This window comes from Rattus norvegicus, chromosome 5, assembly GCF_036323735.1.
Source record: "Rattus norvegicus strain BN/NHsdMcwi chromosome 5, GRCr8, whole genome shotgun sequence".
NCBI lineage: Eukaryota > Metazoa > Chordata > Mammalia > Rodentia > Muridae > Rattus > Rattus norvegicus.
The window spans coordinates 29,744,814-30,010,894 of NC_086023.1; the positions used below are offsets into that span (position 1 = coordinate 29,744,814).

Consider the following 266,081-nt stretch of genomic DNA (forward strand, 5'->3'; position numbering starts at 1 on the left):
AAATGAAAAGGGAGACATAACTACAGATTCGGAGGAAATTCAAAAAATCATCAGATCTTACTATAAAAACCTATATTCAACAAAATTTGAAAATCTTCAGGAAATGGACAATTTCCTAGACAGATACCAGGTATCGAAGTTAAATCAGGAACAGATAAACCAGTTAAACAACCCCATAACTCCTAAGGAAATAGAAGCAGTCATTAAAGGTCTCCCAACCAAAAAGAGCCCAGGTCCAGACGGGTTTAGTGCAGAATTCTATCAAACCTTCATAGAAGACCTCATACCAATATTATCCAAACTATTCCACAAAATTGAAACAGATGGAGCCCTACCGAATTCCTTCTACGAAGCCACAATTACTCTTATACCTAAACCACACAAAGACACAACAAAGAAAGAGAACTTCAGACCAATTTCCCTTATGAATATCGACGCAAAAATACTCAATAAAATTCTGGCAAACCGAATTCAAGAGCACATCAAAACAATCATCCACCATGATCAAGTAGGCTTCATCCCAGGCATGCAGGGATGGTTTAATATACGGAAAACCATCAACGTGATCCATTATATAAACAAACTGAAAGAACAGAACCACATGATCATTTCATTAGATGCTGAGAAAGCATTTGACAAAATTCAACACCCCTTCATGATAAAAGTCCTGGAAAGAATAGGAATTCAAGGCCCATACCTAAACATAGTAAAAGCCATATACAGCAAACCAGTTGCTAACATTAAACTAAATGGAGAGAAACTTGAAGCAATCCCACTAAAATCAGGGACTAGACAAGGCTGCCCACTCTCTCCCTACTTATTCAATATAGTTCTTGAAGTTCTAGCCAGAGCAATCAGACAACAAAAGGAGATCAAAGGGATACAGATCGGAAAAGAAGAGGTCAAAATATCACTATTTGCAGATGACATGATAGTATATTTAAGTGATCCCAAAAGTTCCACCAGAGAACTACTAAAGCTGATAAACAACTTCAGCAAAGTGGCTGGGTATAAAATTAACTCAAATAAATCAGTTGCCTTCCTCTATACAAAAGAGAAACAAGCCGAGAAAGAAATTAGGGAAACGACACCCTTCATAATAGACCCAAATAATATAAAGTACCTCGGTGTGACTTTAACCAAGCAAGTAAAAGATCTGTACAATAAGAACTTCAAGACACTGAGGAAAGAAATTGAAGAAGACCTCAGAAGATGGAAAGATCTCCCATGCTCATGGATTGGCAGGATTAATATGGTAAAAATGGCCATTTTACCAAAAGCAATCTACAGATTCAATGCAATCCCCATCAAAATACCAATCCAATTCTTCAAAGAGTTAGACAGAACAATTTGCAAATTCATCTGGAATAACAAAAAACCCAGGATAGCTAAAGCTATCCTCAACAATAAAAGGACTTCAGGGGGAATCACTATCCCTGAACTCAAGCAGTATTACAGAGCAATAGTGATAAAAACTGCATGGTATTGCTACAGAGACAGACAGATAGACCAATGGAATAGAATTGAAGACCCAGAAATGAACCCACACACCTATGGTCACTTGATTTTTGACAAAGGAGCCAAAACCATCCAATGGAAAAAAGATAGCATTTTCAGCAAATGGTGCTGGTTCAACTGGAGGGCAACATGTAGAAGAATGCAGATCGATCCATGCTTATCACCCTGTACAAAGCTTAAGTCCAAGTGGATCAAGGACCTCCACATCAAACCAGACACACTCAAACTAATAGAAGAAAAACTAGGGAAGCATCTGGAACACATGGGCACTGGAAAAAATTTCCTGAACAAAACACCAATGGCTTATGCTCTAAGATCAAGAATCGACAAATGGGATCTCATAAAACTGCAAAGCTTCTGTAAGGCAAAGGACACTGTGGTTAGGACAAAACGGCAACCAACAGATTGGGAAAAGATCTTTACCAATCCTACAACAGATAGAGGCCTTATTTCCAAAATATACAAAGAACTCAAGAAGTTAGACCGCAGGGAAACAAATAACCCTATTAAAAAATGGGGTTCAGAGCTAAACAAAGAATTCACAGCTGAGGAATGCCGAATGGCGGAGAAACACCTAAAGAAATGTTCAACATCTTTAGTCATAAGGGAAATGCAAATCAAAACAACCCTGAGATTTCACCTCACACCAGTGAGAATGGCTAAGATCAAAAACTCAGGTGACAGCAGATGCTGGCGAGGATGTGGAGAAAGAGGAACACTCCTCCATTGTTGGTGGGATTGCAGACTGGTAAAACCATTCTGGAAATCAGTCTGGAGGTTCCTCAGAAAATTGGACATTGAACTGCCTGAGGATCCAGCTATACCTCTCTTGGGCATATACCCAAAAGATGCCTCAACATATAAAAGAGACACGTGCTCCACTATGTTCATCGCAGCCTTATTTATAATAGCCAGAAAATGGAAAGAACCCAGATGCCCTTCAACAGAGGAATGGATACAGAAAATGTGGTACATCTACACAATGGAATATTACTCAGCTATCAAAAACAACGAGTTTATGAAATTCGTAGGCAAATGGTTGGAACTGGAAAATATCATCCTGAGTGAGCTAACCCAATCACAGAAAGACATACATGGTATGCACTCATTGATAAGTGGCTATTAGCCCAAATGCTTGAATTACCCTAGATCCCTAGAACAAACGAAACTCAAGACGGATGATCAAAATGTGAATGCTTCACTCCTTCTTTAAATGAGGAAAAAGAATACTCTTGGCAGGGAAGGGAGAGGCAAAGATTAAAACAGAGACTGAAGGAACACCCATTCAGAGCCTGCCCCACATGTGGCCCATACATATACAGCCACCCAATTAGACAAGATGGATGAAGCAAAGAAGTGCAGACCGACAGGAGCCGGATGTAGATCGCTCCTGAGAGACACAGCCAGAATACAGCAAATATAGAGGCGAATGCCAGCAGCAAACCACTGAACTGAGAATAGGTCCCATATTGAAGGAATCAGAGAAAGAACTGGAAGAGGTTGAAGGGGCTCGAGACCCCAAAAGTACAACAATGCCAAGCAACCAGAGCTTCCAGGGACTAAGCCACTACCTAAAGACTATACATGGACTGACCCTGGACTCTGACCCCATAGGTAGCAATGAATATCCTAGTAAGAGCACCAGTGGAAGGGGAAGCCCTGGGTCCTGCTAAGACTGAACCCCCAGTGAACTAGTCTATGGGGGGAGGGCGGCAATGGGGGGAGGGTTGGGAGGGGAACACCCATAAGGAAGGGGAGGGGGGAGGGGGATGTTTGCCCGGAAACCGGGAAAGGGAATAACACTCGAAATGTATATAAGAAATACTCAAGTTAATAAAAAAAAAAAAAATCAAAAAAAAAAAAAAAAAAAAAAGAAAATACCAGAGCCCTACTTGGTAAACCACAAATTTTTTGGGGTTACTTACAGGATCAGAAATGAATAACAGGCAATGGAATCACCAAAGCTTACCCCTGCATGAGTGACAGCTCACAAAAACTTGGAACTGAAGCACACTGCACAGTATACAGACAGCTCAACAGGCTGGAAACTGTCCATTCCAGGTGCCTCATTTGTTGTTAAAATCTTCCAAGTAGTCTGGACGATGTCTGCTGTTTCTTGGTAGCTGCTGTAGTCTGAAGAGTTTTCTTTATAGCTTTACTCCTCTGAAGTCCACTTTGTTGCTCACCTTCTTTTGTCTGGGAAGCTTTTATTGTTTAATTTAGTCAAACTGGTCAGTTTCAGGAACTTCCTGAAGCTATTTTGATTTGTTTACCTTTCTGTTTAAGGAGCTTCCCTGCAGGATGTAATGTTTCAATTTAGGAAGAAATGGTTACACCAACAGTGTCTCAAGCAGAAATGAAGGTCATCAATTAAACTGACTAGCCAGGACACTCTGGCAACCTTCCTATCTTAGCCTGCCCAGCATTGTATTTATAATTATAAATACATGCTGCCATATCTTGCCTTGTTGTCTGGGACCTGGCCAAAGGACCTCAGGTCCTCATGCATGTGCAACAAGCATTCTGCCAACAGCAATCTCATGAATCGCAAAGCTTCTATATTCTTTAAATAGTATTTATTCATTCATTCTACTTTCCCTATATGTGATTTGGGTAGGGAAAAGGATGTTAGGGGAGGATTGTTTTCCTACTTTATTGTTATCTCTGAATTTACTTTCATTATATTATCTTTACACATTGAGATAAACTCGGTCTTATTTGTTTAAAATTAAAAAAAAAAAGAATTATCCCCTATTGCTAAAATAGTTATAAATGTTTCTTGGATTCTTTTCAAGGCAGTGTTTCTTTATGAAGCCTTGGCTATCCTAGAACTCTCTCTGTAGACCATGTTGGCCTCAAACCCAGAGATCCACCTGCCTCTGCCTCCCGAGTGCTGGGACTAAAGACATGAGCCTGACCAAGGACTTCAAATCTTAAGAGTTGCTAAATAGCTCCTACCTCTGCAATTGCTGACTTGGCTCCTAAGTACAAGTTATTATCAATAAATCTAATAGTTAAACCCACAAAAATAGCCAAATTAAGGTTGGGAATGTAGGTCATTTGATAGAATGCTTGAAGCCCTGGATTTGATCCCAGCACAGCATAAAACAGGATGATAGTGAGAACCTGTAATCCTGCACTTGAGAGACTAAGATAGGAGAATTGTGAGTTAGAGGCTAGCCTGAGCTACACAGTCAGATCTGTCTAAAAACAGAAGAAAATCTCTTGCTTTGATTTCATTCAATCAGCTTGGAATAGGACCCAGAATGCTCAAGCAAGAGAATTAGAGAATACGCACCAATCTACTTTTCCTTCTCAAGGAGTGAGAAGTCTTCAGCCCCAGTTTACATAATAGCGGCAAAATTATAGTTTTGAAATAGCAACAAAAATAATTTGTGGTTGGGAGGGGGGGTAACCGCAACATGAGGAGCTGTATTTAAGGGTCCCAGCATTATGACGGTTGAGAGTCACTGCTTTAAGTCATCTTACTAGCCCATTGCTTGCATTTTTTTTTATTAACTTGAGTATTTCTTATTTACATTTCGAGTGTTATTCCCTTTCCCGGTTTCCGGGCAAACATCCCCCTCCCCCCTCCCCTTCGTTATGGGTGTTCCCCTCCCAACCCTCCCCCCATTGCCGCCCTCCCCCCACCAGTCTAGTTCACTGGGGGTTCAGTCTTAGCAGGACCAAGGGCTTCCCCTTCCACTGGTGCTCTTACTAGGATATTCATTGCTACCTATGAGGTCAGAGTCCAGGGTCAGTCCATGTATAGTCTTTAGGTAGTGGCTTAGTCCCTGGAAGCTCTGGTTGCTTGGCATTGTTGTACTTTTGGGGTCTCGAGCCCCTTCAAGCTCTTCCAGTTCTTTCTCTGATTCCTTCAACGGGGGTCCTATTCTCAGTTCAGTGGTTTGCTGCTGGCATTCGCCTCTGTATTTGCTGTATTCTGGCTGTGTCTCTCAGGAGCGATCTACATCCGGCTCCTGTCGGTCTGCACTTCTTTGCTTCATCCATCTTGTCTAATTGGGTGGCTGTATATGTATGGGCCACATGTGGGGCAGGCCCTGAATGGGTGTTCCTTCAGTCTCTGTTTTAATCTTTGCCTCTCTATTCCCTGCCAAGGGTATTCTTGTTCCCCTTTTAAAGAAGGAGTGAAGCATTCACATTTTGATCATCCGTCTCGAGTTTCGTTTGTTCTAGGCATCTAGGGTAATTCAAGCATTTGGGCTAATAGCCACTTATCAGTGAGTGCATACCATGTGTGTCTTTCTGTGACATTGCTCGCATTTTAATTGAACAATTACCTCTCTGTAGCTGAAGCGTAAGAGATATTTATATATGTTATGCAGTGTGCATCTTTGTCACATACAGGGTTCCCCAGTGCTTTCTCTCCTTGTTTGGGATTGCCTTTCACTTCCTGGATGATGCCTTTCCGTTTCCAGTCATTTGACTCTTGACTGAGCAAAATCTGCCAACTCCTTGGACTGCTTCCTTATTTTAGGCTCATGTTTTAAACTTTCACATCTTCCCCAAGTGTCTTCTCTCTCTCTCTCTCTCTCTCTCTCTCTCTCTCTCTCTCTCTCTCTCTCTCTCTCTCTCTCTCAATGAAGAAGAGCAGTTATCAATGGACCAGAGAAATGAGACATAGTTAATTAAGCTAATGGCTCATAGCCTTGTATTCACTATGGCCAATACAGTGAAGCAACACCAGCTCCAGCCACCTTTGTGCTCAGAAGAGGACACAGCCCAAGGTACTAGGTCTGTTGTCTGTCAGTTCCTTTATCTTCTACTTGGTAACCTAGATTAAGCAAAGCATTCTTTTTCTATCAAACGTGATTTCCTTATGATACTGATTTAATGTGTAATCCTATACTTTAAAACTGCCTACCAGCCAGGGATATACCTTGGTTAGTTGAATGTTTGCCCTGAGTTGTTTCTCCGGTTGTAATTTGGATGTGTGGGATACACCTCTAGCTCCACCACTCTGATGTGGTTGTAGGAGGATCAGTAGTTCACAGTCATCATTGGCTACAGGATGAATCTGAGGCCAGCTAGGAAACTCTGTCTCAAAAACAAAATGAAACAAAAAGGAACAAGAAAAAACAAATCCTGCCTTTCTTTTTTTTTTTTAAAGATTTATTTATTTATTATATATGTACACTGTAGCTGTCTTCAGACACATCAGAAGAGGTCATCAGATCTCATTACAGATGGTTGCGACCCACCATGTGGTTGCTGAGATTTGAACTCAGGACCTCTGGAAGAGCAGTCAGTGCTCTTACCACTAAGACATCTCTCTAGCCCCAAATCCTGCCTTTCAATGCAGAGCTTTAAGAAACCTGGTAGCCCACTTCGTTATCTTTCTAGACAAGCCGTCCTCTCAGGAAGGCCCAGCACATCTCCTATCTGCTAAGAAAACTGTCCTTGAATGTCACTTGAATATCAGCTCAAAAATCTTGAAGCAACACATTTTTATCCAGTGAATACAAGGCTAAGGGTTAGAGAGATGTCTCAGAGGTTAAGAGCACTGAGTGCTCTTCCAGAGGTTATGAGTTCAATTCCAAAACAACCACATGGTGGTTCACAACCATCTCTAACGAGATCTGGTGCTCTTTTCTGCCCTGCAGGCATACATGCAGGGAGAAAGCTGTATGATGTATACATAATACATAAATAAGTATTTTAAAAAGAGAATACAATGCTAAGGGCTGTCTGCTTAATTGACCATGTTTCACGTCTCTGGCCCATTGTTGGGTTCTAAAACATGACACGGTTTCAGGTTATATATGCTTCTGTGAGTCTCTCCTACCTTCCAGGAAAGAGCTGCTCAGATGACTTGTAATGAGCCAACATTGGGCCCATTTGAGGGAAGAGTGATTTATTTAAAAAACACTTTTCTTGTTGATGTGATATTTATTTATTTATTTATTTATTTATTTAATTGTGTGTGTGTGTGTGTGTGTGTGTGTGTGTGTGTGTGTGTGTGTGTGTAGGCGTGTGTGTACATGAATGCCACACTGTATGCAGCATGTACCTCAGGGAATGAATTGGGTCATCAGGCTTGCAGTAAGTACTTACTGACCCAGCTCAAGTGAAGATTTATTTGGCTCATAGTTCAGTGGTGTATAAGCCACAAGAAAGAGAGGGTGTGTGTCAGTAACCAGAGGGCAGAGAGATGAATTCCAGTGCTCAGCTGGACTTCTCCTTATTCAGTTTGGGACTCCCACATTCAGGATAGGTCTTCTCTCCCTGTTAAATCTTTCTAGAAATACCATCATTGACACAGCAGAGGTGTCTTTCCATAGTGATCCTAAATCTAGTCAAGTTAGCCAAGAAGATTAACTATGACTGGTAGTAATGCCCAGCAGGTTGCACATTTTAAAGTTAAGTCATAAGTTACTTCCTTTAATTGAACAGAAGAATGCAGTTAGGAAAGAAGAACTTTGCTGAGGTTGCTAAAATCTGTATTATAGTGCTTTGATTGAGAATGTCTGCCCCCCCCCCACCTCCCGCCCCATAAGCTCATATAATTGAATGCTTGGTCCTTAGTTAGTGGAGCTGTTCGGGAAGGATTTGGAGGTGTGGCCTTGCTGAAGGAGGTGTGTCACTGAGGTGAGCTTTGGGTTTTCAAAAGCCAGTCCCAGGTCCAGTGTTTCTTTCTGCCTGCTGCCTGTGGATCAGGATAGACAGCTCTCAACTCTAACACCATGCCTGTCTGCTTCCTGCCATGATGATTATGGACTAATCTTCTGAAACTGTAAGCAAGCCACCCATATTAGTCAGGGTTCTCTAGAGCCATTGAACTTATGGGTAGTCTCTATATAGTAAAGGAATCTGTTGATGATTTAAGGTCTGTAGTCTAATTCCCCAACAGTGGTCTGCAGCAGTTGTGAAAGGAAGTCCAAAGATCTAGCAGTTGTTCAGTCCCACAAGGCAAACAGGTGAACAAGAGCAAGAGTCTTCCTTCTCTCAATGTCCTTATGTAGGTCTCCAGCAGAAGGTGTGGCTGTATCCCCCGCACCTAGATCTGGGACTTGCTTTGTCCCAGATGACCTTGAACTCAGAGATCTCCTTGCCTTAGTGTCCTGGGATTCATAGCCACTATGCCTCAAGATCTCCATGCTAAGATCCAGGTCAGAAACTTGTATCTCCCAGCCTCAAGATCAGGATCACAGGTGAGCCTTCCAGTTCTGATTATAGTTCATTCCAGATATAGTCATGTTGACCACCAGGAATAGCCACTACACCACCCCCAAATGATTTTTAAGAGATTTTTTTTTTTTTGCTTATGGTTCTTCACAGCCATAGAACAGTAGCTAAGACATGGTTAAGAGCAAACATTCTAGCCATCATCTTGTAAAGAAAAAAATTTGTGGAAGTTTTGCATGGCTATTACAATTGCAAGAGATGCAATGTAATATAAGAACATAGTTATGACGGAAAAGCCATTACATTTGTGTGCATCTGTACGGAAAAACACACTGCATGTGTAGAATGTATGTGCTTGGAATCTTGGAACATTTTCCATGAATAAGTGTATCTATTCTTCTATGAGAGTTCTTTTTTGCTTTTTTTGAGATAGGGTTTGTCTGTGTAACAATCCTGGCTGTCCTGGAACTTACTTTGTAGATCAGACTGGCCTCAAACTCACAGAGATCTGCCTGCCTTTGCCTCCTGAGTGCTGGGATTAAAGCCATGCACCACCACTGCCCCATATTCTATGTCTATTCTTGTATCATTATTTTATTTGTTATCATGATGTCAATATTTATTTGTTTATTTCCTGTGTATGGATGTTTTGTCTACATATATTGTATGTTTGTACCTTGTATGCATGTACAAGAACAGAAGAGAATATCATATCTCCTGGGTCTGGAGTTGTAGATGGCTGTAAGCCACTATGCGGGTGCTAGGATTTGAACTCATGTCCTCTGGAAGAGCATCATAGTTTTGATCACCGCAGTGTATACAGTAAGTTTTGAAGTCAGTAACTTAGAGTCCTGCAAATTTATTCTTAGTTTTCAAGATCGTATAAAGCCTTTGGGGTCCCTGAAACGCCTTATGGATTTGATCATCAGCTTGGTTTATTTGATTCTGCAGGAAAAGATGACCAGAAGTGTTCTGTTCTTGGTTGGTTTGATTGCTGTGGTTTTCTTTGTTTGAAACAGGATTTTGCCAATGTAGCCATCAAATTCAAGACCTTCTTGCCTCCTGTGCTGAGATTTGAGTATGTACCACCATGCTTTGACTGACCTTTACAATTTTGGTAGCTCATGAGATGCATATGAAAATAAGTTTGGTTGGTATTGCTACCTTAACAATATTGTCCTCCAGTGTGTGAACACATACATTCTTTTAATTTATATGAAGTATATATTTTATACTTCACTCGGGAGGCAGCTCAAAGGTGCTTTTCTACCATGTTGTATAAAGTCCTGAGCTTAATTTCAAACATGGGCAAGTAAAACACGTCTTTAATTTTTTAAGCAATATTTTAGTTTTCAGTGTAGAAATCTGTGCTTCTCTGGTCAAGTTTATTTCCTAGATAATGGTTTAAATCTGAAGTGTTTCCCCCAATTTTATGTAATGAACGCTTGGCCCATGTCTTAGACTGCCGTTAGGAAGACGTCAGGGACTGTGGAACTAGGGACCTGTTTTAGCCACTGTTCTACAGCTGTGAAGAGACACCATGACACAGGCGACTCGTAAAGGAAAGCATTTAATTGAGGGTTTATTTCCAATTTTAGAGGGTGGGTCCCTGAGGGTGGGGAGCATGACAGCTGACAGGTAGGCAGGCATGGTGGTAATAGAGTAGCTGAGAGCTCGTCTTGAGACTCAACCTAGAGGTAGAGAGGGAAACCTGGAATGTTACAACCCTTTCCCTAGCAACACACCTGTTCCAACATAGCTGCACCTCCTAACACTTCTCAGTTTCATTAAGTAGGAATTATGTATTCAAATTATGGGGGCTATTCTCATCCAAAACACCACAGGACTCTCTCTCTCTCTCTCTTTCTCTCTCTCTCCCTCTCTCCCTCTCTCCCTCTCTCCCTCGCCTTGGCTGTCCTGGAACTTACTCTGTAGACCAGGCTGGCCTAGAACTCAGAGATCTGCCTGCCTCTGCTTCTCAGGTGCTGGGATTAAGGGACCACCTACAGGTTTTTACTGTACAGTTCTAGCTGGCCTGGAACTCCCTCTTTAGGCTATGTACCCCAGGCTAGCCTTGAATTTGTTGAGATCTGACTGCCTCTACTCTGACTACCATACTATGACTTTGGCCTCACCACAGGCCCAAAGTGATGACGACTAGTGATCTTTGCTCCTTGTGTAGTAAGTTGACTACATCATGAACTTCATTTTAATTTTGTCTCAGAAACGAAAACTGACATAGGTAGGTTGTTCCTTTGGATATTAAATACCTGTGAGTAAGTTTTTACTCCCCCAACTCTGTGTGTGTATATGTGTGTGCACTGTGTGTCTGGATGTGTGTTACTGGGGATCTGTTTTCCTAGAAGTCTAGTTATGTTCTCCACATCACTGAGTGTGACGGATTCAACCACATCATTGAATTCAAGTCGTGTACATAGTCCAGTTTAAGACACAGATTGCCAGACGCTTTTGAAAGTAAACAGCTCATCAGATGAAGGTGCCTGTCACTGAGCCTGATGACCTAAGTTTGATCCCTGGGATCTGCATGGTGAAAAGAGGGAATCATCTCTCTCAAGTTGATTTCTGACCTCTACACACTATGGCATGCCCACTGATCACTATACAATAAAAGTGTATTACACTTAGTAAAATTTGTATTACACTTAGTAATACAAAATTTAAAAAAGTAAGACCTTGCCAAATATGTATGCGTGGCAAAGACATAAATGCCCTTCCAAAGTAATAAGTATGTCATTAGATAATTGCAAGTTTAGACAGTAAGGTAACACTACATACATATTAGAATAGACAAAATCTAAAACACTGACAAGATAAAATGATTATCAGTAACTCGTAATGCTGGTTAAAATGCAAAATGAGATAAATATTCAGAAGACAGTTTAGTAATTTCTTACAAAGATGGTCCTTTTATCATATGGTCCCGTGATTGATCTGAGCACACAAAAATTCCTACACACACACCCACATACACACACCCTACCTTTTAGGAAGAAGAGAGAGCTGAGACTTCTAAATTATTTTATAAGAGATTGTATCAGTGGATATATAACAATGTATTTGTCAAAACCATACAACACTCAGTAATTATAATGTATTAATATTGGCTGATCAGTTGAAATATATGTACGTTACTTCAAGTTATTAATAGAAGGGGACTTGGAGTGGGGAGTGAAAAACAAATTGGGATCTCTCTATACTGTCTGCGCAATTCACTGTGAAACTGCTCTAAAAACGGGCACATCCCTGAAATCCGAGTGTTGGGAGGTGGAGGTAGGAGATGTGCAATTTTCACATCAGCTCGGGCTACTTAATTAGCTTTAAAAAATTGTGGCTTGGGATAGAGCTCCTTGTAGAGTTCTTTTTCTTCTTTTTCTTTCTTTTTTTTTTAAGATTTATTTATTTTATGTATGTGAGTACACCGTTACTGTCTTCAGACACACCAGAAGAAGACATCAGATCCCATTACTTACAAATGGTTGTGAGCCACCATGTAGTTGCTGGGAATTGAACTCAGGACCTCTAGAAGAGCAGTCAGTGCTCTTAACCACTGAGCTATCCTTCTCAAGTCCTAGGTTTGACTTCCAGAACTGGAGAAAAACAAAAGTATGAGTGGACATTTTTGGCTTTGTAGATATTTCTTTGGACTTTTCTAGTTGAGGGAGAAGAATATGCACACATACTCGCTGTTCCTTCCCCACATAATCTTGTTAGGTAGAAGATAGATGTGAACAGCAGAGGTAGAAGGGACTCCCACAGACACTTGAGCCCTGTTTCTTGTTTGGGATGCCTGCCAGTCTATTGTAAAACCTTGGCCTCAGCCTTCAACGTGAAACCTCAATTTTAAAAAGAAGAAAATGTCCTAAGAGAAGGCCATGAGATCAAACACAAGACCTTGAACAAACCTAGCAAATGAATAGACAATGTCTAGTTGAAAAGCAATTCTGGCAAACATACAGGAGAAAGGAGACATTTCAAGCCTCCTCAGCAGAGCCTGACAAAGAGACAGTTATAGAAGCTGTAAGAGAGAGATAGTCCAGACACTGAGCTGTCCACCCCATTCTGTCCCTGAAGGTCCGTTCCTGCTTTTGCTTATCTGCTTTTCTTTGGTTGCTACACCTTGAGGATCAGAATAGGGGAAAGCTCCTTAACACTCTCCCTAGGACTGTGTACAGTTCCAAGTGTCCAGCACTTGACGGAGAAACTATTCCCAAAATTAAAACCAACATTTTATTTTGAGGCAGGGTCTCACTGAGTAGTCTAGGTTGGCCTCGAGTTCAAACTCTTCCTTTGTCCTTGAAGTGCTGGAATTGGCAGACTGCTTGTCTGCAGGAGATAAGACTTTTTGCTCTACTATTCGTGACGTTTCATTTATAAACTTTTTTGAACTTTATTTGAATTAGTTCTCCTTATCAGCCCGTGGAATCATTTATCATTTTTACACTTTTATAAATAAAAAAATATTCCTTTCGTTTGCTGAAACAAACCTCTCTCTCTCTCTCTCTCTCTCTCTCTCTCTCTCTCTCTCTCTCTCTCTCTCTCCCCCTCCCTCCTTTTTTCCCCCCTCCCTCCCTCCGTCTCATTTTTTGAGACAGAGTCTCACGTAGCCCAAACTGGGCTCCAACTCCCAATACAATCAAGCAAGGCTGGCCTTGAATCCTTTTTCTCCTGTTTGCACCTCCAGAAAGCAGGATAGCAAATGCGCGCTCTTTTCTCCTTTTTGAAAACAGTGTCTTTTCAGATTCACTCGCTGCATGGTTCTGTTTGGAAAGGATGCCTCGTGGGAGGCTTATGGTGCTGCGTGTCTTGATTTGGCACAATTTCCTCCTATTTGCCAGAACTCATGGCCCCTCACAGGCGTCGTGGCGCCTCCGCTCGGGAGAACGACGGGATTTGGACCATCGCAAACACCGTAGTCCCCTCCCCTCTTTCTTTCTGCCCTTTTGGGCTTTCCGAAGGCGCCCTCCGCCGCGCTGGAGAAGGCGGGGCTTACGACTCAAGGTAGTAAGATGCGATGGGATTGGCCGAGGCTTGAGGCGACGGCGTCCTATTTACCGGAAGTGCTGTAGTTTTCCCCTAGCCGGAGCCTCGGCCTGGGAGGTTGGAGAGCTGCCCCGGAAGTCATCTCCCGGTCCCCCGCCCGCGGCGAACATGGCGGTGGACTCGTCCATGGAGCTGCTATTTTTAGATACTTTTAAACATCCAAGCGCTGAGGTAAGGCTTCGGGACCTGATTTCGACACGTCCCCTCAGCTCCGGCACCCCTGCTTGGAGTTGAGGGTCGTCCGGGCGGTGTCCTCCCTCAGTCGCGCTGGGGGTCCTGTGGTCCACACCCCCTCCCCCAGCCGGGTGCGAACCCCGTGGCCCTGGGCGGCGGCCCTGTCTTTCCCAGCTTTGACTTGGGGCCCGCCGCTTAGGTAGAGTCAGCGGCACTGCTGCTGGCAGTGCTTAGTTTGTCCTGTCAGCGTTGAGTCTTGAGGAGGGTCCTGGTCAGGGTTACTTCAGGTGGGATGTAGGCGTGAGCTTGGGCATCTGGTCTTTGACAGTAGTGCCGGGTACTGATGCCTTCAGGATACGGAGTAACTAGGATCTCAAGCCCTTCTCTTCTGTCTCTCTTCTAACGGTGGTCTTATTGCTCAGTTTGTCATTAGCACTTTAATAGTTTGGAAAGGAATTCACCTATCAGGACACGACATAACTACGAGAATCTCCTTTGCGTGGAGAATACTTGCGAGTCATGCAGTATGGAAGGAAGAAAGACTTGTCATTAGAAAGCAAGTCTGTTGTTTTGAGGGTGCGAAGGTGGGCTGTTGAGTAGTTTTGTATACAGAATTACTTTAGCGTCCCTGAATGGCCTTGGGATACTTAATCGAAACGTACGGAACACAGCGAATTAACGAAGATTCACAAAAGCCAGTCAGAAATGAACTTTACGAAGTCCACAGAGAAATTCGAATGGGAGGAAGAGAGAGCAAATGAACGAGCCTCATATTCGTTTGTCTCACTGGAAACTCAATCATTTAGAAAACCATTCTTTTGGGATTGTTTGTTTTATGAAAAGTGTACATATGACGCACCGTGAAAAGTAGGGTATAGTGTCTCATATTCTTTCTCGGTTGTATGTCCTGGGTTTAGGACAGTGCCTAGAAAATACAGACATCTGAATGAAAAAAGGTTTAAACTGTTCTCCTATGAAATAATGAAATGAGTAACGCTATCTTTTTTTTTAATAAAGGATATATAGGCCTGTAAAAGTCAAGAGTTGGTGTTTTGGCTTATTGTATTTTCTGACTGTGGTCACACAGTACTGTTTAGTGACTGCTGGACTATGTCATTCCAGCTAGACTTGAGAAAACTCAAAATGGCCGCTGTAGTTGTTACCAGAACAAACTTCTTTATAGAAGTAGAGAACAATAAAATTTAAAGAAAGAACCAGGCATGGCATTAATGTTTTTTTAATTCCAGTACTTGGGAAGCAGAGGTAGGCAGTTCATTGTGAGATTAAGGCTAGTGTATTCTCATAGCACGTTCCAGAACAGCCAGGGTTACGTAGTAAGACCCTGTCTTTAAAACCTTTTTTTTTTTTTTTTGAAGAAAGAAGCATACATTCCTAGTACTAGTCCGTAGTCTAACAGGAAATTTGTCATTTCTTAGACAAACATTAAGGATCATAGGAGAACAGAGCAGGTTAAAAAATACTTTCCAATAGTGGTTGAGGTTTAGAAAAAAAAAAAATCACATTTGAGCTTATCTTGAAAGAGTAGGTGTAAGAAGTACAGAAATGTTAGAGTTAGAATATGTTGTGTAAAGAGGCCCAGTGGGAATCCCTTGAAGTTTATCCCCTTATCTCCAAAATGCTTCATCAGGCGAGTGTAGGCCTTAAGAGAGTGTGAATGGAGTGTGAATTACAAAGCACACCTTAATCTCAGCACTTGGGAGGCAGAGGCAGGTGGATCTCCTTAATTCTAGACCAGCCTAATCGATAGTGTGAGTTCCGGGACAGCCAGTACTTTACAGAGAAACCCTGTCTAGCCAAACAAGAAGCCAAAGAGCCGGAAAAGCAACTCCGTTTAAGTCCCCCATTGGCTACGTAAAACTCTGTTTCAAAAATGTACTGAAACCAAACAAAATTTTTAATCAGTGTCTGATGTAGGAAACTCTAGTTGATACTTATTTAGCTCTCTTTGTGAACATAAAGGTACAGAATTTTACTGGAGAGATGGCTCATGGTTAAGAGCACCGACTGCTCTTCCAGAGGTCCTGAGTTCATTTTCCAGCCAGCACATGGTGACTCCCAACCATCTGTAATGAGATCCGATGCCCTCCTCTGGTGTGTCTGAGGACAGCTACAGGGTACTCATATATAATAAATAAATAAAATAAATCTTAGAAACAACCAAACGCAACAACAGCAAAGGTACAGAATTTTGGTGAGAAATTACTCCCTTGTGGATGTCAAGGAAGATTTCATTAAGGCAATCGGCATATTAAGTTGGTCTTGGTAAAATGGTAACTGTTTTACTGTTGTGGGAAAGTAGGGCTGTTGTAGTCAGTCTTCTCTTAGGTTGTGCCTAAAGTAGCTGTGTGAATTGGCACCTGACAGGCAATGTCGTGGAGCTCCTTAAATTTTCAAGAATAGTATAGACTACTCTTTGTTGGAAGCCTTTAGATCTTGAGCAGGGAAATTATATGATTCGTTATCTAGGTAGATTAATTGGTCAGTCATAGAATAAATAGTTCAGTGAAAATGGGTAGCAAAATGAGAGCGGATAAGTGGGATTCAGTGAAGCTGGTTAGCAGATGGGATTAATGCTTGGAGCGAGCACTTACTGAGCTAGGTACAGTGCGTTGGTTATTTAGAGGAATTTTCTCTGATCTCCTATTGGTTTAGAAAGTTGTTTTAATTTTATAGATAAGAAAACTATGGTAAAAGTTCAGGTGGTTTCTTTGAACTGACATGGCTACCTTGAAGTAAAGGACATTCTGAGGATGCCTGCATTTCGGACATCTAGAGAAGAATTACAAGTTCAAGGCCCGCCCCCTGGGCCACATAGGAGACAGACAAAAACAAGCGGTGTGAGGTGGCTGCATGAGTAAAGGCACCCGATGCCAATCCTGAGAACTTAAGTTTTCGTTCTGGGACCCACCTCGTCAAAGGAGAGAACTGCCACTAGAGGGTTTCCTCTGACTTCCATTTAGGCACTGCGGCACAGCCCCTCCCTCCCCAGTAAATAAATAAAAATCAGGAGAGGCAATGTGTAAAAATGAAACAAGATAGTTGTTTTAAAGAAATTTGTAAGGCGTTGGGGATTTAGCTCAGTGTAGAGCGATACACAAGGCCCTGTGTTCGGTCCTCAGCTCCGGAAAAAAAAAAGAAATTTGTAATCTGTAGGGAAGTTAACCTTAGATTAAACTTTTGAAGAGGATTCCTGAAAGGGGTGCAAGAAGTTCTAGATGAATCACTGATGGTAGTTTGAATGGGCTGGGAAGAAGGCTCAGCAGTTTAGAGCATTTGCTGTTTTTGCAGAGTTTCAGGATCACACAGCTGTATAACTCCAGTTTCGTGGATTAAATGCCCTTGTCTGACCTCTTCAGGCACCAGCACATGTGCAGAGCTATGAATGTGATGCACATACATATATGCAGGCCCTCTCCCTCTCTCTCTCCCTCTGTACCACCCCTCCCTCTCCCTCTTCCTGTCCACCTCCCTCTCCCTATCTATCTATCTATCTATCTATCTATCTATCTATCTATCTATCTATCTATCTATCTATCAGTTAAAGGGGAAAAAAACCTAAATTGTGATTTGTATTGCTATTCCAAATGGGGCTGGAGGGAAGGGTTTTCTCAGGAAGATCAGGAAGAACCCAGGTTCAGTTCTTGGTGCCTGGAGTCACCTGGACCTACTCCCTCAGCACGTACAAATATTTGTAGTTAAAAAGAATCAGTTAGTCAGTCAATCAATCAATCAGTCCTTGGGCTATGGACATGGCTCAGTGATTAAGAACACTTGTTGCTCTTGCAGAGGGACCTAAGTTTGGTTCTCAGCACCCACAGCCTCCAACTGCCTGTGACTCTAGCTCCAAGGAGTCAGTGCCTTCCTTTGGCCTCCCATGGTACTACACATTTGAATTTCATTCTAGAAAACTTAGAAAATGGAGTGGGCAAATGACTCAGTGGATACAAGCACTTGACAGGCAAGTTTTGTAACCTGACTTCAATTCTGGAGCCTTGGAAAGGGGGAAGGAGAGAACTGTCTCCACAAAGTTGTTCTTTGACATCCATATATATGGCATGTGGGTGCACACATTACATACATACACACTAAAAAAGAAGAAGAAAACATTTAAAACAGAGAAAACATCATAACCTTTCATGGTTCCAGCCTTCATTAACACTTTTTTCTCTCCATCTCCTTCATCTTGCAGCACGTGATTCTTCACATAAACAGTTACATATTTTAAAGTCAGGTTTACTGATTTCACACTAACAGGATTGATCGCTAGAAAATGATGTGCCAATAAAAGAACAAATTAGTATTGTGAATCAAACTCCAGGGCCAGCTGAGTGTGGAGGCCTGTGTCTGTGAGCCCAGCCCTCAGGAGGTGGAGCCATAACGGTTGGGAGTTTTAAAAGCAGTGTGCACCATTTATGTACAAGGGGCAGCCTATCTGGCAGCAGCAAGTGAGTGAGCTGAGGGAGAGAGTAGAAAGAGAAGGTCGTTGCAGATAGAATGAGAACGGCAACCAGCAAGCTTGAAGTATTCCGACAGTGACTTCCTATGGATAAATGTGGGGAAATGTGGTCTTGAAGTCTAACCAGTGTATTCATATTCACATTACTTTATGATCATAAACCTTCCCAGAGTTCTCAGTCTCAACCTGTCTTAGGTTTTTTTTTTTTTTTTTTTTTTTTTTTTTTTTTTTTTTTTTTTTTTTTTGAGACAGAGTCTTATGTAGGCCAGGGTAGCAGATAAGTTTTAAACTCCTGATCCTTCTTGCTGGTTTTTGTGGGATTGAACCCAGGACCCTCATGCATGTTAGAAAAGTTCTTCTTTCAATTGTTCTACCTTCCCAGCCCAGAGTTCATCTTTAACTACTTCAAAAACTAGTTATCTTTAGGTACGTATTAAGTTTTTTCATTAAATCAATATGCCAGATACTGAATTTATAGTTAAGTCTTGTAACATATGCTCTACTGGATGGGAAAAGAGAGAGAGAATGACAGCTTAGTTTGATAAGGGACTTTGGACACACAGAGGAGAGGACTTACTTTTTGAAAGTTGTCATCTAAGTAGAGTTGGGGCAGAGGGGTCTGAGGGGCTATGATAAGAGAGAACAGCACAACAGAGGCCATGAAGTTGAAAAACAGCATGGTGTGTCAGGGAAAATCACACCTATAACATTTTGGGGTGGAGTAATAAAGGGGCCAGGTGTTTAAGGCCTAGGAGTTTGGCTTGGCTGAAGGAAGCAGCAGCATGCTAACAGGGTTATATTCTAGAAAGACTGTATTACTCTTTCAACAGGGATGGGGTAGAGCTGCATGAGAAGCATGGAGTCAGTCAGGACCCTACTGCTGCAGTGAGCTTAGAGTGTACAGTGTACAGAGCTGAAGGAACAGCAGAAGGGCAGCCGGTAAATGGACCGTTAGGTGAGGGGATAAGGAGCCACAGATGACTGTGTTAGGCCTTACATGGTCAGTGATAGCAGCATGGATGAAGGACAGAGTTCAGTGTTTTACTTGCCAGGTTTGAAGTATCTAAAGACATTTAAATGGAGATGTCCCTTGGGTCCTAGTAGAAGGATCCTAGGTGGAGATTAGGGATTGTCCTCTGGCTATGGGTGAAGGCCACAGCTTTTGTAATCCATGTTGGTTGTGCTCTGCTCAGCCCCTGCCCTGCTTTCTCTCCCCACCCCCATTTGCCCTCTAGTCCTTGTGAACTATGCACCCAGTTTTTTGAAACCTGTGGTTGTCTACTTTCCTGTCATGTACTCCCTTCCCCTTTGCCTAGAAAGCTCTTTCCCTCATTCACCAGTCCCCCAAAACCCCTTTCGTCAGTCAAGATCTCACTACGTAGACTTGGTTGGCCTTGAACCCATTATGCAGACTAGGCTAGCCTTGGCTTTACAGAAATATGTAATAGTTGATAGAGGTAGTCAGAGTTCCTGTTTGTAAGTAATACATTTGAAGGCTGGAGGTGTGGGTTATTTGGTAGATTGCTCGTCTGGCATGCGTTAAACCCCGGGTTCTATCTCTATTACCACATAAAACGACTTGGTGGCACATACCTATATTTCAGCTCTTAAGAGGTGGAGGCAGGAAGGCCAAAAGTTCAAAGTTACCCTGACTTAAAGTTGTTTTCTTTGTTTTACATCTCTGCCCTAGCTCAAGTGTGCAAAATAGCTAAACAATAATAACAACATTGTGTTACTATTTTGTTTGTCTTTGTGGCCTTAGATAGGATAGGATTTTTTCTCTAAATAATCTTGAAAAGAATTGAAAATCTCCTAGGAAGAATATGGCAGTTTTAGTGTTGGGGTCCAGGTTCTGTCTATACTGTTTCTCTGCCATCCTTAGAGCATTGCCTATACTGTTTATGGTAGCTCATCATGACATTATGTTTTAGAAAAGCAGCAGAATATTGGAAGAAAGGGTGGAAGGCACGTCACAGTCTGAACCTTCCGTTTAAAGGTGTGCACAGACTTGCCGACTTCATTTCCTACTTCACTTATCAATGGATGTCTGTTTTATATATCCATATATTTGAAGCATCCATTAAAATTTCTTGAGTATCTGGAGTCATGAACAGAAAAAGTTTGGTCTAAGTAAACATTATTGAAGAGGTAATACAGAACATGTTATATAATACCAATTGAGAGACTTAACTAGGTACATTATTAGGATAAACCATCAGCTATTTAAAAATACTATTTATGTGTATGTGTGTATCTCTCTGTGTGCCACATTTATGTGGATGCCTTTGGAGTCTAGAGGACTCCCTGGGCTCCCTGGAATCGGGTGGTAATGGATGCTAGGAGCTGAACTCTGGTCCTTTCAGAAAAGCTGCCTGCATTCTGGACTGCTGACTTCTCTGCAGTCCCATCATCTGCTGTTTTTTAAAAAGTGATTTATATAGCAGCATAATTAATATAAAAGTTAATGGTATGTTTAGTGATCTGGACTGTGTTTCTGATGAACATGTGAGGCTTGTGCTTTTCTGTTGTTGCTTGCTTTAGTTTTTCGTTTTTTGTTTTTTTTCTTTTGAGACAGGATCTTTCTGTGTGTAGTCCTGGCTGTTCTGAAAGGCATTCTGTAGACCAGGCTGGCCTCGAACTCATAGAGATTCACTTGCTTCTGTTTCCCAAGTGCTGGGATTAAGGCTTGCACTGCATACCTCCCCACCCCCCAATCCCCAACTTGTGAATCCTGTGCTTTTACAACACTGTTATATCTCACCTCTGGATTTTAAGATTGTTGTTTTCATTTTAAGCCAAAAAGAAAAAAAAAGTATGTTTTGAATTGAAAAATGTTTTACTTAAAGTATGTTTCGTCCTTTTTATAGCAAAGTTCTCATATAGATGTGGTTCGTTTTCCATGTGTGGTTTATATCAATGAAGTCCGAGTTATACCCCCGGGAGTACGAGCCCATAGTGGCTTACCTGACAACAGAGCATATGGGTAAGTCAACTCTTTTTTTTTTTTTTTTTTAAACTTAAATGTGCTCTACTCCCCACAGCCCTGTGTATAGTGTGTTGAGACACTGGAAACTTGTATGTCTCTCTGTGTGTATGTGTGTGTGTTGAGACACTGGAAACTGCTAAATCATTTGAACATAATATGTAGTCCAGGCTGACTGGTCTTGAACTCACAGTGATCTGCCTGGCTCTCTCTCCAGAGTGCTGTTATTTAAATGTGTGTGTCTCCATGCCCTGCCATATGTGTTTTTCTGATTTTTAATTTATTCGGTAGTGCTAAGGATCAGACCCAGGGTTTATCGTATGCTAGGTGAGCGTTCTATCATTGACCATTCCCAGAACAGGTGAAGTGATTTTGAGACTTTTTCTTTTAAAATAAAAAGAATTAATTTTGTACCTAATATATATGTGTGTGTGTGGATATGTATGTGTTGTCTGTGTATATGTATGTGTACTGTGTGTGTGCCTATAGAAGTCAAGAGTGGTCAAATCCCCTGAAACCGGATGTAATGGATGCTTGTGAGCTGAGTTTCTCCAAGAGTAATAAATGCTCTTAACTCCTGAGCCATGTTTCCAGCCCCTCATTTGAATATTTTAAAATGTGCATTTTTGTTCATTTTAGGGGTAGGGATTAACTTAGGGCCAGTGACATATTCTACAGTGTTCTTTCCTTACCTTCCCTTTCTTAAAAACTTAGTTTGAGATAGTCTCACTAAGTTGTCCAGGCCAGTCTTTAATGTAGGACTGTACCTTAGTCTCCCAAGTCGCTGACTGTAGACGTGTACTACCAGTCTAGCTTGTACCATACATGTGACTTTGTGTATTTGTGTATGTACACATGCAGGTACATTTGTATCAGAAGCCAGAGGCCAGCATTGGGGTCTTCCTCATGCTCTCTCCACGTTATTTTTTAAGATATTGTCTCTTGCTGAAGTGTTTGGCTTGACTGGATCGCCATCAGCCCCCGGGATTTTCTAACCTCGGATTGCCTGCACCCAGTGTGGTTATAGACATATCTGGCTTTTATGAGGGGACTGGGAGTGTGAGCTCGGGTCCCCATGATTTTGTGGGAGGTACTTTACCTATTGATCCACTCCCCAGACCCTATGTCTATACATATGACTTCATAAATTTCTAGCTTCAAATGAGCCATTGATTGTAATTAGCAAGTGATTATGTGTTACATTCTCTTTCTTGGGTTAGTGGGAAGTAAAATGTAAGACCATTGTTCCTGACATTAGATAACTTTAATAATTGACATAAAAGAGGGTTTTGATTTTTGTGATGTCAATAATCATTATTTCCTATTTAGTTATCTAGCTTAGAGATAGAAACTGTAGTTTGGCTGTGAAAATGTGAATATATATGATAAATGAATTTTTTAAAGACCTTTTAGCTTATAGCATAGGCACTGGTTTTGTTTATTGATACATTTCATTTTATTGATACTATTTGTAATTCCATTTCTTTTATATAAAATAGTTCAACCTGCTGCTTCCTGGTGAATATTATGGGACAGATTCAGGGTCAAAGTTCATTTCTTCCTAATTGTGAAAATTTTTTGTTATTTATAGAAGTAGATGTAGAAGTCTTCAGAGGTGTCATTCAAAAATTACAATGTAAAATATAAAACAATCATTAATTATTGTTTATAATAGAGCTCATACATTTTTTCCATGTTTAAGGAATTTAGGAGAGATGAAATTAGGTTGGTTGGTAGAGTACTGGCTTAGCATGCACAAAACCCTGCATTGACCCCCAAGCATAGCATAGAATGAGAGTGGCATGCCTATGATCAGCATTGTGGAGCAGAGCCTGGAGGATTGGAGCTTAAGACCGGCTAGGGCATCGTAAGATGCTGTGTGGAAAAAACTACCACAAACACTGACTGAAGTTTAAACTGCACGGGGAGACGTGCGTGCATTTCTGGCACTTGTGAGACTCAGGCCTTCCAAGTACTCTTTAGCTCCATAGCAAGTTGAAGTCCAGATGGGGCTACAGGATACGTGGGATTGGTTAAGTTCTGTCTGCACAAGGTATGAGGACCTGAGTTTAATCCTTAGCATCCTGTCTATAGTCAGGATGCGGGTCAGAATTGTTATGTTACCTCTGCTGGGAATCGGGTGGAGAGTTTGCTTGGAGCCATTCCTTAGTAGCAGATATTCTCTGTGGAGGTCCATCATGCTCAAGCCATAGCAGAGCTTTCTCCAGGGTGAGCGGGACACAAGTGAGCATTCCTAGGAAGCCGCCTCAGGTAGTGTTCCTGTAACTGATTATTGGAAGTGACACGCTGAGAGTTTTACTATATTTTCTCAGTTATAGATTCTAGACCAGTATAGAGACTGAACAGATTCTGAGTAACAGGAAGCATGGGTCACTGGAGACATCTTGAAGCTTGGCTACCACAGCAGGAAAAGTATATCTCTGCCCCTTGCAGAGAATACCTCCCTGTTTTCAGTGGGGGGGGGGGGGGGGGCGAATGGCTCCTTATGTTGTAATGAGATAGAAAAGTACCAGAAGCGTTTACACATTGTTAACATGTAGAACAATCAAATTAAGGATTAGCGAAGTAAAACAAACATAAGAAGAAACCTGGAAGAAATCTTACACATTATTACTGCTTATTTAAGTTTATGTGTCTGTGTGTGGCCCTTCATGTGTCATGGAGTCATGGGCGGAGGTCAGAGGACACCCTGTGGGAATCAGTTCTCTTCCTCCATGTGAATCCCAGGAATTGAGGTCAGGTCATCTAGATTGGCAGCTGTCTGGCCTGATGAGCCACTTGGTGCCATGAAGTTTAACATCTATTCATTTTTGGTTTGGTTTTGTTTTTTTGAGACAGAGTTTCTCTGTGTAGCCCTGTGTCTCCCAGAACTTGCTCTGTGGACCAGGCTATCCTCAAACTCAGAGATCTGCTTGCTTCTGCCTCCTAAGTCTAGTGGTGTGTACCACAGCTACCCGGCAGGAAGCCTGGAATCTTAAACTCAAAAATACTTTATCATTTTTTCCCTCACAATAATACTTAGAAATACGTAGGTAGACCCAAAATTCCTATATTTCTGTCCTGAAAGGATCCACCCTTTTTTTGGTTTGGTTTTTAAGACAGGGTCTTTGTGTCTTGGCTGTCCTAGACTAGCTCTGTATGTAGACCAGGCTGCCTGTGCCTCCTGAGTGCTTGGATTAATACAACCCAACCTGTTGTGTTTTTAAACAGATTTATTTTGATTGATTGATTGATTGATTGATTGATTGACTGATTTTTCAGACAGGGTTCTCTGTGTAGCAGTCCTGACTGCACCAGAACTATCTCTGTAGACCAGAGATTCTCCTGCTTCTGTCTCCAGGGTTGGGATTTGCCACCTCCCCTCCCGTGTGTGTGTGTGTGTGTGTGTGTGTGTGTGTGTGTGTGTGTGTGTGTATGAGAGCAAGTCATTTGTTTTTTTTTTCTTTTTAATTTAAATCTTTGGAATATTTTTTTCTAGTCTTAAGATTGCTCATTTTCTACTTACCGTGTTTTTTTTTTTCTGTAGAAACTAATTGTTAAACGGGCTAACACTTTGTTCTTGTTTGATTTACAGGGAAACATCTCCTCACACATTTCAACTAGACTTATTTTTCAATAACGTAAGCAAACCAAGTGCTCCAGTTTTTGATAGGTTGGGAAGGTATGTATATACGAAGTAACTTTATCAGAAACCTTACTGAGTCAAAAAGCAAACAAACCCTTCTGATATGTAGACAGAAGGAGTATCTGTGGTAGACACAATTTTCTCTGTGGGAATTATGAAAATGCTGAACTCCTGAGAATCTTAATAACAAACTAAAAGCTTGAGTTTGTGAAATAATAGCCATCTTTTGTTTGCTTTTTACATGTATGTGCACGCATCATAAATAAGACACTATTACATGATTTACCACTAACCTGATCTGGAAAAGGCAGCTTTTTGATTCTTAAAAGTTATATTAGGCAAAATAACCACTGAATGAGTTTAATAAGAACTCATTATAACATGAAAAAAATTAAACTTAGCTTAAAGATGCAAAAAATACATTCCTGCCAGGAATTAGCAGACATCACTCATTCTTTCCTGATCCTCTTAATCTTTTAGGAAATTATATTAAAAATGTAACATTTTTCAGACCCAGGACTGTAGACAACTAAGCATATGCTCTACCTTGAGCAGTATCCCTGACTATAGAGTGAGTGCTTTCCTTAGGCTTTGGTCCCAATGTTCTTTTTCTGGGGGTCGGGGAGGGGGTGGGGGGTGGGATACTAGGGATTGAACTTGGGGCTTTTGGATGCGAGGCAAGTACTCTGTAACAAAATGGCATCCCCAGCCCCTAAGTGTGCATTTTGTTATACATAGTGCACAGTTGTTAGAGTATAATGCTTTGGTTCTCTGACTGTTCATTAGATTTACTTGGAGGTGCTTTTAAAAATCTCAGTGTGTGTGCTTATACCATACCAATTACATCAGAGTCTTTGTGGCTTGAAAATATTTATATTCAAATGTTTAAAAATAGAAAAACCCCCCAGACCCGGTGAGAGAGAGACCCAACCGCCTGGTCAGGTGGGCACTCCTGAGGCTGCAGAGCGGAAGAGACCACCAACTCTGCTCACCCCTGCCCACATCCCTGGCCCAAGAGGAAACTGTATAAGGCCTCTGGGCTCCCGTGGGGAAGGGCCCAGGAGCGGCAGGACCCCTGTGCCTGAGACACCGCCGGAACCTGAAAGAAACAGACTGGATAAACAGTTCTCTGCACCCAAATCCCGTGGGAGGGAGAGCTAAACCTTCAGAGAGGCAGACAAGCCTGGGAAACCAGAAGTGACTGCTCCCTGCACACACATCTCGGACGCCAGAGGAAAAAGCCAAAGACCATCTGGAACCCTGGTGCACTGAAGTTCCCGGAAGGGGCGGCACAGGTCTTCCTGGTTGCTGCCGCTGCAGAGAGCCCGTGGGCAGCACCCCACGAGCGAACCTGAGCCTCGGGACCACAGGTAAGACCAAATTTTCTGCTGCAAGAAAGCTGCCTGGTGAACTCAAGACACAGGCCCACAGGAACAGCTGAAGACCTGTAGAGAGGAAAAACTACACGCCAGAAAGCAGAACACTCTGTCCCCATAACTGACTGAAAGAGAGGAAAACAGGTCTACAGCACTCCTGTCACACAGGCTTATAGGACAGTCTAGCCACTGTCAGAAATAGCAGAACAAAGTAACACTAGAGATAATCTGATGGCGAGAGGCAAGCGCAGGAACCCAAGCAACAGAAACCAAGACTACATGCCATCATCGGAGCCCAATTCCCCCACCAAAACAAACATGGAATATCCAAACACACCAGAAAAGCAAGATCTAGTTACAAAATCATATTTGATCATGATGCTGGAGGACTTCAAGAAAGACATGAACACACTTAGGGAAGCACAGGAAAACATTAATAAACAAGTAAAAGCCTACAGAGAGGAATCGCAAAAATCCCTGAAAGAATTCCAGGAAAACACAATCAAACAGTTGAAGGAATTAAAAATGGAAATAGAAGCAATCAAGAAAGAACACATGGAAACAACCCTGGATATAGAAAACCAAAAGAAGAGACAAGGAGCTGTAGATACAAGCCTCACCAACAGAATTCAAGAGATGGAAGAGAGAATCTCAGGAGCAGAAGATTCCATAGAAATCATTGACTCAACTGTCAAAGATAATGTAAAGCGGAAAAAGCTACTGGTCCAAAACATACAGGAAATCCAGGACTCAATGAGAAGATCAAACCTAAGGATCATAGGTATAGAAGAGAGTGAAGACTCCCAGCTCAAAGGACCAGTAAATATCTTCAACAAAATCATAGAAGAAAACTTCCCTAACCTAAAAAAAGAGATACCCATAGACATACAAGAAGCCTACAGAACTCCAAATAGATTGGACCAGAAAAGAAACACCTCCCGTCACATAATTGTCAAAACACCAAACGCACAAAATAAAGAAAGAATATTAAAAGCAGTAAGGGAAAAAGGTCAAGTAACATATAAAGGGAGACCTATCAGAATCACACCAGACTTCTCGCCAGAAACTATGAAGGCCAGAAGATCCTGGACTGATGTCATACAGACCCTAAGAGAACACAAATGCCAGCCCAGGTTACTGTATCCAGCAAAACTCTCAATTAACATTGATGGAGAAACCAAGATATTCCATGACAAAACCAAATTTACACAATATCTTTCTACAAATCCAGCACTACAAAGGATAATAAATGGTAAAGCCCAACATAAGGAGGCAAGCTATACCCTAGAAGAAGCAAGAAACTAATCGTCTTGGCAACAAAACAAAGAGAATGAAAGCACACAAACATAACCTCACATCCAAATATGAATATAAAGGGAAGCAATAATCACTATTCCTTAATATCTCTCAATATCAATGGCCTCAACTCCCCAATAAAAAGACATAGATTAACAAACTGGATACGCAATGAGGACCCTGCATTCTGCTGCCTACAGGAAACACACCTCAGAGACAAAGACAGACACTACCTCAGAGTGAAAGGCTGGAAAACAACTTTCCAAGCAAATGGTCAGAAGAAGCAAGCTGGAGTAGCCATTCTAATATCAAATAAAATCAATTTCCAACTAAAAGTCATCAAAAAAGATAAGGAAGGACACTTCATATTCATCAAAGGAAAAATCCACCAAGATGAACTCTCAATCCTAAATATCTATGCCCCAAATACAAGGGCACCTACATACGTAAAAGAAACCTTACTAAAGCTCAAAACACACATTGCACCTCACACAATAATAGTGGGAGACTTCAACACCCCACTCTCATCAATGGACAGATCATGGAAACAGAAATTAAACAGAGACGTAGACAGACTAAGAGAAGTCATGAGCCAAATGGACTTAACGGATATTTATAGAACATTCTATCCTAAAGCAAAAGGATATACCTTCTTCTCAGCTCCTCATGGTACTTTCTCCAAAATTGACCATATAATTGGTCAAAAAACGGGCCTCAACAGGTACAGAAAGATAGAGATAATCCCATGCATGCTATCGGACCACCACGGCCTAAAACTGGTCTTCAATAACAATAAGGGAAGAATGCCCACATATACGTGGAAATTGAACAATGCTCTACTCAATGATAACCTGGTCAAGGAAGAAATAAAGAAAGAAATTAAAAACTTTTTAGAATTTAATGAAAATGAAGATACAACATACCCAAACTTATGGGACACAATGAAAGCTGTGCTAAGAGGAAAACTCATAGCGCTGAGTGCCTGCAGAAAGAAACAGGAAAGAGCATATGTCAGCAGCTTGACAGCACACCTAAAAGCTCTAGAACAAAAAGAAGCAAATACACCCAGGAGGAGTAGAAGGCAGGAAATAATCAAACTCAGAGCTGAAATCAACCAAGTAGAAACAAAAAGGACCATAGAAAGAATCAACAGAACCAAAAGTTGGTTCTTTGAGAAAATCAACAAGATAGATAAACCCTTAGCCAGACTAACGAGAGGACACAGAGAGTGCGTCCAAATTAACAAAATTAGAAATGAAAAGGGAGACATAACTACAGATTCAGAGGAAATTCAAAAAATCATCAGATCTTACTATAAAAACCTATATTCAACAAAATTTGAAAATCTTCAGGAAATGGACAATTTCCTAGACAGATACCAGGTATCGAAGTTAAATCAGGAACAGATAAACCAGTTAAACAACCCCATAACTCCTAAGGAAATAGAAGCAGTCATTAAAGGCCTTCCAACCAAAAAGAGCCCAGGTCCAGACGGGTTTAGTGCAGAATTCTATCAAACCTTCATAGAAGACCTCATACCAATATTATCCAAACTATTCCACAAAATTGAAACAGATGGAGCACTACCGAATTCCTTCTACGAAGCCACAATTACTCTTATACCTAAACCACACAAAGACACAACAAAGAAAGAGAACTTCAGACCAATTTCCCTTATGAATATCGACGCAAAAATACTCAATAAAATTCTGGCAAACCGAATTCAAGAGCACATCAAAACAATCATCCACCATGATCAAGTAGGCTTCATCCCAGGCATGCAGGGATTGTTTAATATACGGAAAACCATCAACGTGATCCATCATATAAACAAACTGAAAGAACAAAACCACATGATCATTTCATTAGATGCTGAGAAAGCATTTGACAAAATTCAACACCCCTTCATGATAAAAGTCCTGGAAAGAATAGGAATTCAAGGCCCATACCTAAACATAGTAAAAGCCATATACAGCAAACCAGTTGCTAACATTAAACTAAATGGAGAGAAACTCGAAGCAATCCCACTAAAATCAGGGACTAGACAAGGCTGCCCACTCTCTCCCTACTTATTCAATATAGTTCTTGAAGTTCTAGCCAGAGCAATCAGACAACAAAAGGAGATCAAGGGGATACAGATCGGAAAAGAAGAAGTCAAAATATCACTATTTGCAGATGACATGATAGTATATTTAAGTGATCCCAAAAGTTCCACCAGAGAACTACTAAAGCTGATAAACAACTTCAGCAAAGTGGCTGGGTATAAAATTAACTCAAATAAATCAGTTGCCTTCCTCTATACAAAAGAGAAACAAGCCGAGAAAGAAATTAGGGAAACGACACCCTTCATAATAGACCCAAATAATATAAAGTACCTCGGTGTGACTTTAACCAAGCAAGTAAAAGATCTGTACAATAAGAACTTCAAGACACTGAGGAAAGAAATTGAAGAAGACCTCAGAAGATGGAAAGATCTCCCATGCTCATGGATTGGCAGGATTAATATAGTAAAAATGGCCATTTTACCAAAAGCAATCTACAGATTCAATGCAATCCCCATCAAAATACCAATCCAATTCTTCAAAGAGTTAGACAGAACAATTTGCAAATTCATCTGGAATAACAAAAAACCCAGGATAGCTAAAGCTATCCTCAACAATAAAAGGACTTCAGGGGGAATCACTATCCCTGAACTCAAGCAGTATTACAGAGCAATAGTGATAAAAACTGCATGGTATTGGTACAGAGACAGACAGATAGACCAATGGAATAGAATTGAAGACCCAGAAATGAACCCACACACCTATGGTCACTTGATTTTTGACAAAGGAGCCAAAACCATCCAATGGAAAAAAGATAGCATTTTCAGCAAATGGTGCTGGTTCAACTGGAGGTCAACATGTAGAAGAATGCAGATCGATCCATGCTTATCACCTTGTACAAAGCTTAAGTCCAAGTGGATCAAGGACCTCCACATCAAACCAGACACACTCAAACTAATAGAAGAAAAACTAGGGAAGCATCTGGAACACATGGGCACTGGAAAAAATTTCCTGAACAAAACACCAATGGCTTATGCTCTAAGATCAAGAATCGACAAATGGGATCTCATAAAACTGCAAAGCTTCTGTAAGGCAAAGGACACGGTGGTTAGGACAAAACGGCAACCAACAGATTGGGAAAAGATCTTTACCAATCCTACAACAGATAGAGGCCTTATATCCAAAATATACAAAGAACTCAAGAAGTTAGACCGCAGGGAAACAAATAACCCTATTAAAAAATGGGGTTCAGAGCTAAACAAAGAATTCACAGCTGAGGAATGCCGAATGGCTGAGAAACACCTAAAGAAATGTTCAACATCTTTAGTCATAAGGGAAATGCAAATCAAAACAACCCTGAGATTTCACCTCACACCAGTGAGAATGGCTAAGATCAAAAACTCAGGTGACAGCAGATGCTGGCGAGGATGTGGAGAAAGAGGAACACTCCTCCATTGTTGGTGGGATTGCAGACTGGTAAAACCATTCTGGAAATCAGTCTGGAGGTTCCTCAGAAAATTGGACATTGAACTGCCTGAGGATCCAGCTATACCTCTCTTGGGCATATACCCAAAAGATGCCTCAACATATAAAAGAGACACGTGCTCCACTATGTTCATCGCAGCCTTATTTATAATAGCCAGAAAATGGAAAGAACCCAGATGCCCTTCAACAGAGGAATGGATACAGAAAATGTGGTACATCTACACAATGGAATATTACTCAGCTATCAAAAACAACGAGTCTATGAAATTCGTAGGCAAATGGTTGGAACTGGAAAATATCATCCTGAGTGAGCTAACCCAATCACAGAAAGACATACATGGTATGCACTCATTGATAAGTGGCTATTAGCCCAAATGCTTGAATTACCCTAGATCCCTAGAACAAACGAAACTCAAGACGGATGATCAAAATGTGAATGCTTCACTCCTTCTTTAAATGAGGAAAAAGAATACCCTTGGCTGGGAAGGGAGAGGCAAAGATTAAAACAGAGACTGAAGGAACACCCATTCAGAGCCTGCCCCACATGTGGCCCATACATATACAGCCATCTAGTTGGACAAGATGGATGAAGCAAAGAAGTGCAGACCGACAGGAGCCGGATGTAGATCGCTCCTGAGAGACACAGCCAGAATACAGCAAATACAGAGGCGAATGCCAGCAGCAAACCACTGAGCTGAGAATAGGTCCCCCGTTGAAGGAATCAGAGAAAGAACTGGAAGAACTTGAAGGGGCTCGAGACCCCAAAAGTACAACAATGTCAAGCAACCAGAGCTTCCAGGGACTAAGCCACTACCTAAAGACTATATATGGACTGACCCTGGACTCTGACCCCATAGGTAGCAATGAATATCCTAGTAAGAGCACCAGTGCAAGGGGAAGCCCTGGGTCCTGCTAAGACTGAACCCCCAGTGAACTAGACTATCGGGGGAGGGTGGCAATGGGGGGAGGGTTGGGAGGGGAACACCCATAAGGAAGGGGAGGGGGGAGGGGGATTTTGCCCGGAAACCGGGAAAGGGAATAACACTTGAAATGTATATAAGAAATACTCAAGTTAATAAAAAAAAAAAAAAAAATAGAAAAACCCGAAAAAGTATTTTTTTTTATATTATTTTACTCTTACTCAGGTACCTCAATATAAAACTAAACACTGGTGAAAACTGTTTTCCTCATTAATTTCGTTATTAAAAAACTGTACAAGTTCTGCTGCCAAATGAACACTTAAATAAAGTCCCTGACTGACATGGTAGATTTCATATAATGAAAATACCTAAAATAATGCAGTATACTGAGCTGATGAAAACAGATTTTGGAGGGAAATGGTTGTAAGATTATTACTAATAACGTTGTAGCAGTTTATAGAGTGTAGGAAATTGTTTACTATAGTTCTAGCTTACGTAGGAACAACAGAAGCCCCTTCCAGTCTTAGGGGGAGAGAGAAATTATTAGCTGTTTTAGTAACTGTACATTTTGGATACATTTAAGCAGTTCTTAAATATTAGAGAAAATAATAAGCATAGGGCACTGTAATACATCTGTGGAGACCCAGGTCGTGTCTGAAAGCACCCAAGACCCACCACTAGACGCCTGCAGCTACCCTTCAGCAGGCTCAGAACCTGGCCTGTCTGGGCTGAGACCCCAGCACAGCACCATTGGTACTTTCCACAGTGCTGTCTTGAGAAGTGGCTTTAGTATTTTTCCATGTGCATTTCCCTGCTGAGGGTGTATGGGTCAGAGTACAACTTTGAGGAGTTGGTTTTTTCCTTCTGCCTTTATGTAGGTTTCAGAGATTGAACTCAGGTCAGCAGACTTAGGTGTAGTAAGTGCTTTGTGCAGTCAGCTCTTTCACCAGCCAGAACTTCATAATCTGTAATATTTATTATTTGAACCTTTGTGTTTATTCTTACCCTTTTCACAGTCTGGAATATGATGAGAATACGTCTATCATCTTTAGACCAAACTCGAAGGTAATTATCAATGTGACTTTTTCACCTTGTTTCTGATGTTCTTGCTTCTGTTCAGCTGTTGATCTGAGTAAGTTAGTGACACAGAGCTGGACCCCATGTCCAAGGATGTTATCTATTGTCAGTGTCTTGCATTTATAAGCTGTTTTAAAGTCCCATTATTCTCTGTCCAAAGAACTTGAATCATTTTGTGGTAAGCATGAAGTAAAGTATGGTTTTAAAACAATAAAGTCCTGGGCCTGTAGAAATGTCTCAGTGGTTAAGAGCACTTGTTGCTCTCACAGAGGCCCTGGGTTTGGTTGTCAGCAACCATGCGGTGGCTTACATCCATCTGTATCTCTGGTTCCAAAGATCTGATGCCCTCCTCTGACCTCTGCTGACAGGAATATGTTTAGTGCACACACATAAGCACATTAAGGCTTCTCTTTTAGCTGGGTAGATAAGTTTATAGCATTCAGGCCAGTAATTAATTACTAGGTATTTCTATGACCTGCTAAAGTTTTTTGTTGTTTAAAGAAATTTATTTTAAATAATTATTCGTAAGTATCTGTACATGGGTATGCTTATCTATGTGTTCCCAGGTCTTCCTAGAGCTAAACTCGCAGGCAGTTATGAGCTGCCTCATATGGATACTGGGAATGGAACTCAGGTCCTCTACAAGAGTAGTACTTGCTCTTCTGAACCATCCTCTAGACCCTTTATTAAAGGTTTATATTTTTAATTTATTTTATTTTCTCCTTATGTGAGTGCACTGTAGCTGTCCTCAGACACACCAGAAGAGTTCATTGGATCCTGTTATAGATGACTGTGAGCCACCATGTGGTTGCTGGGAATTGAATTCAGGACCTCTAGAAAAGCAGTCAGTGCTCTTAACACTGAGCCATCTCTCCAGCCCTTATTAAAGTTTTTAAAATATATACTTTTCATATTCTTTCACCAATTTCATTCATCTATAATTGCTTTATTTCTTTATTTACCAAGTGCCATTGTAGTTAGAGTCATATAATGAAAGACCTGAAATAGAGAAATAACGTGAGGCCACTTAGCTTGAGAATTAACTGAGTTATATATGTTTAATCATTTGCATCCTGTTTATGCAGATTTATCCTCTTCATCCATTTGTTATCTTCCTTCCAGTAGGATTCCTTTTTGCTTGCATATATATATGTATATACATATATATATATATATATATTTTTTTTTTTAAGGATTTATTTTTATTTTGGGGGGTTGGAAAGGTGTGTCAGTGGATAAGAGTGGGTACTGCTTTTGTGGAGGACCTGAGTTCGGTTCCCAGCACCCATGTCAGGCGGCACAGCCCACCATAACTCCAGCTGCAGAGGGACCCATCTGTTGCCTCTGACCTGCAAGAGTACTGTACTCGTGCGCATGCATAAGCAGACACACTAATTAAAGTAAAATAAAATCTCTTTAAAATTAATAAAATGTTATTATATTTTGTGTGTCTGTGTGTGTCTTTGTTGTGTGTGTTATCTGTACATGTGTGGCAGCCATGACTGTGGGGCTGGTCACGTAGGTCTGCAGAGAGGACTGGACCCTGGAGCTGAAGTTACAGGTGGTTATGCATCGGGTACTTCTGGAAGAACAGCACATGCTGCTAACACTGAGCCATTTCTTCAGCCCAATTCTCATTTTTTTAAGACAGGGTCTCATGTAACTCAGGATGAGCCCAGGATTACTAAGTAGCCAAGGCTGGCCTTTCGATTCCTGAACCTCTTGCCTAGTCTCCCGTGTGCACCACACCCGGCTTGCAGTGGGATGTCTACTCAGAGTTGTTAATTAATCCTGGGTATCTTTGAGCTTTTCTCCAATTTCCCTGGAGAGTCCATCAAGGAAATTAATGATTGCTTTCATCCCATAGTTCCTCCAGAAGGGGCTTCAGTGACACACAGTACTTCATCTTTACCTGAGACAATGACCTGGGAAGAGAATTTAGACGTCAAAGGCTTTGGTTTCTAGGGGAGGTTGTTTCTTTGCTCTTTAATTAAAAATAACACAACACAATTTTTATTTAAAAAATTGAAAATGAATAAAAATATCACACGTGAACGTTAAGCAGACCCAAAGTCTATATATCTTAGTGAACTTCTGTACAGTTAGCGCTCAGAACAGAGGCTGTGGAACTTCACACTACATTTTATCCTTCCTTCCTTCCTCCTTCCTTCCTCCTTCCTTCCTTCCTTCCTTCTTCCTTCCTTCTTCCTTCCTTCCTTCCTTCCTTCCTTCCCAGCTACCTACCTACCTACCTACTACCCACCTACCTACCTACCACCCACCTACCTACCTCCTTCATCCATCCATCCATCCATCCATCCATCCATCCATCCATCCATCCATCCATCCATCCATCTATCCATCTATCTATTGAGACGGTTTCTCTGTGTAGTCCTGGCTGTCCTGGAACTCCCAGAGTGGACCAGGCTGACTTCAGTCATAGATAACCACCTGACTCTGCCTCCCGAGTGCTGGGGGTAAAGGTGTGTAACACCATCTCACGTCTAAATTTTATACTTTCAGTATCAAATGTGTTTTGTGTGTTAATCCACCAACAAACCCAAAAACATCCATGACAGAATTAGAACTGAAAACCAGTTGTCTTTCCACCAGCCCCATAATCCTGCCCATGGCCTGCATTCAGCCTCTGACCAGGCACTGGGATGACAGCCACACTGCCATGTCCAGCAGGCTGTCCAGGCACTGGGATGACAGCCACACTGCCATGTCCAGCAGGCTGTCCAGGCACTGGGATGACAGGTACACTGCCATGTCCAGCAGGCTGGCCAGGCACTGGGATGACAAGGTACACTGCCGTGTCCAGCAGGCTGTTGTTCAGACTCACTGTCTGCTGTGACCCTTTAGGTACTGTGTGGAGCTAGTGGTTAAGTTATAAAAATGTCAACTGTTGTATTTAGTTTATAAGGAGATACTGAGGACTCATGGCATTGCTGATCTTTGATCTTCTGCAATGAAAAGTTTTTTAAAGAAAGACAAGTTTACCAGGCAGTGGGGTGTCATCCATCTTTAATCCCAGTGAGTTTGAGGTCAGCCTGGTCTACAAGGTGAGTTCTAGGACAAGCAGGGCGGTTACACAGAGAAACCCTGCCTCTAAAAACCAAAACCTAAACCAAACCAACTCTCCAACCAACCAAACAAATAAATCCCAACACTTGGGAGGCAGAGATCCAGGCAGGTCGATCTCTGAGTTCGAGGCTGACTTCAGGACAGCCAGGGATACACCCTGTCTTGAGAACCAAAACAAAGAAAAGAAAAGAAAAGAAAAACAAGTGTATTGAGTACTGCAGGGGGTGAGGCGGGTGTCAGTGGGCTAGATAGTAAGATATTGACCTGAATGTCGCTTATAGCTGAAAGCTTGCCTGTCAGAGTTACTCATTTATGGCTAGCTATTGTGAGCGTATGTCCCTGATTTCGGTGAGAGAAGTGCTCAACAGTTTATGGAGCTCTGTCATTCTGGAGACAGGACAGACGTTGGGCTGTTTCCTTTCATGACTCACCTAGTTCATTCTCAGTTTTCTTCTTTTGCTTGGGAGCTTGTTCATGCACTTTGAACAAAGTTGACATCAACTATGGACATGAAAAGACTGGAGGACCATGTAAAGTCTGCCTGTGGGTTACTAGCACCAGTATTGGTCTTTTGCATTGTCAGCAGTGCTTGTATTTATTTTTGCTTATTTTAATTAAAAAATACTTATTTTGAGCTAGGCAGTGGTGGTGCACACCTTTAATCCCAGTACTTGGGAGGCAGAGGCAGGAGGGTCTCTGTGAGTTTGAAGACAGCATTATCTACAGAGCTATTCCAGGACATCTAGGGGTACACAGTGAAACCCTGTCTTGAAAAAAAAAAAAAACCGATGCATCTGGGTGTTTTGTCTGCATGTGTGTCTGTATACCACGCAAATGCGGTGGCATCAGTTCCCTGGAACTGGAGTTACAGACGGTTATGAGATGATGAGTCTCAGTAGACTAGAATCTGGGTTCTCTCTGAGGTCAGCCAGTGCTAGTGTGCTTAACTGATGAACCATCGCTTCACACTCTTTAAATTAAAAAAGTTATGTGTATGTGTGTCTATTGGTGTATACGTAGGTGCACCTAAAGCTTTACACAGTGCCTGTGGAGACCAGAAGGAGACACCAGACCCCCTCAGAATCCTGAGTTACTAGTAGTTGTGAGCCTCCTAACGTGGGTGTGGGAACTCAACCGAGGTCTTTGGAAGAGCTACAAACACTCTTAACTACTGAGCCAAACCTCCAGTTTGTTTGTTTTTTTTTGTTGTTGTTGTTGTTTTTGTTTTGTTTTGTTTTGGTTTGGTTTTTTTGAAGTTCTTTTAAAGACTTTAGCTGAACAATAAACTAGTTTAATATCACTTTGCTTTTGGCATATTAAAACATTAATTTGAGATCTTTTACTGTTCCTAAAAATCAGGTAAATACTGATGGTCTGGTGCTAAGAGGCTGGTACAACTGTCTGACCCTGGCAATATATGGATCGGTGGATAGAGTGCTAAGCCATGACAGAGACTCTCCTCCACCTCCTCCTCCACCTCCACCCCCTCCCCAGCCACAGCCGACACTGAAAAGGAGCCTAAAACACGGTGAGACGTCGTTGGGTTTACTTTCCCCAGTGAAACTGCTGTGTTCTGTTACAGCAGGAAGAGCTGAGCCAAAGAACTTTCCTGCTCTTTCCTCTGGCTTTGTATCAGATTTGACATAGTTGTCAGTGTCCTTGTCAGTAAGAGTTCACTTTTATTTTATTTTCTTCATTTTTCTGAAGAGTTAGCCTGCTTGCCTGCATTTTCAGGCACTGACTGGTTTAGAACTCGCAGAGATCTGCCCCCTTGAGTGCTGAGACTAAGTGTGTGTCACCACACCTGGTTCTGGACGGCATTTTAAACAGTCCCAAAGCTCTCGGGCTGGCGGCCGGCGGGCTGTCTGTCTTTCTTCCTCTTTGTTTCTCCCATCTGTCCTTTCTTTTCTTTATTATTGACCCAATCTAAAATAAAATAGGTGTATGTGTGCGTCCTCAGTCGGTGGCCCACTCTGGCCTCTAATTTACTCTCCTTTCTGCCTCATGTTCCTGTAGGCAGGCGTCACAGTGCCTACTTCCGATTAATTTTTTCTCTTAGCTTCATCTTATATGCCAAGCCCAGGTACTCTTTGATGTTACTCTTTCTTTTTAAAAACCCTTTATTTTTCGGTACTGATAAAACAATTCTCTTTTTAAACCAGATTGTGAGCTCTTTGTGAGAAACGAACATGCCTTACGTTTGTCCTTTTAACTTTATCAGAGCTGTGTGTGTGAGTGAGTGTGTGTGTGTGTGTGTGTGTGTGTGTGTGTGTGTGTGTGTGCGTGTGTATGGTGCATATTTTTATGTCTTGAGTATGAGTGTATGTGTGTGTGTGTATACATGTGCATGTGTGTGTTGTGTATTTTTATGTCTGAGTATATGAGCGTGTATGTGTGTGTGTAATGTGTATACGCGTGCGTGTGTGTGTGTGTGTGTGTGTGTGTGCGTGCGTTGTGCTTGCTGGCTTTTTTTTGAGATGCTGGGGTTCAAACCAGCTTTGTCATTTTCACCCCAGTCCATACCACAGTTTATTTAACTTTTTATCCATTGAAAGACCTTTGAGTAGTTTCTAATTTTTGGCAGTTAAAATGAAATAGAACTTTTGTCTTTACTTTCTTGTCTGAGTTAAGTTTTCATGTTTCCAGGATACTGTCTTAGACTCTTATCATATTTTCATGTGTGGGCAGTTAAAAGTTCTGGATTTCTAGATTAGTCAGCAATTTTTTATTTAAGTCTCCAGGCAGGAAAAGCTTATATTACCACTCAGTTCTGAAGGTAAGTTCAGATGATAACATTTTTCATGAGTTTATTTCATCATACTTTAATAATTTGAACATGTTGTTTCCCATTTATAGCTGATGGTGAGAAAGAAGATCAGTTTAATGGAAGTCCTCCAAGACCTCAGCCCCGGGGACCAAGAACTCCTCCCGGACCTCCTCCACCCGATGACGATGAGGATGACCCTATGTCTTTGCCAGGTGTAAAATCTGTGCTGAGTTCCTCTCACCCATTAGTGATCTGTGGTGCCTCTCTCACTTTGTTTAATTTTTGGAGACAGGGTTTCTTTGTGTAGCCCTAGTTGTGCTGGAACTCTGCAGACCAAATTGGTCTCAAGATCTGCCTGCCCCAGCCTCCTGAGCTGGGATTACCACGTACACTACCATGTCCAGCTCAAGTGGTGCTTATCAATTAAAGAAAAACCTAAGGTGATCAAATCTTGATAGTTGCCTCCTCTCCCCAGGCTTCCTCATTCTGTTAGAGGTTCTTTGTGTTTTTCCTGTTGGCAGAACAACTTACTAAAAAATGTTAGTTAATTTGAAGTTATACCAACAGTGCTTACTTTAAAAATAGAATATTGATGTATTATTATATAGCAGTTAAAATAAGTAGTGTGTATTGGAAAAAAATCACTTAATAATTTAAAAACTGAAAAGAATTTCCCATATACTACAGAGCATAAAATACTATGAAGTAGTCGATTCTATTAGTTGGTAGTACATGAAATTATATAATGAATATCATGAGTGGGACTTAGTTTTGTTTTGAATCAGAGTTTCATGTAGTCTAGGTTGGCCTCCGATTTACTATGGGGCTGAGACTGGCCTTGACCTGCTCTCCCTGCTTCTGTTTCTCAAGTGCTAGGATTAGAAGCATAAGTCACCATATTAGTCTCAAGTTATTAATCTACCATTTTTAAAAAGAACATATATGAGCTAAATCACCCAACGTGTATTATGTAGCTGAAGCTCTAGTCCTGCTGCCTTATGATAGTTAAACCATTCAATAATCTGCTTTCAATCTCATCTTTTTCAGTGTCTGGTGACAAAGAAGAAGATGTTCCCCACAGAGAAGATTACTTTGAGCCCATTTCTCCTGATAGGAATTCCGTCCCGCAGGAAGGTCAGTATTCCGATGAGGGGGAGGTCGAAGAAGAACAGCAGGAAGAGGGAGAAGATGATGAAGATGATGTGGATGTAGACGAAGAAGAGGATGAAGATGAGGATGACTGCCATACAGTGGACAGTATCCCTGATGATGATGAGGAAGATGAAGAGGAGGAGGGTGAAGAAGATGAAGAAGGTGAAGGTGTGTGACTTTAGCTAGGACTTTGTGAATTTGAATACTAGACACTAAGTGCGTGCTGCTCTGAGCCTCACAGATGTTCATAGTAGCAGTAAGTGGGTTAGAGCTCTAAGGGTCATGTAGATTGGCTTCAGTCCCTGATAGCAAGTGAGGTTTCTGTCTCCAGTCTGTATTCCCCATCACCTAACTTCTTTTTGTGACCGTGTCACCTCCTCTTTCTAACTAACTAGCCCAAGTGCCTGTCTCTCTCATTTCCTGGGGAAAGGTTTTATTTGGTTTCTGCATGAGTAGTTACTTTTGGAACCATCAGTGTTTGTCAGGGGAGCAGGATCTAAAAATAGGCTGCTTTTAGAGTATGCATTGATTTATCATAAGCTAGACCAACGTATAAAGTAGACACTGCAGAAATACGTTAACAAATGCTGTGATATTTTCAGAAATTTGTCTGGGTAGCTCAATTTAAGTACATGTGGCTGAGTGGTACGATTCTTTGATTAGGTTTTAGTTTTCCTTTTAAAAAATTGATCAATTTTTGTTAATTGACCAAGAAAAAAAGTTAATTGACCAGTTAACTCTAATATCTTTTAAAAGTTCTTAATTTGCAAGAAATGACATATGATACTGAACATTTATACAGAGTGACGATTTACCTTAGCTTTAAGACATTTATGAGTTAGATCACTGCAATCATTTATGAGTTAGATCACTGCAATCATTTATGAGTTAGATCACTGCAATCATTTGTGAGCTCACAGATGCTCTATAATTCTAAAACAACCCCCACCCTCAGTATTTTATCAGGCGAACACATTAAATTCCAAGTGCTCCGTTTTTAGCTCCCTCCGTTCCCAGATTGCCGAGTAACCATGTGTGGATGTGTGTGTGTGACTCGCAGATAGTCGCATTTCATCCAGTAGTTTTCTTAGGAGGACAGCTTGTCAGAGACGGCAAGAATGAACAGGGGACTTGACTTGCAGTGAATCCGGGCTATTAGAGAGTCAAATTCCCGAGAGTCATCTTTGTATGAGTGTGTTACTAAGGGTTGAGCACAAAGAATGTTAAGAGAGGCGAGAGGACTGGAGTAATTTTCTAGAAACATTTTTTTGGGGGAGAGACTGTTTTTTTAAAAAACTAATAATTAATTTACTTTACAATATTCCCCCCCCAGTACCCCCTCATGCACGTCTCCCCCGTTCCAGGTGAGAGTATTCCTATTCTCAGAAGAGAAGGGGAAGCTCCTCCTGGATGTCACTCCCCCACTGACACCCCCCTTGCACGTCAAGGTGATGCAGAACTAAGTGTATCCTCTCCTCTGAGGTTTGACAAGGCTGTCCATTTAGGGGTTCACGATCCACAGCCAGGCAGGCTACAGGCTTAGTGACAGCCCCTGCGTTAGTTGTTAGGACACCCGCATGAAGATCCATCTGCTCATATGCTACGTATGTGCAGGGGCCTAGTCCAGCCTGTTCTTGCTCTTTGTTGGTGAGTCAGTCTCTGGAAGCCGCCAGGGGTCCAGGTTAGTTGATTCTGTTGGTCTTACTGTGGAGTCCTGTCCTCAAGTCCCTCAATCCTTCTCCCAACTCCCTTCTCCAGAGCTTCACCTAATGTTTAGGTACGAGTCTTTTTCCATTGACTCCTGGGTGCAGCCTCTCAGAGGACAGTTGTGCTAGGCTCCTGTCTGCAAACATAACAGTATCATTAATAGTGTCAGGGATTGGTGCTTGCCTGTGAGATGGATCTCAGTTCAGGGCAGTCATTGGTTGGCCATTCCCTCATTCTCTGCTCAAACTTTATATCTCTGCACATCTTGTAGGCAGGACACATTTTGGGTCAAAGGTTTTGTGTGTAGGTTGCTGTCCTTTTCTTTTTGGGCTATCTTTAGACATGTTTACTTTTTTTATAAGTAGGCAGTCATATTGTTATGACCTGTTTTAGCTAGGCTGTCTGTCTAAGATCCACCTGTCTCTCTGCTCCCATTACCCTCGGTGGGGTTCTAGATGCATTTCACTGCACCCTAACATTTACTGGGTTCCGGATACCCAGATTCTGGTGCTCATTCTTACATGTCCTCCACTGAACCATCTCCCCATCCTCTACTCCAGTTTTTTTTTTTTTTTTTTTTTTTTTTTTTTTTTTTTATGTGTGCTGGGTTATTAGAACCCAGAGTTTATTCTTGAGTGCTAGACACTTTACCACCTGAGCCATCTCTGTAGTCTCCCTCCTTCCCTGTTTTGAGACAGTATATGCAGAAGCAGATGACTGCCTCATGCTAGTTGTCCTCTGAGCTCACACATGTGCCATGACACACGTCCCCAACCCCATAAATAAATGAATAAATAAAAAAGTGTACTTTAAAAAATCCCTGAAGAGTCCAGTGAGATGACTCAGTGAATAAGAGCATGAACTACTTCTTTCAAGGACCTAAGTTCGGTTCCCAGAATCCCCACTGGGCAGCTCAGAATTGCCTGTAACTCCAGCCCATGGACATCTGATACCTCTGGCCTCCCTGGGCACTCATGTGCACATATTCATGCACAGATACCTGCAAACCAAAAATAATGAAAAGTTAAATGAATCAGAAGGTTAAGCTTAATTTCTTCCCTCCTGAGAGAATTGTTTTTGTTATTTTGAATTCCTAATTTTATTCCAACAGGAAAAGGTGTCATCACAGAATTAATTATAAAGCTCAATGTGCATAATGGAGACATTTGTCAGTAAGCTTATTCATAATTATAATTATCTTATTACAGAGTGTAAGTTTTGTCAGTTCTTGTTATGAGGGGAAGCAAAACTTGATTTTTTTTTTTTTTTTTTTAAGGAAATCAGTCGTTCAAAGTTTCAAATGCTTGGTTTACCATGAAACCAGGGTATTAATCAGCCAGTGTTCATGCAGTCATAAGAGTGATGTAGTGTTCAAATATTGTTTAAACTTATTTTCAGGGGACGATGGCTACGAGCAGATCTCCAGTGATGAAGATGGGATTGCTGACTTGGAACGTGAAACTTTCAAGTATCCAAACTTCGATGTTGAATACACTCCGGAAGACCTGGCGTCTGTTCCTCCTATGACATACGACCCCTATGACAGGGAGCTGGTACCACTCTTGTATTTCAGCTGCCCATACAAAACTACTTTTGAAATTGAAATCAATAGAATGAAGGATCAGGGTCCAGATAAAGAGAATTCAGGGGCAATAGAAGCTTCGTTGAAGTTAACTGAGCTGCTAGATCTGTATCACGAAGACAGGGGCGCAAAGTGGGTGACAGCTCTAGAAGAAGTCCCAAGTTTAATTATAAAAGGATTAAGCTATTTGCAGTTGAAGAACACAAAACAAGACTCCCTTGGCCAGTTGGTAGACTGGACAATGCAAGCTTTAAATTTACAAGTAGCCTTTCGCCAGCCCATAGCCTTAAATGTCAGACAGCTCAAAGCTGGGACCAAGCTAGTGACCTCATTAGCAGAATGTGGGGCTCCAGGAGTCACAGAATTGCTACAAGCAGGAGTGATCAGTGTATTGTTTGATCTCCTATTTGCTGATCATGTCTCATCGTCCCTTAAGTTAAATGCTTTTAAAGCTTTGGACAGTGTCATTAGCATGACCGAAGGAATGGAGGCCTTTTTAAGAAGCACCCAAAGTGAGAAAAGTGGCTATCAAAAACTGCTGGAGCTCATACTTCTAGATCAGACGGTGAGGGTTGTCACTGCTGGCTCAGCTATTCTTCAAAAATGCCATTTCTATGAAGTCTTGTCAGAGATTAAAAGACTCGGTGACCATATAGCAGAGAAGACTTCATCTGTTCCCAACCCCAGCGAGCCTGATCACGACACAGATGCTGTACTGGAGAGAGCAAACCCAGATTATGAGAATGAAGTAGAAGCTTCTATGGACATGGATCTATTGGAATCCTCAAATATAAGCGAAGGCGAAATAGAAAAGCTTATTAATCTTTTAGAGGAGGTTTTTCATCTAATGGAAACTGCACCTCACACAATGATCCAACCTCCTGTTAAGTCTTTCCCAACAATAGCACGGATTACTGGACCTCCAGAGAGGGATGACCCATATCCTGTTCTCTTTAGGTAAGACACACTTGGTTTGGGAAAGACATTTCACAGATCAGTGGAGGGATCTTCTGTTCTTCTGTTGTTACTTTGATTTTTTCTGTTCATATGCAATACATAATTATGTAAGGATAGTTATATTTCAGATTAGGTATTTAGTAGTAAACTCAGAAATACATTACTATTTGAGTAAGCCTTCATCGTGTTGGTATTTAAAGCTGAGTTAGGAACATAGGTGCTAGTAAGTAATAACCGTGCTAGTTTAACTTGTCTGTAAGTAAAATGAATGTAAAGCAGCCGACCTCCTGGGACATGGTAGAAAGACTGGCATGGTAAGGAGAGGCTCTGTATAAGACCCTGGTTCCTGACCACTCCTGTCCATCATAGTTAGGATGGTGGTTCTGTGGTCTTGATCGTGTGTCTTCAGTGTCACCACTGGCTTCTGTCATCAATCCTTCTAGTTATGGGAGAGTAGAATTTTGTCATTGTTAGTATCTCATTCAGTGATGCAACCACATTAGCTTTTTACTAATCCACAAGAGATTTTACATTTGTTTTAACTTTTGAAATATTTAACTTTTGAAACATCTGGCATTTTGCTTATAACTTTTGAACTAACAACAAATGAAAAGGCAGGCCTTTTATTATTTCTATGATGTTTTTTCTTCCTTTCTTTGTGATGAAGTGCATTGGTAATCAATGGGGTACTTGTGTGCTAGAATCTGTACTTGGCCATTTCTGGTTTTAGCTGAAGTTTTGCAGTCCTATTTCACTTTCCTAAAACAAATCCAGAGTCTTGTGAGGTTCTAGTTTGAGAGCTTCTCTTGGCAAGCAGAAGAAGTTCTCGAGGAGAGAAGATGGAGAGGAAAAAGGCGAATAAAGGGAAGTGTTAGAGACTTGTGTGGACATATGGAGCTCATTCCGCTGAGGGTGCTCTGAGGAACTGGCTAACGCGTGTTCCCCTCCCACTTCACTGAGAGACTCCGGCGGGCCCCGTTCACCAGCTCTTTCCCTCTTAGACTGGCCACGAGAGACCCGACTGCTCTGCACTTCTGGGCTTCTCTTCCTGTGGTCTAGCCTTTGAAGGAAACCAAGCAAACATGTTAGGCCAGACCCTGCCAGTCCTCACAGACTGGTGACTAGGAAGAGCGGAACACTGAGGAGATTGAATGTTAGCCCAGAGCAGAGTGCTTAGAGTGCAGGCAGCCAGATAAAATGGCAGGAGAGAATGGCGGGCGGCATGCTCATCAACAAAGCAAAGCCAGCGAAGAAGGATGAAGACGCACATGAGACTGAGAACATGAGGATGTGAGTGAAGTCATGCATGTGCTTTGAAGTGCACATCAGATGGTGGATGGAACGCCAGCTTCTCGTCTTGTTTGCTTTAACCTGTACAAGGGAATGAGGTGCGAATGATGAAGAGGAGGATGGGAAAGCAGTGTGGGCTGCTCTTCCAGCCCACCTGGCTTCAAAGGCCAGTAGCAAATGAGGCTGCAAGCCCGGGGATGTAGGTGTTTGGCTGACAGAAGCTGAGTTCCATCCTTAGCCTGTAATTCCAGCGCTCGGAGGTGGAGGCAGGAGGATCACAAGTCTTACATCATCCTTGACTGGATAGTGTTTGAGGCCAGTGTGGGCTATGTGAGGACCTTTTAAAATACAAAATGAGGAAGTAAGGCAACATTTAGATAGACACGTTGTAGACAGAAAGGAAACTCTTTATTTCATTTTTCTGGAATGGGAAAGCATGTTTGTAAACTGGGAAGAATGTCAGATTTTAAAACTCAGTAAAGAGGGAGAAGTGGGAGGAAGAGCTCGATTGCTGGGACAGGGTTTGAGACATGCCGGTCTGGCAGTCTGTGCCTTTAATCTCAGCACTTGGGAGGTAGATGCAGTTGGATCTCTGTGACTTAACGGGTAGTTTGGTCTACATAGCAAGTTCTAGGCCAGCCAGGGCTGTTTGGTGAGGCCCTGTCATAAAAAATAGTCCAGTTTAAAAAGGGAGACTTTGGCTTTGGCAGGAGAATAGAAATCATGTGAATACGCAAATACTTTTGTAATCTTGGCAATTTGTTATTGGCAACTTTATTTTTAATAAAGTGGGAGGTATAAAGTCGTGTCCTAATGGTGGCAGAAGGTATTGCGGTAAGGAAAGAACGAGCTGCTTTCAAACAGTTACTGAGGAGACAGTAATATTGCCTGCTCTTTAAATGCTATCCCTCCCCATTCCGTCTGCTGAGGAAGAGGTAGATAGAGCAGAGGGAGTAAAGGACTTGGATACTATGCTGGGGACTTTGAGCTATATTTTCAGAATTAGGAAGATAGCATTTTAGAGTAGTAGATATACTTAAAATAGTGTTGTAAAATTTTATACTGCAAGATTATTATGAAAGAAAAGTTACTGAAATTAGTCAGTAAATAGGCAAGTCTGAAGATTCTAGGTACTGGTTAAATATTGGCTTATTATAGTGGTCTGTCCCAGGAAGGGAGCACATACCGTGCGGCTCTGGAGAATCTGTGAAGGGTCATCCCTAGCATCGAGACTGCAGAGAAGAGATTGTGGGAAGAATAAGCACTCGGAGCACTCTAGTCAAGGCAAGAACTGAAACTGTGGTTTTATTGATGTTCCCATCAATAAATTTGGAGTCAGAGAATCTTAGAAAAAGAATCATTGTGTTTTGGGAAGGATTACTTTGAAGTAATAGAAAAATTCTAACAATATATTTGAGGATCCACAAAGTCAGCCCTAGTATTTTCTAGCAGGACACATAGGACTCGGCGTGCAGCTGTACTGAACAAGTGCCCAAGGCACTGTTCACAAAGGTACCTTAGACACTGCAGCTTTAATAAAAAGTAAATAAAAAAAATAGATGCTGTTTTGGTGCATTTCTTTGCAAAGTAGAAATCATATATCAAACTAGTTGGCATTCAGGAATCAATTCACTATTGTAGTGTTTCAGAATTTTCTACTTCCAGAAAGGAAACAGATATTTACATAAATTATAAATAACTTAGACATGATGAGCCATCCTTGACTTTTGGGAAATGAGAACTCCGAAATCTTGTTTGCAGATATTAGCCAAGAGCCTACCTTGTAAGTGTGTCTTTGTAGAGATAGCTTGCTGTGGTAACTACTTTGTAGACAGTCTGTAAGGAAGTTAAGGATGTACTGGGGGTAATTGTGTCATTTTGAATTACCTTTGGGTTTGTAGAAAGCTATTACTGAGGGTGTTTATTATGAGTACCATGATATTCATGAAAATGATAAGAATATTCTGGAAGCCTCAGTTTAAGCAGTGAAAGGATTAAATAACTCATTTTAGGGCCTGGAGTAATGGCTCATTACTTAATAGTACTTGTCCTCTTTTAGAGGGCCTGGGTTTGGTTTTGAACACTCAAATAGTGGCTTACAACCATCAGCTACGCCAGTTCCAGACGGTCCAATGGCCTCTTCTGGCCTATGTGGGCACTGTACACACATGGTACACAGGCATACATGCAAGCAGAACACCCACAACATAAGGTAAAAATTATTCTTAAATATTTAAAGTCAGTTGTAGTTTTTGATAAATATAAATTCTGACCTGAAACCATTTAGTGACTACATGTGTGAAAATCAGACTTTCAAATTTAAGAAAGTAAAAAACTTTCTTACCTCAAAGTTAGCAAATGTGCATTGAGCCAAACTTTGTTAAAGTCCTTCCCATTTCAAAATTTTTGGGAAAATTTTTTTCCTTGAAACTCTAGATATCATTTCTAAAAACCTGCTTTAGAAGAGCTTAGCTAGGCATGGTGGCATATTATAATCCCAGGGTCATAAAGTAGAGGCAGGAGGATTGCCACGTTTGAGACTGACCTTGCCTACATAGTACCAGGCCAGCCTGGGTTTATAGTGCTTTACCCTGGTTTAAAAACAAACAATAGTAAAAGTTGTGAGTAACCTTTAGGTCTGTTTTATAGCAGTGGGTACTTTTTAACTGCTCTCCTCCTAAACTTACGTATACCAGGGGCTGGAGAACTGACCCAGAATTTACTAGCATACACCGCCGTTGCAGTGAATCCCAGTACCCACATTTATCACGTGGATCACAGAGGCCAGTAACTCCATCTCACAGGGGACCCAATGGCTCTGACCCCTTCAGGTCAACTCATATATGGACACTCATATGTATATACTTAGAGAGACATACATACATACACATAATTAATAAAAAGAAATCTTTTAAAAGTATTTTATATACTAAGATATACAGTTCACTAGTAGGTGGCTCAGTAAATAAAGGCATTTGCCACCAATCCTGGCAACCTCAGTTTGATCCCCAGAACCCATACAATGGAAGGAGAGAACCAACTCTCTTGGGTGGTTCTCTGACGACAACACACACACACACACACGCATATTTAAAAGAGAAATAGTTCTGAAACTCTGAAGCCAGAGCCTGGCAACTCACTCCAGTCGTCCCATCACTTGGTTGGGCTGAGACAGAGAATTCCCATGAATTAGAAGTTAGCCTGGGCTACATAGTGAATTTTAGGCCAACCTGAGATGCTGACTCACAATATAAAAGAGTAGTTCTTAGATTTGGTAGAGAGGGGAAAAATACAAAAATAAATTCTATATTTAGTAGTAACTACTTACATGCTGCAGTTTATAATTTGTAACTTTTTCTGGCAATACTAACTCATATCAGACAGTAAGTCTAAGTCCTTACATTCCCTGGACACACCAGTTCACACAGACTGGCACTCTATAAGTACAGTGAGACCATAGAGGAAAAGGAGTATTGGTAGGCGGCGTAGAAATGAGAGTCAGAATTAGTCATCGTTAAGTCAAAGCAAGAACTTGTCTGCAGTCATTGCTTGAGGGTCTGTTGAGTATTCAGAACTTCTGCTTTCATAGGACACCACAGAAGAGAGTTGGTACTCACATTGTAATAATTATTTCCATTTCTGGGGAAAACCGTTTCTGTAATTAAAGCTAGTCAGGTGTTTACTTTGTAGAGTCCTGTGGTTTGAGGACAGGAAGAGTGCTTTATAGCTCCCTGACACGTGTCACTTGACCTCCGCAGGTATCTTCACAGCCATCACTTCCTGGAGTTGGTCACCTTGCTTCTGTCGATTCCAATAACAAGTGCCCATCCCGGAGTGCTGCAAGCCACCAAGGACGTTTTAAAGTTTCTCGCACAGTCACAAAAGGGCCTTCTCTTTTTTATGTCAGAATATGAAGCAACAAACTTGTTGATCCGAGCTCTGTGCCACCTTTACGATCAAGACGAAGAGGAGGGCCTTCAGTCTGACGGGGTTGACGATGCCTTTGCCTTGTGGCTGCAGGACTCAACTCAGACTCTCCAGTGCGTCACAGAACTGTTCAGCCATTTTCAGCGTTGTACAGCCAGTGAGGAAACTGACCATTCGGATCTCCTGGGCACCCTCCACAATCTTTATTTGATTACTTTTAATCCTGTTGGAAGATCAGCTGTTGGCCATGTTTTCAGCCTTGACAAAAACCTTCAGAGTCTCATTACTCTAATGGAGTACTATTCCAAAGAAGCCCTAGGGTAATTTTCTACTTATTTTTTAAAATCTCAGTTATGTTAGGAATCTAGGTCACTCGTAGTCTAGTTTCTTTACAAAAGAAGTCTCTTTGGCATGGATTTATGTAATGTATGGATGTATGTATGTGTATCTTAAGTTGTACTTATCTATCTATATACACATATATATCTATATATCTTTTGTCATAACTTGCTAGTTAAGAGTTAGAATAACAGGAATCTCTGCGTTGTGCCTGGTAAGCCATGCCGTGAACTTTTTCCAGCCGGTTTCAGTTCCTCCCGGTATTGAGAAAGGTTACAGGCACAGTATCCCTGTGTAGAGAAGGAATCCTAAAGCCCAGAGGTACGTACTTTAAGCGTACCACCACACTCTCTTACTGTCTGTTGTAAACCATTCACAGTGCTCTGATTTTGGATTGCTTGGTTGGGTGGGGAATTGAAGGGGATGGTGACATGGAAGAGCTGCTTAATAGGGCCGAGGATTTCAGCGTGTGAGAAGGGAGACCTGCTCTCTTCCTCGCTCATATCCTGGAAAACCAGACAAGATAGGCACATTCAGGGTGGCATCGCCATAGTATCATGCACAATAGTAACGTACAGGTAACCTGTCCTGGCCATTATGAAAGGTGACTGTAGTGGCTTCTGCCTAGCTGCAGTGTCTTGATGATTCTGTGGCAGAAGACTGAGTGAGGGCAGCAGATGATCACATTTGCTTCTCATTCTCAAGGGTAGATGAGGTTTTAAAGGAAGTCAATGGAGCATGTGTCCTAATACTCATGGTTAATGCAATGTTTGTGAATATTTCATTGTTCATTTGTTCTTGTTAATTTTACTTCCCACTGTAATGTTTATGAGTTTGTCTTTATATCCAGTTGTCTCTCCTTACCTATCAAAAATACTTAGATTGCTTGAGCACTGTGAGTGTACCTGTAAATTTGAGGGCAGCTAGGTCTCAAGGAGAAAAATCTCAAGGAGAAAAACTAGATATGGCAGAAGTACATCCGAGCCTAACATGGTAGTGCATGCCTGTAATCCCAGGACCTGGAAGGCTGAGGCAGGAGGACTGTGAATTTGAAGTCATCCTAAATCCTCTGGTACATAGTGAGTTTCAGGCTAGTATGGATGGTAAAGTGAGACTGTCTGTTGGCACTGAGCACCTACGAGCTTTTTTCTTGCCTTTATTGTGTAAACAATGCAACATCTATAGGGTGTAGTATTTGCATCCTATTAAATATCCCAGCAGTGTGGAAGGGACTGAAAGTAGATGGGAAGATGTGCACGTGTCATGTGATACTCTGCTACTTATGTAAGGCACTGGTGGTTCCGCAGCCTCGGTATCTATAGGGTCCTGGAACCAGTCCATAGATGCCGACGGATGGCTGTTACTGACACTCTTTTCAGGAGAATCGAAAGTGAAGTGTAAAATCTCAGTCTTCATTTTCAAGAAGTTAGGTGATGTTGATAATATTGGATTATAAATTTCATCGATCTCTTTAAAACAGCATACAAAAAATGTTTAAAATTATTCCTGAAAAATTACTTTCATACCCCACATTTAAAAACCTTATTTTATTTCAGTGATTCCAAGTCTAAGAAGTCAGTAGCTTATAATTATGCATGCATACTTATTCTGGTGGTGGTTCAGTCTTCCAGTGATGTCCAGATGCTGGAGCAGCATGCAGCATCTCTCTTGAAGCTTTGCAAAGCAGATGAAAATAATGCTAAACTGCAAGGTATGGTATCTGGAGTTATTTTTTAACATTTGTGATACATGAAGAGAAAAGGCTGAATTCTTACGACTGTTGCTTTATCATATTTGTGTGTATGTTCATCTGTGTGCGTGTGGTTTGCATGACATAGGTCTTAAGGATAGTAGACATCAGATGTTTTTCTTGACTGCTGTCACTGGACCTGAAGTTTGCCATTTTTAGCTAGATTGCTTTGCTAGCAAGCTTCTGAGCACAACTGTCTGCTACACCAGGGCTGGTGTTATAGGTGTGTGACGTCTGTTTGCACCATGCCTAGCTTTTGCATGAGTGTCAGAGATCTGAACTGAGATCTTCCTGCTTTTTTCGCACAGCAGGCACCTTGTCCACTGAGCCATCTTTCCAACCCATTTTTATTTTCTTGAGTTGCCTTTTAGGAAAAGAGTTTATAAAACTTAAGGTTTCACAAAGTAATTTAGAATATAAATGGAAAGGTTTGAAAGTGCCTGCCTTGTCCTGGAAAGTCCTGAAAAATAGCAGTCTTGCTAATCAAAGTAGATAGGCAGTGAACATGGACAGGAGAACCTGCAAGTAGGTTTTGGTTTGCTTTTGTTTTTGAGTGTTTTGCCACACTTAGATCTTTGCACTATTCTGAATTAACTTAAAAGTCTGCCAATTAGCTCATTGTTCTACTTTAAAAAGTAGTTCATTTTAAAATGACAAGTTGAGAAATTGGCAAAATCAGGCTAGATACAGCTCAATGTTAGGTACTTCTCTAGCATGCATGACAACCCAGGTTTTGCATAACTCAGAATCTTACATGCACACAGAAACAAAAGTAAAATTTCTTGTTAAAGGAAGAAAGGCTACTCCATAAAATATCTCTTCATAGCTTGATTCTTTGATATATAAATTTTTTGGTGGAGTGTTACAGGCAGCTGTAAAGATAGGTAAATAAATGTATTAGTTTATAATCATATTTATAAATCTTGTTTGAGTGTTTTCATTGACTATTGCAATAAATTCACTTTAATTAGGCAGATTGGATAAGCATTTAAACATTTAAAGAAAATTTTTTATTTGAATCAACATAGTAAGACTCCATTTTCATTTTAAAGTACATGTAAAAATAATTTTATACATAAAATGGACATGGTGGCACACCCTGGTAGTCCTACCAGTTATGGGGTTGTGACAGGAAGACCATGAGTTTGAGGCCAATTTGGGGTATAGCATGAGGCCTATCTTAAAAAAAAAAAAAAAAAAAGTAGATACCAGAGATTATCTTTTTGTAAAATCCAGATGATTGAAATGATTGTAGTTATGTTTTCTTTGGAGGAAAAAGTATTGTTATAAATACTACCATTTAAAAATATAGATTATTCTTTTTGTTTTTAAGAACTTGGCAAGTGGCTTGAACCTCTGAAAAACCTCAGATTTGAAATTAACTGCATCCCAAATCTAATTGAATATGTTAAACAGGTAAGTAAAAGTTAAAAGAGCTTTGATTGTCCTGAAACTGTGATGACACGTGGCTGCGACACTGAAGTTACCTCTAGACAGTGCAGGGGTCACGGCTGTGACACTGCAGTTAACTCTAGACAGTGCAGGGGTCACGGCCGTGACACTGAAGTTACCCTCTAGACAGTGCAGGGGTCACGGCTGTGACACTGCAGTTAACTCTAGACAGTGCGGGGGTCACGGCTGTGACACTGAAGTTACCCTCTAGACAGTGCGGGGATCATTGCCTTGATTGATCTGGGTAACTTTGTTGTGTAATATTTGATGAATGGATGTAGGTAATCATGTACATGAACACACATCTATGTGATGCTCTGTTTAAATTACCTGCTACTTCGTGTTTGGAGGTCAGAGTTCAGCTCCTAGGAGTTGGCTCTCTTTTCTACCATGTGGAGTCTAGGGATGGCACTCCAAGTCTTCAAGCTTTTTGGAAAGCACTTTTCCCGCTGAGTTGTCTCCTAGGTCCTACAAAAATCTTTAAAGTTAAATGCTAGTAGTATTCTAATTCCAATTAATGAAATAGTTTAACTCAGAACATGAAGGTGAAAATTGCTGTGGATAACTCTAGGTAATTCCAGTGTAGACCAGTTCTCTCTGTTGTTAATTTTGGATAGTGATAACTGTAGTTGAAATTAAAAGATGAAATCTGTAATTTGTAATAGTAATATTCAAAAACTCATATATATTCCATAATGAAAAAGATCAATTCATCCATCATTAATCTTGAAAGTTGCTTTCCCTCCCTTTTTTTTTCTTACTTGATTCAGTATATAGAAAAGGTAGATGGGCTGAAGGCACACATGTGAACACATTAAACTACACCAGTATAGACTGAATTATATCCTAATCCTATGTTAGCGGATGAGCACTGTGGGTTTTTTGTAAGTAAGAGAGGAAGTTACCTTGGCTTTGCAGCTATAGTATATTATTAAAGATATATATATATGTATATATATATATATATATAATATCTCTATATCTCTATATCTCTCTCTCTCTCTCTCTCTCTCTCTCTATATATATATATATATATATATATATATATATATATATATATATATATATTGACCAATTCATTGTTTTTTTGAAGTCAAAGAAAAGTATTGTTTAGGGCTATCTGCTTCAGATCTTTTTGTCTTAGTGATTCCCTTGTGTTTTCATTCTGTGTCTCTTAAGAATATTTTTGGTTTTTTGTTTGAGTTTTTGTTTTGTTAGAAAAAAAATTTTATATAACACTCTTACTGGCCTGTAACTCACTATGTAGACTAGGCTGGACTGGAACTCACTGAGATTGGCCTGCCTCTGCCTCCTATATGCTGAGATTAAAGGCAGCCTGGGCTGCATGGGAGCCTGTCTCAAAAGAGAGAGAGAGAGAGAGAGAGAGAGAGAGAGAGAGAGAGAGAGAGAGAGAGAGAGGAAAAGATCTTGAATTATACAGTCCATAACTAAACATTTAAATCGATGATTGCTTGTAATCTCAGCACAGGTGTGCTTGAGGCAGAGGATTGCAAGTTTGTAGCCAGCCGAGACTGCATCGGAAAATACTGCCTCAAAACTAAAACTGTGCCAGGCAGGAAGCTCCCTTGGCAAAGGGCTTGCCTAGAATGCCCAAAGCCCTGACTTCTCTTTTCTGCACTGAGTGTGAGTGAGTGGGGGTGTGGTGGTCTACTCCTGTAAGGATCACTGGTTCAGGGTTATATGGGCAGCTGGATGGTGAGTTTGAGGCCAGCATGGGCTACATGGAACCTATCTGAAGAAACAAAAACAACAAAACTAAGTTTTGAGTTCCTCATAAACCTTACATTTATATTTATTTATTTATTTATTTATTTATTTATTTATTTATTTATTTTTTATTTTTTATTTTTTATTTTTTTATTTTATTTTATTTTGTTGTTGTTGTTGTTTTGTTTTGTTTTTTGGTTTGAAGTAGGATTCAGTTCTAGACCTTAGACTGGTCTCTACCTCCTGAGTGCTAAGACCACAGTCACGTACCATCACATCCTGTTGAAGTCATTACCCCGTTAATTTTTATATTATAAGTAATTCCTATCTTAAGACACACTAGATAAAGATGAACCAGTATTGAAACTTGATTTCTTGTTGTCTCAGTAATTTGTTGAACTGTAAGAAAAAAGTTAAGGCAAAAGGATAATGCAAAATGAAAGCATGTAAGGGAAAGTGGGTTTGTTTTGTTTGCTTTTAAAGCTTCTATCCTGAGACTTAGAAGTTGGAATATTTTAGATCATTAAAAATTTTCAAGTTATAAATGTATTTATAATGTTAGTCTGTAAAAGCTACAAAATGTAAATAAAACTATTTGGTATTTGGAAACATAGTCAGGTGTTATATACAAAAAGTTTCATTTCTTGTACTCTGTCTTCTTGGTGTCTGCATTTAAAAAAATAAATGCTATTTAGTCAGTAAACATTTTAAGGTTTCTTCCTCTAAGCCTTGAGAGAAGTTTAGTAACCATGGGGTTTTTAAGTACAGTCTGGCACAGTGGCACGAATCCGTAATTCTATCCACTTAGGAGGTAGAGGGAGTTGAATTAAAGTTAGAGGCTAATCTGGGCATCTTAGTGAGACCTGGGCTCCAAACAAAAACAAAACAACAAAACTCCAAACACAAGAGCACACTTGCCAGTTTACTCATTGATTGAATTTGAGAGAAATAATATAAAATGGGTATATAAAAAAGAGTTATTTTAAATTCTTAATACGGTGACTCATAGTTTTTTATGTTCTGCTTTGTTTTAGTACTTGAAATATAAAAATATTTACGTTTGATTTTCAACATAATATTGTACAGTACAAGACATGCCTGTGATGTTGCTGGTGAGATGAGTTAGCAGTTAAAAACATTGGCTGCTCTTCCAGAGGACCCAGGTTCAGTTCCCTGAACCTATATGACAGCTCATTATAATTCTAGTTCCAGAGAGGATCCAACATTCTCATACACACATACATGCAGACAAAACACCAGTGCACATAAGATAAAAAATAAATAAATCATTAAAAAAATTAAAAAAAAGAATTTTATAAGAAGTGGAATGTGCCTTAGATGAAGAAATAATTTACTTAAGTGTCTTTGATACTGGGGTTTTTCTTACATGTTGTCTCTTTTTTGTTTGTGTTTTCTTTGAGACAGGACATGGTATTAGGTCTAACCCTGGCTGCCTTGGAATTCACTGTGTAACCTAAGGCTGGCCTTAAACTCACCAGTCTCCTCCTTGCTTCAGCCTCCTGATGCTGGCACTGCAGGGATGCCCCACCACACCCAGCTTTCTCATGCTTAAGACATGCTAAAGAGTAAACAGTGTGCAGCCAGAGCCTTTGTGTTGAGCATTAACCTAGGGCCTTGCACATGCAAGTACATACATACTCTACCTCTCGAAGCTCAGAGTTTTGACTAACTTACCTTGTTTGCTTTTACTTTATCTTTTAAAGAATATTGATAACTTGATGACTGCAGAAGGAGTTGGCCTTACCACTGCCTTACGTGTTCTCTGTAATGTGGCTTGTCCACCACCTCCTGTAGAAGGTAATATAATTAATATACTTTGAAAACTTCCATACTTAAGCCTAGCTAAAATCATTTATTAAATAATTCAGAATTTTTTCGATTGGTTATTAGCATGTAAGTAATTAGTTTTTTCTTATTCTTTCCTTACCTATATAAAGGTCAACAAAAAGACCTGAAGTGGAACCTTGCTGTTATTCAGCTTTTTTCTGCTGAAGGAATGGACACCTTTATTCGGGTTCTGCAAAAGTTGAACAGTATTTTGACACAGCCTTGGAGGCTCCATGTGAACATGGGGACTACCCTGCACAGAGTTACTACCATTTCAATGGCTCGCTGCACGCTCACCCTTCTTAAAACTATGCTGACAGAGCTCCTGCGAGGCGGATCCTTTGAGTTTAAGGACATGCGAGTTCCTTCAGCACTCGTTACTTTACACATGCTCCTGTGCTCTATCCCTCTCTCAGGTCGTTTGGATAGCGATGAACAGAAAATTCAGAATGATATCATTGATATCTTATTGACTTTTACACAAGGAGTTAATGAGAAGCTCACAATCTCTGAAGAGACTCTGGCCAATAATACTTGGTCTTTAATGTTAAAGGAAGTTCTCTCTTCCATCTTGAAGGTTCCTGAAGGCTTCTTCTCTGGACTCATACTCCTTTCAGAGCTGCTGCCTCTTCCCTTGCCCATGCAGACCACGCAGGTACCACTTCCATATCACATGCATCTTGTAATGACTGCAGTAGCTCCTTAGTAAAGCCAGGGATGCTGGTCCAGTCCAAGCAAGCCTTCGTCCTCCTCCCCCAAAGACAGAGTAACTGAGTTGAGGGTGAGACGAAACTGAAACGAGTTGGAAGTGGGGTAATGTTTTAAATACCTTTTGTGAAAGTGAGTTTATCATGTTGCTGTGTATACTTGTACTTATGTTTTCCTGTTGCTGCAAATCTTTTTCCTATTCTTTACCGTGTTTTAGAATTTGCAAATTAGATCTTTCACCGATGGACTCTGCTCAACTGACTGCCAACCTGAGAACAATACTTTTTTTTAGACCTGTTGGATTCAAACAATTGTTTAATTGTAATAGTGTAATAGTGAATTATGTTTTAAGCATGCAGTAAAGGTGTTCTTTTTATGACAGTTCTTCTTGAACAGTTTTGTGACTATAATAAATATTAAAAAAGTCTATGTACACACACATTATACTTTTTTAACAGGTTATTGAGCCACATGATATATCAGTGGCACTCAACACCCGAAAATTGTGGAGCATGCACCTTCATGTTCAAGCAAAGTTGCTCCAAGAAATAGTTCGTTCTTTCTCTGGCACAACCTGCCAGCCCATTCAGCATATGTTACGGCGTATTTGTGTTCAGTTGTGTGACCTTGCCTCTCCAACTGCTCTTCTGATCATGAGAACTGTGTTGGATTTGATTGTAGAAGACTTGCAAAGGTATTTTTCTTCCACCTTAAGAAGTTTTCCTCAAGTTACTCTTGACACAGATACTCTCTTTTACATAGTTTGGAAACTAGGATTTAGTAAGCCCAGATAATATATGGATGTGTAAATACACACGCGCACACACACATGTTAATATATGTAAATTATCTTTAAAAGGTTTTCTCATCTCTTATGTAAGTTATGTGGAAGGTCTTGATTTCAGGCCTTTATTTAAATTTCATTATAGCATAGTGCTTGCTTGTGTGCATGTACATGCTCATAGGTGTGTGCTCAGGACCTTATGTAGTTCCTTTTTTTTCCTTCTGTATGTGGATTCTGGGGTTGAACTCAGGTCCTTAGGGTTGTTGTATGAGTGCCTTTACTTCCTGAGTCACCTTCCTGCCCCAGTTTTGCGGTTTTTAAAAGGTGAAGTATAAACAACTACTAAATTATAAAATTTTACAGTGACTATAAGCTGGAAAAAATCATTATATCAAAGGAATGAGTTACATGTTTTATACTAAATTTGTGTGACTCTATGTAGAAAATGTTAAGTCATGTGTTTAAAGTCAAGAACCTTGTTTACTGAACATATTGATTTTATTTCAGCACTTCAGAAGATAAGGAAAAGCAGTATACTAGCCAAACCACCAGGTTGCTTGCTCTTCTCGATGCTCTGGCTTCACACAAAGCTTGTAAATTAGCTATTTTGCATCTAATTAATGGAACTATTAAAGGCGATGAAAAGTATGCAGAGATATTCCAGGATCTTTTAGCTTTGGTGCGATCTCCTGGGGACAGTGTTATTCGCCAGCAGTGTGTGGAATATGTCACATCCATTTTGCAGTCTCTCTGTGACCAGGTATTCATTGTTTTTATTGTCATTGTTTGTGTTGGTGTGTGCTTACTTCCTTGTTTTGATGTAACTCTTGTCTAGTAATAGTGATGGTAAGTGATGCAGCTTGCTCATGGTATCTTACTTTTGGGTTATTTAAGAACTTTGGTAAGTGGAGGAAAAGCAAACTGATTTGGTGCATGGTAGTTTGGCTTAGCTTTTGGGTCTCTGAGATTTTTTTTCTTTTGTAATATTGCCAACTTGGGTAATAGTTTTTATGCAAAGTTTTCAATACTTTTTATGGCCGATTAATATTTACTATATTACATTCCTTCACCATTACAGCATTTCAGTTTTATAACTTTGATTTTGGTCAAGTTAACATGTTGGTCTCTTGTAAGGAAGATCTCTTTGTATGGTTAGTCTTTCGTAGTCCCAACTGGCCTTGGGCTTGCTAAGTAGCCACAGCTGACCTTGAATTCCTGATAGTCCTCCTTCCATCTCCCAAGTGCTGGGGTTGCAGTGTGTGCCACCAGGCCTTCTGGATGTGGACAACGAGTCACTGCAGTGTGGTACCTGCCGACTGATGCTTGTAGATGCTCTCTAACAGCAGTGTTTTTCTCCTGCTCTCCATGTTTGTTATTGACTTGTTTTATAGTTTCCTGAGATGGGGGTTCTATTTCCATTGTTTGGAATCTTTAAAGAATATTTCCACGTAGTAATAATTTTTTTAAACAGATTTATTTATTTATTCTATAGCTGTCTTAAGACACACCAGAAGAGGGCATCAGACCTCATTACAGATGACTGTGAGCCACCATGTGGTTGCTGGGATTTGAACTCAGGACCTCTGGAAGAGCAGTCAGTGCTCTTAACGCTGAGCCATCTCTCCAGCCCCAGTAATAAATTTTTAACTTGTCAGAATGCTCGTGTCAACTAGTCATCAAGTGTGATTTTTTTTTCCCAGACACATTGTCTGTAGTGAGAGCCTGTGCTGGCGAATGAAAAGTGCAGTTTGGTTACACTGAAGACTCAGATGCTTTTGCTTGTGGCTTGTTTTCAGAAGCGGTAGATGACAACTGTGGCCCTGGTTGAAAGGTTATAATCCTACGACTGTTGACCCCTTGCTGCCCTTTTTTTTTTTTTTTTTTTTTTTTTTTTTTTTTTTTTGGAGCTGGGGACCGAACCCAGGGCCTTGCGCTTCCTAGGTAAGCGCTCTACCACTGAGCTAAATCCCCAGCCCCTCTTGCTGCCCTTTTGACTCAGGTTTCACACTGCATTTTCCTTCTGATGTGAATTTGTGTTTACATGCCCCTGAAAGTCCAGGCGCTTCCGTAAATGACCGGTGGATGCTTCTTTATGTGTAGTTAGCTCCACTTGCTTAACACTAGAAAACTTGAGTTTTAAAAGTTAAAAATTAGAGGGAGACATTTATCTGGAGAGTGTGCCTAAAGTTTGTTTGCTCTGTTCATACCTTTAGTGAAGTTTTAAATTCCAATATTGATAAAGATTTCACCAAAAAAATTTAATTTTAGAAGCCTCTATAGTCTAAAAAGGAGTGTAAATCAGTGAATAATAGACTCATTTAAAGTATTTTTACAAACTCATTTTAAAATTGAAACCATGCCAAGCTCAGTTCCTTATAAAGGCCATTCTTTTTCTTTTACTGTAAAGTATAAATATGCTAATGAGTTTCATAAACACATATACTGTGTTTTGATCAAATCCACCCACCTGTTCACCCCAGTTCTGTCTGTCTCTACCACTATTATCTCGCAATTTTGTGTGTACCCCCCATCCCGTTGAGTTACTTAGTGCCCCAGCATAAACATGAATGTAGGGCCATCTCGCACATTGGGGCTACATCCCTGAAGGAAACTGTCTGTCCCAGCAGATGACGACATCTTCCTATGTACTGCACTGTGCTCAGCCCTTCTCTGCTCCTCGTCCGCCCACACCCTCACCTGCACTCGTGCCCTTACCTGCACGAGTCTTTGTTCCGTCTTCACATCTCATGAGTAGTATGCTGCCTAGTCTTCTTCCTCGAAACCTCGTTCCCTTACATAGGCCCCTTTTAGTTCCATGCTCTGTACCACATTCACCCCACACTGATGACCTGACAATGAGGAGCCAGGGTCCACAGGGGAGCATAGTGGTGGCATGTGTCTTTCTGAGTCCGATGCTCAAAAGTAGCTGATGATGCCTTTATATATGTATGTTGTTAGACCGGCATGACTCTTCTGTCCTTGTCAAAGGCAATGCTAAACTCTCCCTTTTATGCAAATGGAAGATAAATTTTAAAAGATTTAAGATAAGAAATAGTGTAAAGGAAAATACTGTGTCTAGTTCCTTAGATATACATTCTCACAATAATTTATTATAAAAGAAGGTATGTTCTTTATGTCTGAATCTATGTTTGGGATGGGATCATAACAATAATTTAAAATTTTTATTTACTCGTATGCTTGTTTTGTCTGAGTGCTTGTCTCTGCACCACATGCCTGCCTGCCTGCCTGCCTGCCTGTAGAGGCCAGAAGAGGGCATCAGATCTCCTGGGCCTGGAGCTTCATGTGGTTGTGACTCACCATGTGAATGCTAGTTAATTGTGCCCTGGTCCTCTGGAAGAGCAACCAGTGCTTGTAACTGCTGAGCCCTCTCCAGTCCCCACACATTTTAATGAGATTGTTACTAAGTATCAGTTGGTTGGTGTGTTGAGAAGTAACAGTGGATGGTGACACTCATTTGGGAATGTCTCTCTGTGCCCTCAGGACATCGCACTCATCTTGCCGAGCCCTTCTGAAGGTCCCGGCTCTGAGCTGGAGCAGCTTTCCAACTCCCTCCCGAGTAAAGAGCTGATGGCTGCCATCTGTGACTGTCTGCTGGCCACACTAGCCAACTCCGAAAGCACTTACAACTGTCTGCTGACGTGTGTGCGCACAATGATGTTTCTTGCAGAGCATGATTATGGGTTGTTTCACTTAAAAAGGTAGGCCCTGCAGAATTTAATGTACTCTGTGTGCGTCACCCCTCATTTAGTTCATTCCTACTTAATATGGAAGGTTCCAAGTATGAATTCTTTCAGAGGGGAAATTTTGTTTGTGGCTGAGTCTTATTGGCAGTTACTTTGAGGTTTTTGATCAGCATGGTTATAAGTCTACATAAGGATTTCCGTGTGTACCTGCAAACATTTCTTTTGGCTAGGTATCTCAGAGTGGAATACTGGGCTATGTGATAGGTGACTGTTTAATGGATCAAAAGCTGCCATAGTGTTTCCCAAAGTGTATCTTTCTTCTATTCGATTTCCATCACCAGTGCATTAGAGTCCCAGTGACTCCTTAGCTTCATTGGAACCTCGTATCCTCAGGTTGTTTTGTTTGTTTTATTGCCATGGAGCCTTCCTCTGTCTCTCGGGTTGGCCTCAGACTCCTGGGCTTTCAGTTCTCCAGTCTCAGCCTCCAGAGTAGTTAGGATGAGAGACTTGCCACCATGTCCTGGGTTTGCCAGCTTTTTTTTTCCTAAAAGACGTTCTAATAGATGTCTGTGTAATAGATCTAATATTAGCTGAAGGTTTTTTGTTATTGTTGTTTTGGGTTGTTTGTTTGAGAAAGGGCCTTGTTTAATAGTCCAGGATGGCCTGGAACTTGTGATCCCCAGCCTCTGGAATGCCAGGATTATAGCTGTGAACCAAATGCTCAATATAGACTCTAGTTTTTGTTAGTATTTATAAACCTAACTCATTTGCTCAAGGTTGTTTTTAGTCCCTAGTAGTTGGGCTGATCTAGTTTTGAGCCTCTTATTTTTTATTATCTTTTTCTTTAGGTCTGGTTTTGTTCCTATTTGTCATGCCTTTCTATCTGACTGTGTTAAAAAGTTCTCAAAATAGGAGGCTGGTCTTTCTTCCCTTTATGTTGTTTTACATGCCTGTGTGCTTATCCAGTGGCATCTCACAGCCTGACCTATTTATTAGTAACTGGGAGCACTGCTTGCTTAGTATTAACATCATACTTATTTTCATTTGTCTGGCTATGTTGTAGCTTAAAAGACAGTTGAATATTGAAATGGTTTGCCCTTGAAATTCTGTTGAAACTAAGAACCATGTAAGTGTATAGACTAATTATGATCAGGATTTTAGACACACACCAAGGGGGTTTATTATGCTCACGTCTTTGTGTTGAAGTTGGCAAACTGGACTATAGTCTGAGCTGAGTTTTCTGTAGTTACTACAAATAAGGTGTTGCTGGGAGATCATGTAAGCATGTCCAGCACCACTTCCTCACCATGCCAATCTGCAGTGGTTAATATGTGAGTCGTGGCTAGCCCACAAATCCTAAATATTTACCCTTTGGTTATTAAGCAGATGGACCTCTGTTGAGGCCCTTGATTTCCTTTGTTGTTCTTTGTAATGCTTAAGTCAGCTTTCCCAGGTTGGTCTCTGAGATAGTGCTGGCCCTCTTATGTTAGGAGAACTTTACAGCATGAAAAGAAATTTAAATAGGGAACTCATAAGGGTGTAAAGACGCTTCTGTGGTGGTCCAAAATTGGTGGTTTTGAAAGTTTATTATTTGAGGGAAGTTTTTTAGTAAATGCTATGCAAGGCATACATATCTGTAATCATAGCAACTGGAAAACTGAGGCAGGAGGATTGTGAATTTGAGGTTAACCTGCCCTGTATAGTGAGAGCTTGCCTTACTCCACCACTTGCCCACCCAAAAAAAGAAAAAGGAAAAAAATAATGTAATTGAAGATTGAAATGAAGAGATTATTTATTTTATTTTTTTGGTTAAATTTGTTAACAGAGACACCTAAGTGTGTCTTTATATTTTTTAAAATGGTAAAATAAATTTTCTGAACTTAGTTATTTCTCATATTTAACATTTTGATGTATCATTTCTTTTATGTTTTTTTTTTTTTTTTTTTTGTCTTGTCTTGGTTCCTTTTGAGACAGAACCTCATTTTGAAGTCCTGGTTGGCCTAGCATGGTGGTTCTCAACTTATGGGTCTCAACCTTTTAGGGTTGAACAACACTTTCACCAGGGTCACATACCAGATATTCTACATTACTATTACAAAATCTCAGTTGCAAAGGAGCAACGAAATAATTTAATGGTTGGTGGTCACCATAAGGTAAAGAACTGTGTTAGAGGGTTGCAGCATGATGAAGGTTGAGATCACTGGCTTAGAGCTTTCCTCGTTTCTGCCCTCTAAGAAGTGGGAATACAGAGTGCAACACCATGCCTGCCTTTATTCCTTACAGTCCTTAATGTTCCTGCTGTTGCCTTTAATTTCAGTTCTTTAAGGAAGAACAGTAGTGCTCTGCATAGCTTGCTGAAGCGAGTGGTCAGCACATTCAGTAAGGACACTGGCGAGCTTACGTCAGCGTCTCTGGACTTCATGAGACAGATCCTCAACTCTGATGCAATGGTAAGTGCACATTTATTATTTTTATTTGATTTCTTTAAAATGTTACAGATTACTTCTGTCCTTTTGGAATGCTTAATTGAATACTTCGATGATTTTGATGGTGTGTGGTGTATCACCGATCTCAGATGTTGTTCGTGGTGATTTTGTGTGTGTGTGTGTGTGTGTGCGTGTGTTTAATTTTGTGTGTACGTTGCTGGGGATTGAGCTCAGGTAGGACCTAGCACATCCTAGGCAAGTGTTCTACACTGAACTACATCCCCAATCCTTTTTCCCTTTTGTAGCTTGATGTCATTGAACTGTCTGTGCTGTCCATGAACTTGCCATGTAGCCCAGTCTGCCTTAAACTTGCTATCTTCTTGTCTCTGCCCCCTCGTAGCTTTGATTATAAGTGTTGCCATTACACTTGGCTTATATTATACAACTTAATACATAAAACGTTTGACAGATGAAATTTATGATGACTTCACACACAAGTTTAATAAAACATGTATTTTCCTGAAACCACATAGGAGTTTAGTTTGTAAAAACCTTAAGAATTGTTACTATTTATCATCATATTGAATATTTGATCCTCTACCCACCCCTTCCTCATGAGACAGGGTTTCTCTGTGTAGATCTGGCTGTCCTGGAACTCATTCTTTAGACCAGGCTGGCCTTGAACTCACAGAGCTCCACCTGCTTCTGCCTCCCATGTGCTTGGATTAAAGGTGTGCATTACCACCACTCAGCTATTGGCCCTCCGTTTTCTAAGACTACTTTTAATTAGAAGCAAATGGGTTAAAATGTAAGTATTGCATTTTGTTTAAAACTTTCTTGGGTCTGAGAATGTAGCTCAGTGGTGAAGCACTTGCCACATATGTACAGATCCCTGGATTTGATCCCCACTGCAGATACCCAACAAATAAGCAAACGATGGTCAGGTTGGGTTCTTAGAGATGTATAAATCTCTCAATTTATAAACTGTACCTCTAGAAGATATCCATCCGAGTGGAGCCTTGACTCCTTCAGTACAGTTTGAACCTGGTTATCTCTTTCCCTAACAACACCATTCAGCATACAGCAGTAGAAATATAGACTCAGTGGTTTGTGAGTTTCTCGTTAAAGCCCTTACTTCCTCAGCCTGGTGTTCTCTGAAAAGAGCAAGTGCTCCAGCAGGCTCATTGTAGGATGAGAGTGATTTGTTAAGAACACTCTTCCATTTGATAACCCAGTTTGGTGGCACATGCTTGTCATCCTAGCCATTTGGGAAATGGAGGAGGAGGACCAGTTAGTTCCAGGCCAAGAGTGAGTTTGAGGCCAATCTGGGCTACATGAAGACTTATTTAAAAAAAAAAAAAAAAAAGAAGAAACGGAGGAAGAAGAGGAGAATTAAAAATGTTCATTTAGCTTTTGACATTTGAGTATGTATAGGACAAGTGTGATAAATTCCAAATTTTAAATGTTTGTGCCAGTTAAACATACTAAATTTTGGGGGTTGGAGAAATGGCTCAGTGGTTAAGAGTGCATACTACCATTGCAGAGGGCCTGGTTCCCAGCACCCACATAGGCAGCTTAGAACTGTTTTGACTCCAACTTTAGGGGCTCTGACACCCTCTTCTGGTCCTCATGGTGTACCTAAACATAGGAAAATAGCACAAAAGTACTGAGCCCTGCATCAGGATTGCTAGTAACACTTTTTTCTGTTGGGATGTTATTCCTGAATGAGCATAATTCATTTTGAGTCATCTAAAACAAGAAATGTCAGACTTGCAACTACTCTTTGGCATGTACATAACTATCTGACATGTATCTTTTTTTGTGTATGCTAATTGATATAATTTTAAAGTAGAAAACACTTGTTCTTCTGTCTGGCAGGTCTTAGATATGATAGTTGCTGTTCTCACTGCCTGTTTTGTCTTCAGAGATGTCATTCGGGTTCCTTCATTTCCTTGTTCTTGTAGGCATCTTCTTGCCTCTCCAACATATATATCAGTTTTCTGTCCTACCATGTGCAAGTGTTTGGCCTTAAATATATACTTTTTGAGAAATATATGTCAGTAATTTAAATATGTGTTTACCTGTTTTTTTTTATTAATCTACCTAAAACATTTTCACTTTCAGTAAACTAAGTCCTTTTTAGAACTAGCCATTTGTTGAGGTGTAAAAATTATAGCCTTGAGGGGACCATTATAGCAATAGCTGACATCAATGGATAAATTTAGAAGCATCTTTGTGGGTTTCTCTGTTCTCACATTTAACTTGTGTGACATTCACAGGGCTGTTGTGGAGACGACAGTGGTCTCATGGAGGTAGAGAGCGCTCACCCACCCCGGACGATGAGTATTAACGCTGCAGAGCTAAAACAGCTCCTACAGAGCAAAGAAGAGAGTCCAGAGAGTCTGTTTCTTGAACTAGAGAAGCTCGTTTTGGTAAAAAGAAAACTAGAAAAAATAGTAAAGAATCAGCATGCCTTCTCAGTGTGACACATCCCACCTTTCCACGGCAACCTTGGGAACTAAGAGAACCCTTCCCCGGGTGACTCTTTGGGTTACTATCTGGAGGGCACTTCTCCCCGGGTCATGGATCTCATGGGTAAACAGGAAATCTTGTGTGAGTTGTTTATTTGTGAATGCAGGACACCTCTGCTGCCATCGATTACACTAAGATGATAAATGGTTTTGATGCTTGTTTGATTTTGACGTTTCTTGTTAAATCGATGACGCCTGGACGGTGCTCAGATGCTCAGTGTGTAGTCTGCCTTTTCTGCTACTGTCAGGAGACAGGGCTTAGGTGTGCAGGGTTTCTTTGCTGGGCACCGTCTCATCGCTTATGTTTGTGTCTAGGAACACTCAAAAGAGGATGACAGTCTGGAGTCCCTGCTGGATAACGTAATTGGGCTGAAGCAGATGCTGGAGTCTTCAGGTGACCCTTTGCCTCTCAGTGACCAGGATGTAGAGCCAGTCCTGTCAGCTCCAGAGTCTCTCCAGAATCTATTCAACAACAGGTAAAATAACCAGGATTTGAGTTAAGTAGAGGGTATTTAAATAACGGCTACTAGAGTCTAGATTGGGTCAACAAAGTTTCTTGTTTTTAAAGAATGAGGTAGTAAAAATTCCAAAGTCTACAGACTATCCACAGCCTCTTTTATATTTTATATTTTTTTGTTTGTTTATTTTGCTTTTTAGGAAAAACTTTAAAAATACACATCGATGCCTGGCATATAGACTGAATAAAAACAGGCTGGCAGAAGAGGGTTACTGACCCAAGCTTTGAGAGCATAGAACTTCCTTTTTGTGACTGCTCCTGCTCCTTTGACATAGGACCTCATGTAGATTAGGCTGGTTTAGAACGTGGGATTCTCCTGCCTTTGCCTTCTGACTACTAGAAGGATAGGGGTGAACCATGGTACTCAACTGAGGGGATCTGTCTCTTGACTTTTAGGGTATTATAGCTGTACTGACCATCTAACATGACACAATTAGTTTCTGTATTCAGAACATTTAAATATTAGCAGTTTCTGTTCAGATTGGTACAGTGCTACCAACTGCATTTTTGGAAATAATTCCAGGCTCTATTTGATTTACAGAGATCCCCAAGCCTGTTTGTTAGAGTTGAATTTTTTTTAAATTTTATTTATTTTCTTATACAATACATTCTCATGGCAGCTTCTTTTCCCTCCACTCCTCCTAGCTCCTTTCCAACCTCCCCTCTTCCCAGATTGACAACAATCCCCTGTCCCGCTAGAAAAGAGCAGGCCTCCCAGGGACATTAGCCAGATATGCTACAACAATATACATAAGTCCAGGCACAAACTCTCACTTCAAAGCTGAGTGAGGCAACCAGTAGGAGGAAAGGGTTCCAAAAGCAGTCAAAAGAGTCAGAAACACCCCACTCCTACTCTCAGGACCCCACCCCTCTACCCCCCGCCACCCCACACACACAAATAACAAGCCAGCATAACATGTTTGTACAGGACCTAGGCCAGACCCACGGAGGCTCTTCTGTGGTTGCTGCTTCAGTCCCTGTGAGCCCCCATGATCCCTGCTTAGTTGATTTGGAGGGGCTCTGCAGACTATGCTTTTCTGGTTTCCTCTATCTCTCTGACTCCTACAGTTTCTCTTCCCCCTCTTCCTTGGGGTTCTCTGAGCCCCAAGGGGATGGACCCAATGGAAACCTCCAGCCTGGGCATTCATTCTTTCCACCCAGTGTCTGACTATGGTCTTGGTATCCGCTCCCACTCTCTGAAGACTAGACCAAGCACTGATCTGTGGGGGTAGCAGACCATCATTAGGAATCATTTCATCGGTCTCCCCACAGCCCCACCAGGTTTAGTTTTTGAATCTTTGGTTTTTAAGGATACCTGATTCTTGAACTTGATTCTTTTTGAACGATTAAGGGCTAATCCTATTAATACTCTGGAGGATAATAATTTTAATTGTTTTACTTAGATAAGCCAAAATACTTTATTTTGGGATTCTGCTTTTGACCAAATAACTTTTCCATATTCTAGGACTGCGTATGTGTTGGCTGATGTCATGGATGATCAGTTGAAATCTATGTGGTTTACTCCATTTCAGGCTGAAGAGATCGATACAGATCTGGATTTGGTATAAAATAATTTTATTACTAACTTTTAGGAAAAGTTGATATTTCTGTTGACCTCTTTGTGTGTTGATAACATTGTAATAGTTTATATAATGTACACTTAAGGTCCATTTAAGGACAGTTTCATGTTATCCCTAAGACAGTCGCCCACTGTCCTACATTTTATTGGAATGTAGAACTCATCATTTTTATGCTATTCATTTTACTTTGGTCTAGGTAGTGATTTGTATTTTGAGATTATGATGAGGGAAATCATGACATTCTTGCATATGTCCTCTGGAGTTTCTTATGGTTTCTTTATGCTGCTGGAGCACAGAATGGCATATCTGACAAGACTGTTGGTCTGCATTGTGTTCCAGGAGAGGAATGCTGTGGCCTCTGCCCTGGGAATGTAGTTGGTATTAAGGATAGTGCTGTGAAGGCCCGGGCATCAGTGTACATGCAGGCTGTTGTGTGCTCCTCAGAGCGGCACTGCTGCGGCTGATGTTAGCCATGCTGTACTGTACCCGTGCATTCATTACCTTTTCCTTTATCCAAGGAATCTATTAGGTGTTATATTCCCTTGTCCAAAGGATTCTAGTGCTCATCAGGAGTACTGGAATGGAAGGGATGGGCTCCTTTGTATTTAAGATGTGTTTAGTGTATTGAGAGCTGCTTTTCCTTTAAGGAAAACACACACACACACACACACACACACACACACACACACACACACACACACACACAGTGTAGCTAACATTGCATTGAGGATTGGGTTTCCTATAAATGTTTTAGTGATTCGTACAGCTGTGCCGTCCAGTAAGCACTGTACAGAGATGGAAATGCTCTTTGCTTTCCTTCTTTGGTGCAGTAGCAGTGGCTTCATGTGACTCCTGGGAAATTAAAATGTAGGTGGTGTGACTGAAACACTGAATTTGGTTAGGCATGGTGACCTATACCTGTAATCTCAGTCCTAAGAAGGCAGAGGCAGGAGAATATCTGTGAACTCAAGGCCAGTCTGATCTACATAGTGTGTTCCAAGCATGCCTGGGCAGTATATGGTAAGAACCTCTCTCTAACAGTAAGCACTGAATTCTATTGTAGCTGAGTCTTAACTAATGTAACTTTAAGTACGCACACATGGGAGTTGGAGAGCTGGCTCAACAGCTGAGCACCTGATGCTCTTGTACAGGACTTTAGTCCTAGCATTTACACAGCAGCTCACAAGTACTGGTGACTCCAGTTGTTGGGAATCGATGCCCTCTTCTGACCTCTGTGGGTTCCAGGCACGTAATACATACCTCACATGTAGTGTGAGAAGTTGTTCAAGTTCAGGGGTGGCTCACACTTGAAATTACAGCACTAAAGTGACAAAATTGCTACAAATTTGAAGCCAGTGTGAACCACAAAGTCCTTTCTAGGCTATACTGAGCTACAGACAAAGACCTTGACAAGAATAAAAACGAAACAGGAGAAAACCCAAGCTTTCCTTTTGCACGGAGTATGAGGGTTCTTCAAGACGGGGTCTCTGTGTGGACCAGGCTGGCCAGAGATCTACCTGCCTCTACCTTCTGAGTGCTGGGGCTAAAGGTGTGCACCACCACCGCTCTGCTAAACTTTCTTTTTTAAACTTAAATAGGACTCTCTCACAGTGATAACTGTGACCATGGTTTAGAGAAAATTTAGACCTTGTAAGTAGCTTTAATTCTTGTTTCTCAGACATTAAGCATATATTAGAATGTCCTGAAGTGCATCAAGCTTTGGGAGTGTGCAGCACATAACCCTTTTCTAATGAATGTGGGCAACAATGCAAGGTGGCCATTGCATTGTCTCCAAAGTATGGAAATGTTCTTTGGGTATTCTGTCATTTGTATAGTATTTGTCCTGTGTTCCCTGTCACATAGCTGCTTTTTAGATTCCAGACCTGCAGCTTTGAGGAAGAATGCCGCAGAACAATTAGATGAATTTCTAGGGCTTTCTGTTTTTGTTGATACCGATGATGCTATTTCCTGAGCAGACAGAGGCAGATTTCTAACCCGCTCACCGTGAGAGTGAATTAGAATCGTAGGTAATGGCAGGTTCTGTAGTGAGAGTTACACACACTCTATTGTTTTCTCTTCTGCTTTTGTCACTGCAGGTAAAGGTTGACTTAATTGAGCTCTCGGAAAAGTGCTGCAGTGACTTTGACCTGCACTCAGAATTGGAGCGCTCCTTTTTGTCAGAACCGTCATCTCCAGGAAGAGCCAAGACCACGAAGGGGTTTAAACTAGGGAAGCATAAGCACGAGACGTTCATAACTTCAAGGTGAAATTCATAATACCGATGACCTTATTTCACCATACACATGTGACTGTAAACCCCTCCTCCCTTTTGAGACAGGAGTCCCTCTATTATGTAGCTCTGGCTATCTTGGAACTTACTATTTAGACCAGGCTCACCTCGAGCTCACAGAAATCTGCCTGCCTCTGCCTCCCAAAATCTGAGATTAAAAGTGTGTGCCATCTTGACTGGCATAAGTGCAATAAGAAGGTTTAAAGTGAGTAATTTCAGGAAGTGACTGGTGTATGCTACTGTTCTTTTATTGCTGCTGTTGCTGGAGGTTGAACCCAGGGCACTTGTAAGTCTTTGTGCTGTTCTTTCATTGATCAAGAAAGAGACTGGTTTGTTTAAAAATTATTGTTAGTCTTGCTGGGTGGTGGTTGTGTATGCCTTTAATCCCAGCACTCAGGAGGGAAAAGCAGGTGGATCTCTTGAGTTCAAAGCCTTCATGGTCTACAGAGTGAGTTCCAGGACAGCTAGGGCTACACAGACAAACCCTGTCTCAAAACAACATCAACAGAAATATTGTTTGTCTTATCAATAAGCAAGCGTATGATTTTTAGCTAGTTTGTTATATTATCACATAAAGTAATATTACTGGAACTGTTCCTATAATGGAATGCCAAACAGTGAACTTCCATTTTTATTATTATATTTTCATTGGAAATCTGAAAAAGAAAATGTTCCTCATAGAGTGCTTTTGTCTTAACAGTGGAAAATCTGAATACATTGAACCCGCCAAACGAGCTCACGTTGTGCCCCCACCAAGAGGCCGGGGCCGGGGAGGATTTGGCCAGGGCATCCGGCCGCATGATATTTTCCGTCAGAGAAAGCAGAACACGAGTAGGCCACCGTCTATGCATGTGGATGACTTTGTTGCAGCCGAAAGTAAAGAAGTGGTTCCTCAAGATGGAATACCTCCACCCAAACGGCCGCTCAAGGTCTCTCAGAAGATTTCCTCCCGCGGTGGATTTTCAGGCAACCGAGGAGGGCGGGGTGCTTTTCACAGTCAGAACAGGTTTTTCACACCGCCTGCTTCGAAAGGTAACTGCCTATCTGTGCTTTCTAGTGCGCTGCAGTGACGGAGTAGTAAACACAGGACAGATAGAATGGGCTCAGAGACTTCTCTCTCCCTACGGTTGAGCTCCCTTTGATGTGTTGTACATTTTGTTAGGGTGTTTTCTTCCTTCACTCCCTTCCTTCCTCCCTCCCTCCCTTCCTCCCTCCCTCCCTCCCTCCCTCCCTCCCTCCCTTCCTCCCTCCCTCCCTCCCTTCCTCCCTTCCTTCCTTTAAAGATTTATTTTATGTATGTGAGTAACTGTCACTGTTTTCAGACACACCAGAAGAGGGCATCAGATCCCATTACTTATGACTATAAGCCACCATGTGGTTGCTGGGAATTGAACTCAGGACCTCTGGAAGAGCAGTCAGTGCTCGTAACTGCTGAGCCATGTCTCCAGGTCCTTTCTTTCTTAACTATTTTCCTTTTTACACAGAGGGGGGAATAGTATTTTTGAGGCAGTGTCTCACAGTGTGGTCTGAATCTCACTATGTAGATCAGGTTCCAACTGCCTCTGCCTCCTGAGTCCTAGAATTAAAGATGTGTACTACCATACCAACTTGAAGAAAATTTTAATATATTTTATTTGTGTGGGTATTTTGCTTGTATGTGTGTCTGTACACTACATGTGTGCCTATTGCCCAGTGAGGCCAGAAGAGGGCATTGGATCTCTGAAGCTGGAATTAAAACGGGTGTGAACCACCATGTAGGTGCTGGGAATTGAACCCTGTCCTCCAGAAGAGCAGCCCGAGCCATCTCTCTAGCTCTCACAATGAAAATTTTATGTATCCCTCCTGAGTAACACACATATAGCATTTTCACAATCACTCCTCTCAACACTTTATTATTGCTCTCTCTATATATTTTTATCTTTTCTGTTTTCCATTCATGAGTAGTGTGTATGGGTATATATGTGCAGATGAGGGTAAAGGTATATATGGCTGCTAGAGATCTGTTGATATGATTGTTTGCCTCAAATGTTCTCCACCTTATATACTCATACAGAACCTTTCACTTGCCCCCAGGCATGTTGATTCAACTAGACTAGCTAGCTGCCATGGAACAGGGATCCCCTGTCACTGCCTCTCACAATGACGGTATTACAAGTGGGCCACCTATGCTTGCCCAATGTTTGTTTCTGTGTGGGTTAATGGGTCCAGAGTCAGTTCCTCATGCTTTTGTAGCTTGTTCTTTTCCCTTCTGTGCTGTCTCCATTGCTCTCTACATTGTCCTTCAGAGGCAGGCTGTTGCTGTGTAGTTCAGGCTAGCCTAGAACTCATAACTCTTCCAGGGCTGACCTTGCCACGTGCTGGACATGTACCGTTGTTCATGGTTTTTATTGTTCTCTTCTGTTTTAAATCCATGTTTATTTGTGTATGTGTCTATACACATGCACATATATGTATGCGCGTGCTTACAGAGTCGAGACTAGGCAGGCACTGAATCCCTTAGAACTGCAGTTAAGGACATTTGTAAGCTGCCTAACATGGGTGCTGGTATTATAAGTCTGGTCCTCATGATTGAACAGTAAGTGCTTTTTAACTACTGAGTAATCTCTCTATCCCCTATTTTCTTTTAAATGTATTAATTTGTTTTAAATTGTTTGAAGAGTTTAGACACGATACTTACAGATATTGCTCCTTTGTTTTTATACAAAGTGTTGCTATATAACAAGATTCATCCCGAACTTGTCATCCTCCTGCTTCAGCAAGTAGTGGCATTACAGGCTTATGTCCCTACACTGGTTTCAGAGATAATCAGCCCCTCCCCCAATCCCTATCATCTTCTTCCCTTACCTCTCTACTCTCTTTCACACACACTATTTTATTTGAGGCTGGGTTTTATGTATCCCTTATGTATTGTATGTACTGAGTCAGGCTTCAAATTCACTATGTAGTCAAGAAAATGTTGTCGTCTTTACCTCATGAGTGCTGGGGTGACCACAGGCATGTGTCATCACAACTCAGCCAGAAATGCCTCTTCACTAGTAACCCGCTGATGTGTTTTCATACCTGTTGAGTTAGGAAGGTGAGTGATGGGGACTCAGTTTGCATTAATAGAATCGTGTACACAGAAGGGCATCAGGAAGTGTGCTCAGGACTTCATCTAGTACTCTTGCATTATTAGCCCCATGCTGTCAGTGTCTGAGAACTCACTTTTACAGAGGAGAAAGTAGGTGGCAGAATAGTGTTTGAGGCAAGACGGTCTGGTGCTGTAGTCGTCCTGCTCAGTGTGCAGATGCTTAGCGTCTCTTGTATCACCCTTGAAGGTTAACAAGAGCCTGTCAGATTCCCATTGGTCGAGCTAGATAGTGGGCTGTGATGTGAGTAACCTGAACCTCCGCTCTCGGGAGTTAGAAGGTGGGAAGACTGCAGGTTTGAGGTTGGTCTGACTATTACATGGCGAGACCCTTACACAAAAACCTCCCACACAGGGGAGGCAATCCAGGTGTGAGATCGGTTTTGATAGTGTCCTTTGTGTTTAGGAAACTACAGTCGTCGGGAAGGAACAAGAGGCTCCAGTTGGAGTGCTCAGAATACTCCGAGAGGAAATTATAACGAAAGCCGAGGGGGCCAGAGCAACTTCAACAGGGGCCCTCTTCCGCCATTACGGCCACTTAGCTCCACAGGTACATGTTCCTCCCCACTGTTTCTGATGAGAAACCCCTTCCTTTCAAGTTGTGAAGCTCATTCCCTTTTGTTTTGGGAGAGACTTATTTAAAGTTAGGTATATCAGGGAATGAAACTTAATTGCTAGTGTAATCTGAGTGTTTTATCTGCATGTACATCAGAGCTCATTACAGATGGTGTGAGCCACCATGTGGTTGCTGGGAATTGAACTCAGGACCTCTGGAAGAGCAGTCAGTGCTCTTAACCGCTGAGCCATCTCTCCAGCTCCGCTAGTGTAATCTGAAATGTCTCATGATGACGGGCCATATTTAAAAAACAAATTAGTTGCTATGGTGCCTTTTGAACTGCAAAGTATTTTGATACCAAAAGTGGATACTGTTCTATGTACAATATTGATTCTTGTTAGATGTAGCTTTGGCTTTAAATGGGCATTCTAAAAATGAGTTCTCTTTTTAAAAAAGTGTGTGTGGGGGGGGGGGGGGGGTGGAGGAAGGATGGAAGACTCTAGATTCCCTAGAACCAAAGTTGCCTGACGTGTACTGGGAAGGCGTGGATGTTCAGTCTTCTGAAGGAGCAGCAAATGCTCTTAACCACGGAGCTATCTCTGCAGCTCTAAAATGAGTTTTATTTGGGATATAATTCTCAAAAGTCACAATTAACCTGTTTAAAAGTATAAGCACTATACAACAGGCAAGGAGAGGATGTTGAACTAAAAGTGGTCTTGGTTTTCTTTCCTAGGTTACCGCCCTAGTCCCCGGGATCGAGCTTCTCGGGGCCGTGGGGGGCTCGGACCGTCCTGGGCCAGTACAAATAGCGGCAGTGGAGGCTCACGAGGAAAGTTTGTTAGTGGAGGCAGTGGTAGAGGCCGTCATGTACGGTCCTTTACTCGATAGACGTGCTCTTGGGAACACCCCAAGTAAATGGACATTTCATGAGGACAAAAAACAGACAGACCTTGAAGGACCAATTTAGACTTAGCAGTTATATCTGGATTCATCTGAGAGAATATTTTTATCTGAAGAAAGCAGATTTTGTTTGATACTTAATGAGATTTCAATAAAAATCCAAACTTTGTATATATGTTTGTATATATTTTTCCCATTTTTATATGGTATTTATTTAGAAAATTTCTAGGTAGAAAGAGGAAAACTAAATAATTTGTTTTGTATTTTTCTTGCTTATACTATAGATATTTCCAAACTTTCTTCGCCTGTGACACCCTTTAGTGTGTCTCAGGGATTTTTTCACAGTGTCCCTAGGCCAAAAGCAAACTTAATACTTTTGTTTATTAAACAGTTAGGTCCAAGCAACCGAAGACTTTCCACCATCACCACTAGTAACTGGACACCACTCGCTCAAGGCCTCACCCTTGGAAACAGCAGCCTTCCCTGTCCGGGTCCCCGAGCAGTACTGTTTATCACACTGCTGAACATTTGTCACAGTTGTGTGCTGTCATGGAAAGTCATCCAGTGCTACCCACGCTGAAAATGTGAACTACCTCAAACTAGTAGTTTGTGTGGTCCAGCAGATGTTGCTGTTTCCTCAAAAATTCAAAACGCTCATGCTCATTTACGAAGGTGCCCACCACACAGTTTAGTCATCATCATTGCTGCACCAGAAGAAGCAAAACACCTCCTTATGTTAGAGAGAAATGCAGACTTTGCTTCAAGTTTGGACCTACTGATGCTATTTTATAACATAGTTATTTAAAGCCTAAAAGTTGGCTTATCCTAATATGGTTATTTTGGGAATCAAGCATCTACTTTATATTCAGAAATAAAACTTATAACTTTGACCAAGGAGCCATATTTCCCCCAAGATATGTCTTAATTCATTGAGCCTATATACATGGCATAAAATATAGAGTTCTCTTAAACAAAACTAAGTGTATGAGTCTCATTCCATCCCAACAGCCTCTGTTCTGGGGAATCACTTGAGTGCATTTAATATCTGTTTATTAGGCAAAAAGGCCTTGAAAAGTTCAGCTTTAGAATTGAGGGTTTAGCTTACTGGTAGAAGTACTTGCCTAGCATGTGTGATAACCACTAGAAGTGTGTATGTGTGTGTCTCTATGTGCACGTCTTTGTGTATGCACATGCATATGTGCGTGCGTGCATGCACGCATACATGCATGTGCATGGAAAGTTCAGCCGTAAGGATTCTGATGCTTATGTACAAGGTGATGAAAATTTTCTTAATAGTCTGGAACAATTCAAGCTCTTAGTCTGCTCACGCTGCTATAACATAGTTAAATAGATTAGATGGATAGTAACAAAAATCTCTTAGTTCCATGGTCAGGCCTTTGGTATAATCAGGTTCTGGTGAGGCACTCCTTGAAGATTTTTCACATGCTCTTTCTGTAGTTGAGGACCTCTTCTATCATGGACAGATGGTTTAAGGAGTTTGCCAACCTAGATTTTGAATCGTATTTCTACACCATCTGAATCAAGTACCTACCTTTCTCCACTCATAGCATCAGAATGTACCTCTTTTGCTGGGCTGTAGAGTGAATGGCACATCTGTAAGGAGTCTTGACTTCTTTTCTCATTTATTTGAACCCTGCATTTAGGATATTTTCAGTTTGTATCAGTTTGTGTCTGTACTGTGATGGTTAGTGTTGTCCACTTGATAGTATTTAGAATTACGGGAGGTCCTGGGGTCTCTGGATAAGCCGGATGGGGGATAATTTAAATTAATTACACTGCAGTAGGATTACTAGCCATCATGGTTGGCACAGTTCCCTGGGTGAGATCCTGCCTGGACCACAGAAGTAGAGAAAGGAGATGAATGCTAGCAGGCTATGTAGAATGTAAGGATTAATTCACCATGTAGAAATAGAATTCCAAACACCTATTGTGATTTGTCATTTCAAAAATGAGTCAGATGTGCATGTACATTTAGATCCGTGTATAACTGCACTTCTTCAGAATGAGTGACTATGAGTGTATTTTGTCTCAGTGATGTATATGTTTACATTAGACATTTCAGTGGTGTCGTTTGGTATTTGGGAATTAAAGCTGCAGAATATCTTTGGGGACAAAGTTAATTTCATCTCTAGCACAAATAGAGGATAGGATCATTTGTATTCATTCCATAAAAATAGAAAATACTAAAATACTGATGGGCAGGATTGGGGATTTAGTTCAGTGGTAAAGCACTTGCCTAGCAAGTACAAGGCCCTGGGTTCGGTCCCCAGCTCCGAAAAAAAGAAAAAAGAAGGAGTTTGTAAAAACTGATGGCCTTTATTTTAGACTTGCTGGTATTAGTTTCAGACAGTAGAAGTTCAGTTAGGTTAGTTTTATTGTACAAAACCTTGGGAAAACCTCCAAGATGCAATCAAAAGATAGAACTTGTCTCCTGAGCTTGTCTCAACTTGTCTTGGTGCCTTAGTTCAGTCCTTAATATTAAAGCAAGGTATTGGCTTCTTTTTATGCTTTATTTACTTATTGTATGTCGGTCTGCGTGATGTATGGGGGTCTGTGCCACAGCATGTCTATGTAGGTCAGAGGGCAACTTGGTAGAGTTGGCACTTCCTTTCTGTGAGTTCTGGGGATCAAACTCAGGCTTGGCAAGCTCTTTACCCACTGAGCCATCTTACCAGCCTAAAGCCAGGTATTTTCTGCCTTTGCCAGGAAGTGTACAATGTATTGAAGACAATGACTGCATAAACAGTGAACTTAAAAAGAGAAATAATAAAATCTTAGGTTATCAGTATGAAATGACCCAGAATTCTTAAGTAATCCAACCAGTACATTTCAATGTAATTGTATTATAGGTGTTTTACAGTAGCTAACTTCAAAATAGCTAAATAGGTATAATGGGAGAGCATCTTGATGTCACACTTTTATAATTTCAGACTAATATCCTTTTTTGGAACTATATATGGAGGCAAAGATGGAAAATAATGCACTTTTTAGTTTCGTAAATTTAGGACTGGGTGTGGTGGTAGACATTTCTAATCTCAGTACCTGGGAGGCCGAGGCAGGCAGCAGTGGGTTCCAGGTGACATAACGGGACCCTGTATAAACAAAATAATTTTAAAGGAAGTAATGCAGAGATGTTAAAGGGGCCATAAAAGCCCATAGTCTAGAGAAATGACACAGGCTGAAATACTAGCAGAGTAGCAAATGGAAGGCAGCAGGTGAGAGCTAGGGAAGAGGCCAGTTGACACCAGTTGATACCAGTGGGGGGGGGGGCAGCTAAACAATGGGAACTTTACAGTGATAGGTGGGAGGTCTGAACTTCCCACCTGCTTCATAGAATTACAAAGTTTTTGTGGTAAATAAGACCTATGGTTGTAACCATTTTCTTAAAATCTTTAAAAAAAATAAATGTATGTGTGGATATTGTGCACTCAAGTGCAGATGCCCAGGGTCAGAGGTAAAGGGTCCTGGAGTTGTGAGATACAGGCAGTTGTGAGCTACTCTGTAGTGGTCCTGGGAACCAAACTTATGTCCTCCAAGATTTACAGCAGCAAGTATTCCTAACCACTGAGCCATCTTTCAGCCCTTCTTGTTTTTTAAAAAAAAAAAAAAAAGTCTGGTTGTAGGCACCTTTCACTGCTGAGCTCTCTCTGGCCCTGTCCTTAATTTTTGACATAGGGTCTCTGACTGAAACTGGAGCTCACTGATCTTAGTGTCTCTATCTCCCTGGCACTTAGATTCCGTGTGAGTCACTGCACCTGACATTGTGTGGGTGCTAGGGATCCAAACTCTGGTCCTAATGATTGTGTGGCAAACACTTTCCCAGCTGAGCCAGCTTCCAAATCTGTGAAATGTAACTTTTGACAACGTGGTTATTGTTAGCGTGTCATTTACATTTTGGAGGTTTTAAAATAAATTTTTGCACACTTTTCATTTTCAAGCAAAATAAAATAGTGAAATGTAGTTACTTTGTTTTGCACTGCTTTCTTTGTTTTATTTTGTTTCCCTCTCTGACAGGGTCTTGCCTTGTAGTGTGGCCAGGCCTCTAACTTGGAATCCTTCTACCGTCCAAATGCTGGGATTACAACCATGTCATGAAAACACCATACATACACATACCAGAACCAACCAACAAACCAAAACCAAACCAAAATGAAAAACCAACTTTTAAAACATGTTCTGAAGGTAGTAAGTAAATTTTGAACAAGAGCTCAAGTTGGCAAACAGTTCTCAGTGCTGGCTCTTGTAAGCCAGACTGGGAATACTTTGGGACTGCTTTGAACTAAAGCAACCTAATAGCTCTCTTTAAGTCTGCAGCTGCTAGAAACTGCTTTCTCTAGGGATGATGTTAGATGGCTAAATGCTCTGGAATGGTGCAGTTGCTATTTACTCTGGCTAAATATGTCTTCTGAGCAACTCCAGAAGCATGGAAAGCTATTAAAAGCTATTAGTAACTTTTTTCTTGAAGCTTATTTTGGTGGAAATCTAAGAAAATTAGTAGTTGAGAAGAGCTATGTGCTAATCCTGGTTCTGTGATTCATTAACTTACTGTGTGATATAAATAAATGAAATTATCCGAAGCCCTTTTTTTTTCTTTTCTTTTTTCTTTTTTCCCGGAGCTGGGGACCGAACCCAGGGCCTTCCGCTTGCTAGGCAAGCGCTCTACCACTGAGCTAAATCCCCAACCCCTCCGAAGCCCTTTAAAAACATATTCTGACCAGACAGTGGTGGCACACGACTTTAATCCCACTGCTTGGGAGGCAAGGGAAGAAGCAAGTGGAGATCACTGTGTTCTAGAACAACCAAAGCTATGCAGAGAAATCCTGTCTTGAAAAAAACCAAAGCAAACAAAAACGCCAGCATACATTCTGAAATATAAGACAACTAAGAATGCATGTGGTGGAGAGGAAGTCTGAATTAGAAGAGACACACTACGGGTATATTAATGTAAAATTCGGCCCCTCAGAATTGAATGCAGTGGTTAAGAGACAAAAGGGATAGTACACAGAGACTAAAAGCAGACGTCCAGTCCCTCGTCGGTAGACATGTTGGGCTGTGATACGGATGTTGGTTAACAGGTTGACTAACACTGTCAATAACAAATTCGGAGTTTCCAGGAGAAGAGGAATTAGGTTTGATTTTCTATAGCACAAAAGTCAATGGCAATGTATGATGTAGTTTGAAGTGACTAGAGGCAGGCATGGGGGCTGAGGCAGGAGGAGTGTAAATCCAAGGTCTGCTTGGGCAACATAATACAACTGCTGAGTATTGGCTTTTTAGTTAAATCAGCCTTACTTCCCTTTTAAAAAGCTGGTCACTGCAGGAGGCCAGCGACAGCCCGAAGAAATCATATGCCCTACACTCCCACCCCACCCCACCCCCTTCCTAGAACAGAGGTAAGCAGTTTGGACTATGGTTTTGCAGCCCCCAGTTTACATTCTTAGCCATGTAGGCTGTGGCAAACTAAATCACTTCCCACCAGCCTCCCCCGACCCTGCCTCACTAACTACAAAGGTCAATATCCTCTTGTTTGGGGCACTTTCTCTGAAAGCTTTCTTCTTGGGGCCTCCCTCACTACATCATTCTGTCCAGGATGGCTCTCTCTGACTCTTATTCTGAGCTATCCATTTCAATGAAGTTCTCCAGGCTTTAGGGGGAAGCTTCTCTTTTCCTTATGTTGTTTCTGATACACTGCACTGCAACCTTTGCCATGCTCCTCCACTGGGAGCCCCTCATAGTGAGGCCCTTTCTCTAATAGACATTCCTGAAGGGCAGTTATGTGTCAGCTCCTTTGACAAACCAGCCTGTTGTGTTGCTCTTCTCTTAACAGTCCTGAGCCATATTTTCTTAAAAAACAAAAACAAAAGGGTGGTAGTACAAGCTCAAGGCCAGCCTGGACTACAAAGGGAGTTCTAGGACAGCCATGACTACAGATAGCTTGTCTAGGGGTGTGTGACAATGTGTGTGTGTGTGTGTGTGTGTGTGTGTGAGAGAGAGAGAGAGAGAGAGAGAGAGAGAGAGAGAGAGAGAGAGAGAACTAGAAAGGGGATTGAGAACTTATTACATTGTCTGCCTTGTACTTAAAGTTTAAAAGGGGGCAAGTAGTGGTTGGAGACATGGCTCAGCGGTTAAGAGCTCTGACTGTTCTTGCAAAGGACCTGGGTTTCATTGCCAGCACCCACATGGTGGCTCACACCCGTCTGTGACCCCAGTTCCAGGGTTTCTAACACCCTCATACAGGTATGTAGACAGATAAAGCAGCAATGCACATGAAATAAAAATAAGCTATATAAAAATGTCTGTATTTAATTTTTGCACCTGTAGCTTTTCAGGTGAAGCGAAATGGTAACTGTGAAGAAGAAACTTTAGTTCATACTCAGAAAGCTAGAAGCAGTTTTAGCAGGAGGTTGCATAGTAGGGTGACTGCAGAGAGAGTTGTGTACAGTATAATCCCAAAAAGCCAGAAGGAAGGGTTTTGAAAGTTTTCACCTTAAAAAAAATAGACATTTAAAGAGGTAGATGTGTGGGGTTGGGGATTTAGCTCAGTGGTAGAGCGCTTGCCTAGGAAGCGCAAGGCCCTGGGTTCGGTCCCCAGCTCCGAAAAAAAGAACCAAAAAAAAAAAAAAAAAAGAGGTAGATGTGTTTAACCTGATTGTACAGTACACACACAAGTACAGGCATCTCACAGTGCCCATTAATATGTAGAATTTCTGTGTCTATATGCTATTTTAACAAGAATATTTACTTACCTATTTGTCTATCTGTCTGCTTGCTCTTTGACATAGCCTTGCTATGTAGTCCAGGCTGCTCTCTTCTGATGATCCTTCTGCTTTAACCTCCTGAGTGTTGGGATTATAAGTGTGTGCAGCATACCTGGCTTAAATGTACTTTTCTTGATTTGTTTGTTTGTTTGTTTTTAAAGACAGGGTTTCTTCGTGTAGTCCTGGTTGTCCTGGAACGCACTCTGTAGACCAGACTGACCTTGAACTCGAAGAGATCCGCCTGCCTCTGCCTCCTGAGGGCTGGGATTAAAGGTGTGCAACTGGCTTGGATTTACTTTTCTAAAAGCCAAATAGCATATCCCCTCAAAATGTAAAGCTTGATCCATGATACAGAGACTTATAAGCAAAGCAAAAAGGAGAATGCACACAAGAGGTGGTTGTAGGGGACTCAGAAACTCAAGGTCTTCCTTCCCAGGCTGTGAGAGTCCATTTCAGAGACGATGTGGGGAGAAAGCACTGCAGGGTAACTCAGTCTTCACCCATGCTTGTGACTTTTCACAGACCTTCTGCGATGTGCATGCCAATAAGTGCATACGTAAGATAGAAATGCACATGAAGATATTTCTGAAGTTACTAGACAGGTGTTTTGATCCCTTCTTTGAAAGGAAGGAGGCTTTTTGGGGGGGAAGACTAAAGTAAGCAGGTAGCTACCTTGGCAACCCAGATAACTTCAGTGAATGTTCTATCATTAGCTTCGATTTCCTTTTTTTTTTTTTTTTTTTTTTTGCCTTGCTTAAATCTGAACGATACTGTTTTTGAGCTGAACTCAGAGTGACAGAGAAAATTGGTTTCCCATAAAATTAGTTTCCCTTACAGCCCGTTGGGTTTACTCTGTCCCTAGCTAAACTCTTGTTAATACTCTCAGCTGCATCCTGGGCCATGGTCAAGAGAGGACATGTGGAAGAATGGATATGATTTTCTGACAGCCCGTAGAAAAGGAGGCACCATAGCAACTGCTGAGTAGAGGCAGCAGACAACAACTTCCCCCACCTAGAGCAGCCAGAGGGGACTCCACTCAGGTGAAGCTGGGATTCTTGATTTGTCATAGAAAATAATTTCAGAAGTCAGTCTGAAGCCAAGTTTTAGTTTATTAAGGGATCTTAACATAGATTTAAGCAAGTCTTTAATTGAAATAGTAGCTGTTAGGGACATAAGTGTGGGTGTGGACATCTCAAGAGAAAAATATGCGAGGCTGGTGGCTTCTGAAGTTACACTGATCAAAGGTTTCTAAAAACCTGTGTTTTTGGAGGAAGGGTTTACTTAAGTTTTATGTGTATAGGTGTTTTGCGGGCATTTATGTTGGTGCCCTACATGTGTGCAGTGTTCGAAGAGGCCAGAACAGGGTGCTTTTTAATTTTGGTCAAACTTGTATAAAATCCAGCGAATGACCTTTAAACACTCTCTTTTCAAACGTATCTAACTCCAACTCCAGATTTTTTTAGGGCAGAAAGATTGGTGTTATTGTAGCATTTGGAAGTTCTTTTGGGTAATGCTTTGAATGATACCACGACCTTGTCTACGATACTTTATAAATAGTGTTTTTTTTTTAAATCAAAAGGAGCCTTTCTCTTTTTCACGAGATTCCATAATCACGCATTTGTTTTTCTACTCCTAGAACTTAAAAGGGCTTGTAAAAGATTCTGCAATTACTACTCAGTGTCACTTAAATAACAGGATTTCATGTACCTCAGTGATGCACACACTTCTACGATCCGAATCATAATTTACTGATTTAAGTTGTGAGGTTTGTCGCTTCAGCTAGAATCTGAAGACTGGAACCAAACCCATAGGTTTTGGATCTAAGCAGTCAACCGGAACCAACCCTAGATGCAAGTAAAAGGAAGTGCAAAGGTTCCAGAGTTCCGACAGTCGTCCAATCAGAGTCGGGGGACGGAACCGGCGTGGTGGTGCGCATGCCCGGCGCCGGGTCGGCGGTTGGCTGTATGAAGGCGGGAAGCTCGAGCTGGCCGGCCTAAGGCATTGCTACTTGCTGCCGGGTGCTCGCGGTTTCAGTCAGCTTGCCGGGTAAGTCTCTGCCGCGGAGACCCGGGGTGGCGCGTGCGGTGCCTGGTGAAGGATGGCGCAGGTCCTGGGAGAGCGGGGCGGCCAGAGCCCGGGCGCTGGCTGGCTTGGGGCGGGACAGGGGGCGGGTCCTGCGGGGTCGCGGGGGCCGGGGCCCGCGAAGCCGCCTGGGGCCTGAGAACAGCAGGTGTCAGCCAAGGGGTTGTAGAACTATCCAGCGCCTTTCCTAGACGATGCACTTACCGACTGGTTCTCTCTGCTCCCTGCTTCCAAAAACAAACAAACAAACAAACCATTTACATTAATTATGGAGGATTTTGTAGGAAGGTGGACTGGAGTCCCGAAGCCTAAGGAGAATTTACAGTTTGAAATGGAAATCTTTGGCTACAAGCCAGAAAGCTGAAACAGCAAGGGAGGTCTTTTGCTGGCTGGTGGGGTTTTATTTATTTTCTAGCATCCTAGAGTTTGCCACACCCTTTCCTCAGTGAAGTCCAGAGGAAGGCAGAGATTCTGGCTACGATCCTGTAGGCAGAACTACATCCCTCTGTCTTTCCCTTTCATGGGACCTTTGTTGTTTCTACTTTCTACTTTCTTAGGATTTTGTGGATTAAACAGGCAACAGTAATTATAAGTAATAATATTACAGAAAGTATTGAGTACTGTGCACCAAGCTTTGCTCTAAATTCTTAAAATATTTCATCTCACGGTTGCATAGTTGTATGCTTAAGTGTGATTAAGAGTGATTAAGACACAGGAGAAAACACATGCATTTAAGCTAACTGCAGAATCACCTGCTGGGAAAGTCATTGGTGCACAGTAATTAAGGCACACACGATGTGTTCCTGATCTCAGCCTAGTCTGGTCGTTTTCCTGGGGTGACCTTATCTTAGCCAAAGATTCAGTCAGGTGCACGAAATCCTAGCATTTCAGTAGAGATGCCAAGTGGCTTTATTTCTAGGGCGTGTAAAAAAGGTCTCCGCAAAACTAGTTTACAAACCAGCTACAGCCTGGCAGGAGATAGAAGATCTCAAGTTCAAAGCCAGTCTGGGACCTACAGAGAGCCCTTGTCTCAGAAAACAAAACAAACTAGTAAAGATGTCAGTATTTGTGGGGAAATAAACTGATTTCTGTAGTTTACTTTAAAATGCACCAACAGATTAGATCAACAGACCACCAGTTTCATAATTTGATTTAAGATTTTGCTAGTAATGATGGTTTGTATTTGAAGGAACCACAGAGCACGACCTCCACCCAAATCTTTTAAACTAGTAAAAACTGACATCAAACAGTTAACGTATTTCACTTTAACATTAATGAAGCTGAATGTCCAGCTATCAATGCAACGATGGACTGTTTTTGAATATAAGAAATAATGGTATATTTGAAAATTGGTGGCATTTCAGATATAACAAAATATGATAAATTTAACCAGTCTAGTTTATTATAAAGATAACATCATCTTTGTGGGAAATTTGAAATTTGTAAAGAACTCAGAATAAAATCACTTGTTATTTCTAACATGTAGAGATAATAAGTGTTTTCATGTCATAGGTGCTAGTCTTATCATGAAATTCATTTATATTTCTTAAAATTTTATTTGTATTTATCTATTTGTGTGTGTGTGTGTGTCTGTGTGTGTGTGTGTGTGTTTCAAGACAGGGTTTCTCTTTGTAGCCTTGCCTATCCTGGAACTAGCCCTGTAGACCAGGCTAGCCTAGAACTCACAGAAATCCCCCTGCCTCTGCCTTCTGTGTGCTGGGATTAAACTAGTGTACCACTGCTGCCACCGCCACCTGGCTTGGATTTCTATTTTTAGATCAATTTCTAACAAACTTCTTTTTGGAGTGGGAAACAATGGGGCAGTTTTATTGCCGCATGAAGAGTGCCTGGGGAGTGGACATATTCGAGGGGCCTAAGCTGTTAGTTGGGACATGCGGAGTGCTCCTAAGGATAAGGTAGAATTAAAGAAAAAAGCGTCCCAGCTTCATCAGAGGAAAGAGTGGTCAGAGTCTAGAGGAAAAGAGAACTCGTCTAGGTGGAGGAGCCGACTCAGAATGTTAGGAGCTCGTGGAGACTGTTCCATTGTGAACATGGGTGGATGATTTATCCATCTAGTGCTGTTATGGATAAGTGGCTCTTTTTTTTTTTTTTTGCTATAAGTGGTACTAAAGTACTTGTACATAATCATTTAAGCATATTTTTGATACTTCTTTATAAAAAGAGTCAAATTTCTGAGTTAACCAAATGATTTTGGTAACTATGTATATGCTGGGCAGTGTTTTGTAAAATTGCAGCGAAGACTAGCTGCTCCCAGCTTGCGCTCACTGGAGCGCTCGCGCTCTCGCTCTCTCTCTCTCTCTCTCTCCCTCTCCCCCTCTCTCTCTCTCCCTCTCCCCCTCTCCCTCTCCCTCTCCCCCCTCTCCCTCTCCCTCTCTCTCTCTCTCTCTCTCCCTCTCCCCCTCCCTCTCCCCCTCCCTCTCCCCCTCTCCCCCTCTCCCCCTCTCCCCCTCTCCCTCTCCCCCTGTCTCCCTCTCCCCCTCCCCCCCCCCTCTCTCTGAGGTCCAAGAATCCATTGGTTGTTCAGTCCATGGCTGGATGTCTCAGCTGGTCTTCAGTGTATGCTGAGTACACCGGAATGCCAGTGAAGGGATGAACTAACCAGGGAGAGAGGGGGAGGGGGAGGGGGAGAGCCGGCACAAAGAGCAAACTTCCTTCTTAGACCTGGATTAAAGGTGTATCTTCCCACTTCAAAATATCAAGATTAAATGTGGGTCTTCCTATGTCCCATGATTTAATTAAGGAAAAAACCTCTCACAGTTGTACCAGCCACTTGGCTTTCAGTTAATTCTAGATGTAGTTAAGTCGACAACCGAGAATCCTCACGGTTCCCGAGGCAATGTGTATAAATAGAACATTATATCTAGTTCCAGAGGGTTAGAGATTGTGACCATCGTGGCAAGGGGCATGGGAGTAAGTAGGCAGGCTGCTGTGTCCTTGGAGGAGCAGTAGCTGAGAATGGCTTGATTTTCAACCACAGGAGGAAAGACAAAGGAATGGTGCTGGCTTTTGAAATCTCAACCCCAGCCTCAGTGTTACACCTCCTCCAGTAAGGACACATCCACTAATCTTTCCCAAACAGTTCCTCACCATTCTTATTCAAACCATTACAACAATGATGAAGAAAACACACAGGATTGCTGTTATGTGTTTTATTTATTTATATTTTTGTTGTTTTTGAGTTACAGTTTTTCTCGGTAGATCTGACTGTCCTGGAACTTGCTCTGCAGACCAGGCTGGCCTTAAACTCATGGGGATCCACCTGCCTCTGCCTTCTGAGTGCTGAGATTAAAGATGTGAGCCACTATGCCCAATCCCTTTTTCTTTTGGTTTGTGCATAGGTGTGTGTGTGTGTGTGTGTGTGTGTGTGTGTGTGTGTGTGTGTGTTACTTAAGTGTGTGTGTCATGGCCAGAAGTTGATGATGTGATCTCTTTCTCATTTATCCATCTTATTTTTTGAGATGGTTTCTCACTAATCTTGGGGTTTTGGCTAGGGCAGCTGGCTAGCAAGCCCCGGATTTACCTCTCTCTGCCTTTCTGGAGTTACTGACTCATGCTGCCTCCGCAGTGACTGTTACATGGGTATTGAGAATTCCCAATTTAGGTCCTCATGTTTATGCATAACCACTTTATTTACTGAACCATCTCCCCTACTCCACGTTTTCTAAGGATTATTTCTCTCTTTATAAAAGATTATTTTTATTTATTTTTATTTGTTAGATTTATTTATTTTTATGTATGTGAGTACACTGTCGCTGTCTTCAGATACACCAGAAGAGGGCAACAGATCCCATTACAGATGGTTGGGAGCCACCATGTGGTTGCTGGGAATTGAACTCAGGACCTCTGGAAGAGCAGTCAGTGCTCTTACCCACTGAGCCATCTCCAGCACAGATTATTTTATTTTATATGTATAATTATTTATCTCCATGTGTGTATGTGTACTTTGGTGCTTTCAGAAACCAAAAGAGGGGTCAGATCCTCTGGGACTGGGGTTACAGACATTTGTTCTAGTCATGTTCACGGACGGTTTCTGTTTTGGTGTTTTTCAGGTTAGTGTTGTTGAAGATGAGACGTTCTGCAGCACCAAGCCAGGTGCGGGGAAATTCCTCTAAAAAAGCAAGATTTGTACCTCCAGGAAGAAGTACTACAGGTGTGAGTAAGGAGATTTCGATGAGTCCAGAGGCAAAACTGGTTCAGGTAAATTGAAGAAGGGGATTATAATGTCACCCACCCACCCATCTCCTAAAACTAGGTGTGGTGCCTTATACCTGAAATGTAGCCCTTTGGAAGGCTGAGACAGGAGGATTACCATAAGTTCAAAATTAGCTTAGGCTTCATAATGAGTTCAGGCCGGCCTGTTCTGTATAGTGAGACTGTCAAAAACAATCAAACAAATAAAATGAAAGGAACCAAAAACAAACAAAACTGTTTACCTTGTTGCCTATTAGAATTTTCAGTGGCTCTGACAGAATCTTCCAGAATTCTTACAAATAACAATGTGACCTTTTGTTAATAGCAAATAAAAATCTTTTCAAGGAAGTGCAGTCTCTTACAGAAAGTCGTGTGTGGGCTGGCAGGTGGCTCAGTGGGCAGAGGCACTCGCGCTGGCAATGTGACCACAGTCCCCAGGACTCACAGGGTGGCAGGAGAAACCGACTCCCACAAGTTGTCTTCTGACTTCACATGTGTATAGTGGCATGTGTGTGCACATACATGGACACCTGCAGACTACATAATAAATAAATGTAATAAAAAGTCTAGTTAGTGTCCTTTCAAGTTACCGATTCAATGAATTGAGGCTTGGAAGAAAGTGGTTTAGAGAGAAAAACGTACATAAATAATTTACACAATTATTTCAGACTTTTATACCATCATTGTTTTTCTTTGCTGTGGGGTAAACCCAGGTGCTTGCACATGGTAGGTTAGTCATTTTGATGGAGCCACAAACTCAGGCTCTAGGTGTTTAATTTATAAAGAGTAAATGCTGGGCCAGGGTGATTATTTAATTTCAGCAGTTCCGAGGCAGGAGGATTGGGAGTAAAAGGCTTTGAAAGTTTTAACATTTTGTCTCAAAAACAAAACAAAAGATTTCTAGAAGTGTCTTTATAAAGCTCTTATAAGAAGAAAGATTGTGTATTTTTATTTTGTGCGTGCTGGTCTTTTCCCTGAATGTATGTCTGTGCATCACGTTCAGGCAGTACCCTCACAGAAGGCCAAAGAGGACATTGGATTTCCTGGAGCTAGACCTATAGATGGTTATCAGTAACCACGTGGATTTTGGGCATTGAACCAGGTCCTCTGCAGAAGCAGTTCCTGTTCTCGGCTGCCTGGCTGTCTCTCTAGTCCTAAAGGATTCTTTTTGTTTAGGTCTAAGAAGAAGGGTTTTTTTTTTTTTTTTTTTTTTTTTTTTTCGGAGCTGGGGACTGAACCCAGGGTCTTGCGATTGCTAGGCAAGCGCTCTACCACTGAGCTAAATTCCCAACCCCAAGAAGAAGGTTCTTAGGTGCACAGGTACTATATGAAACATGGGAAGTATATGAATTCTTTCTCTCCTGTCATTTTTTATTCGTTCATGTTTGGTATGTATTTTATGTGTATGGGTGTTTTATCTGCATGCATATCTCTCTACCACATGCATGGTTGGTGCCCATGGAGGGCAGAAGAGGGCTTCAAGTCCTCTGAGATTGGAGTTCCAGACAATACTGAGCTGCCGTGTGGCTCTGGGAATTGAACCTGGGTCCTATGGGAGAGAAGCTAGTGCTCTTAACTGCTGAGGCATCTCTCCAGCCTAAGTCATTTTTTAAAAAGGTAAAATGTATCCTTTTTTTTTTTTTGAGTCATAGTCTCTGTAGCCCAGAACTCCTGTATTCCCGGTTGTCTGTCTGCCTGTCTGTCTGTCTGCCTGCCTGTCTGTCTTTCTTTCCTTCAGATTTTTATTTATTTTATGTATGTGAGCACACTATTACTGTCTTCAGACACCAGAAGAAGGCATCAGATCCCATTACAGATGGTTGTGAGCCACCATGTGGTTGTTGGGAATTGAACTCAGGACCTCTGGAAAAGCAGCCAGTGCTCTTAACTGCTGAACCATCTTTCCAGCCCAGCCCCAGGTCGGTCCCTAATCTCCCCCCACCCCCAACCCCTCCCCTACCCAGACAGTTGTCTTTCAAGTTGCTTTGAGCCTCCTGTTTCTGCCCCTTGAGAACTAAGGTTACAAGATACCTGGCTTTTGAGATTTTAGGGATTTTTTTTTAACCGTGCAATTTAGTGGCATTGATAATGCTCATCCACATTGTTGCCAAGTCTTTCTCAGCAGCCCAACCAGAAAGTTTGTGCACTAAACTCTGCCTAACACTCTACCCTTACACATACTGCTCAGCCCTTGGTAAGGACTGTTACTATCTATGAATTTCACTCCTTCATGTTCTACGAAGAACATGTGTGCTGTTTGCCATTTGTGGTTTTATATTTTCAGAGCTCATCTATGTTGTACTGTGTACTGGATTTGGTTCTTGTAAACTGTTCTCATTGTAATTTTGTGTATTGTATGCATGGCTGTGTGCGCCCTTGTGCTACAGTACACCTGTGCAGGTCAAAGGTCGTCGGTTCTCTTCTTGCATTCTGTGGTTTGGGGACCAAACTCAGGTTGTAAGGCTTGGGAGTAAGTGCTTTTAGCTACGGAACCATCTTATTGCCCCCCCCCCCTTTCCTTTTTTCAGACAGTTTCTTCTACCTCACACTGGCCTTGAACTTGCCATGTAGCCAAGGTTGACCTTGAACGTCTGGTCCTCCTGCCTTAGAGGTAGGATTACAGGTGTGTGCCACTGTGCCTGTTTTAGATTTTATATGGTTCTAGGGCTCAAACCCAGTATTTCCTTCATGCCAGGCAAGCTCTCCTGCCAGCTACACAGCAGCCCTATCTTTACAGTTTTTCCTTGGTTTTAATAGATTTTTTTTTTTTTTAATTTCTTTTGGTTTTTCAAGACAGGGTTTCTCTGTGTATCCCTAACTGTCCTGGAACTTGATCTGTAGAGCAGGCTGGCCTCCTGCCTCTGTCTCACAAATACTGGGATTAATGGTGTGCACCACCACTGCTCAGCTAATTTGTCTGAATATGAGTGGTTTTTTTCCCCCTGTTTCTTTTTCTTTTTCTTCTTTCCCTTCTTCCTCCTTTTCCTTACTATCTCCCCTCTCCCTTTCTTTCTTATTTTTGAGTCAAGTTTTTTCTGTGTAGTCCTGGCTGTCCTGTAACTCACTTCACTCTGTAGACCAAGCTGGCCTTGAACTCAGAGACCCACCTGCCTCTGTCGCGTGAGCACTGAGATCAAAGGTGTGCGGCTCTCCGCCTGGCTCGGTGTTTCAATAGATTTACAGAGTGTGTAGGCACCACACAGTCAGTTGTAGACATTTTCATGACTTCAGAAATGAAAAAACCTCACATGATAACTACTCCTCCCATTTGTTTAAGTTTTCCAGACCCGGCACAGCTAGTAGATTTTCTCCAGACTTGCCTGTTAGTGATATTTCATATAAATCAACTCATGTGAAACTGGGCTCAGATCAAGGTAATGCGTAGGTTGGCTTTTGAGTTTTAGGGAAGAATCCTTTGCTTACCTGATTGCCTGATCTTCCTACCCCGGCCTGTTCAGTGTGTCCTACTAGGATGCACCAGCGCACATCCAGCTGCTGAGGGCCATTGTGATTTCCTTTTCCACTTCACACCAGTGCTGGAAACGGCCCTTCCTCTGGTTTTCTGCAGTTGGAATCCCATTTGGTTAGATTGGATCTGTTTGGATCATATAGGAATGTCTCTGAAATTCCTGAATTACGCAGCTTGTGAACCACATTTGCTACGTAGAATAAGATGGCAACATCCTGTAGATTCTGGGCTCTAGACAGTATGTTTGAGAGTGCTTATTTCACTCACAGCGCTAATGATATTCCCTGTATTCATTTACTGTGTCTTATGCATTTCATTCGTTAGCTAAGGAGTATTTGATTTATTTCAGCCTTCATTTGTGGTAGTACTGAAGTTTAAACTCAGGCCTTTTGCCTGGTAGGCACGTGCTCTTGAGTTTTCAAGGCAGTGTGTCGCATGCTTCAGGCTGCGTTTGAATTGCTGTGTAGCTCAGGTTGGCCATGGCCTTGCTATGTGTCTTAGGCTGCCTTCCAACTCTAGAACTTAGGCTCTAGAAAAGTACCTATTGTCAATATAGATGTGTAGAAACTGGCAGCTCAGTTAATTTAGAGCCTACTATATAAAGGTGGGAACTTAAGTTTAATTCATCTGTATGGGTTTTTAGGGCGCCCACCAGTCACAAGGGGATGCAGGTGTGTGCAGTTCCAATCCTTGGCTCACTGAGGGAAGCCCTGTGGAGATGGGTGACGGGGCTAGAGTAGATCCGCTTTCTCCAGGTAAGATACTCATTATATTTCGTTTATTCTTAAAAGTTGTACCAGAGTGCTTTAGAAACGATTATTCAAGAATGAATGTTAATGTGATAATTGTCGATGGAATACCACTGGACATTTTGCTTCAGGCTGTCTGTTGTCAGATTTTATCTCTAGAAGGTGAGCCTTTAACCATCTAACTAAAGGTTGTAGCTCCGAGGTGGCAAAGCCCTTGGCTGGAGCCGCAGCGCTCACAAAATAAGCAGTAAAACCAGGCAGTGGGAGTCTTGTGTTTTGTAGTAGGTGTATGTTTAAGACTAGGAAAACTGTTAATCAGGTACAATTTTTAAGCACCAAATTAGTTGGATTTAAAATTCTATTATAAACATGTTGATACTACTAAGCTAGAAGAGAAACACTTGAAATTAGCAAATCTCTGTGTCAAGATCAAATCAGGTTTGAATTATTAATTCAGGAAAATCAAGCATTTTACCTATGTTCCATCTCTCCATTGTTGAATTAAGTTCAGATAATTATGATTCCTTTTATATCTGCTGGAGGTACAGGCAACTTATAAGTGAGGTGGTTTACAGAGTTTATTTGGCTTTGAGAAAAGCATAGAGTTTTCATGTTTCTTTGAATGGACAGGTTCCGAAGCTGGCCTCAGCTCTGGGCTACTGAATACTAAGTACTCAATCACTTAGCCTTTCTGTGAATTCACTCTTGTGTAGAAAAAGGCATTCTGTTTTCCTGGTATCCATCCCACTGCTTGTCAGTGTGGCTGCCGCGTGTCTGATGGAGTCTCCTTCCCACCTTCTCTGCTCCCAGACTCCCTTTTTCTTGTTCCGGGCTTTCTCTTTCTCTGTGGGGACCATGTACTGATCTCTTCATCTGAGAATGATGTTTTTGCTATGAAATATAATATAATCTGTTACTGATTGGTGCTTTATTTGTGTTCTACATGTAATTTGTCATTCTCTTCAATACTAAATTTGAGGAGTTAAGAGTTAAAATAAATTGAAATGTAAGTTAATTCACTGAATCCTTAATCCCTTGGGTGATTTAGTGAATTCATTGGACTGGGAAGCCTGTAGAACCTTTGGATTCTCTGCTGCCTCTTTCTCAGAGAGGTCAAATTGGAGACAGGGTCACTCCCAGAAATGCTTTGTTCTCTGGTGGGTTGCTGCAGAAGAATGTCATATGGAAAGGCCTGGGGATGAGGGATGTGTGGCACATACAGATTGTGCCTTCTGACGCTCCTTTAATTCTAGATCTAATTCATTCTGAGGGAGATGTAAGCCTGTATGTGTCAGTTAAAATATGTCTCCATGTCCCCATATTGCCTTCTTGTTTTGAAAATTTTCTCATATGTAAAGAAGTTCTAAATTCAGAAGTTGATGATATTATGCCTCATTTATAGTTTTCTTCCCTCCTATCCCCTGTGCGCTAGGAGTTGAACCTATGGTCTAATGCATGTTAGGCAAATTCTCTCCCACTGAGTTCCATAAGGTGGTTTCTTAAGTACTCTTGACTGCATCTGCTTCACTGGGTACTTGTCTCTTTACAGCACTATTTGCAGATGATGTTCTTTGAGGATGACGGTGTAAGTTTACTTCTAATGACTTCCAAAGGTTCAGAGAATGTTTTCTCTATGGAGAGTGTGATAAAAGGCCATTTTTGAATATCCCATATCCTAGTTAATGTTATCATTGTTGTGATGAAATGCCATAACAAAGCAATTTGGAGAGGAAAGGGTTTATTTGGCTTACACTTCCATCACTGTTCATGATTGAAGAAAGTCAGGACAGGGCTGGAACCTAGAAGCAGGAGCTGATGCAGAGGCCATGGAGGAGTGCTGACTACTGGCTTGCTCCCCTTGACTTGCTCAGAACTAGGACTACCAGTCCTGGGGTAGCCCTACCCACAATGGACTGGGCTCTCCCTCATTGATAGCTAACTAAGAAAATGTCCTAGAGGCTTGCCCACAGCCCCATCATGGATGCATTTTCTCCTGAGGTTCCCTCCTCTCAGATGACTAGCTTGTGACAAGCTGACATAAAGCTGTCCAACACAGCTCCTTTTCTTTATTGATATTAATAGTCTGAGTCATTTTGGCCTGGGCCTGTGAAAACCAAATCCTGGAAGAGGGGAAGGAAATATGAGTTGAGTATGTTCTCTACAAAGCAGATTCTAAGTCCTGATATCCGGGAATGTGATTTTCTTTTCAAATTCAGTCTTTGCAGATGTAATCATGTTTAGATGGACTCATATTAGTTTATGGTTGTGATGGCTATTCTTGGTTATCAGCTTGACTACATCTGGAACTAAAACCCCCAAATAGAGGGCCTGCTTATGCCGGTGAGAATTCAGGAATCTTTTTTGCTTTAGAATCACAGAAATAGAAGACTCTGTTTTTGTTTTAATCCGAGGTGTGGAGATGTGGGGCTGCTTCAAACTGTCCAGAGCACCTGACTGTGATTTGCCTCATGCTCTAGCAGATGCATGACTTTGCTAGCTGCAGATAGTTTCTGTGATTGTGAGATGTTTGGAATTCTGGAAAATTTTCAGAGGGTAATACATGCTAGAGAGTCCCAAGAGTCATTGTCAGTGGTGGTTGGTTCTTCAGGGAAGTTGGTTTCGGTTTGTTAATAGTCAAAGAAAAAACAAAAAGGAAAGAAATCAGATTCAGGGATCACTATCTTTCTGTCCTCTCTCCTTTCTTATCTAGTGATGGGGAATGAAAAGGGGAGGGGAATAAAGGGAGGGAAGAAGAAGAAACCACAAAGTAGCAAAGACCATCTATATACCTGTGAGGGAATTTTGCTTAATTTAAAGTAGGAAGTAGGAAGACATGCTTTTAACCGAGATCTTGAGGCAGGAAGACACTGTGAACTGCTTTGTATACAAGGATATGAAAAAAGAGAAGAAGGAAGCTTTTGTTCTTTTCCTGCTTGCCTTTGCCTTGCTAGGAAGTCCATTCCTTCACTGGCATTAGAGACTATTTCTTCAGGAATCCAGTGTAGAAGACCACCTCAGACATCCAGTCTTGTGAACTGAGCTACTACTGGATTCTTGGGCTTTATGTTCATAGGCAGCCATTGTTGGATTAGTTGGACTGGCGCCTGTAAGTCATTCTAATAAATATTATACATACACACACACACACACACACACACACACACACACTCACGCACACACGTTCATTCTTTAAGTTCTGTTCCTCTAGAGAACCCTGACTAATACAAAGGCAGATGCTAACTTTCATGAAGGGTTTTGGAAAGATGTGTTGTTTTTTGTGGATGACATTCATAACCAAGTCTTTGGCGTCTGAGTACTTAGAGAAGTTAAGTAGGCAAGAGGGCACTGGATTGTGATGGCCTGTGTGCTTTGGTGCTATTAAGAGTATCAGAAGCTTTAGCAAGAGCCATATTGTAAGGGATATGTTAATGTGACTAGGTGCCTGGAGGGAAGATAGATGTGACAGGAAAAAGGACATTTGGTATGAGGCCCGGAAGAGGGCTAGGACAGAGTTTTGTTTTCTGTTTGTAAAGAGATAGTTGTAAGGATTGGGAACATAGCTCACCTGCCTACCATATGTAGGGTCCTGAGTTCAGTTCCAAGCTTCACTTATACACTAAAATAAATGAATAAGTAATAAATAAATAAAGTGGAAATAAACAAGTGAGTAAAAGAAAAGAAAAAGTAATATAAGAAGAATTGAGGTATTAAAGAGGGGAAGATTTTAAAAAAATTCTTTTAATTATATGAATTTATGGGTTATTAAGAAATACACATTTATAATATGTAATGATAAAAATTAATGTAACATTTTCATGCCTTTAAACATTTAAAAAAGGAATTTATTTACTTCTCTTTTTTTCTTCTTTTTTGTTTTAAAAGGCGACAGTCTCGTTGATCTGAGGCTTGCCCAGAGGGTTAGGCTAGTTGTCCTGCAAACCCAGGGTCAGGCCTGTCTCCTCCTCTCTGGCACTAGGATTTCACACACATTCCACCACGCCTAGTTTTTTTCTTCATGGATTTCAGACATTGATTGAACTCAGGTTGGTGTCTATAAGACAAGCAATTTTTCTTTTTTTTTTTTTTTTTTTTCTTTTTCTTTTTTCCGGAGCTGGGGACCGAACCCAGGGCCTTGCGCTTCCTAGGTAAGCGCTCTACCACTGAGCTAAATCCCCAGCCCCTGTCTTATTTTTCAATCATGATAACTGGCATTGTAGCTCCTTGTCACTACTTTCCCCAGCCTTTACATATAGTCAAGTATTATGAACTGCTGTCCTCCACTCGTTACAGCTAGTCTTCGTTGTCAGCTGCACTGGACTTAGAATTACTAGGAGATACGTGTCTGAGTGTGTCTGAGTGGGTTTCCAGGAAGGAGGGAACATCCAGCCGGAATGTGAGCAGCACAGTCCTGTGGGCCGGGGCCTGCACTACACACAAACAGAGAGGAGGAGCCGCTGCATGCCACATCCTCCTTTCTTTACTGTGCCACATGAGCAAGCAGTGTGCTGCCATCCCACCGTCCTCCTCACGAAACCTGCCCTCTGAGCCATGAGCCTGCAGCCCTCTCCTCCTTGCTGTTCGTGAAGGATTTGATCATGGCAAGTCCCACTAGACTTAATGCTTCTGTTTGTCGGCCGATGAGTATTAGGTCCCTAGAAATTGTTAGACATGCCCTCAAGATTTATGAACTCTCAGATGTTAGAATTTTTATTTAATTTTTGAATAATATTAATAAATGTATACATTTACTGCTAAATCTTTTGGGTGGCTCTCTGCTATAGACAGACTGTTAGTGACACAGTCTTACCAAATGAAAACTTCCATTTAAAACAGCGGGGAGGCTTGCTGAGTGGGACGAGCCTGTGTCTGATCTGTTGGTATTGCATAATATTGGGGCTAGCACTTCAGGTACAGCAAGAGGTCACTAAAATTAATGTGATTTCCATTGCTTTTGATATTTAATTAACAATTCTTTATTAGAGTCATAACATTCCCATTTTAGCCATTTTAAAGTGCACAACTAAGTTGTGGTATGACAAATAGCAGTGCTGCACAACCGTCGTTTCTGTGCACATGCGCTGTGGCTTGTGTGCTCACACATAAATGATGATAATGAAAAGACCTTAAAGAGAAAAACACAATAAACACTTGTGGATTTTTAAAATAGTGCATGAATGTGGTATAATTAAAAAGTCTTTCCTTATGTCTACTTCTTTTCCCTAGAGGTAACCTGTCTTAGTTAGGGTTTTACTGCTGGGAACAGTCACCATGACCAAGGCCAGTCTTATAAAGGACAATATTTAAATGGGCTGGCTTACAGGTTCAGAGTTTCAGTCCGTCATCATCAAGGTGGAAATAGGGTAGTATCTAGGTAGACATGATGCAGGCAGAGCTGAGATTTCTACATCTTCATCTGAAGGCTGCTAATGGAAGACTGGCGTCCAGACAGCTAGAATGAGAAATTTATAGCCCACACCCTCAGTGATGTGTCCTACTGTAACAGGACCACACCTTCTAATCCTGCCACTTCCTGGGCTGAGCATATACAAACCATCACATAACCTCTCTTACTATTATCTTGGTTGCTTTTCTATTGCTGTGATAAAACACAATGACCAAAAGCAACTAGGGGAGGAAAGTGTTTATTTCATTTTACAACTCTCAGGTCAAATTCTATTACTCAGGGAGGTCAGGACAGGATCTCAAGGTGGGAACCTGGAGGCAGGAGGTGATGCAGAGGCTATGGAGGATGCTGCTTAATGACTTGCTGTCTATGTCTTGATCAGCCTGCACTCTTATAGAACCCAGGACCACATGCGTAGGTATAACACCGCCCACAGTGGGCCAGGTCCTTCCTTCTACATAGTCATTAGTCAAGAACATGTTCCATAGGCTTGCCTATGCTTGGATCTTATGGGGCAATTTCTCAGTTGAGGTTTCCCCAGATGATTGTAGCTCAACAGTTCTCAACCTGTGGGTTGCAGGTCACCAAAGGCCATTGGAAAGCAGATATTTATGTTATGATTCATAATAGTAACAATATTACAGCTATGAAGTAGCACTGGAAATACTTTTGTGTTGGTGTCTCTCAACACGAGAAACTGTACTAAAGGGTTGCAGTTTTAGGAAGGTTGAGTGCCACCATTCTAGCTTGTGTCACGGTGACAGAACTAGCCAGCACAGATATTAAAAATTTTAGTCTATATTTTCTGGAAATAGCAGTTAACTAGTTGCACTGCACTTTAAAAATTCGAACTTACATATTTACTTGCTTACTTATGTGTGCAGGTCAGGGGAGAAAACCCAAGATATCAATTAGGCTTGGCAGCAAGCACCTTTACCTGCTGTGCCATTTTGACCACTCAGCTTTTGTTTTACGTATCATTTCTACAATAGTGCTGATGCAGAAATAATGTAATGTTCACCTCAAAGGGAATAATAGATAGTTTATTCTGGAACCAAATATGAGTGACTATGCTTGGGAACACAGATTTAGGTTAATGTGTTTATATAAACATAAAGAGAGGGGGGATTATGTTCTATGGAGGTGTGGGGGAAGAGGGTGCCTCTGCGAAGCATTCCTTCCCCATGAGGGACCAGCCACATGACAGTATAGTATAGCATAGAGTTTATTCAGTGCATGGGGAAGAGAGTCAAGAGGGTAGTAGGGGCAGAGAAAGGCAGAGAGAGAGGAGGGGGGAGGCAGGCAGGGAGGGAGGCAGGGAGGGAGGCAGGGAGGAAAAGGGGGAGGAGAAGAAAGAGGAGGAGGAGGAAGAGAAAAGAGGAAGAAGAGGAGTAGAGAAGTAGAAGCCAGCCATGAACATAGGGAGAGAGAGGGGGAGGGGAATGGGGAGAGAAGGGACAAAGGGGGAAGAGGGGAAGAGAACAAGAGAGTGAGGAGGGGGCAAGCAGCCCCCTTTACAGTGTCAGGCACTGGTGCCAGGTAACTGTGGGATGGAGCTTAGACAGAATGCTAACATAGGTTACCCCAGATTTTGTGTTCCAAAAAGTAACCAATTTCATGAAGTTTTTATAGTAACAGAACAAAGCAAGTCATAAATGAAAAATCACTTTAAAACTATATTGGAAACATTAAGTAGGTAGTTACAGCAAGGTGGCGATATCTCAGCTATAGGCCTCAGGTACTGTCTGTTGGTTAGTGAAAATGGTTGGTTGGTAAAAACGTTTGGTTAGTGAAAAGTAGGCTTTTATGAAGTTAATACATACTAAAAAGTTTTTATCTGTTAGTCTCAAGATGTTAGGTCCTACACACAGGGGGTTAAAGATAGCTTAAGGAGCTGGGCATAGTGGTGAACTCCTTTAATCTCAGTACTCAGGAGCAGAGGCAGGTGGATCTCTGTGAGTTAGAGGCCATCCTGGCCTACACAGTGAGTTCCATGACAGCCAGGTCTATATAGAGAGACCCTATCTCAAAAAGCAAACCAACCAGACAAACAAAACAAAAAACAAACAAACAAAAAAAGCCTAAAATAAATTGTAATTAGACTCTGAAGTTACTGAAGTCCTAGTCAGTTATTTGCCTTGCAGAAGGTTCATTTTGAAGATATCTCTTTTTCTAGACATTTATTCATGGACGTTATCTTAGAACTCTTTTTGTTAGTGCATTTAAACTATCTCACTCCTCACCCAGTGGTGATGGCTGAGCCCAGAGTAGCAGGAGAGCACCCATCACTGTCTCCCCAGCTCTTCAGTTTTTGCTCCCTAGCAAAGGATAGCCTTGTCTTCACTGTGTAGCCTAGCCTGGTCTCAAAGTCAGGATCCTTCTGTCTCAGCCTCAGCTGGAATTGTAGATGCATGCCAACATGTCTAGCTAATTCACTTTTTAAAAACTGATTCCACTGTATGAACATGTCAATGTCCTATTAATGAATTTTTAGGTTATATGGGATCTTTTGGTATTATACACAAAGCTAAAATGAGTACACACACTCACACACACACACACACACACACACACACACACACACACACACACAAAATCCCTTGGAGTAGGATGCTGGTCATAAGGAATGTGCACTCCTCATTCTGGTAGGTATTGGTCAGCTGGCCTTTGCCAAGGTTAATACAGGTCTATGCTCTCATTAGCAATGCTGGGGCAGTGTATGTACTGTTTTTTGAATGTTCAACTGTATGTGCTTTTTCCTCCCCAAGACAGTGTCTCTGCGTATCCTTGGCTGCCTCAGTCTAGGGGGGGGGGTTCAGCGGAGACCTGGGAGGGGGCGAAAGAATGGGGGACAGGAGGTGCAAGGAAGGAGAGCAAGTCTGTGTTCTGATCAAGCTCTCAAACTTTAATTAAAAAACAGCGGCTTATAAAGACAAGCGGGCTAGAAGGTCACCCAGGACCCAGAACCAATTTCACTATGGTCACCACCCTCCCTATATCCCTAAACTGTAAGACTGATAAGAACTGAAGGCTGGAGACAGAAGCTGTAAAAGTGAGAAGAACAGACAACTGGTTAGGTGTCCCCGAGGGTGTAAGTGGGCTTGACATTCCTGAAACACCCCTGAGACAGAGGGTGTAAGCAGGCTTGGCTCCTGACACCTGGCTTCCCTGAAACTCACCCTGTAGACCAGGTTGGCCTCGAACTCAGATCTACTTGCCTCTGTCTGGGATTAAAAGCATGGGCCACCACAGCCTGGTGATGTTCAGCTGTGTGTAAGTGTATACTTATGCTTTTTGATATTTGATAGTTTAATAGTTAAGAAGGTGATTTTGTTGTATTTTTAAGTTGAAGTTTTTTACTATTTATATTTTCCAATTATTTGAGTCAGATGTGGTATCATACACTCTTGTAATACCAGTATTTGGGAGGTTTGAAGAAAGTTTTGGGGTCAGCCTGAGCCATATAGCAAGATTTAATATTTAAGTCCACCTTAAATATTCAAGACTAAAATAAATATTCATGAAATACACTTTCTATGTGAGTTGCATGTATGTGTACTTTTTCAGAACTTGTTGACGATAAGCTGCTGCCATGGTGCCCTAGTCACCCTCAGCTCTTCACTGTGTGTTTTGTAAACAAACCGTAGCACCTCCTGGATGTGGTTCTGCTTTGTAGGAATAGGTTCTGGTGTGTAGAGAGAAGGACCTGAGTTCCATTTCTAACACCCACATGGTGCCTCAAATCTATCTGACTCTGATTGCAGGGGATCTGATGTTCTCTCCTGACCTTTGTAGGCACTGGGCATGCACATAGTGTAGACACATACGCACACACATACAATAAAAGTAAAGCAAATCTAAACACAGTTTAAAATAGACTTTGTAGAGTACCCTTGTCCCTTCTACCATTTGAAGATGTAGGACCCCATGCCATGTATACAACCTTTCCAGACTCAGTATTCCCGTGCCTTAATCTCGAAGTCTCTAGTCTCAGGTGTGGATAGCAGGAAGATAATTTTGTTGTCCATAAGCTATCCAGTTTGTGGTGTTTTGTTATGACAGTTTGAATGGATCAGGATAGTGTTAATGGTAATAGCCTTTCCTTGTTAGTCCACGGTTATGTGCTGTATTTTATTGCCTTACCTGTAGGCAGGCTTCCTTCCTCCCTTCCTTCCTCCCTTCCTTCCTCCCTTCCTTCCTTCCTTTCTTCTTCCCTCCCTCCCTCCTTCCCTCCCTCCCTCCCTTCCTTCCTTCCTTCCTTCCTTCCTTCCTTCCTTCCTTCCTTCCTTCCTTCCTTCCTAATTTTTTGTTTTTGAGACAAGGTCCCATTTTGTAGTCTTGGCTGGCCTGAAACTTGCTGAGTAGACAAGATTGACTTTGAACTTGAAGAGATCTGCCTGTCTTTGCCTCCTGAGTACTGGGATCATCACCACCTCCAGCCCTTTCTGCCATACTTTTAATCTTTTGGTTTTTTTTTTTTTTTTGGTTCTTTTTTTCGGAGCTGGGGACCGATAATCTTTTGTTTTTAAAATTTGTGTGTGTGTGTGTGTGCGCGCGCGCGTGTGTGTGTGCGTGCGTGCGTGTGTGCGTGCGTGCGTGTGTGCATATGTATCTGTGAACCACTTATGTGCAGTGTCCACAGAGGCTAGAGACGGCATCAGATCCCTTGGACCTGGGATTGTAGTCATCTGTTAACCATCATATGGGTGCTAGGAATCGAATCCAGGTCCTCTGGAAGAGCAGCCAGTGCTCTCAACTGCTGAGCCATCTCCCCAGCTCCTCCACCTTATTCTTTTGAGAAAAGTTTTTCTTTGTTTCACTGAACTTGGAGCCAACACTTTGGCTAATGAGTCTCTGCTCCTCCACGTCCTCCGCAGGGCTGGCCTTTATACCCTCGGCAGGGAGAGCCTGTCTCAGGTGCTCATGACTCCGCCCACTGTGCTGTTCACTCAGGTAAATAGTACAGGACAAGCACATGTAGGTTGTTTTCTAACTTAGAATTTTTGATGTTACTTCATGATTTATTTCTCATAGAAAATTAAGAACAAAGGAGGTTAAACCATAGAAAATTAAGATTTAGATTGGCAAGTAAATAGTTTTCATGATATTTGAAGTGTGTAGAGTTATTTTCTAGTGAGAAGGGAAGTGGAATACATCTATTATAAAGATACCATTGAAGATAATTCTCCCCTAACTAATTTGCTTTTAGTTCTCTGGATAAAGACACTTTTAAAACAGTCTATGTGTAGGGACTGTTGGAAGTTTTGCTGTGGATGCCAGCAAATATATTTATTAAACTTCGTTCTGGGATCAGTCTAGTTGAGAAAAGGGCTGTGACCATTCAGATATTGACCTTTCCTGTTTGCCCTTCCAGCTCATGCTGAAGCTTGTGCATGCTTGAAGCTACTAGTTATGAGTATGCAGAACTATTCAAGAGACAGAACATTACCACTTCTTAGATTGGATGAGGCTTGTATGGAGAAAGGCAGAAAGTATTAATCAGTAGTTCTTAATTCACATGGCTTTCAGAGATGCGTGTCATACCCTCCCCCTGCACCCCAGTGTTTGAAACAATCCCTAGGTCTTTGTACGTGCTAAGGAAGCATTTTGCCACTGAGGTGGGCTCTCTGCTCAAGGCACAATTTAAAAAATATTTAAACTTTAGGGCCTGTAAGGTGGCTCAGTGGGCTGGATAAGCTGTTTGACCCCTGGGCCCTTGTGGTGGAAGGAGAGAATGACTCAAGTTGTCCTCTGACTTCCGTGTGTGTGTGTGTGTGTGTGTGTGTGTGTGTGTGTGTGTGTGTGTGTGTACAGTTAAACAAAATGAAGTAGAATAAAACATTTTAAAACACTTAATTGTGTGTATTTGAGCCTTGCCGTGTGATGTCATAGGATACTTAGAGATAGTAAAATGTTACTGTAAGTGAAGCAAATTAACATCATCTCAGTTAATTCGTATGCTAAAAGCAACTAAAATCTACTTATTCAACAAATATCTCTAATTCAGTAGTTTTATTAACTAGTTCTCATATTGTAGATTAGTTCTTTACATTAATTATGCCTACATAATTTGTCTTTTGAGACAGTGTTAACATCTGGTTTTTATTTGCATTTCTCTAATGATTAATGATGTTGAGCATATGTTCATGAACCTCTTTGATATTTTTAATTTTTTTTAAAAAAAATGTTGGTTTAGCTGTTTTGTCCTTTTTAAAATTTAATTATTACTTTATATATTTAGTTGAGCTGGGTTTAAACATCAGGGCTCCCTGAATTTCAGACGCTTGTTCTACTACTGAGTCACAGCCCTGGATGTTTAGTTTGAACTCTCAATAGTACACTCGGCCTCCAGCTGCAGCCAGAAGGGCTCCTACAGCCTCCCTCCCCCCACCTCTGGTGCTGTGTTTCCCAGCAGAGACACCTTCGAAGGCTTCATGCATGGTTTCTGCTTATTCCTAAGTACCAGGTTTCAGTTCCTTGCCAGCTACAACATAGAGAAGCCACTATAGTCCTCTTAATCCTGCGAGGCTGACTTGCACCATCACTGGTTGCTGACTGAGTCCCCGTGTGGCCTTTGTGAGTAGTCTCCTCACAGACTGTGAATGTGTGTGTGACTAGTGAACTGTGGTCCATCTCTCTTTACAGTGTCAGGTGCCCTGAGAATTAAAGCAGCAATTCTTTTCCTATCAGTTGGATGAGTGGGAGGCATTTAAAATTTAAGGGACACTTGTGACATGCAGTTTTCTAAGTGGAGTGCATTTTTCTTTGTTTTGCTGTGTTTCTCATAGTTGAATCCTTGCTAATAAAACTTTGTAAGACATGTTCTCCAAGTGGTCTTTCAAAAAAACTTGTCTTTCCCTCAAGTTATGTCAGTTTAGACATGTTCACTTACTTTGAATCTGCTTTTGTGAGGACCAGTGTGGGAAAAATGAAATTATAATGTTCAAAGATCTCTCTGACCACCATGGAATCAAAGTGTCGATCTGCAGAAGATAAGAAGGCAGACGCAGCTCAGTTCAACAGGTCTCACTGGCCAGTGTGGGTTCAAATCCTGAGAGTTTGCTTTAGGTCTACACATGCACAGCACAACTTGGAAGAAAGTATTCCTGGTGATAATTAGCTCAGTCCTGTGTGCACAACAAAGCTAAAGACCTAACTGCGGCGAAACTCTTCCCACGTAAGAGGTGGACTACATCTTCTTGAAAGATAGGTTCTGCAGACTGAGAAAACAGCCTGACGATAAGGAAGGGTCTGGGGGAAGATAGCCTTATAGATTGACTTAAACAAACAGACTCAAGATAAGGGACTGGGGCAGGCTGGTATGGTTTCAGCACAAAGGTCACCAGGCTATTAACCACCTTTGGACACAGCCTTCTGGGGATCAAAGACAACTCTGTTTAATCCCCTAGTGCTTGCTTACCTGTGAGCAAAAAGACTTTTACAGACCTCCTACAGAAATAGATTTAACCTCTGCTTTTTAATTTATTTATTTTTGCATGAGGTCTTGAAAGACCACCGGGTTGGGGGAGACCCACCTAAATCTCGAGACGAGGCAACCCCCAAGAACTCACAAGAAACCGGTCTTGATGTAATGAACAAGAGGTGTATTTGAGGAACCAGAGCTCTGGGGACAATACGTATCTCACACAGAAGACAGAGGAGTCAACCCCGAGCCCAATTAGGGGAAGGGATTTATAGGGAAAACTATATAGGTGGTTGGCAACAGTCACACAAAGCAAAGCAATTTCACTGGTTTGTTTACATTGGCCACATGACCTAGCTTGGGCTCAGTCCAACTCCAGGCCACCCCGCCTCTGGGGCGAGCTGACCCCAACTCTTTTTTTCTCAGGACTGTTAAGTCAGGCCTTATCGAGGCCAGATGGTTTATGCTGAGCCAGGCCTGTCGAGGCCAGATGGTCTATGGCTGTACTACTCCCCATAACATGTGATGTTATTCTTTTGTGAGGTGCACTGGCCCCCACAGCAGGGTGAGTGGGGGATAGTTTAAAAATCTTTATTCTTTCAGTCTCAGACTTGTGATCTCCCTATCTCGCCTCCCAAGGGCTTGAATTACTGGTGGGTACCATTTCCTCCAGCTTCAGTGTTTCTTTTTAAAAAATTGAGGCAGGCTCTCTCTCCTTGTGTAGCCTGAGCTGGCCTTGAAGTTCTGATTCAGCTGTGTCTGCTGGGGCTGTAGCGTGTGCCACCAAGCCTGACACAACTCTGTTTTGTACTGTCTGCTCTTATCATTCATAGGAGTTTATTTGTTTTTGTGGAGCTTGACCACAGAGCTCTCAGGAATGCAGTTTTTTCCACTTTCAAGATTGAGTCAAGGGGTTGGGGGTTTAGCTCAGTGGTAGAGTGCTTGCCTAGCAAGCACAAGGCCCTGGGTTCGGTCCTCAGCTCTGGGGAAAAAAAAGCTTTGAGTCAAAAGTTGCTTATAAAATGGAGTATTGCAGAAGGCATGGCCTGAAAAACTACTTTTATACAATATACAGTAACTTAGAACAGGCTCTAGCCTGATCTCAACCCTATTTTTTTTGGGTGGGGGGGGGGTCACCATCTTACTTGTAGCACAGACTGGTCGTGGATTTGTTGTAATCCTGTCTGAGCTTCCTGAAGTCAGTTACACAGTGACCAGCCTCAAAGTCCCCTTACCGCTGAGTAACAGCGCAGAGGGTCAGGAACACAGTTGAAGCACTGTAGTGCCTCATAGGGTCGCCTCCAAATTGGGCATTAGTTTTATGTTATCAGGGCTCACAGCTAAGGGCTGGTTCATCAGCCTGTCAGTACCACCTGTATTAGTTAATTAGCATGTCAACACCTGCTTTGGGGCTGCCTCACTTCTGAGCTGCCTATGGTTGGCTCCTGTTGCAAACACTACATTATTCCAAGTCACACAAACTTGTGTTCCTAACAGTGAGAAAGCAGGGAAGACACAGGAAGTATGGTTCTGGCTTTAGTGTATGTAGCAGATACGTGTTGAAAGACCCCTGGAGCGGGGAGACCCTCACTCAAGTCTCGGGATGATGCGACCCCCCAAGAACTCACGTGAGACCGTCCTTGCTGTAATAAACATGAGGTTTATTGATAGGAACCAGTGCACTGGGGTCGAGACTCATATCCCACGCAGGGGCAGTGGAGTTCGACCCCCAGTAACTAAGACAAGGGGAATTTAAAGGAAGAAACCTCAACCCCAGAGGGTAGGGAGGGCATCATTGGAAAATGTCGAGAATACCTGTGAAAAATCACTAGGAGGAGCTTCCTGTTTCTCAAGATTGTTTACTTTATGGTCCATCATTTCCTGGGAGAAGCTTCCTGCTTCTCAAGATTGTTCTCTAAGGGCCTTATCTTAAGTCCTTTTATCTAGTTCCTGGGAGAGCAGGCTCAGGAAATGTGACCTTTTACCTACAGGTAGAGGGCAGGGTCTGGAATTTGAGGTATTTAGGGCTTTTTTAAACTTCCGACTTCTTAGCTGCATTTTTATTCTTTCAGTGTCAGAGACTATGCCTCCTTGCCTCAGGGATGAGAGAAGGAATTCTGTTCTGAGTTTGCCCTTATTCCACAGAACTTGGAGATGGAGCCCTATATTTCAGGAGTCTCTGTGTTGGATCCCAAATATCAGCACAATAGGAATTATAGAGTATATATTTTTGTCTAACGCATTGTTTTAAGTGTGCCATGTTAATATTGTTCTGTGTTAATATTTAGGAATCTACTTTCCTTTTTTTGCATGTGTATGTTATGTGAATGTGCACATTCATATTTGCATGTCTGGGAATCTGCGGGGGCTGCATGTGTGCAGAGGCTAGAATCGGTGTCCTGCCTTCTTTTATTGCTCTCTACTTTATTTACTGAGGCAAGCTTTCTGGCTAAACCTGGGATTCTCAGAGTGGGCTAATTAGCCAGCCAGTTTATCCTGGCAGTCCCCTATTTCTGCTTCCTAAATTTAGGGATTACAGATAGGTTGCTATGCTATCCAGTTTTTTGTTTTGTTTTGCTTTTAAAGATAGAGTTTCTTTATGTACCCTGGCTGTCTGGGACTAGCTCTGTAGACCTCTGCCTGCCTCTGCTAGGATTAAAGGCCTGCATATATGAGTGTGGGGAACTGAGCTCTAGTTTTCATGCTTGAATAACAGGTACTTGATTGTCTGAGCCATTTCATCAGCCCATGTTGTCTCTTGACACAAGGTCTCGTTATATATAACCCTGTCTAGCCTTGAACTTGTGCTCTCCTCATCCCTGGGAGTGTAAGCCACTACACCCAGCTTTTATTTCCTCTCTCCCTCCCTCCTTACCTTTTGGACATTTAAAGCATGCTGCGTTTTGCTAGACTCATTATTCTTGTTTATTGTCTAGCACTCTGGATAATCATGAATTAGAGGCCAGCCTGGGCTATTGAGAATTTAAGCTGTACAGGGCGACTCTATCTCATATCAACAACAAGCTCCAACAAAGTGAGATTCAGTAAGTTTAGTTTGCTTCTTGGTTAACAAAATGAAAACAAAGTAAATAATTTAGGGGCTGGGTTGCAGGTCAGGGGTCCAGCATGGGTCCAGCATGGGTCCAGCTTGGGTCCAGCAGTCATAAAGACCTTGTGCATCAGGAGACATCTGTGTAGCATTTCTGTGCACTCCAGCTTTCTACAAAGCAGTTGTATCTAGATCTACGCTACACATTAGGGGTCTTGTGCTGAGCTCAGTTATAGGTTTGGTTAATTATTCTATAGGGTTGTTCTTACTTCTTAAACATTTATTTATTTGCTTACTCACGTGCACTGTGACTTTGGGAGTTAATATTCTTCTTCCACCGTGTGGGCACCAGGGATCAGGTGCTTTCGCCGTATGAACTGCCTTCCAGTCTTCGACTGAATCAAGTGTGCTCACATTTCGTTTGATTCACTTACCTCTTCAGTTTTGAGGTGCTAGAGATCCAAGCTAGGCCTTGAACGTGTTAAGCGCTTGCTGCACCTCCAGTCTTTCACATGTGTTTCAAGTAATCCCCTGTCTGGACAAACATCATGAGAAAATAAGCTTGTTTTGTTTTCATGATTATTATATGCTTCAATGTAGGATTAAATATGAAAACTCATAGCTAGATCAGGTGTTTCTTTTCATCATCTATGTTGTGTGATTAAGATAAAAAATATTGCTTTAATAGAAGTATGATTTTGTTTGTGCATGATCATGTCGTTTCTTACCATTAATTTTTACACATGATAAAGCAGGCTAGTATATTTACATACAGTACAGGTAGGATAATATTTTTATCTGGCTTTTAAATATAGTATTCAATAACAATTTGTCCTTGAATAACTAAATTATGCAGAGTATCCTACTATATGCTGGAAATGAAGAGGAAGCTTAGCTTTACTGCAGTCTGAGCTGGTGTAACCTAACTAGCTAGAGGATATGCAATTCCTGATTGACAGCAGGACCAGCAGTATGCAGATTTTGTAAGGGAGAACAAACACCCAGCTCAGAAACAGTGATTAGAGCTTTGTCAGAAATCACTACATTCACCCCTGGTGTCTTGTATTTTTCGGTCTACTAGATCTGTAAACAACACAGAACAGTTCCTCTTTTGTTTTTATTAAAGTGATTTTGCAGTGCTGTTTCAGCCCCTGAGCCAGGCATACATGTGTGGAAATTTGAGATTCTCAGTAAATTAGCTAATTTTAAGCTGTGTTTCATGCTTATCTGTAGACCTTTGTGCATTAATCCTACCTTGAGCTGCTCCCTCTGCACACAAGTGTGTTTGCGTGTGCTTTCCTGTCTCTGTGAGAAGCTTTATGTAGGTCAGGCTTGGCTTAAGCAGCTTTCCCGAACCTGCGTCAGCTTAAGCTGCAGGAATTTTAATAAGCCCTCCCCTGTAGGCGTGGGCCTAAATGAGGCTAGCCTAGTTAAGCCTGATCTTTCTGTCTGTCTGTGAGAAGAGCTCAGCAGAGCTGAAGACTGCATGGTGGCTTCAGAAACTGCCTACTGAATTCCCAAAGAACAATGGTAGGAAAGGCCAGATCTTCCAATTTTACCTTGTCTGAGAAGCTTGATCTGCTAAACCTTGTGAAGCCATATGTGAAAATTCTCGAAGAGCACACTAATAAAAATTCAGTCATAGTGGAAAAGAATAGATGTTGGGATGTCATAGCAGTTAACTATAATGCAATTGGAGTAGACCGCCCTCCTCGCACGGCTCAGGGCCTACGCAGCCTTTACAAAAGGCTCAAAGAATATGCCAAGCAGGAGCTATTGCAGCAAAAGGAGGCCCAGTCAGATTATAAAAGCAGTATCTCCGAGCCAACCAAGAAGGTTGTGGAGATGATTCCCCAGATTTCCAGCTTTTGCCTGGTAAGAGACAGGAACCACATACAAAGGTAAGCTTTATTTTATTTTGTTGTGGGAATTATGGCGCCTCCTATCTCTTGGGCTCTGGCTTAGTTGTGCTAGACACGTGCATAGCAAGCATCCCCACAAGGGGAGCCGTGAACAGTGTCTTTGTTTTGCTTTCTTAAAAAAAAAGTAAAGCTCTGAGGAATTTTCTGTTAGGTTAGACTTAAGCTATTTTCCCTCTTCGATCCTGTAGTTTTTAGAAGTAAAGGTTAAAGAAGAATTAGTGGGAAGGAGCTTGCAACAGCACTAAATGAACTTTAAAGACTTCATAGATAAATTGTACAGAATGATGGATTTTATTATGACATTTTCACATTTATTATGTATTTTGATTATATCTCAAACTTGTAAGCATTAAAATTAGATTATTTGCCTCTATGATAAATTATTCTTTTTTTAAGATTACATGCCATTAATATGGTTTTTAAAATTTTTTTAAATAAAATTTATATGAAGTTAGTAGTTTTGGGAGCAAATGGGATCTTTGTTTTTTTATGAATTGTTACCGTGTATGTTTCCTGAATATTCACTAAAGTAACAAAACTTAAAATCAAACTCATTGATGACATGATTGTGTATGTGAAGACTGTTTTGTTTCTCTAGTGTATTTGAAGTTGATAAGATAGAAATATTAACTAAAGGAGCTTAATACCTAATTCAGAGGTTTGGGTTACATAACGGAATAAACTGTAATGGATAATGGTGTAGTTTCACTTTGATATTGGGCCATAGGAAAGGTAAACTTTCTCATACCGCTCTCTTAAGTTTTAAGAAGGGCAACCTGGGTTAGGAGTTGAAAACTATCATACCTGGGTTAGGTATGATAAATTACCTAGGAATCTTAAAAGCTGATACCTGTGACTAATTTAAATTTAATTCTTGACATAAGGTATGAATGGCAGCTCTGTTCTTCTGATAGACTGTCAGCTGTTTGTGCGTTGAAGGTTTGCTCCAGGACAGGCGGGGTTGTGATTACCTGTGGGACTTTGTGAAGTTGGGAGAGAAAACTTTTTAGCTGAGCCTGTCTGTTATTTTGGTGACATTAAAAATATTTTTTTAGTGTTTTACACCATACTGCTTATTTTTACCTGATAGCATAGATTAAAAACAACAACAATAACAACAACAAAATCCCTGCATCTGGGAACTGAGGGCCTGGCGGTGCAGTGAGTGAGGTCTTGCGACCACTGACAGGCATTTTCACTGTGATGGCAAATGATGAGGTTCTGTGTTGGATGGCTGTAATCTCCACAGCGAAAGTGTTTGACACTGGACTTCTTTTGAATTTTGCCTCTTTCAAAAATAGCCTGGAGAAAAATGGCTTTTGTTTTACTGGTATACCTCTCCGGTATTAAATTTAGATTTTTAAAATCTGAAAAAGATACATAGAAACTGTGATTTTTTAGTTAGCGGCATATTTAAAAAAATTCAGAGAATGCAGAAGAGCACATGCGTAGGTACCCCCAACACACACACACGAGTTTTGATACACCAACATTTCTCTGATAGAAATGGCCTAACTGGTTTGTATATTTCCACATCTGTTGCTGAAATAGCACTGTTTATTAGGTTTAAAAAAACAGAATATAAATATGCCAGTAATGTTAGTGTTTACATTGATATTTTTCTGCTAGCTTATTCATTTAATATATTTATGTATTTTTCTTACTTATATATGTATTTAGCTGAGATCATCTCAAATCCTAATTATCCCAGAAGTTTATAAATCTGTTTGGTTATATTTTAATATAAATATTACTACTAATTTGATTAGACTCTCTGCTAGGAAATTTTATGGTACATATGGATATTTTAAAAAATATTTATTGTATTTTCTAACTTTACAACTTAGAATGATTTTTAAAAATTTTTATGTCTCTAAAACTAGATAGTAGTTTTATAACCTTTCAATCCTCTAAATTTATTTAGATTTTTAGTTTTTAAAAATTTTTACTTCTGTTTATCTTTTTTGAGATATTGTTTCTAATGTATCTTATTAGAATGTTTCACTAAAGTGGAATGAATATTCTAGGTATCAGCATATTTCAATTTATATGAGAGCATAATGCCTATATTTATATGCTACATACTTCTTTGCAGTAGAAATTATGAAGATAATTTAAAACAATTTTTATTTATATTTTTAACTTTGTCTGATTCCAGACTTTAGTCTAGATCAGAGGTTTCAACCTGTGGGTCGTGACTTCTTTGGGGGTCACATATCTGATATTTACATTATAATTCCTAACAGTAGCAATATTACAGTTCAGAAATAACAATGAAATAATTTATGGTTGGTCCCAAAGACAGTTGTTTACCATCTTCCTCAGAGTCATCAGCTTTATAAAAAGGTCAGTCTAGGACTGAAGCATCTAAAAACCTCAACAGTGAGGGACAATTAATGTCTCTGAAAACATTCAGATGGTTTTTCTGGGCTAGGGAGGTGGCTCCTTTGGTAAAGGTATTTGCTGCCAAAGCTGATGACCTGCCTGTCTTTGATCCTAGTACCTGCATAGTGGAAGGAAGGAAGGAAGGAAGGAAGGAAGGAAGGAAGGAAGGAAGGAAGGGAGGGAGGGAGGGAGGGAGGGAGAACCAACTCCTATATATTGTGTTCTGACCTCCATGCACACACAAATAAATAAATGTACACATGTAGAAAAAGTTTTTTTTTTTTTTAATTTAAGTCTGGGGAGATGGTTCTATTAGTAAAGTGCCTGCCCCGCATGAGACTCTGAGTTCAGATCCCTAGAACACATCTGAAAGGCTAAAAATGCCACTTTCCCCTGCAGTATGAGGAATTAAAGACAAGTAGACCACTGAAGTTTGTTGACAACAGCTTTAGCTCACCGGATGAGGTGCAGGTTCAGGGAGGCCCTACATCCAAAAAAGAAAAAGAAGAAGAAGAAAAAGTAGAGGAAGAGGGTACCTGACAATGTCCATGAGTCTATGGGGCCCCATATTCATGTGTATACACACACACACACACACACACACACAGAGAGAGAGAGAGAGAGAGAGAGAGAGAGAGAGAGCTTCAGTTCCTAGCACCTGTATGGCAGCATTGTAATATAGTCTAGAGGTCTTGGTCAGGTTCATTCTAAATGCCAAGTAAAGAATTAGAAGGCAGAAAAAAATTCTTGTGCTGCAACAAGTAACCGAAAAATCTCAGATATCGCAGATAGCAGCAATAGAACCAGCAGTTGAAGAGAGGTATTTATTGGGGGTGAGGAAACATGTATGTAGTATACACACAGAAAAAGACCCTCTACAAAAAGGAGGGAGTACTCCCAAAAGCAAAACAACAACAACAACAACAAAACCCAAAAAAGGCCAAAAAAACCCACAACTTTATTTGGAGAGTGGGGTTGAGACAGGGTTTCTCTGTGTGGCCCTGTCTGCCTTGCAACTTACTATGTAGACCAGAGCAGGCTAGCCTTACACTCAGAAATCCACTTGGCCTCTGTCTCCTGAGTACTGGGATTAAAGAATTTTTACTGTGGTTGTTGTGTTTTTGACATAGGGTGTGGTCTGTAGCCATGACTGTCCTGGAACTTGAGATTGCCCTGTCTCTATCTCTTAAGTGCTAAGGTTACAGGCATATGCCACCACTCTCTATTCAAAATTTATGGTTAAATGTTTATCAATACCAAATATTAAATATAAATATGAAATTGTGCTATAAATATATCATGCTATTGTTTATAATGTGTTTTTTTTTTTAATGTGCTATAGTACAAACTTGGATGAGGCTGCCCAAGCTGGTACCAGTTCACTGCAGGTGATGGTGGATCACCATCCTGTTGCTATCACTGTAGAGGTGAAACAAGAAGAGGACATTAAACCGTCTCCTGCCCTGGTTTCAAGTCCTCAACACAATGATGCTTTAGAGCAACAAGAAGAACATGAATTAATGCGTGTTGCGGAAGGATCCGTGTCGCCATCACTCTCTTCTGTTGATATGAGAATGACATCATCTCCATCTTCTGTCCCCAGGAGAGATGTTTTTCATCAGGAAAGTGGAGAACACTTGAGGTCTCTGCTAAGATGTGACCCTCAGGTCCTGCAGATGTTGAAAGAGGAACATCAGTTAATTTTAGAAAATCAAAAGAAATTTGGATTATATGTTCAGGAGAAGAGGGATGGATTGAAGAGGAGGCAGCGGCTGGAGGAGGAGCTGCTAAGAGCCAAGATTGAAGTGGAGAAGCTGAGAGCAAGTCGCTTACGGCGGGACCTGCCTGAGTATAGTAGTTTCTAAGAACTTTCCAGTTTGGGAATTCGATAATTTTAATTTTGTCAGAATTATTTTCATTTTGGAGGATCACGAAGCTCAGCACACGTCCTAAAAACTGTTAATTTCTCTTATAAAAAAGCTTTTGACATGATTTTCTTCTTTTCTGTCTTAACCGTCCTTTTTTATTTTCTGGAGACAGGTTTCTTTGTGTAGCCCTGACTGTCTGGAACTAGCTCGGTAGAACAAGCTGGCCTTGAACCTGCTTTTTTTTTTTTTAAACACAATTTTCAAAATATTTAATTTTCCCTTTAGATACTATCATTTACAGATTGGCTGACATGGTAATCCAGTTTGTTGCCCTTCCCTTATTGTTTTCCTAAGACATTTAACTGTTGGCCTCATGTAAAGTCTTTTATTTTGATTATAAAAAATAATGCAAATAGAGTTGCATCTGCTGCATAAGCCTGTGACCTCAGCACTTGGGAGGGAGAGACAGATGAGAGAAGAGAAAGGCCAGCTTGGCTACATACCAGTCTCAAGGTCAGCCTGTGCTATGTGGAATCCTGTGTTACAGCAAAATCCACAGAATTGTATAAATGCATACGTGCTACTTCAAAGAACCGAATCTTTAACAGTTTTAGTTTCGATTAAAAGTTAGAATTGAGAGAGAGAGAAAGAGAGAGAGAGAGAGAGAGAGAGAGAGAGAGAGAGAGAACGATCGAGAGTTGGAAGCTCCCTATGAGTAGTGAGCACATATTTTTACTGTTGAGCTACATCACTATTCCTATTTTTTCTTTTTTTGGAGATAAAATCTCACTATGTAGCCCAGGCTAGCCTGTAGTACAAGTTCCTCCTGCCCCAGCCTTTTGAATACTGAGATAGTAAGTTTCTGTTAAACTAATAGAAACAGAAAACTTGTATGCATGGCATTGCATTGTTCTTATCTTTGGAAAGAGTGGTGGTAGAGTTGGAAGAGAAAACTCTTGAGTTTAAATGTAATGAAACCGAGCTCCAGGGTGGGCACCATAATTTATTTCAGGTATCAAAGCTTTTTGTGGCAGAGTACATTATGAGTACTTAGTTTGGGGAGAGGTGGGGATAGGCAGGGGGAGGTCATAGTAGTAATTTTTATTCTTTGTTATAGAAATAAAGATCTAGGAGAATTTTAATTAAAACCAGCTTTTGGTTGGAGATTTAGCTCAAGGGTAGAACACTTTCCTGACCTGTTTTGAGGTCCCATCCCCAGATGACAAAAATAACTGACTTTTACACATCGTTGGGTTATGAAACCCAGGGAGTGGGCTCCCCTCTTTTTTTTTGTTTTGCTAAAAGAGATCAGATATTTTTATTGAAAATATTTTATATTTTGACCACGTGAGTAAGATTATCTTAATTCATTTTAAATGTTTCCTTCATAGTAAACTTAGAATATAACAAAATGAAAATTACTTAGAATGAAAACAACAAAGATCATATTTACATAAATATAACTTGTAGATTTTTTAAGTATGATTTTTTATAAATATTGTATTCATGGAAATCTTGATTTTTTTTAAATAAAGCTTACATATTGAATTATGTATTTAATGTATGTCTTATATATTTGATTTCCGTTTTTGCTGGGATTTTAATGAGGAAGAGCTTTAAAAAGTCAGGCTTTCTTTCAGATGGGGCAGGTAGAGTTTCAGAAATCCTGGGAGTGAAGTGAGCTTGGAGCCAGAGTAAACTCTTGTAAAAACTCATAGACAATGGCTGAACTGGATTAAGGTGCCCAAGCACAAACACGAAGCCAGGCAGTTTTTCAGTGAGGATAGGTAGAAAGCTTTGGTAACTTGAACAAGGGAATTTTTTTTTTTTTTTTTAATCTCACAATGACCTGGAACACACTATGTAGATCAGGCTGGCCCCAGTCTCAGAGATCATTCACCTCCAGAGTGCTGGGATTAAAGGCTTGCCTGGTAGATATCTCTGTTGACTACATTGGATAGCTTCTGTTTACCTCAAGTTGAAATTTTACATGCAGGAATATTTCATAAATCTATTCTGTGTGAAAATTTCCAATGTTAAATGTTTGCAAGTCATTCCGAATGCTTTTGACAGAGCTTAGGCATGCCTGTGGCCCTGCCGGTTATCTTCTGGGCTTCCAGGCTTCCAGTTGCTGGTCTTTAGAGTAAAAGTCTCAGAAGGGGCTGGGGCTGTGATCCAGGACTTTCCTGGTGTAACTGAGGCTTCAGATTCCATCCACAGCAGCTCACACACACCAGAGTTAAGACAGTAGTGTCAGCCCTGAAACAGAAACCAGGGCTGGGACTCAACTGTCTGCTGATAGGTCCTCTAGGGACTCTGGTGCTCGCTCGAGGGTAAGCACTGAACTTGGTGCTGAACTCAGCCGGCTCCTCAACAGTTCTTGTTAGAGTGGTGTGGGTGAGATGAGACTGAGCGGTGTTAACGATGGCAGTTGTTCCCAAATTAGGGATCTCGTTAAATGCTATTTTTTAAGGAGTCAGATTTTAGGGGTTGGGGATTTAGCTCAGTGGTAGAGCGCTTGCCTAGAAAATGCAAGGCCCTGGGTTCGGTCCCCAGCTCCGAAAAACAGAAAAAGAAAAAAAAAAAAAAAAAAAAGGAGTCAGATTTTACTGACTATAAAGTGAGAAGCTGTTGACAGCTTTTTGATTATAGAGATGACATGATTAAAGATGCGATTAAAAAAAAAACAAACAAACTCAGATTTAGTGATACAAGCTATGGTGATAGAAGTAGAAAAAGTAAATGCCGTGGGTTCTCAGTGGATTCTTAGGGCGTTGGGTTAATTTCCTTAGTTGAGCCACAAAAGCATTTCATGCTTTATACTCGCATAAGTAAAAATTTGTATTGTGAAGTGTGTTGAGGGCTGAGGAAGTAGCTCAGGAGATAGAAGCTTGCCTAGCGCCCAGGGGGCACTGGGAAAGGTTCTCAAGGTTGCATGAACCCTGTGTGTGGGTGTGGTGCAGCTCTATAACCCAGCACTTGGCAGTGGGGGATCAGGAAGTCAAGGTCATGATGTATTATTCTCTCCCTTCTCCCCCAAGATAGGGTTTCTCTATGTAGCCTTGGCTGTTCTGGAACAACTCCTGTATATCAGTCTGGCTTTGAATTTACAGAGATCCACCTGCCTCTGTCTCCTGAGTGCTAGGTATTAAGGACATGGCCACCATGGCCTCCCTTAATGGCAGTCAAGTTAATCTTTGTAATCTGTGCTATGACTTTCACTTGAAATGTAATGAACCTTCTGATTTGAGGTAGCATATTTTATAATATGATTTGAATAAATAGGTCTTTTTTTGAAGTTATTAAAAGTAAGCTAAGATATGCAGTATAATTCATGTTATATTTTTCAGCATGCTACTGCTCATACTTGATAATAGAGTATTGATTTTGTATAGCAAGACCCATTTTGTAAGTGTTTCTGTGGAAAATTAATACTGTGAAATGTTTCTCGAAAATAATTTAGTGTTTAAAGTATATTTTTTTTGATGGTTTGGTTCTATAATCAGTGTGGAAATTAAAAATAGATGCAAAATTACCTTTGAAAAATTCTTCTGTTATACATAAAATAGTATTATATTTGCATTTTTTCTCTGGTATTGTTCAAATTTGTTGTTTCTCTATGTCAAGTGACACAATTTGGAAGCAGTTAGGGGCTATGTAGAATGAAACTTACTTTTTTTAAATTTTAAATCCAGAATTCCATTCATCAGAGTAAACACACTAAAGTTTTTATGAGTCAATACTGTTTTAATTATAAAAGTAATATAACATAATTCTGCCACATATCTTTAATTCTTTTCCCTATATAACCATCATTTCAGAGCATTTATGGGAATTCCCAAATAAGGCAAAAAAAAAAAAATTAGTTATTTGACCACAGAACTCTTCTTGAAACTCCTCCCACCCCACATGGCACAGATATTTTGAGCTAAACCTCTTTTTCTCTTTTCTTTTTGATATTGATACTTTTTGAATTTGAGGACTACTTATAAGAAAGCAGGCTGAGCAAACCATTGGACTGCAAGCCAGTAAGCAGACCCTCCATGGCCTCTGCATCAGCTCCTGCCTCCAGGTTCCTACCCTGCTTGAGTTCTTGTCCTGACTTCTTCATTGATGGACAGTGATGTGGAAGTATAAGCCCAATAAACCCTTTCCTCCCCAGGTTGTTGTTTGGTTGTGGTGTTTCCTCACAGCAGTAATAATCCTGACTAGGACACTACCTTCATGTCTTTAGTATTCCGCCTTTACAGTCTATCCTCTTATTAGTACATTACATTTTCATTACATTTTTATTATGAGATAGTATTCATTCCATGGTAAAAGTTCTTGTTTCCTTTGAGGCATGGTTTCTCTGTGTAGCTCTGACTGTCCTGGAGTCATTGTATAAATCTTTAGTGGAGATAAATACATGTTTTATACATAACACTTGAACTTTGATAGTCACTATTTTTATTTGGTGATGAAAGTTACAGGTAATTTTCAGTTTGAAGTCATTTGTTATTGTATACTTTAAGAAAATTATTTTATGTGTATGGGTGTTTTGCCTGTGTGTATGTCTGTGCACCACATGTGTTCTTCTGCCAGCGAAGAGGGAGGGCACTGACTCTCCCAGGACCGGACTGGAATTATAGATACAGTTGTGTTGGGGCTCAAATCAAACCTTGGTCCTCTGGTAAAACAGCCAGTGTTCTTAACCACTGAGCCATCTCTCCAGCCCTCATTGTTTACTTTCTTTTGAGTGTAATAAAAGCTTTCTTGAGTGTAGGGTTGTAGCTTAGGTTATAGAATGCTTACCTAGCATACATGAAACCCAGGTTCAGTTTATAGCATTACACAGAGTATGTGCTTGTGTACCCCTATATTCTTAGCATCTAGGAAGTAAAGGCGGGAGGATCCCAGGAATTCCAGAAATCCAAATTCATTGGCTAGATTTTGAGGCCAGTCTGGACTACAGAAGACTTGTCTACTCAACCACTACCAGAAAAAAAAAATTGTTAAATTTCTATTTTAGTTACCTCTTAATGCATATGTGGTGGGTTAACTGAGAATGGCCCCATAGGCTCATATATTTGAATGTTTGACTCCTAACTAGTGGATTGTTTAGGAAGGCTTCAGACGTATGACCTTGATTGGAGGAGGCATGTCACTAGAAGTAGACTTTGCGAGTTCAAAGCCCACGCCAGACCTAGTCTCTTTCGGCTTTCTATGAGCGGCTCAGGATATAAGTTCTCAGCCTCTGTTCCAGCACCATGATCAGTTGCTACATACTCTGCTGTGGTGGTCATGGACTCACTCTCTAACACTATGAGCAAGCCCACAATCAAGAACTCTCTTGTCTAAGTTTGGGGTTTATTCTCAGCAGTAGAAGAGTGACGACGACAGAAGATTTTGAAGTTCTAGAGGTTTTGTATTTAATAAAAAAAAATAATCTACAAGAATATTTAGTTTGGAATTGATTATATAAGACACTTTAAATTTCATGTACTCTCTTGAAAACAACTTGAATATTTAGAATTGTTAAAACAGAAAAGAATGTTAAAGGCTTGGGCTTAAAGATAAATATTTATTTCATCCTATTCTTGGAAGTCATTGCTTATAGTAAGAAATGTCAAAGGAGGGTATGGCGGCCTACACCTTTAAATTCAGCCTTCAGGTGGATCACTGTGAGTTCTGTGTATCAAGTTCCAGGTCAACCAAGTATACAGAGAGTATTCAATATCTCAAAGAAAAAGAGATGAGATGCCCCCTGTTGATTAGAAATCACCCTGTCTTCCTCAAGACTTGCTTTGACCATTTTAGTCTTGCTGCAAGGCCCTTAGGTCTCTTCTTATCTTTTTATCTGTTTTATTGGGGGGGGGGTGTTGATTTAGGAAGTATGTTCCAGAGTCTTGGAAGAACTAGAATGGAATGGATTTCAGAAACAAAAAATTACTATTCTAGTGGGATTTGGGGGAGGATAGTCTGGAAAAGATAAATTAATATTTTCTGTCGTACAGGTGGCCTGCTGTAGGAGGTTGTATTCCTTGTTGCTGTTCCTAGTGGTCTTCATTCTACCCTTTGCAGTCCCGCATCTTCTCCCTTCCCTGATTTATGGGGTTCAATGACAGAAGACAACAGAAGGATTGATTGTGGTAGTCAAAATTCCAGGTGCACTTGCTATGCACCAAGTCACATTTTTGAGCATCATATGTATCTGTATGCACGTGTGCGTATGCACACACAGACATCTGAGCTAGGTATTACAGTAACTTTTTCTGCATGCGTATGTGGTATAAATTTGCATGTTCTTGTGTGTGTGAATGTTGTGTGTGAGCTCTGGAATCCCAAGGTGGATATTGGCTATGTTCCTTCATTGCATTCTGCTTGTTTCCTGACGCGGGGTCATTCCCTGAACTCAGAGCTTGCTGTTTCAGACCGTCTGGCTGGGCAGCTTGGCCAACTGTGCTCATTCACTGCTCTACAAAAGAGAGGGCATACTGCTGAATTTGAGAGCCTTTTGGTTTTAAAATTAATTATAATATCTGAATTTACAGAATCGAATTGTCCTTTTTCAGGAGTGAGAACATTGGACATAAAAATAATTTATTTTGGACTCTGAGAATACAGCAGAATATTTAATCTACTATATTTCTTTCCAGCATTTTTTTTCTAGAGACAAGGTCTAATTGTGTAAACCTGGGCTAGCCCACAACTTGGCACACAGCCCAAGCTGGTCTTTAACTGTGATACTCTTCCTTCCCTTAGCCCCTCAGACCCTTGCTGCCATGCCCAAGTTTCCAATCATTTGACAAGGTATCCCTCTCACTCTGGATGGTCTCGAAAAGTTTACAGGGGAATTCTGTTTTCCCCCTGGGTAATACTAACAGAAAGCAGAACAGATTTTAAAGATGCCGTGTGTTTTTGCTCAATGCATGACTGTTACTGGTGGGAATTATGTGCAAATAACCACACTCCACATTTTTAAAAATTATGTTTATGTGTAAGGGTGTTTTGCTTCCACATTACTCTGCGTACCATGAGTACCTGGTACTGTTGGAGACCGAAGAGGCATCAGATCTCCTGGAACTACATGTGGGTTCTGGGGGTCAAACTGGTGCCTAGCAGGAGCTGTTCTTTTTTTTTTTATTAGTTCACAGATGGACCGAAATATCCTTCTTTTTGCAAACCTTAAAATTTTCTGATAATAAAAAACAACAAAAATAATCAATGCATGTTCAGATGTCTTTTTAAACAAGATCTTCACTATATAGTACAGGCTGTCCTGGAACTCACTATATATATTATCCTGCAGGCCACCATGCCTAACCAGTAAGACCTAATTTATTTTAAAACTAATCAGTTTTTTTGAACTAAAAATTGCTAGATAAATACAATAGTGACAGAATTTAGTTATATAAATTTGAGTTAGCAAAATTGCATTGGTTAGAAATAATGGATATGCTAGCCATGGTGGTGACACATGCCTTAATCCCAGCACTTGAGAGACAGAGGCAGGTAGATCTCTGAGAGATCAAGGCCAGCCTGGTCTACAAAGTAAGTTCTAGGATAGCTAGGGCTATTCAGAGAAACTCTTTCTTGAAAAACAAACAAAGTTTTATAATTTGTGGCCACACAGAATATGGAGGATATTATGTAAGTGAAATAAGCAACTGTAGGATTTCATTTGTATGTAATATCTATAAATGTTAAGTGAAAGGCAGAACATGGCAGCCACCAGGGAGGGGATGGGGTGGGATATGGGGGAGGTGTCAGTTAAGACATAATGTTTAAGTTGTACAACACGATATGTATAAATTTGTCAAATAAAATAAATGAAGGAAAAATAGAACTTTTTAATCTGAAAAAAAGAAAAAACTCTGTAAGCATATTTTTTACTCAGCTTGCCATGTTAATTAAAGCAGTCATTAAAATATAATTTTACATATTTCTAGACATTGGAATAGTAGCTTTAATTTCTAAGGTCCCAAGGTTTTTACAGTGATATGTTACACTATTTCAGTTGAATGTGTGTAGCTTATGGGTGACAGAGCATTGCACTCATTACACTCATGATAATGCTTGCACCCAGTATGTCGACTGCTCAGTTTCTTAAATACCAAAATGAACATGTCACATACTGAGTTGATTCTCTCCTACCACGTGTGTTCCTGGGACCAAACCACTTGTCAGGCTTAACAGTGGGCGCCTTTACTCCCTGAACCGGCCCACTGACCCAGATACTTTTATATTCTTTCTTAATGCATTCTGATTTCCTTGTGCATATAGTCATTATTGTTGTTATTATTATAGACAGACTCTTCAGACAGCATAGGTGTGACCTTGAACTGATCCTCTTGCCCCTACCGCCAGCATTCTGGGATTGCTGGTGGAACCCATGCCGTGGTATTGGTGTGCCGATTTGCTTTTGTTTGAATGAGCTTGATACTTAGAAATTAGTCATCCCCAATAATAATGTTTTAAATTTCCTTTTTATTTCAGTTCACTTGGCCTCTAAAGAAATCATAGAGTCCAAGGCACAAGAAGAGGAAGCTAGCAGCTTGCTTAAATATTTCAGTGTCGTTTGGTGTAAAGCTTCAAAGAAAAAACACAAGAAATGGGAAGGCGATGCTATTCTTATTGTAAAAGGAAGGTCGTTCATATTGAAAGATATGGAAGGAAAAGATATTGGAAGAGGTATTATGATATATGTTATTCGTATTTATGATTTGGTCAAAATATTAGTATATTTTTGGTGCCGTACAATTGAAACACAGTTGGGCTTGATAAAGGGACAGATTGAGATGTTATTTAATTGAATGTTGTGCCTCAACTTTGTATGATACATAATGTTTTTCATAATAGTGACCCAAATACTCTTATGAGCTATGCTAGTCCATTAGGGTACATTCTGTCCAGTTTTCTCTGAAGGGAGCCCACCAGCCTTAGCGGTCTTAGCACTCTTCTGAGACTGAGGCGTTTGTCTTGGTCATCCCCTCCCCCAGTGCTAAGTGATTGAAATTGTTAAGAGTGGCCATTAGTAGACATTTAGTGCTGTCCAGTTTCAGTACTACTCAATAAAAATTTCAAATACAGAATAAGGAGATCCACACAGCTAAGTTGGAGGGTGCCATTGTTTCAGAGTAACGTGTCCTAGTACAGAGCAGTCTGCAGGTCCAGAGTGTGTCACATGAGTGTTTTTATTTTGTCCTCTATTGTTTAGTTTTGAGTTTGGCCAGACTATAAAATCTTTTGTATATATTCGTTCACTCACGTAAGGATATAGTTTATAGTTTGTTTAATTTTCAGCTTATATGCTAGCTCCTAGGACTAAAGATTCAAAGTAAGAATAATTTATAGCTTTGTTAGGAGAAGTTACTGTAACTGATAGTTGGAAGTGGTGAGATAACTGTTTCAGTGAGAATTCCTGCTAGCTGGAATGTGACAGGGCCAGCTTTTCCATTGCTGCAACCAGGGAGGGCCAGCTGTGTTCAGCCCTCCAACATCAACTGGGTCACAGGCGACACCTCGGCCACAGTCATCTGTGTGACCTTTGGTAACATGGGCAGTGGATATGGACACAGACCCCTGCTGCTGCAGGCTGTGGATCCAGACATGGCCCTCGGCAGTAGGCCAGGACCCCACCATGGCCTCAGGGTGTTCCTCACCACCCTTGCATCCCCAGCCCCTTCTTTCTGTCTGCATTGTGCACATATCATTTTGCTTCTGTTTCCCTCCACCTCTGATTTTCCCACCTCTGGTACCTGGGGCCTCTGGGTGTCTTCTACCCCTCCATGACTTATAGCATGGTTAGGGGGCAGAGGTGGAGTAGGAATGGGTTTGGGGGGAGGTGGGGGGTGTTGTCTCAGTTGGGTTAATTTCTTAAATACTTTAAAAAACTTATCTACTTATTTATTTATCTCTTTTGTGTGTATGGGGGAGACCACACATGTGCAGTGGTGTATGTATGTGTGGAGGGAGGTTAGAAGACAACTTTTGGGAGTTGGCAAACTCTGGGCTAGCTTGCCCTAGAACTTTCAAGCAATTCTCCTGTTCCAGATTTTTCATCTTACCATAGGAGTGCTGGGAAGTGGGTGTGAGAGAGTTACTTCTTAGTTAAAAAGTACATATTGCTCTTCCCTTGACCTCAGTTGACTTTCCAGCACCTACATAGGTGCATATATTGTTTATATATAAGTAAATAATAAATCTTATAAAAAGTGCTGATATTATAGACACTACTGAATTAAAAAATATTTAGCTTTTTATTTATTTTTTTAATTTTATTTTTCTTGGATATTTTATGTATTTATATTTCAAATGTTATTCCCCTTTCCCCCTCACCCATAATCCCTCCCCACTCCCCCTGCTTCTATGAGGATGCTCCTATTCCCACTCACCCCCTCCCACCTCAGTGCCCTGGCATCCCCTACACTGGGGAAACAAGCTTCACAGGACCAAGGGCCTCTCCTCCTATTGGTACCAGACAATGCCGTCCTCTGCTACATGCAGTTGGAGCCATGGGTCCCTCCATGTGTGCTCTTTGGTTGGTGGTTTAATCCCTGGGAGCTTTGGGGGTCTGGTTGGTTGATGTTCTTCCTATGGGTTGCAAACACCTTCAGCTCCTTCAGTCCTTTCTCTAACTCCTCCATTCGGGGTACATTTGGCTTTTTAGTTTTGGGAATTAAACTTGAGTCATTAGGCTCGCTCACCTGGCATGTTGAGCTATTTTCTGGCTTTTTTTAAAAAAATCAGAATGATAAATTGTGTTTCTGTCTGATGAAATTTATATGTAATTTATATGCAGTGCATAATGTTTATTTTGTACAGTCATGGAAAGGTGGCTATTTTATTAATAAGTTTTCTTAGAATGTCAGTACAATTAATTGTTTCTGTTTTTCTTAAAGGCATTGGATATAAATTCAAAGAGCTTGAAAATGTAGAAGAAGGCCAAACATTGATGCTTGGTGGGAAAGAAATAGAGATCCTGGGTACAGTCTCTGCTGAGGACTTCAATAGTGGCAAGTGTTTTCAGGCTGGAAGCGGAAGTCCTGCCGTCCCAAGTTCTCAGGCTGCCAGGAAATGCTTTTCTAACCCTTTCAAGAGTGTGTGTCAGTCAACTCAAGCAAGGAGAGACAGAGGGAATGACTGGCAAAATTGCAAACCTCGCTATGACCCATACACACCAAGTAAGAGTTCACAGGATTAAAGATAATCCAACTTTCTGTTTTAGCTGTTTAAAGACTTTTGCCGCAGACCACCCAGGGGAGTGTATCAGCAGAGGGACCAAGGCTTGGATTTTAGGTAGAGAACGGATTCGGAGCGACAGACAGACACAAACTGGAGGTGTGTGCTGCTGCGGAAAGCTTTACTTCTTGGCACAAATTTAAGCAGTTAGAACAGGTACATCATAATTGGCAGTCATCCAGCTCTTATTCATCACCCCACCAAATGTCCCTTGCAAGGAGGAAAGCAGAATGTACAGTCTAGAAAACAATTCTCAGCTGCAGACAATAGTTTAGAAAACTGCAGTTATACTGCCAGACTGGTGGGCACCAGATATGCATTCAACATTTACCTTTGTTTTAATAAAGTTTAAACTCTGTGTTTATGGCCCCTCAGAATAATATGGAAACTTTTGTAACCATTCTATAATTTCTTTTATTTCTTGTTCAATGTTAGTTTCTCTTTTCCTTCTAGTTAACTCTTGATAAGTTTGTTCAACTTGTTAGAACTTATCCATGGTCTTTCTAAAAGAGTCACTACTATTCTGAATCATGCTAAACAAAACTTTCCCAAAATGGGGAAAAGGCTATTCTGGAACAGTCATGTTGTTAGTAGCTACAATTGATTTCTCTCCTATTTACTGGGAGCTAATGGATACAGCAGTTGAATTCATCGCAGCCGTTGAGTTCATCAGGATCATGGTGGTGTGAGACGTTTCCGTCTCTGAACTTTCAGTTCCTGAGTCATCTAAAGGTCCACGACCATCTTTCCACACTGCTATGTTCTTAAAATCAGATATTGTTGACAGGCTTAAAGCTGCTAAGATCACCAAGGCTAGAACACAGAAGGCACCTCCACCACAAACACAGACCCCAGTCATCATCTGTTTGTAGGGGACACCAGGGACCTCCAGGAGGCCAAGCCGTTCCAGGCACAGGCCTCTGTCTGGATAGAAACGAAGCACAAGAGCTTCCTGTCGCACAGACTCCACTGGAGTGGGTGTGGCAGTTCCCGGTTTTTTGTTTTTAAGACGAAGCTCCAGGATATCTTGCCTGACGGTATGGAGGGACTTCAGGATCAGCATAAAAAGAATAGGGAAGATTAATAATACAACAGTCACGAGCCCTGACCCTACGGCTGTGCAGATGCAATACTGAATCCAATCCATAGGATTCAACGCTTTCAAACTTTTAGTAATCGATGCTGCAAGTTTATCTACCTTCCAGGCATCTAACTGTCTCTGACTCGTGGCTGAAATCTGTTCCTGTAATTGTTGCAAGTCATAAGAAATATTTGTATCCTTCCAGACTCCTAGCAAATGAGCTTTAGTTCTACTCCAGTTCTCTGATTCTTTATAAAGTAAAGGAGTCACACAGATAAAATGAAAACTACAATGACATCTGGTGGCAAGCCTGGTCTTAAGAGACTCAACATCTTGTCCTAATTCTAAAATTACCTCTTTTAAGGCATTTATTCTTGCTTCTAATTTTCTTCTAATTTTCTGTCAATAAGATGTTGTGCTGAGAGAGCCACAGAAATATTTCTATGTATTTCATTAACAAGAGTAGCTGTCTGCATCTCTTTAACTAAAGCTGTAGTGGGTACGGCAAAGGATGTTAGGATAGCAATCAATGCCAAAATTCCTAAAATTAAGGTGGCCACAAATCTCTTAGGTCTAATTAAGTCATTAATGGTTTCTAAAGCTTGTAATCCAGAATTATCAAACCAAGGATCGGAGCCAAAGTCTACGGGCAGCATAACATAAGCAGGTCGTTTTACAATCAACATAACAGCAATTTTTTTATCCAATCTAGAGGAAACACAGACAAAATACAGGCTTCATAAGTTACATGAAAAGATCCTCCACTATGCCTAATATTCACCATTTGTTTATGTCCAAACAACATAGCAAAAGGATACGCCACACAGGCCATCTCGGCAAGTGGCGAACTTACTTGTGCTTTCGGTTTTTGAAGCAGTACCATGTTAGTGCCGCTGCTAGACGAAACAGATCTGGATGTGCAGTAGTAAATCCTTTGTTTGAGTCCTTGTGGATCCAAACAGGCTCGACCCACCCTGGTGTGAACCATCTCCTAACTGGAGCATAGCCAGTGGGCTCATACCCTTCCAACCTCTGAGAATTATTTATTAAATATCCTAAATAATCATAATTTAGAGATGACACAGAAAAGTCCCAGATCTCATCTAAAGCACCTACTGGATGGAACTTGGTTCCTGAGTGAGGGGATCCACACTGTAGCCAATAGGATACGTATTCTCATCCCCCTCCCAAAATTCCTCTTTTTTATATTTTTGTACACAATGTGGGAGAAAGGGCATATGCTCTATCTTTTCATAAGTTTCATTAAAATTATGATATCCTAAGGTCTGAACCTGAATCTCCCAGATCCTCCTCCTACCTTCCTTATCCCTGGTTCCTCTACTGGATTGGAAGTTGCCTCCCGAGTGTCAGTCAGGAAAGTTAACAGGAAGACAGCCAGGCGGAGCGACTCCTTTCAAGGCGAAACCTATGGGCAGGGAGTCAGACCGCCCCGCAAAATGGAGAAATGGGGAGGAGGTTTTTCCAGATGATAATCTGGAGTTCTCCCGAGAATGTCAGAGAGATTAGTCATGACCTTAATGGCCACCTGACTGGATGTAAAAGCGGAGGTTTAGGAATATAAGCCCAGAAACTTTCTCCCGTGGCAGTCATGGGTTTTATTGCCAGTATTGTAAGACAGGCAAGGAAAATATTAGTAGCGGTCATTTCAGAATGAGCAGATGTTATGATATCCTTTGCTTCTTTAGTTAAATTCTTCAGCTGTGTCAGAGTTGGGGACTTCCTCTTCTCTGTGATCTCCTCTGGGGAAAGGCCCTGTAAGGCTGCTTGTGTTTTTCGCAGAGTCTGTTTCTGTCTGTGCCTTCCTCTTCTCGACAGCTGAACTCGGAGCCGGTCTGATGAGTCTGTTGGGGAGTCTGCATCCTGTGGAAACACACAAGCATAGCCTCGTCCTGAGGCAATTAAAATATCGGGGCCCTTCCAGGCTCCCGAAAGTAAGTCCTTCCACAGAACCAGAGGTTTGGGAATTGTACTTCCCGTTTCACCATGTCTTGTCACAGGAGTTACCCCTTCCTCACTTGTGTTCAAGTAATTTAGAACAAACAAAGCATGAATTAATAAGTGGTGAGGAGAGAGATATGAGTTAGCATTTTTTAATCTCTGTACTTGAGCTTTTAATGTCTGATGTGCTCTTTCCACAATTGCTTTTCCTTGAGAATTACATGGAATTCCAGTGCTATGTTCTATGCCCCGTGTGGCCAAAATTTCTTTAAGGATTTTGACACATAGGCTGGAGCACTGTCTGCCATTGGCTTTTTGGGTCTTCCTATATAAGCGAAGCTAGCACTTAAGTGTTTAATAACATCCTTTACCACTTCCCCTGTTCTTGTTGATGCATAAATCATATGTGAATGTGTCTACAGTGGCATGCACATAGGAGAGCCTTTCAAACTCAGGCATGTGAGTAACATCCATTTGCCATAACACTTGAGGCTTTAAGCCTCTGGGACTAACACCCATTTTCTGTACTGCCCCTGCAGGGGGACAGGTATATATTGGTTAACAATCTGCCGGGCCTGTTCCCGAGCTATGCCAAAGGCTCTTTTCAAAGCCAAAGCATTCTGATGATGTAAACTATGGTTCTCCTTAGCCTGTTCCAAGGCCGTAAAGATTCTGGTGTATGAATCTGTCAGCTCATTACCCTGAGCTAGGGGTCCAAGTAGTTTAGTATGTCCCCTTATGTGCCCACATAGAACTTATAAGTTCTACTCTGAATCAACTTTTGTAGTTTCATCAACAGGGGTAAAATAACTGAGTTTTCAGCTAGCAAGGCTGTCTCTATAGCTGGGAAAAGCCCAACTATATATTTAGAATCTGTATAAAGATTAAAAGCTTTATTAAACTCTTTAAAGGCCATTATCATAGCAATTATTTTTACTTGCTCTGCGATAGTCCCTGTAGGAGGAAGAGGTTTGTTCTACAGGTCAAGACTGTGGCCAGTCTTTTTCTGCTAAGCAGGTTCTATTTGCTCCCGTATCTAGGAGATCATTAAAAAGTTTTCCATTAATCCTTATTTTCTTAAAAGGCCTTTATTTTCCTACATCAGCTACCCAGGCCACCAAGTCTGAGGAACCAAATTGTCCCTGACCTCTCTCTGTCTTTATTTCAGGGTTAGGGAATCTTATGGAAGGTAACAATAATAGTTGGGCTATGCGTTGTCCTTTTCTTATTGTACAGGTCTCCCTTCCAGCTTTAACAATGACCTTAATTTCCCCTGTGAAGTCAGCATCTATAACTCCAGGCAAGACCTCAAGCCCTACTTTGTAATTAGAGCTCCTTCCAATAAGAAGACCCGTACACTCTTCAGGCAACATCCCTAGAACTGACATAGGGACCAGTGTGACACCATCTGTATTAGATAGTATCACATCTTGATTAGCGGCCAAATCTAACACTGCACTTCCTGGAGTTGCCCTTGGCAAATCATGAATAGTAAACTCTGGTTCTTCTGGATTTAATCCAGCTTTTGCTTCTGTAAAGCAGCCCTCTCTTTGTGTGGGGCTGAGAGGATGCCCCCACCTAGTTTTTTGATTGTTCTGGGTATCTTCTATTTTTATACCACCCTTGTTAAACTTAGTCTTGCGTTCATTCTTCCAGTGCCTTCCTCTTTGACACCTAGGGCAGAGTCCTGGTACTTGCTTTCTATTACTATCCTGTCTTCCTTGTTTTCCCTTCTTGCAGTCTTTCCTTATATGTCCTGTTTCCCCGCAGTCAAAGCATGTGGGTGGAGGTCTATTTTTTTCAACTCCACATGTCTGTTTTACAAAAGCGCTGAACTGTTGACCTTTCATCACTCTAGCATAGGCCATTCCCTGTACCACTGCTGGTGAGGCGTCCATACAGGCCTTTATATAGTTGTGAAGACTCCCTGATTTTCTTTTTTTTTCTTTTTGGAGCTGAGGACCGAACCCAGGGCCTTGCGCTTGCTAGGCAAGCGCTCTACCACTGAGCTAAATCCCCAACCTGACTCCCTGATTTTCTTATAGGTCTGATCAAGTCCTGATACAATGAGTTGGCATTTTCCCATGCTAATTGTTTTAATAAAATGTCTGTCCCCTCACTGGGGGGCAGCACCCCACTTATTGCCTCCTCCAATCGTGAGACAAATGTCTGATAAGGCTCCTCATTAGATTGCCTTATCCCTGATAAAGTAGTTCCCTTGGTCCCAGGAGGAGGAATGGGCCGCCATGCGAAGACAACATTAGCAGTAATTTCCTTCAATATTTGTTTTGGTATCGCCACCTGAGCATTAGGTGCTAGGAAGTACCCAGTCCCAAGTAGCATATCCATGGTAACCTTAGGACCTTCTTAGCATTAGCATACTTGTACACTGTGTCTTTTGATCTTTCCTCATAATCCGTTCTCCAGAGGACATAGTCCCCTGGGGCCAATGTAGCTCTAGCCGTCTGATGCCAATCATGCAGAGTCAACCATTGACTAGCCACCATGTCCACAATCATGTATAGGGGGCAGAAGCTCCCATCTGCTTAACAGCTGATTGTAATTCTTTTATGGTCTTAAGGAGAGGTTCCCACTCAGGCTCTTCGTCCTCACTGTCCAAATGATGTATCACAGGGAAGGCAAAAGGTAGCATCCCCTTCTTGCCTAGCCTGAGCAATGGCTCCCTGGAACCCTATAGGAGTAAGTAAACCTTTCTTCCTAGGAGCAGGCTTGGGCTTTGGCTTCCTCATGGACAGAGCTGTCCTGTCATGAGGATGATCCCTATCCTCACGGGGCTCATACCTAGAAGCCTCCTCCTCCAAGTCTTCCTCATCTTCTGTATCTAAGATGTCATTCTCCTTATCCTTTTTTTTTTTTTTTATTGCTGTCATATGACTTGGAGGTGACAGGAGCCGAGGGTACAGCTTCACGGCTCAGCAAAGCCGTCTCCTCTACTAAAAATTCCAAATCTATTTTGTTAAGTTAAAATATCTCTGATTTGTAGCCAGAGTGGATATGCTTGCTGAGGGATGGAGCCCTCCCCATTTTCTAAGGTGTACTTCTTCATCTCTTTTCCCACTCTCTTCCAATCAGGGAGAGTGAGACTTCCCTCCTCAGGGAACCAAGGTGAAAATGTCATAAGAAAGTCATAAAACTCCGAGGCTGTGTCTGAGACTTTCAGCCCCCGTTCCACCAACATGTGTTTTAGGACTGATAAAAATAATCTTTTACCTTTTGAGCTGGACTGCCCCATGATTTCACTTTGATTTCTCACCCTTAACCAACCTACCTTCGCTGGCGGGACTGCAGTTCCCTCGGTGAGAGCCTTTCTATTCTCTGGGAAAAAAAGAAGAATAGGGGGGGAAGAAAGAATTACCTGTCCAAGGGTCCCTGTTCCAGCGCCACTTGCCGCAGACCACCCAGGGGAGGTCCATCAGCAGAGGGACCAAGGCTTGGATTTCAGGTAGAGAACAGATTCGGCGCAACAGCACATGCCTCGAGTTTGTGTCTGTCTTACAACTACTTCTTGCTTGAGGAAGGAGCGTAGTCCCTTCCTATGAGAGACCACAAGATTCTCACTCTTCATCCACTGTTTGGAGAGAGGGCCTGGAATCCTGTGGTAGGAATTGCCTGTGGTGCCGTCAGTTCAAGTCTTCTGGAGTTGCTGCAGCCTTGGTGTCACAAAGCCAGAGCTCTGTGAGCATTACGCAGTGTGCTGGTCAGTTCTAATGTTAGTGCTAGCATCTGAGAAGAGGGAGCCAGAACTGAGAAATACCTCTGTAAGGCTGGCCTGTGTGCAAGTTCGTAGTGTGTTTTTAAAAATATTGGTGATGGATATCGGAGGGCCCAGCCAGGTGAGTAGTACCACTCCTAGCCTGGTGCTTCTGAATGTTGTGAGAAATCAGGCTGAGCAAGCCAGTAAGCGGCATTCCTTGATGGTTTCTGCATCCGTTCCTGCCTCCAAACTTGTGCCCCGAGTTCCTGCCCTGGCTTCCCTAATGATGAACTTAGAAGCTGTAAGGTATAATAACCCTTTCCTCCCAAGGTTGCTCTTGGTCGTGGTGTTTGCTCCATGACTCTGCTTGGGCACAGTAGGCTCCCTGTTGGGTTTCATATCTAGGGCCATCGGTTCTTGCAATGCAGCTGCTGTTCTGATTTGAACCTTTGAGATTAGGAGGGGTTTCTCAGGCTGTAGAGAAGGCATATACTGCTGACTGTATACTGACAATGTGGCCAAGCACAAAGAAGCAGGTTTAAGAAGGAATCCGGCTGGGGGATGGATTGAATGGATCATTGCTAACAGTGAACATAACTACGCTCCCATTCCATGACTATATGGATAAAGTAGATGTTTACTCAACATACTAGAATATTTTATCATCCTTTAGCATCTCTTTGTTCTTCCTTTTTTCTTTCTTGTTTATATATTGGATTGAATTAAGTTTTAACCACATTGTCAACATGCAAACATACTCTAAAAACAGTTTTGCTGGATTAATGAACTTCAGATTTATCAGTTGTTAGTCATCTTTCTGTTACGTTTGATTTACCTTTGGAGGATATTTTAGTGAATCCTTTAAGCTGTATTACCTTATTTCTATAAACAGATTATCATTTATTTGATGGTTAATTCATGCTGCTTTGCAAATACTCATGAATTTGACATTCATGAATGTAATAGTTAGCCTTCAGCAAATAATGATGGTTAAGTCAATGGGAAATTTGTCATTCTCAGTTCTGACTAATGCTAATAGAAGTGGTGGTCACCATCGGTTTGTACAGGCTTTAAGATAAAAGTAAAGGCAACCTTTACTTTGAGCTTGGGGAAGGGAGTCTTCACAGAATGAGAATCTGAACACTGGTAAGTGCATCTTGTCAATTCTAATCATGCCTTCAGTGGGAGTGGCTCTCTGTTCTGAGGATGGAGGGCTGTGCTTACTGAACTCCTTCTTAGACAGAAGTGAATTTCAGCATCTGGAGCCCTGCAGAGCACACAAAGTTTATAACTTCCTCCCCCCTTCCTTCCTCTCCCATCCCCACCCTGCTCTCCTGTTCCCTTCTTTTTTCCCCTTTTGGCCTTGAACTTCCCTTTTCCTTCTGCCTCTGGAGTACTAGGATTACAGGTGTGTGTTCATTTCTATGTATACACACACACACACACACACACACACACACACACACACAGAGAGAGAGAGAGAGAGAGAGAGAGTTCACCATAAATGATGGCGAGCAGTAGTTCTGGTGTAGAAACAACAGGGATGAAATAATGTTGTTCTGACAGTGGTTTCCCTTTATACTTATTTTTAAGATGCCCTTGTTATGCCTCGACCAGACAAGAGTCACCAGTGGGCGTTTAATAGGAGCTGCCTTCCTACTGTGGATGTGGTGATAGACCCTCACCTTGTACGTCACCTCCGACCACACCAGAAAGATGGGGTCGCCTTCCTCTATGAGTGTGTGATGGGAATGAGGTAGGGAAATAAATGGTAACAAGTAGCTTTTTTGAGAAGAATGTGATAGAGTGAACTTCAGGTCTGCACTGTAAATGTCACTTGGTAGGAGCGGCAGTTGGTACTAAGTGTGTGCATTCCACAGTGGTCCTTGGTGGAAACTGGTGCTAGGTGTCCTGGTGAGAAGTAGATCAGGAGCAAGGACCTTAAGTAGCTCTGCCCTACATAACCCTTTTAATTTAGTCTTTTATCAGTAGTAGTTCACTTGTTCTCACAAAAGGAACTGTAAGTTCCACAGAAAGCTCTGTAAGTTAGGTAGGGAGAATATCAGGCTTATTTTATAGACAATGGTAAGAATAGAGAGATTTACTTTCCCAGTTATACAGATAGTAAGAGGTGGTATTAGTTACAGTGTGGGAATGATGGTCCTTTAGTTGAAGGCTCTTTTCTCTAAACCATTTGACTTCTAATAGGTACTTCATGCACACCCCCCAGTACCTCCACACACATAATTTATTGTGTGTGCACATATACACACATACATATAAGCCTTTTCGTGCCGTGCACTGAGCCCAAGGCTTTGCACACACTTTTCTAACCTCACCCAGTCTTTTCATCTACTCCTCACTTTCACATTTTATAGGCTTCAACAAAAGATCTAGTTCCAAACTTAGCCGTGCTAGCCCATGCTTCTCACAAACATGGCTACAAAAGTATGTTTTTGGAAAGCACCATTTTTTGGCGTGGGGCTCACGTGAGCATCAGCGATCTGAAGTCATGTTAGTGACTGAGGAAGCTGAAGAGAACTCAGGAAGGAATGTTACACTGCATGGGTGCATCTTAGTTCCCTTCAGACTTTGTTTCCATGAGGAGGTTCTACAGAGCTGACTGGAAGTGATGCTCGAAGCTCGAAGTTTGTTCATCCTTTTCATGTGTGTTCCTGTGTGTGTACGTGCACTGTGCGCCTACCATGTGGACACCGGAAGTCAATTTCAAGTGTCGTTTCTATCTTGGTTTTTTGTTTGTTGTTGATGTTTTGGAGTTATGGTCTCCTAGTGACCCAGACTTGCTGATTTGGCAGACTGGCTGGCCATGAGCCCTGGGAATCTGCCTGTCCCTGTCTCTACTGCCCGGACATTACAAGTGTGTCCCACCATGCCTGGCTCTTTATGTGGGTTGTGAGATTGAATTTAGGTTTTTATCTGTGTTGCTGATGAAACCATTTCTCCAAACCCTGTTTATTAGTTCTTATTCCTAATAGAGAAATACAACTAAGCCAACAAACTCTCTATGTTTTTGGTAATATCCTTAATTCCATTGGCCATTGTAACTTTTTAATATCATTATCTATCTAAGAACTTAAAATATAAAGCAGTATAAAAATGTATGATTTTGAAAGTATTCTTTAATGACTTCATTTTAAGTTGTATTATTGTAGGACATCAGACATTTTCTAAGCTATTTTGGTTGAGGACTTCATTGTCTGTCAGAGAGTGATACATTTTGATTGTAGAATGTGTTTATTTTAAACAATTTCTTGCTGCCTAAAGTTTCAGTGTATTTTGAATTGTTTTGATATAGTAAAATGATTAAATGTTCAAATGTTAGTGATGAGACGTGTAGCTATGGTTAGATTATCCCAATGTAGATATAAAATTGTAATTAATTTCTAGTATTCAATTATATCTAGTGACAGTAATAGAGGTTTTATATTCAGATTTTTAACTTCAGATTCATGTTTTGGTAATTAGTTCACAATACATAATGGTTATAATTGTTAAAGACTCAAAACTGGTAGGATGTTATCAGCTAGATGAAACACTAAACTAGTCTGCAGGGTCATTATTACCAGTTTCCTGTTCTTGATGATATCAGGGCATGAAACATTTTCCCATTGTGATTCAATGCAGTTTAATTATTTCTAACAGAGCAGTTGGCAAATGTGGTGCCATTCTTGCTGATGAGATGGGATTAGGGAAAACCCTGCAGTGTATCTCGCTCATCTGGACCCTCCAGTGTCAGGGGCCTTACGGGGGCAAGCCAATAGTAAAGAGGACACTTATTGTTACCCCTGGAAGCTTGGTGAATAATTGGAGAAAAGAATTTCAAAAATGGCTGGGAAGCGAAAGGATCAAGATATTCACTGTTGATCAGGTAAGGGGTTTTTAAAGGTTTAAGTCCTAAATGTTCTTAAAATAGCTAGCCTTTTAGCTTAGTATAGTTCTTAGCTTTTTGAGTGTGTGGAATTCCACAAGCCCCTTGCATAGAAATGGAGTTTTGACCTACATTTTGATTTTGAGTTGTTACCAGATGATTACCTTTGGTTCCCCAGAGTCACGTGTTCAGGTGTTGACTCTCAGTGTGCAAGTGTTCATTTTCTTGTCATGTGGTTATGCACTGCCATAAGTTGGGAACGCAGCTGGGCATATGTCTATAATCCTAGAATTTTGAAAGTTCATACAAGAGGATCCAGAATTTGAGGCCAACCTCAGCTATACAATGAGATCTAGCCTGTTATATACATAACTACATATATGTGTTATGAATTCATGTAATATTTTGTACATTATAGTTTAGCCTAATTTACTTTAAATGTGCTTAAAACAGTTATATTAGTTTGTACCTCAAAAAACTCAGGTTTTATATGTGGGCAGGTGAATCAAGATGACACTGAGTTGGATTACTGGGGACTAAGAAGTTTATTAGAAGTGTTGTTAATGACTTAGAGAGACAGAGACAACAGCGTGACTCTGAGGAGAGTTCGGTCCCCAGCACAAAAAAGCATCATGGCAGTGTCTCTGAAGAGAATCAAAGTCCAAGGGGCAGAAGAAGAAGTCTCTTTATAACTTTTCAGGAGGAGGAGGTTCATAGGCAGGAGGCATGGAGTGGGTCAGGGACAGTATGGGAACCCCTTTGTTGTAGACTCACTAGACAACACTTGTCAGCTGAGGTGCCATGGTGAGACTGTTCACAGTCAGTGTGGGGTGGGGGGCTCAGCAGAGACTGGCTGCTAACATCGTCTGTAATCACCTTACAAAAACCTATTTTATAAGAGGGTGTTGAATATCTTTTTTGTTTTTCTGAATATTGAGAAAACAGAATGGCTTTATGTACCATTTTCAAATCAAAATACCAGAAGTCAACCATCAGAAGTCACTCAGGAGCTTGTAATGCTTTAGGAGATAGGGCATTGGAGGGTGGCTAGGATTAAAGTCATAAGGATGGAGCTCTGTGGAGATTAGTATGCTGGTACTAAAGGAAGGGAGATGAGATAGATCCTCCCCTCTTCACTATGAGAGCCACACTTCCCAGTGAAACTCAGGAGAAAGGGAAGGCTTTTTATGCTAACAGTCGAGGTCTTACTAGTCTGGCTGTGGTCTGGTTGGTATTACCTGAGACCGTTGTGTTATGGTCAGCTCCATGGGGCTTTGGCGATGCCGAGGAGGTTCTGTTGCTGGGTGTGCGGGTGTAATTTTGTCCTTTGACTTAAGAGATTGTCGTGGGATCTAATGCAGTTGTAGGGGAGAGAAACCCAGGAGAGCTCAGAAGGAAGGAAAAAACAAAATGAGTATACCAGAGTCCATGGCTGCAGCCAACTTCACTGATGGGCCGGTCTTGGCTTCCCATCCCAATGAGAGGTCATTGCTGTTGTTCAAGCCTTCTTAGTGCAGCCCAACAGGACCAAGACAGGAAGGGCTAATGTGATAGCTGGTTACTGGTTACTGGCTAATGTGATAGCTGGTTACTGGTTACTGGCTAATGTGATAGCTGGTTACTTGTGGGCAAAGTATGTTGCTTAGATTTGATTATATAGTTTCTGTCTATGGTTTGTTAACTATTATTTTTTTCTCTTTAGGACCATAAAGTCGAGGAGTTTATCAATTCTGCATTTCACTCTGTTCTTATCATCAGTTATGAAATGTTACTTCGTTCTCTAGATCGAATTAAGACCATAACATTTGGCCTTCTGATTTGTGATGAGGGGCACCGGTTGAAGAACAGTGGTATTAAGACAACAGCAGCCCTTTCTAGCCTCTCTTGTGAGAAGAGAGTAATTCTGACTGGTTAGTAGTCACATTGGGGAAGATGGGGTGGAATTTTTGGTTAATGAACCTTTACAGTCTGTAATCTGATGCTTAACATAAAAAGAACTGGCGATGTTGGGGGAATTCATATGAATAAGCCTATGTTAGTTGATTATCAGTCTTCAGATCCCTGAGCACTTTCCTGCAGCCCTGTTTCTGCCTTTTGAGGAATGAATTTAATGTATCATAGCAAAGCATGAGGCTGATGGGGCTGGACTGGGCGTGCTTGGTTTCTCAGTCTGCCAGTGAAGTGCGCAACTTGGGAAAGTAATTAACTTCTTGGCTCCTCGATTTCCTTGTCTGTGAAATAGAGATAATGGCGTCATGTTACAGAGTTGTCCTGAGGCCCAGAGGAGTTGATCCCTGTGAATGTAACTCAGTTATGTGGTAGACATTTTGTCTTGCACACGCAGCCTTGTTTTATCTCTGCTTCGTGTGTATATGTGTGGGTGTGCACATGCTTTGGAGGTCAGAGGGCACCTTATAGGAGTCTGTTCTATACTCCCACTGCGTGGGTCCCAGGGATGGAACTCAGGTTGTGAGGCTTGGCCATGACTCTTTCCCTGCTGAGCCATCGTTCTGGGCCTGTTTTTTGTTTTGTTTTGTTTTAATCTAGTCAATTAAAGTTGAAAATAATTTTGGCATCAAGTATCATATATACTTTGATGCCAGTGTTTAGTAGATAACCAATCAATGTTTCTATGTAATAATAACATAAAAATTGGATAGTAGAGAAGCTGGTGTTTAGTACTTAGAAAATTCTCTTTTAAAGGAAATGGAATTGGAGAAATGCGAAGCAGAGTCTAGGTGATTCCCATGTCTTTGAGGAACAGAGAGGAGTCTTCCGACTTCATGCTCAGCCTTGGGTCTTGAGAGCCTTTAGACTGGAGGAACAATGGGAAAGGGACTGGATTTGGCTTTACTATGTGGTTATTTTTCCTCCCCATTCAGCATGAGGCTAGTATTGCAGCTATAAAACAGAAAAGATTAGCTCTGGGGGGTGGGGGCAAGATGGGTGTGAAGAAGGGCTTTGGAAAGAACGGCAGGCACTGAGACAAAGTTCTTTCCTCACTCACTGGACTTCCCAGGAGTGGGCAGCCGATTCCCATCCTCAGTCAGAGCCTTACTGCGAAGTCAGTGTTCCGAATTAAGTTGGATTTCATCAGTAGAAAATGGATTCTGGGATTTTGTTTAGAAGGAATGTTCTGTTGGTAGCTTGCTTCAGGAGGTATTGCCACTGTCCTTTGTGCCTTACTTTGTCAAGCTTGAGGCCTTTTTTTTTTTTTTTTTTTTTTCTTTCCTGCTTTTGTCACTTGCTCCTAGAGTTGTAAATTTGGATAAAAATTAGTACTAACTAACATCTTAAATTTAAAAAAGTATGTAAGTTTTTTTTAATGTCTTTAGAATTGTCTGAATCAATCCATCTTTATCTATCATTTTGTGTTCTAGGAACTGAACCTAGGATTTATTTTATTTTTCTTTTTGGTTTTTATTGACAATAGATTCTTTATAATATATCCTGATTATAATTTCTCCTCCCTCTACTTCTCCAAGTTCCCATCCTCTCCCAATCCACTCCCTTTCTGTCTCATTGGAAGAGAATAGGCTTCTACAAGATAGCAACCACACACGACAAAGTAGAATATAATAAGATTGAAGCAAAAGCTGTCATACTGAACTGAACACAACAATGCAAGAGGAGGAGGACAGTCCTAAGAGCAGGCACAAGAGTCAGAGACCCAGTTGTTCTGTTCAGGAGTCCCACAAAAATGCTAAGCTGATAGCTATAGCAGAGAACATAGTGTGGGCCCGCGTGGGCCCTGTGCTTGCTGCCCCAGTGTCTGCGCTCATGTGTTCCTTGCTTACTTGATCCAGAGGGACTTGTTAAGCAAGCTCTCTGTAACTGAGATAGATCTTTGGATCATTCTTGTTTTTTCTAATTATAGGGCCTTTTGCTCTAATGTGATGGTTTAGCTTCTGTGAAGTACATGTTTGCAAATGAGTGTGTGCAGTGTCACATAGCGATTGGGTCTCAGTTATCCATAGTAGAAGTTTTGATTTTGTTTCCTACTATATTTTAGATCATTGATATGGAAAGTATTCAGTTGGTATTGACTAGAAATAGGCTAAGAATTAGCTGTCTAACAGGGTTGCTGTAATGAAAAGCCGCAGTCTGTGGCTTAAACAATGCTTTCCTTGTGGTCGTCAAGACCAGAAGTCCAGTGCTTAGGTATGCTATGTGGATTGACTTCTGACCCTCACAGCCAAAGGAGCTACTCTTCCACTCCTGACTTACAGGCGATGGACTGCTATAAATATCTTTTTCAGGGGTACTCAAGGGAGGAGGTGGGTTCAGATGTGAGCAGCCAGACTCGGGCCTGTGCTCAGCCATTTTGCTGAAACCAGATGCACAACTTCATGTGATGATCACTGTTTTAAGCTTTGGTTTGGCTGTTCCTCTAGTTGTTGGGTGTTTGCTTGTATTTATGCTCTCAGAAAGAAGGGACAAGTTTCTATAGAGACCTGTGATTGTAAGACAGATTCAGCTACTCATCACTGTTCTCTCTCCTTAGGTACCCCAGTTCAGAATGATTTGCAAGAGTTTTTTGCATTAGTTGATTTTGTTAATCCAGGAATCTTAGGGTCTCTGTCATCTTATAGGAGGATATATGAAGAGCCCATTGTTATGTCAAGAGAGCCTTCTGCTTCCAAGGTATAACTTACTTTAATGATTCCTTTTTAAAGAGCAGTATGTCTGGAAGAATTATAGTTTTGGTATTCATTTATATACTTTATTTTATTAAATCTAAGATCACTATTCTATATATCACTAAAGAGAACATGACTAAAATTGCAAGGAAAACATTGATTGTTAAAAAGCATCCTAGAGGTTGAGGCAGGATTGCTGCAAATTCTTGGGGAGGTTAGACCGAAAAGTATGACTATATTTAACACACACACACACACACACACACACACACACACACACATGCATACATACATATACTCACATATACATGCATGCACACATACACACATATACACAAACATACACACACACACACACACACACACACACACACACAGAGCAGGGGTAGCAGACACCAAGCAAAGGCAGGTATGAGTCGAGGCCAGCAGCCTGATCTACATAGTGAGTTCCGGGATAGCCAGAGCTGTATAGTAGGAACTCTCATGCACCCCAACTCCACACACCAAACAAACAACCCTCCCCCACCAAATCTGACTTTATTAGTTTGTTTGTTGTTGTTGTTTTGGAAACAGTCTCCCGTAGCTAGTCTGACTTTGAACTGGTCCACCTATTTCCGCAGTGCAGGGTTTACAGATGTGTGCCACAGACAGTTTTAGTGGGTGCTACTAAGTGGATCAAACCGAAGGCTTCTTGCATGTGCGACAGGCAGTCTAAAATTGGAGCAACATCTCTAGTGGTACATCTTGTTCTATGGAAGTTAAATTATAAAGGTAATTTGTCAACATATAGTTTAAAAACCACTTTACATGAATCAGCAACAGTACAAATAATGGCTTATGAAAAATGTTCATGGTATATTGTATAAAAATAATATTAGTCACTTAATTGATCTGACAGGGTCCTGTTTGGTTGGTTTTTTGAGGCAGGGTTTATTATGTAGCCCAGTTTGGGCTACACAGTCTAGACCAGGTTGTCTTTCAACTTACAGATCCACCTGTTCTGTCTATTCTATTTTTTTTCTCCATCTTTATTAAATTTTGTATTTCTTATTTACATTTCAATTGTTAGCCCCTTTCCCAGTTTCCAGGCCAACATCCCCCTAGCCCCTCCCCCTCCCCTTCTATACGGTCTTCCCCTCCCCATCCTCCCCCCATTACCGCCCTCCCCCCAACAATCACGTTCACTGGGGGTTCAGTCTTGGCAGCACCAAGGGCTTCCCTTCCACTGGTGCTCTTACTAGGCTATTCATTGCTACCTATGAGGTCAGAGTCCAGGGTCAGTCCATGTATAGTCTTTAGGTAGTGGCTTAGTCCCTGGAAGCTCTGGTTGCTTGGCATTGTTGTTCATATGGGGTCTCGAGCCCCTTCAAGCTCTTCCAGTTCTTTCTCTGATTCCTTCAACGGGGATCCCATTCTCAGGTCAGTGGTTTGCTGCTGGCATTTGCCTATGTATTTGCCATATTCTGGCTTTGTCTCCCAGGAGAGATCTACATCCGGTTCCTGTCAGCCTGCACTTCTTTGCTTCATCCATCTTATCTAGTTTGGTGGCTGTATATGTATGGGCCACATGTGGGGCAGGCTCTGAATGTGTGTTCCTTCTGTCTCTGTTCTAAACTTTACCTCCCTATTCCCTGCCAAGGGTATTCTTGTTCCCCTTTTAAAGAAGGAGTGAAGCATCTGCATTTTGTTCATCCTTGAGTTTCATGTGTTCTGTGCATTTAGGGTAATTCGAGCATTTGGGCTAATAGCCACTTATCAATGAGTGCATACCATGTGTGTTTTTCTGTGATTGGGTTACCTCACTCAGGATGATATTTTCACCCTTTCCCCTTAAAGCAGAACTTCTGGATAGACCTGAGTGGGGCTCTCTTTTTTTTTTTTTTTTTTTTTTTTTGGTTCTTTTTTTTCGGAGCTGGGGACCGAACCCAGGGCCTTGCCCTTCCTAGGCAAGCGCTCTACCACTGAGCTAAATCCCCAACCCCAGGATGATATTTTCAGTTCCATCCATTTGCCTATGAATTTCATAAAGTCATTGTTCTGTCTATACTATTAAGTGCTGGGATCATAGGCATGTTGCCACCACACCCAGCCCAGTCCAACACATATTTTAAATACTGTAAGTGAGTCAAAGGTTAGGAGGTATACACTGAGGACTACAAAGATGAACCAGAATGACTAGATCTTTCTCTTCGTGAAGTTTTGTTGTTTGAGATTGTGTTTCTTGCTACAAATAATGACATATCGTTGCATATTTATACAGAGACGTGCTATCTAAAAATATATATCTTGACACCATTACTTTACAATTTTACTTTTTTGTGTATAGATGCATGGTAAGGCATGTGTGTGGTTGGAGGACAACTTTGGGAAGCTGGTTGTTGCTGTCATGAGGATTATGGGTTCCTGGGATTATCCCTGAGTCAGCATTCTTTACTGACTGAGCCATCTCACCAGCTCAGCCATAGTTGACTTTGGTTGATTAAAATAAACTTTAGATATCTTATTGTTCAGTACAGAACTATAGTTTCTATCTTTTCTTTAAGAGCTCTATTTAATAAAATTAAACTCTTAAAAATAAGGAGAGTTTTCTTATACAGGAATATGTATAATCATATATATATACATATGTTTTAAATTTCCCTGTTAAGGTTTATATGGTCAAAAGAATCTATAGAGAATGTTTTATTAATATTATATTTTGACTTAAAATATACAATTTTATAAAGAACAGTTAAATGATTTTTGAAGTGTCAACTGTCTATGCTAGTAAATTAAAAGAAAAACCTTTTCTTTATTTGGTCAGAGTTTTATATCTGCACACAACATATTTTGGTCATACTCACTAATACCATCTCCCTGCCAGTTCCTTGTGGATTGATAGCTCATGCCCCTCTTCCCACTTCATGTCTTTTTTCTTTTTTAAAAAAATATTATTTATTTTACGTATATGAGTACACTGTCGCTGTCTTCAGACACACCGGAAGAGGGCATCAGATCCCATAGAGATGGTGTGAGCCACCATGTGGTTGCTGGGAATTGAACTCAGGACCTCTGGAAGAGCAGTCAGTGCTCTTAACCGCTGAGCCATCTCTCCAGCCCATCTTTTTTGCTTTGTAAACAACTCACTGAACCCATTAGTGTAACCCATATATGTCTAGATGGGCTTGGGCTCCTCACCATGCTGCATGTTGACGGGTTGGTCTTGTGACTCCTCCCGACAAGGATCAGGGACTATTGCAGAAGACAGAACTAGAGGCTAGGGAGGATCAGGGCCAATCAGTATCTTCTGGTTATGAAAGGACTGTTCTGAACAGACTCATGACTCACAGCAGCCTTGGTTTCTGTTCCGGATCAAGCCAGTCAGTAGTCCATTATGGAGGGGCCCATGCATCCCTACCCTAGCTGAGGAGCTAATGACAGTTGGTGGCTTCTGCGAGAGGGATAATCAATCTTTACAGCTGTGGCACCTGGCAAGTCCCCTGTGTTCCAGCAGGTGACCGACACCCATCATTACATCGGTAGCACCAATTGGAGTTGGTGGTTGACTTAAGCCACTTTTTTATTGCTGTGAAGAGATGTGTAGAGATGCTATGACAATCAATTCTTATAAAAGAAACTATTTAATTAGAGGCCTGCTTACAATTTCAGAGATTTAGTCTGTTGTCATCATGGCAGGGAGTGTGGTGTCGGGCATGGCAGACATGGTGCTGGAGAAAGTAGTCGAGAGCTGTATCCTGATCCACAGACGGGATGGCGTGGTGGGGGGAGGGAGGGAGAGAGAAGAAGGGGGGGAGAGAGAGAGGGAGAGAGAGAGAGCGGTAGATAGATAGGTAGGTAGGTAGGTAGATAGACAGGGGACATGGAGAGAAAGAGATAACTTCTCCAAGACCATACCTCCTGATCCTTCTAATCCTCTCAAATAGTGCTACTCCCATTAACTAAACATTTAAACACATGCTTGTGGGGGCCATTCTTATTCAAATCACCAGTGGTTTTCTTTTTTAAAGGACAAGAAACTGGGGTGGGGAATTGGGTTCACTGGGAGGAGTTAGTGGGAAGAGTAGGGGGAGAATATGATAAAAATACATTATGCATATGTAATTCTCAAAGAATTAATAAAAAGTATGTATTTTAAAATGTTGTGATGGAGTTTTGCTTTGTTTTTTTCCAGTGGTAGGAATTGATCCCAGGGTCCTGCACATACTGTGCTATTGAGTTAGACTCCCAAATACCAAGGTTGGGTTCTCTATCCCCATGCATGTATTTCGTTTCTACTTTTGAGAAAGGTCTAATGTAGTCGTCTGTGTTGTAATCTCAGCCTCTGGAGGCAGAGCAGGAAGCGTGAACTCATGAGCAGACTCTGCAACATGGTGAGCATCAGGTCAGCTTGAGCTCTTGTGGTGGGACTTGGTCTCTAAAGCCACCCCTTTCTCCCCTAAAAACTGAACTAATGATGCTTTCTTATTCCACAATATCTAATGTTCATTTTAATCATAATTATAGGTGTTTTTGTACATAACCACTTTGTACGTCTGCTCTTTCTTCTGTAGGAAGAGAGAGAGTTAGGGGAGAGAAGAACAACTGAGCTCACACGCCTCACTGGATGTTTCATCCTTAGAAGAACTCAGGAGGTCATCAATAAATATCTCCCCCCTAAGATAGAGAACGTAGTCTTTTGCCGACCAGGAGCACTGCAGATTGAGCTTTACCGAAAGCTGCTGAGTTCTCAATCTGTCAGGTTCTGTCTGCAAGGCCTTTTGGGAAATAGTGCTCACCTCATTTGCATAGGCGCCCTGAAGAAGCTATGCAATCATCCTCGCCTCTTGTTCAGCTTTGTGAAGGTGAGTCTGAGTCTGAGGTGAGGTGAGGAGAGTCTGAGTCTGAGTCTGAGGTGAGGTGAGGAGAGTCTGAGGTCTGAGTTTGAGGTGAGGTGAGGAGAGTCTGAGTCTGAGTCTGAGGTGAGGAGAGTCTGAGGTCTGAGTTTGAGGTGAGGTGAGGAGAGTCTGAGTCTGAGGTGAGGTGAGGAGAGTCTGAGGTCTGAGTCTGAGGTGAGGTGAGGAGAGTCTGAGGTCTGAGTTTGAGGTGAGGTGAGGAGAGTCTGAGTCTGAGGTGAGGAGAGTCTGAGTCTGAGGTGAGGTGAGGAGAGTCTGAGGTCTGAGTTTGAGGTGAGGTGAGGAGAGTCTGAGTCTGAGGTGAGGAGAGTGAGTCTGAGGTGAGGTGAGGAGAGTCTGAGTCTGAGGTGAGGTGAGGAGACTCTGAGGTCTGAGGTGAGGTGAGGAGAGTCTGAGTCTGAGGTGAGGTGAGGAGAGTCTGAGTCTGAGGTGAGGTAAGGAGAGTCTGAGGTCTGAGTTTGAGGTGAGGTGAGGAGAGTCTGAGGTCTGAGTCTGAGGTGAGGTAAGGAGAGCTGTGCGGCCTGGAGCCCAGAAGCTGACTTGTGCTGGGCTCGAGTGGGGTTTGTGAGGCAGCCCTCCTGTCTGGTTCTGTCGCAGAATCTCTCCAGCATTGGCCATGGCTTCTCCCTTCCTATTTTATGTTAACATATTCATTTCTGTGATGCTAACACATACAGAACTGAGCATTAAATAGTTTATTTTTCTTTTTATAAAAGTAATACATTATTGTTGCAGAAAATTTGGAAAGCTCAGAAAGTCCACAAAAGAAAACAAGCAGCTGGTGTGGAGCTGGCGCTTGCGGTCCTCACCTGTGGGAGGCTGAGGGGGAATCGCTCTGACCTTAAGGTCGGCCTGGGCTGCAGAGTCAGGTTCTGTTGCAGAACAGAAACAAAAATAAAAATCATTGTATAGTCTCCAACTAGAAAAACCGCATTTTGGTATTATGGATAGCACTAGCTAATAGTTGTTATTCTTTGTATAGCAAAGCAAAGTGCTTTTCTTGTTTTTTTTATTCTTCATGCAACTACCTGCAGTAAGTACTATGACCATCTCTGTGTCTTTGTTAAGAGAGGCTCTTGCTGTTTTGACCAGGTTAGTATTAAATTCCTGGACTTTTTACTTCCGCTGTAGCCTTCAGAACAGCCAAGACAAGAAGCTCCTCCTGCTGTGCTTGCTTCCCTCCCTATTTTTGTGGTACAGGCTTTACTCTCAGCAGTCAGGAGGCAGAGGCAGGTACAACTGAATTCTAGGCCAGCCTGGTCTATAGAATGAGTGCCAAGACAGTCTGGGCTACACAGAGAAACTCAGAAAAGAGGGGGAAAACAAACAAAGAGAAAGAAAGAAAATAGGGACTCAAGATATTTATGTATAGTATTTTTCTTGAATGTTTTCCAAATTATATTCCTTCTGTAGGTGTGAATTTGAATTGATGACATAGTTGGGCAACTGCATATTTAACGATCATGAGGCAGACTGCAGCATGGTAGTGATTTCTGAGATTAGGACTGGTGTCAGTTCCTTAAGTTATACCTGTCATTCTTTTCCTCTGAGAGCATCTCCTGCAGCTCGGGTTGGCCTTGACATCCATATGTAGCTGAGCGTGACTGGGTTCTGATCCTAATTGTCTTTACATCCCAGCAGCTAGGATTATAGCACAGTTCCAGCTCTAACTCCTTAATGTTTGCCGAGTTTTGTACTTAAGTTGTATCTCTAAGTGTTAGCTGTTGTGTTGGAATGCAGAGCTAACAATTACCTCATGATGACATCGTTGAGATGGTTTAACAAGAAGTTATGGGAAGAGCCTAGTAGTTCTTCCAGGCCTAGTTAAAGAAATGGCGCAGTAACTGTTAATGATGGAGAGTTTCAGCTCACCATGGAAAACTTTTATTCAATTATTTAAACAGTAAAATCAAAATATATTCACAAATAACTTTCTCAAACAAAAACTGTGGGTGCTGACTTATATATGAGATCATTAATTATACACTTAAAAAATGGAGCGTTGTAACGAAATTCTCCAAGTTTATCCTACAGTGGATCCTGTTTACTTAGTTTATTATAGAAGTAAGCTTTGTGTAACTGCAGAAAGCTGGATTATAACAATTTATTAAGCAACTCTTAAAGAAACAGATACTATATACAGTGGTAAAAATTAAACCCTTTGGGCATACAGCCCAGGAAGAATAGAAGCCAAAAATTCTTCCTTAAAAGGAAGAAATAATGACGGCCCAGAATACATCACTTAATTTAGAATGTTTTTGCATATCCCCTCCTCTGTGTGTGTGTGTGTGTGTGTGTGTGTGTGTGTGTGTGTGTGTGTGTGTGTGTGTGAATGTGTGCATCCATCCCAAATAGTTCTTCACAGCACATTCAAATATTTAGACTGTGCCCTGTGTCAAGACGTCTTCAAATTATAGGTGTATTGTGTAGATCTAACTTGATATAAACTTTTTAAGTTTTACAGATATTTAAGTGACTTTACCTAAGTATTGTTTTTTTTTCTTGTTTAAAGCCAAATTACAGTTAAATATGTACACAGAAAGGTTTGTCTAGTACTACTAAAAAGGTACTATAAGGGGAGTTTAGTTAACTACTCAGTTAAATGAGGTGAAAGATGAATATAGTGTGCATTAGAAAAACAGAAAACAGAAACCCTGGCCTGTTGTGTTCATCACTCGAGGAGGGGAGACAGGTTATCTCTGAGTTCAAGGCCAGTCTTTACTTAACAGGGAATTCCAGGCCAGCCTGGTCCCTAGGGTGAGACTGAAAGAACAAAGGGATCTGAATAAGCAGATAAAATTTACATCAGACCCTCAGTTCTGTATAGAACTGAGGTAACAGCAGAAAAGAAGCCTTTCAGGCAGGCAGTGAAGATTAACAAAATTCCAGAAAAGGGGAGAATTCTGGTAAACTAGGAAGAGGAGAGGCTCATCAATCCGGACCCTTTAACAGGGGTTGTCATGACAGGGGTTGTCATCTTATATATTTCTGGGCCAACTAGGCATTTGTAGGAAAGAATTTCAGAGGTGCCTATAATTGCTTTGGAATGAAAATAATCCGAGTTAAAATGGAGGCTCTGGCTTCAATATCTAGCATGTCGCCCCACCCCTGCCAAATTCTAGTTATATAAACAAAATGTATTATAAGGTAAATTTCTCTATTAGCTTAGGGATGACATCATTACTTCTTATGACGAAACTGATATGACTTATGACTCAGGACACTGTTGTCTTGTTTCAGTTTGTCATTTGGGAGATTTTGTGAGGCACCTACAAGTCAAGAGAATAAGTAGTAGGAGAGGAGAGAGTGAAAAGAAGAGAGTATATTTATTGATGGGGATGCCAGGGAGTGAGGACATTGATGGGGGATGCCAGGGAGTGAGGACATTGATGGGGGATACCAGGGAGTGAGGGCATTGATGGGGGATGCCAGGGAGTGAGGACATTGATGGGGGATACCAGGGAGTGAGGGCATTGATGGGGGATGCCAGGGAGTGAGGACATTGATGGGGGATCCCAGGGAGTGAGGGCATTGATGGGGATGCCAGAGAGTGAGGGCATTGATGGGGATGCCAGGGAGTGAGGGCATTGATGGGGGATACCAGGGAGTGAGGGCATTGATGGGGATGCCAGGGAGTGAGGGCATTGATGGGGATGCCAGGGAGTGAGGGCTTGATGGGGGATGCCAGGGAGTGAGGACATTGATGGGGGATACCAGGGAGTGAGGGCATTGATGGGGGATACCAGGGAGTGAGGACATTGATGGGGATGCCAGGGAGTGAGGGCATTGATGGGGATGCCAGGGAGTGAGGGCATTGATGGGGGATGCCAGGGAGTGAGGGCATTGATGGGGATGCCAGGGAGTGAGGGCATTGATAGGAGATGCCAGGGCTTTGGAAAGGCCCAGGAGCTGTGCAGGGAGCATGGTACTACCTCAAAATCGTAATTTTTACTTACAAAGATTTACTTCAGAGTTGGCTTGGACTACTGTGTATATTTTGTTCCTTACTTATTAAAGCAGTCAACGTGAACAAGTATTAACTCACATTTGAACAGGGTAAAGAATTTAACTCGAGTCGTGATGAAAATGAAGAAAGGAGCCTTTGCCAAGGCTTGCTGACTGTGTTCCCTGCTGGCTACAACCTGCTGCAGCTCTCCGAGAGCGAGTCAGGGAAACTACAGGTGTTAGTAAAGCTCCTGGCGGCGATCTCTGAACTTCGTCCCACTGAAAAGTAAGCCCAGTGTCCAGCCATTCATGTCATTGTCTGTCAGTCACTGCGTCCTCCCTCCACAAGCCCTGCCTGGGAACTGAAACTCACTCTACAACCTTCGCTCCTGGGGAGCCTCAGCGAGATTGTCCGTGGTTGAGAGCACACACTGCTCTCCCTGTGGTTGAGAGTGCACACTGCTCTTCCAGAGAACCTGGGTAGCTAGCAGCTGCCTGTAACTACCTGCAGGGACCTGACACCCACTTCCAGCCCCTGTGGGTACCTGTGTCACACACATGTTTGCATACACACAATTAAAAATGAAAAGACTGTGCTGTGTGCACACCCTGTGTTGATTTCTCCTGGAACTCACTCTGTGTTTTCCCTTGACCGATGCTCTTTTGAGACAGCCAGTCTCTGCCCTACTTTTCTCCTTTTACTTTTGCATATAAACATTCCCCTGTTTATATGATAGAGCTTGAATTTTCGTTCAATCTTGCATTTTGTTTACTTTGCTCTTTTTAGGGTGACTTCAGAGATGAAGGAGGCAAGCGTCTAAGATGGTCTAGCATCTTAGAACTGGCAGTTTAGATAAGGACTTTAGATAAGAGAGGAGCCCCTGTGGGTTAGTGGTTCAATGCTGCTGCTGATCCTTCTGTAATATCAGTATTACATTGTCCTTCACCTAAAAAACAATGCGAGATACTGCTTTAAAATGTTATGTAATAACATTTTGTTTTTGGTTGACAGAGTGATTTTGGTATCCAACTACAGACAAACCTTGAATCTTTTAGAAGAAGTATGCAAGTGTCATGGATATGCTTGTGCAAGACTTGATGGACAAACACCAGTCTCTCAAAGACAGCAAATTGTTGATAATTTCAATAGTAAATACTCTACTGATTTTATTTTTTTATTAAGTTCAAAAGCTGGTGGTGTGGGACTTAATCTTATTGGAGGATCTCACTTAATTCTTTATGATATTGATTGGAACCCAGCTACTGACATCCAGGTAGGACTATTTATGCATTAAGTAGACATTATAAACCTCCAGAAGCACAGCTATGATGATGGTGGTGGTGGTGGTGGTGGTGGTGGTGGTGGTGGTGGTGGTGGTGGTGGTGGTGGTGGTGATGGTGGTGGTGGTGGTGGTGGTGGTGGTGATGATGATATGTTAATAGTGGTTTCGTGTTGGGCTCTAGTTTTGTACCGGCGCTCTGCTGCATCGGCGCTCTGCTGCATGCTTCCCACTTACCGTCTATTTAATCTTCACAGCATCTCCACAAATGGATGTTAGTAGCCTATGTTTCCTATCTGTAGAGAGGTGGAGATTTGTTCTCCTTCCAGCATGAGAAAGCTTTGGGTCACACTGTACAGCTAACTTGCAGGGTGTTCACGACCACTGGGGATGACAGTTATGGAGCCATGATCGAGTTGTGTAGGCTGCAGTAAGGCTACAACAGTCACTTCTTTAGGAAACTTTGTGGAGAAGACCAGGATACTTTTCAATGTACAGACAACTTTTATGTATTTTGAGGTTTTAACAAATAGATTCCTACCTCAGTTGGTATTTCATTATGGGATCCTGAGACGAGTGAAGTTTTGTGATTAACCAGGTCTCAGAGATCAGAGGAAAGTAGCTGTACTCAGTTGTTAGTTTACAAGGATACTAAAGTCAGCAAACTCATAAGGCAGAGTTCAGGAGGGACCAGGCACAAACTCCATCCATCTCCCCTCTCAGTTGTACGAACAGCATTTAATCCTCAGCACCGAGGAGGGAAGTACCGCAGGGAATTACCAGCCAAGGGACTTCCACCAAGATTTGGTGTCCAGAGCATCTGGTAGGAGTTGGTTCTGTAGCATTAGAGCCTCCACAACAGCCTGATGAATCCTCCGATCATCTTCCCCAGAGGTCAGATTTGTAGCACGTGAAGCTGAGTGTGATGGTCAGCATGAGGGAGATGAGGATGATTGTAGACAACTGAACTGCGTGGGGCAAAGACCTACATTTCAGTAGGAGAGAAAGGAGTTGGGGAAAGGGAGTCATCCAGATCCCAGCATCCAGGCTGCCTGTGGGCAGAGAGAAAAATAGGCATTTCATGGTTCTTTAAGTGGCCTCTGGTTTGCTGGTCTTGAGAGTGGGACTCTTTGAAATCTTTATCTCACAAGTTAGGGGATTTTCTTTTGTAGGCTTTAGATCAGTGGGTAATTTATGTGGTAAAAGTTGATGACCAAGCATGCTGGCAGTGTTCTATGCCTGGTAGGGTTTTCTCCTTGGTAAGGTAAGGGTAAGAGACAGCCACATGCACACATTGTCAATAAAAGAGGAACGCAGTAACAGGCTTCATAGGGTAAGGGCATTGGAGGGCAGCCTTTTTGGGAGAGTGGGCAAGGTATAAAAATATCAACCCTTTGCTGCATAGTATCACTGTTAATCCTTAAACTAGAGGGAGCCTAATGTGATTGCAGATACCGTAAGGAATTTTCAAGCGTGAGCTATTACTTGCTTCTAGGACCGTGCATGCCAGGCTGTGCTTGGTACTTTGCATCTTGACTGTCCAAATTTGCTTTCATGTTTTATCAAGATACCCATCTCACTGTTGCATGGCACTTCTGCAGCTCCTTCACACGCCTCTCTGAGTGCTCAGTCTGCTTCTCTGAGCCCAGGTCAAGGATATAAAGCGGGCACATCGTGTGTGTGCGTGTGTGTGTGTGTGTGTGTGTGTGTGCACCTGCACCTGTACCTGCAAGCCAGTGTGTGGCATGGAACGTCTGTGGAGGTCAGAGGACAGTTTGTAGGAGCTGGCTGTCTTATAGTCTAGGTTCTAGGCCTCAAATTGGCTTGTCAGGCTGACGCTCTTACCGCTGAGCATCTTGCTGGCACTTGCTTGGTTTTTGAATCTATTAGTGAAATCCAGAATTCCCAGTAGTAAAGTATACTGCGGATTATTTATGTGGCAGGGGCCATTGGATCCTACTGCACTCAGAGCTCTCCTTACCTTTGCCTAGGCCATGGCTAGAGTGTGGAGAGACGGCCAGAAACACCCTGTCCATGTTTACAGACTCCTGACTACAGGTAACAACCTTCCTGGCATAGAAAGTGATGGCCTTAAAGTTCTTTGTTGTTAGTTTGTGCTTCAATATCTGGAATGTATTCTTTTATCAGATAATAAGTAACAAACGTTTTACCAAACACAAGTAATGGACACAAGAAGGAAATCTAATGGGTGTTTTCTCCCCAGGTACAATAGAGGAAAAGATCTATCAAAGGCAGATCAGTAAGCAAGGCCTTTCTGGGGCGGTTGTAGACCTAACCAGATCATCCGAACAGATCCAGTTTTCAGTGGAAGAGCTTAAAAACTTGTTCACATTACATGAAAATTCACATTGTGTTACTCATGACCTGCTTGACTGTGAGTGCACAGGAGAGAAAGATCACTCTGGTGAGTTGTATGTTGATCCCGCTACCGCAGTACACTCAACTTGGCTCTGAAAACATTGAAAGAGCAACTCAGAAATGCCTGCCATTTGCATGTATTAGTTTTCTTTGTCCCTCGGGTTGTAGGACAAGTACTGGGTACACACTTGAGAAAGTATTCAGTAGAACCTTAAGCTCAGTTTCATTTCTTCTAAATTTGTTGTGAAAAAATTTACTAGCAAATCTCTCAAAGCCTGGCAGAATGGCTTCAGAATAAGAAAGATGTTTTAATGAAATTTCATAAAATCCTTACACGTAAAATTACGAATTGTTTGTCTAAATCATGTAAGATTTATTCATAATAGGGCAAGACTTTGAGGTGCTTAGAAAAATCAACTATGCTTCTCAGTTCTTGGACCACGAGTGTTGTTTAAATAATCCTGAGACTCTCTGTCTTTAAAGTTAGACACTGTTCACAGGGGAACCAGGTGAGAATGGCGTGAGGAAGCCATGTCCAGGAAGGGAAGGTCACTTGGCAGATAGATGATGTCGTTGGGGGCTGGAGGGATGGCCTGGCAGCTAAGAGTGCTTGCTGCACGGTCATGAGGACTGGACTTTGGGTCCTAGCACCATGTAACAGACAAGGCATGTTTTTGTGTACATGGTACATAAAGTGCAAAGGCACTGCCCACTCACCCGGCACACAGACACTCAGACAGAAATTATAACATAAATCTTTGTGATGTTTAAGTTTTTCTTTTTTAACTTCTTAAAGGGAGGAGTTTGAGGTGTGTATATGATGTAAATACAGTACTTATATATGAAATTCTCAAAACAAAACATGTACATAAATATTATTGTACATGTGCACACATGTACAGATACACATTAAATCATATATACATACCCGTATGTTATACAATATTTTCTGTGGTTTTAGGGATTGAATCTAGAGCTTTGAACATGCTGAATGAGTACTCTGAGTTCTGAGCCACAAACCCAGCCCAAAGCTAATGTTTTATATAACCTGTAATTTAGTTTATATAAATTTACACATTCTAAAATTTATATTGCACATACTAGTATTAACAGATATGACTATGCATAATCATAATTATATTTCAGTTCTGTTGATATAGGACATATTTATTAGGGTAGATTTTATTTTACTTGTTTAGTTTTTGAGACACGGTCTTACTCTGTAGCTCTGGCTGGTCTGGAACTTGTATGTAGACAGGCTACCTTCACCTCTTCACTCTCTTACCCCTGCCTTAGGAGTAGATTTAAAACCTCAGATAAATATTTTCATTTGTCTCTTCATGGACATTACTTACTATGTACTTTTCTTTTTTGCTTTATTTTGTAAAACTTTTCTTTTTTCTTTTTTCTTTTTTTTTTTTTGTAAGTCAAGCTCTTGTTAGGTAGCCTGGGATAGCTTCAAATTCCCTTTGTAGCCCAGGCTAGCCTTGAACTCAGAGATACTCTTGCCTCTGCTAGGATTAAAGGCATGCACCACCATCTCTCAGAATGACTTAATGGTTTTCAAACTTATTTTCTAAAATGGTTTTAACCCTTTTACATTTTCTTCTTTGTAGAGTCTCATAAATTTGATATAAATTTGATAAGTGGTGTAAATACAAGAATTCACTGTAAGCTTTTAGGAATAGCAATATACGGAGCAGGGTGAGTTCCTTTCCCACTCAGCCGTGTTACCTTACATTGTATGGACATATAATCATTTATTTACCCCCACACTACACGTGTGTAATTAGTTATACACTTTTACTTATACACCTTTTTTCCTGCAGTAAAGTATGTATTTGTCAGATAACGTATTTTTGTTAGTGTCTGCAGTTCCGGCTGCACAGGTTGTGATCACTCTGGCCTCCTTGAGCACCTATGTTCACGTGCACACACCCACCCACGTGTATACACTACACGCACCCACATGCAGACACACAAACCATAGAGTTAAAAATAACAAGTTTTTAGAGGCATCTTACCTGAATTGATGGGTGCAGTAGTCTTTATGCCTCATTTCGCAGGGAGCCAGTCTAGAGAATATTAGTGTGCTCACTGCAGAGACTCAGGACTTTGATGGATGGCGTTCGGACTCCGATGTTTGTGTTTGCAACACAGAAAAAAATAAACACAGAACTTGTCTATTTATTGGTGCTGGAGATTGGACAAGAGACCTTATGCACACAAGACGAGGGCTCACTCACACTGTGACTCTACCCCAGCTCTGTCCCACAGGCCTTACCTGACGGTTGTGCACTAGGAAACATTTGTTTGGGAGATCATTTGTCTGATGTGTATCTTTTTAGTAGACATTGAAGCTGTTGGATTCAGAGGCCAGAAGGCTTACTGAGCACACAGTCAGCAGCCTTTCACGATGTGCAAATGGATGAATGGTTTAATCTGAACTATGGTGATCAGACGTGGCACATGATTCTGTATGTAGTGGGGTGGCTGCTGTCCAAAGGGTCTTACTGTTTAATTCATTGCAGATGATGCGTCGGAAAACCCTGTCACCTCTAGACAGTGTCAGCTTGGCCCTCAGAAGTCCAGCTCCTCGAGACCTCTGTCCATGTCACAGCTGAAGCAGTGGAAACATTTTTCAGGAGACCATTTAAATCTCCCAGACCCATTTCTCGAAAGAATAAGGGAAAATGTGTCCTTCTTTTTCCAGAATATAACCAACCAAGCTCCTGCCATCTAATGAAGGACCACTTTCCAACATTTCTGTACTCCCCTTAAAAATTAATATAGGAATTAACTGTAATCTTGAAAATGACAAAATTATTTAAATTATAATAGTGAACTTTGTTTCACAATATGTCTATTTATGTACAATAAAACCTGAGTTGTTTTTTAATCTTGTGCCGTCCGATGTGCCGTCCTACATCTGCTCATGCTCTATGTGAGTCCGCGATGGATAAACTTCATCCCGTGTCAGCAGTTTAACTTGCCTTTCCCTGATTGCTTAAGGCTGCCGTGTGCTCTCCTGAGTGTGTGTTGGTTGTTTCTTCTTTTGAGAGCTGTGTAGTTTATTAGCCTGTTTATTGATGGGATGAGTTAGGGTTTTTTGCTGTTTAATTTTTGTGGTTCTTTCTGTATCTGGATATGACTCTCAGCCTCTCTTCACTCTGGTGATGGTGCCCTGTGCTTCCTTAGACCTTCGTCTTTGTGGCACTTTTGGAAGTGGGAGATTAAGGAAGGGACAGCAGGGCAGGAGTGGGTGGGAGTGGGCAGTTGAGCTGGTGAAAGCACACACTCTGGAGTATTGTCAGCACACACGTTTCCTGTTAAGAAAACTCCTGCCTCGGGCTGGAGAGATGGCTCAGCCGTTAAAGGCTGGGCTCACAACCAAATATATAAGAAAACTCCTGCCTCAGCCTGTGTCTTGCAGGGTCTGTGTTTTCCTCTAGCAGTTTATACAGTTCCCGCCGTGATTTTGAATAGATTTTTGTGCAGAGTGAGAAAGATGGATCCAGTGTCGTCCTACAAATGGAAACTGTTAAGTGTAGCAACTCTGCAGGGAAAGGCTCCTCTACAGGAGCTCTGCTCCGAAGCTTCCCAGCAAGTGTTGCAGCTCTGCTCCTAGGAGGTTTCCTTAGGGAAAACTCTGCTCTGAGGAAAGTATCCAGCTCTGCTCTGAGAGGCATCTTGGCAGTCAGGAGCCAAGGAATACAGCAAAGTCACAACACACAACAAACTTCTCGTGGGAGATTTATTGGGAGGGATAAATCCAATTTTTTGAGGCTGGTGGTTGCCTCATTTGTAGGATTTCTTGGAGCCAGGGGGTCTTTCCAGGGTGGGGGTTGGTAGGTTTTTTACTTTGGATGGTAGGGCAGGGTCTGGCAGTTAAGAGTTTTCTGTGAGTGGAACCTGGTGGCTTGAGGACCCCAGGAAGGGAGGGGCCTGGCCACCAGTGTGCCTTGCGGGGCTTTTGTCTTCTGTCTGGTTCACTTGTTTTGTGCCAGTACCATGATTTTGTTGTTGTGACTGTGGTTGTTATATTGTGGTAAGGATTGCCTGCTTTATTTGGGGACTTCTGTGCTTCTAGATATATTTTAGGATTCCTTTTCCTAGTTCTGTGAAGCACACTATTGGGATTTTAATGAGATTGCATTTAATCTGCAGACTGCTTTTGGTAATTTTACCAACCTGTAGTGGTGTCTTTCCATCTTCCAGTAAGTTTTTCAATTTATTTTTTTTTCAGTGCTTTAAAGTTCTCATTTTAGAAATTCATGCTGGGTAGTTTTGTTGTTTTTAAACTCTTATAAATGGGACACTCCCCCTTCAAGTGTTCCTGCCCTGGTGGGGTGGAAAGGTGTCCTGAGACTTGGAAGCCCAGGAACCACACAGCAGAGAGAAGCCGCCTCAGCAGAGGGGCTGCAGCTGCCAGGGGAGGGGACCCCAGCTGACTGAGGAGCTGAGGGCCTCCGCCCTGCTCCCCTCCTGCTTCTCCTCACTGCTTCCTGGTTTCTTCTGATGAGTCACACCAGGTAATCTCATAAAAGAGATTTATTGGGAGGATCCAGGATATGGAGGGATGAATCCGGGTTGGCTGCCTCTGCTTACCAGAGGGAACAGAGGCAAATTGAACCAAGGGCAGAGCTTTTCAGGGCAGAGCTATCTGGAGTGCAGATTGGGGAGCTCAGGGATTGGTGGGTTTTCATGCTCGGGGACTGGTGACGCTCTTCTCCCCTTCCCTTTTATCAGGTCCATGGGTTAGGCTGGGAAGACCTTCCAGGCTGGAAGGGGCTTTGGCTGTAGCACCATCACTGAGGGGATGGAGGGGCTGAAGGGGACGGATTGGGGATGCTGGAGAGGAGGTTCTGCCACCATGAACTGCTTCTGAAGGGAGGAAAGGAGATGCCGCAGCTTTGCCAGGTGCAGCTGTTTTGACAGCTCCTGTAGGTGGTCCCTTACTTATGATGGCTGCAGGCTGGGGTGGGAAAGAGATGCTGTGGCTTTAACAGCTCTTGTGATGACCACTCGGGGACTACACTCCCCTTGATTTCTTTCTTGATTGAGTTCATTACTCCAGAGCTTGATGCTAGTTTTTGCATCTGATTTTTTTTCTTTTCTTTTTTACATAGCAAGTAGCTGAAGATGACTTTGAATATCTAATCCTTTTTTCTCCCAAATACTGGAATTACAGGTGTAAACTACCAATCGAGTTTATATTGTGCAGGGATTTGAAAGACCCCCGGTGTGGGGAGACCCTCATTCAAGTCTCGGTATGACGCACCCCCTCCCCCAAGAACTCACACAAGACCATCCTTGCTGTAATTACATGAGGTTTATTGATAGGAACCAGTGCACTGGGGTCGAGACTCATATCCCACGCAGGGGCACAGGAGTTCGATGACCAGTAGCTGGGAGAAGGGGTACTTAAATCACCACACTGGCAGCAGTGAGCATCCCTCTCTGCCCACCCACCATTCTGGATTCCTGAAAGAAAAACTGATGGTGTAAAGGGATATTATTTTCTTTTTCCCTGTGTAACAGATTTTGGGGGGCGGGGGGCAGAACCAGTTTCCTGTGGCCCTCTTCTATAGCTAGTTTATTCTTTCCCTTGAGTCGTTTCAAATTCCCATCAGCAAGACTCGCTCTTTGGTGCCTACAAAATCAATACCAGTTCAGGATTCAGCTTTTATCACTAAAAAAATATACTGTGGGGGAAAAATCTTTTGATTCAGACCATGCTTTATTGGAGTTTGTTACACAACTTAAGAGCCTGGAGTGTTAGATATAATTTAATCATATATTTCAGGAGTCATTTTATTTTTAAAGTCTGGTACCCACAATGCAAGCTCTCTATGTGCCTACTGCCTCTCTCTGCACTAATTACAGGAGAGACTCCCAAGCCTAGTAACATGTCTCAGAAGCCCGAGTCAACAGCGCAGATTCCATGAGTCTTTGGGAACTCACACTCTTGTTTGTGTGGACAGGCTCCCCAAATCACTAATGTATTTTTGTCAGTGATAAATGAATATAGCAAGGCTGCACCCTAAGGGCCCAGTCAAATGATCTGCCAACTTTGATTTAATTTTCATTAACTGCTCTTAGCTTATCAGGGAGTGAGATTAACCATTCTTCCCCAGGGTAGATGCTAAGAAAGGCTCAAGGAGGCCTAGAGTTGAGCTGTCCTCAGTAGGACAGCAGAGACACCACAGTGTAAGTGAGCATCAAGGCTTGGAGACTCAATCCCAGTGAGGATGACTGAGGCGGGAGTGAGGCACAAGTAAGCTTTGACGAAGTAACTTATAACAGGGTTTTGCAAAGAGGTTGCATTTTTGTTTGTCTGTGCTATTGTATTTGTTTTGAACTTTTGGACCACCATGATTTATGTCACTGTGACTAGTCTATCATGAGAACGGCACAAATGTGACAGCTAGGGATTGTATCAGCACTTTGGGAGTGTTAATTTAGTGATGACTACTTTCTCCTGTAAGCAAAACCATTGCAGTAGCTCTCACTTTAACCTTGATTCTTTGAATCCTCCTACATTTTAAAATTTGATCATGGGCAAAGAAGACACTGTTAGCTTTAGTACAAGGGGCTGGTTGCTCTAATATTTATTTACTTGGCTGTCTGGAAGGTAGAACCTTGGAGGACACCATTCAGGGAAGCCTTGTTTTTATCATAAAGCCATATCGTATCTCAAATTATGGTACAGAACAACAACAACAACAATAATAATACAGAACAACAACAACAATAATAATGATAGTAATAATAATAATACTAATAATAATAGACACAAAACAGGATTCTTAACTAAGGGGAAAAGAACATAGGGCCTAGAAATAAACCTAAAAACTTTTCCCAGCTCAATGCTTGCCATACCCCACACAGGATTAGCATCTAGAATGTAGAAAGAGCTGCAAAATCTAAATACCCAGATCAAACCATCAAATCATGAGTAGTGAGCTATTGAATTTAAATACAGTTCTCAAAAGAACTACAAATGGCAAACGAATACTATAAAAGGTGTTTAACATCCTCCACACCAGAGAATTCCAACTGAAAGCTGCCTTGAAATTCCATTTCACCCTAGTCAGGACGACTGCAGTCAGGAAATCAAATGACTGCTGGCTGTGGTGGCATACTTCTTTAATCCCAGCACTTGGGAAACAGGCTGGCAGAGCTCTCTGAATTCAATGCCAGCCTGGTCTACACAGTTCCAGGACACCCAGGCTTCTGTGGAGAAACCTATCCAGAAAGAAAAGAAAGGACAAATGCTGCTGAGGAGGGGAGAGGAGACTTCACTCAGTGATGGTGGGAAGGTAAGCTAATACAGCTACTGAGGAAATCAGTGTGGGGTCTTCAAAAGGACAAAAACAATTATCGTGATCAGTTAGATCACTCTTGATAGATTCCCAAAGGACTCTAAATTGACATGCCCCAGAAGCACACGTGTGTTTATTGTTGCAATATTCACAGTAGCCAAAAAATGGAATCAAGTTCAGTACATGGATGGCAAAGAAAAAGTATATATACATCATACTAACCCTTTTCAACAGAGAAAAATGAAATCAGGTTGGAGAGATGGCCCAGTGTTAAGAGCAGGTATTGCTCTTATAGAAGACCTGAGTTTAGGTCCCAGCATCATCAGGTGGCCCCCAGTCACCTGTGACTTCAGCTCTAGGGGATCCAATGCCCTCTTCTGGCCTCTGTGAGCAATGGACCCACATACCTGCTTCCCATATACACACATAATAAAAATTATATCTTTAAAGAAAAGAAAATAATGACATTTACAGGAAAATGAATGGGTTAGAGATAAATGTTAAGCAGAATAAGTCAGATACAGGCAAATGCCACATTTTCTTTCATATTCACAATCTACATTTAAGATGTCTATCAAAGTAATTATTAAATTTAGATAAATATTGATAGATGAATCCATGTATATGTACAAGTCATGAGTTAGAAAGGGGACCATGAAAGGAAAAGAGTTCTAAAGCAGACGTTAGGAAAGAGAGGAAAATGGAATTTACGTGCCATGAAGCCAGAAGGGAGGGAGGCTATTTTAGGGAAGGAGGGGGACCAGTAGTAGGAAGAGGGCTGTGCTGTTAGTTTTTGTCAACTTGACACAAGGGGAAAGGGGACCTTACTTGGGGACTTGTCTCTGTCATGGACCGAGCATGCATGCCTGTGGGACACTTGATCTTGGTCATGATTGATGTGGGAGGGCACAGCCCACAGTGGCCTTGACATCTCTGTACAGGTGGTCTTGAGTTGTCTAAGAAAGTAGCTGAGTGAGCCCTGGGGAGCAAGCCAGTGTACAGCATGCCTCCACAGCCTCTGCTTCCTTCTCAGCTTCCTGAAGTCCTGCAGTTTCCCTTAATCTGGACCGCAATCTGTAAGCTGAAATAAACCCCTGCCTCCCTTGGGGTGCTTTTGGTCAAATGTTTTATCACAGTGACAGAGAAGCAAGTTAGGACTAGAGAAGGGGGATGAAAAAGAACAAATGGCATCCGTGTATGTAAATGCCACAACGAAAGCCACCAGGGTCAGTAAACCAAGAGTGAACTTTGTAGGGGACACTTTTTAAACAGAGAGAGAGAGAGAGAGAGAGAGAGAGAGAGAGAGAGAGAGAGAGAGAGAGCGCTTAGCCTGCAAGCATATGTGTACATCATGTGTAAACCCAGAGCCTGTGAAGGCCAGGAGAAGGTGGTAGAATTATTCCTGGAACTGGAGTGACAGATGGTTGTGAATTGAACTCAGGTCTTCTGGAAGAGCAGCCAGTGCTCTTAATTGCTGAGCCATCCCCCCCCCCCCCCAACTGCCAGAGAAACTTTTTAAAAGAGTACTTGTGTGATACTTGTTACTAAGATAACCCCGCCTTTCTCTGTAAGAAAGGCTGACCTTTGGTGCCTCAGGGCTTTCCCCAGCTCTTGAACCCACAAATTTTTAGCCATGTCACTGGGTGGAAATCTGCAGCATCTCAGCTTTCATGGAAGCATTGGAATGTTAGAAGACTTGGACCTGTCAGTGCCAAGCAAGCAGACTCTGTGGCAATGATTTCTGCTGGGGAATGAGGTATCTGGTCCTGCTCCACTAGGACCAGATTAATTAATGGAATTGTCTGATAGAAACAAGTAATAAGTATTTTTTATATTTATCTAAATATTTCTCTTAAGCCTTTAAAAGGGAGATTTCAGAGTAGAGGGAGAAATGGAATGTACTTGCTTTTTATGAAGCACAGTGTCATGAAAATATCAGCTTTAGGTATAATAGCTGATGCCTGCAATCCCAGCAAAAGGGGGGAGGTAGAGGCAGGAGGATTGCCATGGGTTTAAGTCCAACCTCTGCTATGGTATAAGACCCTGTCTGAAAGTAGCAGTTAAGAACACTTGTTCTGGGCTGGAGAGATGGCTCAGTGGTTAAGAGCATTGACTGCTCTTCCAAAGGTTTTGAGTTCAATTCCCAGCAACCACATGGTGGCTCACAACCATCTGTAATGGGATCTGATGACCTCTTCTGGTGTGTCTGAAAACAGCTGCAGTGAACTCATATAAATAAAACAAATCTTAAAAAAGAACACTTGTTCTTACAGAGCCCTAGGCTTCTATCCCCAGCACCCAATAGTATTCCAGGGATCTTATACCCTCTTTGGAACTCAGGCACCAGGCACACATTCCTGTGGTGCAAAAGCACATATCAGCAAAATATAAAATTAAATAAATCTTAAAAAATACATTAAAATGCAAACAAAACCAAAACTACTTTAGTAATTCCAATTCAATAAAGTCATTAGAAATTGGAGGATTGTCTAGTCAGCCTTCCCATAGACTGTGTGGAAGTCACTTAAAATGTGTACTTTCTTTTAATAATAATAATAAAATTAAAAATAATAAACTATTTGTGGATTCCTGGCTATGTGTCTGACACTTGCTGAATCTCTATGCCTTATTTTATTTTGTTTATGACAATCTCAAAACTTAAATATTATCTTTATTATTATTTTCTCTACAGGGGAGAAAAATGAGAGCTCAAATCTGAATACTTTCTAGGAGCAGTGCTTTTCATGAAAGAAACTGAATTTAATCATAAGCCAATGTGGTTTCAGAATTTCTATATTTGATCATAAGTTAAGTGAAAATTTGAGGGCTGTCTTTAGCAGTATGAGTGGCTGTGAGCCTCTACTGTTTATGCCAGAAACACATATATGAAGATATTGTCCAATCTCCATCTGTGCCCAGAGCTAAGGCTGTCCCACGGCCCTCAGGACCCAAAACCTGCCCAGAGAAAGGTGGTCTCCCAGGAGTGCAGTTCTCCTAAGCCCACAGGCGAGACCCCACTTTCGATTCAATAACTGTCCAAAGAGGGACCTGAACAGGACACAGGAACCACAGAGCAGTTTGGGACAGGATCCTTCTGGGCTCCATCTTCACCCAGAGATAAGGCTGTCCCATAGCCCTTTGGACTCAAAGCCTGCTGGAATAGAGCTGATCTCCCAGGCATGCCCTAACTCCTAAGATCACAAGTTCACAGGCCCAGAGGAGGGACAAGCTCCAGTCAGAGACAGCAAGACCAATGAACATCAGATATAACCAGATGGCGAGAGGCAAGTGCAAGAACATGAGCAACAGAAACCAAGGCTATTTGTCATCATCAGAACACTGTTCTACCACACCAAGCCCTGGATAAACCAACACATGGGAAAAGCAAGATTTGGATTTAAAATCATATCTCATGATGTTGATAAAGGACTTTAAGAGGGACATAACTCCCTTAAAGAAATACAGGAAAACAAGAAGCCCTTAAAGAGGAAACAAAGAAAGCAATCTTTCAACAAATCCAAAAGACAGCCGCACAAACATAATTCCACTTCTAACAACAAAAATAACAGCAAACAACAATCACTATTCTTTAATATCTCTTAACATCAATGGACTCAATTCCCCAATAAAAAGACTAACAGACTGGCTACATAAACAGGACCCGGCATTTTGCTACATACAAGAAATGCACCTCAGTGACAAAGACAGATACTACCTCAGAGTAAAAGACTGGAAAAAAATTTTCCAAGCAAGTGGTCCCAAGAAACAAGCTGGAGTAGCCATTCTAATATTGGATAAAACTGGCTTTCAACCAAAAGTTATCAAAAAAGATAAAGAAGGACACTTCATATTAATCAAAGGAAAAATCCACCAAGAACTCTCAATTCTGGACATCTATGCTCCAAATGCAAGGGTATCCACATTCATAAAAGAAACTTTACTAAAGCTCAAAGCAAATAATAATACTGGAAAACACCCCACTTTCATCAATGGAAAGATCATGGAAACAGAAATATTTCGTCCTAAAACAAAAGGATACACCTTCTCAGAACCTCATGGTACGTTCTCCAAAATTGACCATATAATCGGTCACAAGACAGGCCACAACAGATACAAGAAGATTGAAATAATCCCATGCATCCTCTCAGATCATCATGGACTAAGGCTGGTCTTCAATAACAACAAAATCAACAGAAAGCCTTCATATACATGGAAGCTGAACAACACTCTACTCAATGATAACTTGGTCAAGGAAAAAATAAAGACCTTTTAGAATATAATGAAAATGAAGGCACAACATACCCAAACTTATGGGACGCAATGAAAACAGTGCAAACAGGAAAACTCATAGCTCTGAGTGCTTCAAAAAAGAAACTGGAGAGAGCATACCCAAGCAGCTTGACAGCCCATCAAAAAGCTCTAGAACAAAAAGAAGCACATACACCCAAGAGGAGTAGAGGGCAGGAAATAATCAAGCTCAGGGCTGAAATCAACAAAGTAGAAACAAGAACTATACAAAGAATCAACAAAACCAGGAGCTGGTACTTTGAGAAAATCAACAAGATAGATAAACCCTTAGCCAGACTAACCAGAGGGCAAAGAAACAGTATCCAAATTAACAATATTAGAAATGAAAAGGGAAACATAACAGAAACTGAGGAAATTTTAAAAAAATATCAGATTATACTACAAAAGCCTATACTCAACAAAACTGGAAAATGGACAATTTTCTAGACATACTATGTACCAAAGTTAAATCAGGATCAAATAAACCATCTAAACAGTCCTATAATCCCTAAAGAAATAGAAGCAGTCTTTAAAAGTCTCCAAACCACAAAAAGCCCAGGACTAGATGAGTTTAATGCTAAATTCTATCAGACTTCCAATGAAGACCTTATACTAATACTCTTCAAACTATTCCACAAAATAGAAACAGAAGAAGCCCTACCCAACTTGTTCTTTGAAGGCACAATTACACTTATACCCAAACCACACAAAGAGCCTACAAAGAAACAGAACTTCAGACCAATTTCCCTCATGAATATCAATGCAAAGATAATAAAATTCTCACAAACCGAATCCAAGAACACATCAAAACAATCATCCATCATGACCAAGTTGGCTTCATCCCAAGAATGCAGGGATGGTTCAATATATGGAGATTCATCAATGTAATCCACCATATAAACAAACTCAAAGAAAAAAATACATGATCATCTCATTAGATGCTGAGAAAGCATTTGACAAAATTCAACACCCCCTCATCATAAAAGTCTTGGAAAGATCAGACATTCAAGGCTCATACCTAAACTAGTAATCACAGTATACAGCAAACCAGTACCCAACATCAAACTAAATGGAGAGAAACTTGAAGAAATCCCACTAAAATCAGGGACTAGACAAGGCTGCCCACTCTCTACTTATTCAATATAGTACTTGAAGCCATTGCAATTAGACAACAAAAGAAGTCAAAGGGATACAAATTGAAAAGGAAGAAGTCAAAATATCACTATTTGCAGATGATATGATAGTATACTTAAGTGACCCCAAAAATTCCACTACAGAACTCCTAGTTTACCTGATAAACAACTTCAGCAAAGTGACTGAATATAAAATGAACCCAAACAAATCAGTATTCTTCCCCTTCTCAAAGGATAAACAGGCTGAGAAAGAAATTATGGAAACGACACCCTTCACAATAGCCACAAATAATATAAAGTACCTTGGGGTGACTAACCAAGCAAATGAAAGATCTGTATGAAAAGAACTTCAAGTCTCTGAAGAAAGAAACTGAAGAAGATCTCAGAAGATGGAAAGACCTCCCATGCTCATGGATTGGCAGGATTAATATAGTAAAAATGGCCATCTTGCTGAAAGCAATCTACAGATTCAATGCAATCCCCACCAAAATTCCAACTCAATTCTTCTTAAAATTAGAGAAATTTGCAAATTCATTTGGAATAACAAAAAACCCAAGATAGTGAAAACTATCCTCAACAATAAAAGAACTTCTCAGGGAATCACCATCCCTGACCTCAAGCTGTATTACAGAGCAATCATGATAAAAACTGCATGGTATTGGTACAGAGACAGGCAGGTACATCAGTGGAATAGAATTGAAGACCCAGAAATGAACCCACATACCTATGGTCACTTGATCTTTGACAAAGGAGCTAAAAACCATCTAATGGAAAAAAGATAGCATTTTCAGCAAATGGTGCTGGTTCAACTGGAAGTCAGCATGTAGAGGAATGCAAGTCAACCCATTTTTATTGCCTTGTACAAAGCTCAAGACCAAGTAGATCAGACCTCCACATAAACAGGAAACTACACTGAAACTAATAGAAGAAAAGGTGTGAAGAGCCTCGAACACATAGGCACAGGGGAAATTTTCCTGAGCAGAACACCAATGACATATGCTCTAAGATCAAGAATTGTCAAATGGGACTTGATAAAATTGCAAAGCTTCTGTAAGGCAAAGGACATTATCAATAGGACAAAACAGCAGCCAACAGATTGGCAAAAAGTCATTACCAATCCAACATCCAATAGAGGGCTAATATCCAATATATTCGAAGAACTCAAGAAGCTAGACTCTAGACAGTTGAATAACCCTATTAAAAATGGAGTACAGAGCTAAACAAATAATTGTTAAGGGAGGAATATCGACTGGCTGTGAAGCACCTAGAAAAATGAAGAAATGTCCAACATCTTTAGTCATCAGGGAAATGCAAATCAAAACAACTCTGAGATTTCACCTTACACCAGTTAGAATGACTAAGATCAAAAACTCAGCTGACAGCAAATGCTGGCAAGTATGTGGAGAAATATGAACACTTCTCCATTGTTGGTGGAATTACAATCTGGTACAACCACTCTGAAAATCGGTCTGGAGTTTCCTCAAAAAGTTGGACATAGTGCTACCTGAGGACCCTAGCTATACCACTCCCGGGCATATACCCAAAATATGCTCCAACACATCAAGAACAAATGATCCACTATGTTCATAGCAGCCTTACTTATAATAGCCAGAAGCTGGAAAGAACCCAGATGTCCCTCAACAGAGGAATGGATACAGAAAATGTGGTACATCTACAAAATGGAATATTACTCAGATATCAAAAACAATGACTTCATGAAATTCGTAGGCAAATGGAGGGAACTGGAAAATATCATCCTGAGTGAGGTAACCCAATCACAGAAGAACACACATGGTATGCCCTCACTGATAAGTGGATATTAGCCCAAAAGTTAGAATACCAAAGATACAATTCACAAGCCACATGAAGCTCAAGAAGGAAGACCAAAGTGTGGATGCTTCAGACCTTCTTAGAAGGGTGAACAAAAATACTCAAAGGAGGAATTCTGGAGACAAAATGTGGAGCAGAGACTGAAGGAAAAGTCATTTAGAGACTGCCCCACCTGGGGATCCATCCCATATAAAGCCACCAAACCCAGACAATATTGAGGATGCTGATGGAGCCTGATATAGCTGTTTGCTGAGAGGCTCTGCCAGAGACTTATAAATATGGAGGTGGATGCTCACAGCTAACCATTGTACTGAGAATGGTGTCCGTTGAACTAATGGAGGAGTTAAAGGGCTTTAGTAGCTGAAGGGGGTTGCAACCCCTTAAGAAGAACAAAATCAACCAACCAGATCCCCTACAGCTCCCAGAGACAAAAACCACTATCCCAAGAGAACACAGAGATGGATCTATGGTTTCATCTGCATATGTTGCAGAGGATGGCATGGTAGGGCATCAGTGGGAGAAGAGGTTTTTGGTCCTATCAAGGCTCAATGTTCCAGTGTTGAGGAATATCAGGGAAGGGAAGTGGGAGGGAGTAGGTGATTGGGTGATGGAGCACACTCATAGAAGCAGGGGATGGGGTGGGATATGTTCCTGGAGGGGAATCGAGGAAATGGGATAACAGTGAGATAACAAATGTAATTAGAAAAAGTCCCCCACAAACATGAAAGTTATATTTTAAAAAAATGACTTCATGACATTCATAGGCAAATATCATCCTGAGTGAGGTAAACCAGTCACAAAAGAATACACGTTGTATGCACTCACTGATAAATGGATATTAACTCATAAGCTTGGAATACCCAAGATACAATTCACAGACCATATGAAGCTCAAGAAGAAGGAGGACCAAAATGTGGATTCCTCAGTCCTTAGAAGGGGGAGCAAAATACTCACAGGAGGTAATACAGGGACAAAAAGTGGAGCAGAGACTGAAGGAGAGGACATTCAGAGACTGCCCCATCTGGGGTTCCATCCCATATGCAGCCACCAAACCCAGTCACTATTGCTAATGCCAAGAAGTGCTTGCTGACAGGAGCCTGGTATGGATGTCTCCTAAAAGGCTCTGGCAGAGCCTTACTGATACAGATTAAGATGCTTCCAGCTAACCATCAGACTAAGGATGAGGACCCCAATGGAGGAGTCGAGAAGACTATAGGAGCTGAAGGGGTTTCCTTCCCATTGAAGAAGAACAATATCAACCAACCATACCCCCCCCCCCAGAGCTTCCAGGGTCTAAACCACCAACCAAAGAGTACACATGGGGGATTCATGGCTCCAGGTGCATGTGTAGCAGAGGATGGCACTGTCTAGAGAAGCCCTTGGTCCTGTGAAAGCCCCCCCCCCCCAGTTTAGGGGAATGCCATGGTGTTGAGGTGGGAGTGGGTTAATGGGGCAGTATCCTCAAAGAAGCAGGTGGAGGGGGGAATGGGAGAAGGGGAAACTGGGAAAGGGGATAGCATTTGAAATATAAATACGTAACCTATCCGAGAGAGAGAGACAGAGAGAGAGAGAGAGACAGAGAGAGAGAGAGAGAGATTTTTACTGAGAGAGAGCAAAACCTCAAAACAAAGTAAATTCCCAGGGATTTGGGGGGTTATGAAAAATGTGTCAGTGGATGTCTCAGAGGGTATGGGCATTTGCTGTTACATCTCATGATCTGGGTTTGTCCACTGGGACCTACACAGCAGGAGAGAAGACTCCACAATTTGTTCTCTGACCTCCACAGGCTGTGGCATGCCCTCTAGCTCTGGAAATAAATGTAATAAAAATGTGAAGAAAAAGTATAAGCATAATAATTCAACCATATAAAATATTTGTTAGTTTATTATCCCTAACTTTAATTATCCTGCATAGTGTGGCAAGAACAATTTTATATTAAATGCTGCTTTATGGGCATGGCCTGCAGGGGGCAGCAACATCTCACAGTTGTCCCATCAGTTCCTGTAGGGAGGTCTTAGAGCAGTCTCCCTGCTTCCATTATGACAGCTACGAAAGCTACAACCCATTTCAGTTGTACATATGCCTGACGGGGTTGTTTTTTCTGTCATTTTATATCGCCAGAGTTTTACATTCCTTGTGTGGGTGAAGGGCCATGAGCAGCAAATTATGTAATTAAATAAAAAGTGAGCAGGGCTCCATGGGGCCACAGCTGGGAGCTCTTGCTGCCAGCTGACCAACTCAGCTACTCTGGAGCCCGGATCCAGTGCTTTGAGTCAGTCTACCCCAACATCTACACCATCTGTGACTTGCTGGAGTACAGGAAAGCGCCGGCCCCGCGGAACCAGAGCTGCAGGATCACATGACTCTGCCAGGCTCTCCAATATGGGTCAGCAATGGTCCAGTATTTCTGATGCTTCAGAAACCTTGAACCAATGACTCACTGCAATGGATATTTACATGTAGAGCCTTCTGGGCTAATGTGTGTTTGTGTGTGTATTATACAACACCGCAGTTTCCAGTGTCACAATGATGACCAAATATTCCATGCAGAGATGGAAAAGAGCAGTGGAGCAGTGAGTGAACTATGGAGAGGGTGCAGATCTAGGGATGTTATGGTGATGACAGGAGTGTGAGAGGCCTGCAATGGACAGGGGAACATGTCATTGCCAAGTAGGGACAACAGAGCAGTGTGTAGCAGCCTGGAGTTTGCACTGTGACTCAGCCCCCGCACATGCTGCCCAGCTGCACAGTTGCCATGGTTCCGAGCAACAGCAGGATGTCCAAGATGAAGAACAGATCATTTTCTGGATTGAACCTGCTTGAAAGATCTCTATGGTCTGTGCTTTCCCTGGAGGCCACTTTGGTATAACCCATTGCCTCAGACTGTGTTGAAGCCCGCGGTTCACGTGGATATCTGTGATCTTACAGCAGCTGGGAGCCATGTTGATGTCCCTGGCCCGAGGTACCATTGAATGCCACACAGGCCTGGGTTGCCTCCTGAGGCCATCCTGATGTCTGGGTCTGTGTTGCTACTGAAGGCCATGTCTGGATCCATGTTTCTACTTCAGCTAGGGTCTGTGTTGAAGTCTATGGCCAGTGCTACCACCCAAGGCCACGTGGATGTCCATGGTTTATGCTGCAACCTGAAGCCATGTTGATGTCTGTGATGGTTTGTATATGTTTGGTCCAGGGAGTGACACTATTAGGAAGTGTGGCTTTGTTGGAGTGTGTATGTCATTGTGGGTGTAGGTTTTAAGACCCTCAAGGTCACTGGCTGGAAGTCAATCTTCTGTCTACTTTTGGATGAAAATGTAGAACTCTTAGCAATGAACACTTGCATATTTCTACCAGGATAGCCCAATAACCCTTGCTTAAAGCATCCCACTGCTCTCCAAATCCCAAGTCCCAAAATCTACATTTTTTTCAACCAAAGCATGGTCAGGCTTATCACAGCAATATCCCACTCCTGGTACCAACTTTTGTCTTAGGGTTTTAGTACTGTGAACAGATACTCTTATAAGGATAACATCTAATTGGAGCTGACTTACAGGTTCAGAGGTTCAGTCCATTACCAAGGCAGGGGCATCACAGTGTCCCAGGCGTACATGGCACAGTAATAAGTGGCCACACCTACTCCAACAAGTCCATAACTATTCCATCAGGGCCATACCTCCTAATAGTGCCACTCCCTGGGCCAAGCATATACAAACCATCCCAATATTCATGGGCCATGCTGCCACTGGGGGCCATATTGATACAAGTGGCATGCACTGCTACCTGATGTCCCGGTGTGTGCTGCCACCGATGACGACATCTGGCTCTGCGTTCCTACTGCAGCAGAAGGCAGTACTGTTTGTGCTCTGTACTGCCCCCGGAGAACATGCTGAAATCCGGATACGCTAATACCAGAGACCATGTGGATGTCTGTGGTGTGTGCTATATCCAGAAATCATGTCTAAGTCCATGATCCAGGCTCCTGCTGATTTGCCATGATATTGATGATGGCAGACTCACAGTTGAGAAAGAGGGATATAGAATATTTCTGTGACAACCTTTACCCTCACCTCTTTCCCCAAATAATAAAAGTCTAGACAGAAATCTACCAAAGAGAACTCTTACAATTGTGATAAGCTCTCCATAGTTGATGCCATCTGGGGGCACTGAGGGTAGGGAAGGACTCAGTTTATTAAAGGTACTGATCACTGGGAGTTTGACTATGCTCCAGTGAGTATATGGCCAACACAAATTGGACTCGCCACCCCCCTTATTCTTGCAGGGAGTTGGGGGGAGGTCACAAGGGTGGGTGGGAGGCAGACCTGGGAGGACTGGGAAGATAGTGTGCTTGGTGTTCCTGCTACGAAATTTCCAAATAATCACTGTTCCTGCTACGAAATTTCCAAATAATCAAGACAAAATATGAAAAAAATTGAGCAACCCTTTTAAAACTTGATATAAGTAATGTTGAATCAATAACAATCACCAACTTCTGATTTTCCCACAAGATCAACATAGTTTTATCAAGTGTTTATAAAAATGAGTGGTTTTCTACTTGATTGTGATAGTTTCTTGAGACTTGCAGTAATAATTTTTCTGTTTTCCTATGAAAAAATATTAAAGGATTTCCAACTGTGAAATAACATAGAAAACAAAACAAACAGACGATGTTTATTCTATGGTAGTAAAAAACAAAATGCATGAGTTATTTGCATTACTTATGCTTGAGGAAATGCCATAACACTTGTCTTACAGAGGCTGTGTCTGCTACTGCCCCCCTCAGGCAGCAGCAGGAACTGCCTCACTGAGGCTCACTGTATAAGCCAACCTCACAAGGCTCTGCCATCAAGAGAAACATGATTGGTGGCCCATGACATGTTGAGCCTTTAAGCAGTCCCGCACTGTGGATAGTTCTGCAGGGGTTCCATAGAGGTGGATCAGATGGATAAATTAAACAAATAGTAAATCACAAGAGATCTTTGAGTTTTACTACCTACTCACTGTCATATAACGCTAGGGGTATTCTAGATTTGCTGTTGTGAAATATCTAGATTAAAAGATGCTTATTTTAATTTCTTCATGTTCTGTTGTTTGTAATTTTGGTGTGAGGATTGAGTTAGGTATCAATGTTTTAGGAAATGATCCCCCAATCATATAAACACATAACCTGTTCTTTTCCCACTGTTGGAAAGCCGCACCAAGTATTTACATGATTATTTCTACATTTTTCTCTTTTTTTATTCTTCTCTCATATTTTACAGCCAAACTGTACTTTCCCCTCGTTTCCCTACCCTCAGCCTCTCCCCCATGCTGCCCCTTTCCCTCATGTCACCCCTTCCTTCAGAAAAGAGCAGGCCTCACAGGGTACATTAACCAAATATGGCATAGCAAGCTACAATAAAACATGCATCATATCAAGACTGGAGAAGACATTTTAAAAAATTAACTGTTGATTTGCCTATTCTTAAGGAGTATTTAAATTATTTTAATTAATTAATTAATTAATTATTCTATGTACATGGTGCTCTGCATGAATGTGTGTAAGGCACCTCATGTGTCCCTGGAGCCCCTGAAGACCAGAAGAGATTGTCTGATCCCCTGGAACTGAAGTTACAGATAGTTGTGATCTATTATGTAGGTGCTGGGAACTAAACCCAGGTCTTCTGCAAAAGCAGCATGTGGACTTAACCCCTGAGCCATCTCTCCAATCCTAGTCAGTTCGCTTGTGTGTGTGTGTGTGTGTGTGTGTGTGTGTGTGTGTGGTTTTCTCTGTGTAGCCCTGGCTGTCCTATAACCTGAACATACTCTGTAGTCCAGGCTGGCCTCAAACCTGGAGATCCCACCTGCCTCTGCCTCCCAAGTGCTGGGTTTAAAGGCACCTGGCTTTTTAAAAAACAGATTTATTTATTTGACATAATTGCAGTGCTTTGCCTGCATGTCTGTCTGTCCTATCCATTTCAGTTGGTATGTCTTTATGTTTGCCTTCGTCCTGACTTCAGCCTTTTGCTGTGGAATGAAGACCCACGTCCATGGCTTGACATGGCCTTCCTTATTGTGTAGTTTTGTTGAGTCTTAGTTCTTGTACATTCTGAATACTAATCCCTCCTCAGACTATATGATTTCCAAAAGTTTCCTTTCATTCTGTGAACTGCCCTTTTACTCTGGTGAAATTGCCTTTTTACACACGAATTTTGGAACTTTTCATGGAATCTAATTTATCAATTTATTTCCTTTGGTGAAGAGGCCTGTTAACTGGACACACCAATAAGATACCACACACAACTTAAAACTTCTGCTCTGCTTTAAGTGCCGATGAGGTAATTTTGTGTTTTCAGATTTGCTGTACAGTTAGGTGCTGTTATATTTTACCTCCAGTGAATAAAAAGTGAAAATTTGACTGATATTTAGGGTGCCCTGTGCAACACAGATAATATCCATAGAAACCTGGAAACATGAGCAAGTCCTGGCTAGCTGTTGCCAATTTGAAATTCAAATTCAGATAAGGGTGGGGTCCTCTGCAGGGCTCAGAACTATATTTATCTCCTGAGTGTGGCTGATGGTTCTGAAGATCTGATTGGCTCTTGCCCATGGCCTCTCAAGACGGCTTTCTAGGTCTCCCTTGGAGCAAATCCATAAGCACAGAAGCCAGTGCTCTCTTGTCTGCAGCATTGCTGTAACATGATCCTCCTTGGATGCTGACCTAAGCTACTGGGTCATCAACTGCCCTGCGGCTGACAATAAAGGTCTCTTTATCTGAGTCCGGGAGGCGGAGCTCATCAACTGGTGCCTGTGTAGAGACCTTTAAGGACTCCTAAGCTGGGGAGATGTCTATAAATAGGAGTAGATTGTATTTAAATTTCGGCTGACGAAGGCAAGCCTGTTTGCTCTTCTATCGAGGCTCTGTAAAGCATGCACCATTAGTGATGGCTGCTGACAACCCTCTGTTGCTGCTGTCTACCCTTTCTGGCTGCATGCATTTGTTCACACATTCTCATTTATCAACGACGTCTTCATTAGACCACTGTCTGTTTCCCTAATATGTCGTGATGGCACACTGACCATTCCGAGTTAAAGGCACATGAGAAACAGGTGCAACGAGGTCACTTTAACCTTTGCTCTGGTTCTTAAAAGGGGAGTTAAAACTCCCTTGTGAAAGTCATCCTCCTGATGGCAGAAGGGAAAGTGTTGTCCTTTGTGTAGTAGACCTGGGTCTCCTGGAACTCGGTCTGAACAGCAGGCTAACTTCATCCTCACAAGGGCTGGGATTACAGGTTTGGGCTACTTTGTCTGGGTTAGAACACATCATTCCTGTCAGCAAGGACAGAAAGTGGAGACAAATAATGTGTAAACAGGCCTCACTAACTCACCTCTGCCTTTCTACTTATGACATCCACCACCCAACCCTGGTCCTGCCCCCTCTGCCTTGTGATGTTTATTACTTGCCTGTTTGTTCCACTCCACATACTGTGCTCATCTCTGACTGAGCTTGTCAGTCTCCACAGCCTCGTGAGGGCTTCTGTGTTGAGTAGAACTCATGTTAAATGACTTTGCACTTTTCTCCCGTTGTTCTGTCAGAAGGCCAATTTATTTCTAAGGCTAGATCAAAGGCCATGGGAGTCTCCCCTACACGCTGCACACCTACCATGTTCTAAAGCACAGCATCGTATAGTACTTGCTTCACGTCTTTCTTTTCATTAAGGAATGAAATATAGCAAACACATGGGAATCTACCCTGATCCCTTTCTTCAGAAATCATTACCATCCTGAAGATTGGAGTAATGAACCAATTACTCCTATTCATGCTCAAGATGCGTGTGAGTGCGTGTGTGTATACATGTTGTGCATGTGTATGAGTGCATGTGTGTGTGCATGCATGTATGTGCATGTGTGTGTATGCATGTGTGTGCACACACATGTGCATGTTTGTGTGTGTATGTGTGAGTGTGCTCATATGCATACCATGGCATGCATCTGGAGGTCAAAAGACACCTTGTGGGAGTAGGTTTTCTTCTATGATTCACCGTTGCCTCCCTTCAAGTCTCTCTAGTGCTCCTCATCTTCCTCCCAACTTCCTGTCCTTGTAATTAATATCCCACAGAGTTCAGTTTTTGCTGTTCTTGTGCAGATAGGCATGTAGAGTCTTCCACTGGAGCATGAGCCACCTACTGGTAGCTATGTCCCCAAAGAAGAGGAACTCTGTTTCCCTGTAGCCATCTATTACTTCTTGGATGGGGTGGGGCCTTGAGGTCCCTTTGTGACTCATGCTAGAATTTTCATTCACTTTAATTACATTTTTATTTTAGTGTGTGGGTTGTTTTGCTTGCATATATGTTTGTGCGTACTTGCATATCCAGTGCCCACAGAAGCCATGGAATTGGATTCTTTGTAACTAGAGCTACAAATAGTTGTGAACCAGTATGCCGGTGCTGGGAATTGAACTCAGATCCTCTGCAAGAGCAGGCAATGCTCTCAACTACTGGGCTATCTCTCTGGCACACTCCCTTTCCCCCAAGTACTGAAAGTTTGACCGGCTTGATCATGTGCAGGTCTTCTGCAAGGAACCGCAGTTCCATGTGGCAGCCATGTTTTGTACACAAACCATCATTTCACAGAGCTCCTCCTAGCTCCTAGCTCTGACACTCTGTCTACCTCCTCTTCTCCCAAGTACCCTGTGCCTTGGCTGCTAGGATGTTAATATAGAGGATGCATTCACAGCTGAACACTCAGTTATTTATACTTGGCCCCTTGACCTATTACAAGTCTGCTTTAACCATCACCCGCTGCTAAAAGAAGTTTCTCTGGCAAACACCGAAAGCAATACAGATCTATGGATTTAAGCGTCAACATTTAGAACGCAGTTGGACAGCTTAACCACTTAGCAAAACGATATTAGGTTTCTCACCGGGGCCTGCGACCTCCCCAGTCATAGGATTTTGGCAAGGTTTATAGTACCGGGTATGAAACCCCTCCTGCGGAGCAGGCCTCTTATCCAATCAGAAAGCAGTTGGTTGCCCCCACATCCGCCATACCTCTACTGCACCAGTGTGTCTATTTCCCCCCGGCACGTTAGTGTTGTAGTATGTGGAGTGATGCACAGAAATTTTAAAAATTTTAAAAATTGTTTTTATTTTTACTTACTCATTTACATCCTGTTCAATTCCGGGCTCCTGGCCACCCCTGCCCCAACCCCTCTCCCCTCCCCTTCTCTTCTGAATGGGTAGGGAACCCCCTCGGTATCCCGCTGACCCTGGCACATCGAATCTCCACGAGGCTAGGCACTTTCTCTCCCCCTGAGTCCAGACAAGGCAGCCCAGCTAGAGGAACGTATCCACAGACAGGCAACAGCTTTGGAGATAGCCCCAGCTACAGTTGTTCGGGACCCACTTGAGGACCGAGCTGCACATCTGCTACATCTGGACGCGCAGAAAATTTAAATTCAGTTTTTCCTTAAGGGTTTCACTTTTTGTGTTAAAAAAAAAGTTTTGGTGTCAGAATTCTTCTCTACTTTGTCTCCTTTCAAGTCACTTCTCTTTATCTCACAGTAATAATTCTCAGAGTCTGTTTCACTAGGCTCCCCCATCCTTCAATCAGCATTTAGTTTTGTTGATTTGTTATTATTTTCTGGTTCGTTGATTTCCGTGATTTTTATTTTTTTTCTTTATGTTTCTTTAGGCTCATCGTAATATTGTTCTTTAAAAACTTTTAAGTTGGATATTTTGGCACACTCCTCTTTAGTATTCTTTTTTCTAAACACTTATTTTGTTCATGCATGCACATGTATGTGTGCCCATGTGCATGTGTGCCACTGTGGAGGTCAGAAGACAGCTTGTGGGAGTCACTTCCCTCCTTCCATCACGTGCGGCCAGGCAAGCCCCTTTACCTACTGAGCCAACTGGCAGGCTCCAGCACTCCTTCCTTTTAAAGTAAACAATTAAAGGCTTTACAAATGGAGAAAGGGCACCATGTTCCATCGTACCTCCTGACCTTCTCCTGGATCATGTCTGTGTCATTCCTCACAGTCTTCTTTAGCTGTCTAATACATTATCAGAATGTGAGTTTTGACACATATATTTAACCATAATTGATAGAATTAATATATTCACCACTCCACAAATTTATCTCTGTGGTATAAAATGTAACTTTTTTCACCTGATGAAAGTGCTGTCTTGGTGGCTTACTGCTGAATAAGCTCACTGTTTCTAGTTCTTTCTGACCTTTGGCTGGCTGGTTCAGCTGTTATGGGTCAAACGTCTCTCCAAGCTGACTGATTCAAATTGGCTTCTGTCAGCCTCTGACCGAATTGCTCTGCTTGGTCTTAAACAAACTCTGGCCATTTGCTATAATCTTCTGGCTCCTTATTCTCCATATGTGCCTCTGCTACACAAACCGAATGAAACTGAGCTGAATTCCTCTGCACTGCACTGCTTCCTGGGCTGACTTCCCACTGGCTGACTCAACTCTACTACACTGAACTGACAGGACAGAACTACCTGACTCCACCCACTGAATTGCCCTCCAATTTAGACAACACTTTCAAACATGGGTGCTTCCTTTTACAAACTGTCCTTACCTACCTTGTTTGAGATTAAAGGTGTGTACTAAAGGTGTGTCTACATTTCAGCCAAACCAAGCAGACCTAGGAGGTCTTTGGATTTGATCTCTTGCCAGAGCAGCCATGTTGATGGATTAACATTTCTCTACATTGTAGCTTTTGGTATTCTTTCTTTCTTTCTCTCTTTCTTTCTCTCTCTCTTTCTTTCTTTCTTTCTTTCTCTCTCTCTCTCTCTCTCTTTCTTTCTTTCTTTCTTTCTTTCTTTCTTTCTTTCTTTCCTTCCTTCCTTCCTTCCTCCTTCCTTCCTTCCAGATTTACTTATTTTATGTCTGAGTACATTGTCGCTGTCTTCAGACACACCAGAAGAGGACATCAGATCCCATTACAGATGGTTGTGAGCCACCATGTGGTTGCTGGGATTTGAACTCAGGACCTCTGGAAGAGCAGTCATTGCTCTTAACCGCTGAGCCATCTCTCCAGCCCCTTGTTTTCCACTTGTTTTTCTACCATATGTTTCATCCTAATTTCCATACTCAGGTAACAACTGATTTGTTTACATCTTCTAGGAATTCCTATAAACAAAAGTGTACACTATTTGCGCCTTTTTTTTTTTTTTTGGTTCTTTTTTTTTTTCGGAGCTGGGGACCGAACCCAGGGCCTTGCGCTTCCCAGGCAAGCGCTCTACCACTGAGCTAAATCCCCAACCCCTATTTGCTCCTTTTTGCCTAGCTTTTTTTACTCAGATTAAAAGAGACAGAGTTGCAGTCAATCTGAGGCCAGTGGGAAAATTCCACCACAAACCTCTGAGTACAGAAAGACCCCTCCCTTCTAGGAGGAGTAGAGCTACTTTAGTTCCTGGAACAGCTACAAGCCAAACTGTTGAACAAATCCACCTGTGACTCCCTATCTGACCCCCTCAGAAAGTCCTGGAACGGTCCACTGACCACAAGTCAGTTTGAAGGTCACTTCTCCCCACCCAAGGGGAGAGAACCCAGCACTCATTGGATCAATAAAGCTCCTCTTGCTTTTTCATTGAGTCTCTGTGAGTCTCATTCAAGGGGCCCCGGAAGGGGTTCAGATCAGACCTCACAAATGTAAGTCACCTCCAATTTAATCTGTGTTGCTGCACAGAGTTCACCCCTTTCTACTGTGTAGTAGTATTCTGTAGAGAGCGGCGCGGCGAAACAAAGATGGCGCCGACATCCAGCCTTGTCTGGATATAAACGACTTACTGCGCATGTGCAGGCTTGTCCCCTTGCTAGGGCTCCCTCTAGTGGTGAACAGCGGTACTGCACATGTGCGGTTTATGCACCAGGTGTTAGTTGACCGTTAATATGCTAATGAGGTGATTCATTCTCCACCAATCCCTGGAGGACAAGTAGTGGGGTGATCCAAGCCCCACCAATCCCTGAGAGATAATTAGCATACTGTTGTCTATATAAGCCGAGCGATTTTGCTGCTCGGGGTCCCTGTTCAAGAGAGCTGTAACACTAAGAGAGCTGTAACACAGTAAAGGTTTGCTCGTAGAAGAATCCTGTTGCCACGCGTCATTCTTGCTGGCGGGACATTGGGCGTGCGACAGCATTCCGTGGAATAGATGTACGCACAGTTTATCTCACCATTCACCTGCTGGTGAATTGTTTCCTGTTTGGTGCTCATGCAAATACAATTGCTGTGAACATTTGTGGGATAGTCCTTGTGTGAATGTACATTATAATTTCCCATTAGTAAGAACTAAGGCATAGGATATCCTGTAGTAAGTATGTGCTTTAATATTTTAGTTTGTTCTCAGCAGGATAGTTGGTTGAACTACCTAATCTACTATTATAAATAGGAGTCCTCAGATCTTTTTGTAATTTCTCCCTTCTCCTCAATGTCCTCCTCCTCTTTTTCTTCTTATTTTTGTTGTTTTGAGACAAAGTTGACTTGAACTTACTACAGAGACAATAATGACAACCTGTCTCTACCCCCAAGTGCTATAATTTCAGACACTTACCAGTACCTTGGCTGTTTTTTGTAATTTCTATTTCCTGTTTATATTTCTGATTCTACTAGAATTGGCCCTCTGATGTAAGGAGTATGCTATCTAACATTATTGTAAAGAAAGTCAGACAGTTGTATCAATGCAGTGAATTCCATACGTCTGTCAACAGGATATGTGGTGGTTTGAATAAACATGCCCCTTATAGGCTCATAGACTTGAATGCTTGGTCACCAGGAAGTGACACTATTTGAATGGATTAAGAGGTGTGCCCTTTTTGGAGGAAGTACGCCATGGGGCTTGAGGGACTGGGTTATGGGTGGGGACTTTGTGGTTTCAAAGTCAAAGATTCAAAACCTAAGTCAAGCTCAGTATCTTCTCTTTCTGCTGCCTGCAGCTCTGGATCTAGAACTTTGAGCTACTTCTCTAGCTCCATGTTGGCCTGCATGCCACTGTGCTCCTCACCATAATGAGAATGGACTGAACTTGTGAAACTGTAAGCAAGTCCCAAGAAAATGTGTTGTTTTAGGAGAATTGCCTTGGTCATGATGTCTCTTCACAGCAATCAGATACTAAGACAGTATAAATAGACTGATAATGAAAGCTTACTCTTAAAATTCATCATGTGATTCACTGTGGGTTTGGAAATCCTGTTTATTAAAATCAATAGACCCTAAGGAGGCTTCTCTCTCTGAGAGGGATTGTTGAAAAGTCAACAGGGGAGTGAGCCATCACCAAAGGAAACATTAATTAAGGTTATTTTGAAGATTTTTTGGTCATTCTTTATAGAAGAGCAGAAAACAAATGCCACTCTAACCCCAACCATTTATCTTAGACAAAAACTTTATGTGGTGTATATTTTCCCTCAATACTAATTATGTAATTTTAAGAAAACAAGGTTGTTATTTTGAATTTTAATCATGTTTATTAAATGTGAAGTCAGAATGAAAAATGAAATAGCCTTTCAAGTAGCCAGTGTGAAAAAACATGAAGCAGAGAGGGTGACCCTTTCATATGACTCTGAGTAGGAACAGATTCCTAAAGTTAAGATAAATCATCCAGGAAGGGCCAAATTTTACAAGTGCAAAAATGTGAAAAGTAACCATTGGAAAAAAGGAGCAGCCACCAATAACCCTTTCAGAGCTTCACAAAGCCTCAAAGAGTCTGTGCTCTTTTTGTTTACCATGTTAGAAAACAATTCTGGAATATATTTGTAGATTAACCTTATTAGGATTGTTTTAAGGTCAGGACAAGAACTTTTGCTAGGGTCAGTGAGCTGGCTCAGTACCTAGATGTGCCTGCCACTCAGCTGGATGACCTGGGTTCCATCCCTGGAACCCACATGGTAAAGAAAGAGAACCCACTCCTGCAAGCTGTCCTCTGTCCTCGTCCATGTAAGCTGTGGTACATATAACACACACACACACACACACACACACACACACACACACACACACACACACGGGGAGAGAGAGACAGAGAGAGAGACAGAGAGAGAGACAGAGAGACAGAGACAGAGACAGAGAGAGAAGAGACAGAGAGAGACAGAGAGACAGAGAAGAGACAGAGAGAGACAGAGAGACAGAGAGACAGAGAGACAGAGAGAGAAGAGACAGAGAGAGACAGAGAGACAGAGACAGAGAGACAGAGACAGAGAGAGACACAGAGAGAGAGAGAACAAATTCCTGCTAGTTGTCCTCTGTCCTTTCCATGCAAGCTGTGGTACATGTATACCATAAACGCACACACACACACACACATACACACACACATACACACACACACACACACGCATGCATGCACACATGTACACAGACACTAAATATAAATAATTCTTGTTCAAGGGGTGTGGATTAAACATGGAGCTTGAAAAACTGAGCAAGTGATGAGAAAACAAGCTTAACGTAATACATGGCTTGTGGAAAATAAAAATTTGCATGCATCAACCACATACAAAGTCTCTGTTTTAAGTACTATAAACTTTTTAAACTATAGTTTTTTATATTATTAAAGACTTAAAAAATTAATTATGTATATATGTGTGTCTGTGTGAATGTATGTCACATTGTGTACCAAAGAAAGCCAGAAGAGGACATCAGATACCTACTATGGCTATAGGGGCAGGGACTATAGAGAAGGGACAGGTACTATTGAGGGAATTAGATAAGAGGGAAACAATGTATCATGCTCAGTTCACAGGACCTGAGAAGATGGTATTCATCAGAGACTTAAAGAGGAACTGGGTTTGGGACAGGATCCTTCCAGTTTCTATCTGTGCCAAGAGCTGTCCTGAGCCATAGCTTTCCATACACAAATCCCACCGGGAAAGAGCTGGTCTCTCAGGAGTGCTGACACACCTGAGAGCACAGGTGAGACCACCACTTCTGTGCAAATACCTGGCCCAAGAGGGACCCATCTAGAGTCCTCAGGACGCAGGAAACAAGGAGCAGCCTGGGACAGGAACCTTCCAGTTTCTGATTGTGCCCTGGAGCTGACCCTGTGCCACAGCTCTCCAAACCCAAATTCCTCCTGGAGAGAACTGGTCTCCCAGGAGTGCTGACACACAGGTTTATAGGAGGGACAAGCCACTGTCAGAGACAACAACACCAGCTAACATCAGAGATAACCAGATGGCGAGAAACAAGTGAAGAACCTAAGCAACAGAAACCAAGGCCACTTGGCATCTTCAGAAGCCAGTTCTCCCACCACAGCAAGTCCTGGACACCCCAATACGGCAGGAAAGCAAGATTCTGATTTAAAATCACATCTCATGATGATGTTAGATGACCTTAAGGAGGGCATAAATGACTCCCTTAAAGAAATACTGGACAACATAGGTAAACAGGTAGAAGCTCTTAAAGAGGAAACACAAAAATACCTTAAAGAATTCCAGGGAAACACAACCAAACAGGTGAAGGAATTGAATAAAACGATCCAGGATCTAAAAATGAAAAGAAAAACAATAAAGAAATCAAGGAGACAACCCTGGAGATAGAAAACCTAGGGAAGAGATCAGGAGTCATAGATGCAAGCATCGCCAACAGAATACAAGAGATAGAAGAGAGAATCTCAGGGGAAGAAAATACCATAGAAAACATCAACACAATAGTCAAAGAAAATTCAAAAATCAAAAATCTCCTAACCCAAGACATCTAGGAAATCCAGGACACAATGAGAAGATCAAACCTAGGGATAATAGGTATAGAAGACAGCAAAGATTCCCAATTTAAAGGGCCAGTAAATATCTTCAACAAAATTATAAAAGAAAACTACCCTAACCTAAAGAAAGAGATGCCCATAAACATATAGGAAGCCTACAGAACTCCAAATAGATTGGACCAGAAAAGAAATTCCTCCTGTCACATAATAGTCAAAACACCAAATGCACAAAATAAAGAAAGAATATTAAAAGCTGTAAGGGAAAAAGGTCAAGTAACATATCAAGGCAGACCTATCAGAATCACACCAGACTTCTCAACAGAGCTAGACAACCCTGGGCAGATGTCATTTAGACCCTAAGAGAACACAAATGCCAGCCTAGGCTACTATACCCAGCAAAACTTAATTGCCATAGATGGAGAAGCCAATATATTCCATGACAAAACCAAATTTACACACTATTTTCCACAAATCCAGCCCTAGAAAAACCAAGAAAGTAATCTTTCAACTAATCCAAAAGAAGATAGTAACACAAACATAACGCTAACAGCAAAAATAACCAGAAGCAACAATCAGAAAGTATCATCCTGAGTGAGGTAGCTCAATCACAAAGGAACATACATGTTACGTACTCACTGATAAGTGGATATTAGGCAAAGAGCTTGGAATACCCATGATACAACTCATGGACCACGTGAATCTCAAGAGGAAGAAAGACCAAAGAGTGAATGCTTTAGTCCTACCCTGAAGGGGGAACAAAAGAATCAAGGGAAGTAGAAGGTGGGAGGGACTTGGGAGGAAGAGAAGAAGGAGAGGGGGAAAGGAGAGGCAGAATCAGGTATGGGAGGAGATGGGGGAGATGTACAGAGGGTCAGAAAATCAAACATAGATGTGTAGCAATGGGGGATGGGGAACTGGGGTTAGCAATCAGAAAGTCCCAGATGCCAGGAAAGCAAGAGCCTCCCAGGACCCCACGGGGATGACATTGGCTGAAATACCTCACAAAGGGGAAGGAGAACCTATAGAGACCATATCCAGAGGTTAGGCATGGATCCCGGCCCTGGTTGAGGGATGGACCCCATCCCCCATTTCCAAAATTTTAACCCAGAATTACCTGTCTAAAGGAAGTTCAGGGACAAAAAGTGGAGCAGAGACTGAAGGAAAGGCCATCCAGAGACTGCCCCACCATGCAGATGGGATCCATCCCACATGCAGACACCAAACCCAGACAGTATTACTGATGCCAAGAAGTGCTTGCTGACTGGAGCCTGATACAGCCGTCTCCTGAGAGGCTCTGCCAAATCCTGACAGACACAGATGCGAATGCTTGAAGCCAACCATTGGACTGATCACAGGGACCCCAATGGAGGAGTTAGGTGAAAGACTGAAGGAACTGAAGGGGCCTTATCTGACATTGATGGGAGGGGAGGCCATTGGGCCTGTGAAGGCTTATTGCCTCAGTGTAGAAGAATGCTAGGGCGATGAGGCATGGGGTGGGTTGGGTAGAGGAGCACCCTCATAGAAACAGGGGCAGGGCGAATGGGATGGGGAGGTTACAGAGAGGAAACTGGGAAAGGCAATAACATTTGAAATGTAAATAAATAAAAGAGGAATTGGGACATCAAAGTTAGCAAGACTGGCATAGAGTTTTGGCGGCTTTGCTGAGACCTCTGGTGGCACAGGATGTTTATGTAGTAGGAAGAAGGGCTTTGATTAATCTGAGTGACTTAGACGAGCATGTAAAGCATGTCTGTAACATGGGAGAGCTGCCTAGAGGAGACAGGACAGAGGCAATACTGAGGAAAAGGTTGTCTGTCTGGGTTATTATTCAAAGGCAAATATGAGAAGACTTGTGTTGAGCTGCAAAAATGTGAAATTTTTTTTCTCAGGGAAAAATTGGCAAAAAGCTAAAGTTTGTGCTTCCAGAAGGAAAGCCTTATAGTCTGAGGACTTGGGCATCATACTCCTTGGGCATTGGTAGGGATGCACAGCTTGGCCCAGGCCCACTGAGTTCATCGGGTGGAGAATATAGAGAGGCTCAAGGAGGAGCTCCAGCATATAAAAGTGGAAGTGAAATGAAGTGGAAATGTCTGGCTTCTTTAGAAAGTCAGTATGTCAAATACTGTTTGGCCGGGCACACGGGTGAAAGGATGTTTGGTATAACAAAGAGGTGAAAGGACATGTGATGTTTAGAAAGAATATAAATATGACTCCACATACAATGGGAACTCAAGTATTAGTTTACCTTGCTTCACCTCACTAGTCTTTGTTGACAAGATGCATGTATTGGTTCGCCTTACATCGTGTTGCTGAGTTTCACTCATGATGACTTTATAGAAACTGGCCAAAGAATTTCTTTTTTTTTAAATTTATTTATTTATTTATTTATTTTATTAACTTGAGTATTTCTTATATACATTTCGAGTGTTATTCCCTTTCCCGGTTTCCGGGCAAACATCCCCCTCCCCCTCCCCTTCCTTATGGGTGTTCCCCTCCCAACCCTCCCCCCATTGCCGCCCTCCCCCCATAGTCTAGTTCACTGGGGGTTCAGTCTTAGCAGGACCCAGGGCTTCCCCTTCCACTGGTGCTCTTACTAGGATATTCATTGCTACCTATGGGGTCAGAGTCCAGGGTCAGTCCATGTATAGTCTTTAGGTAGTGGCTTAGTCCCTGGAAGCTCTGGTTGCTTGGCATTGTTGTTCATAAGGGATCTCGAGCCCCTTCAAGCTCTTCCAGTTCTTTCTCTGATTCCTTCAACGGGGGTCCTATTCTCAGTTCAGTGGTTTGCTGCTGGCATTCGCCTCTGTATTTGCTGTATTCTGGCTGTGTCTCTCAGGAGCAATCTACATCCGGCTCCTGTCGGTCTGCACTTCTTTGCTTCATCCATCTTGTCTAATTGGGTGGCTCTATATGTATGGGCCACATGTGGGGCAGGCTCTGAATGGGTGTTCCTTCAGTCTCTGTTTTAATCTTTGCCTCTCCCTTCCCTGCCAAGGGTATTCTTTTTCCTCATTTAAAGAAGGAGTGAAGCATTCACCTTTTGATCATCCGTCTTGAGTTTCGTTTGTTCTAGGGATCTAGGGTAATTCAAGCATTTGGGCTAATAGCCACTTATCAATGAGTGCATACCATGTATGTCTTTCTGTGATTGGGTTAGCTCACTCAGGATGATATTTTCCAGTTCCAACCATTTGCCTACGAATTTCATAAACTCGTTGTTTTTGATAGCTGAGTAATATTCCATTGTGTAGATGTACCACATTTTCTGTATCCATTCCTCTGTTGAAGGGCATCTGGGTTCTTTCCAGCTTCTGGCTATTATAAATAAGGCTGCGATGAACATAGTGGAGCACGTGTCTCTTTTATATGTTGAGGCATCTTTTGGGTATATGCCCAAGAGAGGTATAGCTGGATCCTCAGGCAGTTCAATGTCCAATTTTCTGAGGAACCTCCAGACTGATTTCCAGAATGGTTTACCAGTCTGCAATCCCACCAACAATGGAGGAGTGTTCCTCTTTCTCCACATCCTCGCCAGCATCTGCTGTCACCTGAGTTTTTGATCTTAGCCATTCTCACTGGTGTGAGGTGAAATCTCAGGGTTGTTTTGATTTGCATTTCCCTTATGACTAAAGATGTTGAACATTTCTTTAGGTGTTTCTCAGCCATTCGGCATTCCTCAGCTGTGAATTCTTTGTTTAGCTCTGAACCCCATTTTTTAATAGGGTTATTTGTTTCCCTGCGATCTAACTTCTTGAGTTCTTTGTATATTTTGGATATAAGGCCTCTATCTGTTGTAGGATTGGTAAAGATCTTTTCCCAATCTGTTGGTTGCCGTTTTGTCCTAACCACAGTGTCCTTTGCCTTACAGAAGCTTTGCAGTTTTATGAGATCCCATTTGTCGATTCTTGATCTTAGAGCATAAGCCATTGGTGTTTTGTTCAGGAAATTTTTTCCAGTGCCCATGTGTTCCAGATGCTTCCCTAGTTTTTCTTCTATTAGTTTGAGTGTGTCTGGTTTGATGTGGAGGTCCTTGATCCACTTGGACTTAAGCTTTGTACAGGGTGATAAGGATGGATCAATCTGCATTCTTCTACATGTTGCCCTCCAGTTGAACCAGCACCATTTGCTGAAAATGCTATCTTTTTTCCATTTGATGGTTTTGGCTCCTTTGTCAAAAATCAAGTGACCATAGGTGTGTGGGTTCATTTCTGGGTCTTCAATTCTATTCCATTGGTCTATCTGTCTGTCTCTGTACCAATACCATGCAGTTTTTATCACTATTGCTCTGTAATACTGCTTGAGTTCAGGGATAGTGATTCCCCCTGAAGTCCTTTTATTGTTGAGGATAGCTTTAGCTATCCTGGGTTTTTTGTTATTCCAGATGAATTTGCAAATTGTTCTGTCTAACTCTTTGAAGAATTGGATTGGTATTTTGATGGGGATTGCATTGAATCTGTAGATTGCTTTTGGTAAAATGGCCATTTTTACTATATTAATCCTGCCAATCCATGAGCATGGGAGATCTTTCCATCTTCTGAGGTCTTCTTCAATTTCTTTCCTCAGTGTCTTGAAGTTCTTATTGTACAGATCTTTTACTTGCTTGGTTAAAGTCACACCGAGGTACTTTATATTATTTGGGTCTATTATGAAGGGTGTCGTTTCCCTAATTTCTTTCTTGGCTTGGTTCTCTTTTGTATAGAGGAAGGCAACTGATTTATTTGAGTTAATTTTATACCCAGCCACTTTGCTGAAGTTCTTTATCAGCTTTAGTAGTTCTCTGGTGGAACTTTTGGGATCACTTAAATATACTATCATGTCATCTGCAAATAGTGATATTTTGACCTCTTCTTTTCCGATCTGTATCCCCTTGATCTCCTTTTGTTGTCTGATTGCTCTGGCTAGAACTTCAAGAACTATATTGAATAAGTAGGGAGAGAGTGGGCAGCCTTGTCTAGTCCCTGATTTTAGTGGGATTGCTTCAAGTTTCTCTCCATTTAGTTTAATGTTAGCAACTGGTTTGCTGTATATGGCTTTTACTATGTTTAGGTATGGGCCTTGAATTCCTATTCTTTCCAGGACTTTTATCATGAAGGGGTGTTGAATTTTGTCAAATGCTTTCTCAGCATCTAATGAAATGATCATGTGGTTCTGTTCTTTCAGTTTGTTTATATAATGGATCACGTTGATGGTTTTCCGTATATTAAACCATCCCTGCATGCCTGGGATGAAGCCTACTTGATCATGGTGGATGATTGTTTTGATGTGCTCTTGGATTCGGTTTGCCAGAATTTTATTGAGTATTTTTGCGTCGATATTCATAAGGGAAATTGGTCTGAAGTTCTCTTTCTTTGTTGGGTCTTTGTGTGGTTTAGGTATAAGAGTAATTGTGGCTTCGTAGAAGGAATTCGGTAGTGCTCCATCTGTTTCAATTTTGTGGAATAGTTTGGATAATATTGGTATGAGGTCTTCTATGAAGGTCTGATAGAATTCTGCACTAAACCCGTCTGGGCTCTTTTTGGTTGGGAGACCTTTAATGACTGCTTCTATTTCCTTAGGAGTTATGGGGTTGTTTAACTGGTTTATCTGTTCCTGATTTAACTTCGATACCTGGTATCTATCTAGGAAATTGTCCATTTCCTGAAGATTTTCAAGTTTTGTTGAATATAGGTTTTTATAGTAAGATCTGATGATTTTTTGAATTTCCTCTGAATCTGTAGTTATGTCTCCCTTTTCATTTCTGATTTTGTTAATTTGGACGCACTCTCTGTGTCCTCTCGTTAGTCTGGCTAAGGGTTTATCTATCTTGTTGATTTTCTCAAAGAACCAACTTTTGGTTCTGTTGATTCTTTCTATGGTCCTTTTTGTTTCTACTTGGTTGATTTCAGCTCTGAGTTTGATTATTTCCTGCCTTCTACTCCTCCTGGGTGTATTTGCTTCTTTTTGTTCTAGAGCTTTTAGGTGTGCTGTCAAGCTGCTGACATATGCTCTTTCCTGTTTCTTTCTGCAGGCACTCAGCGCTATGAGTTTTCCTCTTAGCACAGCTTTCATTGTGTCCCATAAGTTTGGGTATGTTGTACCTTCATTTTCATTAAATTCTAAAAAGTTTTTAATTTCTTTCTTTATTTCTTCCTTGACCAGGTTATCATTGAGTAGAGCATTGTTCAATTTCCACGTATATGTGGGCATTCTTCCCTTATTGTTATTGAAGACCAGTTTTAGGCCGTGGTGGTCCGATAGCACGCATGGGATTATTTCTATCTTTCTGTACCTGTTGAGGCCCGTTTTTTGACCAATTATATGGTCAATTTTGGAGAAAGTACCATGAGGAGCTGAGAAGAAGGTATATCCTTTTGCTTTAGGATAGAATGTTCTATAAATATCCGTTAAGTCCATTTGGCTCATGACTTCTCTTAGTCTGTCGACATCACTGTTTAATTTCTGTTTCCATGATCTGTCCATTGATGAGAGTGGGGTGTTGAAATCTCCCACTATTATTGTGTGAGGTGCAATGTGTGTTTTGAGCTTTAGTAAGGTTACTTTTACATATGTAGGTGCCCTTGTATTTGGGGCATAGATATTTAGGATTGAGAGTTCATCTTGGTGGATTTTTCCTTTGATGAATATGAAGTGTCCTTCCTTGTCTTTTTTGATGACTTTTAGTTGGAAATTGATTTTATTTGATATTAGAATGGCTACTCCAGCTTGCTTCTTCTGACCATTTGCTTGGAAAGTTGTTTTCCAGCCTTTCACTCTGAGGTAGTGTCTGTCTTTGTCTCTGAGGTGTGTTTCCTGTAGGCAGCAGAATGCAGGGTCCTCATTTCGTATCCAGTTTGTTAATCTATGTCTTTTTATTGGGGAGTTGAGGCCATTGATATTGAGAGATATTAAGGAATAGTGATTATTGCTTCCCGTTATATTCATATTTGGATGTGAGGTTATGTTTGTGTGCTTTCACTCTCTTTGTTTTGTTGCCAAGACGATTAGTTTCTTGCTTCTTCTAGGGTATAGCTTGCCTCCTTATGTTGGGCTTTACCATTTATTATCCTTTGTAGTGCTGGATTTGTAGAAAGATATTGTGTAAATTTGGTTTTGTCATGGAATACCTTGGTTTCTCCATCAATGTTAATTGAGAGTTTTGCTGGATACAGTAACCTGGGCTGGCATTTGTGTTCTCTTAGGGTCTGTATGACATCAGTCCAGGATCTTCTGGCCTTCATAGTTTCTGGCGAGAAGTCTGGTGTGATTCTGATAGGTCTGCCTTTATATGTTACTTGACCTTTTTCCCTTACTGCTTTTAATATTCTTTCTTTATTTTGTGCGTTTAGTGTTTTGACTATTATGTGACAGGAGGTGTTTCTTTTCTGGTCCAATCTATTTGGAGTTCTGTAGACTTCTTGTATGCCTATGGGTATCTCTTTTTTTAGGTTAGGGAAGTTTTCTTCTATGATTTTGTTGAAGATATTTACTGGTCCTTTGAGCTGGGAGTCTTCACTCTCTTCTATACCTATTATCCTTAGGTTTGATCTTCTCATTGAGTCCTGGATTTCCTGTATGTTTTGGACCAGTAGCTTTTTCCGCTTTACATTATCTTTGACAGTTGAGTCAATGATTTCTATGGAATCTTCTGCTCCTGAGATTCTCTCTTCCATCTCTTGTATTCTGTTGGTGAAGCTTGTATCTACAGCTCCTTGTCTCTTCTTTTGGTTTTCTATATCCCGGGTTGTTTCCATGTGTTCTTTCTTGATTGCTTCTATTTCCATTTTTAATTCCTTCAACTGTTTGATTGTGTTTTCCTGGAATTCTTTCAGGGATTTTTGTGTCTCCTCTCTATGGGCTTCTACTTGTTTATTTATGTTTTCCTGGAATTCTTTCAGGGATTTTTGTGTCTCCTCTCTATGGGCTTCTACTTGTTTATTTATGTTTTCCTGGAATTCTTTCAGGCATTTTTGCGATTCCTCTCTGTAGGCTTCTACTTGTTCTCTAAGGGAGTTCTTCACGTCTTTCTTGAAGTCCTCCAGCATCATGATCAAAAATGATTTTGAAACTAGATCTTGCTTTTCTGGTGTGTTTGGATATTCCATGTTTGTTTTGATGGGAGAATTGGGCTCCGATGGTGCCATGTAGTCTTGGTTTCTGTTGCTTGGGTTCCTGCGCTTGCCTCTTGCCATCAGATTATCTCTAGTGTTACTTTGTTCTGCTATTTCTGACAGTGGCAAGACTGTCCTATAAGCCTGTGTGTCAGGAGTGCTGTAGACCTGTTTTCCTCTCTTTCAGTCAGTTATGGGGACAGAGTGTTCTGCTTTCGGGCGTGTAGTTTTTCCTCTCTACAGGTCTTCAGTTGTTCCTGTGGGCCTGTGTCTTGAGTTCACCAGGCAGCTTTCTTGCAGCAGAAAATTTGGTCTTACCTGTGGTCCCGAGGCTCAAGTTTGCTCGTGGGGTGCTGCCCACGGGCTCTCTGCAGCGGCAGCAACCAGGAAGACCTGTGCCGCCGTTTCCAGGAGCTTCAGTGCACCAGGGTTCCAGATGGTCTTTGGCTTTTTCCTCTGGCGTCCGAGATGTGTGTGCAGAGAGCAGTCTCTTCTGGTTTCCCAGGCTTGTCTGCCTCTCTGAAGGTTTAGCTCTCCCTCCCACGGGATTTGGGTGTAGAGAACTGTTTATCCGGTCTGTTTCCTTCAGGTTCCGGCGGTGTCTCAGGCAGGGGTCCTGCCACTCCTGGGCCCTCCCCCACGTGAGCCCAGAGGCCTTATACAGTTTCCTCTTGGGCCAGGGATGTGGGCAGGGGTGAGCAGTGTTGGTGGTCTCTTCTGCTCTGCAGCCTCAGGAGTGCCCACCTGACCAGGCGGTGAGGTCTCTCCAGAATTTCTTGTGAGGTTTCTGTGGCTTCTTGCCACTCTGTGGACTTGTTTGATTGATGAGCCTCGAAGTTCTTTTGGGTTGAACTGCTGTTGCTGATTCTTGTGTCATGTCTGCTGAATGGACTGGACTGCAACTGCTGGTTCATGTTTGGTGTTTGCTAATGGAGTAGACTGAGAACAATGAAGATTGGAATTGCCCGCCCCAAAGAACTGTTTCTAAACAGATCCACTTCCCTGTATTATAATAACCTTTCTTTTCCAATAACTCTGGTGGGTGGTGGGCTAGAAGTTGAACCCTTATTAAAGTAGACTGAGAAGAAATATACCTACCCTGAGGGTTGGGGTGGTCTAACAATTCATACCTCCTACCCATGCTATTGTGCCCAACATCGATCTGTTGAGGGAACAGTTGATACCAGTGGCTGGAGTCTTCTCAGGCTGTATTAGACCTTGCTTTTGTGTGACTTTAGCATCTCCATGGTTATGAATGTCTGTGATGGCTGACACTCACTCAGAACTGATGGCAGCAAATTCTAACAGACATCCCGAGTGCTTCACCACCATTGTCATGTTTACTTCACAAGTTATTTTGGGAATAACTAGTTATGCGGGTTCAGGATGTTGCCTTGTCCCACCCATCCTCTTGGGGAAGGTCTCATCGTACAGATGACACGATCCTAACTTCTGACTATTTTTCAGATTTGGAAAGCCAGTGGGGAAGGTTGGATAAGGCAGAGAACCTCCCAGCAAGCTGATAGGGAAAGGGTTGCAATAGTCTGGGTCTGTAAATGTTGAGTGAGCAAGGATGTGTTGACCAATGTCCCACTCAACTTAGATCCTGCATGTTTCATGATGGGAGTACTAGACAAGATATGCTAGCTACGGCAACAGTGGCATGAATTGAACCAAATTTCCAACGGGACTGAAGGCCCATTTCACAGAGATTTACATCTGTACTGGGGACTTAGACAAAAACCTGTAGCCAGGAAAGATATAGGCTCCAGTGGAGAAGCAACTCTTATTTGGTTAAGTGTTGTACCGGCTAAAGTGCTTCTTCTCATTGTAGTTACAACCATGGGTTAATCTTGGCTGTAGTTGCCCGAAAGGTTGTAGTAACAGATGAACTCACAGGGCAGTTCTCCTGGTCTTGATGGTCAGGTGGTGGTCAGTAGATCAGATGGAACTGAGGCTAGCAAGAGGTTGGGGACAGGTTCCCTTCCTTCATATGTTTTGGGTCACTTTTTTGTGCAGTGTCCATACATAGCTTTGTTTCTGAGATAATGGCTTCAGGGTTCCTGAGAGCAAATGCAGAAGCAGTCTTAATAATTTTTTTACATTTGTTTGTTTATGTGTGTGTGTGTGTGTGTGTGTGTGTGTGTGTGTGTGTGTGTGCGCGCGCGCGCGCATGCGTGTAGATCAGAAGACTTTCAGGGGTTAGGTTTTCCACTATACAGGTCCTGGAGATTGTACTCCGGTTGTCAGGCTCAGTAGCAGTCACATTTACCCACTGAGCCACTTTGTTGCCTCTCTCCATTTTAAAAGCAAAAGCTGAACAACCTTTATTGAGTTAGGGCCAAGCCAAGCAGCATTGGGCGAGTTAATAGAAGCCCCTCACTGAAAATAACACATGGTTGCTGTTGCGGGATCTCAGTCATGGGGTTTGAATATAAAAGAGTCAATCTTTGGATGAGAAAGCCTAGGCCACGTGTGTGTTTATTTTTACTTACGTTTGTGCGGTGCTGAAGATGGAATTCCGAGTCGTTCATGTGTTAGGCAAGCACACATCACAGGGCTACACCCCAGCTTTGTGCATTTAGTTAAGGGAGTCCCTTCGCATACTGTGGTTGAAAGAAGCCAGGTTGTGCAACTGTGGTGCTGCTGGGAGTTCTGCCATGAGAGGAAGTAGCCTGGTGTGTCAGCACTAAGTCTCGAGACCAGAGGAAGCAAGGCTCATCTCCCCATGATTTGTTAGGACACCGCAGGCCTTCTCTCTTTCCAACATGAGATGCTTGTTTTGATTTGATGGACTTAGGGAATCACTGCCAACAGCAACATGCTCTTTGACCCAAGCTACTGGGCAGGCAGGGACATGTTCGACTTCCTGAAGTTTTAGTTTCATATCCAGTGGGGACATGGAATAAAAGCTGAAGACTTAGCGCACAGCCTTTGAAGAATAATCATGGCTCCAGAGCAGTTGAAAAGTCGACTGCTTGGAAATGACATATGCCTTCCTATCTGTAGTTACACCCTCCAATCAGTGTTTAGTTTTTAAAATTTAATTTAATTTAATTTTTTTTACTTATTCACTATACATCCTGCTCACTGCACACCTACTGGTCACCCCTTCCCACAATCCTTTCCCTATCCCTCCTCCCCATCTCCCCTGAGTAGGTGGGGATCCCCTACCCAACCCTGGCACTTCATGTCTCTGTGAGGCTAGGTGCTTCCTTTTCCACTGAGGGCAGACAAGGAAATCCAGATAGAAGAACATATCCCACAGACTGGCAACAGCTTTTGGGCTAGCACCGTTCCAGTTGTTTGGGACCCATATGTAAACCAAGCTGCACATCTGCTACATATGAGTGGGGAGGCCTAGGTCCAGCCTGTGTATGTTCTTCGGTTGGTGGTTCAGACTCTGAGAGCCCCAAGGGGTCAAGGTTAGTTGACTCTGTTGGTCTTCCTGTGGAGTGCCTAGCCCCTTCCAGACCTGCAATCCTTCCTCCTGGTCTTCCATAAGGGTTTCCAAGCTCCATCCACTGTTTGTCTGTGGGTGTCTTGTATCTGTCTGAGTCAGATAGTAGATAGAGCCTCTCAGAGGAAAGTTATGCTACTCCTGTGTACAAGCGTAACATAGGAGTATCATTAGTAGTATCAGGAATTGGTGCTTGACCATGGGATGGGTCTCAAGTTGGGCCAGTTCCAATCAGTGTTTCTTAGATCAGTCTTCAAATCTCCCACTTATGGAAATGTCCTGCTTATGACAAAAACTCTACTTTTCTCTGAGATAGCCCCCCTAAGCCTCTCATGCCCCCTTCTTAGCCCTTCCTTCCTCTGACCTTCTTTCTCCACTGTTCGGCTCCTAAGGGCAGGGGGCAGTCTTCAGAGGGGAATGAGTAGTGGCACAGGGCTGCCTGGCTTTCTTGTTACTAAGATGCAGGTTTGGAGAAGGCTGCTGGGCTGCTATGAGCACATTAGGGGACTGGCACACACTGATAGCAGAGCGGTTCCTCCACTTCCCATAGTCCTCTACAAGTTGGGTGATCTGGGTGTAGAAGACCATCTGGAGGATCATCCAGGTCTTCTCGTTGTCTGACCCATGGAGCAGGGATTCCCCAGTGTTTTCGTCTCTGTAGTTTGAATATTCTTGAGCCAGGAGGGAGTGACAGGATTTGAAGGTGTGACCTTGTTGGAGTAGGTGTGGCCTTATGGGAGGAAGTGTGTCATTGTGGGTGTGGTCTTAAAGACCCTCATCCTAGCTGCCTGGAAGCCAGTCTTCTCCTAGCAGCCTTCAGATGAAGATGTAGACCTCTCAGCTCCTCCAGCTCCATGCCTTCCTGGATGCTGCCATGTTCCCACATTAACGATAATGGACTGAAACTCTGAACCTGTAAGCCAGCCCCAGTTAAATGCTGTCCTTATAAGAGATGCCTTGGTCGTGGTGTCTGTTCACAGCAGTAAAACCCTAACTAAGACAATCTCCATAAGCTCATTTGGGGGATGAGTTCCTCATGGTAAGAATGGGCACTTGGGAGTGAGTCAGCCTTCTGGTTGCTTTCTGGATCAGCAGGAAGTCTGAGGTGATGCTCTGTCACAGTCTCAGCTTCTCTATCCTCCTTTGCCCCTCCTCTCCATCCAAGAGGAGGCATCAATATCAATCCTGAGAGGATGGAGAGTTGCTTTGATATGGGGGTCTCACTGCATAGTCCTGGCTGGCCAGGAACTCACACAGACCAGGCTGGCTTTGAAATTACAGAGGTAGAAGTCACCTGCTTCTGCCTCCAGGGTGCTGGGATTAAAGGCATGCATCATCATACCTGCACTGTTTTTGAGTCATGGTCACATGTAGCCCAGGCTAGCCTCCAACTCACTAGGTAGCTGAGGTTGGCTTTGAATTCCTGAATCTCTTGCCTCGACTTCCCAAGTGGTGGGATTACAGGCATGTATGGCAATGCTCACTTGAACACTCTTTTAATCAGACAGAATATCTGTGGTTGTAAAGTGTGGCCTGCACAGGTTTCCATGTTAGTTGAGGCTACAGAATGAGGCCTGATCTTGTCTCAAAAAATGAATAAATAAATCTGTGTGGAGAAGAGGGAGATCAGGGTGGACTGCACAGCAATGGAAGCTTCAGGGAATATGTGACATGAATTAGAGTCCGAATGATCACTCATTAGACTTGAGCAGTTGAACCAGGTGGCTCAGGATTCAGGCTGTTAGAAGAGAAGAAAATGTCCTGGAAGAAAGGAAATCCAAAGGTAAGGAAAATGAAGCAGGTGGAGAAAGACATGAGGTTCTTAGAGAAGGCCCCATATGGTAGCCAGCGTCTATAATCCTAGCACTTGAGAGGTTGAGTCAGGAGGACTGTATTAGTCAGCTGTTGCTATGACAAAGGATCTGATAGAACCAATTTAAAGGGGAGGTCTGTTTGGGCCAGACTCTGGGGTCCAGCTCATCATGCCGTTGAAGAAATTGTGGCAGGAGCCTGAGGCAGCTGGCTCCATCTACAGCTATAAAGCAGAGAGCAATAGGGCTGATGTGTGTGCTGTGAGTGCTGATGTGTGTGCAGTCTCCTTTTCAAGACTGCCCATGGGGTGGCACCAACCTTCAGGGTAGGTTTTCCTACATCAGTTAACCTAGTCCAGAAACTCCCTCAGGGATGCAGCCAGAGTCTTGACTCCTGGGTGATTGTACGCTAGCTTGCCTCAGTTATCGTGAGGATGTTGAGTCAAGTCCAGCCTGGCTACAGAGTAAAGCTTTTAATTTTTTTAAAGACACCTTCATGTCTTTAAAAAAATAAAACAGGATGTTGAAGAATCATGAAAATATTTAAGAGTAACAATTTTAAATTAAATTTAAATAAGAATTTGGATTTCCACTGAATGAAAACATATATATATTTCAGCTGCCCAAGCCTCTGGCCCTAACACCAGAAAGAAGAGAAAGGATTTTTTTTAAATCTTGGCCCTGACCCCCTTGGTCACAAGTCTAAGAAGCTATTTAGTCAGTCATGACTTGCCCAAACAGTTAAGACTGAGGCTGACCCATTAATAGCTTGTTTTACTAAGAACGGTTGCTCAGCTAGCAGAAGGGAATGCTTCTGAGATGGTGTGTGTGTCTGGACCCAGCTGTGATGAGCCTCGAGTTTGGGTGTTGGGAAAAGAGCTGGCCTTAGAGAGGGGGCTTTGTGAGCCATGGCTACTGTTCTAGCTGTCTGTGCATGGCTAGAGGTGTTGAATGAAAAACTCCAACCGAGAAGCAGGGGCAACTTTTAAGTATCTGGAGTGCTGGAGGTTGTACCTACTGTTTGAATATTCCAGGCAAGTGCTACCCTACCATTGAGGCATACCCGCCAGCTTGAAGACATTTTCCAAGATATATTCTTCTAAGAAGAGGGTCTTGTGTAACTGAAGAGGGTCTTGTTTAGGTTTGGGCTGTTTGAATAGATGTCTTACTGACTAACAAGCCTGGGGCAGCCCTGAGGCCGCCTGCCATGATTTAATACCTCTTTACAGTTTGGACATGTAGAGTCCAACAGGACAATCCTTACAAACAGCCTCCAGGGAGACGGCCCAGGATCAGGAAGAGTAAAAGGTCGATAAATGTCAACCGTGTAGAGAAAGATGCTTCAGATACCTGGCCAGGCCCAGATGAACTTCTTCATCCCGTAGTGGAAAGACTGGTTCCTGTTCATTAATTGTGAAGCAAGTGTGGGTGTTACTGTTTTGCAGTGTTCAGTAGCAGTGGGTGATGTATAGGTGCCATGCCTGTGGCTCGAGTCACAGGAACGCTGGCAGACTCCTGGGGGATTACTCTTCGGACATTTTAAAAGTTTGAATCTTTATATTTTCTCCATATTTCACCCGTCATTTATCCCATCTTTCATCCCTTTATCTTCTAATAAAGTCAATAGAAATATTACGTTTTTGGGGGTAAGAGAAGGATGACGAATCAATTAAGAGCACTTGCTGCTTGTCAACTTGTCACAAGCTAGAGTCATCAGAAAGGGGGGGGCTCAATTGAGAAAACGCCTCCACAAGAACTGGCTGTAGGCAAGCCTGTAGGGCATATTTTAAATTAATAATTTATGGGGGAGGGTCCAGTCCATTGTGGGTGTTTCTATCCCTGGGCTGGTAGCTCTGAGTCCTTTAACAAAGCAGGCTGAGCAAGCCATGAGGAATAAGCCAGCAACACCCTCCCACCCCCATCCCTGCCTCAGTCCCTGCCTCCAGGTTCCTGACCTTCTGAGTTCCTGTCCTGACTTCCTTTGGTGATGAACTGTGATGTGGAATCTTAAGCTGAATAAATCTTTTCTTCCCCGAGTTGCTTTGGTCATGGTATCATCACAGCAATAGAAGCCCTAACAAAGACATGTTGACATCAGGATAGTGGGGTATTGCTGATCATGCTTTGGGGAGGATTGTGTAAGGACTTTGACACTTTGGGCTGGAAAATCCATTGACTGTTCAAAGCTTGGTGAGCTGTTGTGTAGGAGCTTGGAAGATAGGAACATTGAGACCCGGCTTTTGAAGTTTCAGAGGGAGGTTTAAGGACTCTATTGGGGTCATTTGTTATTTTGAATTAAGCTTCTGTGGTTTTGGTTAGCTGAGGCTGAAGAATCTGCTGTGATTACCCAGAAGGACATCAGAACTGCTAACATGAAGCTTCTGCTTTGCTGGGACCCTTGGTGCTGGTTAGCTGAACTGAGAAACCAGTGGTGATTAAGAAGGAGACATCTGGGAAGTATTTCCTAAGAGTCAGCACACAGAGCTGTGTCCCAGAGGTGACCTCATGCTAGCAGCCAGACTTGGCAGTGTAAGGGTCACCCAGTGTAAGTGGCCCTGGTAAGGGTCACCCAGTGTAAGTGGCACTGGTTTTGAAGGCATGAAGGGGTCGTGGAAATCATCCGAGGCTTGGCACTGTGAAAGGCCAGGAGAGGCCATTGGTGAAAACCTCAGTGGCAGTTGAAGGCCCGGATCTGAAGGGATCATGCTGAGAAGCTGAGGCTTGGCACCATTCACTGAGCCTATGACAGGTACTGGTGAAGGTGCAGCTCATTTGGAGCAGAAGATCCTGGCATTTTGGAGACACCAGTACTTTGGGATGACCACCAAGAATGGCAGCAGCCTTGGCGTGGAACCCATCCAAGCTTGAAGGCAAGCTGTGTGTGCTGCAGAGCGCAGAGCCAGAGGAGTTAACCATGTCTTTCAGAGGAGCCCAGAAGATGGTGAGTGAATCCCAGACATTGCACACTGAGTTATTTATACAGCCGGATTTTGGTTTTACTTTGTTTATATTGTAACTGTGCCCTCATGAAGTGAACAGTTCTTTAACTTTGATTGCTACAGGAGCCCACAGCTGAAAGACTTGAAATTTTAAAAGAGATTTTGGATTTTTAAAAGAGATTGGATATTTTTAAAGAGACAGGAGTTTATTTATTTTTATTTTTAAGTGACCAAAATAAAATCTTTATTTTTTATAAATATTTTTTACTTTTTATAAATTTTTAACTGTATAAACGTGATCCAGATGTGTCGACCATTCATTGTTCTTTTTTTTTTTCAAAAGAAATATGCTGTAAATAAGCAAACTACAACTGCTCGCCGATATGTATGGACTACCTGGATGTCTAATTGGGCTTAATTGTAGATCACTCACAGCAGTCGCTTTTAGTATCACGTGTAGCATGATATTAAGCCATGTTTGCTCCTGAGCATTTCTGGCTGATAATGGAGGAATTTGCAGGAGTATGACGTTAAGCTAAGTTGCCTTTGTCCTTTTAAAGATTTATTTATTTATTATATATAAGTACACTGTAGCTGTCTTCAGATACACCAGAAGAGGGCATCGGAACTCTTTACAGATGGCTGTGAGCCACCATGTGGTTGCTGGGAATTGAACTCATGACCTCTGGAAGAGCAGTCGGGTGCTCTTAACCGCTGAGCCATCTCTCCAGCCCCGCCTTTGTCCTTTTAAATGGCATCAATATCAGTGTCATTCTCTGTACTGTTCGATGCCACGCTTTCAACTTTTGGTACACTGGCAGTCTTCGAATATACCGCCTCAAGGTTTTCACCGTCGACGTCTTCCTCTGCCTCCTTCAGCCATGCGATGAGTGGTTCTGCATTGACAGGGATCTCGTTGGCAAGCTTGTTTCTCGAAGCTCTGCGTCATCCCGCATCCTCGAGGCAGTGGAATCTTGGATTTCTGCTAAGTTTGTTGCATCTCTATCATGCATTCCCTTCCGTGAAGACGGTACCCCTGAGCCTTTGGTTGCTATGACAACATCTTGGGAAATGGCACCTGTATTTCTTGATTTGCCCTCTCATCTTCTCATTAAAGAGAGCTTCAGTCAAAACAACAGGACCCGTGGCTTTGCATCCATTTTTTTCTGCTTCAGCAATGATTTCTTTATCGGATGAATTAATAACGCTCTCCTCCTTTTCAAAATCAAACAGGATGCTGGCATGCCTTCCCACGGTTCTTTCCAAATCTGTGCTAAGAGTCAGATCTTTTGCATGGCCACTGAATTCATCCATTCTGCACCTCGGTTGTATCACCCCCCCCCCGCCCCCCAGCTCTCTCCCTCTCCCACAGCACGTGCAGGACAAATTTCACTCGGTGGAGGATGGAGGTGGTGCTACCTCACCGCTGGCTGTGGAGCCAGAGCTCTCGTCCTTGCTTTTTCTATATTTCTTTTCCTCTCCCTTCTTTCCTGTGCTACTGTCATTATTCTCAGGCGGGTTTCTGAGAACGAGTGTACCGAGTTTATGATATGTGCGAGCGCCCCTCAGTATCTACAGGATTTACAAGAGTTACCTGTTGTTTGCTTCTTTGGGTTGACATGTAGATCTGCTTCAGGATTCAACTCTCACATCGAGGAGAGAGAACTGTTTTTTTAATGATTTCTTCAACCATCCAACATGTCTTGCCGCTTATTCACCTCAGGAAATTCACTGACAATGTAACGGTCATTCTTAACATCAACCTGGGTCTGCGCTCCTAGCTTACAACCAAAGTACCTAATGGGATACAATGGAAGCCAGTTGAGTGCCTTTGTAACGTCAGTCAACCATGTTGATTATAGCTGAATGGATTCTGTTTCCTTTGCCCTCAACCTTGGCAATCAAATGGGACATCTTGTAGTGACAGAACTGGTCTGTCACACTGTGGTTGACATGGACAGATATTTTGGCTTATTAGTAACTTTATCGATCAGATGAACAGATCTTTGCAGATTTTTCGTATCTTCTGTCTGGAGAAGAAGGAAGGGCATAAATGACTGCAAGAATTCTTGGCCTCTGACACGAAAGTCTTGCCCCACTGAGGCTGTAAGCTTGTCTGCTGTGTTTCCTCAGAACAGGTACCAATGGCTGCGCAACAGCTCTGTGGAATGGTCGCTCTCTGACTGAGACCGGAGTTTTAATGTGCTTGTAAAGACTGTGGAGCTTTTAAAATTATTATATTTTACATTATAATATGAGTATTAATGTATCATCTTCAGGATAAATGAGGAAGGAAAGATTCTAATTGAGAGGTGATGTGTTTGTGTGTTAAACCTGCTGTAAGGTTGCACGTATTTGGGAGGCTGTGGCAGGCAGATCTCTGAATCTGAAGCCAGTCTGGTCGAGTTTTAGGACATCCAAGGAACCCTACTTCAAAACATCTCCATCCCACACTTCCTCAAATAGAAAAAAAGAAAACTGATATATTTGTATGTTGGATTGACATGGAATCAGTTCCACTGGCTTGTTTTATGTCAACTTGACACAAGTAAAGTCATCTGAGAGAAAGGAACCTCAATCAAGAAATGCCCTGTAAGATCAGGACGTACATAAGCCTGCAGGGCATTTTCTTAATTAAAATTTATGGGGGATGGCCCAGCCCATTATGGATGGTGCCTTTATAGATGATGCCTTTTCTGGACTGGTTGTCTTGGGTTCTATAGGGAAGCAGGTTGAGCAAGCCACGAGGAGCAAGGCAGTGAAGCAGCACTCCTTCATGGCGTCTGCATCAGGTCTCTGCTCTGCTTCAGTTCCTGGCCTGCTTCCTTTGGTGGTGATGCGGAAGCTTGAGCTGAATAAACACTTTCCTCCTCAAGTTGCCTTGGTCATGGTGTGCAGCACTAGTGAACATAACTGAGACACTGTTTTCTCTGAGGAACCTAGCTTGGTTCCCATCACCTGCACAGTGCAGCTCATAACCATTTATGTCAGTTCCACAGGATGCCACCCTCTCCTGGCCTCCTTTGCACCAGGCATGTCCGTGGTGTACATACCCACATGCAGACATTCATAGACACCTAAAATAGAAACAAATCTTTAAGAAAAAGTACCAGGTCTATAAAACCAGGCAGCACATGTTGTAAAATTATATTAATGGGCTTTCTTTTACCCCCTCTAGATCCAGCATGGTGGTGCTCCAAGATATCTGGTAGACATCTTGCCAGAAACACACATCCCAACTCCATGGTGGCCCAGTGTCTCTAGCTGCCACACACTCTCTTAAACTTAAATCACTACATGAAAGAACACACAAGACAATAACCCCTGATTCAATTGATAAGATATAATTGCTCACCTAAACGTACAAAGCCCTATACATACCCATCCCTTAAGAATATTCATAACAACCTGTAAATACAGAGTGGAATCTTAACGTCAGCCTCCACGTTCTCTCTGCGGCTTCTTCTGCCTCTCTCCTTCCGTTCCAGTCTCCTCCTCTTCCCTCAAACTTTTCTCCCACCCATCCTTCCTTCTTGTCCAATGACAGGCCTCGTTGTCTCTTGTACCTGCCTCCACCTGTATGACAATCCTACAAGCACATATGATCTTTATATGGATAGCTCTATATTCAAAGTAAAAAGTTAAAATTCAATAATAAGGGCAATTTTTGCTTGTTTGTTTTTCTTGACAGGGTTTCTCTGCGTAGCCTTGGCTGTCCTGGAACTCAGTCTGTAGATCAGGCTGACCTTGAACTTACAGAGACCCACCTACCCCTACCTCCAAAGTGCTGGGCTAAAGCATCACCACTGTCGTATCAGGACAAATTTTCATATAATCTAAGTCAGTTGTTTTTAAATGTATGAGATATAACTCATTAGAATGTTTATTCATTTGCCCCATACATAGAATTTATTTATGGTATGTGCTTTTACTACTTTACTAACTGAATTCAAATTTATAATACTTCCCATCTTTCCATTTATGATTTTTTGGAATACAAGGACTCCACCCTTCAAACTCTGAACAAGTTCATTAAATAGTGGTTTAAATAGACATTTAGTTTAAATATAGAGGCTTAAATAGTTACTTACATCCTGTTCTGGCCTCTCTGGGCAACAAGCAGTGCCCCCACATGCATGAAGACATTCACACATACACATAAAATAAACTAAATAAAACTTAAAAAACGTAGTCCTAGTAACTGAGAGAAATGAGCCTTTCTCTTGAGAGATACATAAAATAAACTAGATAAAACTTAAAAAATGTAGTCCTAGTAACTGAGAGAAATGAGCCTTTCTCTTGAGAGATATTAGATTTGCTCATGAGAACAAACCAGGGGTGCAAACAGAAGAGTGTTTGCCCAATTACTGAACGCTCACTGATGTGCATCCCGCACCAGGCATAAATATATTGTCTCGTCTAATATTCTTAAGAATTCTGCAAGATGGAGCAGTGGTTAAGAGCAACTGCTTGTTTCCTTTTCATGTCGATGTGATACACACAGAGCAACTTAAGAGACAAAAGCTTTATTTTTAACTCAGTTCCCGGTGATGGTCCATTGTGGTGGGGGAGTTGTCAGAAGCTGGGAGCAGTTGGCCACGTTATATCTGCAGTCAGGAGGAGAGAGCAGTGAATGAGTGCAGGCTGCTATGCTAGCCCTCTTTTTGCCTATCCCAGTTAGGAAATGGCCCTGCTCATAGAGGGCAGCAGGTCTCCCTGCTCAACTGATTCTCTCAAGACTCTCTCCCACCCGTGGGTCTCTGTCCTGACAAGCTGACAACCAACACTATCACATATGCATTATGAGCACACTTGTGCAGAAGAACAAAGATATGTTCTTCATTATCAATATTTCATCTGGTGAAATATTCCAGACAAGGTCAACAGAGGTGATAGCTCTAATTTCCAACCCAGACAAAGGAGTTGCCACTTAGTGAATGTCCTTCATATATATGTGTATGTGTATATGTGTATGTATGTATATATATATATGTATATATAATGTTTTTACATTCATTTGAGGTATCACAGCATACATGTGGAAGTCAGAGGACAACCTGTGGGAACCAGCTTTCTCTTTCTACCAGTGTGGGTCCTGAGACCATACTCAGATCATAAAGCTTGCCGGCAAAGGGCTGGTTCTCCCTGCTGAGCCCATTGCAACGGCTGGGAAGACTGTGCACCAGATGTAGACTTGATTAAGATCTACCAAACAGCCCTGTAAAGTACGTTTATTTTTCCAAGTTTGCAAGTAAGGGATTTGGGACTAGGAGAGTTGCCTATGTCACAGAACTGCTTAAGGGCAGGGCTATCATTTGACGTCTTTTCCTGCTTGTCCTTTGATGGAACAGGAAGACATCTGGACGATGGAAAGAGAGACCAAGACTGATGAGCAGCCTGTTGGGGAAGATGACAGAATCCATTGTTTTAAATGTTTGGTAAATTTGCTTTTAGTCTTACCCCTAGGGCACGGGCATCATGTTGTCCCCAGGAACAGCGCCCAGTTTAAGAGCAGTGACAAAGGGTGGAAAGTGACTGTAGCTCCTCTCGGACCCCCACTGGAACCAGGCTGAGAGACTCAGCAGACCTTGCTGGAAGGATGACTTCGGTGGACTTTATCTCCAGCTTGTTCTGAAACATTGCATCCTTCAGTCTTCTGAGTCACCTCACCTGCAGCTCCTTGATCTCTGCTTCATTTCAGGGCCCATAGGCAAGCTGGTAGGTAAATAATGCTTTTACTCTTCCTGAGCTCATAAAAGTAGAATCATGACTCAGTTACATTCTCTAGAGAGCTAAAGGTATACTCACATGTGTCCAGGCCAGGAGTTAGTCACATAACAACCCAGAGTTGCTAGGCAACCCAATACACAATTAGTTTCAGCGACGACAGTGTTTGTTCTTAGTTCTGGGATGTTCTGGGGATTCTGACTTAAGTTCCAAGGACATAGGTATGGAACCGTCATATACTGTGTTTCTGTTTCAAGCCTGCATTCTCCTTTCCCCCGTCCCAAGGTCCCTGGGTTTGGTTTACATTTCCTAGTCAAGTTTGCAATATGAGATGTGAAAATAGGAGGAGGGGAATGCCAGCTAGCTCAGAGAACATGTGAGAACAACATGCATGTACATGCGTGTCTACATGTCACAGTTCAGTTCTATGAATGCTCAGGCTGGCTCCTAATGGTTTAGGTTTGTCTTCCACAACCTTCCCCCTAAAGCCACCCACACCTGCGTTGGCCATCTCCTGCTATGTACAGTTGTTGATACTGTTATTGGTTTGGGTTGTTGAACCTTCCTGAAGTTAGGAAGAATTTCTTCTCTGTAGTAGTCATGGGACTTCCTTCCTTTCTCTAAACTGAGGAAGACACAGTGGAGAGGCTTTCTACCCAACCAGATTATGCTTCCAGGAATTGTACAGGTCACAAGTGACACAAAGACAAGAGGAATGGCTAGGGTACACTTCTTTCCATGACGTGGGCAGTAGCCTCTTAGCAGGCTCTCCCCTGACATTAACTGCTGGAGCTTTCTGGAACCCTCCTGGTGGCTAAGCTTACTCGCCCACTCAGGCTCAGGGCTACTGGCCCACTGCTGGAGCCGTCCCATCCCTCGTTGGTGCCAATTCCGGGGAATCTTTCTGTTTAAATCAGCCAGGATCAGTTCCTAAGCTTGACCCAAGATTCTCCAGCAGACACTTTCCCAGGAGTGTTCTAAAGTGTCTGCTCATTTCTCCTAGCTGGTGTAACTACGCGAACTCTGGATTAGAACAACAGAAGTCTACCTTATCACAGTTCTAGAGGGGAGGCCCTGGAAACCAGCTCTGGGCTGTGTGAATCCAGGACCACAATCCCTCCAGAAATGACTAAGGAACTCGGATCCTTCTTCCAGATTCCAGCAGCTGCCAGGACTCCATGCTTTACTGTCCTCTGGATGAGGTTATATCATTCTGTTCTCTGCCTCTGTGGTCACACTGCCCTGCCTCCTGCCTATGTCAACTCTCCCTCCGCCTTTTGTAAGGACATGCAATTGTGTTTGAGACCCGCCTCCAGTTCACGGTACTCTTCCGTCTTGAGAGCCTTACTCATCTCTATAAAGACCGTCCCCCATTTCCTCCCTCCTCTTTGCCATGGAAGACTGCAATCACAGGCTCTAAGAGTTAGTACACAGGACAGTCTTCTGGGAGGCATTTCCAACTATTTGAGAACCCTCAAAGTATTCCTCCATAGTCCCACGGTTGGTCTATCTCTCTCTCCTTTACTAGAGCATGAACTGCAGGGGTTCTGGGGTTCAGGGGCCCAAAGCTGTTTGTCTCATCTGTTGTTCGCTTTGCTGCCACAACACTTCTGGTAGGCATGCATAGGCTAATTAAATCCAATATATAATGGTCATTGCTGAAAGATCCCACGCAGAGAGACCCTTACTCAAGTCTTGGGAAATCGCGGACCCCAGACACAGAGAGACCATTTTGGATGTAATAAGCAAAGGCGAGGTTTATTACGGAGACCTATTACAGAGATCTCCGGGCCGACACGTATCCCGCGCAGGAGACAGAGGTGTCGGCCCCGAGAGGCTGGGAAAAAGAGTATTTAAAGGCAGAGGCTGTGAGCACCAGGGGATGGGGGATGTCAAAGGGGAATGTACCACAAGTTACAAGATTGTTTTATGGCTCCAGGAGATAAGGGGACGCCAGAAGGTTTTATGGCCCCCTGGTTCCTGGAACAGAGCTACTAAATCAGGAGAAGGGTAGGGTCTTCAGGTCCTCATTATTTTTAAACGTTTGTCAAAACTGATGGAGCATTTGTATTTGAAACACCTCTGGTTAGGCTTGGGCTGCCCGGTTTCTTGGAATGCTCTCTGCAGGACACAATGGCTGAAAAGCACAAGTAGGGGCTTATCAGGGTCTGGAGGACATCTGGTTAAAGTATGACTCTGAGTAAGCTGGGGGGACGTCTTTGGATGGTTTATGGGTCAGTCCTCGATAGCCTGAGCTGGTTCTTGCATTCCTTTTCTTTATCTTTATGGCCTGCTATTCCTGGCGGCAGGGCTTAGCCCTGAGTTTGTGGCTTTTGGGGCTAACTCTTTTAATTTTATATTTTTAAACCTAGAATTCGTATAATTTTCTTTTCATTCCCGTCTTCTCCTACTAAATAATTCTAATCTTAGAATTTTGATATCAAGTCTTATTTGGTCTCACCAGTTGTCCTAACTGACTGGTACTGTTGTCTCAGGACCATCAACCGCACAGCACCCACTCAATTTTTAACAAAAGCAATTAACCTGTTTGTCACGCAGGAGCCAAAAACTAAAACCAAGAAAATTATTAATAATGGCCCAGCTGTAGCAGAGAGTAGGGTAGTCATCCAGGGAGATCTACTAAACTAGCTCTCGAACTATCTCTGATGTGTTTTTCTGTCTGTCTTTTGTCTAACCTTTTTCTAAGTTTATTTATGGAGTCTTTAATTACTCCTGAATGGTCTGTATAGAAGCAACATTTTTCTTCCAGTATAGCACACAGACTCCTTCTTTAAGGAATATCAGGTCTAATCTTTTTCTATTTTGAAGGACTACCTCTGAAAGAGAGGTTAGGTATTCATAGAGGTCAGCTAAAAAGACCTTCCCTCTTTTTATATCTGAGTCAATGGCAGTTCTGAATTTTCTATAAGCCTTGTATTGTAGGGCAACAGCAGATGTCCTTGTGTTGCCCTTGCAGCACCTAGATAGCCCTAGCCCTAAGTAATTCTCAACTCCTTTTTTTTGTGTCTTACTAAGTCTTTAGCATTAGGATTCTAATCTGGACACTATCAAAACCTATACACCAAGGTCATGACTAGCTTTTAGAACTTCTAAACTTATATAGATTGTGATCCCTGAGGCACAGTCCCAAGAAGTGTTAGGAGTATTAACATATGTAATGTTATATCATTTGTAATAGAAATCAAGCCTATCCCACACCTATCTTGATAGAACCCAGGACAAACATGACTGAATTTCCCTCTAGGTCCCAGCTCTCAGCCCTAACAGCTAGTACACGGCTGGTGAGGGCTGAGAATTGACGGCTGTCAGGGTGGTCAGCAGCACCAGGTATGGTCCTTTCCAGCGAGGCTCGAGTGTCTGGGCTCAGTGTAGCTGCTTCCGACCTGGAACTGATGGGATGTCTCGGGGGTCCCCAGGACATAGGCTGTTGTCAGCTGTTGTCAGATTTTTTTCTGTATCACCTGTAGGTCTTTTAGCCTGGCACACAAATCATTATTACTATGGCACTATGACATGTTGGTTCAGTAACATCATCTAATACAGTCAGAGGAGCTGAGGCCCCATATAAGATCTCAAAGGGGGTAAGGCTGAATCTGGAAGGGGTATTTCTTGCTCTGAAGAGAGCAAGAGGGAAGGAGTGTCACCCAGTCTGTGCCAGTCTCCATGGTCAATTTGGTCAGGGTCTCTTTTAGAGTTCTATTTATTTACTCTACCTGAATTGAGCTTTGAGGTCTGTAAATACAATGTAATTTTTAATCGACCTCTAAATACTTGGCCACACCCTGGCTTACCTTGGCAACGAAAGTAGGACCGTTGTCTGACCAGATTACCTTGGGCATTCCAGACCTGGGGAAGATTTCTTTCAGTATCTTCTTGATGATTGTAGAGGCCGTCTCTCGTTTGGTGAGGAAAGCTTCTATCTATTCCTGAAAAAGTATCTACAAGCACTAGGAGATACTTGTGATTATATTTTTCTGGTTTTATCTCAGTGAAGTTCACTTTGACTTTTTATTAAACTCTCTAGGTCTCTTTGTCTTGTTTGTTTGTTAAGCATTTGTTTACTGACGTATCTTATATTTTTTACTGTCTCTCTTGGCTAAAATCTTAAAGTCTATTACATATACCTTAACTACTTGGACAAACTTTTTATCTCCTAAATGAGTCCATTTCTGTATTTGGCAAAGTGAGTCTTTTCTTTGTTTTCTGGGGAGTATAGCCTTCCCCTCAAGTGTGTCATTGTCTTTTTATCTTTTAAACAACTTGGGCCTTTTCTAAGTGAGGCCATCCCTTAGTCTAATCCTAGTTCTCAGTGGCTGTCTCTTGCAGGCCTGTAACCAGGATAGGCTCCTGTATAGCCATTTCCCGAGCCACTTTATCTGTTTTGTCACTGCCCCATGTCACTGAATCTCTTCCCTCCTGTTTTCCTGGGCAATGAATAGTACTCACAGTTGTTGGCTTCATCAGGGCATCCAAGAGATGGCAAAGGCATCTGTGGCGCTGATGTGCTGGGGGGGTAGAGGTTCAGCCATTCTAGATGACATTGTGTTGTCCACCATGGCAGCACCCACTTGTCTCTGACCTTCATTCATGAAGAGAACTGTTCCTGTCTGTGGACAAGGTCCTCGGCTTTCAGCAGGGATCAATCAGCCAGTCGCAGAGGTCTTTCCTCCACCCATGTGCTTCTGTCAGTGTTTGACACTCGTGCTGTGGTGGCTCCAGGTCCGGATTGGGCAGCAAGGTGACCAGATTGTCCCCAACCGGTGGAGAATCTAGTCCATGGCAGCTGACCAGTGGTCCCATCTTTGGACACTCTATCAGCCACTCTATCACAGTTAAAGTCCTGGATTGGGTGATAATTGTTAGTGCCCGGCTGGCAGGAGTGATGTGTTCCAAGCAGAAAAGCACTAAGCCATTCATCTCCCAGCATCAGGTACTGGTGCACTGAGACAGGTCTTAAGCTCCACATACACAGTCTATAGATATGTATACACATGGCCTCATCCAGCCATTTCAGCCACGCAAGCCAATTTGGAGAGCAATTTTCTCATGAGCAAGGGATAGGGGCAGTCAGGGATGACCATGAAGTAGTGGGTGGGTTACCCGGCCCACGCCAAGGTCCACTGTTCTTTGGGCAGTCCATAAGTATTGTTTGTTGTCAGTAGGCCCCTGTACCCAAGGTCTTTGGATACTGGCCCACTGGAGCATAGGAGCACAGAGCATTGGGTCCCTGTATCCACAAAACAACTGGGCGGGCTTCCCTTCCATCTCTGTGCATAGCCAGCACCAAGAGGCTCTCCAGTGTCCCCTCTTGTTCTTTCTGGGGCAGTCCCTGACCCAATGTCCTTTTTCTTCGTATTAGGCACACTGATCTTTAGCCAGGAATTCTCTTCTGTTGTCAGGTACTATCTTCCTAGGTTCCCTAACTACTGTGGCCAGTATATGTTCCTCTCTTGTCTTTTATCTCTCTTTAGCTCTCTAACTTCTTTTTTTTTGTCTCTTTTCTTCCCTAGCTTTCTGTTCTTTTTACCTCTTTCTTTTTTAACCTTACTTTCTCTGTAACTTACACTAACTCTCAGCAACTTAACTTAACCCTTCAAATTTTTGTAACTTTTTTTTCATATCCTTTCTTTATCTTAGCCAGATTGGTGGGGCATTTTCTAGCCCCTCAGAGAACCACCCTTGGAGCCTGGCAGCAGACCTGGCACTCCCTACCTTTAGGCGTCTGAAGAGAGCAGGCAGAAGTGAGGGCCTTCTATCCATCTCTGGAACACTTTTTCTGGCCTCTAGTAGGATTCTGTCTTTCCTCGGTGGTAAAGAAGACCTGTAACAGTTACTATCAAGCATCTCAAATGGGATGGTGAGAAAACAAGGGAATCTTGAGAATAGAGGTCCACTGAAGAGGGCAAATAGCATTTAGTCACACAGCTAAGCCAGGAGGCTTTCTTGGGACAAAAAGGCCTTGTGTCTGTGAAACAGAAAAGTGAGCAGAGGGGCAGCCTATCTGCTACCGGCTGTCTCTCCGGACTTAGATTTTCTCTTAAGGAGTACCTTCCTTTAGTGCCAGCTCAGTGGCTTTATCGCTCAAGAGACCCATCCTCTAAATGGCACTAGGCTTCCAGTAACAACTAATAACAAAAGGATGGAGAGACGGTAGAACCTGGGTGTTAGATACTAAGCAGCTGACAAAAGAATTGTAACCAGTTCACCTGGGGCTTTCAGGACCTCAGTGGCAGCCCTTTACCAAACTTTCTCAGTGGGCTAAAGGCCCATGGAAAAGAAAACATTAATCCTGACCTTGGCCACAGCCAAAGCCTGAATTCTAAATTCAAACTGGCAAAACAAAACAAAGTTCTTCACAGTTTGTTGTAGATTCTTTGAAACTATTTTAGGGGCTTCTCTGTCCCCCAACCTGGGACATTTCGACCACAGGGGCAGGAACTGGCTGCTGTGGGGATAGGATCAAAGGCATTCTCCATGCTAATGATGACCAGTGAGAAAAGTAATTTAATGCTGGAGACTGACTCCTCTCTTGGAATAGGGCCAGCAGATAAGGCAGGCTCTTTAAAGAACTTCTCCTAATGAGCACCCTCTTTCTGTGAGCAAGAGTTGAAGGTCTGGTCACTAAAAGCAGAAATTCCTTTCTTGTTCTTGTTTTCTTTAGAGTCCTCCCCCACCTCACTCTCAGCCTTTTTAGATTATTCTTCATGTAGCATTTTTAACACAGCCTGTCCCTTTTTTATAGCCTGTTGACAGCATTTCTGATCTTTTAGGCAGCTACGCACTAAGTGCCATACCGGCTGAAACTCCGCCTTTAAGATTCCTTGCTCTCAAGCAAAATTTAAATCCTTTTCTAGCTTATCTCAGCTGTCCACCGTGAGATTCCCAGAGATGGCGAACCAAGGTGTAGTAATTCACTAAGAAATCTCTCTATAGTGTTTCTTTTTACCTTAAGCCTTTTACTTTTAAACAGCTCCTGAAGAGCCAGAAAAATTGGGTGAGACTTGAGAAGTCCCCATGCTCGCTGTAGCAGCTCCGCAGCTAATTTCGCTCCCCCCTACTGTGTGTTGTGAGCACAAGCACAGATAAAACACTATGTTTTAAAAAATTAACGTTGGCTATCAACCAACACACCGCCACTAGAGCGGGGTCCATAAAATTAAGTTTCTTACTCACTATACTTGTTTCATACCGGAGGCCTAATCTGGGGAACTTTTTTATTTACGAGAGGTTTTGTCCTCAAGGTTTTTGTTAATGTCTGTTTACACAACTGTTAACAGCAGCTAGGCTGATCAAGGGGAGTAAAGGGAGGGGCCTCTCTCCTTGGGGAGGAGGCTCAGGAGAGAAAGACAAAACTCCCTGGCAGAAAACAATTTCTCTCAAGCAAATTATTTTTAACTTTTAACTTAAGCACCAAGAGGACCAAGTAAAACTCTTTGACGAACAAAGCAAACAGTTTCATGATTTCAAACACAGTCATCAGTCCAAGATTTTAAACACAGTCGTCAGTCCAAATTCAAACACAGTCGTCAGTCCAAAATTCAAAAACGAAACAAAAGCCAAAAAGACACTCGACAATACCACAGAAAACAAGCCAGACAAACAATATCAAGACAAAGCATCTTATAACCAACTTTCACAGATGCCTGGTACCTCCAGTACGTGGCCCAAACTGCAGCTTAACCTTAGCTGCTTTTGGGATGAGATGGACCATCTGATTCCACCTCCCAACAGGATTCCAGAGTGTCCTCTTGTCCTAACGACCAAGCACACTTGTCCGTGCCTATATTTAAATAGGCAGCCGAACTCGACCTCTGACGGAGTGGGATTCCTCGTCCCCTCCCGCCTAGGTAAAAGGAGCATTCCATCTCCTTTGTTCCAGAAAACCAGAGTCAGGTCCTCCTGACTGTCCACAGCCGGGCTCTCCCGACTGTTCTCCGCCCGTGGAACGTCTTCCAGGGGCTGCAGCCTTGCGGGCCCGGGGCGTCCCCCCTTCCGCAGCCAGGGGGTCCTCACGGACCACAAAGGCAGCTGCACTGAGTGGGGATACACATCCACTCTCCTACAGGGCAGGAATACACATCCACCCTCCTAGCACAGGGCAGGAATACCCATCTGCCCTCTTACCACAGGCCAGTACTAAGACACACACGGTGGAACCAAAACAGAGACAGACACAGACGGACAATTGCGGCGCCGCTCACACAGAAACACTCAGACAAACATCTAACTCACCTCCAAGGGGTCTTCAGAGTCTGGGGTGGTCGCGAAGATCCCGGACGAGCCCCCATTAATATGAAAGATCCCACGCAGAGAGACCCTTACTCAAGTCTTGGGAAATCGCGGACCCCAGACACAGAGAGACCATTTTGGATGTAATAAGCAAAGGCGAGGTTTATTACGGAGACCTATTACAGAGATCTCCGGGCCGACACGTATCCCGCGCAGGAGACAGAGGTGTCGGCCCCGAGAGGCTGGGAAAAAGAGTATTTAAAGGCAGAGGCTGTGAGCACCAGGGGATGGGGGATGTCAAAGGGGAATGTACCACAAGTTACAAGATTGTTTTATGGCTCCAGGAGATAAGGGGACGCCAGAAGGTTTTATGGCCCCCTGGTTCCTGGAACAGAGCTACTAAATCAGGAGAAGGGTAGGGTCTTCAGGTCCTCATTATTTTTAAACGTTTGTCAAAACTGATGGAGCATTTGTATTTGAAACACCTCTGGTTAGGCTTGGGCTGCCCGGTTTCTTGGAATGCTCTCTGCAGGACACAATGGCTGAAAAGCACAAGTAGGGGCTTATCAGGGTCTGGAAGACATCTGGTTAAAGTATGACTCTGAGTAAGCTGGGGGGACGTCTTTGGATGGTTTATGGGTCAGTCCTCGATAGCCTGAGCTGGTTCTTGCATTCCTTTTCTTTATCTTTATGGCCTGCTATTCCTGGCGGCAGGGCTTAGCCCTGAGTTTGTGGCTTTTGGGGCTAACTCTTTTAATTTTATATTTTTAAACCTAGAATTCGTATAATTTTCTTTTCAATTGCATCTTTTCTGCAGCAAGAGTCTTGGACTTAAAGTTTTAGAGGGAACATGTGTCTTTTGTACTAGACTCTCCTTCGCTGTAGGACCAGGTTAGCAGATAAGAGACATGTGGACCCCAGTCCAGCTCCCAGGGCAAACATTGTTGATTTTTTTTTTTCTTAAAATATCAAACGCAGTGGTGGCATCGTTGGCACGGCATCCTGGGAAGTTGCGCCTTCTGAGTAAAATTAAACAGCAAGATAAAAAAATATTCAACCTGAGGCTTGGTGGCTGCCAGCTGTAGTCAGGAGCAGGAGTTACTGGATGACACAATCTCACAGCAAATTCTCCACTTCTCAGGCTCCTACAATCCTTCTGTCCCCTCTTCCAACATGTCCCCTGAGCCTTAGGTGTAGAGCGTTTTGTAGATGTATCCACCGGGACTGGGCTCCATAACTCTGCATTTTGATTGGTTGTGGTTTTCTGTTGTGCTCTGTGTCTGATGCAAAGAGGTTTCCTTGAGAGTGAGGACTACACTTATCTGTGGTATGAACACGGATGTTTAGATGTTTATTGGTTGCTGTTAGGGATTATGCTGGTTTAGTAAATGAGTGGTTGTAGATCCTCCTCCAGGCACCATGATTGTCACTAACTAGTTAACTAGGTTTCCAGCACCAGGTATGCTTTCCCTCTTGTTGGGCCATCTTAATTCTAATTAGAGAGATGTTGGCTATAACCAAGTTACATGTGGCACTGCTGCACATGTAGGGTTATTGGACCATGCTGGTCGGATGTTGATGTGTTCATGGCTTGGCTGGCTCCTTTAGAAGCTTGCACAATGCCTTCTAAGCTAGCTCTCCGGAAGGGGGCATTCAGGTCAGCTCCAGTTCAGGGTCCCCTGGGGCCTGTTTCTGAAGTACAAGATGTCTTTAACAATAGAAACTTACCTTCCACCCCTGGAGTGTAGCCAATGGCAACAGGATTAGATGAATGTTTTGGGAGTCTCTAAGCCAATGATTCTGGCTACATCTCAAAAGAGGGCCTCTTGTGTTTGGGGTTTTTGTTAGGTGGTCCCGTTTTTTTTTTTTTTTTTTTTTCTCTTAACAAAGCAGTAACTTCCTACCAGTTTCCAAAGCAAATCTCTACATCAAACAGAAGAGATTTTTCTTTAACCTTGAAACATATGAGAATTCCTTTTTATGGTGCCCAGCACAATTTGACCCGTCTCCCCCAGTCCCCAATTATCATCAGCATCTATTCACCTCAGAAAAGTTGATTTTCTTATTCCATCATACTGACAGTTACTTTACTGCCCACCCCCCAAACACAAATCCCCACAAACGCTTCAGTTCTCTTCCTGTTTTCTCAGAGGAGACTCATGACCTGCCGAACGGCTCCATCAATTGCCAAGTAGCGCTCTCTGTCCTATGCTTGCCCCACTCCTTGTGTCCATGCTGCTTAGAAAGATGGTTCCATGTTGACCAGCTGCACTCTGACCTCTGTCTCTGAGCCGAGCCTCTAACTTTTGTCTTCCCAAGGAGGGATCTAAACGACACTTGTAGGGCATGCACGCATGTGCGTGTCCCGTTGGTAACACTTAGGGCAGGCACGCATGCGCGTGTCCAGTTGGTACCACTTAGGGCAGGCACGCATGCGCGTGTCCAGTTGCTATGGAGAATGAAGAACAGACTTTCCAGTGTCTGCCGCTGCACACTGTATCGCCAGGGCACCTCAACCCTGGAGGAATGACTGTGTGGAAGGAAATTACGGAGCTGCTGTCTTTCTTCAGAGTTGTGGGCTACAGCTGATAGATCCGTAATGCTCAACAACCACGGATTACTGTATCATCTTCTATGTTCTGAAAAATCTATGAGGCTGGAGAGATGGCTCAGTGGTTAAGAGGATTGACTGCTCTTCCAGAGGTCCTGAGTTTGATTTCCGGCAACCACATGGTGGCTCACAACCATCTGTAATGGGATCCAATGCCCTCTTCTGGTATGGCTGAAGACAGTGACAGTGTACTCATATAAACAAATTTAAAAAAAAAAAGAGAAAGAAAAAGAAAAAAACTAAATTGTTTTTCTATTTTTTTCAAAATGAATTTATTTATTTATTTATTTATTTATTTATTTATTTATTTATTTATTTATTTGGGTCCCCTAGGGCTATAGTTAATGGTTGTGGGCTGACACGTAGGTGCTGAGAATTAAACTCGGAACCTGAGGAAGAGCAGCCAGTGCTCTTAACCACTGACCTCTCTCTGTAATCCACTGCATCATTTTCATACAGGAAGATAACCATATTTACATGGTGTATACCTAATCGTTTCTTCTCATGTATATTTGTATGGTATGCAAGTGTGTGTGCGTGTGTGTGTGTGTGTGTGTGTGTGCGTGTGTGTGTGTGTGTGTGTGTGTGTGTGTATTCATGCCTGTGCACGTGAAGACCAGAGATCGATGCCCACGTCTTCCTCTATTACTCTGTTTACTGAGGGAGGATTTTGCTGAAAACAGAGCTTGCCAGCTTGGCTAGTCTTCTTAGTAGCTTGTCTCTGGGGCATCGAGTCTCTAGCTCCCAAACAACGGGGTTACCATCAGGCTGCTGTACCCGCCAGCTTTTACGTGAGTGCTGGACATCCAAACGCTCTTCCCAATGTTTGTATGACCAGCACTTTATCTGTTCAGCCATATTCTCAGCCTCCTCCCCCTCTTCTTTCTCAATACTTGGGTTGAACCTAGGACCTCATGCATGAGAGGTAAGTCCACCGCCACTGAGATAGTTTTCATCCAAGGGTGCTACAGTTTCAATGCTGGTTTTCTTTTCTTTTCTTTTTCTTTTTAAAAGGTGGCTGTTTTTCTTCTCTAGTGAGATTGTCGAGATCTCTGGGACAGAGTCTAATAGGATTGGCATGGCTCTTTGAACTGATGTCTACATGGCAATTATGCAGACTGCTAGAAAGGGCCCTACTGGGGATCAAGTAAATCGAGAATGCTACACAAACTTGCATTCATCCATATCATAGTTTGGAAGTGTATTTCTTCAAAGCTTCAGCAGTCGAACCAGGGCATAAGAACCCTATCATCTTTCTGTGTCGTACAGAGACATTACAAAACCCTAAGACTTTCCTTGGTCTGTTAGTTATTGTCAACCTGACACAAACTAGAGCCACCTGGAACACAGAGCCTCAACTGAGGAATTGCCTTCATCAGACTGTCCTATAGGTATTTTCTCACAGTAACAAAAGGAGAGTGGGCTGCTCCTGGGCTATTGTGGGACTGCCTCCTCTGTGTTGGGAGACTGTCAGATCTGGACAGCCTGTCCCAGCTCCAGACCCCATATCTAAAGATACAAGATCTTTGGCCAGAGAGTCCAAAAGCTCAGGACTTTATTCTTTCTTTCTCCCCAGGCCTCCACAAGAAAGTAACACATATAAAACATTTCCCACCTTTCCCCCAGAGCTTAGAACTCCTTCATGCTTGGAAAGAGGAAGTGAATGTCCTGTGTGTATGTGCGTGAATGTAAGCCATTTGTGTATGTATATCACTGGAGGCCATGCGAAGGTGTCATATCCCATGGAGCTGGAGTTACAGATGGTGGTGAGCTACCCAGTGTGGGTGCTGGGAACTGAATTTGGGTCTCTGGCAGAAGAGCAGCTTCTTTGTCATCTCTCCAGCCCCTCAACTTCTGTTTTTAAAGACTAGTTCAAAAGTTTTCCTGTCATAGTCCCATCAAATCCCTTGAGAATTTAGCATCTCTGATGGGGAGAAGCATTGCATAAATATGAAACTATTGTTTACCACCGTCTCTGGACTTGAAATGGACAAAGATGACCAACCTAACTTTACAGCCCTTTCCTCTTTTCCTAATCTTCTTTTGGAGCCACTGTTGATAAGTGGGAAAATGAAATAAAGAAGCAGCTAGGTTAAAGAAAAAGTATGACAGGAGTTAGCCTTGTGGTGGATGCTACCGTAAATACTGGACTTTAAAAATACCTTGCCTAGTGGCTGGGGATGTTGTTAGTTGGTATCATGCTTGTCTTGCATGGATGCAGCTCTGTGTTCTAGCCCCACCTCTCCATACATTTGACATGGCGGTACAGTCCTGTGACTCCAACAGTTGAGAGGCAGAGGTAGGAAGATCACGGCAGATTACAGGCCAGCTTGTTCTACATGGCAGGGTTATAGTCATGGCTATAGACTGAGACTCTATTAATAAACAAAAGCAAATATATACGTGTCTAATAAGATAAGGTCATTCTAAAGGAACATATTGTTTTCCAAACAATGTATTGTTTGAGGATTGTCAAATCTCTGATGTAAGAGGAATGATGTCTCCCACACTTCAGAGTAAAAAACTTCAAAGGAAAGTCTTGTTTTACACATATCCGAGGGTGGTGTTCAAAGCCAGCATCTTTTGGTGGATGTGACAGTCGTTAGCTTTTCTCAGATTAACAGGCCCCTAAATCATTTTCTAAAACACATTTCTGCTAGTCCTTCACACCAGACCCAGGCCATTTAGAAGCCAGGGTCCTGATGAATTATTCATTTGTTGCATCAAAATACAGAGCCTTGCTCACCTTTAGGTTGATTTCCAGTGCACACTGCCAACCATTTGATAGTCATGCTGAATATGATTATTGAGAGGAATATCAGTATTCTTCCCAACACGACAGACTGTGGGGAGGCCACACAGCACAGGCAATAGGCACCGGTGTCTCTAATGTCCATCTAAAAAGGGAGGTGAGGGATGCTTCTTGGATGCCTGGTATTTCATTCTTGGATGCAACTGTACATAAACATCTGGTCAACCCACCAAGGCAGACAGGCAATAGTAATTAGTATTGTTTATAACAGATAATAAAGATCTTTAATTTGCAGAGAGGCTATTTGGTTTTTTCCAATTACCTGATTTCAGGAAGACAAGAGTGTTCTCTGACAAAAGATTCCTATCAAATGTTGGATTCACAGAAGATCAAGGCATGGCAAGGAGAAAGGCTTTGGGACGGCACAAGCCGCACAGAGAATGACCTAGAACAGTGTATCTCAAACTTGAATGTGTTTACCAACTTTACATTAAAATCACAGTTCCCAGTGGAGCCCCAGAGTCTGAATTCCGAGGAGCTTCCAGGGGTGGCCGATATTATGGGATCACAGAGCACCTGAAGAGGGAGGGGTTGAATTGGCAGCTTTTAAGTGTAGGCAACCCTGAGGATAAGAGAAAGAACTAACTGCTTGAAAGTCTTTTAGAACACATTTCCCCCCATCCCTCCACTAGGATCATTATATTAGAGGTCATGAAAAGCACATAGATTTTTTTTTAAACCTTCATTTAGACATAATCCAAATATCACAATTCACCCATTTTTTTTTGGTTTGGTTGTCTATAAAGTTTGCTTTTATTTTCTTATACTTTGACATTAAAAGGTAAGTTTAAAATAAAAAACAAGATGTGCTTTTTGCTTTCACAGTGTCATGATCTTATAGATGCATTAAGTTGAAATATAGTTGACATCTCTGGGCTCTGGGAGATGTTTGGGACAGTGCAAGCATACAGCCACTCAGATACAGGTTCACTGCTCTGTCCTTTTGCATGGTGGCCTCAAGGTCTGGAGATCCCTCACCAGTCAGCCCTCAGATTTCTCTTTATCATTCATTCTACATGACTTTATTTCTGTATGGGTATATCTTGCCTCCCCAACTGGATTACAAAGCCTACTGAAAATATGCTTTTTTGTCTATTTTTAATGTTTCAGCCCAGAAAAGGGCAATATGTGTAAAGTAAGTGTTCAAATTTGTGGTTCACCACACCAGAAAATATGACTTTACAGCGTACCCAATTTCTTGGCATTATGATGTTAAAAGTTTGCAGTATTTAGTTTTACTAATTCAGTTCTTAAACCGTGGATGGTAAAACAGAAAATTGAAGATAAAAACATTTGTGGTAAAGCAACTAATATACTTTAAAATTCTGAATTAATATATTATTGTGTGTTAGTATTTCTACACACGTTGCAAAACACCTATGTCAGAATTGCTTGTGGCATTGTTTTTAAGCGTAGATCTTGAATCTTATCCTTAAACTCATGTTCTAATACCATGGTACCAGAACCTAGAAATTTTTTTTTATTAACTTGAGTATTTCTTATATACATTTTGAGTGTTATTCCCTTTCCTGGTTTCCGGGCAAACATCCCCCTCCACCTCCCCTTCTTTATGGGTGTTCCCCTCCCCATCCTCCCCCCCCTTGACGACCTCCCCCCAACAATCACGTTCACTGGGGGTTCAGTCTTAGCAGGACCCAGGGCTTCCCCTTCCACTGGTGATCTTACTAGGACATTCATTGCTACCTATGAGGTCGGAGCCCAGGGTCAGTCCATGTATAGTCTTTAAGTAGTGGCTTAGTCCCTGGAAGCTCTGGTTGCTTGGTATTGTTGTACATATGGGGTCTCGAGCCCCTTCAAGCTCTTCCAGTTCTTTCTCTGATTCCTTCAACGGGGGTCCCGTTCTCAGTTCAGTGGTTTGCTGCTGGCATTCGCCTCTGTATATGCTGTATTCTGGCTGTGTCTCTCAGGAGCGATCTACATCCAGCTCCTGTCGGTCTGCACTTCTTTGCTTCATCCATCTTGTCTAATTGGGTGGCTGTATATGTATGGGTCACATGTGGGGCAGCCTCTGAATGGGTGTTCCTTCAGTCTCTGTTTTAATCTTTGCCTCTCTCTTCCCTGCCAAGGGTATTCTTGTTCCCCCTTTTAAAGAAGGAGTGAAGCATTCACATTTTGATCATCCGTCTTGAGTTTCATTTGTTCTAGGCATCTAGGGTAATTCAAGCATTTGGGCTAATAGCCACTTATCAATGAATGCATACCATGTATGTCTTTCTGTGATTGGGTTAGCTCACTCAGGATGATATTTTCCAGTTCCAACCATTTGCCTACGAATTTCATAAAGTCGTTGTTTTCGATAGCTGAGTAATATTCCATTGTGTAGATGTACCACATTTTCTGTATCCATTCCTCTGTTGAAGGGCATCTGGGTTCTTTTCAGCTTCTGGCTATTATAAATAAGGCTGCGATGAACATAGTGGAGCACGTGTCTTTTTTATATGTTGGGGCATCTTTTGGGTATATGCCCAAGAGAGGTATAGCTGGATCCTCAGGCAGTTCAATGTCCAATTTTCTGAGGAACCTCCAGACTGATTTCCAGAATGGTTGTACCAGTCTGCAACCCCACCAACAATGGAGGAGTGTTCCTCTTTCTCCACATCCTCGCCAGCATCTGCTGTCACCTGAGTTTTTGTTCTTAGCCATTCTCACTGGTGGGAGGTGAAATCTCAGGGTTGTTTTTATTTGCATTTCCCTTATGACTAAAGATGTTGAACATTTCTTTAGGAGTTTCTCAGCCATTCGGCATTCCTCAGCTGTGAATTCTTTGTTTAGCTCTGAACCCCATTTTTTAATAGGGTTATTTGTCTCCCTGCGGTCTAACTTCTTGAGTCCTTTATATTTTGGATATAAGGCCTCTATCTGTTGTAGGATTGGTAAAGATCTTTTCCCAATCTGTTGGTTGCCGTTTTGTCCTAACCACAGTGTCCTTTGCCTTACAGAAGCTTTGCAGTTTTATGAGATCCCATTTGTCGATTCTTGATCTTAGAGCATAAGCCATTGGTGTTTTGTTCAGGAAATTTTTTCCAGTGCCCATGTGTTCCAGATGCTTCCCTAGTTTTTCTTCTATTAGTTTGAGTGTGTCTGGTTTGATGTGGAGGTCCTTGATCCACTTGGACTTAAGCTTTGTACAGGGTGATAAGCATGGATCGATCTGCATTCTTCTACATGTTGACCTCCAGTTGAACCAGCACCATTTGCTGAAAATGCTATCTTTTTTCCATTGGATGGTTTTGGCTCCTTTGTCAAAAATCAAGTGACCATAGGTGTGTGGGTTCATTTCTGGGTCTTCAATTCTATTCCATTGGTCTATCTGTCTGTCTCTGTACCAATACCATGGAGTTTTTATCACTATTGCTCTGTAATACTGCTTGAGTTCAGGGATAGTGATTCCCCCTGAAGTCCTTTTATTGTTGAGGATAGCTTTAGCTATCCTGGGTTTTTTGTTATTCCAGATGAATTTGCAAATTGTTCTGTCTAACTCTTTGAAGAATTGGATTGGTATTTTGATGGGGATTGCATTGAATCTGTAGATCGCTTTTGGTAAAATGGCCATTTTTACTATGTTAATCCTGCCAATCCATGAGCATGGGAGATCTTTCCATCTTCTGAGGTCTTCTTCAATTTCCTTCTTCAGTGTCTTGAAGTTCTTATTGTACAAATCTTTTACTTGCTTGGTTAAAGTCACACTGAGGTACTTTATATTATTTGGGTCTAGTATGAAGGGTGTCGTTTCCCTAATTTCTTTCTCGGCTTGTTTCTCTTTTGTGTAGAGGAAGGCTACTGATTTATTTGAGTTAATTTTATACCCAGCCACTTTGCTGAAGTTCTTTATCAGCTTTAGTAGTTCTCTGGTGGAACTTTTGGGATCACTTAAATATACTATCATATCATCTTCAAATAGTGATATTTTGACTTCTTCTTTTCTGATCTGTATCCCCTTGACCTCCTTTTGTTGTCTGATTGCTTTGGCTAGAACTTCAAGAACTATATTGAATAAGTAGGGAGAGAGTGGGCAGCCTTGTCTAGTCCCTGAATTTAGTGGGATTGCTTCAAGTTTCTCTCCATTTAGTTTAATGTTAGCAACTGGTTTGCTGTATATGGCTTTTACTATGTTTAGGTATGGGCCTTGAATTCCTATTCTTTCCAGGACTTTTATCATGAAGGGGTGTTGAATTTTGTCAAATGCTTTCTCAGCGTCTAATGAAATGATCATGTGGTTTTGTTCTTTCAGTTTGTTTATATAATGGATCACGTTGATGGTTTTCCGTATATTAAACCATCCCTGCATGCCTGGGATGAAGCCTACTTGATCATGGTGGATGATTGTTTTGATGTGCTCTTGGATTCGGTTTGCCAGAATTTTATTGAGTATTTTTGCGTCAATATTCATAAGGGAAATTGGTCTGAACTTCTCTTTCTTTGTTGGGTCTTTGGGTGGTTTAGGTATAAGAGTAATTGTTGCTTCATAGAAGGAATTTGGTAGTGCTCCATCTGTTTAAATTTGTGGAATAGTTTGGATAATATCGGTATGAGGTCTTCTATGAAGGTCTGATAGAATTCTGCACTAAACCCGCCTGGACCTGGGCTCTTTTTGGTTGGGAGACCTTTAATGACTGCTTCTATTTCCTTAGGAGTTATGGGGTTGTTTAACTGGTTTATCTGTTCCTGATTTAACTTCGGTACCTGGTATCTGTCTAGGAAATTGTCCATTTCCTGCAGATTTTCAAGTTTTGTTGAATATTGGCTTTTATAGTAAGATCTGATGATTTTTTTGAATTTCCTCTGAATCTGTAGTTATGTCTCCCTTTTCATTTCTGATTTTGTTAATTTGGACACACTCTCTGTGTCCTCTCATTAGTCTGGCTAAGGGTTTATCTATCTTGTTGATTTTCTCAAAGAACCAACTTTTGGTTCTGTTGATTCTTTCTATGGTCCTTTTTGTTTCTACTTGGTTGATTTCAGCTCTGAGTTTGATTATTTCCTGCCTTCTACTCCTCCTGGGTGTATTTGCTTCTTTTTGTTCTAGAGCTTTTAGGTGTGCTGTCAAGCTGCTGACATATGCTCTTTCCTGTTTCTTTCTGCAGGCACTCAGCGCTATGAGTTTTCCTCTTAGCACAGCTTTCATTGTGTCCCATAAGTTTGGGTATGTTGTACCTTCATTTTCATTAAATTCTAAAAAGTCTTTAATTTCTTTCTTTATTTCTTCCTTGACCAGGTTATCATTGAGTAGAGTATTGTTCAATTTCCACGTATATGTGGGCATTCTTCCCTTATTGTTATTGAAGACCAGTTTTAGGCCGTGGTGGTCCGATAGCACTCATGGGATTATTTCTATCTTTCTGTACCTGTTGAGGCCCGTTTTTTGACCAATTATATGGTCAATTTTGGAAAAAGTACCATGAGGAGCTGAGAAGAAGTTATATCCTTTTGCTTTAGGATAGAATGTTCTATAAATATCTGTTAAGTCCATTTGGCTCATGACTTCTCTTAGTCTGTCTACGTCTCTGTTTAATTTCTGTTTCCATGATCTGTCCATTGATGAGAGTAGGGTGTTGAAATCTCCTACTATTATTGTGTGAGGTGCAATGTGTGTTTTGAGCTTTAATAAGGTTTCTTTTACGTATGTAGGTGCCCTTGTATTTGGGGCATAGATATTTAGGATTGAGAGTTCATCTTGGTGGATTTTTCCTTTGATGAATATGAAGTGTCCTTCCTTATCTTTTTTGATGACTTTTAGTTGAAAATTGATTTTATTTGATATTAGAATGGCTACTCCAGCTTGCTTCTTCTGACCATTTGCTTGGAAAGTTGTTTTCCAGCCTTTCACTCTGAGGTAGTGTCTGTCTTTGTCTCTGAGGTGTGTTTCCTGTAGGCAGCAGAATGCAGGGTCCTCGTTTCGTATCCAGTTTGTTAATCTATGTCTTTTCATTGGGGAGTTGAGGCCATTGATATTGAGAGATATTAAGGAATAGTGATTATTGCTTCCTGTTATATTCATATTTGGATGTGAGGTTATGTTTGTGTGCTTTTCTTCTCTTTGTTTTGTTGCCAAGACGATTAGTTTCTTGCTTCTTCTAGGGTATAGCTTGCCTCCTTATGTTGGGATTTACCATTTATTATCCTTTGTAGTGCTGGATTTGTAGAAAGATATTGTGTAAATTTGGTTTTGTCATGGAATATCTTGGTTTCTCCATCTATGTTAATTGAGAGTTTTGCAGGATACAGTAACCTGGGCTGGCATTTGTGTTCTCTAGGGTCTGTATGTCATCAGTCCAGGATCTTCTGGCCTTCATAGTTTCTGGCAAAAAGTCTGGTGTGATTCTGATAGGTCTGCCTTTATATGTTACTTGACCTTTTTCCCTTACTGCTTTTAATATTCTTTCTTTATTTTGTGCGTTTGGTGTTTTGACTATTATGTGACGGGAGGTGTTTCTTTCTGGTCTAATCTATTTGGAGTTCTGTAGGCTTTTTGTATGCCTATGGGTATCTCTTTTTTTAGGTTAGGGAAGTTTTCTTCTATGATTTTGTTGAAGATATTTACTGGTCCTTTGAGCTGGGAGTCTTCACTCTCTTCTACACCTATTATCCTTAGGTTTGATCTTCTCATTGAGTCCTGGATTTCCTGTATGTTTTGGACCAGTAGCTTTTTCTGCTTTACATTATCTTTAACAGTTGAGTCAATGATTTCTATGGAATCTTCTGCTGAGATTCCATAGATTCTCTCTTCCATCTCTTGTATTCTGTTGGTGAAGCTTGTATCTACAGCTCCTTGTCTCTTCTTTTGGTTTTCTATATCCAGGGTTGTTTCCATGTGTTCTTTCTTGATTGCTTCTATTTCCATTTTTAATTCCTTCAACTGTTTGATTGTGTTTTCCTGGAATTCTTTCAGGGATTTTTGTGACTCCTCTCTATGGGCTTCTACTTGTTTATTTATGATTTCCTGGAATTCTTTCAGGGATTTTTGCGATTCCTCTCTGTAGGCTTCTTCTTGCTCTCTAAGGGAGTTCTTCACGTCTTTCTTGAAGTCCTCCAGCATCATGATCAAATATGATTTTGAAACTAGATCTTGCTTTTCTGGTGTGTTTGGATATTCCATGTTTGTTTTGATGGGAGAATTGGGCTTCGATGGTGCCATTTAGTCTTGGTTTCTGTTGCTTGGGTTCCTGCGCTTGCCTCTGGCTATCCGATTATCTCTAGTGTTACTTTGTTCTGCTATTTCTGACAGTGGCTAGACTGTCCTATAAGCCTGTGTGTCAGGAGTGCTGTAGACCTGTTTTCCTGTTTTCTTTCAGCCTGTTATGGGGACAGAGTGTTCTGCTTTCGGGCGTGTAGTTTTTCCTCTCTACAGGTCTTCAGCTGTTCCTGTGGGCCTGTGTCTTGAGTTCAACAGGCAGGTCACTTGTAGCAGAAAAGTTGGTCTTACCTGTGGTCCCAAGGCTCAAGTTTGCTCGCAGGGTGCTACCCACGAGCTCTCTGCGGCAGCTTCAGTGCACCAGGATTCCAGATGGCGTTTGGTGTTTTCCTCTGGAATCAGTAATGTGTGCAGAGTGCAGTCTCTTCTGGTTTCCCAGGCGTGTCTGCCTTTCTGAAGGTTTAGCTCTCCCTCCCACGGGATTTGGGTGCAGAGAACTGTTTATCTGGTCTGTTCCTTCAGGTTCTGGCGGTGTCTCAGGCGCAGGGGACCTGCAGCTCCTGGGCCCTCCCCCCCTGGAACCCAGAGGCCTTATACAGTTTCCTCTTGGGCCAGGGATGTGGGCAGGGGTGAGCAGTGTTGGTGGTCTCTTCTGCTCTGCAGCCTCAGGAGTGCCCACCTGACCAGGCGGTGAGGTCTCTCTCCCACGGGTCTTGGAGCAGACAGCTGCTGCGGGCCGGGATCTGCGGTTGTGGGACTCCCGGTAAACACAGGGAGTGCCCGGTCCTAGAGGAATTCTGCCTCTGTGTTTCCCGAGTTCACCAGGCAGGTCCAATTCACCCATTTTCAATCATGCAATTCAGTGCTTATGAACATCAGCTGTATATTATCACCACAATCTCATTTACATTTTTAACATTGTTTTAAAGATTAAAAAATGTTTATTTTTTGGATGTGGGTGTTTTTCCTCCATGTTTGGTTGTACGCCGCATTCATGCAGTACCTGAGAGTATCAGAAGGGGGCACGGGATTCCCTGGAACAGAAATTACAGATGGTTATGAGCTGCCACATGGGTGCTAGGAATCGAACCTGGGTCTTTTGAAGGCGCAGCCAGTGCTCTTAACAACTGAGCCATGTCTCCAGCCTCTACATATCTTATTCCTATCACTCCAGGAGGAAATCTCATGCTTGCTACTCAGATGAGAAATTAGAGCAAGCAACTCTAAGCAGCTCTGAGTTTATAACATACATCTGTAGAGTTCTATTTTCGAGACTTTGCAGATAAACATAATCATACAATTTGCAGCATCTGAGTCTGAGTTCTTCCACTTAGCAAGATGTTTTTGAGATTCACTTTCATGATAGCATTGGCCAGTATGTTTCTTTTTATGGGAATATGACTTTCTGTGTGATTAGAATATATAATATTGATTTTGAGAAGCTTTGCATCTAGATACATGAATGAGCTCAAAAGGGTTTACATGACACATGGAAAATATGAATGTCTTCATGAAATTTAGGTCTAGAATAAATAGATTATTAAGCCTTTAAGAAAGCATCCAAGGCTTGGCAGTACATACCTATAATTCTAGCACTTAGAAGGCAGAGGCAGGGGATCGCTGCAGGTTCAAGGACAACTTGGCTGATGTCTTAGTTAATAATGTTCTATTGCTGTGAAAAGACACCATGACCACGGCAACTCTTATAAAGAAAAAACATTTAATTGGGGCTGGCTTACAACTTCAAAGATTTAGTCCATTTCCATCATGGTGGGAAGCAAGGCCACACACACTTAGACATGGTGCTGGAGGAGCTGAGAGTTCTATAACCAAATTTGAAGGCAGGAGGAAGAGAGAGACGCTGAGACAGAGGTATATGTACTTTGTATATACCATATTAGTTTGGAAGTAATCTTCTTTTCAAACAGAGGGGCCTGAGAGGCTAAATAACTCACATACAGTTCTGGTTGGAGTCAGTGTCTGCCTTTACACATTTTGTTTTTCTTTTCCTTGTGTATCGTCTTAATAGACTCAGAAGTCAACAGGTTTGAAGTCACCTCAGGTTCAAAGAGCTTTCCCAAAGCTCACCAGAATGCAAATAAGGCGTGTCACTTATTTTCTGCTTTGTTGTGAGAGGAGGGGCTTGCCTTGGTTCACAAGCTGGGAGGCTGTGGGTCTGCTCTGACAGGGGAGATGAGTGGTTGCAGCTGCTGGGGCAAGCAATGTGGCTTGCTCACATCTTAGCGGCTCAGCAAGCAAGACTGGGCTATAATTTCTAGGGCCTGCCCTTAGTGGCCTATGTCCACCACTTAGGTTTCAGGTGCCATAACCTAGAGTGTTACCAGCCCTCTCCCTCACTCTACACCTTGTTCTGACTATCTTCTATTACTTCCATGATGGAAGGATGAAGTTTTTTTTTTGGTCCAAGAGTTCTTTGTTCCTTTGATGCAAATGAACTTTAGTCTTTTTCTGACATTCTACCCTTCTACCCTTCCCCCTTTCTCCATTTGTGCCACTACTTCTTCTAGGGACACTCCCCAAATCCGAGGAGGTAGAGAAAGCTGTGTCTAGCATTGCCATCTTGGCTTATCTCAGAAATCCATATCGGTACCATGCTGTCCAAACACAAGGCTGGCCCTGACAGCCTTCTATAACTACTGCAGTCCATCTTCTGAAGAGGCCTCCAAAGATGTCAGACTTTAATATCAACTGCCCAGAGTTCAGTCTAAAGGGACATCAGCTCATCCTTCTTGCTTCATTTTCCTTGGCTTGTATCATAGCTTGGATTTCCGTATTAGTGAGGGTTTTTCTGACACTATAACAAAACAGTCAGAGATAGCTCATAAGAAGAAAAGGTGTAAAAGAGTAAACAACAACTGGTAATATACAAAAAGAAGAAGAAGAAGAAGAAGAAGAAGAAGAAGAAGAAGAAGAAGAAGAAGAAGAAGAAGAGGAAGAGGAAGAGGAAGAGGAAGAGGAAGAGGAGGAAGGAGAAGAAGAGGTGTGCTTTGGTTCACGGTTTCAGAGGTCCTACTTCACAGACAGTTCTTTCAGCCTATGGTGAAGTGGAGTAAATGTGCTCACCATAGGGAGGCTGGGGGAGAGGAAGGAAGGGTTGGTTCTGTTATCTCTTCCCAGGGTGTGCTCCTATCCCTTACAGACCTCTGCAAAGTTCCACCTACTAAAGTTCCAGCACCTCCTAAAGGCACCACCCTGAGGACCAAGTGGAACACACGGGCCTTAGAAAACTGACCAAGACTGTAGCAATTCCATCCCAGATTTCAATCAACTGTTTTCCTTTTTGATAATCACTTAGCTTCTTTTCCTATTGTTATGATAAAAGTGCTCTGACAAAAATCACTTTAAGGAGAAAGTTTATTTCATCTCACAGTTCAAGGTACAGACCATCATGGTAGAGAAAGCGAGGCAGCAAGGCAGTGGGAGCTTGAAGCACAATTGAAAAAGGCTTGCTGGTGCTCAGTCCACCCATCTCATTTATCTAGGGTCCCTGCCCTGGGAAGAGCCCCCCCCACATTGAAGATGGTTCTTCCCACATCAATTAACACTTTCAAGATTACCTCTCACAGGAATGCTTAGAGGTCCATGTTCTAGATGATTCTAGTTTCTGTCAGGTTGACAATTAACACTACCCATGACAACTCTACCCTTTATCAGTTTGATACCCAAACACAGTGGGAGTCATAATCTTCCACTCATCTGTGTAGGCTTAGGACTACCTTATAAGACAAAGAGCATTCAGTTCAACTTTAAACGTCCCCAAAGTCTGACAATTCCAACACTTTAAAGGTCTAAAGTCATTTACCTGAGCTTTTTAAAAAAATATTAAAAATCAAGTTACATATTTCCAACATATAATAGAACAGAATAAAAATCGCTGTTCCAAAACGAAAGATTCGGAGCACAGCAAACAACAACAATAACAACAACAACAGCAGCAGCAGCAGCAACAACAACAACGTGTAGCAAGACAGCCATACCAAAACAAAACCAAGTTCTAGAGGAGAAAACAACAAGTTGTGCAGCTGCGTATTCGGCATCCAGGACATGCGATAATGCTGGCAGGGTCCGCCCCTCCAGTTCTGCCGTCTGTGACACACACAGATGCTCTTCTAGTTAGCTGCTTGGCTTGGTGCCCGAGGCGCTCTTTGGTAGGTGTTCCATGGTCCTGGTATCTCCAGTATCCTGGGATCTCACAGCAACTTAGACTTCATCTTCACAGCTTTGCACAGTGGCCTCTCAAGGCCTCTTTGTAGAGACTCTAGCCTACCTATCCCCTGCTTGAGCTTAATTTCTGTCTAAATCTAAGGAGCAGCGCTCAGGTCCACACGTGTCCTTTGCCTCGCATGCCTCTAAAACCAGTATCATGTGGCTGTGACTGCCAAGCTCAGTGGACAGCTGCGGACAAAGCCTGCCCCCACCAGCCATGGCGATGTGCTGGCCCCGCAAGCACTTTCCCCAAGGAAAGGGACACCTGCAGTCCAGACTTTCTTTTTTTTTTTTTTTTCCAGAGCTGGGGACCGAACCCAGGGCCTTGGCTTGCTAGGCAAGCGCTCTACCACTGAGCTAAATCCCCAACCCCCAGACTTTCTTCCTCTAAATTAATTTGTATCTTCATAAGACAGGGCCTGCAAAGGGTGAGGTTTTCTTCTCAGCACATCTTTCTTGTCTGACTACAGCAGAAGTTTCTCTTCAATGGTCTGATCTCTCATCGTTACGGGTACCCTCTCAGTATCAGCCTGGTGAGCTCCTGCCCTGAAATTTCTCTGCCAAACAAGTTGGTCCACAGTCTTTATTCTAGATAGTGGCAAACACGAAGCCATATTCTTGGTCAAATTATCATGAGGATGAGCGTTGGCCCAGTCCATGACAGATTCCTCGTTTCTCTGTGAAGTAATTGAGCTGGGTCCTCATTTATCCTTTGCCTTTCTGTCTCCTACTCTCCCCCTAAACCCCAAATGGCTCTGTAAATTCTGTTGCCAGCATTTTAGGGCTTTCCCAAAATATTAAAAATCAAGTTACACATTTCTAACATACAATAGCACAAAGTAAAAATTCCTGCTCTAAACACTTCTATAGTTAGCAACGAAATAGTTCCATGCCTGAGAACCTTGTAGGTTCCTCACCACAGTGGCTCCACTCCTTGGTATCCATTTGCCTACCTTGGTTTCTCTTCCTGTTGCTGTGATAAAATACTCTGACAAAAACAACTTAAGAGAGAAAGGGCTTGTTCTGACTCACAGTTCAAGCTGCAAGTGTACACATGGTACAGGAGGCAAGGCTTCCTTGACCCAGGAAGTGGTCCTGCCCAAAATTAAATGGGTCTCCTCACATCAATGAACACAGTTATGACACTCCTCCACAGGCACCTCCCGCATGACTGTCATGTTGATGGCACTGTCCCCAAGTACTTACTCAAGGAAATCCGATCTTTTAAACATTTAATAGTTTTCCTCCTCTTCTGGGCAAATGTGAACTATTTAGAGGAAGTCTTTTTTTTTTCTTTTCTTTTTTTTTTTTTTCCGGAGCTGGGGACCAAACCCAGGGCCTTGCACTTGCTAGGCAAGCGCTCTACCACTGAGCTAAATCCCCAACCCCTTAGAGGAAGTCTTATATGTTAAGCAGTTCTCGCCTGGTTGGCATGGAGCGGAGAGGGCGAACAATCTGACAGCTTTAGTGTCTCCATCTGCACCCGACTGTGACCTGGGGACTCCTCCCTGTCTTGCTTCCTTTCCTTGTTTACAAATGAGTATCTGACTACTTAAAACCCAGAAAGAAAAAGAAAGCAAGACACGTCTCCAGAGATTGAAAAAGTTTCATTTTCTATTTATAGAAACCAAGGCCCTCAGGAGATGTTTTTGAATTATTGTAGTCTCTCTCTCTCTCTCTCTCTCTCTCTCTCTCTCTCTCTCTCTCTCTCTCTGTGTGTGTGTGTGTGTGTGTGTGTGTGTCTGTCTCTCTCTGAAGCTAGATAAACAATAACATTTTGAATGGAAATGAATTCCCACCCACACCTGTCTGTGTCACACCGGGGTCAAGGGAGTGATGTGAATGTTAAGCTGAACTTCTGGAGCTAAGTGTGGGCTCAGAAGGTTTTACAGGAGACCAGGCATCTGGTCAGCTTGAGGAAGCGGCACGCAATGCAGTTCTGCCACATTTGGGGGCTCAGAAAATACCTGTGGGTTGCCTTAGGCTGGATTACGCTATGTGCATCTTTCAAAGCACGCCGGGGGTTAACTGTGGACATGCCTGCATTTGCTGTCTCTCTGAGCCCTGCTTTGCAGCTCTCCCTGCTGTTTAGCTGCAGGAACAGGTGAGAACAAGACTTTCTAGTTTGGGGAATCAGCTCTCGGGGTGTTAGGTTTTCATGCTCCTTGACGACCCTGACAAGTTTGGGTTTTCGAGAACAAGTTCAGGTCAGAGCCTGCGTTTCTGCCTGCTCTGACTTCCTTCAGATTTCCATGGGCTCCTGACCACTTTATCCCTCGTGCCTGGCAAGGTCCTTTCTGGAGGATGCTTCCAGAGTCTCCTCTAGTAGAGTTCCCCTCAGGGCACGGCCCCCCAAACCCTTGCCCTCCTCCAGAGATGTTCCCATGCTCAAGGACCAGGAGACCGTGACTCATGAACTACAAGAAGTCCTTGGCACGCGCCTTGCTGGCTGAAAGAAGATTAATGGCCCAGAGATTGTGTTTGCTAAAGGAGGAGGGCATAGACAATGAATGGCAGCAAGTTCCTGCTGGGAAAACACTTACCAGCCTGTGGGGGAAGCTAGCCTCGGTTTGGCAGAACAGTGGGCTCAGGCTCACCCAGGTATTTGAGGGTGTGTGCGGGCTAGCATTGGAGAAGGCAGCTGGGTGGTTATACCTAGCCTCACGGAGCATGCATCCGAGGGCTGTTCTTCAAGGCGTGCCAGTCACTCATTTACGCATTCCTGGTCTTCAGTATCCATAAGGGCTCCCAAGGTGGCTGAGGTCGCAGATCTTCAAGTGCCTCATGGGAAATGGTGTCACCTTGGCATACTTCCTCCACACTCACTTCAGATACTTTATTCACCTCAATGAAGGGCAAAATAGAGTAAACGAGAGGTAAGATATTCTATATTAACAAAAGCTACTCACAAAGAAGCCAACATTTCTATACATAGACAATGAAGCAAAAGCTAGAAGTGGCAAGCTTGTGATCGTTTTAGGACATAAAATCCCTTTTCTTTTCTAAAAATAATTTAATAATAAATAAAATAATTTATTAAAATTATAAATAACAATTTAATTATTATTAGATTAAATAATAAATTAAATAAATTAAAATAAATTTTAAATAATTTATTTTTACTGAATATTTTATGTATTTACACTTCAAATGTTATCCCCTTTCCCCCTCTCCCGTACCCCCTCTCCCTCCCCTTGCTTCTATGAGGGTGCTCCCCCTCCCATCCACTCACTCTGACCTCAACCCCCTGGCATTCCCCTACACTGGGGAAAGGAGCCTTCACAGGACCAAGGGCTTCTCCTCCTATTGATGCTGGACAATGCCATCCTCTGCCACATATGTGGCTGGGGCCATGGGTCCCTCCATGCGTACTCATTGGTTGGTGGTTTAGGCCCTGGGAGCTCTGTGGGGTCTGTTTGGTTGACATTGTTGTAAATACTTTTTCATATAGGTGTCTTTTAGTGGTTGTCACTTATCAAGGTAAAAATGGAATCAGTCTTGTGATAGTGCTGAGTTCATCTAATGGGAACAGGAACTCCCTGGGAGGGCAGAGGCAGCTCCTAAAGATGCCTCGAAATGGACTTGAGAAGAGTACGGGGTTTTAGCCAGGAAAAAGTGCTGAGCAGTTCCAAAACATAAAACTGCGGTCAGGTGACATCTTGCTTGGGTACTTTAAATCATTTCTAGGTTATATGTAACTCTACTGTAAGTACCGTGGAGATAACTATTCTGCTGTACTGCTGTGCTAATGTCCAATGATGGTAAGAAGTTTGGGGAGTAATTCTAAGACAGACTGCACATGCTCAGTACAGTCAGGATGCTGTTGTTTTTTTCCAAATATTTTTCTTTGGAGTTTTGTTGAATCAGTGGATGTACAGTAGAGAGGGCTGGCTGTTTGTTATGAGTCCTTTCCCTGTTAGATTCTGAGGTTAGATCTGTTCCTTAATGGAGCTGACAGGAAGGGCTGCTTAGAAGGCAGGCACTGGGGGTTGGGGATTTAGCTCAGTGGTAGAGCGCTTGCCTAGCAAGCGCAAGGCCCTGGGTTCGGTCCCCAGCTCCAAAAAAAAAAAAAAAAAAAAAAAAAAGAAAAGGAAAAAAAAAAGGTAGGCACTGTACATCAAGAACAGCTAAGCATAAACGGAGCAGTGTGCCTCTGACACCCAGAGGCTGCAATTCGTCACCCGGGGGCAGTCAGGGTTCAGTTCACATGGATGGATCCAGGCCAGGCCGCATGCTACCTGGAGAGCCCAGTGCCCCGATTCTGAGGTACAGGTCCACCAGAGCCACTTCTGCAGCTGGTTCACATCTCTATTTTCTTCTCAGCGCAGGGCCTCTGTCTCTGTGTTGATGCTAAAAGTCTGCTGGAGCCTGGCGGGCCGCATCTCACCGCTTTCTCTAGCAGACTGACTTTTAACTTTCTTGGCTAACAGACCACTTTTTAGAAGAACGACTTTGGGGGTTGGGGATTTAGTTCAGTGGAAGAGCGCTTGCCTAGCAAGTGCAAGGCCCTGGGTTCGGTCCCCAGCTCCGGAAAAAAGAACTTTGTCCTTTAGTCAAACATTTTGCCTGTACCTGTTGAATTCTCAATGCCTTTGTCACAAGGTGGGCCATCCAGTGACCTTGACTGTGGGACACTGGCATCGCCCTGTAGTATCCAGGCACAAGGACAAAAGAGCCTCTTGGAAGTCGCCTCCTGGGAAATGCTCAACAGAGCTCCCCCTACCCACATTCACACTGGCTGAGCTGTTCGCCTTCCAGAGCTCTTGCTACGCTCCGAGGAAGTGAAAGAAAGGCCAGGCTGTTGCACTGAGGGGGTGGCGCCATGTCTGTTTTTGCCAGGGACTGGCTTAGTGATCCTGGACAGGTGTTAAAAAAAATCACTCTTCAGTTTCCCCATCTGTGAACCGTTGAGAATAACTAGGCTTCCAATGGGTCTGGGTCGTGCAGGAACAAAGTCAGGAGGAACAAAGTAGAGAATCTGGCACACCCCGTAAGGCCTGTGTAAGTAGGCAGGGCCATCCGTGACTACGTGACTACGGCAGCCCTTGTGCCTTGCTTTCTTATCTCTCAGGCCCAGGACAGACTCCCTAACCTTGACCTTGAGGCTTGATGTTGAGTCCGTTACCTGGGAGAACTGGATGGACCAGGCAGATCCACTCACATGGTAACATCAAGCATCTCAGAGTGAGAGGTCCGGAAGCTGATGCTTCAGAGCTGCGTGGTGTTAGCCATGACCTGACCTGTCATCTTTCCCTCAGGGCTCTGGGGAACTCAGGCTTACTCCTGAGTCTTTGTCATGGACTGTGAAACGGATCGGATCGCGCAAAGTAGCAGAGAGGCACCCTGCTTCCTTTCTGCAATGGTTCCTGGTTTCTCTCTGTTTGAGCTCCACACACCCTCTTCCCTTCTCGCTGAGTGGGACATAGGGAGGGTCTCCGCTCTGCTGGAAGGCGCCTGCGGATTGGTTTGCTATACCTGTTGCCCCTAATTTATACAACTTCGACTTTAAAAGAAAAGTTTCTCAGGCAACAGCTGGACAGAGAGGCTGGCGGAATCTGGCAGGGAGCCAGCTCTCCTCAGCCCTGGCTAAGTGTGAGGCTTGCTTTGCGAAAGTACCAGTCCCATGACGAAAATTCTAGCTGGCCCACAGCCTGCACACAGGGCTGATGTGAGGCCTGGCCCCATGTGTGAACGCAGCCTAGATGACCTATTTGTTCTTGGCTGACTAGAGATGGCACAGTGTACATCTTGGTTTAATCAACTGTTGGCGGGTTACTAAATACTAAAATGCCCAGGGAAAGTGTCAGTCGGTGCCCTGCTTATGCTGCCCCAGAGCCTGACATCAAATTACAGGGTTTTAGTTTCCTTGCCAGAGGGTCCTGAAGTAGGCTTGCCAGGGCTTGCTTTTTAAAAACAAGCAAGCAAGCAAGCAAGCAAACAAACAAACAACCAACAACAAAACAACTTTGAGCCAATGAATTCTTTTCAAACAAGTTTCTTCTGGAAGGGAGCAGGTTCTCTCCGAGTTGCAGAGGGTGCCTCCTGTGAGATCTGGAGAGACTTGTGGATGGCGAAGGAGGCAGGTTAGCAGCCGGGCTGTGGCAGGCTCAGTAGTCCCCCGGCTTGTTCTTTTCAGGCAGCTGTCTGTCTGTATGCAGGGGCCTGGATTCTCGAGAAGGGTTCTGTCTCCCTTGTCCTAGGCTGTGCAATCTTCCTGCTATTGTCCTTTGAGCGCATTAGGTGTAATATCATATGCCAAGAGCCACCCCCTCCAGGACAGAACGATCCAGCTGGGGAGACCGGAGAGTACATCTATAACACAGTGAAATGGCCAGACTTAGGAAAAGAACATCCCCAGATGGAATACGGTCCCATGGCTCAGTCTCCTGTGCTAGATGAGAAGTAGGAAGGGGAATGAGGAAGGGGTCAGGGCTTCCACAAGAGATGGCCCATGCTGGGCTTTCAAAAGTAAGGGATTAGACAGTCAGATCCTACCCACCATAGTGACAGTGACTGTGTAGAGGCCACTCAAGGGTACTAGCAAATCTACTAAGTGGTGTGCACATACTAATTCTACCTACAAATGCTTTCTGGTGGATCCTACTACATATTTTAGATGACAGAAGAGCATATCAGAGAGGTTTAGAAACACATCCAAAGTCACACAGCAGGTATGAGTAGGGGTCTAGGATTTGAACACAAGAGACCATTTCTAAAGTATCAACTTTTATCTTTTAATGGTTGGGGAATGATACCCCAGCTGCTTCAGTTTCTGCTCGTCTTGGCAGTCGACCCAGGCTGCACTTTTCTTGGTACCATTTTGTTTGTGTGTTTGTTTTTAGTCTTACTCTAAAGTCCAGGCTGACCTCCAGTTCTCTATGTAGCTTGGGTTGTCTTTCAGGTTGTGACCAACCTGCCTCAGTCTCTTGAAAGCTAGAGTTAAAGGTGAACATCCCCATGGGGCCAAGTTTGTGCTGCTTTTGAGATGTTTCTGTGGTGAGTAGTCTTGGAGGTTAGCAGTGATGTCGCTTTCTGGAACAGAGGGCAGACGTGTTTACTACTCATTGCAAGAGACTCAAGTTCTGTAAACATTGACTTCCTCTCCTGCCAGACAGTTCCTCTTCATGAGCAGGCATCAGCTGCCCCTTCTCCGAGCTCTGCAGGAGTTAGAACTCAGGCGCCATCCCCAAGAGAGATGATGCTCACATTGCTTTCTATGCTGGCAGTAGTAGACTTCTTTGTTTCAGACCCCAGAGTTCCGTGTCTCCTGCTCATGCCTCTTTGAGTGGTGTTAAGACAAGTTATCTGTCTAAGTCACTTTTCTATTGCTGTCATACAACACCTTGACCATGACTTCTGGAATGAAGGATTTATGGCTTCTGGCTCCAGAGGGGTAGAGTCCACGGTGGCCGAGCAGAGGCATCAGACATGGTGGCAGGAATAGCAAGCTGAGAATTCACACCTTGATCTTTAATCAGGAAGCAGGGACAGTGTACTGAGGCACCAGTTTTTAAATTCTCAAAGCCCAATTCCTGTGACATACCTCCTCCAGTAAGGCTATGCCTCCTTCCTAATCCTACCCAAACAGGGCCACCAAGTATTCAGACATCTGAGCCTATTGGGGGCCTACTCATTCAAACCACCACACCAGTAGTTTTTAGGTAGAGAAAAATCTCAAATCCTTCATAGATCTTGATAGTGGTGTGTGTGGTATGTAGGTAGTATGTGTATGTGGTGTGTGTGTTATATGTGTGTGTGGTGTCTGTGAGTGTGTGGTGTGCGTGTATGTTTGATATGTGTGTGTAATGTGTAGGGTGTATGTGTTATATGTGATGTGTGTGAGGTGTATGATTGTGTTGGTATGTTTGTGTGTGGTGTGTGTTTGTGTGGTATGTGTATGTGAGATATGTATGTTATGTGTGTACATGTGTGAGTATGGTGTATATTAGGTATGTGTGTATGTTGTGTGTGTAGTGTGTATGGTGCATATGTGTGTGGTGTGTATATGTGTGGTAAGTGCATAGCCTGTAGTGTGTGTGTGGTGTGGTATATATGTGTAGTGTGTATGTATGTGTGTGTGTGTGTGTGTGTGTGTGTGGTATGTGTGGTATGTATGAGTGCCTGTATGTATTCTGTACACCCATTCTTGTACGTGGGGATTAGATGGTAAATTAGGAAGACTGGGGAAGAGGTGGAGTCTGTACATGAAGGAGGGAGGCAGGACAACAAAGCTGATGGTGGCATGAGTCTAAACATAACTACAGCACAGAGTGCTCGGATGGGGCGGGGCCGCAGCTGAGGCATGATTGAGGCAGCTCATCAAGGCTGGTGCATTGGACAACAGAGAATCCTGAGGAAGTGACTGCCAGAGATGAGAGCAGAACCCAGGAGGGCTTCAGGAGCACACGAGGGTGAATTTTACTCAGTGCATCCGATTAAACAGTGTACGTCAGGACACTGAATGTGGACTGCTGATTGGTAAATCTAATCAGGGAAGCAGGTCAGCAGGCTATAGGTCGAGAGAGAGTTGATGCTGCACTTGAGGCCTTTAGAGTAGTGGTTCTGAACCTTGCTAATGCTGTGACCCTTAAATACAGTTCCTCATGTTGTGGTGACCCCCAACCATGAAATTATTTTGTTGCTCTTCATAACTTTAACATTCCTACTGTCATAAATTGTAATGTGTGTGTGTGTGTGTGTGTGTGTGTGTGTGTGTGTGGTTAGTGTGTATACACATATGTGATATGCAGGATATCTGATGTGCAGCTCCAAAGGAACCAAGACCAGAGGTTGAGAACCACTGCCTTAGACAAGAGAGCTGATGTAGTTGTGATCCAGAGGCAGGATGATGGAGAATCCTCTTTTTTTCTTGGAGGACGGATGATCTTTTTGTCTTACTCAGGACTCCAAATGACTGGAGGAGGCCCATCCATGTTGGGCGGGCAGCATTTGGTTCTACTCTACTGAGATTAAAACCTACCACGGTGGTGCTGGCGGGAGGGGATGGCTAAGTGGAAAAGGTGCTTGCTGCCAGCCTGACAATATGAATTCCAACTTGAAAGGTAAGGTGAAGCACACGCAACAACAAGAAATAAAATCTTAAAAAAAGTAGAAGGAAGAGAGATGGTCAGACACCGTGCGTCTAAATTAAGATCAGAATTTAAACTCTCTTAACTCAAGTTCTGGGTCAGCTTTCTGAACTGATCCACAGCAGAGAGACAAATGTCTTCCTAAGAGCTTCAGTTTAATCTTTGTGCAAGGCAATGGCAGACTGTTTGGGCTCAGGTAGGGGCATCATCTTGTGACTAGTTCCTTCCTTAAGGGCCTCCTATCACCGATGGACTGTGGCCACTTTGGGAGATGTTTACAAACCCAGGAATAATCTCTTAACCCCTCCTCCATGACTAATGACAGAGAGGCTCCTTCTGCTCCTTCTAGGGAAGGACACAAACCCCAGAGGGTTCTGCTCCAACTTGCCTCCCTAAGTCTCACAGAGTGGAGATTGCCAGGAGGTGCTGGGACTCAAATCAAATCAAATCTAACTGAGGAACAAAAACCCTTTTCTTAATGGACTAATTGTTGGGAAATCTTTCTGTACCCTGAGTCTTCCTAGCTGGTTCCTTAACAGCTTCCCTTTAAACATTTTTGCCTGTTTTTACTTAGGTCTCTCCTTCCCCAATAACCCCATCGTCCTTTACAGTAGCTACAGCTCATTGAATTAAGATTTTTACCGAGCATTCTGAATAGTAGCCAGTGTTGGAATCATGAATACAAACTGTGGCTTCATCTTTGTTATAATGAGGATTACAACAGATAATTTATGACTTACCATGTGATGTGCTAAGTATTATTTAATTTCATTCTCTATTCATTTTGTTTCCACTTTATTAGGTATGAAAACTAAGCATGGAGTTCCAGTGAGTTGCCTTGGTCTCATGACCAGGAATTCATGTCATGGAATTTTGAGGAATGAATTGTTCTGTGTGGTGTTTCCTTCCCATGATGCCCATATAATTTAAACAATAAAAATCTTAGCTACAAAGCCTTTGGAACAGAAAGAAGCTACAATGAAAAGTATTAATACTTAAACACAAATCTAATTTTTATAACCATTCTATAAGAATAAATGGTTTTCCTTGTGTTTCTGTTGTTTAATATTTTATGAGTAACTAAGAGACATTGCAACCTTTAACCTCAATTAGTCTTGGAGGATAAAAAGTGGAAAAAGTAAAAGTTTTGCTCATCTATTTCATTATTTATTCATTTATAGACTTTAAAATTTTGTTTTAAGCCTATGAGTGTTTTGTGTGTATGCATTGTTTGTAAACCATATGTGTGCCTGGTGTCTTCAGAGGTCAGAAGAGGGGAGTTTGCTCCCCTGGAACTAGATGTTTAGAGGCTGCCATGTAGGTTGTGGGCATTGTGCCCATACTTTGCATAAGTAACACATGCTTTTAATTTTGGAGTCACCTCTCTAGCCAAAAAGTGAAAGTTTTTTTCTACTTATATTTGTGTTTTTGATCTATTAGTTGGACAAAAGCAAATTTGCTATCAAAGAATATAAAACAAAGACCACGCTAAGGAAGAAAAGTTGAGTATGCACAGTGAGTGCAAATAGCTTGCAAAAAATAGGCGGAATTTATAAAATGTAAGTTAATAACCCATTGAATGTATACATAATAAAAACCATGAGACAGATAGGAGTGTAACTCCCTTGAAATACCCAGGATGTTCCCTTCTGTACCCAAATGTGCTCTGTCTAGAAATGCCAATAAAATTTTGATCAGTAGGTTGGTTGACTCAAATTTTAAAAAGGCAGAAGACTTAAGAACTGAAGACACATCCCAGGGAACATCACCTGTGTAGCCCTAGGATGAATCCTTAGCACAGGATGGAATCTAATAGGAAAGAAGCCATCCCTATAAGACATCAGCATTTAAAGTTGTCAAGATGTAACTAGACTCTACAGCGGCACATTTAAGGGATAAAACGATAACATAGTGAAGGAAATAATTGGAACAGCGGCCAAGAAGGTGAGACTGGAATCGTGAAAATGGAGAGACCCTGCGCAGGCTGACACCGTTCCAGTCCTTGAGCAGAATGGCAGCCAGACAGTATCCCTATTAGGAATTAATCACACTGTATTTTGACTGGTGGATTTTATCCTTCTTTAGACAATGTCTTTAATTAAATTATTTTTTCCACAGACATATAAAAGCATCATACATATGAGTATAGTGTGACACGTTGATAGGTATACATTTTGTACTATTCTTAAATCAAGTTAAGCTTATGCCCTGGCCACTTATGACCTGTTGTGAAGAGACACTCTGACCAAGGCAAGTCTTATAAAAGAAATCATGCCATTGGGGGCTCAAAGTTCAGAGGTTTAGTGTATTATTATTATGACAGGGGCATGGCCACTTATGTGGTGCTGGAACAGTAGTCAAGAGCTACAACCTGGCCCAGAGAGAGAGAGAGAGAGAGAGAGAGAGACAGAGAGAGAGACAGAGACAGAGACAGAGACACAGAGACAGACAGACACAAAGAGATGGACACAGAAAGACACAGAGATAGATAGATAGACAGACAGAGACAGAGACAGAAACTGGGCTTGACATGGGCTTTTGAAACCTCAAAGCCTACCCCTGATCTATCATGCCTCCTAATCCTTTTGAATATTCAAGTATATGAGCCTATGAGGGTTATTTTTTATCCAAACCACCACATTCCACTTCCTGACCCCCATATGCTTATAAATATTCTATCATAATCACAACACTCTTTAAAAGTCCAAAATACAAAATCGCTTCTACGACTCATGAAATCTCTTAACTGTAACCCCATATAAAAGCAAAATAAAAAAGCAGATTACATACTTTTCAACATACAGAATACACACACACACACACACACACACACACACACACACACACACACACACAGAATAGGCACTACCATTCCAACAGGGAGAAAAGGGAGCATCATGAGAAAATGCTGGACCAAAGCATGACCTAAAACCAGCTGGGCAAACTCCCAACACTGCATTTCTATGTCTGATGTCAAAGTGCTCTTCAAATCTCCAACTCCTTTCCGCTTTGCCAATTGCAATATACTCTTTTTTTTTTGAGGGGGGGAGGCTGTTTCTGTACACATTCTGCAGCTTTCCTTGGCATGTATCCCATGACTCTGGCAGCTCCAGCATTTTGGAGTCTCCAATGAAATCCAGGCTTCACTTTCACAGCTTCATACATGCCCTCCCTGGGACTCCATGCAGGGACACTCCTGACCTACTCCTGGCCTCAGTGACTTTTCTTAACCACAGATGGGGATTCCATAACTCCTTTCTTGTATTCTTGACTCTAAAGCCAGACTATGTGGCTGAAGCTGCCAACTTCTATTGCTTGCTGGAGCTGAAACTTGGACCCCACTTTCAATTATATTTGCATGTGCTTTCTCTTGATGATTTCATTCACTGATTAAAGCCTTTCTTTAATTATTTTTTCACAAGTTAGAAGCTTAGCTGGTGGGGTCTTGCCCTGAGGTCACCACTGCCTTAATTCCACTAAGCACTGGCTTTTCTTTAAATGTTTTTATTTAAGCACAGGACTTGGCTCCAATATCAGCTTTCCTGGTCCTGCTTTTCTCTTCAAACTGTACATTTTGTGTTGCTGTTTGTCCAGCTTCTTTACTGTAGGCCTGCATAAAACTGATTACTAACAACCACATGACAGCATCGACATTAGGTTGTCTTGAAATCTCCTCTGCCAATGCCACAAATCCAAAACTCTCCAATTTAGCTTCAGGCAGATTTTTAGCACAAGGACAACTAGCAGCCAGATTCTTTGCTAAAATATCACAAGGAAGGCTTTCTAGAGCATTTGTTAATATCATTTCTCTATGAAAAACCCCTTGAGCTAGGCCATTATAATTTGCACCACTCTCTTCACTACTTTCTTCCATGCTCTGACTAGAATGGCTCCTTAAGCCTTATGCTTAAAGAGTTCAATTCCTTTTCTAGTCCCAAAGCCTTTCACATTCCTTCAAATAAAAGCATGCTCAAGACTATCACAGCAATGCTCAGCTCCCTGGTACCAACCTCTGTCCTAGTCACCGTTCTATTGCTGTGAAGAGACACTGTGACCAAGGTAACTCTTACAAACAAAAGCACTTAATTGCATCACAGTTTCAGGAGGTTAGTCCATAATCATCGTGGCAGGGAGCGTTGGTGGCACACATGGATCTGCAGCTGTAGCCAAGAGCCATATCCTGATCCATAGGCTGAGGAGGGGGTGGGGGTTGGCATGGGCTTTTTGAAATCTTAAAGCTTGTCAGTGACACACTTCCTCCAACATGGCCACACCTCCCTATCCTTCTAATTTTTTCAAATCGTGCCACTCCCTGGTGACAAAACATCTAGATATATGAACCTATTGGAGCCATTCTTATTCAAATTACCCCCACAGCATAAGTCTTCAGAAATATTCATCATTGTGTTAAAAACTTTTAACCCCCTTCATCCAGCTCTTTAAATATCTCATTTCAATAAGTTGAGTTGCTATTAAGTTTTAGAGTTTCTATGTATTCTAGAATGATCCTGTTGGATGTATAGCTCATATATATTTCCTCCTGTTCTGTAGTCTGTCTCTTCACTCTGATAGTTTTTTGGTAACACTGGTATTGGAAAAATCATGAGAGAATTCCTTCTCTTTATTTTTATTTTTAGGAATAATTTAACAGGAATTGGAATAGGAGATAAATATGGTCAAAATACATTTTATGCATGCATGAAATTCTCAAAGAATAAGTGAAAATAGTATGTTAAAAAGAAAAATTTAAATAAATCTTTTAAAAAAAGAAAGAAAAAAAAAGAAATTAATTTGGGCTCAAGAGATGGCTGGGAGGTTCAAAAGCACTGACTAATCTTCCAGAGGTCCTGAGTTCAATTCCCAGCAACCAAATGGTAGCTCACAAACATCTGTAATGGGATCTGATGCCCTCCTCTGGTGTGTCTGAGGACAGCTATACTGTGCTCATATGCATAAAATGAATAAATCTTTAAAAAAAGAGAAAAGTTGGTGTTAGTTGTTCAAGTGTTTGGTAGGATTTAATAGTGCAATCTTCTGGTCCTGGACTTTTCTTCAGTGGAGAGTTCATTACTGATTGAATCTCATTACTTGTGGTTTGGCCTGGTCGAGTTTTTTCTTTCCTCATGACTCAATCTTGGTAAGATGTATGAACTCAAAAACTTTTTCCATTTCTTGTAGGTTGCCATATGCATGTATTTAATAATAACCTGTAATAATCTCTTGTATTTTTGTCATGGCAATTGTTAGTCACTTTTCTCACCTCTAATTTTATTTGAGTCTTTGCTCCTTTTAGACTGACTATGGGTTTGCCATTGTTATTTATCTTTGTTGGTGTTTTGTATCAGTTTTTCAATCTATTCCATGCATTTCTGTTCTAATAATAATTATTTTCTAGCTTTATACTAATTTTGGATTTGATTTGTTTTTAGTTTTTGGTCCCTAGTTTCTTGCTGTGTAGCAGTAGGTGATTTATTTAGAAGCTTTTTTTCTGTAGGTATTGATTGCTATAAATTTCCTCTCATTACTTCTTTTGCCTACACTTTTTTTTCTTTTTTTTCGGAGCTGGGGATCGAACCCAGGGCCTTGTGTTTGCTAGGCAAGCGCTCTACCACTGAGCTAAATCCCCAACCCTCTCTCATTACTTCTTTTCTGTGCATTGAAGGTTTTTATATTTGAGTCTCTATTTTCATTGTTCTAAAAGTTTTATTTTTTAATTGAAATTTTGAGAATTATATATTATATATATTTATAGTAATAGATTTACATCATTTGCTCCTCCCTTCCTTCCAACTCCTCTCATATCCCAAACTCATGACCTCTTTTCCTTAATTATTATGTGCACACACAGCTTACTGAGTCCATCTGATGTGTGTGTGTGTGTGTGTGTGTGTGTGTGTGTGTGTGTGTGTGTTGGGGTATGTGCACATAACTGCAGTTGCCCATGGAAGCCAGAAGAGGGAATGGGTTCCCTGGAGCTGGAGTTACAGGTGATCCTGACCCCCTCTAGATAGGTGCTGGGAACTGAATTTGGTTCCTCTGCAGGAGTAGGACACACTCTTAATGTCTGAGCCATTTCTTCAGCCTTCCAATTTTAGTTTTTAGAAATTGTTGAGACTTATTTGTGACCTATCATGTGACCTACTTTTAAAGAAAATTAATAAGAAAATGCATATTATGCAGTAGTTGCTAGAATGTCCCCTAGATGTCTATTAGATATGTATTATATTCCAGGGTGCAATTTAACTCTCCTGTTTCTTTTTTTATTTTCTTTCTATATGAACTGGAAGTGAGGTGCTAAGTTCCCCTATTGTTATCAATTGGAGCCTCTCTTTCCCTTTAGTTCTAGTGAAACCTTATATCTGGATGTTCTTATAGTGAGTACACATATAGAGTTATTACTACTACTACTATTATTATTATTATTAAATTAATGGTAGGATCTTCTTATATTCCTATTATTATTTGGTCTTTTCATAGTCTCCCAGATTTCCTAGATGTTTTGTGTCAGAAACTTTTTAGATTTAACATTTTCTTTGACTGCTGTATCCATTTCTTCTATTGTATCTTCTATGCCTGCAATTCTCTCTTCCATCTCTTGTATATTGTGGATGCTGATTAAGTGTGTAGTTTCTGTTCTGGAGCTCAGGGGAAGAGGTGCCTGCTAGGTGAGGATAAAGGACATAAACACAAATATGTAGATGGCAGTTTGGGAGGCCAGTTATTTCACCTGTGTATATTTTTCTTTAAAATTTACATTGATTGATTGATTGATTGATTGATTGATTGATTGAATATGTATATTGGTGCCTGTGCCATGGTTTGCTTGTTAGGCAGAAGGCAGCATTCAGGAGCCAGTTCTCTTCTTCTAACGCATCAGTTCCAGAGCTTGACCTTAGTTCATCATATGTAGCAAGCCCCTTTCCTACTGAGCTATCTCAGTAGCCCAAGCATACACAATACAATACAATACAATACAATACAATACAATACAATACAATACAATACAATACAATACAATACAATACATAACCTGTTTTTGGCTCACTGCATCTTTCTTCTGTGAGATATCGCACTAACAGGCTTTAATTCTGTTCTGGGTAGTTTTTACTTTAAGACTTTCTGTTTGATTTTTAAGAAAAAAGTTTCAGTCTCTCTGTTAATTTCTCTGTTGTGGTATTAAGTCATATCTCTGAGTTTTCCTGAGGTTCCTGGAATTTCCTGGAAACAGCTATCCTAAGTTCAAAAGTGTCCCACAGAAAGAGTTAAAGTTTAGTTTCCTTATTTTGACAGATAGAATCACGTTTTTCCAAAAGTGCTTGACACTTGTATGCAACATTGTTTCAGTATCATAGAATTAGTGGGGGTTTTGTTTTTGTTTTGTTTTGGTTGGTTTTGTTTTTTTCCATCTTTTATAACTTAACTCTTTTATGCCTGACTTTTCAGACTCTTTGTTGTATCTGATCCTGTGGTTGTTTCTGTTTCAGCATTAGATGGCAGCCTCCGGCCAGTTGTGCCCAAGTGTGACCTCAGTGTGGTGTTAGTCTTTCAGCATTAGAGGATAATCTAGGCTCAGGTATATCCCAAGTCTTCAAAACAGAAGGAAATGATAGCTTACTCTCACTGGCCTCTCGTTGGAATTAGGTGTGCCCAGATAGCTCATCCGTAGTCCCTGACCTGTGCTTGGTGAAGAGTCAGCCTGGCTCTGGGAGACCCACACTGAAGGGATTGGCCATGGGTCCTGTGCCATGGATCTGGGCAATTATGCTGCAAAACATTGCCACATCATGACTCATACTCCATAAAGACAGGTACAGTGCTGGCTTTCATGAATGACTTCCCCTTCTGCTGCCAGAGATCGGCAGAAGGGTATTTGAGGAAGTTAGCTGGCTATCACAATCCCAGCTGGTCTTAGGGCTTGTGAGGCTCTTTGTAGCACATCGAAGGCCTGGACACTATCCCGCCCTAAGTACCGGAAATATCTCCATGCTGGCTTGCTTGGTTAGGAGTTGAAGAGGCAATTCCCCCCTCTTGTCTCCCTACGCCTTGCCTCTTTTTAAATTATCCTACAACCAGGCACTGTAGTCTCTCACTGGACTTCCTTAGCAGTTGGGAGGGTAGTCTGGGGTGTGGATGGCTGTTCATCTGCTCTTCTCTGGGAGCGGTGATCCTTGGAGGCTCTTACTCAACCACCGTCTACCCCTCCCATCATTTCCTGCGTCTTTATCTTGCTTTATAATAAGAATAAACGTACTTTCAATGTCATGAGTCAGGTAAGTTTTATTTATGCATCACACCAACTTGCAGTCAGAAGGAATTGTAGTCATATCTCAGAAATGGAGCAAGAAAATGTCCTCTCCATGAGAGCCAGTTTCTTCTTTCTCTTATTCTAATAAGAGAATTTCTCGTATGCTCAACAATAGCTTGAAAATTACATTTTGGCTTCGTACTTCTTCTAAATTCTTTCCCCTAAAGGGTTTGTTTGTCTTCTTTTTCCCCCGTGAACAGAAGAGGCATATAAATTCATATTATACAGAACACCCAGGGGCTTACTCTGACTATTAATGGGAATTTACTTCTGAAAGACCTATTCTCAGAACTCTCTGATTTATTGTTTTAATCCTGACTTGTTACCTCCTAAGCAGCTAGGAGATGATTGTCTCAGGTTTAAAATAAATGAGCTCACTGGGCCAGCTCCCTGTTTACTGGAGCGCATGCTTTGCCTTTACTCATGGGCCCCTTTCTTCTGTTTAACCAGTGACTTTTACAGGAACTGCTTTCTGAGGTGGCTGCCTGGGAGGTTTCTGCTGTTCTCCCGTGTGACCTCACGTCACCCTTTTCATGTCAGGCTTCATTGAGAGTTGGGCTGGGTATAGAATAGTGTGTTCAAAATAATGTTTCCCTTAGTGGGGAACCAGCCCCAACCCCCATTGCTGTGGACACAGTGACACCAAGCTAATTCTCACGATTCATACCCGGCCTTCACTGTCTCAGAGCAAATAGACCTTCATTTTCTCTTTGGCATTCATAAATTTCACAATGATGTGTTCTTGTGTAATACAGAAGATGAACTTTTTCTGTGCCAAATTTGTTGAGCTCCTGGAAGCCATGAAGCCAGGCATCTTTCCTCCTCTTTGGGAAATTTGACTTTGTTATTTGCCAACATTTTTTTAAAGATTTATTTATTTATTTTATGTATGTGAATACACTGAGCTGTCCTCCGACACACCAGAAGAGGGCATGGGATCCCATTACAGATGGTTGTGAGCCACCATGTGGTTGCTGGGAATTGAACTCAGGACCTCTGGAAGAGCAGTCGGTGCTCTTAACTGCTGAGCCATCTCTCCAGCCCATTTTGCCAACATTCTAACCTCTCTTAAAGAACTATTTATTTGCTGTGGTGTTGGTGTGGGTGCACATGTGCCATGGAGTGTTTATAAGGTCCAAGGACAATTTGCAGGAGTGCTTTCCCCCCATCATGCAGATTCTGGGAGTCTAGCTTATTCTTTCCCTCTCTCCTATCCCAGAATCCATATGGAGGAATACTTCGACGGATCTTATAGTTCTAACAATCGAGAAATAGTTCTTTGTCCTATCAGACTGGTTTTTTTTCCTTATGGGTACCTGCTTTGTAGGGTTTTTAGATGTCTCACATTTCTATAGGTATGCCAGCTAACGTTTTTAGGTTGCCTTTTGGCCTCTGAAGTGATCTCCTAATTCATGTTTAGGTGTTTCTGCGTTCTGTCACCCACTCTCATTATTGGATACATTTGCCATCTCTTTAAGGGGAGGTTTATTTTCAACTTAAACCAGTGGATGGGGACTTGGTGACTTTACAATAGGGCATGTGTTTGTCTCCCTTCCGTTGCTGTAACACAATACTTGAGGCTGGAACTTAGTCACTTAGCTCACAGGATGTCAGTCTAAGATGCAGGTTCTAAAGAGTTTGACCTCTGGTAATGACCCCTGTGGTTATAGGACAACATGACAGAGAGACACGTACTGAAGGAGCTAAGCATGTTAGTAGATGGTTTCTTCATTTCTTTGACTATTTCAAGGAAGGACTTCCGGGATCTTGGCAAATAATTTATATTTGTTGAAGGTTAGTTGGGAACCCATGGGCGTGTCTATCATTCCCTGCTCAAGACAGAAGTTAGACTCACTGCTTATGTGAAGCTATGTTCAGGTTTTATCAGCAAGCACACCCTAGATTCAGTGTCAAGGCACCAGATCATCTCCCCTGCCTTCTGCCCTGGAGGCTGATGTTGTTTCCGCTTTTGTCTCTTCCTTTGATGTTGTGTTCGCCCAGACGTGAATATGCGAGGGGCATTCCTTTGTTTTATTTTCCAAAAAGAAATTAAAATATCCATTCCATTTTCAAAGGCCTAGGTAAGGCTCTGATTTGATAACTTGAAGCTGAATGAAATTTTATCTTTAGAGAGGGAAGAAGTTTGGAAAAGTTTTCCTAAAGGTAGAGATTCTAAGACCTCAGGTTCAGCCTTTCCTTATCTCTGGATAGCGTCTGATAGTCTCTGATGACTTATGAATGATCTCTGAGCCTCAATTTAAACACCTGGGAAGTGTGGCTAGGAATACCACCTCTGCTGAGTTTTCCTGGGTGTCAAAAATAACATAAAACAAAGTGCCTCACAGCTTGAATGTGGTTCAGTGGTGCAGAACTTGTCTAATATAAGTGAGGTCCTGAGTTCAGTCGTCAGTCCTAAAAGAAGAAGCACACTTGTATACATGAGGTAATGAAAGTTATTGTTTAGAGAAAGATTTAACTAACCTGCTCTTGCTGGCTTTGAAAATGGACAGGGGATGACCGCAGGCCAAGGGGATGCAGTGGCTTCCAGAAATGCTAAAACGCAAGACAAAGACTCTTCCAACTAAGCAAAGAAAAACAGAGCAACAGCTACAACAACATCAAAAGGACAGAGATAGGCTTATCTATCTACGAAGGTTCTGTCAACACTGTCTTGCCAATGACATGTATCCCTGTGACATACCTAAGAGACTCATGGCATTCTGAAGAATTTTGCATCAGCAGACATATTGCCAGTTTGGACTAAAAGGGACAGAGTATGAAATAAAAGAGGGTGAACATGATCTTCTCTCTCACCCTAACTTCTAGAGGGGTAACAGGCAGACAAAGCTACTTAGCCACACAAGTGTTACCTTTCATGAAAAGAGAAGGGCATGCCTTGGGATTCTTTGGTGCTCCCCACACAGGCACTGTGAATGGCCCTGCTATCATTAGGTTATGAACGGCTGACTGCTGAGTTTGCATTCCTATGGTAATGAAATGTAGCCACTCATGACTCCAGATGTGGGGCAGAACACCAGGGTCACACTTGTAAACAGTTTACAAAATGATATCTAGCATGATCAATGTTGTTTTGATAGTAACAGCAGTTAGTGTAGAAGACTACAATTAATTTTCCAAGAACATAACAAAATTAGCCTCAATCTAGCTAAGCGTAGAAAAAAGGGAGCCCTTGAGAGGCCTTAGTAAATAAAGGCAGCGCTTGCTTCCCAAACCTGGTGACCTGAGTTTGACCTCGGGAGCCGTGTACAGGTAGAGGGAGAGAACAGACCTACAAAATTGTCTTCTGGCCTGCGTACATACATGTACCATGCCATGGCACAAAAGCCTCCAGGCTCATAGCAACAAAACTGTAAAGAGAGGGGGAAAGGGAGGGGAAGAGTTGTGTTGTGTGAAGAAAAGTGTTCACCAGTGTCAGAACCTGAGTTGCCACAAACACAGCTAGTTTAAATTTTGGAATTCCTTGCTTGACTATATTTTAAATGACATATTCTTTTAAAACAAAATTGAAAAATCTTCTATATGTACCAAGTCACCCTACATTATATTCCAAGGAGAGCCGTCCTCGTTGGGATGTATTCTGCTGTTGGTGTTGGTGGGCCTGCAGTTTGACCTCTCCACTCTGTGACAATACTTAACTATTGCCGCCAGGAGAACCAAGGCTATGTGCACTGGACATGAGATAACATGTGGAGAGGCAAAGACCAAGCAGGCAGTCAGAAGAACAAGGCCATTTTTATAAGATCCCTGCTGAACTGCTAGCTGGCGGCTGTCCCGGGAATCAGCCTGATAGGGTTAGGGAAGGAGCCGCCCCTTCTCAGCTAGCCCATTTGAACGGCCAGCACTGTGACAAGCTAATAAATTATTGTTGTCTGGGGCAGTTTGTTTCACCACAGTGCACAGCTGGTCCTACGGAGTGTTCTGTCTGGGGCTGTATTTTCATGACCTTTTTGTTCTGATTTACCAGGGAATTCTATGTTTAGCTGCACAGCAATTCAGTTTATTGGAGCTCTTTTTCTAAGTTTCTCTCTTATTTATTTATTTATTTATTTATTTATTCATTTATTTATTCATTCATTCATTTATTTATTTATTGTAAGGGTCTGGGTGGGTACACCCCGTCACAGCCCATGTGTATAAATCAGAGGACAACTTTTGGGAGTCAGTCCTCTCTTTCTTTCATGTGGGACCCGGAGACTGAACTCGGGTGCTCAGGCTATGTGGATAAGCCCCTTTACCTGCTGTGTCACCTCACCGGTTCTTGTTGAAGTCCACACACTGGCGTTTTCTATTTTGACTTATTATTTTTTTAGTCATAGCCCATACCTTCTAGACGTCACGTGCTGCTTTGGAACCATGCTCTTAAGACTGTTGGGAGCGCCACACTGTGCACTGTGGTGAAACAAACTGCCCCAGACAACAATAATTTATCAGCTTGTGGCAGTGCTGGCCGTTCAAATGGGCTAGCTGAGAATGGGCGGCTCCTTCCCTAACCCTATCAGGCTGATTCCCGGGACAGCCGCCAGCTAGCAGTTCAGCAGGGATCTTACAAAAATGGTCTTGCCAGTGTCTAAATCGGCATGGGCTTTTGGTGGGCTTCTGCTTGGTGAGAGCCTCTTTACGTGGGAGGGAAAAAGAAACCAGAACCTCATCGTGCACAGCGACCTGTATGGCTTTTGGAGATGACCTGACTGGGATGCAAGGGAAGGAAGAAAGGACAGACACACATACAGAAGAGCTGGCATTGAGCGGTCCTGCGCTCTGATGGAGACACACCAGCAGTCCGGAGACTCCATGTATTTATTACAGCTTTCGATCTAAGAGACAGGTGCATTGTATACAACCGAATGAGCGGAAGGCAGGTTAGCTAGCCCTGGTAAGGGGTCTCTTAGGGGGAGCAGTTTCACAGTGCAATGGTTCCAGGATCAGAGAGGAATCTGTGGTTCATAATTTCCACATTTACTGATTTTTGCCAATAGTAAATTGTTTAGAACATCTAGACTTATTTTTTGAGACACGGTCTCACTATGTAGCCTTGGCTGGCCTGCGGCTTGTTCTGTAGATTGGCTGGCCTTGAGCCCACAGAGATCTGCCGGTCTCTGCAACATTTGTACTTGGACAAAAGGCTTGGCCATCCCTCGAGCCTGACCTGGGGGGCCTTGCCATTCCCACAGGGCTGAGGCTCCGAGGTCTTCCCAGTGTCATGTGCATGGTAATGGTAATGACATTCACTAAGGACTCCAACTACTCCCATCAAACGGTGGTGGGGAGGGGGTTCCAGCTGGATTTGGACTTACTTCAGGAATCCTGGCCATCTGTCTTAGGCAGCAGCTTTTCGGCCTGATTTCTGAGGCAGGACAATGATCTGGGCCTAGACAGTGTTCCATACAGAGAGTGTGTGGAAAGTTAAAACAATCTATGTGCTGGGTTTGCAACCGAGGCCACAGAGGAAATCTTTACATAGTGACACACATAAGAGACAGCACATTCTGTGGTTCTCATTCAGGCAAAAGTCCTTACACGTCTACTGGCCTTTTCCCTGCCCGGGAAACCCCATCTCAGCTCCATGAAAGATGGGTTTATCTGTACTTCTGGGTCAAAGAATGATCTGATGCCCAGAGAACCTGCGTCTTCAATATGGGATGTGCTCACTGGTGTCTGGGCATTTGAGGCTGTAAATTAATTGGGAGCTGAGCTGTAACTAGGAGATCAAAATATTTAGCCTCTTCTGTGTAACGTGATGTACCTTTTCCAAAAGCTGTCCTGGTTCTCCATGATAGACTCTTGTTCTTGGGTTATGTCTTCTCGGTGTTTATGTTCCTCTTCTCCTCAGTGTGGTGAGAGCACGGGCCTTGCATCATTTAGTATTAATTCGCTCATATTTCTCGGAGAGGAGCATGGGAGAAAGATGTTGGCATCCTGCTTGTCACCGGTTGTTTAAATAAGACATATCGAGGATTTTACAAGAGGGAGAGTAATCCCGCCACTGGGATTGTAAGACCTTAGTCACCAAGACTTTATGTAGCACTTAGTCTTAATGATTTTGTGACATGATTTTTTTCTTTTAATCTATTATTTTCTTGTTCTATCTTACTATTAGATGTCCCCAAATAGATGTTTGAGGAGGACAAGGCTTACTAAAGTACTGGTCCAATGTTAAAGTAGTCATTTTACTAAACATACATGAAGTCAAGTATTGCTTGAGATTTTCAAGAGCCTAGAGAGAGGGCTGGAGACAGAACTCAGAAGCAGGGAGCTTGCCCCAGCCTAAAGCAGCCGCAGGACAGGTGACACAGGAAGTCCCCACAGAGAAGACAGATAACCAGAGATTAGCATACACATCTGTGGCACTCACTCAAACCATAACTCCTGTTGCCCTGAGCACATCTTCTGTCATGCCCTTAAGGCTCCCAGGTGACAGCAGTGCTTGTGCTGCATGGCTCCGCCTTCTAGCCGCCACTTGATTGGAGGACCGAGTGGTGGTGCCTACAAGCTGAGCCAATCCGATGCTCTTTGCTGGGACTTTGGGCGGAACTATGGGGCCTGAAGGCAAAGCTGGCAGACAGAGAGAAGGTAAAACAGATGGAGATGAAGGGAGACAGCAAGACACATATTGAATTATATAACTTGAGCATGCAAATGGAGGGTGCCTAATAAAACCCATTACTGCTGTGATACTACACTGCAATATTGTAGCCCAAGGCAGGGCTCCTGAACGTGGGGAGTGCACATAAGGATATTGGGTCTCCATGTTGTTTGCAAACAGCTTCTTTCCCCTCCACCCCAGATTGTGTTTCAATTTTGCAAGAGAAAAGCAAACCCTTGCTACCAGGCCATGCCTCACTCCTGCTGATCCCCCCCCCCCCATCCCCTGTGGGGATGACTTCATGATTTCTCAGAGGCTCTCCTTATCTCATTTGTCAGGGGGAACACTCATAGTTTTCACATAAAAGTTAATGGCCAGAAACATCTGTTTCCCATCCAACTGTGGGGTTTCAAATTGGGTAGAGATGGCGATCTTTTGACTGAGCACAAACTGTATTTGCTATGCCTTGGATGCTTAGAAAAAACAATGTAGATCAAAGACAAAGAGACAGAGGGGATGGTGTAGAGGAGAGGCAGATGAAGAGGAAAAAGTAGGAGGGTAAAGAGATGGCAGGTATTTGGGACCAACCTCCCTGCTCCACAGAATGGCATACTCGTGGTCTTGCCCTTTGTGTCTGGTCTTTGTAGATCTCAGTTCTCCTGCAACCTTCATCCCAGGATGTAGTCACTGGGCCTCACAGAGCTCTTAGCTCCTCCAGTTGAAACTACTTCCACTAAGAAATTGCTGGTACTCCGTGGTCCTTGTTTGGGAAAGGATGGTTGAGATGCAGCAGGACATCTGGTTCCTGCACCCATTTGAAACGCCAGGCTGGCAGAACTGGCTTCCTGTTTGCTGCTGGACCTCAGAGACTTGCTCTCACCTCCCAGCGCCTGGGCCCTGGCCTGAACTCTGAGTCATTGGTGTGAGACTGAAGGGAGCATTGGCTTTTCGGGTGCAGCTCAGTGTTTGTTAAGACCCTTGATATCTTTCTTCTCCCCTTGCCCCCACTCAGGTAGCTCTCACAATAGTGTGTATGCATGCTTAGAACACACACACACACACACACACACACATATTTCATTCCCAATATCTGGACACATAGATGCACTCCCCTCTCAAGGTTTGTTCACAGCGTGCAAGCACGTGGTGGCCTTACCCCCATTTCTGTCCTCTCACCTATTCAAGCACAGATCGCTAGCCCTCCTTTGTTGCCTCTGCTCTTCTGAGCACACACCCCTGTTAAAGTTTCTGCCATTTTACTTTGCATCGATGGCATCAGGTAGAGTTGACAAATGGTATGGGTCAGCTCTGTCACTGCTGCGTGATCATGAGTAAAGGACCTAATAGCTCGGTGACTCGGTTTTCTAATTTGTAAAATGGGTATAATTAATGATGCTCAGGTTATGAGATGACATAGGCAGATCCCTTAGTGAGCTACCTCGCTCAACTGAAGACAGCTGTCAGCACTAATTATTGTTTGTCCTCTGTGCAGAGACTGACTTTGCTGTGTACCCTTATACTCTTAGAGACCGAGGAGAAAGTTGGCAGCCGGGTGCATTGCTGTCATGTAATGGGCATTTCACATCTGTTTGTTGAGCTGAATTGTGACTCCCGTGGCCTATTGATTAAGTCTGTGTGGGTGCGGTTGTCTGGAGTCAGAAGCTGAAATTCAAGCAACCATTTTCTAGCTGTGCAGCGTTGGGCAAGTTAATCACACTTTCTATGTTTCAGTTTATTCTTAGGTAAAACAATAAGTATGAACATACCTACTTCATAGGGTGGTTGTGAGGACTGGAGGAGATGATCCAATATTAGGGTGCTTAGAATATGCAGAGAGGATCTCAACAGATGTTAGCCTTCTCATTTCACTATCAGCATTGTTATGTTTCGTATTTAAGATTCATCCTAAACATCCCCGCATGGAGCCCCTTTCGGTCACTCTAGATGGAAGTCATCTCATTCCTTATTTGCACATTCGAAATGATTACTGAGGCCGAGTATGATCCCAGCAGCATGCTAGACACTGCTTTGCACTGCTTTGCAAATCAGGTGTGAACTCCCCTTCTCTGGAGTTTGAGAAAAAACAAAAACCAAACCTGAACGTTCTGAACACACAGAAGGAGGTTTCTTAACTCGGTGAGGAAGCTCCTTCCTAGGGACTTTCAGAGAGATGCCCCTGCATGTGCTGTTGGCCAGGACAAGGTGACAGTTTTTCAGCAAAGATGAGCTTTCTCCCCCTGGCTTAGAGTGGTTGTGACTCCTCCATCTCCTGATGCTAGCCTCTCTCTCTCTCTCTACTGATGACCAAATCTCCTGGAGAAGATGGGGGATCAGAGAGAGCTGCCTGAAGCCTACCACAGAGAGTGCCACACAGAGTTACTGCAGGCCTTTTCCACCACAGCTGTGTGTCACCTGAGAGACCGCCAGAGGAACATAAGTCACCTAAGAGTTACCCTTGTTCCATGTTATTTTTGCTAAGCATTTTTAAAAATATACTTTAAAACTCAAATATAATCAAATCACTTCCCCATTTCCCTTCCTCCCTTTAGTTCCTCCCAGGTCCACTCTTGTGGCCTCAAATTGAAGGCTTCCTTTTCTTTGATTTTTACAGTTGCACACACACACACACACACACACACACACACACACACACACACACACACACTCTGCTGGTCCATTACAACTCCTGAACTTAAGACTCAGGGAACCTCCTGGAAGAAGAGAGAGCAGAAAGATTGTCAGATCAAGAGGACCAGAAATTCTGCTTTCAGACCTTGTCTCTCAGACATGGTTCCTGGAACAAGACTCCAACAGTGGCAATATCAATAGATACGTTAATGCCGAAGGAGTAAAATCTCACAGGGTCCAACCCCTAGACAAATAACTACAGGCAACTGTTGCGGTAAAAATTAATAAGGATCATTTGCTATCAGTTCCCATGAGCCGGATCCCCTCACTCCAGTGATCTCCCTTTTAGACGCCCTCTCTGTGCGGTCCGTTAGTCCGTAGTTACCATTCCTGATACACACACACACACACACACACACACACACACACACACACACACCTCGTTCTTTGGGCCCTGCACATCCTCACTCCCCAGGGGCAACAGAACCAGATCCACATGCTCCAATTGCCTCTCGGCCATTTCTTTCACACACTGTCCTCTTTAGCCCAGTAGAATCAAAGTTCCAGAAACTTGTAATTTAGCAATTAGATTTACATGTTAAATTCTCAATTCAGAATACATCCACACAATAAATTCACTGCCAATTAATAAAGATATAAACCACCCACCTAGACAAGATAAAATTGACCTAGTCCACCTGAATCTGGATCATCCTGCCCTGACATTTCCATCTGGCTTTTTCTCCTTCTTCCTCTCTCCCACTGTGATGGTTTGCATATGTTTGGCCCAGGGAGTGGCACTATTAGAAAGTGTCGCCTTATTGGAGGAAGTGTATCACTGTTGGGTGGGCTTGGAGACCCTTCTCCTAGCTCCTTCTAGGATGCTGAGGCTGTTCCTGGCTTCCTTAGGATGAAGATGTAGAACTCAGATCCTCCTGCACCATGCCTGTCTGGATGCTGCCATGCTCCTGCCTTGATGATAATGGACTGAACCTCTGAACCTGTAAGCCAGCCCCAATGAAATGTTGTCTTTTATAAAACTTGCATTGATCATGGTGTCTGTTCATAGCAATAAAACCCTAACTAAGACAGAAGTTAGTACCAGGAGTGGGATATTGCTGTCATAGGCCTGATCATGCTTTTGTTTAGAAGAATGTAGACTTTGGGACTTTGGATTTGGAAAGCAATGGAATGCTTTAAATGGGGCTTAATGGGCTATCTTAGTAGGAAAGAAGAAGTCTTTGTTACTGAGAGTGATTTGAATTGTGCAGGCCTGGTTCAAGAGGGTTCAAGAGGTTTCAGAGGAGAAGAATTTCGGTATGTGCTGTAAAGACTGCTTTTGTGGTATTTTGGTGAAGATTGTGGCTGTTTTTTTGTCCTTGCCTGAGGCTAAGGTGAAAAGACTCAGATTAATTACATTGACAAAGGAAGTCTCAGAAACGCCCACCATAGACTTTGTTTTCTGGTTAAGTCTCATGAAGAGCATTTTAGTGAAAAAAGGGAAGTTGAGAAAGGAAAAATACAAAATATAAGGTTCAAGTATTAAAGGGACACCAGGAAGTGAAATGGAGCTGAATCCTGTGTTCAAAGATATTAAATTGAATTAAGGGAGTAATGACCTTGGGGCAAGATCCCACCCAGCTAAATTAGCTCCAGGCAACTTAGTACAAACCTTTAATCCCTGGAGACAGGCATACAGATCTCTAAATTAAAGGTCAATCTATAGAACAAGATCCAGGACAGCCAAGTTTAGGCAGTGAAGGAGTTAGAAAAGAGGAAGCTAGTGATAATGTAATAGAAGAAAGGGGCCATGTTCCAGCTCCTGCAAGCAGCAGAACTCAGCAGCTTTGGCCATGTGTCTCTGGCTTTATATTCAAGAGGAGAAGGAGACTATTGGATGTTGGTTAGCTGGAACTAAGAAAGAGACCAGCATCACTGAGGTGAAATCTTCTGGGAAGTGTTTTTTTAGAACTGTGTTCCAGAGATGCCAAGGTGTACCTAGTGCTGTGGCTGGGCTTGATAATGTGTGAGAGTCACCCAGGTGGTACTGGTTTTGAAGGCATGAAGGGGTCATAAAGAGCAGCTGAGGCTGGGCACTGTGAGAGGCCATGGAAGGGCATTGGTGAAGGTGCACCCTTGGTTGCAATTGATGGCCCAGGACTGAGGGGGTCATGCAAAGGAGTTGAGGCTTGGCACCATGTGAGAGGCTACTGGTGTAGCCTAGTTGCAACAGAAGACCCCAGTGTATTGGAGATGCCAGTACTGTGAGATGATCACCAAGAACAGCTGAGGCAGTAGAGTGGATCAACCAGAGTGCTACAGAGGACAGAGCTGGAGAAGTGAAGCCAGCTCTTTAGAGGATCTTGTATGGATCCAAGACATTGAAACAAGCTGTAACATTGAAGCTGCCTTGAAGACCCAAAGATGTTAAACATACCAGAGCCACAGGCTATCTGCTGAGGAAAGCTTCTAACAGGGAGTGGAACCAACTCAGGAGTAAGAAGTTTGTTGCAGTCAACAAAGATGAAAAAGGAGTTGAAGGTCCGAAGACCGCTTTGACATCAGACATGGAGTTGGCAGAGTTTGAAGTTTGTCCAGCTGGTTGCCTGTCTTAATTCCGGGATTACAGCTAAGTGATTGGATGGATCTCAAAAGAGGCTCAACTTCGGACTTTTAACGTTGTTACTGCTATAAACTATGTGGACTTTGAAAGTTGGACTAAATGTACCTTTTTTATTATACTATGTTTAGGTATAGCCTCTGTAGACTCGTGTCTAAACAAACCTATGGAAGCCAGGGAGTGGAATGTGGTGGTTTGCATATGCTTGGCCTAGGGAGTGGCACTATTAAAAGGTGTGGCTTTGTTGGAGGAAGTGTGCCATTGTGGGGTGGGCTTGGAGACCCTCCTCCTAACTCCTTCTAGGATGCTGATGCTGTTCCTGGCTTCCTTCCAGTGAAGGTGAAGAACTCAGCTCCTCCTGCACCATGCCTGCCTGGACGCTGCCATGTTCCTGCCTTGATGATAATGGACTGAACCTCTGAACCTGTAAGCCAGCCCCAATGAAATGTTGTCTTTTATAAAACTTGCATTGATCATGGTGTCTGTTCGTAGCAATAAAACCCTAACTAAAGGATCCACTTTATGAAAATTTTGTCCCCGCCCCTCTCTCTACTGTCCAATCATGTATCGTCTTGGCATCAACCTACAGGCAACTAATGCTCTAAGAGAGAGAATTAGCCTCTCCCAGGAATGAGCCCCCTGATTGGTTTGGTAGTTGTTTTGCTCTTATGTGGGACTCTTTTCTGGCCTCTTGTTTGAGAACATCTGCTGTCCTCCAATCACATCCTTCTCCTCAAGAACGACTTTTTTCTGAAGCTGCTGTTTTCTTGCTCATGTTGTTCAATGCTTGCTAAATCTCACTATACACTACTAGGGAGGCATTAACATTATTATGTGATCGATCACCCTAGCGATATCCTCACTTTATCAGTGTGGCCTTGATGCTTGTTTTCTTTACTAAGCACATGCACATCGCTCGTCTTCACCGCTGCATCTGCGCCGCATGGCATCTATCGATAACGATGATGGCGGGGTGCTTTCTGATGGTTGCTCTTTCCAACAGTGTTTTCCAGGGCATACTTCTTTTTAGTTCCTGTGTAATAAGGTGCCCGTTTAGAAGTGGAATAGCTGGGTCGTGAAGGATATGAATGCTTTACATATTGGCGGTGGACCATACAGAGAAGAACCATTGTGGCTGATAGTCCTACAGTGGGCATGCCTTCATCCTACATCATCCTATACCATCCTTAGTATTTCCATTCCCTTTTCCAAGTTGATTTTTGAATTTTGAAAAATTGAACAGGGAAGAAATGTCTTCCCTTTCCAGGTTCCCCAACCCTCCCTGCACCCCAGCAGTTGCATCCTGCTTTCTCTCTGCAGGGTCAATACAGACGGGACCTTGGTTACCTCTGACCCTGTAGCCATGGAGACTTGCAGCAGACTGGCCTGATGGTGTGGATAGTTACTAGCTAAGAGGTTCTTTTCAGTGGGATTAAGTGTGCTCAGCAGGAATCTGATGAGAAGGAGGGGGGTCTCAAGGGGGGACACAGCAGCTGGAGGGGTTGTCCATCTGGATCCTGCAGGCCTCTGGGTGCTGGGAGGTTATTCTTAGTCATCTTTTCTTTAGTCTTTTATTTTCTCTTAATCAGGGCTCTCTTGATTGTGCAATTGGCGGCCCCCCTTACTTCTGTAAAGCAATGATTTTCCATATAGTAATTCTTTCCTTCTTTAGATTTCCCAGAGTGGGTGGGTGGCTCCTTTTGTGCTCAGATTTTGCACATTGCCTCCTACCTCAGCTCCTCCCCTGAGTATTTTTGTGGCTGATGGAGACCTATTATGAGTGCTGAGTATTTGCCCCCTCCACCCCTCCCCCCATCTCCGAGTTTGTTTACAAAGAGCTTAGCCATACTGCTCTCCTTGCTAATTTTTTCCTAGCACATCTAATGGGAGGAGGACATTTGCTGCCCTTCCTTCTGCCATCGCATGTGTCCTGAATTCTGCTGGATTAATTTAACTGGAGCCTGAAGAGGCAGCAGAGCTGAGGGCAGGTGGCTGAACTCCAGTCCTTGGCTCCTGTGTCACCATCACAGTCACTGCCATGCTCAGTGCCTGGTCTGTAATTCATAAGCATTTCCACAGGCAGTTTGCAGAACAGCAGAAGCCAGGCCCTCGAGGCTCAGCGTCATACGTCATACGTCAACGTCATACGTCATACGTCAACGTCATACGTCATACGTCAACGTCATACGTCATACGGGAGGAGGAGGCAGGGTCTAGGTTCGGTCTTGCTTTTCTGATGTGAAATCCCCCACCTTTTCTTTCAGCCCATGCAGAAATCACGCCCATCTTTCGGAGGCAGCAGCTGATATAAAAGGGAATAGCTGGTTGGAACCCAATATGTTCAGGATTAGTAAGGAGAGTGGGAACTGAATGTATACCTGTCAATCCTAGCTCCCCATGTTAGCTGCTTTACCTCTGATTCCTGTTCCCATCATATGAAGCCTCGCTAGATGCCCAGGGAAGAGGGAACCACCCCATCTTGGACTATGAACCTTCCAGAACCATAAGCCTCAAATTGTCTTTGTGGGTTAATTAACTTAGCTATTTTTATATAGTAACAGACAGCTGACCAATACAATATTTCAAATGCGATGGGAAGAAAAACTCCTCTGGGTTATCTTCTTGGTTGTTGGCAGGGAATGGAGACTGTTTGCATAGCTTTCTCTGCATGGACGCCACGACAGCATCTTGATTGTAGCGAGCGTATGGCATGAGGCAGTGTGTTAAAGGCAACCGAATGCTTTCACAGCCTTTGGAATAGAGCAAGTTTAAAGTCCCAGGCATGTATGAACCCATAATCCCTCCTTCCTAGTTTTCAAGCCACGATCTTCAAGTTCATAGTCTATGGGTGGTTAAGAGAGACACACCCCCCAATACCTACATTCACATCCTGAACCAAAGGTTTTGCTCTTTCTCTACTTCTAGCCTCCTCCTTTCATCCCATCTGAAATTCTGGAAGCTGCCACCTACGTCTCCATACTGGCAGAGTGTGTGATATGGTAGGGCCACGTTATTCTTCTTACTCAGGGCTTAGTTCAGACTTGGAGAAGAGAGGGGGAGTTGTGGCTCATGCCTTTGAAGAAAGGAGTCTCGCTCACTAGGGAAATGTGACCCAGGGAAGGTCGTGGGTGTTAGGAAGACACTTGTCTAGTTTCCCGAAGGACTGGACAGGGTTCTGTGGAGCAGGGGTGCATGTGCCCTGCTGGACATGAAACAGCAGTGACGGGTGGGCCGAGAGAGCAAAGCTGTTACACGGAGCTGTTCTCAGGCCATGCCCCAGTGTTGCAGGCCACTTCCCAGGATTGCTTCTATAACTGCAGGAGGTGTTGTGAGGTCCAACAAGGCTCACTAACACCTGTGTACTTCTTAGAAAGGTGAGTTTTGTTGTTGCTGTTCTTGTGTTAGGTCCCCCTCCCTCGCTAGACTCTGGCTGCTCATTTTGCTAGGACCTGAGGAAGCCTTCAAATGCTGGCAGAAAGAATGTGGGGAAGATATTCACAGAACAGAAACCAGCAAGACGCTGCCAGTCTCTCCTCTTCAGAGCTCACCACTTGCTCGGATTCCCCAATTGTACCTTTTCTGTCTAGTTTCCGACCCTCAGATGGCCCAGGGATCCTGGGTAAGCTAGCTGGGGCTCCGATAGATAGGATTTGCCTCTCAATTGTGCTTTGCAAGTATGGTTTTTCTTCCCTCTAAATTTTTACTCATCATTTGGTCGGAACCTATTTTTACATTATTATTTTCTCATTTGTCAGCGTCTGGCTTCTTGTGGGACAGATGATTTAAAATGGCAGATTCTTTTTCTTTTCTTCAAACACATCACTGCTGTACCCCCTCTCTCCTCAACCATTACATTTTCTTTGGAGTGTTTTACATATGTCATTGGAAACAGTTCAAGAAAGTACTGGGCACATGGTCATATTTTTAATGTGAAGCTCCTGTGTGTGTGTGTGTGTGTGTGTGTGTGTGTGTGTGTGTGCATGCGCGTGCGTGCGTGCGTATGTGTCATGATGGGTAGAGGTCAGAGGAGACTCCTCTTGGGATGTCTTCCTCTGTTGCTTTCTACCTTGTTTTATAAATCAGGATCTTTCTCTGTCCTGTAATTCCCTGATCCAGCTAGGCTGGCTGGCCCTGGTCTCTGCCCATCTATGTCTGCCCTCCAGCATTGACGTGTCCGATGGCTGGCTTCTATGTAAATGCTGAGGATCTGAACTCAGGTCCCATGCCTGGTCAGCAACATTTCCCCATTGAGCCATCTCCACAGCTCCCTAATGCAAGGTTCTTACCAATGTGAAGACGTAGGATTAAGAGTCTGTGATATGCTTACAGACACCACACAGTTTACCCCGCAGTGTTTCTGTTGAGAACAGTCAACAGGGTAAGAGACCTAGGGAGGAAACATGGATGGTCCTTAGGGTATCTGCGTGAAAATGCCTTTCCTCAAAGACATATTCACAGTTGTGTGGTTGTCTCCCTGCCTTCCCTTCCTCCTCCACCAGCTCCCTCTTTGTCTCCATCTTTCTTACCCTCCCCCAGTCCTTTTTCCTCTTTTTCCATGTCCCTTCCCATCCAGTTAACAATGAGGAGAAACGTTTCCGGTGAGGAGCAGTATCCAAGCATTATGGTTCCAAGAATATACTTTCAGTTTGGCTGTCTCCTTCCTGAGTGGCCGTCATCCCTCTGGGACTCCACCTTTGAGACTAAGGCGCTCTAAATCTTTCTTATTCGGTGGATTCTACCTTTGCCAACTTGGTTCCTGACAGGCCTCAGAAGCTGGTCACTTGGATAATTCCCAGATCGCATAGATGCCTTCGGGAGAACTGGGACACCATTGTAACCACAGAGCAGCCCAGCCACTCCAACAGACAGTGGTGCTGGCTGTTTCTTGAGGAGTCACCGGCCAACCCACAGCAGACGCTGGCTGGAGAAGCAGATGGATTTGTTGGAAAAGCTAGCATGGAGTCTAAACACAGCATGTGGGAAATGCCCATGTCCTGGGGACGCTCATGTCCTGGGGAAGAGGCCACTTAGCAGTGCAGTTTAAAAGGTACTTAAACTAGGCTCTGAATGTTGCCTCTGCCTCCACCCTGACCTTAGGCAGGTTCCCTTGTAGCGAGACTTGTTCTCAGTCCACAACTGTAGTAAGGAGCAAGGTTCTCTGGGCCCACCAGAACCACAGGTCTTTGCAAGTCTTTGCAAAGGGTTGTAGCAATAGGACTCTCTGAGGGAATTGAGCCTGCTT

General features: G+C 42.4%; 3 protein-coding genes, 1 long non-coding RNA gene and 2 pseudogenes across 8 annotated transcripts; 3 read left to right on the forward strand and 3 right to left on the reverse strand.

Moving 5' to 3' along the window:
* Positions 1-13,715: 13,715 nt before the first annotated feature.
* On the forward strand, positions 13,716-77,217 carry Virma (vir like m6A methyltransferase associated). 2 transcript variants are annotated; one of them, NM_001107915.1, is made up of 25 exons: positions 13,779-13,896; positions 21,244-21,359; positions 24,955-25,041; positions 33,141-33,189; positions 37,648-37,816; positions 39,145-39,267; positions 40,103-40,375; positions 43,313-44,453; positions 47,803-47,955; positions 49,502-49,990; positions 51,566-51,720; positions 53,093-53,175; positions 56,664-56,757; positions 56,898-57,442; positions 57,954-58,189; positions 58,787-59,039; positions 61,781-61,998; positions 64,301-64,433; positions 66,689-66,841; positions 67,256-67,416; positions 68,923-69,019; positions 71,134-71,300; positions 72,028-72,359; positions 74,861-75,004; positions 75,744-77,217. In NM_001107915.1, exons 1-25 carry the CDS (start codon positions 13,834-13,836, stop codon positions 75,896-75,898), a joined length of 5,589 nt encoding a protein of 1,862 aa, NP_001101385.1. In that variant the 5' UTR covers positions 13,779-13,833; the 3' UTR covers positions 75,899-77,217. The 2 variants fall into 2 exon arrangements, with proteins under 2 accessions (XP_063143645.1, NP_001101385.1); XM_063287575.1 differs by lacking the exon at positions 47,803-47,955 and having other exon boundaries at positions 13,716-13,896; positions 75,744-76,886.
* Positions 61,198-61,297, reverse strand: LOC120103356 (U6atac minor spliceosomal RNA; annotated as a pseudogene).
* Positions 77,218-84,651: 7,434 nt separating the features above from the next.
* Positions 84,652-157,154, forward strand: Rad54b (RAD54 homolog B). 3 transcript variants are annotated; one of them, NM_001191755.3, is given in 15 exon segments: positions 84,652-84,735; positions 88,842-88,989; positions 93,096-93,207; positions 123,731-123,925; positions 126,136-126,417; positions 134,824-134,986; positions 136,894-137,119; positions 138,822-139,029; positions 141,624-141,763; positions 146,310-146,600; positions 150,707-150,882; positions 151,609-151,870; positions 153,868-153,934; positions 154,101-154,301; positions 156,787-157,151. In NM_001191755.3, coding segments are annotated over 14 exon segments (2,667 nt in total). In that variant the 5' UTR covers positions 84,652-84,735; positions 88,842-88,857; the 3' UTR covers positions 156,999-157,151.
* On the forward strand, positions 110,527-116,800 carry Fsbp (fibrinogen silencer binding protein). The gene is made up of 2 exons (NM_001400957.1): positions 110,527-110,978; positions 114,727-116,800. Exons 1-2 carry the CDS (start codon positions 110,605-110,607, stop codon positions 115,247-115,249), a joined length of 897 nt encoding a protein of 298 aa, NP_001387886.1. The 5' UTR covers positions 110,527-110,604; the 3' UTR covers positions 115,250-116,800.
* A 44,039-nt stretch (positions 157,155-201,193) lies between the features above and the next one.
* Positions 201,194-205,202, reverse strand: Eif5-ps4 (eukaryotic translation initiation factor 5, pseudogene 4; annotated as a pseudogene).
* A 121-nt stretch (positions 205,203-205,323) lies between these two features.
* LOC102552309 (uncharacterized) lies at positions 205,324-206,766 on the reverse strand. 2 transcript variants are annotated; one of them, XR_353892.5, is made up of 3 exons: positions 206,622-206,766; positions 206,274-206,528; positions 205,324-205,420 (listed from the first exon to the last, which is right to left on the reverse strand). It is a non-coding gene; the product is annotated as an uncharacterized LOC102552309 (long non-coding RNA). The 2 variants fall into 2 exon arrangements; XR_592426.4 differs by having other exon boundaries at positions 206,274-206,623.
* Positions 206,767-266,081: the final 59,315 nt, after the last annotated feature.

What these genes read in the sequence shown, in the direction of transcription:
- Virma (NM_001107915.1), top strand. Translation starts at nt 13,834, where the DNA reads ATGGCGGTGGACTCGTCCATGGAGCTGCTATTTTTAGATACTTTTAAA. An exon ending in TCTTTAGACCAAACTCGAAG is followed by an intron (nt 33,190 to 37,647) that starts GTAATTATCAAT and finishes CCTAAAAATCAG; the next exon opens with GTAAATACTGATGGTCTGGT. An exon ending in TCGATACAGATCTGGATTTG is followed by an intron (nt 69,020 to 71,133) that starts GTATAAAATAAT and finishes TTGTCACTGCAG; the next exon opens with GTAAAGGTTGACTTAATTGA.
- Rad54b (XM_039109802.2), top strand. Translation starts at nt 87,786, where the DNA reads ATGGTGCTGGCTTTTGAAATCTCAACCCCAGCCTCAGTGTTACACCTC. An exon ending in GAAGAGAGTAATTCTGACTG is followed by an intron (nt 139,030 to 141,623) that starts GTTAGTAGTCAC and finishes CTCTCTCCTTAG; the next exon opens with GTACCCCAGTTCAGAATGAT. An exon ending in TTACAGACTCCTGACTACAG is followed by an intron (nt 153,935 to 154,100) that starts GTAACAACCTTC and finishes TTTTCTCCCCAG; the next exon opens with GTACAATAGAGGAAAAGATC.
- Fsbp (NM_001400957.1), top strand. Translation starts at nt 110,605, where the DNA reads ATGGTAGGAAAGGCCAGATCTTCCAATTTTACCTTGTCTGAGAAGCTT. An exon ending in GACAGGAACCACATACAAAG is followed by an intron (nt 110,979 to 114,726) that starts GTAAGCTTTATT and finishes AATGTGCTATAG; the next exon opens with TACAAACTTGGATGAGGCTG.